Source organism: Rhinolophus sinicus, linkage group LG15 (assembly GCF_036562045.2).
Source record: "Rhinolophus sinicus isolate RSC01 linkage group LG15, ASM3656204v1, whole genome shotgun sequence".
Classification (NCBI taxonomy): domain Eukaryota; kingdom Metazoa; phylum Chordata; class Mammalia; order Chiroptera; family Rhinolophidae; genus Rhinolophus; species Rhinolophus sinicus.
The window spans coordinates 29,066,195-29,278,406 of NC_133764.1; the positions used below are offsets into that span (position 1 = coordinate 29,066,195).

The 212,212-nt window shown below is 39.0% G+C and overlaps 3 protein-coding genes, 1 non-coding gene and 1 pseudogene across 20 annotated transcripts; 2 read left to right on the forward strand and 3 right to left on the reverse strand.

The window, feature by feature from the left end:
- The first annotated feature begins 1,999 nt into the window (after window positions 1-1,999).
- TRNAR-CCG (transfer RNA arginine (anticodon CCG)) lies at window positions 2,000-2,072 on the forward strand. The gene has a single exon. It is a non-coding gene; the product is annotated as a tRNA-Arg (tRNA).
- Window positions 2,073-3,079: 1,007 nt separating this feature from the next.
- Window positions 3,080-19,295, reverse strand: LOC109448074 (uncharacterized; annotated as a pseudogene).
- On the forward strand, window positions 16,454-21,575 carry LG15H17orf58 (linkage group 15 C17orf58 homolog). 2 transcript variants are annotated; one of them, XM_019733033.2, is made up of 4 exons: window positions 16,454-16,579; window positions 18,864-19,343; window positions 19,601-19,792; window positions 20,618-21,575. In XM_019733033.2, the coding sequence occupies exons 2-4, from the start codon at window positions 18,917-18,919 to the stop codon at window positions 20,806-20,808; spliced, it is 810 nt and encodes a 269-aa protein (XP_019588592.2). In that variant the 5' UTR covers window positions 16,454-16,579; window positions 18,864-18,916; the 3' UTR covers window positions 20,809-21,575. The 2 variants fall into 2 exon arrangements, with proteins under 2 accessions (XP_019588592.2, XP_074176006.1); XM_074319905.1 differs by having other exon boundaries at window positions 16,492-16,778.
- A 4,326-nt stretch (window positions 21,576-25,901) lies between these two features.
- BPTF (bromodomain PHD finger transcription factor) lies at window positions 25,902-150,788 on the reverse strand. 16 transcript variants are annotated; one of them, XM_074319894.1, is made up of 32 exons: window positions 149,952-150,787; window positions 122,234-123,056; window positions 110,288-110,511; window positions 104,068-104,271; window positions 103,329-103,517; window positions 94,468-94,653; window positions 89,723-89,910; window positions 88,179-88,534; window positions 87,578-87,709; window positions 78,693-78,822; window positions 78,164-78,302; window positions 74,672-74,848; window positions 71,279-73,586; window positions 66,847-66,971; window positions 66,019-66,147; window positions 64,197-64,347; window positions 63,746-63,869; window positions 61,492-61,738; window positions 60,951-61,112; window positions 60,579-60,730; window positions 59,561-59,669; window positions 54,259-54,473; window positions 50,838-51,063; window positions 49,195-50,111; window positions 47,544-47,626; window positions 47,059-47,284; window positions 41,756-42,063; window positions 38,803-38,976; window positions 37,865-38,057; window positions 36,880-36,964; window positions 32,066-32,252; window positions 25,902-26,826 (listed from the first exon to the last, which is right to left on the reverse strand). In XM_074319894.1, exons 1-32 carry the CDS (start codon window positions 150,556-150,558, stop codon window positions 26,790-26,792), a joined length of 9,513 nt encoding a protein of 3,170 aa, XP_074175995.1. In that variant the 5' UTR covers window positions 150,559-150,787; the 3' UTR covers window positions 25,902-26,789. The 16 variants fall into 16 exon arrangements, with proteins under 16 accessions (XP_074175995.1, XP_074175994.1, XP_019588427.2 ...); XM_074319893.1 differs by having other exon boundaries at window positions 94,468-94,656; XM_019732868.2 differs by having other exon boundaries at window positions 63,827-63,869; window positions 94,468-94,656; window positions 149,952-150,786.
- A 42,258-nt stretch (window positions 150,789-193,046) lies between these two features.
- Window positions 193,047-209,682, reverse strand: NOL11 (nucleolar protein 11). Its single transcript, XM_019733054.2, has 18 exons — window positions 209,414-209,682; window positions 207,892-208,005; window positions 207,714-207,770; window positions 206,509-206,657; window positions 205,425-205,482; window positions 204,969-205,113; window positions 203,019-203,207; window positions 201,599-201,675; window positions 200,329-200,452; window positions 199,741-199,829; window positions 198,949-199,023; window positions 198,494-198,678; window positions 198,231-198,356; window positions 197,852-198,079; window positions 197,308-197,386; window positions 196,676-196,768; window positions 193,557-193,664; window positions 193,047-193,453 (listed from the first exon to the last, which is right to left on the reverse strand). The coding sequence occupies exons 1-18, from the start codon at window positions 209,552-209,554 to the stop codon at window positions 193,337-193,339; spliced, it is 2,154 nt and encodes a 717-aa protein (XP_019588613.2). The 5' UTR covers window positions 209,555-209,682; the 3' UTR covers window positions 193,047-193,336.
- Window positions 209,683-212,212: the final 2,530 nt, after the last annotated feature.

The window sequence follows — 212,212 nt, forward strand, 5'->3', positions numbered from 1 at the left end:
CAGAAATACAGTGTCAAAAGTGAAAGTTGCCTTTGAAATATACAATGTTGCCCTGGGGAACCATACATCCTCCACTCTTCACTACTGTAGTTTGGAGATCTAGGCCTAGGTCAATCAGTACATTCTCTACCCCACCCCCGCCCCTCACACCCACACACAGGGATTGGTTTGGTGATGAAGCCTTAACACAGTGACACTGCAATAAAATGTTTACTGAGGCCTTTAAGAGTGAGATAACCTCTCTCTGGCACAGGACTGTGCTGTGATCCTGTGCTGTGATGATGTGAGACTGAGAATGTAGTTGTTCTGGAGAAGCAAACCCAAATGTGACCAAGTCTGAACTTTCGCTGTTTTTGTTTTTGTTTTAAGGAGGGCTCAGCTCACAGTGGTCCATGCAGGGATCCAGCCCACAACCTCGGTGTTATCAGCACCCGGCTCTAACCAACTAAGCTAACCGGCCACCCCTAAATCTGAATAATCTTAGTTTGTCTCAGTCATTCTTTCAAGTAAAAACTGTGTGCCAGTGAAAAAGTAGCTAGTTTAGCCTGCAACTGAAACACTGCACCAATGTTTCCCTCCAGAGACCACTGTATTTTGGTATGCAGAAATGAGTATGCATATTTCCCATTTGTCACACAAAATATTTAAGCATGTACTCGAGTCAAGACGTAATTCAACTGATGATTCTTATAACATAGTCCAGGACATTCTTACGTGAAGCTGGATCCCCCCCACCCCGCCATCCCCAGTGCAGGAAGGTGAAAATACCACTGTTACCTGTTTGGTGCCACTGCCTAGATTCACTAACGTGTCAGTTTTACGTACCATTGCTTCTGCACCATCAGTGCTAAATGATTCATTAATTATTATTTACTAATAATGTCTCAGTTTTCATGAAAAACATTTCCTGGGTGACTCGATGACTCGTGGCCCACAACTTAACAAAACAGTGACATGACACATAGACACCTAAGATTTAAAAGATACACACCAAAATGTTAATAGTGCTTAACTTTGAATGGTAGAATTGTGGTCAGTTTTCTTCATTTGGTTTACCCATATATTATACAGTTTGAATGAACAGGTATTACGTGTCTAAAAAGAAAGTGAAATTTTTTATTTTTAAAACCCCAAATCAGCATCTTTACATGCAACAAGCATAAAGCTATTATGCATGGAACCAGAAAGTCTCCAAATCTATCCAAGACCAAGCTTTAGGATTTAAAAGAAATATATATATATATATATATATATATATATATATATATATATATATTTTTTTTTTTTTTTTTTTTTTTTTTTTTTTGTATTATATGTAGGAACCTTGTTATATCCGTTTTCCCTTTAATCCGGAGGGAAAGAGGAGATGGGGAGGAAAATAGATGTAGATGAGTGGGGTAAGAAAGGCAGATTTAAAGAAAAGGCTGTTCACCCTGGAATCCCCCAACAGTCCACAGTACATAATAGGCTATGAAATTAATGAACGTGGAATACATGCGGGCAAGAAAGAGAGGGAAGTGGCTGCAAGGGATGGGAAGGTTGGGGGACGGGGTTGCGGGAGGACCTTACGCTCTGCTAGTGGTTCTTAAGGCCAGTAGCGGAAGAAGGTCCGTGGGAGCTTCGTAAAATGCAGACGCCCGGGCTCGCCCAGGTAAAAAGAGATACAACGGGGGGAGTACAGTCATTGGAATTTTGTTTGAAGTTCCCCAGAAACGCCTAATGTGCAACGAGGGCAGAGAGCCTTCCAAGAACCCAGCTGGCAGGCACAACGCCGCCCGCATGAGTCCCGGGAAGGGGGGCAGGAGAGCCACACGCACGCGCGCCGGGGTCGGCCTGCTGTCTGGGTCAAGGGTGTAGGAAGGCGCAGGCGCGCGCTGCCGCCGCTTGGGGGGGTGGCTCCCAAAACACTCGCCGCCCGACGCGAAGCCGCGGAGCGCAAGGGCGGGGCGCGATGATGGCATCGCGTAAGGAGACGGTGCGAGAACCCGGATCCTGTGGTGACCCAGTGGCCTAATGGATAAGGCATCAGCCTCCGGAGCTGGGGATTGTGGGTTCGAGTCCCATCTGGGTCGCACGGAGTTTTGTTTTGGTGGAGAGAGAGACGATGATGGGCAGTGAAACAGTAAAGGTAGATTCTGAAATGTGGTTATTTCACGTCTCCAGCGAGCTCGAGAACCATTGTATTTACAATTAGGAAATGCATCTCCGCGTTTTTAAAAACGCTACAGTTGAAACTTTGCAAGAGAAAGAGCTAAGATCTGACTCCAAAGAGGAGCATTTTTCTTGCTTAACTTTTACTGACTTTCAAAAGAAACAAGCCGACCAGACACATGGCATCACCTCTTTTTCTGTCTTCCGTGTCGTACTGTTTCACCATGGCAGCCACACATGGAAAACTTTCTCCCCATTTTTATCCCAAGGGGTGTGTGAGCAGATCCAACTGTGCTGGCTTCAAACATTTTTTTCCAGTACTAGAGAGAGTTTATAGAAAAGCAACTGTGCTGTTACGACACACAAATATAATAAACATAATTTATGATTTCTGTCCCTAAACTAGTATGAACAACAAATTGTAGTTAGAGAACGTAACGTTTTTGGGTGTGTGGGCGTTTCATTTGCAAATTAGTGTAATAAAGAAATACAATCAGTTTAAGCTTTTCAGACTGCTTCAATCGACTATCTTGAAAAGTTTAAACTCTTGCAAAACTTGTACAAGAAGCATATCATTGAGTTACTTCCTACTCTTTAAAAACTACTAAATACTAAATGCAATGTAGTATCCTGGATTTGAGGCTGAAACAGAAAAAGGACGTTAGTGGAAACGCTAGTGGAATCAGAGTACAGTCTGGAGTTGAGTTACTGGTAATGTACTGATGTTGATTTCTTAGTGGTGACAAATGTCATGGCAATGGAAGATGTTAACATTAAAGGCAACGGGAAGCAGGATACACGGGAGCCCTCTGCTCGATCGATGAAACTTTTTTATGAAGCTGAAATTATTCCAAAATTAAAAATTTATTTTAAAAAAAGAACAACTAAGCAACCAATGGAGAAATTTAACTAATACCTTCACCCCCGCCCCCTTTTTAAGATTAGGAATGGAGTGCTGAAATTTTAAAACCAGACGCATTAACAAATGAAGACCAGGGGTTAATTTCCAGCTCCATTCCTGGTATCTCAGAGTTGGTGGACACATTAGGTCTTTGCATGCAGTAGGTGTTCAAAACATCTGCACTGAATTGTCTCCTGCCTCCTATCGCTAGGCAGCATCTGGAGACAATGGACAGTGACAATGTTTCCCTGGTCCCCAAAGGCACATGATTCTTCAGCGTTCTCTGCCTTAGGATTTCTGACTGGCCTGCCCAGGGCTCCTGCAGGCTCACCTGACTCTCCCAGCCTCATTTCTCTCCTTCCACCTCCTTCTCAGCCCGGCTCTCTCTCTCCTGTAAATGTTTTGTGACTCATTCATCATGGGTCTCATCTGAAGTCAGGGAACATTTACCGAGTGCCGAATGACTACTCCAGATTCAGCTCACTTGGTGCAAATTCCACATTTTCTTTTTCCCTCATCTCCGTCATCTTCCCTTACCTGCGTCAGATGAAGAGTTGTCCCTCCTCCAGTGCTAGCACAGTCCCTCTCTCTGAACCCATCCCCTGTCTCCTCAGGAAACTTGTCTGTCACTTAGTAAACACTCAAACGGTATAGGCCCATTAATTTCCCCTCTTGCTTGTGTTTTTAGCTTCCCTCCTCTACTCGCTCTTTTCTCTGAGCCCGAAAACATTCTACCATTTCTCCATCCCTTAAAAGGTCACCCTTGGTCCTGGGCAGCTCTCTCCTCGCAGCCACACTGCTTCAAGGGCGGTCTCCACGTGTCCACTGTCTCCTTTTCTCACCCTGCCATGCTGTCGTCACTCTCCTGCCGCCCGGCACACTCCTCCTTGACCGTGACCTCTTCATTGGCAAATTTAAGAAACATCTTTCAGTCCTCATCTTGCTTGACCTCGCCCTGAAGTTTGAAACTCTTGACCAGTCTTTCCTGCTTGAAACACTCTTTTCCCAGGCTTCCAGGAAATCTCTCTGTTGTGATTCTCAGAACAACTTCTCAATCTCCTTTGCTAGTTTCCTCTTGTTGCCAACAATGGAAACAAAACCAGCCCAACCTGAGCAAGGCAAATGACGGTTCGTTGGAAAGACCTGGGGGAAAGGAGGTGGAAATATGGGGCAAAGCTGGAGGAACAGGCTTGGGAACCTACAAGAATCAAGGACACACCAATGGTTCCCCCAAAAGCAAGAAGCTAGAAGCACGACTCTCAGATCCAGAAACATCTGGTCAGGATGCCATCACTGCCTCATGTCAGGCAGCTAGAGCTGCAATCAGTGCCTCCGGTACTTTTTCTTCATCCCCAGGCTACTCACTCCAGAATCAAGATTCCAGGGAAAACCTTACAATTGGTCCAGCTTGGGTCATGGATGTTTCTCCTGTTGATTCATGGAGCCATAGAGGAATTAGCCTCCCACCAATTTTTCCCTTAAAAAGAAGAAGAGGCATAAATGCTCACTAGCCATGGAAAACACCAGCACCTTTACTCAGCACAAATTTTATACATTTTACTTTTGGTAATCCATATTAATTGTTCTGTCACCACTGTTGACTTTAGGTGATGCAGACTGGGATTTTTTTTTTCTCATTAAACTTTGTTTTAACGGGTCTCAAAATTCTGTGACAGATTTTTGGTCAAGTTGTTTCCATTGAAAAATACCAATTTTAAAAACTGACAACTTAAAACTGCCACACACAGAAATGGTCCATAAAACATTCTCATTTTCTTCTGAAAGTTTTAGAATACATCATAATCATTAACAAGTCTTTTACTATTAAACTTAAATGGCCAATTGAGACAAACAGTTCTGAGACGGTTCTTCCACCACTAAGACTGGGGTGGCAGGTATCGGGGAGAATATTCATGTAGCCTCCCGAGCTTTCTGGGCAGACTTGGTGACCTTGCCAGCTCCAGCTGCCTTCTTGTCCACTGCTTTCATGACACCCATACCAACTGTCTGTCTCCTGTCACGAACAGCAGAACAGACCAGAGGAGGGTAGTCAGAGAAGCTCTCAACACACAGGGCTTGCCAGGAACCCTATCAACGATGGCAGCATCACCAGATTTCAAGAATTTGGGGCCATCTTCCAGCTTTTTCCCAGAATGACGATCAATCTTCAGCTCAGCAAATTTGCAAGCAATGTGGGCTGTGTGACAATCCAGGCAGGTGCATAGCCAACACTGATGTGGCCTGGATGGTTCAGGGCAATCACCTGAGCTGTGAAGCCAGCTGCTTCCACTGGAGGGTCATTTTTGCTGTCACCAGCCACAATGCCATGACAAACAACTTCAACAGACACATCCTTGACAGTGAAGCCCACATTGTCCCAGGAAGAGCTTCTCACAAAGCTTCATGGTGCATTTCAACAGTTTACGGTTTTACTTCAGTTGTAGTTGCTTCAGTTGCTGCGCTGACTGGAGCCAAGGTGACCAGCATGCGGGTGTGAGAACATCAGTCTCCACTCAGCCCATAGGGACAGGACCAATACCAACAATTTTGTAGACATCCCGGAGGGGCAGGCAAAAGGCTTGTCAGTTGGATGAGTGGGTGGCAGGGTGCAATCCAGAGCTTCAAGCAGCGTGGTTTCCCTGGCATTGCCATCTTTACGGGTGACTTTCCATCCCTTGAACCAAGGCATGTTAGCACTTGGCTGCAGCATGTTGTCACCATTCCCCCAGTAATTGGCACACATGCTACTGTGTCAGGGTTGTAGGCAGTTTTCTTAATGTAGGTGCTACCTTCCTTAACGTTTTCCTCTTCTGGCTGTAAGGCGGCTCACTGGAGCCCATTTTGTTAACACCAATGATTAGTTGTTTCACACCCACTGTGTAAGCCAGAAGGGCATGCGCACGGGGCTGCCCATTGCTGGAGACACCTGCTTCAAATTCACCACCAGCAGCAGCAACAATCAGGACAGCACGGTCAGCCTGAGATGTGCCTGTGATCATGCTTTTAATAAAGTCTCTGTGTCATGGGGCATCCATGACGGTCACATAATACTTGCTGGTCTCGAATTTCCACAGGGAGATATCGATGGTTGTACCACACTCACGTTCAGCTTTCAGTTTATCCAAGACCCAGGCAGACTTGAAGGAGAACTTTTCCCATCTCAATAGCCATCTTCTCAGATTTTTCAATGTTCTTTCGTTCTGTCCACCACATTTGTAGGTCAGATGGCCAGTAGTGGCAGATTTATCCAAATATACACGTCCGATGACAATGATGTTGATGTGAGTCTCTTCCTTTCCCATTTCGGCTTAGATTTAGCAGTGGTTTTTACCTGTGTTCTAACAGCAAGCCTGTTGCAAAAAGAAACCATACCGTGAATTTTTCAGGATTAACAGACTCTTTTACATTTCAGCATATAAAGTGTCTGTACTTGACATTATTAATAAACAAAGGTGTTAAATCTTGGAATAAAATTAACAGCTTTTAAGTAGTGATAGCTGTATCACATTTACTATTTATGGGCTGAAGAAAGATAAAATTACTAATACAGAGGGTGTCAAAAAATGTATATACATTTTAAGAAAGGAAAACTGTATTAAAATAGTAATACTCAATATATTCCAATAACAAAAGATGAATACAAGTCACATTTGACTTCTGCAATGACAAGAGGTGCTCAAAGTGGTTCCCATCAGCATCCAGACACTTCTGATTATGGCGAACTGCTGCTTGAGCAACGTTGACCAAAGTGCCCACTTGTATACATTATTTTGGCACCCCTGGTGTATATTAATAATACATAACATTTTTGAACTCTGGTTTAAAATCAACTTGAAGATTTAAAAATGCTCTCCTATATCAAATCACCACGACAGAAATTTGGAATGGTAGATGGTAGAGGTGAATGTTTCGTCCTGATAGTTTTGCTTCCTTTTGAGCAGGGGTTCTCAACTCTGTCAGCTTTGCCCCTGAGGGGATTTTTGGCCTATCTGAAGACATTTTTTATTGTCACAACTGGGGGAGTGCTCCTGGCATCTAGTGGGTAGAAGCCAGGGATGCTACAGGGCACAAAACAGTCCCCATAACAAAGAACTATCTGGCCCAAAATGTCAACATCACCCACGTGTAGGAATTGCCTTAGATGCTTGACAAACAGGAATGGTATGATTATATTATTGAGGGGGCCTCACAAAAAAACATGTTAGGGTCTCACCAATTGTCCCTGTCCTGTTTTTATCACCTTTGCTTTGTCCCCAAGCAGTCTCAAGGACAAAGTGAGGAGTAGGTCAAAGTGTGCTTGCAAACAGAATTCTGGGAATGCTCAAGGTAAGCTGGCTGTAAAGCTGCACTTAAGGCATGTCTTGCTGAGTTGAGGGCCTGGTTCTGGAACCCTAACATGGCCACGGGAGGCAGGATGGCGTGTGAGGAGACAAACAATGGCAGGACCTCAGTATGTCTGTGGACCCAGTTATTTGGAGAAACCCATTTTCCCCACAGGAAAGATGTATTATACCTATCATCAAAGACAGAATCCTTCATTAATGAAAGAAGATGTCCAAATTCAGACATTTGAAGTTTTTGCATAAGACTCTCCTTTTCCTTTCAGTTGAGCCAGATGAACATCAGGTCTTTACTAGAATCATGATTTATTTTTAATTATAGGCTGTTTACTCTGAGGCTAAAAAAAAAAATCAACATGTAAGAGACACACAGAAAAGTCACATATCATACGTGTGCAGCTCATTTATGTTCACATAACTGAACACACTTGTATAACCAGCACCCAGATGAAGAAACGAGACACTGAACATGGCAGAAGACAGCCCCTACCCCCCGAGCCACCTCCCACCTCTACCTCCTCCCAGGCTGGCCAGTAGCCTTATTTCTAACAGCATTATTTACTTTTGCCTGATTCTGTACTGGATCACTTTAGAATTTCAATTTTTAAGGCTTGAATAAATACAAACATTTATTAGTATTGTATTAGTTCAAATTTTTAAAACTCATTTAAGAATCTCAGCAAATACATCAGAATTAATATTAAAATGCAATCCAATAATACCGACATACAGAAGTATCATACTTTAAAATCTACCAGGTTGCAGTATAAAACTACAGTAAAGTTGTCATTTTTCTCTCCCCCTGTCGGAAATCCCACACAAAAAAATAACACAGGAGGATGAGAAGCAGAACCACAAACAACACCATTAATAAAAGTAGGAGACATCTGAATCCCCTCCCATAAAAGGAGAAAATCTACCTAAAGCAGTGAGGAACCAGGTAGAGGATTAGAAAAGGACGCTCGTGGCCGCATATCTTAGGAAAGGCCAGCAGAGGGCGCTTCTCTAAGGGGAGGGTATCACTCGGAGAGGCAAAATAATAATCCCTTGTTTGCAATGACAAGACTGGGGGGTGTGGACAGTGCCGCCTCCTCACAGGGACAGTCCAGCGTTCTGGGTATGGATGTGTTTTCCTTGCTTGCAGGGCTTCTGCTGGCACCACCACTCCGGGATTTAGACACTGCCAGAATGCACGGGTCCAGGAACCAACGAGAGGATGTAGGAGTGGCCCCTCCCACTCGGACCACTAATAATTCACTGGAAGAACTTTGTGCTTCATTGCCCGTGATCTGTGACTTAGTGGGTCCAGAGGTTCCAGTGCCCAAGGGAGAAATGTTTAAACCAGGAATACCATCATGGTTCCATTCATTGGAAGCTGCGGCCACCCATTGGCCATTCGGATTCCTCATGCTGCTGAATCCATAGACATGGAGAAGGGGGTCACTGTTATGGGCTGTATATTTACGTCACCTCAGAATCTATATGTTGAAGCCCTAAGCCACAATGTTATGGTATTAGTAGTATTAGGAGGCGGGCCGTTGAAAGTAATTAGGGTTCGATGAGGTCATGAAGGTGGAGCCCCCATGATGGGATGAGTGTCCTTGTAAAAGGAGGAGTCCAGAGCCCTTTCCTCTCCCTCTCTCCCTCCCTCTCCCCCATCCACCCACCCCATGTGAGGATACAGCAAGAAGGCAGCCATCTTCAAGCCAGGAAGAGTTCTCACCGGAACTTAACCATACTGGCACCCTGATCTTGGACTCTCGGACTTCCAGCCCCAGAAATAAATGTCTGTTGTTTAAGCCATCTTTGTTACAGAAGCCCCAGCTAAGACTGCATGACTGATGTGGTTACCAAGGGGGAAACTCTTCTGCTACTTAGTGGAGGAAGGAGGCAATGTCTGGAACCCGAAGATTCACTGGGGGCACATTTTAGTGTGCCCTTGTCCCAAAGACCTGGTTAATGGGAAAGTACAGCAATCCAATAAAGACAGGATTATCAAGAATTCAGGTCCTACAGGAATACAGTTTTGGGTCTCCCTACCAGGCGTAGAGACCTGCCCAGTTGCAGGTAAGAGAAATGTGGAATAAGTGATGGAAGAAGGCAGCTATAATAATCAGCTTAGACCTCATGGCCAATTGTTGAGGAGCCTCTAACAGCTATGTTTCATGTTAATTGCTCTTTTCCCTTCTTTTTTTCTTCCTACCTTATATAGATGGCACTGGTAGTACCTACTGGTTTCGGTATCACTTGATTATATCTGTATAATCTTGGGCGAGTTACTTAACTTTTCTGTGCCTCAGTTATTCATCTGTAAAACTGGGATAATAAAAGTATAAGCTCATTTTGATTTAAAGATTTAAATACTTGGAACAGTGCTCAATAGGTGCCAGCTATTATAATCATTATTATTATTGACAATAGATTTTCTTTCTCATTTCATTGTAACCTTAGACAAGGAAGTACCCAAATTGTGAAAGAAAAAGTGTCCCAATTACGCACAAATGTAAAAAAATCATTTATTAAACTACAAGTACATATTTATATTGAATGTTCTAAAATTTGGAATTAGATTTTTTTAAAAACCCTCCAAATTAATTTATTATATATTTTTTACAATAGTAGTTGGCATAATCATAATAGGAAAAAAACCCCAGGTTCAGAGAATGGTAGAAACCCCAAGCTCAGCATAATGATTATCTCTGGGAAGATTAGGAAAATGGTTGAGGGAGGGGCATAAGGGGCCCTCAACTGTGTGTTGTTACCTATTTCTGCAAAACAAATTACCGCAAAATTTAGCAGCTTAAAAGAATCAAGATTTATTACTCACACTTTCTCTGGAGCAGGAATCTGGGAATGGTTTAGCTGGCTGGTTCTGCTCATTGCTCAGGAGCTTTCAGTCAAGCTGTGGGCTGGAGCTGCCGTCTTATCTGAAAGCTCAACTGGGAGAGGATTCCCTTTCAAGCTCACTGGCTGGTTATTGGCAGGCCTCAGTGTCTCAGTGCTAGACATGTCATGAAAATTCAAGAAAAGATCCAACAAGATTTAAAAATTTAGCAAAATAATTCTACACTTCACTTGGAATAAAACACTACACTAGCCAAAACGATTTTTGAAAAGATATAACACCATGATAATTATAGCAATGTTCCACTAGGGGCAGTTAAGCATGGGAAGAAACAGATGAAGTAAGAGAGCAGAGTAGAAAGTCTAGAAATAAACCTATGTTTATTATAAGCTAACATTCTCTATGTTAAAGGGACATCGCAACTTTGGGAAAGGATGGATTTATTTGCCAATTGAGTTAGACAACTTCCTAGTTATTTGAGAAAAAAAATAAAATTAGATTCTTACTTCATACTACATACCAAAATAAATTCCAGATGGAATCATGATTTAACTACAAGCACTAGAAAAATATGGGTTAATACATATATAAACTTGAGTCAGAGGAAGTCTTTCTAAGCATGAAAAAAGACACCAGAGATATTGTTAAACAAGAGATTGATGGATTTTACCAGACAAAATTTAAAAGTTCTATGGTCAAAATTTGGCTGAGAAGTGAATCAAACAACATCCTGGGAGGAAATATTTGCAATATATATAATGGACAAAGGGTTAAAATTCTTAGGCTATAAATATTTCTTAAAGGAAAAATATGAACATCCTAATAAATAGACAAGGAATATGAACAGGAAACAAACAAAAGAATACAAATGGCTAAGAAATCCATGAAAAACTGTACAATCCACTAGCAATCAAAGAAATGTGAATAAACACAAAGAGAAACCTTAAAAAAAACCCACAAAACTTCAGGACAGCAAGGATATCAAATAATGATGATTTGCTATCACAATGTGTAGAAATAGCCATTATTGCATGCCTGCACTGATTACTGATTAGTGTAAACTGATAAAGCATGTCTGGGGGACAACTCAGCAATATGTAGCAAAAACATTGGCATTACCATATCCTTTGACTCAGCAAATTCGATGTCTAGGAATTCAGTCATAAAAAGTGAAAAGATGTTGACATATCATTAAAAATTTAAAAACCATGTCATAAAATATGTATACACCATCATCCCACTTTTATATAAAGAAATTATGTAATGTATATTACATGTATATATATGTGTAGAAAAAAGTCTGGAAACAGATACACGAAAATATTTATAGCAGTTACTTCTAGACAATAAGATTATAGTTGATGTTTTTCTTTTTTCTTATCTGTAATATCTAATAAGTTTGGAATGAATATGTTTTACTTGTATAAATTTAGACTTTTATAAAGAAATGGAAGATGTCACCAAAAAAACCCCAAGAGACTTGACTACATAAACAAGTAACATTTTTTTAATGTAAGATATCAAAAATTAATAGGTCCAGCTCTAGACAACTTCAACATCACAAACCCTCCCTCCCTCTGTATTCTTTCTAGTCACACTACTTACTTCCAAGGATAACAATTATCCTGACTTTTAACTTCACAGATTAGTTCTGGCTATTTATGAACCTTATAGAAATGAAATTATACAATATACAGTCTTTTGTGTTGGACTTCTTTTACTTAATATCATCTTTATATGAATCATTTATATTTTGCTTTTGTAATAGTCGCTCATTTATTTTCATTGCTGTATTAGCAATGAATATGGTTCATGATTTTGCCTCCAGGAGACAATTTGGCAACATCTGGTGACAGTTTAGGTTGTCACAAATGGAGGTGGGGGGTGCTATGGGTATCCAGTGGATAAGGCCAGAGATACTGCTCAACATCCTACAATGCACAACAAAGAATTATCTGCCCCGAATGTCAATGGTGCCGAGGTTGGGAAACCGTGCTCTATAATATTACACTGTGTCACACGATAGCCATTCCTCTGTTGATGGGGACACAGAAAGTTTTACAACGGTAAATATTGAAAATTTGTGAACAAAATGTTCACAAATTATGGCTTGTCTAAATGAGAACATGTTAGGCAGTTATAAGATTTCTCATTTACAAAGAATTTGTAATAATATCATACAGCATTTAATTTACTAAAAGCTGGATACAAAATTGTATACACAAAACATAAAATGGGGAAGCGCTTCTGTCGTGGTGTTATGTGAACAACACAGGATCCAAAACAGTGTAGATACTCTGACAATGCACTTGTATAAAACTACTACCTAAGAGCCTGGAAAAGACAGAGTGGGAATGTTACAGTGATTGTTGCGGGGGGAGGATGGTGAGACAAGGCCTCCATTTTGTAGTTCTTATGTCTATACTTTTCTCATTTTTCAAGTTTTCCATTACAATAATGTAGAGTGATAGGAAAATAAAGAATTGAAATGCAGCTACTCACGACCACTCATGGGCTCACTGTGTCTGTGGGAGAGTCTGTCTGCAGGGCACGGAGGCTCTCCAGCACCTTCTCCCACTGGGGTTCCTTCCCCGCGTGCTGCCATACTTCCCACGCCTGGGTAGTGTCACAGGCCTCTCATATACTCGTGTGTCTGTGCGTGCTGTTGTCTCAAGCCGCAGTGCCTGCCCTCATTGGTCTATCTGGTGAACCCCAGTCATTCTTCAAACCAGACTTTATGTGCCATCTCTAGCAACCTCTACTTGACCTCCATCTCCTGTGGAGATGCTTTCTCTCTAACAGGTACAGCTTTTTCAAATCTTACTTAACACCGTGATTGAATGTATTTCCCTCAGTAGTCTATGAGCCACCTGAGGGGAGGATTTATGTCCTAATATCCCAGGACCTGGCCCAGTGCGTGTGGGAGTAAACTTATAAGGACTGTCTGTGAAAGTCTGAAGAATTTGGGGAGACCTTGGCCCCAATCAAGATGGTCCTGAAACAGAACTAGGATGTGACCCTAATTTACCTAACGGGAACCAAAGCAGTTGTATTGTATTTTTTTGGAAGAATGATGACAACTGGTATTTCTGGCTTCTAAAACAGTACTTGGCCCATAAGATTTTGATACCAACTGGTGAACTGCAAATTCAATTCTGGCTGTAACCACCTGGAGTTAGTGCAGACCCCATTAATTAAAGGACTGGTCCATAACAAGACTGCCCTCATTTCAGACCCACTGGCTGCAAATCTGGGGGGTTCTCACAATCCCCCTCAGGTTTGATAGTTCTCTACAATGACTCACAGAACTCAGGAAAGTGCTATACTTATGATCACAGCTTTATTATAAAGGATACAAATGAGGGCCAGCCAAATGAAAAGACACATAGGGTGAGATGTGGGAGGGCCCAATGTCATACGTCATCCTCTATCGATGGATCAGGGTGCATCACCCTCCTAGCACATCAATGTGTTTACCAACCAGGAAGCACCACTGAGTTTTCACTGGGGTTTCAATAAACCAGTAGGCATGATGGATTACCTCACCAGCCATCCGCAATCCCTGGTCTCTCTCCCCTCCCTGGGAGTTGGGTTGGCTCAAAGTCTTGGCCCTCTAATCCCATGGTTGGTCTTTCTGCTGATTAGCTCCCTGTCCCAAAGCTATCAAAGGGGCTCAAGAGTCACCTCATTAGTATAAACTCAGGTGAGATCCAGGAAGCCCAGGAATAACAAAGACATTTCTATCCCTTGGGAAATCCCAAGAGTTTTAGGAGCTTCATGCCAGGAACCTGGAACAAGTTCTTTATTATACAACACAAAGCCACACAGTAGATGCTCAACAAATATTTGCTGAACAGAAAGATACACTCAAAAATACCAGAAATTGGTAGGAAAGTGGAAGACAGGTAGGCTCTTAGATCCTGCCACCTGACAAGTGTACTCGTATAGACCTGTTGTGGAGACGGGCACATCAGGCTATGAGAAATGATTAAACATTCCAATCACACAATGGACTCCCCGTGCTCTGGTTTATATTACCAAGCACCATGATGATAATTTGGCTTCCCACGTGACTTGTTTAAGAAAGAGAATGCTAGCCAGGCTGACACGAGCATGCACGTCTACCTGAGTTGATTTCTTGTTGTAAATGAGTAAAGTGGCATTCTGACTCACATTGATCAGTCTCTGACCTCTTTGTGCCTTCCACCATTTGTGTGGTTTCTGAACCTGCAAGCCGGATGCTGCTCTGGGCCGAGGCAAGTTCTTCCAGGCTGGTGCCACCCCGGAGCCTGTAGGAGCCCATGGCAACCATCCAGCTGGTTCTCTGCCTCTACATTTCAGGGTATGGGCTTCAGGACAAGGCATTCAACACATCCCTGCAACAGAAGAGTCTTGGGAACACCTCAAATTGGATTTGGGTGACTTGAATATAATCTCAAGGAGGTACGTCTGAGATGTGGTTGTAACTGAGAAAGCTTAAGTCTAATTAATCTTATTCCACTTGACTTAAAGAAAGAGCATGTGAAAGAAGGGGATCTGAGGACATCTATAACCTAAGCTCCCAAAGCATGAATTTCACGGTACTTACCTGGTCCTGGCCAGAGGCTGGAGACTCTGGTGTGCTCAAGCCTTGCAGTGATGGAAGACTTATTTTTTTTTGGAGAAAATAAGAGAATTTGCTTCTCTAAAACCTGAATGAGGAAGATTAGCCCACCTTCAGCTTCAATTCAATCTCGTGCTCAACCTGCAAACTTCTGATTAATTATTAGACCTCTAAATCATCTTTACAATATTATCTCCATTGCATATTAATACAATGACATTCTGATATATACATCTGCTTTTTGTGAGTTTGGTTAACATGAGTCGGCCCCACAAATCTGATCCATTGCCAAAACTGCCTTTCAAGCTGAAGGAAGTTGAGAACCAGACTACAGAACATGAGGACACCCTCCAACATATTGTCAGCCTGTGACTAGACAGCCAACTTTTCTCTAGACAAACATATTTACCTCACTGTCTCCCTCAAACCACAGCACACCTAATTCAGGAAAATTCTACTGTATCCCTGAATGATGTTGTCTTTGGATGCCCTGAATGCTCAGGAGCTCATTGTCACAACCCTTCAAAGGAATCTGCTTTCTTGGAGATCTTGGCTCTTAGAATATTCTTTCTTCAATTGCAATGAAACCTGTCACTTCATAATTTCTACCTACGGGTTCTTTCATAAAATGTAACAAATGTTTTTGGGTGTCTAGGCTGTCTATCCTAAGTTCCTCCAAAAGAACTTGAATGTGATGGAGTTCAGTCCTCTCACCACCCCACTGTTCTCCTTCTAGCTTTCCAGGGTCTTTCTTGAAAATAAGATTCCCCCAGAATCTGGTCAGTCCACTAACTTTATTATTTTTGAGACAGAAGATATTAGTGCAGCAAAAGTTTGTTATTTCTTTTAGCAGCTGCATCTCACTGTTGGCTCAGATGCTTCAGATAAAATGCCTTCATCTCAATGCATTTCCCTTTCCTCTTGGATTTGAAGCTGTTGAAATGGGATACATGTCGGAAAGGCTGTGGGTTTACGATGCTGAGCTTATTTTTCCCTTTGGTGAATGCCATTTCTGTTCAATCTGAGGAAGTGGGTCCTTAGCTCAGGATCAATATATAGAGCCATTTCAAGAATTCAGACCTAAGCAGTGAAAGAGTTTTTCTTTGAAAGAAAAAAAAAATGTTCACCTTTCTAGAGTTCATGAGCCATCACAAAAGAGCTGGGAAGGTGTCTTACTCATCTAGGACCTGGTGGGTAAAAGGCTTGATGAATCTATTTCAATTGAGGGGGTGGGAAGAGGGAAGGAAGGGAGAAGAAAAGCTATTTTGCTGAAGGCTTTTTTTCCTTCGGGTTCTAGAATATAAATATTGTTTATATAGTAAAAGAGTTTAACCAAACCTAGGATGCAGTGACTTGTTTCTCTCAAATCCCTGACACATTCTGGGATGAACTTTCTGTCATCTGAGATCCCCTCCCTTCCACAAACCCAAACTGTCTTAGCACTAATTTGCCTATTTGTTGTAGACTTAATATAGACAAAAATTTCCTATCACGAATTCTCCCCTACCCTGTCCCTCAGCCCCAAACACCCTTATTATCTCCACTTGCCTCTCTACCCTCTCCTCCCCCCAGCCAAGCCCGCAAACCCACAGGCTTGAGAGCTGAGGACTTGAGGTTATCATTGTCCACACACCGCAGGACAGACATTCGCGGGGACAACTTTGGGAGGCCATGCGCTCGTACCCCTTAGGAAGTGGGAGAAACCCCCGCGGCTCCGTGTTGTTCCAATGGTCTGTCCAGTGAGTGATTCCTGTTTCCCCAAAGGCTGCCCCTCATTAGCATGAACGGGGGTGGGGGTGGGGGGAGAGAAAGAGCAAAACGCTCAGGCTCAGTTTTAGAGCCTGGGAACCGTGTCTACAAAAATGACAGCTAGAGCTTTCTGGCTCCTCTGTTTGATCATTGGATCATCTCCCCAAGCCCCAGTGGCGGAGAGAAAAGGTAAGATCGATGAAATGCTGAGCCCTGGGAGAGGGGCTGCGATCCGGCGGGGGTGGGGGGGACCTGGGGAGAGGACCCGAGGAGAAAGGGGTCATAGTTTGTAAGAGGGGAGACCCCGGGTCCGTGTTCGTAGGGAGCAAAATGTGTCCCCAAGATTTTGTGTGTCTTGGCAGCCTTTTCGGAAAGAAGCCAGTTCAGCTACTGAAATGATCTCGAGCGAGCCAGGCAGGCTGGAGAAAACTTTGCATGTTAAGTAGTTGCTCCATCACAGAGCAGTGAAAGTGTCAGAAGGGGTCGCCGCGCGCCTTTCGGGAGCCGCGCGGGCTGGGCTCGCAGGACGCGGCAGTGGCAGGCGCCCGGAGGAGCGCGGGGTCCCCCCTGCGCCCGCGCCCGGGTCAGCCCACCAGGGCTCAGGGTGAAAGGAGCGAAAATCAGACATTTCTCCCTTCTCCCTGTAAAGCCAACGAATGGCCCTGCGACACCTGAGTCGAACACACACACACACACACACACACACACACACACACACACACAGAATTTCATGCATGAAGTGAAGATAAGTTACTGAGGGAATCAAAAAATAAGGGATTTTCTGTGGGGAGGTGTTTTTGTTTTTTTGGTTTGTTGAGGGGAATGTTCTGTTCGATCTCACTATCTCTGGGAAAAATAGCTTCCCCACCTCACAGGGCAATTTACTTTGGGTTATTTTTCCACACGGAAATTGAATGACTTCAGTGGCATTTAACCCAAATATCGGACAATCTTTCCCATGACAACAGATGGTGATATCAATGGGGGAGCAGTTGTGAGGTCAACAGTTGACAGTCAGGAGTTGGCTGTCCACCAGAACTTTATTCAGCTGTGTATGGGACAACATTGACCACTATGAGTTAGATTCAATCTCTTTGCAACAACATGAACTACAACCGGCTATTATTGATAGGTGAAAACTGATTTTAAAGATTGTCAATTTGGAAAGATAAATCACTTTAAGTGAAGCGTTGCAAGAGCTACAAATAGGCTGACCAAGCTCTTCAATGCAAGAGGAGAGAAATGCTGACCACCAGCCATTAAATCAAACAACAGAAAGAAAACTCAAGACGGGTTCTTGTGCCTATTCGGAAGGCACTGGGACCCAGGCAAACGGGGAGCTGATATGGTGTAACTGGGCATGCAAAGTTGCCCAGCTTCCAAGTTGGCTGAAGTGTGCTCACCAACCTGTATGCAGAGCCAGGGAAAATCATGAATAATGTAAAAAAATTGTTTTCATGATATAAACTATTTGGAGTTTTTTTTTCCATCATCAAAGGAGGGGAAAATGTAAGCGACGTGTGTGCTTTTATACTTAACCAGGGGCCTCTAACTCCCAGCCAGGCTTTAAAAATCTTACTTAGCTGTGGTTTACCAGTAAGTGGTGTCCAAGAAGCCAGATAAAAATCCACTCACAAATGCTCGATTCTGCAGACCCAGATGACAGTGTAAACACGGATGGGAAAACCAAATAGTTCTGTTGTCAGGGGCGCTTAAACAATTAGAAGGACCTGTAATATGAGACCTCTCCCCCTGGGGTTTGCTCTGGGTACTTTCTCAACAAATTGTACACAGCAAAAAGGCGGATGTTTATACATATATGTACACATATGTATTAGAGAAAAGGCAAAAGAGTTTGTTATTTAACAAGAGTTGTCAGTTATGTTTAGTCCTAGAACGAATAGGTGGTTGTAACTTTAAAGCTATAGATTTGAAAAGGTTCCTTAAAATGAAATGTTCCCATGTGGTAAGATTTTTCTCAATTGGCCTCATTCTTGGAGGGCAAACCCCTCATCTCTGTCTTCCTTTGGGGCCTAGGAAACGGACCTGAAGCTGAGGCGGCTTCCCTCCCTTGACCCTCCGCCTTCCTCTCCCCCTCCATTCTCTTTTCTCCACTTCCAGGTCTCCTGGCTCCCCCATCTCTCCTCTCGCAGGTGCTTGCTAAGTTTACATCGTCCCCATCTCCTTTCCCTCCCCTGTCTTCTTTCTCCCCATCGGCCTCTCCTCCCCTCCGCAGCTTCAGCTCTGCTCGCCTCCCCTCTTCTCTCCCTACAGCCTCGGCGCCCCACAACAGGAAGCCCGACCCCGGCGGCGGCCAGAGCGCGGAGATGCCAGGGCCCCGGGTGCAGCCGGTCCTCGAGGCCGCTCCCCGAGCCTGGTCGGACCCGCGGCGCCGGAAGCCCCCACCGCCCGCCGAGAACCGGGCCGGCTTCCGGGAGGCCGCGCGCGCGCCCGCCGGCCCGCCGAGCCCGCGCCTCCCGCAGGCTGAGAACCGCGCGTCACCGCACCGCGTGCCTGCGCTGGAGGACACATCGCGGCGCGCGCGCGCCCGGGCCCTGCGCTTCCCAGCCGCGCGGCCGCCTGCGCGCGCCGCCGCCGCACTGGCTCACCCAAACCGGCCGCGCGCCGCCGCGCCGCCACCGCCGCCGCGTCTCAGCCCCCCGCGGAGGGACACAGAGCCCAGCGCCGAGCCCTGCGCGCGCGCCTGCGGGGCGGACCTGGACGAGCGCGAGTCCTACTGCGCGAGCGAATTCGGTGAGCCCCGCCCCGCAGCTCCTCCCGGGCTCGGGCTGCAGCGCCCACCCAGGCCGCCGGGCGAGCCCTTCCGAGCCGAGAGCGCCCGGCTGTGTTCGCGGACACCCTAAGCCAAACTCTAGAGAAACCCACCCACTCGATCCTGCAGGCCCCACACCCGTGTGGACTATGTCGTGATTTGTTAAAAACGCACTGGGGAAAGAAAGAGGAAATGAGCGTTATGCATTTCTCCAAACTCTTTATGTTTTTGAAAGCAGCAGTGAACGGAATCGTGCATGATGTGGACGTGCTCAGCACGGGGATCCAGCTGGTGACTCTGCTGGTGGACCGGGACGGGCTGTACAAGATGAACCGCCTGTACATCACTCCGGACGGCTTTTTCTTCCGAGTCCACATATTAGCCCTAGACTCCTCCAGTTGCAATAAGCCATGTCCAGAATTTAAACCTGGTATTGAAACTGATCTGACCACCTTTCCATATGTACTTTATGTCACCATTTGTAACTTGGGTGCCACAGCTCGGTCTCAATTGGTCACCCCAGTATCTTTTTTTGGGAGAGGGGTATTGGAAAATGAATAGATTTTAGATGACAGATATTTCGGCCACTGTGATTTAAGCTGCATCAGCCCCCCACTCCCGCGCCTCCGGTTAAAGGTGAGAGCAGCACAGACTGGCACAAAGCAGGCACTCAGGAAATACTTGTCGATAAATGGAGTGCATGATGAAACACCGTTGCCAGAAGGGATGCGTAAGGGGTTCTGTTTAAACTGAGTTTATGTCATGGGGGCGGGGAATGTCGGATACCCACTTCCACGTTTCTAGAGATGTGCTCTGGAAACTCCTGCTGATACCTGTGATTAGGACCTCTGTTCTCTAATGTTTACTATTAACAGGCTGATGATGCTTATCTTCTAAAGCAGGGGTGTCCAAACTTTGTTCAACGTTTTTTACCAAGGGCCATATGCGGTAAAATACACAAACAGCCGGGCCACTCACTCGATGTGAAGGACGTATTGCTTCACCTGGTTTATTTAAGTAAACTAAATATATTTTTTTGAATTTGCTGCGGGCCAATTAACAATGGATTGCGGGCCGCAGTTTGGACACCCCTGTTCTAAAGGTTCCCTAGACTGTTTCCACTTGTTTTCTGAGGGATAAATGTCTGAGATTCAAGATAATAGTAAATTCAAGCTCAGGCATTTCTGAAAGCTCTTACATTTTCTTGTTTTGTGGCATTTAAAAGACACTATGAATTTATATTTTGTTTTTTCAGGCAGCAGGTATATTGTGATGGGCCACATCTACCACAAGAGACGGCAGTTCCCTACAGCTCTGCTCCAGGTCCTAAGAGGGCGCCTCCGACCGGGAGATGGGCTGCTCTGGAGCGGCAGCAGCTATGTGAACAGGTTTAACCGAAAAAGGGATGGGCAAGTTCAAGGTGCAGTTCACACCCAATGCATTTGAATTGTACCATCCTGGCATTTCTGGATCATGAGAGACTTGGAATTCAGCAACAAGATGGGAAAGCTCTATCTTCATGTTAACGGCATCTTCTTTTAGAATAGGGCCCAATGCTCATTTAGGAACTAGCTGCATAGTTCCAACTCTAATCTTGAAGTTCTCACTTTATTTGCAAAATGCTTCTTAAATGGTATGCTTCTGAGCTCCGTGACAAAGTTATTCAACTATAGCACCAGTTATGCACACAGCTAACTGACCTGTCCGGTTAACAGATCACTGCTTCATGTGGTTTATTTTTAATTATTTTAATTTAAATACATTCTTCAGTAGAAATAGTTCACAAAAACATTTCCTTGATTTTATATACAACTTTGAATAGTTTATATCACGTATCAAAGCAAATTTTATACCCAAACCATCACATTTAAAATTCTGTACATAACAGTAAGTGCACTAGTCAGACATGTATGAAATGTCATATAGATCAAACACTAGGGTCAGAACCCAAGACAAGTTATAAAGTTTTACACTTCAAGAATACTAAAGGGCTTAATTCAAGCAAAATATTTTTTCAACAAGTGTTTCTGATGTACCAAAATGTAAGATACAGTTTATTTTCATGTCTCCCTGCTCCTGAAAACGTATGTTTTGTGCCGAACTGGCAGTTATCCCAATGCTAAACATATTCTGGGTGTATCTGATGTCATTTTTCTATTAAGACCAAGTATCATGTTTGTGTTTGTAAAGCAGTAAATCTTGCCTTGAAATCAGATCTTGGATGCACCTGGTTTTTTTAGCCTCACTGAGCCCCAAAGGTTTGGGAAAAAGCCTTTCTCAAACTTACTCCAAAAACCCTGGAACCAATATTCAATGACAGCTTGCAAGCATGTGACTTTTAAGCGTTTTCCAGTTGGTTTGAAAAAGGATTAATCACTAGCTGAATTTAATATTGATTTTATACTTGACTCCACAGATATTAACAAATTTTTTCATAAGACCAAGCTGTACAAGTTCATTTGAAACACTGTGAATAGAGACACTGATAATCTATGGTTGAAGATTACGGCCTAAAGATAAAAAAGAACTGCACTGAAGAGAGAAAAACAGCCTATGTGGTCTTAAAGGAGATGCACTCAGGCAAGTGCCTTTAGCCTGTAATGGCACACAGTCTTTAATGGCCATACAGAAGCACTGAATATACCTAAAGGACGCCAGGACAGGACCTAGCAACAGCCTAAGATATAACATCTGATTGTAATGGGAGATACTGTTATCTTATTTGTCCCAAACAGGGGGCCAAGAGGTAAAATAAAAGTTGAGAGGTTCTGACTATTCTGTGGTTAAAGCATTACTGAGGGATTTTTAGAGAATTTTCCAAAAATGAGTCTTGGCCTAAACTTATTAGAATTGCTTCTTGGGAAATCAGCGACATTATTACACAAACTATCAACAGCAGAGGATGCAGCAAGTGAAGAGCTTCTGGGTTAGTTTTTCTTAAGATAAAAATTAACTCAAATGTAAGTAGCACCAGTCACAAAAGTCAAAGCCAAATTTTCAAATGTCACAAGTCTAAGTGGTAACCTTGAATAACATGGAAAATGAAATGGCCAAACGGGTAAATTATTGGTTGGATGGTCAGATGTTTGAGCATGAAGAGTAGAGTTAGAAATAACTCTGGTTTAAAAGGGAGGGGGCAAAATCACTTTCAGAATACATAGCCGGAGGGTTAGGGTTTGATTAGACTGATTTGATAATAACTCAAGTTTCTGAGCTTTGGAAACACAAAGTGCCCAAACTGCGTGATCTGTGTGATGTCTGGCCATATAGTTAATAGGTACACCCCAGCACACACAAGCAGGCCACCTTTTTAGCAAGTTCCTCGTTAAAATGCAGGCCATCCTTTAAGACCAGGTTTGCAATGGAAGTCGATTGAGGCTCAGAGGTAGAGCCGTGGTGGGTGTGGGGCCCTGCACAGGAGGCAATGAGTAACAGGCTGGGAACTCCAGGTTAGCAAAAGAGGTGAAGAATCTGCTTTTCAATATTCAGTCAGTACCTTGGATACCATCTTGAATATTATGGACAAATTTTATTAGCAAATTCATTGTAGTTCCTAATCCTTTTATGCTATTGTACTTCTTAGCACATGGATTTGTTGTGCTCCAAAGTAAGGACTCTGCACACCTAACAGGCCCTCATCAATAAAATATTCAGTTGCCTTTGAGAGGAACTCATTAACATCTCTCCTTCGAATTAACCTGCTAGAATTCGACAACAAAAAAGTACTTGTTTTTCTTTTGGTAGGGAAAGGTCTATAAAACGTACACACTTTTTTTTGGTACTAGCTTGTCACTCTTTTAAAGGTATCATTTGGCACTGTTTATATATTTCTCTTAAAATCATTTTTAAGGTGGCTCAAACACACATATATGCAAACACCTAAAAACTGACCTGACACCTATAATGCACAACCCAACTTCAGGAAAAGGACTTTATCATTTAAAATATGTGGCTTATTTCTTCAGTTGAATTTGGTCCAAGTTGGATGAAGTGGGGTGTTATCTTCTAAGAACTGTCTTTTTTGGTATCTTATTCTAAGTATCTGGAAGTACCGCTGAAGATTTCAAATTATTAAAAATACTTCTCAGCTGGCTCTGTCTCCACCAAGTACTTATAAAAACATCACTTTGCCCATGAGATACCACCATTCTCATTTTAAGGACTAGAAAGCTTAAGACTTACGGGTAATAGCCTCAATTATGAAAAGGGTGAGTGCTGCAATAAGTCTGTAAGTGCAGATTTAAAAGGTCACCAGGCTGGCTCTCGATTATGAGAAACACACAAAGATGCAGGGAGTTTGCCTAACAGAAATCAAGAGGAAAGAACTTTTATTTGCAGATTCTAGGAAGGTAGATGACAAACAACAGCAAATGTCAGTGTCTGTAAATAACACTCCAGGCCATTTCGAGTATCAAAAGGTAATTGTTTTACTTTAGAAAATAGCTCTAAAAATGCAAGTTTTTTTAACCCACTGCAGGATATTAACTGAAATACAAATCCTGCAGAATTTGGATAGGAGAAAAAAAAGCCTTGCCAATATTATGAAAATACTTTTTATGAAATACTGTGTTTCCCTGAAAAGAAGACCTAGCTGGACAATTAGCTCTAATGTGTCCTTTGGAGCAAACATTAATATAAGACCGGGTATTATATTAACATTATTATTATATAAGACCCGGTCTTATTTTACTGTAAGACCTATAGTAAAGGTCTTATACTATAAGTCTTATAGTAAAATAAGACCGGGTCTTATATTAATTTTTGCTTCAAAAGATGCATTAGAGCTGATGGTCCGGCTAGGTCTTATTTTCCGGGAAACGCAGTAGTTTAAGGATTGTTAATTTGGCAGATGAAACACAAGCATTGAAAATACCTTTAGCAAAGGAAATCCAGTAATGCAAATTATTTACAAGCCCAAAGACTGAGTAGAAAAATCCTAACCGTATCACAAATGTGCATTCTACTACTTGGATTATTGAAAGCAAAATAGCTGTAATATGTGTATTTTATTGAATAGCAGAAGCTTGTCAAAGAATATTCATAGAAAAGCAGCTTTGGAAACTCCTTACGTGTTATAAGAATGTATGTTTTTCAAAAATTACTTTTGGAAGACTAAAGCTCCGTAGTTGATAAAACTATAAAATGTCTATGTATTTATATGGTGATAGAAATTGCAAAACTTTATAATATTAAATACACATATGAAATTAACATCTTCCCGGACAGAGGATTACCATAAAATCCTCTTTTTTTGTACAATCTGGCAAGGCCAACAGCTACAGAAAATATATCAACCAACCACTGTTTCATTAGAAACTGCACCAAATCCAATGTCAAAAACATTACTTTATTTTTCTAGGATGAAATGTCCTATTACGTACAAAAAGAATAGCTGTTTAGAATTTGCCACAATCTGTTAAAAACATAGCAATCTATTGCCTACAGGTAGGAAAGTTCTTGCCGCAACAAGTTTTAAATGATTAAGCCCATATATATCTATATCTATATATATATGAATAAATAGTACAGAAATACTGTGATGTGATGAGATGCAGAATTTTATAATTCATTAAAATGTAGCATTCTTGCATCAGCACAGTGCATACAATATGTAACATTTTTCAAAAAGTAAAAGGACAAAATAACCTATATTTGACTACTTCCATGTTAATATTTTAAGCAAAAACGGTTTCCATGTTTTCATATTGAGCAATTAATCTCTTTAGTTTGTAAGCATAGGTTTAAGTGACATTTTTATGTACAAAAATGGGCTTCCTTAGATAAAAACACAGAATAACCTGTACACCTGAGCCTGTAATAAGAAAGAATTGGGAACTGTAGCAATATCTTTCTTTTGAGAAACTATGGTCTGGGAAAGGTTTTGCATAGCAGGGTGATATTAAACAGAAGGAAACTTTTTAAAAACAATAATTAGGTAAATTCTAGAACTTGGCAGGACAAAGCTAATATGAATTAGTGCAAAATCTAGTCAAATTTTTGCAAAGCTGCATAAACCAACCATGGAAGATCTTCTAGAAGCTATTATTACAATGCCGTAATACAAGTGTAAGGTTAGAACACTGAAAGGAAAAACATGCAAAATACACCCTCCTCCGTTGTTTCCATCTTTTTTCCTACTGCTTACACCACTTTTCCTTAGTGGAAAAATACCCAAAACAACACAACCAACAAAAAATACAAAAAAAGATGATGTCATCTAAAAAAAATGCCCTTCATAAAATATAAATAGGTAACTGTTTATTTGCCTGGTAGCATATAATACACAGGTGAAGGCAATGTCTGTTTTGTCACATTACCATTTTTACTAGTACGATCAATTGATGCAACAGAACTAGCACCCCTGAAGATTTTTCTCTGACGTGATGACAATGGGCTGGGCATTGTAAACTGAAGGGCCACTAATATCCTGGACAGATCCAGGTCCCAATAGATTCTTCTGCCTTTTATTTACCTTGCAGCCCTCCCTTTCCCCTTAAAGGCTTACAGATAATCATTAGCGCACATTCAAAGACACCATCTGTGGGAGAAAAATGATCTCCATTTATTTTGTTTCATATACATCCATAGTTGAATTTTAATACAAAAAGAAAAAAATTAGAATCTGACAAATGTTTACAAACAAGATACTTTCAAATAGATTTTACTCATTTTAGCCTGGTGCAGAGTAAATGACAAATTGTACTGTTATATTCAAGGCAAGAGAGTCTGTAGTCCAGGACCACTTAGCCCAACCTTTATGCAAGCTTAATTTTTATCTATCATGAACAATGAACGCATTGTTGATTCCCAGTTGTGTGTGTGTGTGTGTGTGTGTATGTGTGCACATGTGTACATAGCAGCTCCTTTCATAGAAAGAAAAGACATCTAGAGGTCGTCTTGTACTTTTACCTACAGGAATCATGATAAGATACAGAATGGATTACATGTAACCGGGGCTGAGTTTTATAAGAAAAAATAATTAGCTGACAAATGAGGGCAGCAATAAAAAAGCGTCTTTTTTGCAACAATAAATAAATACAGTCAAAAGTTTTCTGTGAGACTCTAAACCAGCTTCTTCACTGAAGAGCAGACGTGGCATTTCCATGGAGTTACACTTGACCCCATATTATCTTTTTTTCTTGCTTCCTTTTTTCTTTTTTTTTCAATAAACAAAGTTTTCCCGCTTCTGCCACAACAATAAAACCATTTGATCTTGACAAGATAATGGTGTCGTTGACTTTGCTTTTCCCTTGTCCGTTGGACAAAATTGGTCAAGAATATAATTGGACTGTTATGACCAATAAAAACGAAGTTTAGGTCAAGTCTTGTCAGGATAACCTGACTAAAAACATCTGGCTCCTTAATTTAAAATAGTTCAGACAACCAGATTCTTGCTGTGTTTTATGTTTAGGTTAACACGCTGAACTTTAAGAAGCTGTAGACTGCAGTTTGTTGTTATGAGACCTACAGAATACAGAAAAAAGGGAACAATTAAGCACCCTTCATTTTCGAAAATATGATGTTCTTTATGTGGATGCCAAGGTCAGTCTGTCTGGGGGAAGCAGCCATGTTCTTTCATTGATCCTTGGTGAGCACATGTATGAGAACCAGAATTTTTTAACCTATAATATTAAAAATCTTCACTGTACACTAAACATGACAGCTAGTTCACTGAAAAGAAGCCAATATTAAAAATATATATGTGTTTAATAAAAATTACATTCTTAGCCAAGGGGACAAATAAAGACATTTACAGAAGCATTACCATTGTGGTAAAAGGGGTGTGTGTGTGTGTTGTGTGTGTGTAAGCGCGCATGCACAAGTGCACGCTTATTTACATTGATTTGAGGACTATGAAGAAAAATGTTAAAAGAAGAGAAATAGCAGTATTAAAGTCACATTTTTCTATTAAAATCCAGAAAGTCTCCTTTCTAGTTTCACAGTTTTATTCACAATTTTCGTTAGTAAACCAAATTACTGTACAGTTACCAGGACTAAGTCGAAGGACTTTCTACGGCAATGGTGTATATACAGAATTTTAGGAGTTTACAATTTTTATATACATTGTTCAACATGGCTGCTAGAATAAATTGTTTATTACTATACATCTTTTTTTAACATTAAAAAATTATATTAACTAATCTGAACTTGGGGGGGCAATTTTGAATTAGGTAATCACATGGTACAATAAAAGAGTGACCCCAACATCCAGTTTTGATTCCAGTTAAAAATTCAGACTAAAGATATCACAATCTGTAAGAAAAGAAAGAACATGGATGGTATAAATGATGAATTATAACAAAGTACAGTAATGAAAATAATTTGCAAATAATGCTGGAGATCATAAATTAAAAATGGAGAAAATATGGCCAAGGAAATACTGGAAATCCATAAATAAATCAAATTTCAATGATGGACTACACGTTTCATTCTGCCTTCAATCTGGAAATCAACAAAAATTCCCTAACACCTCTTCAATTTTATTTATTTAAGTAGAATTGAGCAAACTTCTCAACTGGCACCCATGTTCTGTAATGGGAACTATGTAAACTGGAACATAGGAAAAAGCTGCATGAGATAAGCCGGTGGCGAGCTCTCCAGCGGCCCCTCTGCTGTGCAGACCCAGCATCCAGGCCTCCTCCGCCCCTCCCCCAACTTTGGTTTGCACAGGCCCACAGGAGCTGTCCTCTCCTTGAACAGCAGCTGCCACTTCCACTCAGGGTTCTGCCTGCAAGCTTGGCAGCAGGGCGGGACTCAAATCCCCCAGCTTCCACCTCACAGTTACCAAAGACTAGAGCCTTTCCAATTGAAACAAAAAAAGCAATTAAAAAAATTTAATCGGAGGAATAATTGCAGGAGGTATAAATCAGAAAGCATGGAGAGGCTAGTGAGTTGTGGTCCTCTGTCCTGTCTTAACCTGAGGTCCAGACTCTCTAGGATCAATTACTTTTTGACGTTTCAGTTCTTAGGTAGTTAGCTTTAATGTACTGGTGTTTCTTGTTTTATCAATTTTATAGTTTAAAAATCTGTTATGGCAAAACAGAGCTCATGCAACCAGTTCCCTTCTTGAGTCCAGGTTTTATTTTCCTATAATTTTAAATTAAATCTTTCTATGCTTTGTCTACAGGCTGATTCTATAAGTTGAAAAATCAATGTAGTATTTACATTATTATGACTATGTAAATACTTCTCCCTGTAGCACTCACTCCTTTGCTAAGAGGGCATTCTCAGCATTCCTACACAACCTTTTGTTTTTCATAGTTTCCAATTGCCTTTCATTTTTTTTCCCCTTACAGTCTTAAACAAATTATCTTTTTTCCCCCAGACACCTCCCTCAGAAGAGTGCTCCATTCTCCAATTTGGGCTGCTTGCTGCATAGCATAGGCCTGCCCATGCAAATGTCACCTTGGGCCAGAGTAATTCCCACTGCTGTCCTGAATCTCGTTTCCTGGATCCAAGTTCTTGTTTTCTTGATTTGCTTATTTTGCTAATGTACATCTTAAAATAACTTGCTAAGAAAGGATGCATGGGAAGGAGGCCCTGAGTCCTTACGTGACTAAAAATGTATTTATTCTGCCTCTGTTTGATTGTTTGGCTGGACACAGACTTCTCGGCTGAAAAGTTTTCCTCAAACTTTTGGATTTATTTCTCCATAATCATCTCTACCATTCCATGTTGCTAGAGAAAAGTCTGATATTGTCTAATTCTCACTGGCGGTCTGTTTTATCCTCTTTGGAAGCTCTCAGAAGAGCTTCTTTCATCCTTGGCATCTGAAAATTTTACAGTGATGTATATGAGGGGTGGAGCTGCTTCCATTTGTCCAGCTGGCTTATTATGTTTGTTTGTCAATTGTCCTCATCATCCCACATACCCCTGGCCCCTCTGCCCTGTTTCCCTACGCCACAAAAAAGTAAGCTCCACAAAGAGCAGGAGCTTGATTTTACTCACTGCTATATGCAATATCTGACACACAGCAGGGTCTCCGCCATATGCTGAAGGAATTAATTTGTTTTTCTTGGATTTGAAGTCTTGTGACTCTCATCAGCTCAGGAAATTTTTCTTATATTAGTTTTTTGATAACTTCCTCTCCTCTGTCTTTCTATTCTTTCTGGAATTTCCATTAAGTGAATACTGAGTACTTTAAAACATTTTTTTTCATATTTTTCATCTCTTTGTCTTTCTGTTCCTTACACTGAGAGAGTTCCTTGATTTTAACTTTCACTGCTTGCAATCAGTTTAAATTTTTTCCAATCACTCCTTTTTCTCAGATTGCTCTTTATTCCTAATATCATGTTCACATTTTTTAGATGCAATTATCTTCTAACATTTCTCTCGGCCCGTGATTTAGAGGATTGTTTTGTTTTTTTAAAGTTCTCTATTTTCTCTGGAATCCATTTTTCTGCTCCACGTTGTTGGCTTTTCTTTCACACTGCAGGCTTTCCTTACATATCTGGCTGTCTGTTCACACTTAAGTAAGTTAACAGACTAGATAGGTGCCTGGAGAGCCCTGTGTGTGTGTGTGTGTGTGTGTGTGTGTAAGGCATACTGACTGGCAGGTTTTGCTTTTCATCATGATTTCTCAATCTCAGTACAGATTGACACTTTGGGGCTAGATCATTCTCTGTTGTAGGGGGCTATCCTATGCATAGTAGGAGGTTTAGTAGCATATCTGGTCTCTACCTACTAGATGCCAGTATCACTTCCTAGTTCCAAATGTGACAGAAAAAAAAGTTTCCAGGCATTGCTAAATATCCCTTGGGGGCAGTGCAGGGGGGGGAAAAGTTATCCCTGTTGAGAGCCACAAGTTTAGAATAAGGCAGCTGGGGACCTGGCCCTTCAGAGGTCAGGGGACTTTACTCTGGGTTCAATTTTTTTCTGTCTACTCTAGTTCTCTGCAGACAGTTTATTCCTTTTCTTTAGAGAACCCTGTCCTGTGTTCTTCCAGTTCTTCAGGCTTCCTATACAGGCCTGCACACAGGGGTTTGGGAAGGTGGCCAGCTCATATATACAGCTGGTCCCTAACTTATCATTCAACTTACGATTTTTCAACTTTACGATGGTGTGGAAGTGATATGCATTCAGTAGAAACAGGCTAGGCTAAGCTATGATGTTCAGTAGGTTGGGTGTATTAAATGCATTTTCAACTTAACAATATTTTCAATTTATAACGAATGGGTTTATCGGGACATAACCCCATCAAAAGTTGTGTAGCATCTATATAGATCTTCAGTTAATCCCTCCCTTTTCCTTTTCCTTTTCTCTTGCCTATTTTATTTCCAAATCTCCGTGTTGGAGGCTCTCTGGGGTTCTACTGAACAGGAAGCTGTCACCTCCGCTGAAGAGCCCTCGAGAGGGAGGCTGGGCCGTGGCTCGCCAGGCTTCATTAATCCATCCTCTTCCATCTGCTTACTGTATTCCAGAATTGGTTGAAATCTCATTAGCTAACTTGTACCATATTCTTTTCACTATTCTGAGCTTATCCCTTTATTATTATTTTCCTGATGATTCTAGCATATTGAGTAAGTCCTCTTCCATTTTAAGTTTTACAGCTAATGGGTTAACAGATAGGGGATTATAAAAATGGGAAAATTTTAGAGATTTTGTAAAGTTTTTTTGGTTCTTGGGTCTATAGCCTAACTGCCTCCATACCTGCTTTCCTTCCTTCCTTGCCTCCAGTTTTTGATTCTTTTGCTGAGAAGGTAATTGGATACTTCGGTTGGGCTTGTTCTTAACTCTTAGTTTACGTAAACTGACTCTAAAATGCAGTTCTTGATCTACCTTGCTACAGGAGGAGACAGACAAAACAGCCTATATATTTTCCTCTGAGGAAAATTACTAAGTAGAGCACTGGTTCTTACACTTTGGTATGCAGTTCCTTGGGAGTTCATTAGATAATATAGATGCCCAAGCCCAACCCAGCCAAGATCTACCCAATCTGAATATCTAAGGACATTCAAATTTGTGGGTTGGTGGATGGGGGGTGGTGTATAATGAATCTCAGGGGCTGCGGAGTGGTGGCCACTACCATAGGAATGGAAGACGGGCTTCTGTTGGAAGAAAGTCATGGGCTTGAGAAGGTGGGGGCTGAGGTTCAGAAACAGATGTCACAAAAGTCATAGTATCTGAATAGCACGCCAAGTTATTCAATGCTTTTACGTTACCACAGGTTTCAAAGAAAAGGTCTGTGGGCTTAAAGTCTAGATTTGCCCACAGAAAAAAATATCCAGAAAAATAAAACGATTTAAGATTTCAAAGACATAGCAAATATGAAATAAGGCAAAAATACTTAAATGCCCCCCTTATGGTCCTCCCCTCCCTCTACCCTACAGAACATTTTTATACTTCTGTAAACACAACGAGAGCACGTGATTTTACTTACTACTACCTCTGCATGTGCCCCATGGCATTTAAGGTAGCACCTTGCATTCTGTAAACATTTGATAAATGCTCTTTGAATTTTAAAAAATGCCTTTAATTTTAAGCAAATCATAAAACTCAGCAATTTGTCATTATGAGTCTGTCCTCTTATCCTTGGCAGTATATCATTAGGCTAGTCTTGATTTTTCTTTTTTTTTCTTTCTTTTCTTAGGATTCTTGATTTGAAGCCTCAAATTTACAATAAACTGCATTGGTTGATTCCTCAGAACAGTATAACAAGTTTGAGGAGCTGAATTAATTCAGAACAATGAACACATCTGCTCACCTGCTAGCTTTGAATCCTTTCAATTTCTGTACAAAGAATGATTCAAGAACTTCTGCACACTGGTAAAAAGGGGAGTCACTTGGATTGTAGTAACGACAGTTATCAAAAATTTTGGTCATATCTGCCACAAATTCCGTCAGCTTTTCATAATATCGTCTCTGTATTCTTTCTTCCATGGTGGCAAGGTCTTAAAAATACAAAATGTAAAACATTTTCAAAGCTTTAAGGTTGTTCCAATGTGAATAGTGCCCATAGAGCTGAGTAATAAGAATATACATTTCCTGCCCAAGCGGTCCTAGAACCAAGCTGGCTCACCACTGAAAACTATTTAGCAATTCATGAAGAAAATAGGAGCACTTTTCCAATATTGTGTTTGATTTTGGGGATCTAATGTATGAATCTTGCCTACTGTTAAGATTTTTTTTTTTAACTTTTAGTTAACTACAGAGAATAGCTCTTTATTCAATTGGTTTGAAATAAAGGAAACCACACCAACATGATAATACATATCTAAGTATAATACATTTTCACACGCAAAAAATTAAGCATATTAGATGTACAAAGAAAAGAGGGATATCCAGAATCAAGAACAAAATCTCTGTGGTTTTGTAATACTTGTATCAGACTTTAAAAACATCATTTTGTTTTCTTTATTCATTTTTATTGTTGCCTTATATTAGTGACAAGTGATTCACCACTTACAGTGGTAATGATTAAAGGGTATATTTAAATCAATTTAAGGGGAAAATATTAGCTGATATGAATAAAAATATTAGTATGTAACAGTACAGGTAGTATGCAGAAAAAACAAAAATCAACAGAACAGGTAATATGCAAAAATGACACAGGTAACTGCTTTGGAATATACTGAGCTAAATCCACTTGAAATAACATTAGGTCCTAGGAGAAAGCTGTGTTTGAAGGAAAATGCCACATACAATTTCACATAAAAATTTGGGAAAGTAAAAGGCCAATGATCTCAAATCATTCTAGGATTGATTGATACATAACACAATTCTAAATTAAATCTCAAGGATTATTTTAGAATTTGAGAAAATGATTTTAAAGTTCAGTCAGAAAATAAAAGTTCAAGAATATCTAAGAAACACTTTAAAAATAAAAAGTAATGAGAGAAAAATTAATCTACCAGACATTAAAAAAATATTATAAAGTTGTGATAATGAAAAGTGTGGCATTGTGCAGGATGACACAAACATTAATGGAACCGAATTCAAAATAGGAACAGACCTAGTATTAAGCCTAAGAATTTCATATATGTTGAAGACGTCATTTCAAATAAGCAGAGGAAGGAAGAATGCATTAAAAAATTGGGCTGGGGCAACTGATTACATATCCAAAGAAAAAAATTTAATCTCACATTGTGAGCCAAAATAATTCTAGGTGGATTAAAATATTACAGCAAAAATTAAAACTATTAAAAGTACTAAGAGACATAACACTATGAATGTAATGAATCACTAAATTGTACATGTAAAAAAAGTTAAAATGGCAAATTTTATGTTATATATATTTTAACACAGGCACACTTCTTTGATAGTTTCAGTTTATACGTGTAGAAGAAAAACTGTAAACAAGAACAACTGCAAAAATGCACCTAGCCTGCTTACGTTCCAAGCACGCTTTGGGCACATCTAGTTTATCTGGGTTATAGAGGTTGTACAGGAAACAGTGAACACTTAACACATCACACCAGGATATTATTGTTTCCATACTTCAATTCTGGGTACTTACGCCTGACTAGTTTTAATAAAGTATATGAGTAGTGCTTGGACATTTTATGATTCCAACTTAATTAGGTATCCCTTAAAAGAAAAAAAGTATTAGGAGAACATATAGGTGAGTACTTACAAACTTGGGTAGGGAAAAACATGAAAAGCATGACTCCAAAGGCAGAACTGATAATGATTCATACATGTGAATCCAAAAATGTTAAAAACTATCATATGCCCCCTTCAAAACGCTGCTATAAAACTTTTAAATGTCCTTACTATATAAACAGCCATTAAATAATTAACAATATGAATGTCACAAGAGAATCCACAAACAGGAAATTCACCTAGAAAATATTTAAACAATAAAGTAATCACTAGTTACTAAAATCATGCAAAGCCAAAGAACCTCTTTCTTTGGCCAAATTAGCAGAAATTGAAAATTTTAGTATCAACCTATTAACAATACCTCTAATGCAGAGTATAAGAGTGGCAGTAAATTTTACATTTTACTCTCTACACTTCTTTTTAGCTTTATTAAATTTATTGGGGGGGCATTGGTTAATAAAATTATATAGGCTTCAGGTGTGCAGGGTGTGCAGTTCTACAATACATCATCTGTATATTGTATTGTGTGTCCACCACCCAAAGTCCAATCTCCTTCCTTCACCACATATTTGACCCCCTTTACCCTTTTCTACCTCTGCTCACCTCCCTCTCTACCATTCTTTAACATCTGCATTTGTATACCAGATATATTATTTTGAAATAAATATTTACAATGAAAAAATTTCCCCTCACAAGAGTGATAATATTCAGTGTTTCCAAGTGTGCAGTTTGATAGTTTCAGTTTATATGGGTACAGATACACACTATTAGTGGAAACTGGTTCAATTTGTTGAAGTGCAATTTAAAAATATTTATGAAAAGCTTCAAAAGTACATATACCCTTTAACGCAAACATTCTAATTCTAGGAATTTTTCCTAAGAAAACAAACAAGCATAGGCAGATGCATGATCAAAGATATTCACATAAGTGTTGTTTATATAGTAGCAAAAACTGCACACAACTGAAGAATCCATTAATGGGGGGGTATGATTAAATAAATTACCTAAATTTCATGTAATTAAAAAACAATGTAAGTCTACACCACAGCTGATGTGAGAAAGGTACTGACAAGATTACAAAGTATATTATAAAACACGATAATTCATGTAACCTATTTCTGTTTTATAAAATACTCCAAAAGAAACTACTATTTTCAATTTAGTCTATATCTTTCCAGACATTTTCTATATATTTCCAAAGTTATTTATGTACCCTTAGAAAATATATAATTGTTTACTGCTTAAAACCTAGGTATTATTCTGTAACGTTCATTTTTCTTTCAGTATTATATTTATGGAGATCTAGACTATGTTTATGTACATTCATAAGATGATGTTTATCTGGGTGGTATTAAAAAAAAGAAAGTAAGATAGGAGAACAGCCTAGCTCTTCAAGAAAAGAATTTTGGTTAACTAATTTAAGGTATATTCAATTTACAGAGTATATGAAGCCAGTAAAATCACGTTACTGAAGATTAATGACACAGGAAGATGTGTGCCAGATGGATCATTCTATAGTCTCAATTTAAACACACACACACAAAAACATATCAAAATGTAATGGGATTCAGTGAGGAAAAGATGAAAGGGCATTTTATCTTTTCTTATTTTTTTCTTTATTGCCTAAATTTTCTACAATTAACTTGTGTTATTTTTAGAAGTAGAATGACCTATCTATCTATCCATCCATCCATCCCTCCTCCCCCCTCAGGTACTTTCTCAAAGCAGATTATACAAATCTGAAATAGGATTCAACTTCTATTTTCAACATCTAGAGAACAGAGGTAATGATTGCTTATTTATTTATTTATTTATTTTCTGAAAGATACTTTTAACTAAGCCCTCATTAATTTTTTCTACGTTTTCTTCTCTTTGAAAAGTTGTCATCAAACACAAATCCCTCCTATTAGAAAAATGTTGGGGGCGGCCAGTTGGCTCAGTGGTTAGAGCACAACGCTCATAAAACCAACATCACCAGTTCTATTCCCACATGGGCCAGTGAGCTGCGCCTTCCCCAACTAGACTGAAAACAACAGCTTGACATGGAGCTGATGGGTCCTGGAAAAAAACACTGTTCCCCAGTATTCCCCAATAAAAATTTTAAAAAAATTGCGATATAGTTGACATTTAACATTGTATTAGGTTTAGGCATACAGTATGATTTGATATGTGTATATTCTGCAAAATGATCACCGCAATACATTTAGTTAACACTACCATCACACATAGTTACAATTTTTTTTTCTTGTGGGGAGAACTTTTAAGATCTACTCTCTTAGCAACTTTCAAATATACAATAAAACCCTTTGCATTTATAAAATGCTTAGCTGGCTTTTAGAACACTTCTTTCATCAGCTGCAGCTAATCCTTTGTCAGTTTTGGAAGCTTTTATAACTTTATAAATTTTTTTGCAGATAAACTTTTTAATAGAATCACTGTAGCTTTCCATTTTAATACAATCACTTGTAGCTGTAACTTATTATCCGCCCCCTTCTTTAGCCAGGAAATGAGGCTACATCTTTTGGATCTCTACTCTGGGTCCATCACACTTGCTCTCCTTCAGGAAAAGATAAGGAAGAGTTCACAGGAAAGGACAAGAGGCTCAGACAGACCCCGACCATTCACTGATGTTACTCATTCTGTTATACAGCTGTGTAATTCTCTGCTTATATATCATTTGACTTAGCTGCTCCTCTATTGGTGGCTATTTATTTCACTTCAAGTATTTTTGCAATTATAAACACTGCTGTGATGAACAATGAACTTGTGCCAATGTAAATCCTAGGAAATGACATTGTTAGGTCCAAGGTTATGCACATGTGCGTTGTAAATACATTCTCCTAGTTTATTCTACAAGTTACCATACCAATTTATGCTCCTACCAAATCTGCTTAACATATCCTCATGATATAATTTTATGGATGACTATTATCTGCAGACTCCTGAAAAAACTCCACATTCAACCCAAGTACTTACCCATTGGCTCCTTGATAACACCGTAATAATCTGGTGCATCATTGGGATCCACTGGCTCAAGGAAAGGCCAGGCCATCTTATGGGCCTGCCACAGGGAAAAAAAACAAAGCATCATTACTGTCAGGTGAAAACACCAATTCCATTTAAGTTTCCCATTGGAGCTACTACATCAAACAAACTTTAAACTCCAAAAATCAGTTTTAAACTGGATAGGTAAAATATTTATACTGAGGTGATTTTTGCTCTGGTCCCAAATTATCTCAGATGAGCGCACTATAATAACGGTTCTCAAAGGCTTGTCTGAAGATCGTGGCATGGGGGGAGGGAGGGTGGAGTACTAGCTCCCCCTGATGACCTGCCCATTAAGCCACGTTGGCACTGCAGGCACATCTGTAAAACTGGGGGTGGGATGGGTTCCAAGTGTGGAATGGTTACCACTACTGGCTAACAAGGTGGCAGAGATGTGATGTTAAAGAACACTCAACCACATATTGAGACTACTGATCTCCTTTCAGTGCTTTCAGTTGTGACTAGCACTACAACAGGAGAAAGTGTCAACCTAGCACTCGTATGTCTAGAACACATCTCTAACATTTGCTAATCTCGTACACCATCCCATCCCCTTTAAATTTTTAATAAGAGAGGGAAGGCTTTGGCTCAAAACCTTAGATAAGCATTTGTATCTCAGTAGAACTGAATTAAACTGTTTTTCAATCTGTGGTGTTGCGATCAAGTTTAGGTTAAGAGAAGTGAGTCATTTAAAGTACAAGTGTTAGGTAAACCACAGTGCGGCTAGTGTGTGGATCTGGTGAGCCTCATGACATTGGCATGTGGAGGACTGAAGTCTGCAGAGTACTTCGCTAGACTGGCTGGGAGTCAGTAAATAGCAGGTACTCCAAGATTGGCAAGTTCAGCCCTAGAAGTGTTTCCCAAGTCACACTGGCTGACTTCATCTTCAAACACTACACACAGAGTGGCTTCTCACCTGTAAAGAACGCAGCACCCTCTTCAGACCCTCATAGTCCTTCTCTGTCAGCGGCGTGAGCACTGTCATGGCATCCTCTGTCGACTGGCACTGTGGACAGACATACTCGTCAATGAGCTCTGCCTCACTCTGCAAGATGCCAACGCAGCGCCCATGGTACCAATTTTGACACCGATCACAGCCAATATAGAATCTGCAAGGTCCGAAATGGAAATGTGAGTTCAAAACAGATGGGATCACATTACTTATAACTTATTTTAAAAGTAATAAAACATGCACCTGAAAATATTCTAACCCTGGGATATAAAACATTTAGTATTATAATTGTTTTAATACTTTTAAAGATTGACGTTCCTATGTGTTAATTTAGTATTTCTGATGTTAAGAACAGGCATTAATAGTTTATTAAGAACACTATAATATTAGAGAACCAATACAAAAAAAGTAAAACATTTTAATTGACTTTAAAGCTCAAAACAAAATAAAGCCCAAAATCTTTCAACAAGTACCATATCAAATGGGAAGCTGATATTAACCACCCAACTGGGAGTTCAAAAGCCTATAAGCTAATAACAGTCTCAGAGCTTGTATCCAAATTAGTGTTTTTCTAACCTACAAGAAAGCCATTTCAAACACTGATGAAGTCCAAACAAGTCAGGCTATTTTAATCTCATTAATTTCTATGTTACATGTTGAAGAATCAAGTCTACCATTAAACCATATTTTTTTCCAATGAATCTCAAACATTCACTATGAAGCAACATAAATTTTGAAGGGGAGGTAAAGAGGGAAAAAGAGAAAAAAACTGGAAAGGAATTTGTAATGTAAGTGTATAATATATGCAGAAAAATATCTTGCTTTTTATTTTAAAATAAATAACCAGTCAGAGCAATTTGGCTTCCTAAATTATTAAATATGATGCTCTTATCAGAACTCACTGTGACTCATCATAAGGTGTTCTGCAGATACAGTACAATTCCTCACTGCTGCCCTCTTGTGCCCGTTTACAATCATTACAGATGTACACATCCATTTTCTTAGCCTCCTTTTCTGTGATGCCAACACATTCTCCATGATACCAGTTAGTACAAAGATCACAGCCAATATAGAACCTAAAAGTATTCACAATGAAAATGACAATGTAATTGTCATTTTGAGCTGCATGGTACTTAAATCTGTCTTCCCTGCGCTGATTCACTTTCTTACAGGATAACTTTCTGCAATGAGTCAGCTAGACACCTTGAATCCAACCATCCTAACCCTGGCAAACTACAGCATCTGACACTGTATCAAGTATGGAAACATAAAGTCACTGACATCGATTTCAACAAATACACTGTTTAGTGAAATATGGGTCATTAAAAACATACTGGAATTTGAAAAAAATAAAGAACACACTGATGGTAATGTCTGCTTCTTAATGAATGTGTGTAAAACTGTAACAGGCACAAAAACCAAAGCCAAAGAATCAAAGACTTACATCTGTCAAACCTATGCCACAGAAGCCATTTCAAAATCAGGGCTATTTCTTAGATAGGTTTGAAAATGTATCGCACAATTTAAATTTGAAAACAAAGCAAAGCGCAAACACCAAGTAGAAGTTACACTACAGGGAACATGCAGGTCAGCCAGGTGTAGAAGATAAATGGTCAAAATATGATATGAAGAAGAAAAACTAAGAAAGGTACATGGAATAATTCAGTTTCTGACAAGTTTTCTAAATAAGCCCTGGAATTTAATCTAACTGTAACAGATGATGACATGGGCCAGTTAATATAATGTTACTAAAATGTGTGTGACACTGCAGAGAGTGGTCATGCTAATTAACTGGTAAGGAACGGCTTCAATTCAAAACTATGGTGTGGAGGGCAATGTAAGGGTAGTTATCCAGAACAGTGAGAGGTTCTACAGTAACTGGCTGGGTGGGGCTGTGTGAGTGTGTAACTGGGGGTTAATCAGGTACGGTTAACCCTCAAGGCTTTTGTAATGTGAGATCCCCAGTGACAAAATGAAAAGTATCTCTATGACAAACACCGCTTATCTGAAAGTGTGGGCGGGCACTGTGTAGGATGGCCAGGCCAAAGTCATAGCAAGATTAGTATGAATCACAGGGAACCAGACTGGCTTTGCTGATGCCACTGGTCCTAGCAAGGTGTTTCTTGGTAGATTGACCTAGAGAAACGGAAGTAGTTCTCAATCTTCAAACTAACCTGCTTTATGAATGTTAAGGAATACATGCTGTGTGGTTTATTTTGTTACCACTAACTTTTTTCTTTTGAATATGACTCTTGCATGATTTTCAATGCCAGAGGTGTGGGCCTTCAAGGTATTTTTGTATGTTGCCCTCACCAAATGGTGGGCTGTATGTTCTGTAAGTAAGCTGAGGATCTGAATTTCAAGTTTTAGTCACTCTCACTAGATTCCCAAACCAGCCACGTCTGGTACAAGCAATTATAAAATACTCCTAAATAGCCACTAACTCAAATGAACCTGGTATCCTGAAATGTTAATAATGACAAACTGAAAAACATGAACTATCCACGATGATGAGGCAATCTCAACAGAATGAGTACATGTCCATGTGTGCCTCGTTTTATGCAACGTACACATTTCTGGGATCTGGGCATTTTCAATATGCCAAAGAAGACTGTTAAAGAAATTTCACAAGCAGATCTTTTGTCAGAAAGAAAATCATGGTTCTGTTTTGTTCTAGAAATCATTTAGTTTATTTTGCTTAAAGGGAGGCACACTTGTATTAGACTAAGGGAAAAATCAGTTAATAGGGCTCCACTGTTTACATTATGTGTAATTCCCAATAAAGGAAGACAATGCAAAGTGAAGATGCCTAAACTGATCTGTGTTGAATTCAACACACAGCTAAATCTACCAACAAAAAGTTTTGATCTAGCACATTATAATTTAAATAGCACCATCAAAGCAGCTTCAAGGTTGCAACTTACACATCATTAAAGAGATCACAATTTTATTTTAGAAATTGATTAGGCATCCATTTAAGGTAGACAATAAGCATTACCAATACCAAATGATCATATTTTATAGCACAAATAAACTTTTCAGTACTGTAAAAATATCATGGTTTATTTTGGCTTTACAAAGCTGGCCTACATGTAAATGTTTAAAATGGAAGCTAAATACAGTTGAATGATAATAATGATTTCAAAAAATGAGACTACATTTATAGATTAGTATCTCTAAAATGTTTATATATCACCAAATACAAGTGACAACTGTCAAAAACAGTTTCCAGCTGCCATGTTTATCAAATTTTGGAGTGTCTTACTTGAGGAATGGGTAAAAGGAACACTTTTTGTGCTTTTCTGACTTTTGTCCCCAACAAGAAAATGGGAACTTTGACAAAAAATAATATCGTTACAGTATTCCAATACAAAAACCACAGAATTAAAATTAAACAATAAAAAAACCAAAGCCACGCAAACGCGAAACCTCTTGCACCATTCATACTCAGACAGTCTCTAGAATTTGATGTAATCATAGGGTTGCAAAGATTCCAGAAAGGATGCGCTCAACTCTGGGCAGCAAGAATCATAAACCTCCTTCTCCAGACAGCACGACTGATTGATTTGGAGTTAATCCAGAGAAGAGGAGAAAGCAAAGGAGCAACAGAAAGCTTGTTTTTGACAGAAAAGAATATGATGGACAAACACGAACTATGAACACGTGAGGTAATGTTTTTACTTTCTAGTGTCAAGGTTAAGAATATCAGATGCAACACCACAGATGAAACACTATTACCCTTTCTTTTAACTATTTTACTTTACATTGCTATCAATATACTCATTTTCTTCAAAACTAGAGACTTAACAGCTAAACTTTAAGAAAATAAACTAGAGCTCAAAAGGATCTACTCACTTAGATTCATCGTAAGGCGTTTTACAGATACAGTAAAGCTTTGTGTCCTTCTTAGTTTCCTTTGAGGTAGTAGAAATCATTTTCTTCTTCTTGGACTTGGAGCTTGAGTCTCTTTCCTCTTCTCGCTTCCTCTTCTGGGAAGCCGCAGGCAGCGTGGCCGTGGCCGTGGCCAGAGGGCCTGAGTGCTGTGGGGGAGGCGGAGGTGGAGGCGAAGGCGGGGGGGCCGGAGGCGGGGAAGTGGCAGCTACTGCTGTGGCCTGCACCATTTCTTTTTCTTTCTTAATTTTCAGGTCTCTCTTGAGCTCTTCCTATTGCCAATTAAAGACAATACAAGACTATCATTTGACTTACGTAAATGCACGCTCAGGCCACAGGATGTTACATTACCTCCCTTGTCGAAGTAGCTCCAAAGTTCAGCCTAATGTGAAGGAGTTTTAGCAATTCCAAACAAGAGTAGAGTGTTCCTACTATGCCTTAAACCCAGTTAAAACAATTAGACATAGAAAGTGAAGATTACGTAACAACTAGAAAGCTGCTAGTTATCCTCAAAGGAGATCTGACAGAAAGATGCCCAAGTGTCTAAAAAGAACATCCCTTCCCAGCATGCCCTCATCATGTCCTGGTTATTTTAGTCGTCGCTCAGGGTGTGATTTCAAGTGTCCTCACCCACTGGCTGCTTTCTTCTGGCCACTCCTGTGTCCTTCAAGTGAGAATGAACATGTACTAAACATGATGTTCAAAATATGATCTGATCAGCCCAGAGTAGAATGAGAGCTCTGCCTTGTTTATTATGCTCCCATGGCTAGAATTTAAGACGGCAGGGAGAGCATTTTCTTAACACAGATTTTGTCATAAATTAAAATCCTTACTGCTTTCCATACGAAATACTTTACAGACACACCGCTGCTACCAGTGCTACAACTTATTCTTAGAAAAACCACTATGATTGGCATCCATGAACAAACTTGGTGTAAAGAAACCATAGTTATGACCAAGCTTTTAAACATCACAAAAATTCTAACAAACCTGAATGGTCCTGGATCAATATTTTTTTCCATGTAGTCTAGATAGTCTTGTGAGAAGATAGGCTCTGTGACATTCAACAGACCTTCTCTATTTAAAAAGAAAGTTGGAGGGCGGCTGGATGGCTCAGTTGGTTAGAGCGTAAGCTCTCAACAACAAGGTTGCCGGTTCAATTCCCACATGGGATGGTGGACTGCGCCCCCTGCAACTAAGATTGAAAATGGAGACTGGACTTGGAGCTGAGCTGCACCTTCTACAACTAGATTGAAGGACGATTTAGAGCCAATGGGCCCTGGAGAAACACACTGTTCCCCAATATTCCCCAATAAAAATTTAAAAAAAAAAAAAAAAGTTGGAACTTTTTCCTAGGGAAGAAAGTAAATTTTGAGTTTCATTTGTAATTAATATGGGTTTATAACATAATGAAATAGACCATAGGACAATCAAGATCGTTAAGACAGTGTAGTGGGTACATACTTTGATCTCTCCTTCAAGAACATACCGATGATAGTAAAACATAAAAGGAGAAAACTGAAGACACAGCCATGCTTAAATACAATATTAATGTCTGTATGGAATGGAAACACGAAACTGTGAACAGGGCCGAAGCTGCAGGCCTGCTGGGCTCCAGATCCAGAAGCAGGAAGTGGTAGCCCAACAACAGTAATAGTTTCTGCAGGAAAAAGGGGGACTCAACACGCTTGGTGTTAAGGTAGGAAACAAGACAGCTTCCGTTTGGTGTTAGGGTTGGCTGGGCTACACTGGGCTTCAAGAGAGGAAACAAAACAACACAAAACCACTCCACTAACATACCAAATGAAAACATGTAATGTGAAAAAAAGACTACCAACAAAAGCAATAACCAAATCTGAATTCACTCCATATGAAATCAATTTTATAGAACAATTTGACAAAAATTTTTAAATACGTATGTCTATTAGTATGTATGTTTGAGATATTCAAAGAGCTAAATGAAGGTGTAAGTTCTACTCAAAAATGAGTAAGAAATTATTTTATCAAAGAGACAAGCAGAGGACGATGGAGGAGAGCTGAAAAGATAGAACACAGGACATTTTAAGGGCAGTGAAACTTACTCTGTATGACACTGTAATGACACGATCCTATATTCTCTATGTAACATGGATACATGATATGCATTAGTCAAAGGCATAAAACTACAACACAAAGAGTGAAACTTAACGTGAACTAAGGACTTCACTTAGTAACAATCAATATATTGGCTCCCTAATTGTAGTGTGCCATACTAATGCAAGACGTTAATTAATAGGGGAAACTGGGAGTGGGGGGTAGGATATGAGAACGCTCTATCTTTTGTGCAATTTTTCTGTAGATTTACAACTGCCCTAAAAAATAAAGTCCATTTTAAAAAGACAAGCAGAAACGACAAAGAACAAGTAGATATAAAGGACTGATCACATATGTTGAAAATAAAAAATAAAATCATTATAATTAAAAATTATTTTTAAAATATGCTAGCACATACACATTTGAATGTTGTCCTTCAAAGCAAATTAGCTCAGCAATAAGTTCTACCAGTTAAAATAATGTGGACTATATTCCTAAAGTGTAATTTTCTTCCTCATTAGATAAGTAATGCATTGTCAAAAAGAACACATCACTACAATAGAGTATTTAGAGTAGCAATAACCTTTTAAAAATGGCTGCATAGTGTAATGAATGTAGAAAAATGTTCAGTATATGTTGTCTCCAGTGTGATTCTGTTTTGAATAAAATCTGTTTATGTGAATACCCATATTAAAAATAATATATACAAGATATATTCTAAAATTATTTTTAAATGGTAATCTTTGGGAGAATGGACTTACAGATTATTTTTATTTGTTGGCTAAAAGTAATTGCTTTGGAGGCAATTTATTTATATATAAAGAATATAAACTACAAAATTTCCCCACTTTGTGTAGAATATGGAGTGGGAACAGTAGGTGAAACACTTTAAATGTTAAATAAGCATTTGTTGAGTGAACTGAATGGATACCTCACATTATAAATACTATTTTGCAACCGGTACTTTTCATCAAATATTTATCATGAGAATTTCCTCAACGAATTAAAAACAGAAAAAGCACCAATCCTACACTCACCATTTTGTTAAAATGGCATCCATTGTGTGGACACTCCAAAATGTATTTTATCCAGTGGTTCTCAACTGAGGGTGGTAGTGGTACCTCTAGAGCAGGGGTGTCCAAACTTTTTTCAACGTTTTTTACCAAGGGCCATATGCTGTAAAATACACAAACAGCCGGGCCACTCACTCTAGGAGAAGTACGTATTGCCTCACCTGGTTTATTTAAGCAAACTAAATCTATTTTTGGAATTTGCTGCGGGCCAATTAACAATGGATTGCAGATCGCAGTTGGCCCGCAGGCCGCAGTTTGGACACCCCTGCTCTAGAGAGTATTTGAGAATGTATGTGAAGGGGACAAGGTCATTCTTTTGGTTGTTACAATGAAGAAGATGCTACTAGCCTTTGGAAACCAATTTTAAAGTTGGTAGTTTTGTGCAAAAAAGTAGCCCGTCAAAAGGGCCCAGAGTGTGCCTGATGAGAAACACTGATTACTAATCTCTTCTTTGTGGGCTTTGGGCTGATTCCAGATTGTTGTTATTATTAACATTCACTATGTCCTTCTCATATATCTTAGATGATTCTAGAGGTGAAATTATGCATCAAAGTGTATCTACATTTTACAATCTTCTCATACATATTGATAAACGGTTCTCTAGAAATACATGCTATTTTTTCTAGAAAAAACAGTATTTTCATTTCTTTCATTAGTAGTTAGGTTGAATATCTTTTTGTTTATTAATATTTGACATTTTTAGATTTGAAAACTTTGGTTTTATGTCTTATACAATCTTCTACTAGAGTTTTTTTAAAATTTCAGCTTTTTTGAAGCTGAAATATACCATGTACGTTTATAACTGACAAAAAAGTTGTTAAGATATTTAAAGTGTACATTATAGTGATTTGATTTACATATATATTGTGAAAGTATTCCCCTCACCTAGTCAATTAGTGTTAGTCTTTCTTATTTCTTAAAGAACTCTTTAAATTTTAGGAATATTAATTCTGCCATTAATGTTCTAATTTTTTTCTTGTTGTTTTTCAATGTTGTTTATGGTATTTATTTTCCCTATATAAACTTTTTTCTTTTTGTGCCATCAAATCTCTTTTCCCATGTGGCACTTGGAATTTGTTAGGCTTAGGAGTGATTTTTCCCACTCCAAGATTACAAAATGACAATCGTGTTTTCTTCTGTTATTTTTGTGGTTTCCTTTTTTACATTAAAATTCTAACCTATAAAATGTGTCTTAATTTAAGGTGGAAGGTAGTATATTATACATTCTGTTGCTTCTGTGAATTAGCTCTTCTGTTTATTACACTTTGACAATGGTGATAGTCTTGATATTTATCTAGTGACTAAGTTACTGAATTGGCTCATAAGTTTGAGGAATTTTTCTTTTGGAGTTTTGATGTAATAATCTTATTGTATAGTTAACAATTTCATCTTTTTCTTTCTTTTCTTTGCTTAACACATTAGCTAGAATTTCCAGAGATGCTCAATAATAATGGAGATTTGGGGCATTATCATCTGGTGTCTGACTTTTGTGGGAAGATCTCTAATGTCTTAGAGTTGTGCATAATGTTGATTTTTGGGGCTGATCAATATTTTAATATTTCTCACCTCTTAAAATATACCATGTACTTTTACAGATGCTTTAGGTAGCCCACTTCTCTTTGTAAAAGCTGCTGTATGAATTGATGTTTTCTTTCATTTTTCAATAAATTCCCCAAGTAAGCAGAGGATTGGCAAAGCCTGCCACATCGGTCACAAATCAAGGAAGAAATGTGGTTTTACTTAATGAGCACACTTTATTTTTCATTCTTTCAACATTATTTTGCAGTTTCTCTGTCTACCTTTCTCATGAAACTTGGCTCCTAATAACTTCCGGCAAGACTGTATCAGAGACAAAAAGCGATTCCCAGGAGACTTCTCAAATGTTTAATAGACTAACCTCTTCCAGTGTCAGTCCAGCTTAGATATTACAATATATATTTAGATATAAAATCGCTATCTTGTTTCAAAAGACATGTGTCCCACAGCTTTTTACTCAATGTACAAAAATGTAAATTCTAGAAAACAAGCTGCAATTTTAAGCTCAACCAAAATTTCACAGGGAAAACGAATGAAATGAGATGCTGAATAGTGGGCACAAAAGGAAAGGAAACCCCTTCTCACCTGCACTTCAATTTGTAGGTCCTTGTCCAGGAGTGCTCTCTTTTTCAGGATTTCAGCTTTGAGCTGCTCTTTGTGTTTGAAGAGCAGTGCAGAAAGCTTGGTAGCATTCTGTTTGCTACGTTTCTGTTCCACGCTCTCTTCGCGCTTCCGTTTTTTCGCTGCTTGTTTTTCTTCTTTATCTATCTTATCCAAAATATACTTCATCACCTGGTTACAGACAATCATTCTAGAGAGAAATACACAACCTATGTAATGCTGGGCATTTCATTCTGAAAGGCTTAAGACATGATTTTTTGATGACTGGAAAGCTTCAAAGAGTGATTCCAACCAGCAATGAGAACCCATTAGAGCCAGGAGTTCTCATTTAATGAACTTCAGTTAAGATAAAAAATACAAACTCAGAACCTGTGCCTGTGCACGCTAAAGAGAACAGACCGACACACAGTGAGACCCTGTGTTATTGGGTTATAAGCATTTCTCCCTACCTTTGATTCTCTTCTCTTTCAGCTGGAGTCATGGTCTTTTTCTGTTTTAAATGTTCTATTACAGCATTATGCTTCATCACCACCTTCAGGACAGAACAAAATCCAAAAGTGCGTATTTTATAATGACCACAAGTTGGCATACAGGTAATAGTAGCAATCGGAGCACAAGCATGTGTTTCCCAAAGAAACTAGGAATTTTCTATCACAATACAAATAAAATTAGAGCTACTATATGGTCTAGGTTTACCATGTCCTGGTCACTGTGCTAAGGTAAGCACTTGACATGACCTCATTTATTTCTCAGAACAATACTGAAAGGTAAGAATAATTTTATAAATAAGATACTGAGACACAGTAATATGGCTGCAATTAGAGCCTGCCGCTAGCTATCATTCTCCAAAGGCCACACTATTCACATTATGCTCGCTTCCCAGGCATTAATTTCAGAATTCCCCCACCCCCATCCCACAGATGGGGTGAAGAGATTCGGGTAAAGACAGCTACTGTAACACATAATTCTCAATTTACAGACTATACAGTACTCCAAGCTGGGTCACAATGCATTTGAACATATTATACATGATGTCAATCTTATGAGACTATTACCATAGATCTTTAAAATCCTTTTGTTGTTCGAAAAGTGCTTCTAACAATATTGTATTATAATCAGCAACCTTGCTGAGACTAGATATTAATTATTCCAGCCACTAAAAAGAAATGACAATTATGTGACCCAATAGAGGTGTTAAGTTATTGCTACAACGGCAATCATATTACACTACATAAATTATCAACTCAACATGTTGTACACCTTAAATTTACAGAATGTTATATGTCAAATATAAAGTGCTTCTACATACATGAACTCATTTAATCATTACAATAATCCCGGGAGGCTGGAAAGAGAGGAAGTTTTAGTGAGAATATAGCTCAGAGAAGTCAATTTCATGGACTGTGAATGGGAGACCCAGGAGATGAATGCAGGTCTCATGACATGGGAACACTTGAAATCCACACTCAAACCCCTAACTAGTGCCAAGCGGTACATGCTGTAGATGCAAAGAATGTTTTCCCAGTAACGCTGCAGGTCATCATACACGTGACTTCATTTTAAGTAGAATAATGCTTACTTACCTAAATTACCTTACTTCACTAACATGCTATTGCATGATGCCACTTTTTTACTTCAGCTATGGAATAATGGTATTTAAAAGTTGTTTATAGAGGTGTAGCTAGAAATGCAAATGAGTTTAATCTGTCTATAATTTGCTTAGTCTACATGCAAACTAAGGGACGACATCTGTAAATAACTTCAAACAAATTGCCATGATGCCCGAAGTGGCTTTAGAACTTCATTAAATCTTCTAGCTTTGAATTTATGATACTTAAACTCCTAACTCCATGCTTCCCATCTTAGTTTTCCCACGATACAAGTAGTTTTTCTAATAAGCACTGACTGTTTATAGCCGAAAAAGAGTTCCAAACCACAGTAGTCATTCAGTAGTTTTTGGTCAATCCAGTGCTGCTTCCAAATCGAAACATCAATGACTTTTGTCTCATTTAGGAAACCTAACACAACCAAACACTAAGTCTAACGCACAGCACAATAATTCAAGCTACTGAACATGCTGCTTTTACTTAATAACTTTACCTGTTTCTGAATGATTTCACTTTGGTTAGAAGCTTGGAGGGTGTGTTCCCGCTTAATTTCTATCTGTTGCTGTTTCTTCTTTTGCTGCTGATCCCTGAGTTGCTGAACCCTCTGCAACTGCTCTTGCACACTGGCTGCCTGCACTGTGACCACATTCTGAATCTGGTGAGTCTGCACAGGATTGCTTTGCTGAATTTGAATAGGTAACTGGAGTTTGATTTGCTGGGGCACACCACCTTGCTGAGCCTGTATCTGAGCCACAACCTGCGACTGGATCTGAGAGAGAACCTGGACTTGTTGTTGCAGCTGAGGCACAGCCAGGACTTGGGGCTGTGGCTGCTGTATTTGTAGCTGAGGACGGGATGGGGGTGGAACAGTAACTTGACTTAACGTTTGTCCTGATGAAAGAGTTTGAGGTGAAGACTGTACCTGGGGTTGTGACTGTGGCTGGCCCTGGGAAGGTATCTGAAGAGATGTATGTGGCTGAATTGGAATCGGTTGGGAGGTTGTAGTCTGAACCTGGGCTTGCTGTCCAGGAGACACCTGGGATGGAGTTGATGGACGTATTCGAGTCTGTGGCGGACTCTGGACGCGAGCAGGAGACTGTCCTTGGACATTACTTTGAGGCTGACACTGTGCTGCAACTTGGGGTTTGGATGACTGTGCTTGGGTGGGTTGTGCTTCAGAAGGGACATGGGATGCAACAGTTGTTTGGGGCTGAACTTCAGGCTGAGTCTGAACTTCAGGCTGAGCTGGGGACTGGGGCTGGGTTTGTGGCTGGGGCTGAGCTGAAGGCTGAGCAGTCGGTGGTGGGGCTTCCGGAGGACTCACACTTGAGGACTGAGCTGGTGGCAGGGTTTTGGCTTGTTGCACCTGTGTCGGGGGTGATAATTTACTCTGCCTTTGTTCACTTGTACCTGTGAAAAGGAAAGACCAAATAATCTATTACTCTAGAACATAAGACTGAGGTTAAAGAACAACTTGAAGAGGATTTTCTAAAGGTGAGAATTCTACATTTCAGTATAGAAGACTGATGCCTTGGAAATGCTCCATTTAGATACACGTGGGTTAGGACTCTCTTAAATTGGGGAACCTGAGCTGTTTCAGGGCCACCCTCTGCACACTTTGCTGACTCTCCAGAAAGCTGGCTTCCAAAGCAGGGCGTAGTCTCTGGAAATCAGCCAGGTCTTCTGGTCCAGGCTAAGCAACCCTCATTTTTCTCCTACGGCATGGTGGCAGATTGTGACAGCAGCTTACAGTAGCAGGCTAACAAAATGGTGCTGGACCTGCAGCTCTCACCTGCAGGTTATGAGCTGGATATGTCCACCTACCCTGAGATTAACTCCATGACTCAGTGCCTATAAGGCTTGGCAAGGAGTAAATGTAGGCACAGTTACCATAATACCCACTACTTTTTGCTGGCCCTACCCCCTTCCTATGTTTTTTATGGGGGAATGGAGGTGACAGGGAGTCTGGAAGAATAAGATATCTTGTTCAGATCTTGTGCAGCTGACCAGTCAGCTGTTAGGCTTATTGGCTTGAGGTATATCCTCCCAAAGGTAAGCACTGGTCCTCTCCTCCCCTCTTAGCCCAGCAGCTGTGGTAATAATGTGTGGCGTTTCCGATAAAAGCCCAAGTTCTACCTGCTGCTGTAGTGGAAACGGTGGTGGTGGTGGTGGTGCTGGCCGTTGTGGCTGTTGTTGCCAGTGGGGTAAACAAGAAGCGCTGAACAGTACCATTTGGCATCGCTGCTTGCATCAGCTGCTGTCCTGGACCTGGAAGTATAGTCACCCCTTGAGGTATCAACTGCAACTGTCCTGTAGTTTGACCTTGTCCTTGAATTACTACTGTCAAACCTTGATTGCCACCCTATGGAAAAAACACACAACATGCAAACAGAGATCAAAGCATCTATCTGTAAGAATACCATTTTTATGTTGAAAAGATCCTGCAATGTAATGAAAATATATAACTGAATGTCTATGGAATGGCAGCAGAAGGAATTCAGATAAGCTAAAATATTTACTTAAAAAGACTGATGCCGTTTAGTGGAAAAACCATGAACAATCCAGAGTTCTAATCCAAGCTCTCCACCTGGGGAGCCAGATTTAAATTTCCCAAATTATAAAATACAGTAGTCCCCTCCACCATCCATGGTTTCTCTTTCCTCAGTTTTAGTTATCCATGGCCAACTACAGTATGGAAATATTAAATAGAAAATTCCAGAAATACATGATTCATAATTTTTAAATTGTATGTTGTTCTGAGTAGTGTGATGAAATCTCGAACCTACTGCTTCGAGCCACTCGGGATATGAATATGTCCAGTGTCTCCACACTGTATACACTGCCCGCCCACCAGTCACTTAGTGACCCTGATTATCAGATCAACTGTCATGCAATGGCAGTGCTTGCAGTGTTCAAGTAACCCTGATTTTACTTAATAATGGCCCCAAGCATAAGGGTAGTGATGCTGGCAATTCGAACATGCCAAAGACAGGCCGTAAGGTGCTTCCTTTAAGTGAAAAGGTGTGTATGTATAGGAATAAACATAGTATATCTGGGGTTCGGTACTATCCAGGGTTTTAGGCATCCACTGGGGGTCTTGGGATGTACTCTCCACAGATAGGGGGGAACTACTCTAAGGGCATTGAAGGGAATGACTAACGTCAACACAAAATTCTGATTTTAAATCATCTGATATTTATATTGTTTTGCAATTTTCAAAGCATCTTTATACATACTGCCTCATTTGATTTTCTCACAATGGACTTGTGACCTTGTGGAGTAGGGAGAGAAAATATTACTATAATCTTATTACCAAATAGGAAACTCAAGTTAGAAAGTTCAGTCCCTTGCCCAAAGTTAGAGACCAAGTTAAAGGTGAGATAAAATGAGGAACCCAGGTCTCTTAGTTTGTTTTTCAGCACATACCTAGTTCTGGTGTGTTTGCGTGTGTTGAAGTCAAAGAGCTTAGGCTTTAGACATGGAATACAAATACCAAGTCAGGAGGGTCACCAGAAATTATCAAAATGGGGACCAGGAACTAAAAACTCTGTATGTACTGTCTCTTCTGTCAGGACTTATTAAATCTAGTAACCTTAACTACCAGGAATATGGCAGAGAATTAGAAAGTGAAAGTCAAAACAAAAACAACCCACCCCAAATTCCCAAAAGCGAAAACTTATGCTACAAAGTTCACGTACTAAATCTAAGCAATGTATATTTTACTCATGAGTCCCTTATTTACTCTTGCTTTTCTAAAATTTATTTTTTGTGTGTATACTCAAAAATACATAAAACACCACGTATGGTTTAAAGAATAATTAGAAGGTGAACATGTATAAAACCAGCACTCAGGTCCCCACTGCCAGTGCCTGAGAAGCGTCCATATGACCTGCTCTGATCTTAATTCCCTCCTTTCCCCTAAAGGTAACCACTATTCTCACTGTTATGACAACGCTGCATTTCTTCATAGTGCTACTACTTAGGAACAGCACTTTATCGGCCACAGGCTCACAACTTGAGGAGCACCATCCACGAAGATGATGATGGGAATGGTGTCCCCTCCAGGAGGGGACACGATGCAGTGGCCCTGTGTCCCTACACAATACGGCCGTTTTTGCCTGTTTCTGAATTACACCCATGTAGAATCACGATGTAAGTTTGCTCGTTACTTGCCTCTTTAGCTCAACAATGTAGCTCTGTGTGGCTCTAGTTTGCTCATTTTCACTGCTGTAGGAATATACCACAATTTATTTATCTAATTGATTATAGACATGTGGGTCGTTCCCAGTTTTTGACCCACGAACAATGTGCTGCTATGAAGATTCATTTCCCTGGTGCTCACATGAACAAGAACTTCTCTAGGGAATACACCTGAAGGAGAACCAGAGGAACCACTGGGACAGGGGAAAGCATATTTTCAACTTTCCAAAATGTTTAAACCAGTTGTGCATGAAGAGTTCATTTTGCTCCATATCTTTAAACCCTTGATTTTGTGTGACATTTGGATTTATACTAACCTTTTATGCAAATGGTTTTAATATGCATTTCTTTCACTACTAATAAAGTTCAACAGCTCTTTTTTTGGATTTTTAGACATTTAGATTTCCTCTTTTCTCATCTAGGTTGTTTGCCCTTTTTTCTAATAAACTATTGGATTTTCCCCTTCTGATTTGTAGTAATTCATGTATTCTGGATAATATTCCTTAGTTAATTGTATTTATACCTTCTCTCATTCTTTTCACTGTCTTTTATAATGTAGTTGAATGTACAAAATTTTCCTTCATGGTTAGTGTTTTCTGTGTGTTCATAAAGCCTTTCCTTTCCTACCCTAGGTTATGAGGACTGAGTGAGGTCATGTCCATTTTCATAGTTTCCCATATACTCTCAATTGTCCCAGCACCATTTACTGAAGTCTGTCCTTCTTGAACGATCTACAATACCACCTCTCGCATACAAGTGTCCACATCTGCATGGGTCACTTTCTGCATTTTTTACTGTTCTGTTGGTCTAGCCATCCTTGTGTCTGTATTAACTAATAAAGCAGTATATAGTAAATTTGATATCAGATTATCACATAGGGCAAATCCTCTAGTTTTTCAGACGTGTTATAGCTATTCTTGGTCCTTTGCACTTCCATATCAATTTTAAAAATCAGCTTGTCAAGTTCTACAAAAATATCTCTTAGGATTTTAATGGAAACTGCATTCAATCTATTGATTACTATTAGAAAAATTGATGACAATAATGAGTCTTGCAAGGAAGCAGCTTAATGTACCCAAATTCTATTTTTCCCTAGGAAATTGGCCAACCAATACCTTTTGGTGGTTAAAATGTTACCTTCTCGCTGTTATAGCATGCATGGTCTAAGGGCTCTAGATATTTGAGGTTTAGTATATCCTGCGCCTTTAAGTGTTTTTGTTTAACCCTAGAAAGCCACCATTTCTTAAAATTTAAGTGTATTTTTTTAACTTCTGAAAATAAGTACATGCTTCTAAACTTACAGCAAGATAAATAAATGAGATCACCTCTAAGGTTGAAATGAAGTCTCGGTACTTACGTGGCCCTGTGTTAACTGGGTGAGCTGCGCCATGGTAAGCTTCACCTGTCCTTGCTGGGGACGAGGGGATTGTGAGGCTGACGACTGCAGATTTGCAGTGGATGGTCCTGAAGGTAAGCCTTTCTGCCCAGGGCTTGAAACTGCATTAGGGGCAGAGATGGCAGTGGAAACAGGCTGCCCTCTGATGATCTGAGTCACCACTTGCTGAGGAGTACCTAATGCAGACGGCAAAACATTGCAAATACTTACATGCCCTCGGCAGTATTTTGAGATGAAATATTCATCAACACATCAGATGAATGTATTCTTTTCAATTTTCAAAAAAGACTTATGGGATGCCAACAGCCCAAGGATGCATGCAGACATATACCCACACCTAAAGGACCCACCTCATTGTCAGTGAGCCTGTTTTCAACCAGCTCACTGACAACCATTCTCCAGTTCCTGCTAACTGTAGCAGAGTGAACAATACTCTTCCTAAATGCCTAAAGCAAAATGGACAAGAGGGAAGACAGAAAAAAACGTGTAAAATATGCCACGTATAAGGCTGCCTTTCCTTAGGAATATGCTATTTTTAAAAAATTTAATATAAAATTAATTCATGAATTTTAAAGAAAACATACTGAAACATACACTGGGCTAGTTACATTTATAAATAAACTTTTCTTACAGCTATGTGCCAGACAGCTTGGGAGAACCAAGAGGGGAAGGATCATTATATCCTTAATTTAGGCACACTTTGTCTTACTGAGCTTCAGAGATGTTACGTTGTCTTCAAATTGAAGGCAAGACCCTCCACCAGCAAAAAATTCTGACTTGTTTTATGGTGATACTGGATTTATTGCAGTTGTCTGGAGCCTAACCATCAATATCTCTGAGGTATGCCTGTACTAGGGCAAAATGCTAAAAGAATGCTTCCATAGTTACTGTTCAATAACTATCTAATGAATGCAGTCAACGGGAATGGCTCTACAGTCTTCTAAAAACTACGTTTCTCATTTAACTTGCTGAAATTGGAAGAAAAAACAAGGTGGGATATTTTTCCCTGGTGGAATAGTCTCTAACAGTAATTATTTGGTAGCTAATTTTGCATTTACAAAGTCCTAATTCATTATTAATTAGCAAATAAGATCACATTTTCTAAGTTTTATATTCACTTTTTTCCTTCTGTGAACACATATTTCTGTGTATATTTCTTTTAATGACTGGTGTAAATATTACTGCATATGTATAAAACTGAACCTATTTTGACATTTAGAATACTTTCCTTTTTCTTTGGTTTAAATAATTCCATAAACTCATAGACACAGAAAATAGTTTAGTGGTTACCAGAGGGAAAAGGGGGAGGGGGTGGTAGATGAGGGTAAACGGGATCAAACATATGGTGATGGAAGCAGAACTGACTCTGGGTGGTGAACACACAATGTGACATATAGATGATGTATTATTAGAGAATTGTACACCTGAAACCTATGTAACTTTACTACCTGTTGTCACCCCAATAAACTTAAAAGGAACCCTCCATAGTGAAATCCTTATTTATAAATTTTTATGTGTTTCCAATTATTTCCTTAGAATCCCCAAATTACTGGGTTCACAGTAGGAACACAGTACTAAACGGAATTTTAGAAAGGTTATACCAATCCATACTCCCACCACCACTGAGTGCCCATTTTACTGAACAATGAAACTGTAGGTATTATCACTAAAGTAAAATATTCCAGCAATCGGAAAGATTATGATCACGGGGCCTGAATTTCTTCAATTACTACAGTGTTTACATCTCAAGTCGTTATACTTCATTTGTGAATTCTCTTATATAGTCGCTTCATACAGATTAAAGATTTAAATTATGAAAATGAATTTTTCCTACTTTGATGTTTGCTTTTTAATTTCATTTATTTGTAAACCTATTGAAGTTTTTTTACGTGGATTTTTTTTTTTTTTTGCTTTAATTATTGCTTTTAAAGTTTTCTTGCATGATCTAGTCAGATCTTTCCAAGTATATTCTCAGTCATGGTACATATTAGCAAGTCTATTTCTGCCCCCCCCAACTATAAAATGATTATTCCAGTATCATTTACTGATAACCAGTCCTTCCTTTCTGATTCAAAATGATGCCTTTGTCATACAGCAAATTCTCACATATAATGCTTCCTTAATGGTTTCTATTGGTCTAGTTTCCTTTGCTGTCACACTCCTAACTCTGGAGGCTTAAAATATACTTTCAAAACTGGCTTTGCAAATTTTCTGTCACTACTCTTTCTTCTAAACTTTACTTGGCTATTCTTACCCATTCATTCTTCAAGATGAGTCAAAAACACAGTACAGCACGTGTAGTCAAGTGCTTGGATTTGAGAACTTCTGAACCTTAACAGTATGTTCTCATATTGCAGTTCGAGGAACAATGCATGAAAAGTTACTGTAGTTGATCACCTGGTACTGATATAGTGTCATCATAAACACAGATGGATAAAAGGGCTGGTACCAACTGATTATAGGATGGTCATTCAGATGATCCCCAATAGCACATGTTATTTTTTGATTATCATCAAAATGCAAATTCAAAAATTAAAAAGTTTTGTATATCACGGGAGTCTGTGGATTCCATTTTGGGAAACGCTAAGTTGCTCTGTGCACCCTCAGACAGTGCAAACATCTACCCACCCTCCATCTGTCCGACCACAACTGCTGTGACTCTTCTCATCTTCCTTGGGCCCCATCAGCCCCATTGGCCACCCTGCTTTTCTTTCCACACCAGACACACTTATTTGTGAAGCTACAGATTCACATATGCAAGTGAAACATACAATTGCAGCTACATAAGGCATTAAGGAACACAGGCTCTATACATCTTGCAATTACCACGTTTTTCAGTTTTGTAAGTACATTACAATTTATTGTCTATAATTTTTTTTTCTCCTTTACATTATCTTTCCTTTTAGTTACCTGCATAATTGGCATCTATTTTTAAACAAGAGTAGATATTGAATTTTAACAATTTTCCCTGTAGCATTAACTGAAATAATAAATCATACTTTCTTTTCTGGGATAAATACGACTTAGGCATCAGAAGACTTCCTTTAAAAAGAAAAGGATGCTATATTTCTTCTTAGAATTGTGCTAAATTTGTAAAATGAACAGGAAAAGATTTAATCTTTTCTATCTCTGAAACTTTTTTTATAAGGAATTGTTTCCTAACCATTTTGAAGAATTTTACCCATAAAACCATGAGGTGTGAAATTGTTTTTTGTAGGTAATACTATAGTAACTTTCTAAATTTCTTTCCTTGATATGAGTCATTGAGATTTGAAATTTATAAGCATAGTACATAATTATTCCTCATTATTCAAATAGATTTAGTTCCTGAGTATAAATAGTGAGACTTCTCAAAGTCTTAACTCAAGGATACCTGTACACAATTCTCTTTTTTTGGGGGCGGGGAAGAAGGGGAACAGGACTTTATTGGGGAACAGTGTGTACTTCCAGGACTTTTTTCCAAGTCAAGTTGTTGTCCTTTCAATCTTAGTTGTGGAGGGCGCAGCTCAGCTCCAGGTCCAGTTGCCAATGCTAGTTGCAGGGGGCGCAGCCCACCATCCCTTGTGGGACTCGAGGAAATCGAACTGGCAACCCTGTGGTTGAGAGCCCACGCCCCAACCAACTGAGCCATCCGGGAGGGAGCTCAGCTCAAGGAGCCGTGTTCAATCTTAGTTGCAAGGGGCGCTGCCCACCATCCCTTGTGGGACTCGAGGAGTTGAAACTGGCAACCTTGTGGTTGAGGAGTCCCACTGGCCCATGTGGGAATCGAACCAAGAGCCTTCGGAGTTAAGAGCATGGAGCTCCAACTGCCTGAGCCACCGGGCCGGCCCACACAATTCTCTTTTGATTTAAAAAAGTTCATTCTGTTTTTATAGCACTTTCTCATTCCAAATTCTCTAAACTAGCATTTTGTTCTCTTTTCTCAAGATTAGACTTGCAAAAAAATGGTTTGTTTTAATATTTGCCTTTTCTGTTAATTAGTACTTGTACTTTTATTTTACTTTCTCTCTCCTGTTTTCCTTTAAGACTTGTTTTATATATTTTTCTAACTTCTGATTAAGATTTAAGAATATGGGCGTTTTGTCTGTTTTGTTCACCAATGTAGTTCAACTGCCTAGAATAGGTGCTCAAACATGTGTTAAATGAATGAATTTGCCTCTGAGTTCATCTTTAGCAGCACAGCTCAGTTGCTATTTGATAATCTGTCTGTAATTACCCATTTCATGTTTCTCTAAACTAAAAATCACTTATGAGAACATACATTTTTAAATTTCCAAGCAAGTAAAGGTTATTACTATAATACTTTAATATTAATTTCTATCTTTACTACATAGAATGTGGCCTATACAGATTTTACTTTTTGGAACCCATCGAGGTTTTACCACTGATGCATTATATGACCATTTTTGTACAAATTGTCCACAAATATTTAAAACCAATGTGTATTCCTAAAGGTACAAAAGTTGATACACTGTCTGTTTCTGGTCTACTATGCCTCTGTTAATCCCTCCTTGATTTCAAATAGTTTTTGCTTTCTATACTTCAGTGATATTTAATTCATAAAAATCCAAGACTGGATCTTCATTGCAACCTGTATCTTTAAGCCAATATAATATTACCCTTTTTGTCCTATTTAACATTTTTTTAAAACACTGACTTCTACTCTGTACAAAATTACTAGGATTATCCTTGTCCTCCCCACTGTCCCCTTCTTTCTTTTTTGTCTTTATTTCATGTATCCTTACCCATCTTTTTATTTTTTTTTACCTTTGGGGGTAATTTGATTTTAGGTATGTTTCTCAAAAATGTATAGTTGGATTTTGTTTTCCTATTTAATCTTTATGGTCTTCAACTTTTAATATGGGAGCTTTAACCTATTCACATTAATGAAGGGCTGGCACTGTCCTTGTAATCTTGTTTTATGCTTTCCGTTTAAATGCTTCTTAGCCGTTTCCTTATCTCCGTCTTTTAACACAAAGACTATTTTCTTTGCTCATTCTTATTTCCATGATTTGAATGCATGTATTCCATTTAGTAGAAGTTTAAAAAACATATTAAATAAGCATACTTGGATCTATTTTGCAATGCCAGATATGAAAAAATATCTATGGATGCATCCCACGATGCATTAGAAATTTAGTATGCTTTGAAGTCTTAATTCAAATTGGTATTTTCTAGTATGTAGAGTGACAAATACAGCGTATTACAGATTTCCTGGACTGGCTGTTTAGATGTAAAATGATAACACAGGATGGATGAATACCTGGCTGTACCATCACAGGTGTTCGAATAATTGCCTTTCCTAGGGTTGACTGTTGGAGTGGTGTTCTAATCACCGTCATACCAGGGCGGATCTGAGGCCCTGTGATTACCTATAAATGACATAAAAGACAATGAATTAAAATGTTTTTAAACGACTATGGCATGATGGACTTAGAACACAGATCTTTAAACATTCTATATTGATAAACATATCTACAGAAATGAGAGAGGCTCTTGGAAATTACATTTTAAATTATATTAAGCATCAGGATCCAGATGGAATTTTGAGGGAAGAAAATTTCATTCAAACGAGATCATATGCAATTCTTTGTCACTGATACAAGGAACAGCCTACAGATGGAAGGAACAAGACAGTGAAGCTCTAATCTATAACCACCATAGTTGCTCACAGGAAAACACTGAGTTCTGTTTTCCCTGAGCTCCAATCCGTATCTGTAACCTAGGGAATATAAGAGTTAAGATCAGAAACCAAATGTCCTTTCATAGTTTTAAAGGAGAGACAAAAAACGTGTTATTTTCAGTTTTATAGTTAGGTTCAGAACATTTTCAAGTCTGCAAAACTAAACTTTTTCCATAATACTAGGGCCAAAGAAATGATGTCTCTAACGTGTGCATATCAGCTGATTACAAACTATTGTGCTGTGGATTACATTTTTTGTTTTATTTCTTAGCTGCATAACAAGTTTCCTTGGGTGGTCCAGTGCTGTCCATTATTTTATATAAAGGGATTTCCTTTATATAAAAGCATCAGAAGCAATTATTATGATTCATATACTATACTAACGTGCTATTAACTACATGTTAAAAATGAACAGTTCATGTGTCATTTTTTTACTTAGAAATATAACAGAGTGTGTAAAAAATCAGTACTTTGTCACAGATTAAGTAAAAGGCAAAGGGAAATTAGAAGCTGGATTAATCCTGGAAGAGGCCATTCTAAAAAGCTGACATGGTGAACACTTGAAAACAAAATGAGCCTTACTGTAAAGAATGCTTACTTGTGAAGTGCTTGTGGTTCCTCCAGAGCCTGAGGTATTGGGCCTAATTGTGACTGTTGCTGTCCTGGGCTGGAATGAAGTAAAGGTTTGCTGACTTGTACCTGTACTTGATGGAATGATACCCAGGACTTTCTGCTGTACTTGAACAACGCCTTAAAAAAGAAAGATAAAGAAGTAATTAATGTCTGCCCCATCAATAAAAAGCATCAGGTGTTGTTTGGATTCTGAGGAGAAACTACGTGTGGCAGGGTTTTATAGTGGACTACATAGAATGTGAGATCCGAGGACTGAAATCAGTGAAAAGGAAATGAAAAATAATGGCAACAGTATGATCTGGCAAATGTGAATTAAAACTCTTCACATTTCCCTTACCTCCTTGTGTTGCTGGCACATTTACAGCGACAATCTTGCTGTTTGCAGGAAGTGGCAGTTTGGTAATTACTTTTCCTGCCATAGTGACTGGATTGCCTGTAATTTGGAACGTCTGACCTGTGCTGGCAATGGTTGTAGCAGATGTGGCAGCTGTGCTGGTGGCTAATGGGGTATAAGACATTTAATAAGCTTTAGATTTAAAATAACCAGCAACGTAGTGATTTCTAGGAAGGGCACCAATGCATGAAATGTGGTTCATTTTGTATTAAAAAACAAAAACAAAAACGAAAAAAAAAACATTCCTTTCCACTCAAAATAAGTGAACTATGTAAATGTTGAAAGTGAAATAATGTAAAAGAGGAGTTTTGCTAATGTAATATTATGAATATTATCTGTAACACACCAACTGTTACAGCTTGGTTGCTCAGTCAGCTGCAGAAGAAATATAATTTTCTAAAGAAATGTTTTATTTCAGCAGATAATGTACTGAAATTCTTTTTCTTAAATGAAAACCATCTTTTATTTCCTCACAGCTGTGTACCTGAATTTGCCTGGCCTTGCTTAACCCAGGTAGCAAAGGTCTGATGGAAGTTCTTGTTCTGCTGGAATGTTACTGTAGCTGGAGATCCAACTTTGGTGGTTAGTACCATTTTAGTTCCTGTTGTAACGGAGCCACTTAGGGGGGCCACCATAACTTTCTGTGCTGGAGAGATGGTACTAGTTGTACTGTTTGTTGGGGAAGTAGTGGAAGCTGAAATTACTGTAGGCTTCTGCTGTTCCAATCGTTTCTAGAAAAGTCAGGGAGAGAAAACATGAACGAAAATAGTTCTAAATAAATAATACCATCCTGCAAGAGGTCCAGCTATAATTTCTCCCAATTTAAGAAACAGCGTCATAGTTCAAAAAATATTTTACTTCTAAAAATATGCCCATATAAATTTGCCTTGAATTTAATTTCTTGATGAAAACATGATTATGACTCTAAGTCATAAAATATTTTTATGACTCTAAGTCACACATAGTTTATTAAAAGTAGTTTTTCGTAATAAAAAAAACAAAAAACAATAGAGTTTTTCCAGCCCTTAGAAATATCCACGCTTCAGACTGAAAGTAAGAGACGTGGGGGATCTTAGTGGAAACAGGGATACCTTGCTGCTCAATGGCAGGATGTAGAGCAGATAACAAATGATAAGAACTGTAAAAGGTTTTCAGTTTACCGTAAGGCTAATTATCCAATCATAAAGACCACATCAATATTTAAATATCACTATTCAAGTTGGCAAACCTGCAATCAAGCAAGCTGAAAATTATAAAACAATTTTTCTAAACTTCTTATAAATTTCAGTTTGAACATATTTTACAGAAAAATACGTTAGACTGTTTTATATAGAGTGGTATAATCTCATCTTTCAGACTACCATATTAAAGAAAATTTGTGTATTTTTTATCATGGATTGCTAATATTTCCCGACAGCTTACAGACGTGATGGTGTAAACTTACACATGTAAAAACAGGTGGCATGGATTGCAAAGCTGATGGCAGATGCTTTGCCTTCATTATCTTATTTAATGCTGACACTACACTAACCCAATCAAGTTGCTGGTATTGTAATTTAAAGATGAGGAAACAGGCTCAGAGAGGGTATGTAACTGGCCCAAGGCCACAGAGCTCGCTAGTGGTGGAGCTGAGATATGTACTAAGATCAAATTCCAGTGCTGAACTATCTTCTGCAATTGGAAACTGCTCACCAATGACATCGCACCCAATCTTCTCAGGACTACTGCTATACACATCCTCTGTGCCTGAACGTAATGTGAGGTATTTCACATAATGTCTCATTCCTCAGGAAAAAAGCAGTTTAGTTTTGGATACATAGATAAGCCATGTGACTGAACCAGTAAAAAAAGGATTTAAAAAAACCGAACATGTATTTAGCAGTTATTTCCTAGGGGTGTACCTTCAAAATTAGACATGTTGACTATCTTTGTAAATAAGCATGTTAAAGACATTTTTAAAAGTAAAACATTAGGTCACAGTGTAAAGGTGACTAGAGACCTGCATAAAATGAAAACTAGCCAGTTTTTCTATGTATGAACAGACAGAATCCAAAAGTGCTATATCTCAAACTTTGATGTAAACGAACATACTAACCTATAATAAGCCGATATAAAAGAATTTTAAAAAGTTTCATAAAATGTGAGAGGAAAAAAGTAGTTTGGAATGAACAGTTTGGTTTAAATAATATGCAATTTTTAAAGTTATGTGTAACTTATGCTACTGATATTAAAAATAGACATGTATCTATTTCACCTATATCTTGAACACTTATACATCCAAGTTAGCTAAAAACTGTTATAGCATCTTCTTAACAGAAAAAAGGGGTAATCATCTTTTATGTGGGTTCCTAATATTCAGGTGCATATGGGACATTATTTATAGCTTTATGATTATCAATTACAACACACTCTTACAGAGTTTTAGTACATTTTGCTTTTTCACAGATTTTACGGATTGGAATTTTACAGGAAAAAGTTACCTTTAGAAACTAGCTTCTAAATTATAAACATAAAAAGTAAGTAATCTTATTTTACACGTTCTTCAGATATGTACACTTTCTGTAAAAGTACGGCTTGGTGTATCCACAAGCTACTTTCAAGTAATGAAATTAAGATATACGTGAGATACACTTAAAAATAAGACCACATGAATATATAATTACTGTGCTTTTAGTGTGCATGAAATTGGCTAAAAATGTCAATTCGTTGCCAGGTGGGACTGGTACCAACTCCCCCACCTGCTGGGCAGCCAAGCGCTGCTGTTTGAGGTGAGCCTCCATTTGGGCCTTGAGGTCCTCTGCCTTCTTCTGTTCACTAACCTTAGCCTGTTGCTCAACTGCTTGTGCCTTTTCTTTCTCCACTCTGCAGGAAAACAAAGGAGGAACTTATCAGAAACAAACAATTAGGCATCTGGCATCTAATATTAAGTGAAATCTGGTGGATTCTCCAATCACACAGTGGTATGAAATTATTTTGATTTAAAAAGAAAACATTTAAATTAAGATAATTAGGAATTGACAAATGGATAAAATTAGAAACAGGACTTTAATTAGCGATATATAGCTGGTTCTTGAAATCAATGGTAGAATAAAATTAGGACACATTGAATAAAATATTAAAAGGGTAATTCTTTAGTTCTGAAGTGATAAAACTTTCAAATATCTGATAATGTGTTAACTATTCCCTTACCTCTCAGCAAACGCCCTGATCTCCCATAATTCCAACTCTTCTTCTGCTACCCAGGTTTCGATAATAACAGGGCCAGTTTGCTTGGGCGTTTCTGGTCTCTTTGGCCGCAGTGCGCTTGATCGAAGGCCTTTCCTCTGAGGTGTAGGTGTTTCTATGAAAAAGAAATCAGAATATTTTAAGCAATATAGCTTCTAAAATTACAATACTTCTGGCATCTCCTCTTATATATCATGTAAAACAGGGTTTGGCAAACTTTTTCTTAAAGAGCCATATGGTAAATACCATGGGGGCCAGATGGTCTCTGTTATAACTTCTCAACTCTGCCTTTGTATCATGAAAGGAGCCAAAGACAATACATGAGTAAGTGTGGCTGTGTTCCAATTAAACTTTATTAACAAAAGCAGGTGCATGGGCCACGGTTTGCTGGCCACTAACACAAAAGGCCTATGAACCTTTACATAGACTGTTCCCTCTGCCTGGGACACTAACCCTAGCCTCCCACTCCTCATTTCACTAACACCTATTTATCCTTCAGACCCCCAGTAAAGATGCAGGTTCCTTCAAGAAGCAGAGCTTGTTCTTTCCCCAGCTGGGCTGGCTTTCCTCGCCATGCACGACTCTGGCAATCTGCAGTTCCCCTTCACAGCACTGAGAAGGGGGATTTGTGAGTTACCAACATAACAGAGGGATCTGAAACTAGTAGGAATACATAAAATATCCTAACAATAAAAATTTTAAAAATAAAAAGGAGAGAGAGACAAGCAGTGAACTGCCCCATATGTTCAGGGAACAGGGAAGCAGCAGAAGGAAACTGAAATTGCAGCAGGCCCTGGGTTGTACAGTGATAGAAGCCAAAGAAAATGACTCAAGGAGGTTGCAGTGGTTTGCATGACGGCTGTGGGTCAAGCCTGAAGCCTGGTCAGGAATGCCTTCTTCCATCTGGGTCTCGCTGCCTGTCAGCTGAGCTATCTGATACTGTTCCAGGACAACAACGTCTTAATTATGCTCATATTTCATCATCTACTAGGACAGCCACCCCTCTTATTGCTGTTCTTTTCAAAAAGGCCATTCCCAGTCATTTATTCTCCAGGATGAACTTTCAAGTTAATTCAATCAAGATTCGAAAATTAAATTTATACATTTTTAAATGTAAGGGCAGCGTTTTCCTTTTACACAGTTCTTAGTAGATTTTTTCATAAATATTTTTATTGCGATATAAAATAAAATTATTGATTTTTGTCTGTGTATCTTGAATCTGGACACGTTACTGAACTTTTGCAAATAGGGGCTGGAGCTCACTCTTCTGTGTGTTCAGGCCCAGCGCCTATCGTGTAGGTGCTCTATAAATGTTCCCTGAGTAACTTTTTAGTCTCTTAGAGTATTTCTACCCTGGCACTCAAGTATTTCCCAGTAGCTTTAACCCTTGAGTGACCAGATCTCCACTGACCACCTATGTATCAGCTGCTGCGACAGCCGCCAGGACTACAATACATCAGACAGACTCAGGGGCTGCCCTCTTGGAGCTGATGGAGATGCCAATCACTGCTCCACACCTTAATTTTAAGAGGCATTATTACAGCTCTTTGTACCCTCCCCGTCCTTGGCACACATGCCTATAGGCATCAGTGTATGCCTAGTGGAATCTTGCTATGTTTACTACTTAAAGATCATTTTGAAAATAAAAGTTTATAATAAAAAATATATTTTTTTTTACATTATTGAATAAAGAGTTAAAGAAACAATTACAATAAAACTTCAACTGATAAAAAAAATGTGGCTAACAAGTCAATAATGAAAGAACAGAATTCTTTCTATTCCTTACCTTTTGGTGCCTCTGGAACTCCAATGGGGCAAATGATTTTTCTGATACAATATTCAGATCGAATACCATAAGGACCAACATCTCGTCTCTTAATGATTTCTGTTGTTGTGATTTCAGTTTCAGATGTTTCTATGGGGATTTAATTCACAAAGTATTAATAACCACCTAAAAAATTCAGAGAATAAAAATGTATGATAGTGGCTGGTTAGCTCAGTTGGTTAGAGTGCGGTGCTAATAACACCAAGGCTGCCAGTTCGATCCCCACATGGGCCACTGTGAGCTGAGCCCTCCTTAAAAAAAAAAGGTATGATATCTGCTGCTTTAAAAAGAAGACACACATGGAATAAACTTTTGGAAACATTTGATTAATTAATGACTACAGGATCACTGTTGAAATGCAATAATACTGAGTTTCTTCCTCACTGAAAATTTCTAAACTGAGCAAAATACTGTTTGGGGGCAACTTAGTTCCTGGTGGCAAAACTCAGCCAAAATAATAAAACACTAGGAGGGAAGTAGTAAGCATAGTGTTCCAGATGTCCCAGTTTAAATGATTTGTACTCCACAATAAGAAGTATCTTTTAAAAAGTCAGACTGGTTCCCATATAAATGCCTCACCTTGTGAACCCCTTGTGAATTCACCTTGTGAATCAGAACCCCCGTATCCTGCCCCCAGGATTTTACAGCATGTGCTACCAAACGTTAACATGGCTGTATTTTTAAAACACAAGCACTGTATTTTAATAAATAACAGATATGCTTAAAAGTAAGCAAACTGTCAAGTGATTTTTCTTCTGTAAACTTAAACTAGAAAACAAAACCTCTTACCTGTCCGTGTCGTCCCTCCTCCCGGAGGCGCCTTGGCTGCCATGTCATCCCACCTCAGACTTGCCCACAGTAACCGCAACATAAGGCTCACTCCAGCCAAGGACTTAACAGTCTGAAGTCTATACCTGAAAGAAACACCCAAGAAAAATCCCAGATGTGTACATAATAGACACACACATATACATTCTACTAAACTGACAAATTGTTCCTTGTCCTGATGACGTCAATATTTATAACATGGTTTTGTAAGCACTCTGGCTAGTACATGTTCCTTAATAAAAGAATTATTTGTTCCTAAGCATACCATGTATCTCACAACTTAAAAAGGGGCCGTAGCCACTTCAAGTGCCATATAAATTTGCACAAGAGCAGGTTTCATTGCAAGATAGATATGGCAACAATTTATGAAAAGTTTATAAATTTAGCCTAATTCCAAAATAGTGTCAGAAAAATTATGAGGGAGAGCAAATATAGAGAAATAAATGTGTTACAAATGTGATGAGTTTTGAAGGATTAAAGTTTTAATGGATTTTTAATGAAACAAACTGGAAATGTTTATATTTTCTCAAAAAGCAAAACAAAAAAAGACCTTGCAAATCCAATAAGACCTTTCCAAATGGATAGAAAATTCTGTATCCAAATGGTGGTTCCGCAAAGCATGAGCTCCTGGATGATGACTACTAATACTAATAATACTTTAAAAACATTAGTGTAGTTTGGGAATCCTACAATACAATGAATAATACAATGAATAATAAACAAGGACAATACTGTATTAGTTACTCATCAGGAGAGAAAGGAACCTGTTTTTTTCCAAATATTGTGTGCAAAGAACATTTTAGATATTTTCTTTAAAATAATATTAAAAACACATTTCAAAATGAACTTACAACTGCAATGATTATCATGTTCTAAAATGGAATTAACCATAAAACATTTTAAAGCAGCTCTAGGCTGTAAATTCCCCATTAACGATCTTTGTGCAATTACTTTGTTGACATTTCCACACACTTAAATGACTGCAGTGTAGAGAAAATCTATAAAACTTAAAGAATTTCCTCTTTTAACACAGGTAGAGGGTAAATCTTAGACTAACTTGTATTTCGAAGGCAGTACTTTCTATTCTTAATGTTAAGTTGGAAAAATGAACGATGTGAGAAAGGGAAAGCTCTAGTCAAAAAGTTGCTGCAACTTAACTTCCCATCTCCACCTGTGACACCATTATTTTCTTCGCTGTGCTGCTACCTATCGCCCTGTGAATCCTCTGACATGCACAGAATAATTTTTAAATTAGAGGGCAAAGGTTAACTAGTGCAGGGATGTCCTGGGAAGGGGAAAATGTGTGTCACTTTCAGACCACACCCTATAGAAATACCTAGGGAACTCTGGGCTCATGAGAGAAAACAAATATTTATTGTGAAAGAAATAATTTTCATGGTCTCTCTTCTTCCCCCAATCAGTCTCTTCAAACAACTTTAAAGCATCTCTATTTTACAATGAAAACACCAGATAGGGAACACACTTTGTGTGCTATCAGCCTGTTCATTCATTTACTCATTCAAAAAATACCTGAGCGCCTTCTATGTGTTAGACTCAGTGAAAGAAGTTAGGGACACAGAAATGAATCATAATCTGTTCTTGTGTCCTCAGGAGCTTTAACAGAAGAAAGCAAAAGGGAGGGGCACCTGATGTGGCTTACGGATGGGGATTCTCCAACAACAAGAATGTGGGGGTGGCTGACTGAGGGCAAGGGGCACACGTATGCTTAGGAGGTAAGTGTACAAGAGCACACACTTCTTCCCAGAAACCACACCCAGTGTGCTATGGCTGGAGGGAAGGGGTGCAGAGGTGCAGTAAGAGATGAAGCCGACACGAGAGGAAGGCAGAGCCAGAAAGTGCTGCACCCAATGGAAGGAGTAAAGAGCCTTAAAGACAATCTATATCAAGGACTCTGAAATTTATCCAGCGTTGAACGGGTTATAATGGGAAGTACTTCTCACAGATGTGGTGTAAGGGTAGGTGGCAAACGCCTTCCCCCTCAGCCCTGCAGAAGTTAACATGTCCCCTTTAAATGCTTGCTCAGCTTAGTCAGAATAGTCACAGGATAGATCCAGTAGCACCGTGGAGACAACTACAAGTTCAAAGTGATAATGAAACACGGAATCAGGGCCTGAGGAAAAGGGACTAAGGGAATGGACAGTGTGCAGGGGAAAAGAAGCCCTGTGAGTTGATGAGACAAGTTTCACTTAGTCAATACCGCTCAGACTTAACATTAAATTCATAAAGACTGAACATGCACCTTTGGCAGTCTTAGCTCCTACTCTAAGCATCACACATACTTTATTCAAGTGGGAGTATAAAAATGCATTTCACATTTGTGTGTGTGTTTTTTTTTTTACATGCATGTTTTTATAGCTATACGTATTCCAAAAATTGCATTCTAAAGTCAGGAATAATTTACATATTTACCCATGCCTCCGTTAGACAGAAGGGATTATATTTCTCTCAACTTCAGCAAATTAAGATGCTAGCATATATATGAAGGCAATTATCTGTTTAAAATGTACAGAAAGGTATTTCCTTCCATTAAAAAATGAGAAATTAACTAAACAGATACAAATTGTGCCCACAGTGCATATTAAAACATAACAATACAAGGCTCCTGAAACCCAGCTGTGCGGGTAAGGGCCTTGGCTCAACACCTGTTGGGTAAGAACTGGTTCAGAGGAAATGCTTCCCAGTCGAGCCTACCTTCCATTTCGAAAAAGAAAGGAGCAGAAAGGCCGGCCTTCACAACTGCCCGGTCATTCTAATGAAAGTATTTGTACATAGTAACTTTTCCAGTGGGAAAGAAGTTACCTGCAGGACATTCAAGGATACAGTTTGGGACCGCTCTCAATGAAGAAAGCAGAAAAGAGCAGAGTAATCCTACAAATCCATGAACTGTAATGAAGAGTTCCTTGATTCCCTGCAGGATTCTGCAAATCCTTCATTGCAGGCCCTGCAGAGAAATTGGACTTTTCAGCTGTCTCTATTGAATGTGTAATGGAGTGATGATATTTTAATTCAAATCAAAAGATGAGTTATTAAAAACTTGGTCAAACCAACTATGACTGGTCATTAATTCCTTTATAGAGAATACTCATTTACAATCTTTTTTTTTTTTTGGTCTTTTATAATACTAGCTAATTGTAATAAAAAGGAAACAAAAAAGTATGGTTTTAACTTACAGAAACTGGGACCATATTAAAGACACACAGAAATAAAGCCTAAAGCAAAATGCAGTCTGCTCAGTAACTTGCTGAATTCATCAATTTTAGGATTCTAGCAAAATATGACTAAAACTGAGATCGCTTCTAATTTCTGAGCATGCCCCATAGAATTCTTTGTTTTCAATGTTTATGTTTCATCCTTTCTTTTCAATTGTAAGAGTGAAAAGGTAAAAAAAGACAAGGACATGAAAAAGGACAAAGCAAGGATAAATACGTGAAATGTGATATAGCAGATGAAGTACTCATTGGAATTTAGGAAAACTGGGCACTATTCCTAACTTCGTCCCTCTGTGGCCAGTCTACAAAAGAAAAGAAAAGAAGATCCTTTCCCAATATGACTGCATGATCTTACAACCCCCAACACTACATACTTATGACTCATCCCCAAAGCTTAATGCCCAGGAAATTTTAAATTAAGACTATTTCCGGGTTTTAAAAAAATCCCTAAGGAATCTCAGACACTACCTTTACTCACATAAATAATAGAGGACTCCAAAACCAATGTTTATGATGCAAATGAATTACATTAGGAAGATTTCCACATTATGATGAATCTTATGTGATTTACAGGCAAGTTTCCCATGTCTATGTTTTTATGAATCACCTAATAGAAACAAAATAGATTCTCAATCCATGACCGGGAATCCGTGTATGCAGGGGTGGGTGTGGGTGGGGGGGCGTCTTAAGTTATACACGGATTTTTGACTGCACGGGGGTGGGGTGGGGGGTGCGGGGGGGTGGGGGGGTGTTAGTGCCCCTAACTCCTGCTTTGTTCTAGGGACAATTGTACAAACATTCCAGAAAACTGATGATTATCCGATATTGTGATTGTCTCATGCCCAGATCAAACACATGGCAATAACTTAGTTGGACCACAAAAACTATTTGACATGTTTCTTTTTGTCTTGTGAAAAGTAAAATTGAATTTCATATTAAAGGTTTCCCTTACATTTCAGTCTTCAAACATTTTTCCCTAAGTAAATGAGTATCTATCGGCTGGCTGAGTTCAAAACTCTCTGTATCTTGTTTCCATTATTAACACTGCCCATTAAGTATAAGCTTACTGTCTTCTCTCTCTCTCATTTTAAAAAATGAGATAGGCTTATTAGATAACTCTTTTAAACTTTCTCCTTTCCTTAAATACATTTTAAAGTACATACCTCCACGTGATACCAAAGGTTGGTCTAGGAGAAGGATATGGCCATATATCCAAGGCAGGTTTAGCATTGTAATTAAAATAAGGGACTTCGCGGATTCCTCCTTTTCTGGCCAATTTTTTTAAGTCATCATTAGGCAAAACAAATATGCTCTTCTTGCTGCTTTTGGTGATAAACTTGCGATAAGATGGTAGAGCTGTACCTGAACGGGTCTTCTTGGGTCTTGAAAATTTCATGAGTTTCACTTTGTCTCTTGTGGAATATTCTTTGCTCACGGTCATAGATGTTACCAGAGTGCCCCCTGCAGTGGTTAGTGAGTCTGTCACAGTGGTTGTGACCACGGTTTTACTCTGCTCCTTCACAGAGATGATGTCCACACTACTGCCCGTGGAGGGTGTGGAAAGCTGTGTTACTGTTGTAGTGGTGGTTGTGACAGTGGATTTGGCACAATTCTCTGTGGAGGAGACCATAGTTTGCTTATCGCCTTTTGCTACTTTGATTACAGTTTTTGATTCTGTGGCCACTGTGGATGTGGTGGTGGTGACTTCTGTGATGACTGTTTTTCTTTTCGATTCTCCATTGACATTTTCATCTTTGATGGTGGGCAGACCATTTTCATCAACAAAATCATTACTAAGGTTAGATTCCTCTCCAGAAGTAATAGGTGATGGAGTAACTTTCTTCACTTCTGAGGTTTCAATTTCCATATCTTCTACCTGATTTGTTGAACTGCTTTCTAGACAAGATGGTGGAGATGTGGCAGCTGGTGCACGCTCAGACTCTTTGGCTGATGGCAGGGTCTCTAGCCCATCTTGGTAGTCACCCTCAGCATCTGAAGATCTCAGTAAACATGACTTTGTTTCCAAGTTGTTTTTTTCATTAAAATCTTCCATGATGACATCACCATTCATGAATGGCTTTACAGCAGATTCTTTAACAGTCAAAGACTTAATATCATTTCCAGGAATTATTTTACTGATATTATTAACCTTTGGTTCAACATCACCACTTACTACTTTACTCTCAGAGACTTCTTTTAAGCATTCACCTTTCGAATATACTTTAGGTTTATTATCTTTTCCATTTATTTGAAAGGTACTTGCTTTCTGTCCTTTCTTTTCAGAGTCTCGATTTTCATTATTCTTTTTGTTGCTACTTTTTAGATTTATTTGATCACTACATTTATTAATTGGTCTCTCCTCTAATTTCTGTTCTTGACTTGGTTTTTTACCATTTGCTTCAGTTACCTTACCCTGCAGCCTGTCATCACAGCTTCCAGTGGACTTATCTGAAACAAACTCATGTTTCAATGGTTCCAAGCCTTCGATACCTTGTTCTTGCGTTATGAACTGCTCAGAAATGCTGTCATTGCTATTCTGAACAATCATATCTTCTTCACTGCTGTCTTGAACAGACATAGTATCAGAGCTATTTTCCAAAGTGCTATTATATTCAGAGTCACATCCCAGTTTTCCTTCAAAGTCCACTGCTTTTGACAGAGATGGGATATCTCTATTATCAGTACTTTTAGATACTGATGGAAGTAAAGGGCTCTGGGAAGGAGAAACAATGGTGTCATTATCCTCCTGTATGAGTGGTTTTTCGTTCTTATAGATCAAAGTACCAATTTCATCTGCACTGGCCAGTTTAGAATCATCGATGAGAAAGTCACTTCCTTTTCTTTTACTCTTACTGGGTTCCTGACCTTTACTGTAAGGTTCAGAGAGACTCTCATCTATGTCATTTCCAACAGAATTTTGTTTCTGACAGTTTGTCCCTGGGCTCTGAATGGAGATGTCATCTAACATTTGATCTTTTGGATAAAGTTTACTTGTTGTATGATCAGGATCACTGATTCCCAGAATTGAGGACTCATTTTGTGAACATCCTCGAAGAAAGTCTTCAGATTTATCATTCCTTACATTAGGGCTTTGTTCTTGTCTAAGCAAGTCACTTTGACACCCTTCTTTTGTTTTTGTTATTATTGGTGACTCTGACAGACTTTTCAAAGAGCTTGTAGAGGTCTTTCCTGTACCCTTAATTCCACCCTCCAACTTCATTTTTTCAAGGCGCTGTTTTTCTTCCAATGTAAACTGTTTAATTCTCCTTTCAAGAAGTCCATCTAGTTTGGATGATTTAATTTTCTTTTTGTAACTAGTCCTTAGATGAAAACCCTCACTGACATTGACCACATCTACTTGAGAACTTTCCTGACAATTTATATGTGACTCTGTTTTCACACCATCATCTATTTCCATTGGTTCTTCCTTGAGGGATTTATCATTGTCAGAATCTAGGACTTCTTTTACATCTGTGAAACAAAGACATTCATGTAAGTGAAATTTTTAGTGTGAAGTGTTGAATTCATAATGTTTTTATTTTAAAAACCATGAATTTTCACTCAAAAACTTAAATATAAACATCTAGGTATTTCAAAATTCTTATGATTAAAAATAGGTCAACGAACAAGGCTGAACTTTATAAAAGGTTAAAAGAACCTATGTATTCCCAATATTTAAATATTCTGATTCTTAGTATCTAAAAATGATGGAATGCCTTAGTTTACTAGGCATTACTTAGTATGTGATAGGTATTGTATATGCCAGTACCTTCATGTAAAATTTTGTATGGAGTGTTTTATAGTTATAAAATATCATAAGGCTTATGGCATTATCTAGCTTATCTAGCTTTTAAAAAACAACTTTTCACAAAACACAATGTAAGTTCCTCAAAATGTTGAACGTAGAGCTATCTCATGACCCAGCAATTCCACTCTTAGGTACTTACCCATTTCTTAGGTAAAATACAAGAACTTGTACACAAATGTTCATATTAACATTATTCCTAATAGTCAGAAAGTAAAAAAGACCCAAATGTCCATCAACTGATGAACGGATAAACAATATGTGGCATATATCCATACCATCGAATACTACTCAGCAATTTAGAAAATGAAGGAATATTGATACATGCTACAACATGGATGAACCTTGAAAATGTTATGGTAAATGAAAGAAGCGAGTCACAAAGTGCCACATATTACATGATTCCATTTATATGGAATGTCCAAAATAGGTAAATCCATAGACAGAAAGGAGATTGGTGGGCTGGGGGGACGGGGGATTTAGGGAAGACTTGGGACTGCTAATGGGTATGAGTTTCTTTTTGGGGTGATGTAAATGTTCTAAAATTGACTGTGGTGATGGTTGAACAACTCTGTGAAATACTAAAAGTGACTGACGTGTACACTTTAAATGGGCAAATTACGTGGTGTAAGGATTACATTTCAATAAAGCTATTATCAAATAGACAATGCAGTACCTTTCCTGCTGTGCGAACTAGATCCAGTGCATTCTTATCACTCTCAGGCTGCCCTTCACACTTGACCCTCCTTACCTTGGTCCTTCTCAGTAATCTTTGAAATGTCCATTTCACTTTTGTCTGCTCCTTTTGCAGAATCTGAATCTTTTACCTCGCCTTTCTCAGAATCAGGCTCTGTTTTTATTTTTTTTGGACTTCGTGGACTTCTTCTTCTATCTGACTCATCCATGTTTTCATCCATATTAGTTTTGGCTAAAAAGAACCAAGTATATAGTTAAGTACAGGTGTTCTGAATATTAGCAACTTACTTTCATGTATCTAATTTAGTGGACATTATTAAGTGTTTTCAAGCAATGTATATACTTCATTATTTTTTATTAAAAAAAAAAAAAAGGTTGAAGATCCTATATACTTTCTTATATGCTCGGGTGACCTAAAGCATAAAAGGAAGGACTGCATTTTAGATGTGCTTTAGAAGCTTTCACATTTGAGACTATTTCAACCTGTTCACTGACTTCAGAAAGTCTGCACCTGTGGTTTCTAACATACATTGCACTACAGAACCATATTACAATCAGATAAATGTTAAGATGCCCTATCCGAAAAAAAAGTACATACACAAACTTTTGTTAATCAATTTCACTGGATTCCCAGATAGCCTTGAAGTTTATCCATGGACTCCAGGGGAAGAATACTTAAGTCTGTATCAAAGAATAAAAGACTTAAATAACCGAATGCAGTGTGTGGCCTAGTTTGGATCTGGTTTATTACCAACAGCAAAAAGACATCTCTGAGACAATTGCAGCAATTGGAATATGAATATGATGGTTAATATATTAACTACTGTTAATTTGCTGATTGTGATAATGGCATGATGACTAGGAAAAAATGTTCATCTCAATTAGAGATATATATACCTAACTAGTTTTGGTTAAGGGACATGACTTTGGGGATTTGCTGGAAAAACCCCCAGGAAAAGAAAGTGGGCAGTGACAACTGAAAGAAGAGTGATAGAATTTGATAACTACTGAAGTTGAATGATGGTTACACAGTAGTTCATTATTATAGTCTCTTTTATTTTTGTGTAGTTTCAAATTTTCCATGAAGGGAAGAAAAAAAATAATCAAACCCACAAAACAGACCTATTGTCTGAATGAATATTCTTGGGCCTTGGAGGCATTTTCTACCTTTTATTTTCTTCTTCACTTGAACTCAAATATCTCAAGGCCTTAGCAGGATGTACATATTTTTTATTTAAATAAATGGCTCTTCCCAGAAAGGTTTGGATGAGGGAAAGGAAAAGAATGCAAAAAATGCACCCAGTATCTGTCATGACAGCAGGATACTGGTGAGAGAAGAAAAGCATCATACAGAAGGGTGACAGGATGTGTCTGGATCTTACAGGTAACATAAGGATAAAAAAAACTAAACTGGTGTTTTCTTTCTTCAATGCTTCTTTAATTACTGCAGAACAACTAGATGTATTTTCAATAGTTCCCAGTTGCTCAAAAAGAGCTTTGTATGACACTGGTAGTCCCATCTATAAACTGCAACACTCCTGATATTTAAAATAGACAAGTATAAAATGTTTGGGGCTCCCCCCCCCCATTAAAGGTCTTCTTGACAAAAAGACTATTAATATAGGGCAGCTGGCCCAGGTGGCTGGAGCCCCATGCTCCTAATGCCGAGGTTGCCACTTCGATTCCCACATGGGCCAGTGAGCTGCGCCCTCCACAGCTAGACTGAAACAACTACTTGACTTGGAGCTGATGGGTCCTGGAAAAACACACTTAATATAAATAAAAGTTAAAAAAAAAAAGAAAGATACAGTCAGCAGTCAAACAAGTCGAATACTCTGGTCCCTGGTGTGAAGTCCAGTGTTCCCTGAACTGCATTCCTCTCTGCTTTACAGCACATCTGTGCCTCTACCACATGATCAGATCAGATGAGCCATTATTATAGGGGCCAGAGTTCTGAAATGATACACAGTATAATTTATACTGATTTACATAAACAGTATAAAACTATATTGTTGCCTTCACTGTAATTTCTACTCTGTAGTTAAGCTAAGCTAACAATATGCACTGCTGCTTTTTTTCCCTGCTACCATCTGGGTGGAAAGGCTCAAAAGATGCTAGGAGACCAACCTAGTACCTGACTGTTAAGGCCCAGCATTTGGACAATGGAAAGTCCTATGCTAAGCAAAGTGTATATAAAGTAAATTTGCAAAAGCCTGAATAGTTTTCATATTGATAACCTGTATTTTATTACACAGGTCAGATACAATGAAACAAAAGCTCTCTATAATTCCAAGTGCTACATGGGTAACTGGAGTAACAAAATGGTGATAAAAAATTGTAACGATCTTTTGGAATTTATTATAATGGTCATTTAGTTTGAATATAATAATAGAGTAATAGAATTGAATATCTGGTAAATAGATACATAGTGAGCATCGGCTATGTACAAGACACTTCTAGTCTCTTTACAATAAATTCAAGTGAGCCTTATAAAATACATTTTTTCCTGTTAAAATGTAATTCAATGATAACTTTCCCAAATTAACAGTTCCAAGAATCTACCAGTCCAGACTTCACTAGTATCATTCACAAGGAAGCCAAATCCGGCGGGTAGGAGATGAGGATAAGGGGGATCAAATATATGGTGATGGAAGAACTGACTCTGGGTGGTGAACACACAATAGGATTTATAGATGATGTAATACAGAATTGTACACCTGAAATCTATGTAATTTTACTAACAATTGTCACCCCAATAAATTAAAAAAAAAGGAAGCCAAATCCGTTAGCTAGGTATGTACATAGTACCTATTTGGCACTTACAGCATAGGCTTTATAAGAAAAAAGACATCACACCATATATTAGCAAATTATATTGCACAGTGAACAGAAATGCCTTTGAAAATCACTTAGATAACAAGGGTGAGAATGCATGGCAGAGTACAAAACGGGCGACGGAAGTCAGGAGGGATGAATTCTAGCCATATCACTCTTTATCTGCATGAACTTCAGTAGGTCACTTATCATTTTCATGAAATAATCTGCTCACATAACATGAATTTCAAAATACAAGATCTCTTAAAAGAGCAGTTCACCTCTTGAGTTCTGTGATTCTAAATACGAAAGTCATCAGCGAGAGTGTAAATCAAGTTAATACCTCATTTATGTGATAGTGTCATGGAAGCCTATCACTTCCTTTCTGGTTGTGTCATGTGCTACAATACTGGTTACCAGATATATGGTTTCTCAAGTAGTACCGAAATTGAGATTTCAGAAAAATAATTAGGTGGCTGAGGCCTTCGTTTTCTGTTTTTTTACGTTCTATCCTATCATCTTTCTTTAACTGAAATCCTAGATGTCAAAATCCACTGAGTAAAGGTAATTTTAAAAATTACAGTTTATAATTAATAAATAACATTAGTAATTTTACACATTCTAATGAAAATTTCAGAAAAAGTTCTATCCAAAGTATGGTCAGTATACTATAAATCTGTAAGAGATACAAATCAGAAACAATTATGCAGGAAAAATAACTTCAATTACTTACTTCCTTCTAAAGAGTTTCTGTAATTCACATTAGTATTGCCTGGCAATTTAGGAACAAACCTATAAACATGAGTTTTACTAATCCAGCTCCAACCACCATATCCTGTTACTCTGTATTCCTCTCCTTTTTGTTTCCAAACCTGATGTAAATAAAAACATTCTGGTTAAACAAGAATGAGATTGCTTATAAAGCACATGTGGTTTTGTATATTTTAATCAAATGAAGTCAACAGGCAAGCAAAGTAATTAAATTTACCTATTTTATTTTCACCAGGATCAAAGATTTATGAAAAAACTTATTCCTTTGATATTAAAAGTATAACACAATTTTATAGTTTTATAACAATTTTAACTGGTCTAATAACACACTTATATTCTCCAAAGATAAAACATGCTTATAAAATTGCCAAAAAAATTACTTCACTCCAACTATTAAAAGATTGAGTCAAAAGTAAAATAAATTATTAAGTTGCAGAATAAAAATCTCAGAAATGGCTAACACCATTTTAAAAGATTATAATAAAAATTACCTGATGTTTAACTGGAAATGTATATTTTACCCATGTAGCTTGTTGCATCGTTTCTTCCTCTTCTTGTTTCTTCTCTTTTTTTTTGACTTTCTCTTTTTCTTCTCTTTCAATTGATGTCATCCTGTGTAACCTAAGAATAAAAGGATAGATAGAATTACATTTAACTTTGAAAAATAAACACTGTAAAAATAAAGTACTGAAAATTATGAAGACAAAAGCAAAGAATGTTTAGCTATAATCCCCAACCCAGACAATCCCCTCAGAAAAATAAGCAGATGTACAATTCTATAAGAAAAATCGCACAATACAAGGCAAAGCAAAACATGCTATCCTTCCCACATGCCTCCCCATAAGAAATATATTCACTTACGACTTATGCCTGAAATATTTCATGCATACATCAACACTGTACTTACACAAAAGGGGTTATATTATATTGTTATATTATATCGTATCACAAACACAGCTACCCAGTTTTTAATCAATGAATAATTGCACTAGAAGATCTCGCCATACCAGACGATATATAGAGCTTTTAAAGAATTATATACCACTGAATGGACATACTATATAGTTTATTAAACCAGTTCCCTATTACAGGGAATACTTTATTTCCTTCCCCCAACACATTCAAAAGCTCTCATTTTATTGACCAATATTTCTGATTCTTTCTAAGTAGCATTGGGATTTTAAAGACTTCACAGAATCCACTAACATAGAATTCAGGTTTCCTACATCCACAGAGTAAAGGGCCCACATGTCCCCTGCTTTTGGGTGAGGGGCAGGACTACGAAGCAAGGACCACACTGATTAGGCACCAATTATTAGTCACAGGATGCAGGCCACACTCTTTTTTCAGGCAGGAAACCAGGTATCACTGCACCCAGCAGTAAGGAGAAGGGCAGGCCTATGGTTAGGCTCTACATTAAGGTGTAGATGGATGTGAATGGGACCATTTTCCATAAACAGGGACATTCACCAAAACCTAGAGAGAGAGGAGCTCCTGGTTCTAAGAGCTCTAGAGGTAGGATTGCTTTTTATCACACTCTACCTAGTTGTAGCCAATTTTGCATGCACAGCTATGTGGAAAGAATAGAGACCATTTGTCAACTTGGGGAGAGAGAGTAGGTGCTAGTAAGCTATGGGAGGAGATTTAATTCTTTTTACGTCCATCCTTCCACCAAAACTCCCTATCTATCTATCTATCTATCTATCTCCACTTTCAAGAAAGCTTTGTGTCTCTGGGACTATAGGACCCTAGAATCTAGCTTCCCCCAGGCTGACAGAACTCATGCTTATTAACTACACACAACGAGTATAGCAAACATTCTTCTTTCTCTCACAATTGATGGAAGGAGAGGGAAAGGAAGTGGATTCTCAGTGGAAACTAAGTCACTGATTCAAATACCATTGATTGCCACCACTCTTGGAACCAGGGAGTGGGGCAAGCTCTGCAGGCACAGCATGGTGATCACGTGACAGCCTCAGCCCAGCAGAGTAAGCAAGGATTGAGCCAGCACCCGGTAGCATCTCAGCAGAGTTTTTGTGGGCTCAGCTTTAAACACCTCAGAAAGGTCAGGTCCAGCACAGCAGCTGATTCCCAGGAATGGAGCACTGTGTGGGGAGGACACCAGTGCTGTGACCCTCTGGGAGGGTCCGGATGGGCTGGGCGGGACACTCAGCTTGTGCTACTGGTGTTAACACGGGCAACAGGTCCATTTTCATTACCAAAGACTTCACTTTGATGGGGATACCAGGCCATTGAGGTGATATTAGCTAACTCAGAGTACATTCTATTCTCACTGCCACCAAAACAATCCTTATGGGAAAAGGCAGCAACAGAGGAGCTTTGAGAAAGTTCACGTCCACCTGGCTGGGTGGAAAGCCGGGCCCCTGCTGCCAGCCTGGCGGCCACGACGAGCAAGGCAGCCCCATCAGGCTGGACTGCGCAGCCTCCAGGTGCGGCTCCATACTCGTGGGCGCACTGGGTGGCAGGTGTCCTTCCACATCTGCAGGTTCCACTGTGAGCCGGACTGGCAGTGGATGGAACTTCAGCTCCACTCCTGATCTCCATGTGTGCCCAGGGTTTTGTTGTGTTTGTTTGCTATTACAAACAAAGGTACAATAAGCAATGTTTTCTGTCTTTCTTGGTCAGCTTGGCAGTGTCCTCAGTGCTGGGATGGCTAAGTCCAAAGGTTCTTACACTTTCAATGCTGACAGTGGCAAATTGTATACTTTACACTGCCATCAATTACAAAGCCACCCTGCTTTCTCACACGTTCACTCAAGTTAGTACCAAACTTCTAAATTATTAGCCCAACTGAGAGATAAGACATATTATCCCATTGTTTTGATTTACATTTCTTTAATTATGAGATGTAAACATTTTTTTTAATGTCTACTAGCCTTTTGTATTTATTTTTCTGCAAAATGCCTGTTCAAATCCTTTGTCTTGTCTGTACTGGACTATTAGTCCTTTTCATTTATTAAAGGTCTTTGTCAATTAAGGAAATTTTCCATTTGTGGTGCAAATATTTTTCCTGTTTGTCATCTGTCTTTTGAGTTTGATTATATTATTATTTTTCCACTCAGAATGTTAAACACATATATCCACTTTTTCCTCTCTGGCATCTGGGTTTTACATCTGTTTAAAAAGAAAGTATTACAACAAAAACATAAATTAATCCACGCTTTCTTATTGAAGTTTTCATATTAATTCTTGGTTTAAAAAAACTTAGTAAATAGGAATAGATGAATAGTGTTTTTTTTTGTAATGATGTGTTTCAAATAAAACCATCATGCCTTTTGGTGAACTCTTGAAGCATTCCCACTAACACTTAGGTGATACACAACAAAGATGTCAACTATCACCGCTAATTATTAATGTTTCTTAAAAGTATTAGCCAATTCAATTTGTCAAGAGAAATAAAACATATACTGTATATTGGCAGATATATGCACAGTTATTATGCAGTTATTATACACTTAGAAAACCCCCAAAAATTGAAAAACTATCAGAAACCACACGAAAATTAAATAAGGTGGATGCCATACTGACCAATAGGATTTATGTATACAAACAGTAACCATGAGACAATACAATGGGAGTTCTCAGTTAAAATAACAAATTGAATAAACACATTTAACCTTGCTCCCTGCTGAACTCCACCAAAACTGTGGCAAAAGGAGTTTTTTAAAACATAAACCTGCAGCGACCAGGGGAGCAACAGAGAATTTGGCAGCAGTAAAACTGAAAACGATGCTGCAGGTGGACAGCTGGTAGGTAACCCCGCCACCAGGACGGCCGGTGGGGAGAAATGAGACTTTCCACAGGTTACAACACAGAATCCTCCAAAGGTGCGGAAGCAGGAATTACAGAACAGCCCTCTTCAGGTCTGTCTCTGCAGTGTGCCAGGTTACATACGTCCTGCCCAGTCCCGTTAGTGGTGAGCCCACATCTTCCAGGCCTCGCTCGTGTGACCTCACCCTTCAATTTCACCTGAAGAGGTTCTTGTAAACTTGTAAACTGTGACCCAGAGACACGTTTATTTTTTCCTGGGAACCTTGGTCTTTTGCTCATGCAGTTAGTTTTATTCTTGCTACTGAGTTTTCAAAAGCCACACTTTACACTGTTTGAGGTATATACACATAAAGAAAAGCAAAAGAATTGTAACACAGAAGTCAGGATAATGACTACCTGGGGATGGGACACACTAGCTTCCAATGTATTGGCTATTGATAAAGTTTAATTTCCTAACCTAGTTACATTCTATATATTCTTAAAAATCATAATGATAGAAAAGATTCCCAAAACAACAAAAAAACTTCAAACAACCAGGAATAAGTTTAACAGGAAATAGTCAGAATCATAAAGGAATCATTAAATGTTTACTGAAGATAAAAAAGGATACTTTGAGTAAATGAAAAGATATGGTTAGATATGTATAATCTATTAAAATTAATATTTATTGGCATTATGAATAGGATTTTTCCTCCTTGGTGACAGGGAGGCTTGACAGACATGATACTAATATTTCATTTAGAAAAATTAATGTGCAAGAAAGGGAAGTAGGTATTACAAAAAGGGGAATCAATATTAGAAAACGTTTTAAAGCTACAATAATCAAAATAATTTGTACCGGGGCCGACCCGGTGGCTCAGGTGGTTGGAGCTCCATGCTCCTAACTCCGAAGGCTGCCGGTTCCATTCCACATGGTCCAGTGGGCTCTCAACCACAAGGTTGTTGGTTCAACTCAAGTCCCGCAAGGGATGGTGGGCTCCGCCCCCTGCAACTAAGATTGAACACAGCTCCTTGAGCTGAGCTGCCACTGAGCTCCCAGATGGCTCAGTTGGTTGGAGCATGGGCTCTCAACCACAAGGTTGCTGGTTCGATACCCGCAAGGGATGGTGGGCTGCACCCCCTGCAACTAGCAATGGCAACTGGACCTGGAGCTGAGCTGCACCCTCCACAACTAAGACTGAAAGGACAACACTTGACTTGTAAAAAAGTCCTGGAAGTACATACTGTTCCCCAATAAAGTCCTGTTCCCCTTCCAATAAAAATCTTAAATAAATAAATAAATAAATAAATAAATAGTACAGCAGAAGAAGTAGAGCAGTGAATTCTAACAGATAATCCAGAAATAGACCCAAACATATGTGGGAATGTAGCTATGATAGCATCGCATATCGAAGAACAGGGCATGTCTGGGGAAAATATCACCTAGATCCCTGCCTCAGCAAAAAACATTCAGATTAATGAAGATTAAAAAAAATACTCTTAAAAACAGTAACAAAACTTCAATAAGAAAACATGAATTTATGTTTTTGTTGTAATACTTTCTTTTTAAACAGATATAAAACCCAGATGCCAGAGAGGAAAAAGTAGATCTATGTATTTACAATTCTGAGTGGAAAAATAATTATATAATCAAACTCAAAAGACAGATGACAAACAGGAAAAATATTTGCACCACAAATGGAAAATTTCCTTAATTGACAAAGACCTTTAATAAATGAAAAGGACTAATAGTCCAGTACAGACAAGACAAAGGATTTGAACAGGCATTTTGCAGAAAAATAAATACAAAAGGCCTGTAGACATTTAAAAAAAAAAAGTTTACAATTCTTATAAGAAATGTAAATCAAAACAATGGGATCGTATTTCTTATATGAACTTAATGAACTTATACCATGTTAATAAGTAACTTCTTGGCATCTAATGAGATGGTCCAAGTTTTCTTTCTTTGATGTCTTAAATAGCATAGCATGAATCATCTCCTAATAATGGACACATCTTCACGCCTAGGAGAAGCCCATTTAGCTGTGGTTTATTATTCTTTTCATTTACTCCTGAATATATCTGCTAATGTTTTGCTTAAAATTTCTTGAATGTACATCTATTTGCCATTAATTATTAGTCAGTGGTAAATATTAATGAAAGAGACTGGGTCATAATTTTCTATTTATCTATTTCTACTTATCAAGTTTTATAAGTTTTATACTAACATAAATAATGATACGCAAGATTTCTTTCTTTTTCTGTTTTGTATAAGAGTTCAAATAGAATGATCTGCTTCTTGAAATCTGCAGAACATCCTTATGAAGTCATCTGGTCCTGCCCATCTCCAGTGGTAGCCTTTAAACTGAACTAGAAATCATTTTCCTGCCTGAGAAAACAGTGTGGCCTATGACCTACTCAGTCCAATGACTGAGCTCAGGGGGCTCCTCCTCCCCCAACTCGTCTCCTACCCAAAAGTAGGAGCCCAGTAGGCCCCTTTCCCTGCGGACGTAGGAAGCCTGAATACTGTTATCGGACCCTGTGAAGGTTTAAAATACCTGGCACCAGCGGCAGAGGATCAGAAATATTGGTTGGTATATCCCCTTTCTTATTCTTGCTATTATTTGTGCTTTCTTTTTTTCCCTTCCCTGATAATCACATCAGAGATTTGTAATTTGCAGTTTTTCTTTTCTAATATAAATGCTGAAGGCTACCAATTTCCCCTAGGTACTCTTTATTTGCATCCCCCAAATTTCAGTATAGGTAGTGTTCCCATGAACATTCAATTCAAAATGTTTTCTAGTTTCCATTATTTTTCTTTGACCATTTTTTATTTAGTTAGAAATGTATTCCTTACATTTCAAGCATACAAGCCCTTAGCTCCTGCATTTCTTTAAAGTTTTACCACAAATGTCTATATCCCTAAACAATACTGTAACATGACGTTAGCATACATGCTTGTAAATTTTACATAAATGGAATCATGCATTATGTATTTTCTAGGAAAAGAATTGTTTTTACTCTGTTGTACTTTTATGAGATTCAAAGTCGTTGACACTTGTTGCTCTACTTTGTTTTTCAACTGCTGTACAGTAGTCCATTACAGAACCCCACCACAATGTAAACATGCCTGATTATGGGCATTTAGGGGCCTTTACCAAATTTCACCATTACAAAATATTACAAGGAACAGCTTTCTACGTGTCTTCTCATGTACACATGCAAGGTTTCTCTAAGCTACCTAATTAGCAGAATTGCATTTTCAACTTTGTTTTTACCAAATTGTTATCCAAAATGCATGCAGCAAACCCTTGTACTAGTTGCTCTTTTATCAGCAATGTATCAGAATTCTCTTCCAATTATGTCATAGATTTGCCAATACTCTAATTAAATGTTTTGACAATTGATGGTAATAATAGGTCCTAGTTGTAATGTGCATTTTCCCCACCTTTCCACAAAGGTAAAGCATCTTTTCATGTTTTTTGAGTATTTGTGTCTCCTTTTCTGTGAATTATGTTTGTTATCTTTGGCCTTTTTTTCCTACTAAATTGTTTGATTTTTTTTTCTTACTGAAGTGAAATTCTTGAATACATTGTGGATATTAATGTTTTTTTTTATTACAATAAAACAAAAATATTTTCAACCAGTCTATGACTTAAATCTTTTAGAATGATACATTACTATTATATAAAAGTCAAACAATAGGAAACAATCCACTGTTTACTGATAAAACTATACAGTAAAAGAAAGGGTATAACAAAACACAAACTTAAAAATTATTATTATTTCTCAGGAAAGGCAAGGTAATGTGAATGGAAAGCAGATGCAATAATGATTATGTTCTCGTTTTTAAATTGGTGAATTCACAGGTGTTCATTTTATTACTACTCATTATAGCTTATATATGACATACAACCTCATGTATGTGTCACCATATTAAACATAAAAAAGGAAAGACACTTGTAGTATGTACAGACACAGACACACACATGCCCATCACTTTCATCTGACAGATAACATGCTTATAAATAAAAGAAACAATGGCCGCCTTAGGTACATTTTGGGAGAGCGTGAATGACAGAAGGAAAGAAGACAAGACAAAGAGAAAAGGAGAAAAGGAAGGAAGTATGGAAGGGAGGGACGGAGTAAGAAAAACAAACATGAGTACAAGGAAAGAGAGGCAAGGAATAAAAAGAAAAGAGACAAAGGGGAAGGGAGGAAGAAAGGAGAGAGGGAAGGAGAGAACTTGTCCTTATTCCAGAGTCATAATCTCATTATTTTCTTTTTGAAGTTTTAAAGTCTTGCTTTTCACGTTGAGGATTTACTCTACCTGGAACTGACTGCACTGTATGACATAGAGAACGGAATCCAATTTTCTACCGAATGGATAACTAATTGCCTCATCACCTTCTGTTGAATAGTTCATCCCTTCTAACGCTATTTCTATCATAAATTATATTTCCATACGTGAACTGGTTTCTTTCTGGACTGTTTATTCTATACCACTGGTCTATTTGTTTATCTTTGCATCTCTATGACAGTATAAGTTTTGTTACCTGGTAGGTCAAGTCTTTCCACCTTGTCCTTCAAATTTACCTGTTCTATTATTGCCCCTTTCCATATAAATTTTCTAATCATCTTGCAAATTCTACAGAAAGCCCAACTATAATTATCAATGTTATTGAAATTAATTTCTATAGTAACATGAGGAAAACTGACATTGTCAAGACACCGTATCTTTATATATATGAACATGAGATATATTTCCATTTATTTAGGTATATTTTAAATTTTTTTAAACAAAGACTATAATTTTATCCTAAAAGATCCTAATTTATTATTTTAAAAACATTATGCAACAGTTAGATATTTAGACTTCTCTTAAAACTTTACAGGCTGGCCTGGTGGCTCAGGTGGTTGGAGCTGTGCTCTTAATGCCGAGGTCACCGGTTCGATTCCCACATGGGCAAGTGAGGTGCGCCATCTACAGCTAACATTGTGAACAATAGCTCTCCCTGGAGCTGGGCTGCCATGCGCAGCAGGAGGTTGGCGTGAGCTGCCTCGGCTGCTGAGTGATACCCCGGGCTATGCTGTAAGAAGGCCAGCGACCAGCGTGAGTGGCCAGCTGTGTGCTGCCATGGGTTAAGAGCTGCCGTGAATGACAACTGATTGCCTCAACTGGGGGGGAGCACAAGGCTCATAATACCAGCATGGGCCAGGGGGCTGTGTCCTACACAACTAGACTGAGGAACAATGGCCTGAACCGGAGTGGGGCAGGGAAGAGAGGCGAAAAAAGGGAGGAGGAAAAAATACTAAAAACAAAACAAAAAAACAAACAAAACTATGAGTGCGTTCATTAAAAATGCTTCTTACTTTAGACAATATTTTAAATTTTCATAAACTTGATCTCTTGATTTTCATATAATCCTATATCATAAGTAAGAACTAATGTTCATTCATGTTTCCATCTTACATAGGAGGAAAATGAGGCCAAGAAGTTAAGTCTTTAATATGGCCTTTTAAATACATTTACTTTCATTCTTAACAGAGTAATCTTCCAAAAAGGAATCTAACACACCATTTACAAAGCTCAGAATTCACTTACCTGGTATGTCCTAAAGATTCCCGCCATATTGGTAGCATCACAACTGGTTTAACTGCACACTCCAAAATTGCTAAAGCCAATGCAAATTCTCTGGGTTTGCTACACATCTGAACTGCCTTGATCCAATTTGCCCTATATTTCAGAAGGGAAAAAAAATTATTTCACTTCGTTGACCTTAAATTATAAGCACAAGAGCTGTAATTTATGATGCCTCTATCTTATAGGGCGTATGTTTCTAGGCTAAGCAGGTGTAAATACACCACTACTGGAAGTTTCTCCCTCACAGGATCATAAATTTTGAATACTGGAAGGAATCCCAGAGGTTAATTTGCCCTCCAACTTCTTAAATCTTCTACAGTGTGCTGGAACTTTGTCTGGCCTCCACTTGATTGCAGGGATAAAGACTCTGCTTTCCAGAAATCTCCCAAACGTTAGCATTGCTTCAGTAACTTAGACGTATACTCATATCCCTTATGTCCTCAGTGTTTTGCTGACTTCATTCAATTCATTGGTTAATGACTGTTTAAAGTATGCACCTGCAATAATCATTTTGTGAACATTCAGTATATTCACAGTATAAATGAACCTCAGTTTCCTTTACCTGTGTGAAGCCCAGTTGGGATGAAGAAAGGATGAAGGGATATTGTTTTCCAGTTGGGTGATAGTCAGTCTCAGGGTAGATATTGTGAGAACTTTGGAGCCATGGACAGAACCATTCCATTTGAACTCTCCTGCTGGAGTCAGACAGAACTTATGTGCAAGATGCCTTCTCTTGTCATGGTCTTCTCTGTGCTGGTGCTTATTCAGAGCAAATGAATTGGTGGAGTATTGATTGTGGTAGACACGATACTTCCCTTCTTGACCCAACTTAAAATAATTGTTGATATTTCCTTTCATGACCACTTCCTTTTTGGTGCTCAGCCGTGATATTTCTCCTTGAGAGTTAACTACCAGTACCTGACCAAGAAAATAAAAAGACTCCATTATTCATATCAAACATGCAAATGTGATCGACTGTCTTTACATTCCAAATAAGTTTAGATACATCGTATGACCGAACTTTTGAAGTTTAAAAGCTAAAGCTAATTGATTATAATTAAACAAGCAATATATACCCGCAAAAAGAAAGAAAACTAACTTCTATTAAGTGCCTGTCATATGTCAGACATTATCAAGTACTTTAAGGTATCTCAAATATACACACAAAACTTCTGTGTAAATCATTCACCAATCATTATTTCAGGACTACAATATATAGGTTAGGGAGAAAAAGAGGGCATTATATGTATTATTCCCCAAAAAATATATTCCTAAAAATACCTCTCTTTCTGCTCCTTTTACCAATTTCAGCTTTAGTACAAGAGTCCGTGGCTACTCTAACATAGTGTTTTCAAGGAGCTGATTGCAATCATTTAGTGGACTGTGAAATCAATAATGGGCCTTATTCAGCTCTTTTTAAAAAAAATGAAATATAATACAATAGACCAGCCTAGAAGAGAAAATACCGGAGTGTGTCCCACATAGTAAGGCAAAATACTATTTCAGGAAACTTGTGTGTACTGGGCTGCTATGGAAAATGTCTCACTGAGGGTCAGAGTGAAAAAGAAGCTAGAAAGCCGTTGCTTGAAAACAATTCCTATGATGTTAAGAAAAGGACATCATACGTTCTGGCTCACCTACCCTGCAAATGCCTCTCAGATCTGGGAGACCAAGTTGTGGCCATTATTCCTTCACTATGGCTGGCTGGGGGGCAAAATACTGAGTCCTAGCCTTAGTATTTTTGTTCAGAATCAGAGCTGAGATGCTGTGCTGTTCTATGCATTTCACTGTGCTATCAAGGGCTAAGTCCTATTCTTTAGCTGCAGGTTCACATGACATGATTACAGCTAAATCTGAGCATTAAATCATCTACAGCTTAATAAAGCCTGCGAATAGCAAACTAACCATATAGTCAAAAAGTATACCACCCATTTACGGGATTTCTACGCATGGACTGAAATTTGGTGCACAACTATATTTCTCATAGTATAAAACTAACACTTTAATTCCAGTTAGCCACTACAGTCTTAGAAGTAGAGAACATACAATTCCAAAGTAGATCTACAAATGAAAATTATTTTACATTCCAGAGATTTTTGTTTTTACCTCTTTGCCCTCCTTAAATAATTTGTTTGCTTCATGGGCTGCAGCTGCCACCTGTTGGTTCTTCAACTGACTAAGTTTGCTGTCAGGATTCCGTAACCTGGTGATGATTCGAGTTGAGCCAGAGGTTCCTCTTCCACCTCCAGGAGACTCACTTATGTCCCCATTAGACTTCTCTGATTTGAAATCACCTGTTGTCAAATGAGAAGCCAAATGCAATTTTTAACAGTGAGTAAATTATATATAATAACACCCTATTTATCCAAAACTCATAACCGGTGCATATCTAAGATCCAGAAAGTAAACAGAAAAAAGTCCTTGAAGAGCCAAAGCAAATGCATTAATTTTTACAAGTTTTACTTAAAAAGAAAAGTATGTCAGAATTTTACTGTGAGTCATTTATTATTTTACAGAAAATTCAAACATGGCAGGTTATCTGTTTCAAAGCTCATCTAGAAAACAGGAAGGGGTGCTACAAGTTTACAAGTAACAAACATAATAACTCAAAATGCTGTAACAAAATGTTGCTGTATGTATTAAATATGGATTTCTATACAAAAAGTAAAGGATATAATTAATTTTTAGAAATTAATTGAATTTATTGAAATTGTTTAAATACCTAATAGTTGAAACCTTATAAATATAAATGCCGAGTGAATTTTCTCCTAAAGAATCTGGGTAATTACCTGTATACGCAGATAATCATACATGTGAAAATCAACTAAACCAGTTGTTTCTAATATAATAAAGGCCTCTCACATTTTCATAGTAACTTAATTTTAAAAAGTGACAGATTTAACTGTCAAGGAGCAATTCTACTTTCCCACGAATCCCACTTTCGCTGAAAATTTCTACACATTCTGAAACGACTGCATCACTATCAAATTTCCACTGGCTAGATGGTTGAACAAGACCTCATTTTTCTTTTTTAACTTGAAGCTTTTTAAGGTTAAGACAGTGTGGCACTGGCAAATGAAAAATAAAACAGAAAATTTACATATATTATCTAGATGGCATTTGGGGGTTGGTAAGAGGGTAAGGGGGCGTCAAATATTATGGTGATAGAAGGAGAACTGTCTCTGGGTGGTGAATACAATGCAATATATAGATAATGTATTACAGAAATGCACACTTGAAATTAAATAAAAGAGCAATAATTTTTTTTTAAATATGGCATTTGTAGTAGGGAAAACAATTGGATTGGGAAAACGGGCTATTCATTCCGAAAAATATAAAAGTTAAAACAATTCAGTACACATTTGTTAACTTTGTGTGTTCAACACTCTTCCTTTCATTTGAGGAGATGCTTTCCACCACTTCAGTCATATGATTGTGCCAGGGCTGCAAACAGGTATGTTGCCCTACAGGGTGAGCAATGTCACCCAGCTTAGCCGGACAGCACTTCACTGGCTGGCCACAGTGACTGTCTCAGAACTGCTTATGTGGCCCAAGCCATTCAGCACCCTACTCCAGTTTTAAAAATCTGGAGATGGGGAAAGGGTCTTTTGCTTTTTGTATTAGTGAGCAGAAAGGGTATAAATTAAACATTGGCTACTTTTACCCCACAACATGGAGAAAACTTCCAATAATAAGAGACAATAAGCCTGCCATAGGGAGTGGGGAGTTTGAATAAGACAGGAAGACCAGGGAGAACCTCCTTTGGCTCCCTGGGTCCAATAACGCACCTGACACTATCATCACCACTGGACTTCTCAACTGTACAAGCCAACAAAATTCCCTTTCGGTTTTAAGCCAAGTGTAGTGGATCTGTCACTTATAATCAATAAATTCTGAATAATACAAGAGTATTTTAAGATTCTGATCCCAAAATATGACACTGATTAAATCAAGATGAGGTAGGGATGCTGGGTATCTTGCCATCCCAGGCTGGAAAACTAGTAAATCTACGATGTGTAGGAACAAAGCAGTTGGTTAGACCCTAAGCAATTTTCCCTTGGGTCCCAAGACCATGAGTCTACCCACGCTGGAGTTTTTAACGCCAAGTGCTGTACTATGACGGCTACTTCTTGGGACCATTTATAAAATCCTACAATAAAGACTTTTTAGACATTGTTTGGTCTAGGTAGGCTAGACTTCCTAAAAAGCACAAAGGGAATGGCACAGTGTTTTTAAAAAGAAATCCTTCAACTTAGAGCCCATAACACAACATTGCTGAGAGTCAATCCTTTGCTAAGTTAAGTGCAAATAAGGGAAAGGAAGCAGAACATTCATCCCTAGGGGTAAGACTTGAAAGGGAACTAGGCTGAGAGTGGACGTCCTTATCTAATACCCCTGCCCAAAGGCCTTATTATAAAGGAGTGAAGCACTTCGATGCAGCCTGGATGTAGATTTACCCCAGCTTCTGGAGCTCCTAGACAGACTTTATTCACCTGAGGACTAGGGCTACTGGTCTACTAAGCAGACAAAGTAGGCAAGTAAAGGGGTTTACCTTCAGGAACCCTGAACCAAGTTGCTGGGCATTTGGCACTCGCTGGGTGCCCAGGTAATCTATATGGGAATGCTACTGCTAGAAAAAACTCCAAACCTGCCAAACTAGGAGTTATGATTATTCAAACCTACAGCAATCCCCAGCAATCCATCCCTGACAACTGCCAGCCAGAATTAGGCTACTGAAGCAGAACAGCCTCCAAAAGGGAGATCTTCCCATATGCTTCCCACTTCTCGGCCACAGCCATCCTCCTAGAAAACTAACGGTAGGCAGATTTATCAAAGAATGCTCTCCACAATCAGGGTAACGAGTGTTATACGTAGTAACACTCATAGATTGTGAGATCAAGATAAGCCACATCCAGACTTAATCAAAAATAATACAAAATACACAGAATTCCTAGATACAATTACAATTACTAGATGTACTTTTGGCAAAGAAGTTTTTGAAAATTTCAGTGGTGGGTGAGATCTTTGCACTACATTAGGCAGACGCATTTTTGAATTTGAATATACAAGCTTGTGCTGAGTTACCAAAGGGTGGTTCTTTACTGTTTTTTAATTTTGCAGCATCCCTCTTTCTTTGGAAAACCATTCCTACACACTCCAATCATATCTTTTTGCTGGAGCCATCAATCATAATACCTTGCCTGCCCTGGCCACGGGGGTGTGAACAATATGTCCAAGATTAGCCACTCAAATTCCTTCCTCAAGGGCTTTGGATTTGGAGCAGGAGTAGGGGCTTGGTCTTTGACCTTGGAAAGATATGACTATTAACCGCTGATGCCATCTTCCCTGCCACTTGGAAAAAGCCTGTCTGTATTAGGAGAGAATGAAGTTAACAAACAAACACATGCAGATCCAAAAGGTGAGAGACAAAGAGGAGAAGGCAGAAAGAGTTTGGATATCCGGGGTCCTGTTATGCCTGATGATGGCTTGGACTTCCCAATTACATGAGTAATTAAATTTTCTTTCTACTTAAGCTACTTTAAGCTGGTTCGGTCACTTGCAACTGAAAAAGTCCTAATTAAAACAGATCTCTATCTCATACACAAAATTACACTCCAGAGGGATTAGAAACAAAGCTATAGAAGTATTATGCAAAATTACTGTGAAATACATGTATATAGTCTTGGGATAGGGATGGTCTTCCTTAGTAAGACACAAAATCCAGAGAAACCCTAAAGAAAAAGATTGATAAGTTTAACTACATGAAGTGTAAAAATTTCTGTCCAAGGTAACAGAGTTAAAAACAAGCTATATAAGTACACACACACACACACATATATATATATATATATATACACACATATATACACATAGATATACACATATATATACACATATATATATGTAAAATCAAAGATTAATAGCCATAATACATAAAGCATTCCTAAAACTCATTAAGGAAAAGCATCAAAGCTCAATAGGAAAAAATGAGCAAATGATATGAAGAAGCAACTCACAGAAAGTTGAACAAACATATGAAAAAAAACTCAACCACATTTAGTAAGCAGGAATATACAAATTTTTAAATAAAATACTTTCACCATTGGCAAAAATGTAAGAAATTGATGATGCTGAATTTAGGTGAGAGTATGAAGAAATACATATGTATATAAATTATTGGCATAAATCCCTTTTAACACACAATGAAGCAGTAGCCATCACTATTTTTAAAATGTGCCTATCATTCGACCCCACAATTCTTACTGTTTCTATATTGCTAGAAATACTTGCATAAGTACACAAAAATACATGTTGAGAATGTGAAAAAGCAACACTATTTGTAATAATGAAAAAACTGTTAACAGCCTAAAAGTCCATTCATAAAGAAATAGTAAATGAATTATGGTTCATCCATACTGTGGAATACCATGCAGCAGTTAAGAAGAATGAATTCAATTTATAACATGAAAAGATTCGCTACATATATTACTGAGTGAATAAAAGCAAGATGCAGAACACTACATGCAAAATGATCCTGTTTAAATTAAAAAAACAAAAACAAAACTTTTTGTACACATACATACATTAATGTAACTGCATGGAGAAAGATATAAAATGTTACACACCAAACTGTTGATGGTGGTTACCTTCGGGGAGCGCATGTGAAAAAGATCTATTTTTCCTGTGTGCTTTTGTATTTTTTTGAACAAAAGCAATGTGTTAAAAAAAAAAAAAAAAAAAAAAAAGGAAAAGGAAATCCGAATCTTCCCACCCCCATCAAACTTGAATTTAAAAAATTAAAAATTAAAAAAAGTAAAAAGCTCGTTTTAATGTATGAAGTGTAATCTTACCTATCTCTTCTTGAATAGAGACAGGTGTATGAGACTCTCTTTCTCCATTTTCAGGATCATCAGCTGCCTTAGCAGATTCACTCTGGGAAGAATTTAGTTCACTGCTGCTGTTACTGTTTTCCAGATTAGGCTGCATGGAGGTAGTGGTAGCACTAGTGTTACTGCTGTCACATGTCTTGTTAGGTTCTTCTAGAAAAATAGAATACCTGATTTTTAAATTGGAAATCACATCAAAAATAAATAATTGTCAGAAGAGACATTTTATTGTTTTACAATTGTATTACAAAGCTAGATTTTAAAAAAGAAAAGTTGCTCATGTATGAATAATGCAATGTATGAAAAAAATTGTAATCAACATCCTGTGAGTTATTTTTTAAGTCTCCCTGTCTATTAACTCAAACTCTTATCATCTCAGTCTATAGTAAAAACAGATAATTTTTCGGATACCCCAGAGCTAAAGAATAATAAAATGATGTAACTGTCTCAGAAAACTTACAGTGTACCAGATACTGCAGAAGTAATGTTGAGACAATACCTCAAAATCTGAAATTTATATTCTTACTTTTCTAAAAGTATTCAAGCAGCATTAGAAATAGAATTAAATAGGATTCTTTATCTATAAAGTTTTCTGCCTGAATTCTATGCCTCCAAATTAACTAGAAGGTAATGCCTGATTATTAATTTTAAGGACAATTTAATAGTATCTCTAAGAGTATAGTTCCTAAGAGTATCAAAATGAACACTACCATAAACTGAGAGCCTAGGTCTTCCCATGGTAGTTCAGAAATTGAGAGCCTCCCTCTGTATTTTACTGTCACTAATAAGATACTCTTTAAAAATCAATCACCTAAATTAAGAAGTGGGTGACAGTATATCACAAAGGCTATCTCTAATGTATAATGAGCTCCTAAATTTCTTTTGAGGGAAAAAAACAAACAACCTGATAGAAAAATGGGGAACTATATGAATTGTCACAAAAGAAATGGAAATGGCCTTAAAACATATGGAAATATGCTCACTTAATTCAAACTCAGGGAAACGTGAAGTCAAACTACCATATTTTGCAGTGTATAATGCGTACCCATGATTTTGGCCCAAATTTTCAGGGAAACGGAGTTAGTACTACCCATGTATAATGTACTTCTTATTTTTCCCTCACAAATTTGGGCAAAAAAAGTGTGCAATATACACGGCAAAATACGGTATACAGAGAAACTACTTCCCAGCTATCAGATTGGCAAAAGTTCAAGTCTCACAACACACTCAGGTGAAGAGGCAGCGGGTTAACAGGCACTCCCACACACTGCTGTGGGAATGGAATGCAAAATGGTGCAAAAAGGATAAAAAGGGAACTGACAGTATCCAGAAAAATTACACATGCATTTACTCTTAACCTAGCAATCCATGTCCAGAAACCCATCCCAAATACACTGGCAAAAGTACTAAATTACTCATTTACAGAGCTATTTGTTGTAGCACTATTTATAATGGCAAATGATCAGAAACAAATACAATGTCCATCAATCGGGCACTGGTAGTATAAAGGATGATGCACACAATGAAATATCATGCATCATAATAAGGAAATCACTACGTTCACATATGAAATGATCTCAAGATTAAATGTAAAAAGAAAGGTGCAGAACAGTGCTTACAGTGTGCTAACTTTTGTTTAAGAAGGGGAGAGACATATACATTTATGGATATATTTTGCTTTTATTTACAAAAAACACCCTAACGTTAATAAAAATGACAACCTATCAGGAAAGGGAGGGATCTGGTTACCTAGAAAGGGATGAAAGTAAAAGTTCTCTGCATATATACAGTTACATAGTTTGATCTTGGAATCATGTAAATGTTTTACTTTTTAAAAGAATTAAAATGCAACCCTTAAAAATTGAAAACAAACTGAAACAAATCTAACCATATATCAAGTTGTTGGCATAACCACACAGAGAAAAAAATTATTTCTGGAACACAATATTTCCACTGTACATCCTTACTGGAAATATCGTATAAAGAACCACAAAAAAAATCTTAAATGCCTTTCAGTAGTCTTATTATCAGCAGTAATACTGAAATTACTACAATCTATAAAATCATCTTATTACTATTTTAATGACGTCAGGATATTAATAATAATAATATATTATTATTAATGGACATCTATATCAGTATAAAGCAAAAAAATAATTAAGTTACTGTTGTTAGGAACTAAAGCTTTCAATGTAAGGGAAAAGAGATACAAGTGTTAAAACAAAGAAACTATGCAAACCTCAATCTGAATGTGAAATGTTCACATGAATTGATGGTCTTTTTCTTTTTAAAAGTAAGTATTTCTTAACACTACCCACCCAAAAAGCATGGAGGCAGTGAGAGCCCAAGAGCAGTAAGTACTCCTAGGCGCAGATTATGGCCTCTAAATATCATTCCACACTAAAGAAACCAGGGCTTCTTGGAAGAATGACTGATTCCAGGTCTGGGATAGGAAATGTGTAAGATAAACTTCAGACATCTTATTCTGCCCAAAAGCAAAGAAGCTATAGTAAAAGGACTCAAAAACTAACACGAATGGGCTTCCACTGTAAACATAAGCAAAATGGGTAACTACAACTGACTGAACCAAATTGAACATGAAGACCCCAGAGTTCAAAATGGATACCTAAAATGAGAAAGCCACATCCTTCCCCCCAAAGTCCATATAACTCATGAATCACCACTGAAGGTAACTGGACACCAACTCCTGACTCTGAAAATTAGAATTTAAGAGAAATAATTAAGCATTTATTCTTGCTCTAACTATATTTCAAGGTATTCAAATAGCCTTGGTTAATAAGGGAAAATTCTTTACAGAAGAATTCCAGGTAAAAAAAATATTAAAAAATTACAGAATTAGAAATCACCATCTAACCTCTAAATAGATTACTGATTCTGAAAAGATCATTAATGACTGAAAGGAACTTTACAATGTTACCACCTAAACTCACTGATTAATCTTAGCATTTGTAAAGGTAGAACAGACATCATGAGCCTTTTGATGCGATATATGAAGTATTCAGCACATAATTATGAAGTATTTTTGCCAAAAATACTTGAAAATGAATTTAATCATGCCTTCAGAAACAAATTAAACACCACCAAAAGGAAGGAAACAGATAAATCCTGGATGTGGGACATTCCATAAAAGGACACACTAGGATTCTTCAACAAGTCAACAGCATGGGAAAGAAAAAAGTCGGGGAAAGGGGGAGTGCTTTAGATTAAGAGACTCAGGAGATATAAAAACAAATGTTATGTCATATGAAGACCTCATTCGGAGTTATTTCAGATACAGCAAATGTAAATAACAAAAAAACATTTTTTAGTGAGGAAATTTAAATTGACTGGATATTAAGGAATTGTCAATTTTATTGAGATGATCATGGCAGTGTAATTATGGAAGAAAATGTCCATATTCTTTAGAGATCACTGGATTAGCTAGGGCTGATACAACACGATGTTTGCAATTTGCTTTAAAATACGGCAGTAGGAAAGAACACAAAAACACCTCAACAGAAAAGGGATAAACAAACTGTGATATAGTTACACAGAGGAGTACTATAATGCAGTTAATATGAAAGAACGTCAGCATCATACAACATTAGTAACATAACATAAAGTGAAAAAATTAAGTTCCAAAGTTACACTTAACACAATACACTTAATAAAATATACTTAACACAATACACTTGCTATGAAGTTTAAAATAACAAAAATGGAAATGTACAGTTTTTAGCAAATAATGTAGATGAACTCAATGAAACAAGATTATGTGGGTTACACATCACTTGGCCCTCAGGTATCAACAGTGTTAATTCTACTGGGTTTCCCTTAGAAGAAGGAAAAAAGTTACTGGTGAATAAAGGATCCAGGGTGACAATCACTTCAGGTAGGGGAGAGGTGAACAGGGGATGGGACTGGGAGATGGTTAGATGCAGGTTAGTTTCAAAGCAGGATGTAGCTTTTAGTTTTGGGTGATAGGTTCCTGGGGTTTATTTATTAATGATAAATTTATTTATTTATTTATTTATTTATTTATTTATTTAGGGAGGGTGCAGCTCACAGTGGCTCATGCGGGGATCAACCAGCAACCTTGGTGTTATTAGCCCCATGCTCTAACCAACTGAGCTAACTGGCCACCCTTATTAACGATAATTTTAAACCTGTATGAATAAATTAAGAGGGATTACACAATGACCAATGCAATTAACTAAAGATTATGATTTATCTAATATTGCACCCGTGGGACCAAAGGGGAAACCCCCCCTTCTGCCACCCCTCCCAACTCAGGTTCAAGCCGTTGTTTCTCAGTCTAGCTGTGTTTAAGACACAGCTCCCTGGCCCATGCTGGTATTATGAGCCTTGCACTCCCACCGGCTGAGGCAGTCGGTGGGTGGGTCGCTCACAGCAGCTTGGCAGCTCTCAGCAGTTCTTCGCCACTCCTGGCAGCCCATGGCAGATCACGACAGCCCAGCTTCAGGGAGAGCTGTTGTTCACAATCTTAGCTGTAGAGGGCGCAGCTTACTGGCCCATGTGGGACTCGAACCGATGACCTCAGCGTTAGGAGCAGGGCATTCCAATCACCTGAGCCACAGAGCAGGCCCAGAAAATGTTTTTAATTTGAGCCAAAATAAGAAAACAAAAAAGGAGTTTAATAAAAAAAGCATGGGTGAAGCAAGTATGACTAAATCTTGATAATGTTTTAATCTAAGTGTTAGCTATATGAGGAAGGGATCTATTATACTATTCTCTTAACTTTATGTTTGAAATTTTTCATTAAAAAAATTTGAGAGATAGAAATGGCAAATTTAAAATGTGACAACTACAAAGCTACAAACCAGTACTACAATCAACTAACTCTTATGGGAAAATGCATATAACTGGAAGAAAAGAAGTGGCTCACACAAATAACATCAGATTCCTCACTAATCATTCCTTTTACAGCTATGGATCTAGTTTTGTAGAGTGCAGTATACCTAATTTATAATTGCCTAAAAATCATTTTCTCAAATAATGAAATAGTATGTAAAGATATCCCCTCATTTATGAGCTCAGAGTTCATAATGCGTTTTCTCATAGAAATATAAGAGAAAGTGATTAGGTTCTAGGCCAGCCCACAAAAACTACCCACATAATATATACCCAAGTATGATTTTAATCAAGAAAAATAATTTTGGGATAGGAACTTAAGAGCTTTTGTCTATAAATATATCTCTTAAAACACTTTATAGAAAGTGCTCTCTGCTATCAGGGAGCTAATGGTATTTCATAAAAGAACAGTCAATAAGTCCCCTACCCAGGTATTCAAATCTAAACAAACCATTAATCCACTGAAAGCAAACTGAGTTCAATTCTATCCTTTTAAACTTTTAAGGTGTTAATGAGCTGAGGACTACCAGAAACTCATGATGCATAGCTTTTCTGTTAACTTGTCCCAAGTGGAAAATAGTGTTTTCCTCCAATTTGGCTGAGAACACCGATTCTGGGTTTTTAAAATAATGCTTCTAGAACTCTTCACCTCCTCACTTCATTAGATTATAGGATTAAGAAAATCTCAAGCATTTCCTTCAAAACACCACAAAGGTATCACCTACCAACATGTACATTTTAATCCTCACAGTCGGTAAGTTCTAGTCCTACAGCAAATAGTATAGTTTTGATATTTACAATACTATTTTCATTGGTCATGACACTGTAAATGACTAAAAACAGGGAAATTTTTGTAATTATCCCTCAAACCAAAATTACATATAGATCTTGATCTTCAATGTCTGAACATAAACACCAAAGCCTAAAAAACAAAAACAAAAAACCCCACAAAATTCTAAGCAAAAAACTACTTTAGAGAAAAAAGTAATTTTTCCACCTGACAGTAAAAGGGAAATTTTTAAGAAGGAAAAAAGTGAGGTAAAATAAATAACCTGGAGATGGGCCCCAATAAAAAACAAAAAAAACAGGGGGCCGGCCCGGTGGCTCAGGCGGTTAGAGCTCCGTGCTCCTAACTCCGAAGGCTGCCGGTTCGATCTCCACATTGGCCAGTGGGCTCTCAACCACAAGGCTGCCAGTTCAATTCCTCGATTCCCGCAAGGGATGGTGGGCAGCGCCCCCTGCAACTAAAATTGAACATGGCACCTTGAGCTGAGCTGCCGCTGAGCTCCCGGATGGCTCAGTTGGTTGGAGCGCGTTCTCTCAACCACAAGGTTGCCGGTTCAACTCCCGCAAGGGATGGTGGGCTGTGCCCCCTGCAACTAGCAACGGCAACTGGACCTGGAGCTGAGCTGCACCCTCCACAACTAAGATTGAAAGGACAACAACTTGAGTTGGGGGAAAAAAAAAAAAAAAGGCCTCGAAATACACACTGTTCCCCAATAAAGTCCTGTTCCCCTTCCCCAAATTAAAAAAAAAAAATCTTTAAAAAAAAAAACAACAACAGTGAGTCCATTAAAAAAAAAAAAAGAAACTTTGACCTAATTGTCCTATACTACACCCAATAACTAAAAATAGATATCCTCTTCTAGTGTACATGGGCTATTTATCAACATTAACAATACGTTGGACCATTTAAAAAGCCTAAACAAATCTTAAAGGACATAAATCATGCACCAGAATATACTCTGACTACAGTGGGTTAAACTAGAAATATATAACAAAAAGACAATTGGAAAATCTCCAAATGTTTGAGTATAAAACAATGTACTTCTATATTAAGTGATGGGTTAAAAAAACACACATCATAATGGAAATTAGAAAATATTTAAAACTGAATGATAAAGACAATATAACATATAAAAGTCTGTGAGATGCAACTACAGCAGTACATAGAGGGAAACATACAGCCTTGATAGCAGACATAGAAAAAAGAAAAACTAAAAATCATCAAAGCATCCATCTTAAAAAGCTAGGAGAAAAAATAACAGAGTGTTTAAGACTTTTGGAGGTGACGGATATATTTATGCCATACATTATGGTGTATATTTATGTCCAAAACCATCAAGTTGTATATATTAAATATGTACAGCGTTTTGTATGTCTTATACCTCAACAAACTGATTTTTAAAAATTTGGGGGGGGGGTTGGTGAAATCTACAAAAAATGTAAAGAAAACAGGAAGGAAATAACGAAGATGACAAATACACTAGAAAAAACATACAACAGAGAGAGGATCAACACGAAAGTTACTTTTTAAAAAGTCTGATAAAAATTGCTAACAGTACTGTCAGAAGATTAAGAGAGGACAGATAACCAATTTCTGAGTTGAAAAAAAACAAAACATGACTACAGACCCTATAGACATTACAAACACAGGATGTTATTATGCCAATAAAATTTAAAATTGAAATGAAATGGGTGATTCCTAGAAAAATGCAACGTATTAAAACTGATACAAGAAAACAGAAAATATGAATAGCCCACTACCAAAGAAATGGAATATAATTAATAACTTCTCTACAATGGAAACTCCAGGACCAGATGGCTTCAGCAAACATTTAAGGAATAAATAACACCAAGCCACAGAAACTACTGCAGACAAGAGGAGAAATGAGAACTTGACACAAAGGTCTGACATGGGCATTATCCTAGAAGGAAAACTCTAAGCCAATATCACTCATGGAAGTAGTTGCAAAAATCCTAAACAAAATATTAATAAACTGTATACAACAATATTTAAGAACGAAAATACAAATCATGACCAAGTTGTATTATACTTACTTCAGGATATGAGATTCGGTTAACACTTAAAAAAAACACACGCAGAAACTGCTTCCAGTCAAGATAGAGGGACTGGATTTACCCTCTCCCATGAAACAACCACAAACAAAAAAAGAGACAACTTAATAGAAAATGAACAAAGGAACCCACAGGCACTTCAGAAAAGAAGATATCCACATGACCTATATGCACATATACACATATGCATGCATACATACACACACGAAAAGGTGCTCAACATCCTTAGTCACCAGGGAACTGCAAGCTCAAACCAAAATAAGTTATCCCTACATTCCTACCAGAAGAGCTAAAATAAAGATTGGGTGGGGGGCGGGGGGTGGATTACATGATGTTCTTATAACACATAGAAAAAGTCTTTCATGATTTTCATCCAAGTATTAACCATAATTCTTTACCTTTAATGGAATTACCATTGTTTTTTTTTCTTATTTTGCTCATCTAAATTTTCTAATTTGTTTTTTGAAAAATACATGTAGCTCCTATAATAAAAGTTCTTTTTCATTTTAAAAATGGCACAAAGAAAGGCATAATCATATTATAGGTGTGATATAACTTATTTTGAGCATAATTTTAACTTTTAAAAGCTTAAAATATGCATTACTGATTAACTTACATTTTTATATCAAATATAGCGTACAAAAATGTTCTGTGATGATGGTTCTCTATTATATTACGGTTTGAAATGTTATTTAAAAAACTACATGAGCACATGCAAACATAAAATTAATCTGTTAGCACATACAGAACTGGAATGGTCAAATCATTCAACACTGAGCCATTAGTATGTAAGTACTCAAAACCAAAAACATCTGCCACTATGGTCTGGTGATAAAATATACAATTAAGTCTAATACACAAAAACAGCTAAATGAACTTTCAAAAGCATGATTATGATGAGTTTCAAGCACTAACTGCAAGAACATGTGTCAAACTCCAAATGTTAGGTGACAATTTAGCAATCAGGGATGGCACTTATGTAAGCAAGCAGCATGAATGAACATATACTTTAAGTTTTAGGTGACATTCAGCTTTTACTACAAAAGGGAAGGATTCCCCCCATTACAGAGGCATTGATACACTGCCCTCTGTACCTGGCACGTCCTGGGGGAGCTCAGATGCCACCTTCTTCTCTGCCATGTTGCTGCTATCATGGGTTTCTGAGAGACACCCCACAGGACTCCTCCCTTCAGAGGGACTAGTCTCTTCTGAAGAAGCATTTGTTGTGTTGTCGTCAAGATTTGCTGATACAGAGTTACCTTTATCCCCAACTTCTGTTGGCTCTACAGTAAAATGCACAATAAAACTTTAAAGATATCCTTCAGAATTGCTTTAGGACATATGGCCACATTCAATCAACTACTAAAAATGAAAGATCACCAAAAAAATCCCGCTTTTATTTGATGGCCATCTTGAAGCAATTAGATTCTGAAATATTTCTGCAGTAGGTAACCCAAAGAGTATTTCAGAATATTTAACATATTAAGAATGTTTAAGTAATTAATATAAAATAAACATATTTTATCATATACAAAAGTGGATATTCTGGTATAAAAAGTGTTTTTTTCACCAACAAACCTTACAGGGAAATGGTACCTTATTAGGACGTATAAATAGAGATCTGGGTATAACATTATAGTAAATCCATCAATATATAAAACTCATTACAGTGACTATGTTACAAGGGGAAAAGGCATCTTTATCTCTTTAGAAATGTAAAATTATTTAAGTAGTTGCTTATAATAAAAAAGATTCATTTCCATTTGCAAGTAAAGTTGGAGATTTCATAAATAACACTGATGAAATTTCTTTTTAACCAAGTAATTTTTTTACCCTCAGATTTTCCTTGCTCAGGATCATCGTCTGGTGTTTTATCCTCATTTTCTTTTTCAAGGGACTGGTCTTCAAACTCCTCCCTGCTTTTCTCAGCATCTTTGGAGTTATTCTCAGTCTCACTGTTGTCCTTTTCTATTTCTTCTGGGCTTTTAACAATATCAATCTCTCCCTTTTTGGCTCTTATGGATTCCAAAATTTCTTCTATAATAAAAACAAATAAAAAATTTTGTTTCCATACATACCAAATATAAAAGTACTACAAATGCCACTTTTAAGAGTTTCAATTCAAGTTATTAAAGTTAAATATGTTAAAAGCATTAGAACCATGAAATAAGGATCAAGATTATCAGTATAATTCTGATGTTTAGAGAACTCAACCAATTTGGATATCTTCATTTCTAGAAAATACATGCAAATTATAGGCTCTTTTTTTTTTTAAAGGAAGAAAAACCTAGTCTACTTTATGAAATTGAGACTTGATTATAGATGACTGTCACATGCTCTGCCACATGACAGAGGCCCACCGTGTGGGCAGCATGGTACACTGACCAAAACCCAGAGCCCCACAAACTATGCAGATCAGGTTTGAATTACTTGTGTGACCCTGGGCAAGCTACTTAACCTTCAGTCCACTGTAAAACGAAACAACAGAGGCTCATTTGGAAACATTTTTCTTTGAAGTTCCAGAACTGTTCTGCAAATCACTAAATCTCTAAGGGCTCTAATCCTCTTTCAACATGGGTAGTGATACAATGATAGACCACAAGATTATTCTTTGGGTTATGATCCAATACGACCACTTTTTATTTTGTTGCTCAAATTGTCCAAGCTTTGGCCATTGGGAGATTTTTCAGGTGAGTCCTGTGTCCTTTAAACAGATCTCATCCATTCATTCATTCAGCACTTCCTTACTTTCCAGTACTACAAGGTGCTCCAGGCTCCCCAGACTCCCCTTGTGTTTTCCCTGTCCCAGCCCTAGAATCCACTCTAAGGAGTCTTGGTTCTTTTTTATTGGCGTATGATACTTAGAAGCCATGATCTGGGTGCTAGGTGTACTTGTAACTACTGGGGTATCACTGCTTCTGCATTCTCTCATCCTACAGAGCGAGGAAAGTATGTATGTACACTGACCCACGTGTATAGATACATCTACGTTATTTCTATATCTATGTGTCTGTGGTTCACTACCCTGTTGCTTCTTTGTAACTACTTCTCTGACAAAAGAAACCTGGTTCTCATTATCTACAATATACCTATTTGATCAATATTAGTATACATAGTAGTTTCAAAATTGATAAACTGTATACCCTTCTGTATTTACCAACTAGAGACAATGTTTGTGAACAAGAAACATTTTTAAAACCAGGTACTCATGGTACTTTTTGGATTTTTTAATTTCCTTTGTTTAAGTGTTCTTTAACTTCATTTTCGTCACTATTTCTTAAATTGCAGGTGTCTAGAATGTTTCCCAGGATTAGAAAAACCTTGTAAAGTCATCACTGGAAAATACCTTTCTGGTAAAGTGATTACGTCTGAGCTGACTGGAGTTAATTCCTCACACTCGCTCTCACCTTCTCTACTTATTCCTATAAGAATTTAGAGCCAACGAACATCTAAGACACCTACAGGACAACAATTTCAAGTGGAAGGTAATTCCAACTGGCATATTTTCTGTTCTCATCATCCAAGTCATCCCAGGATCCTTTCTGACATTATTTCCTCACATTCCTGCTTTCAGTTCTGATCTACCCTAGCTGCATTTACTCTTGCTAAGTACACCAGACTTACCAACGGAAGTATCTCAAATCACTCTTTTTAAAAGAACTTTTTATTTAGAAAAAAATTACCTACTTTTCTTAGAGCCAGATGATTTCTCACTTTCAAACATAGCTCCACCCTGATCTTCCACTGCCAGATTTATGACCACAGGTCTCTGATTTTCTAAAAAGGTTGTAATTTCAAATATCCTATTTGTTACTACTCTATCAAGCATACATATATTTATAAGTTTAGATGTGCTTGTTTTAGGTTTAAAAAACTATGGTACCCATAACCATGAGAAAACCAGACCAAAAAGTCAAAAGGAGAGAAAAACATTAAAGGATGAAAGAAAAAATAATCAGTTTAGATTATATCTAATCTATAACATGTATAGTCTATGCACATGTTTGTCTTATGCTTTGCAGGAATATTTCAAAACTAAACTGAAAGAACTAACCTACCAGATTTAAAAAAAAATCTCTACTTAGAAAAAAAAGTTATTCTAAAGATAAACTTCCCTCAAACAAGCAAAATAAAGCATTATTAAACACAATTACCATAAAGGTATATGATAAAACAAATTTAGTAAACCATTTACAGTTACAAATATATGTAAATTGTAGAATCTAAATGATGAGTATATGGGTGTTTACTGTACAATTCTTTTGACCTTTCTGTATATTTGAAAATTTTCATAAAATATTAGGGGGGAAAAATTCATCCACCAAAAATAGAATTAAACTCTTCTAAAGCGGACATGTAGGTATATAAAAACCAGAGGGTTCTAAATTTCAAAGAATTTATGCTGTTTGAGAGGTTAAAAATATCAAGTCATTAAGACAGACTGTGATTCTGAAATTATGACACTGAAACTTATTCTTGGCTATTTCAGAACCCCAGTAATTTCTACTGTTTTCATCTCATAAAATCCCAAGTTAAAGAACACCACTAGATATTATTTTGGGTATTTACCTGGACTGGATGCTCCTAAACTGACTATCATAGCCAAGACTTTGGTTCCCAGAGAGAGCAAATAAAGGTTAACAGTAGCAGCCTAGTGTTTTAATGGGGGAATTCTTCTATATGAACGTCTAATTCATTACCAATACACTCCTTACAAAATTGTTGACAGAATTAAAGGCTTGTAAAACATCTAGGTGAACACCTGGCCCACAGTAGGTACTCAAAAATGTTAGTTTCCCCTTCTGTTTCCCATCAATTTTCAATTCTTGTGAATCCCTCCTCCTCTAGTACCAGGTTGGTTGCACTGAGCAAAAAAAAAAAGAAAAAAAAGGAGGAGGGAGGGGAGGAAGGAAGGAAGGAAGGAAGGAAGGAAGGAAGGAAGGAAGGAAAAAAAGAAAGAAGGAAGAAGGAAGGAAGTTGGTCAGTCACTTTTTGTATAGATCTCACCATTAAATCCAAGGGGCAGTTTACCTTATTTAAATGACCTCCACGCTGTATTAAGAGGGTAACTGCAGGAAACAAGGCGATCTCACAGCACACAAGCTTTGGCCACCTAACTTTCTAAGACTGTATTGTGGCCTAACACTCAAAGCTCTGTCTGCTGTTTTCGATTACTACAAAGGTTTAACTAATATTTAGAAGTACATTACATGCTGAATTACACTGAAATATAACACGCTCACTGTAGGAAATCTGAAAAATATAAAAAGGAAACCAACTATAATCCTACTATGCTAACTGGTTGTTTTCTAAATCTGGTCTATTTATCCAACTGGTTATTAAGAAGAAGAGAATTTACCGTGTTTCCCCGAAAATATGACCTAGCTGGACAATCAGCTCTAATGCGCCTTTTGGAGCAAAAATTAATATAAGACCCAGTATTACATTATATTATATTATACCCGGTCTTATAGTATAGTAAAATAAGACTGGGTCTTACATTAATTTTGTTCCAAAAGATGCATTAGAGCTGATTGTCCAGCTAGGTCTTATTTTCAGGGAAACATGGTAAGTACCTCAATGACCCAGCTACTGTTTTTGCACAGTATCTTATATAATTCTCCAATGTACAGTGTTCTATCACATGATAATCCATAATGGAATTAATGAATTCCTCTTTTTTGGACATTTTTTTCATTTTTTTACATTACCCTAAATCAGACCAGTAAACACTGATTATCCATTCTATTTTGGGTTTGTTCTTTATTAAGATGATACTATGTATACAATTTGGAAACAGACAAAACACTCTAGAAAATATTTCTAATTCAACATACTTGATGAAAATACACTTCACGTTGCTTTGTTTAGGGGACTGGACATAGATCTTTATTATGGTACTAAAAGCTGAGAACGTAAGACAGCAAAAAGGGGTTTGTCAATTTCGACACCATAATTCATGAAAGGAAATTAAGAGGGGAAGTAACCTTTCTGAAATTAATAAAACTCCCTCTCCATAAATATGAATGAATTCAAAAGAATTGGTGCAGTGTGTGAGAATCAGCTTGTATATAGATGAGCTAAATATATTTATTAAATATAAACATTCTACTTTAAGAAAACAGAAAATGGAGACATCTTTCAGTAAAAGGAGAATGGGGAAAATTAAGGCATATCTGCTTAGCAGACAATATATGCAGTAAAAGAGCAGAAACAGGCAGTTAAACTTTCAAAGTCATACCTAATCATTTCATCTAAGTTAAGATTTAAAGGCACTATTAGAAAATGCAGGGACAGCCTGGTGGCTCAGTTTGGAGCGCCTTGCTCCTAACGCCCAGGTCGCTGATTCGATTCCCACATGGGTCAGTGACCTGCGCTCTCTACAGCTAAGATTGTGAACAATGGCTCTCCCTGGAGCTGGGCTGCCGTGAGCAGCCGGAGGTTGGCATGAGCTGCCAGTGGGCTACCATGTGCTGCTGTGGGCTGCTGAGTGCTGCCGTGGGCTGCCATGTGCTGCCAGGAGTGGCTGGTGGCCAGCGTGAGTGGCTGGTGGCCAGCGTGAGCAGCCGTGGGCTGCTGTGTCCTGCCGCGGGCTACCATGTGTGGCCGTGAGTGGCGGGTGGCCATGAGTGGCCGGGAGCCATCATCAGCGGCCAGCAGCCGGCGAGAGCTGCCACGAGCTGCTGTGAGAGGCCCACCAGCGACCGACTGCCTCAGCCGGGGGAGCACAAGGCTCATAATACTAGCGTGGGCCAGGGAGCTGTGTCCTACACAACTAGACTGAGAAACAATGGCTTAAACTGAAGTGGGGGGCGGGAGGCAGAAGAAAGGGGGGTGAAATAAAAGAAGAAAATACAGATGATACTTATTAAACATGCACAGAGCATATCTGGCAGGATTTTTTTAAATGGCAATAATGGTTGTCTCTGGAAAAAAGAAGGTGAAACTGATTATGAAGATCACAGATTTATTTTTCACTGAGTCTATACTAATATAAATAAATGACTGAATAAATAAATGGAGAACTTATTTATTTACCTCCTGTGTAGAAAAATCCCAAATAATTTATGTAGATAACTGTTCCCTCAAGGAGGTGGGCATAACACCCCAACCCCTAAGTGTGGTCTGTGCAGTGACTTTCTTCCCAAAAACAAAGAATGGGTGGGAGGGATAATTTTATAATGGAGAAACCTGACAAACACTACCTCAACCAGAGGAGCCAAGTTAACATGGTCAGTGTAAGTCATGCTCACAGCACACACTCTTGATATGATGATGAGAATGGCACGTCCCCTCTGTGGTCTTCCTCCCCAAACTGCGTAACCCCAGGCTGACTGAGAAGAACCTGAGACAAACCCATATTTAGGGCATTCTACTAAATACCTGACCAGTACTCCTCAAACCTGTCAAGGTCATCCAAAATAAGGAAAGCGTGAGAAACTGTGCCAATCTAGAGGAACCTAAAGAGACATGATGACTACAATGTGATGTCCTGGACGGGGTCACGAGACAGAAAAAGTGCCATTCGATAAAAACTAAGGAAATCTGAATAAAGTATAGACTTAATTTATTACAACATACCAATATTGGTTCATCAGCTATGACAAATGTACTGCAGTAAAGTAAGATGCTAATAACGGGAAACCTGGGGCAGGGTATATGGAACTCTCTGTACTGTCTTAGCAACTTTTCTGTAACTCACACTATTCTAAAAATAAAAGTTTTATTCAAAATAACGAAGCAAAGAGTAAACTTTAAAACAATACCATTTCTCATAATTAAAAACAGGATTCCCAAACAGGCTTAAAAAGATACTTGGATTAAAAACAAACCACTTGGGGACTATTAGTAATGACCAGGCCAAGATCCAATATGCTAAAACGAATAGCATCTCTAATTCGTATTAGGATGAACAGCTTCTCTCAGCAAAACAAAATACAGAGAATTCAAGTAAAATATACACACGTGATCATAATGTTCATATTTTGTAGTGATTTCATACCAAGAGTTTATGTCAAATAGAACAAGAAGTAAAACAAGAACATCCCCTCACCGTTAGCTGCCGCCAGGAAGGACTTGTTACTGCCCCGCGCCTTGTTGGTCAGGTCCTCGGTGATGTCCATGTGCCTGTGGATTTCCTCCCGCATTTCTTCCAGAACTTTGCACAGTTCTGCTTCCCAGTAATCTTTGTCGAGACAGTCAATTAATTCTGCAAGCTGGACCTTTGTGCTGTAGTACCAAATTTTCTTTTCATTTTCATTTTCTGTATCTTCTTCTCTGTTTAAAAAAAGTACAGGAACACTTGCTATGTTAGACACAATGGCAACTTATCTGGCAATTTTACCTGTTCGATGCAAGTTAAAATATGTAACACAAAGTTTGTGCACTAAAGCTCAATGTATTTGCTCAATATATGAGACAAGAGATCCCCTCGAGTCTCATTCAAACGCAACTTACTCTTATTTCATTTGAACAACCTCTAATTATTTTGATTTCCTATCCCACAGCAGCTTGGGATAAAATAATTATGAGTAGTAGTGGGGAAAGAAACTAGTACAGCAGCAAAGGATATCTAAAAACGTAACACAGAAAACAGGACCTCAAGCTTCTGAGCATTAGTACTTGGTGGCAGACAGTCTTGGTTACACTTCAATCAACTTCCAGATCACCACTGGAACAATGTGATGAGCAGAATTTATAACGATTTTTTTTTTTTTTAAAGGAGGGCGTAGCTCACAGTGGCCCATGCGGAGATGAAACGGCAACCTTGGTGTTATTAGCACCACGCTCCCCAACTGAGCTAACTGGCCACCCCTCTGAGCAGAATTTTAACCAGAAATGTTCAACTATATTCAGTACATGGCCCATCCACATTACAATAAAGGTGAGAAACACTTCCATAAAAATGGTATAAAGGCTCTAAGCTCTGGTCCTTGAAGGCGTTATCTCAATGGAGAGAGAATGTCTCATCTTTCGTATTTTCTGATGGACAATCAAAGCTCAGACTGGAGAGAAGCTTCCTTTTCCACTTAAGTCTCTCCAGTGGGTCCCATTCACCCTGGAACAGAGGTACAGACTTCAACAGGGATGGACAGTCACTAACTATTATAAAAAACACAAGACAAATTAATGGCTAGGGCCAGACTTAGAGAAACACATGTGATGGTATTTCTTCTCTCATTCACAAGGAATTCAGGAGTGTGTGTGAGGTACTTGATGAGAGAGTCTAACTTTCCCACCTACTCAAAGGCAAACTCATGGAGTTGAAGGAACTGGACTTCAAGAAAGATGTGGCTTTAAATGGGCTCAGTCACTCATGAGATATTAGAGCATGGACACGCCACAACCTCTCTGAGCCTCTGGGCCACTTTATGTACCTGTCTTCAGGGCAACCAGAACGATGACAGCGATTGTAAGAAGACATCTATCCTAATGCCTGGGCACATCATTGGTGATCAATAAAAATACCCAATTATATTAAGGTAGTAAATAAATAAAAATTTAGCAGAATTCCAGGAATGAGTCCTTAAGCAATCCCGAAGAAAGAAGGGATATATTAAACATGGATAAATAAAACGGTAACAAAATTGTCAAAAATTTTAAAGAAAGGAAGATTAATAAAGGGTTCCTTCATTAGCTTTTCTCTTTCAGATCAGCATCTGCTGGCATACGAGGTTAGGAAATTTCTGTTAAAAGCTTTTTACAATTTCTGAGAATTGTTGTTTAAATCAGCTCTAGATTTCACTCTATAATGGATATTTCTACTGACTTTTCTGAGTGATGACAATAGTCTTATTCCAATTGACAGTGTTAAAGAAGTCAGAGTCTTCTAATCCAAAAATTAATAAAAAGCTTTCAAAAGGCAACACCAAATCAAAAATCTAATTAAGTGACAATATCAAATCAGCAAGTACTTAGTGAGCCCTGACTGAGCTATAAGAGTCATAGCACAGCCTGATTCTTTATGTTCTAAAGAATCAATCTTTAGGATTTCCCCTTTTATAAAGATGTTGAATTCTTTAACTGTTTGCTTTTTCTTCTTTATTCAGAAATATCTACAAATTTCAATGGAACAAGAGAAACATTCTACGTAAAAATGTTTTTTGGGTAGAAAACATAGTTTACAAGCATATGATTATCAACATGAAAATGAGATGCTACGGGAACAAATGTAATTTAATGGACATTTTGTCCCTTTTTTTCCAAACAACTCACAGACTATCGAAAGGGTCCCTAACAGCTGAATGACTTACTCCATGCTGGCATCTGCAGAATTTCCATCTTAACAGAGAATAGTTATTTATTTTTTTTAAGGAGGGCGCAGCTCACAGTGGCCCATGCGGGGATGGGACAGTGATCTTGGTGTTACTGGCACCATGTACTAACCAACTGAGCTAACTGGCCACCCCAAGAACAGTTACTTTTAATTTTAATCTTAATTTACATCTTAACAGAGAACTCACTGCTTCACATGGCAGTCTGCTCTAGACTGGAACTGCTCTTTTGGGAAGTTTTTCTTTTTAATGAGACGGTGCAAACCTAACATACACACCCACTAGTCGTGGTCCGGCTGCTGGAGTTACATGAAATAAACCTAACACCTGCACACACAGTCCTTCCAATCCTTCACAACTTCTGTAATTGTACTGTTTCCTTTGCAGGTCAAAGATGCTCAAATACTTGAATCATTCCTCATGCAACATGTTTTCCAATTCTTCGTTACCCTCATATTCTTCCCCCAAATGTACAGTTTGTCCATGTCCCTCTAAAAATGTGACAAGCAAAAACTATTTTTTATTCTCCTCTTCAAAGGTAATACTTAACACTGACATTTGTTTTTCTTCTTGAAGCTACATGTAAAAGGATGAATTTTTTAAAAGCATAAAGTAGAAAAAAGTGAGCAATAACTGCTAATGCTTTCAAAGAAAAGTTGTCTGAATCCTTATGCACGTGGGCACATTTACAGTTTACTTAATGAAAATTATTTGTTCTAATTGTAAAAGTGATGACAGCAGCTTTCTCATATAAATATACATGGATTTGTACGTATATTTGGTTTTGGGGTTAGAATGTGGTTTCCACAGAAGCTCTGTGCTTACAACGTCCCATGTGCACACCCAAACTGGCATGGCTTCCCTACAGATACTGATCAGCGCAAGGAGCCCATTGGATGGCAGGAAAGGACAGGTTGGCATGAAAACATTTGTCCAAAAATAAACTTTTGAGCAAACATACGTATGTCTACATTTTAAAGTCTGGCTTTTACTTTCACATGATATAAGCAAGAGGTTGATGACTAACAGTAAGTTTTGAGTTTTGTTACTAAACAAACCCACAGAAACTAAGAATGAGGAACACCAGTGTACTGGATTGAACAGTAGGTCCCCCAAAGTCATGTCCACCTGAAACCTTAGCCTGTGACCTTATTTGGAAAGAGGGTCTTTGCAGAGGTAATGAGCTAAGGATCGTGAGATGAAATCATTCTGGATTTAATGTAAGCCGTAAACTCAATGCCTACTGTCCTTACAAGAGAGGACACAGAGAGACACACCGATGTAAAGACGGAGGCAGATTGCAGGGATGCATCTGTGTACGAGCCAAGAAACACCGAGGAGCGCCAGCAACCACCAGAAGCTAGGAGGGAGGAGGCATGGAACGGTCCCCTGAGAGCCTCCCGAAAGAACCAATCCTTTGACCCTGATTTCGGACTTCTGGCTACCAGACTCGTGAGAGAATAAAGTCTTGTTGTTTTAAATGACTCAGTTTATGGTAATTTGTTATGGCCGCCCTAGGAAACTAATACAGATGTTGGTGCCAGGAAATAGAATGTTGTTCTAACAAAACACCTAAAAATGTGGAAGTGGCTTTGGAATTGAGTAATGGGGAAAGGCTGGAAGACTGTAAGGTACTTGATGGAAAAGGATTAGACTGCCTTGGGGAGAGAGAGGTAGGTAGAGGTAGGTAGGGAGGGAGGTAGAGAGGTAGGTAGAGGTTATGCTGCCAACAAGCCGAGGCACACTTGGGGCACCAGAAGCTGGACAATGCAAGAAAGTATTTGTTCCTAGAGCCTCTGGAGGGAGCACAGCCGCGCTGACACCTTGATTTTAGGCTTCTAGCCTCCAGAACTGTGCGAGAATAAATTTCTGCCACCCACTTTGTGGTATTTTGTTGTAGCAGCCACAGGAAACTAACGCAGCTAGGGATTCAGCAAGGAAAGACAACAGCTACTAGGTCAGGCAGCCCAAGGAGGTCAGGAGCACACATTCTGGATCCAGAGTGTCTGGACGGAAGCCGCATTCCATCACTTACTAGTTGTGTGATATGGGATAAATGACTTAACCTCTCCGTGCCACAACTTCTCCATCTGAAAAATGGGTGACAGTGCTTCTATAAAATGCGGTTGGGAAGGGTTGAGTTAAAATATGTAAAGTACTCAGAACACTACCAGCCCCTCGTGGGTGCAATATACAGAATTGCTATTATTTTCCTCATCTTATGAAGTATGTGATCTCTTCCTTAAGACAAATAATTACAAGTAGGACTGGTGTGAAAAAAAAAGTAGAAGTCTTTCAGGGTGCAAGAGGGAGACAGGTTCACAGAAAGAAAGCCCGAGAAAATGGCAATAAATAGGCCAAGACTTGAAGGGTATGTTAAAAAGCCAAAAGGATTTTTTGGTGTTTTAGTTTGCTTTTTATTTTGTTTTTGGGTGGTGGGAAGCAAGATAATTAAACGTACAAAGTCAGGGGCCTGTGAACTATCTGTTAAGAGCAAATGGGAATAATTGAGAAGTTTCTCAACTTGGGGGGAAAGGAGACATGATCAGAACTGCTATTTCAAAAATCTTCCAGCTATGGAACACAAAATAGAATTGGGGAACAGGGAGTTATATACAGATCACTCTGGAGGCCACTAATCTAGTCTAATCGTAATGATGTCAGCTTGTATTATGGCAGGGACAGCGAGAATGGAGAAGAAATGATTCAGTATTTAAGAGGTAATTAAAAGGCATAACAAACAATATAGGACAAAAGACTACTGTCAGATTTCCAGCTTTAGCAGCGGGTAGGATGGTCCCATTTACCACCCGTAAGATGGGAACAGCGGATGAAGGGTAGGAAATGGGGGAAGTGGGGAAGTGGTGAGTCCCAACTTAGGCATGTTGTGTTTGAGCTGCCTGCTGTGTGGACATGTCCAGGAGGCTGCTGGACATACTGAACTGGACATGGGCAGAAGGGTTACGTGTGATGGCAAGTAAGCCAGCAAATAAATAGGCAGCTTCCAGTTAGGATGGGGAGAGGCACGTAGAAAGCTGTGTGGGTTAAAAAGTGTGATTTAGTTCACTTGGAAAATGAAAACAATACAGTTTTAAAATGACGTATCTAAGGTACTTTTCTTCAGAATGGAGAGTGAGAGAAAAAGGTGCTAATCTAATTTGGCAATTCCTATTTTACTAAAAGTCCCAATTTCAGAGCAAAACGTTGACAAGATGAAAGCAATATTTAAGAAAGATTGGCTCTCTTACATATTGGATTAAAATCAATCTCTAAATTGTTTATCCAATATTCTGTTTCCTCAGATGGAGTATAAACTATAAATAACCTTTCTTTTATTATATGTTTCACTAACTTACACAAAAAAACATATTTTTAAGTGAATATTAAACAAAACCAGTAATGGAAAAACTTAATTTCTACAAACTACCAGCAATACAATTAAAAATTGTGCCCTGCCCAAGACTGTTTCAGGCACGTCCCCCAGGAACATAATTCATCCTTTGAAGCTTCTGGGCTTCCAGGAAGAGCCTATACCAAATCTCCACATACCATGAACGGAGCAGTTTACGTGGCTTCCAAACTTTCACCAGAAGTATACGTATAATCTACCACAAGGGGGCACTTAAACTGAAACTGTTCTAATGTAACTTTATAAAGATGTTAACATCTTTCAGATTTACTCAAATTATTGACAAGGAATACTTAATTATCACTAACAAAGATATTTAAAGTTTCACATTTGACGTGACAAAGAAAATAATCAAAATGTCAAAGCATGAAAAAAGATATCCTTATTTGTCTGAAATCTTCATTAAACTTTGTGTACTTTATTATGCATTTAGAAAAGCAATTTGAGGCACTATGATTAAACATTTTAAAGCAAATACATTTAAATAGTTTCACTGCCAAACATATAACTTAAAGAGTTTTACTGTTGAATTTAGAAAAGTAGATTATTTCATTTCATCAATAACGTAGCACAAATCCATCCACAGGTGCTTCAAAGGTAACTTCCTAAGTTCTCTGACTCATGTAATTTCAAAGGTTTGTACTTAACCACATTCAAAAGATCTTTGTCTGAGTGTTGTTTTATATACTGATCCTGACTTATCAGAAAACAAAACTTTTTTGGCACATGACTTATTTTATAGTTTCTAAAAATGCCTTTGTCTCAAAATTTTAAACATCTCAGAAATACCCAGCCCAGATACAGCAAAAACCATTATACTATCTCCCTGCCTCCCCAGTTATAAGCACTGATATTAACAGCTAAAACACTGCAAGTTGTAGACTTCTCAAGATAATGGCTTGGAAACCACTACTGTATAAAATTAGTTATTGAAAATATTTTTATGAACAGGTTCTGAAAAAAAAGTCCAGGTCCCACTTTCTAACAGCCATAGAGTCTTGGGCAAGTCCCAAGACAAGTTATTTAACCTCTGAGCTTTAGTCTCTTCATCTATAAAATGCAGACAAAAATAGTACCTATATTACTGGGTTCTTGTGAGGATTAATGAAAGAACATAAATAAAACAGGTACTAAACTTATGGACCTTGGTCTTATGAATTTGACCTCAAAGGCAAGGGAAGTAAAAGCAAAAATAAATGAATGGGACTATATCAAACTAAAAAGCTTCTGCACAGCAAAAGAAACCATCAACAGGGCAGCCAGTTAGCTCAGTTGGTTAGAGCGTGGTGCTAATAACACCGAGGTTGCCAGTTCGATCCCTACATGGGCCACTGTGAGCTGCGAAAAGGAAGGAAGGAAGGAAGGAAGGAAGGAAGGAAGGAAGGAAGGAAGGAAGGAAGGAAGGAAGGAAGGAGAAACCATCAACAAAACGAACCAACCAAATGGGAGAAGATATTTGCAAACAACACCTCCGATAAGGAGCTAATATCCAAAATATATAAAAAACTCATACAACTCAACAACAAAAAAAATCCAACAACCCAATTAAAAAATAGGCAGAACCTGAACTTACACTTCTCCCAAGAAGATATACAAACGGCCAACAGATATATGAAAAAATGCTCAGCTTCACTAGCTATCAGGGAAATGCAAATGAAAACCAGTGAGATACCACCTCACACCTGTTAGAATGGTTGTTAACAAGACAAGTAGTAACAAGTGTTGGAGAGGTTGTGGGAGAAAGGAACCCTCATACACTGCTGGTGGAAATATAAATTGGTACAGCCACTATGGAAAACAGTATGGATGTTCCTCAAAAAATTAAGAATAGAATTACCATATGACCCAGCAATCCCTCTTCTGGGTATCTACCCAAAAAATCTGAACATATTTTTCCGTAAAGACATATACACCCCTATATTCATTGCAGCTTTATTTATGGTGGCCAAGACATGGAAACAACCCAAGTGTCCTTCAACAGATGATTGGATAAAGAAGATGTGGTATATACACAATAGAATACTATTTTGCCATGAGAAAAGATGAAACAGTGCCACTTGCAACAACACGGATGGACCTTGATATTATCATGCTGAACGAAAGAAGCCAGAGAGAAAAAGTCGAGAACTATATGACTTCACTCACTTGTGGGATATAAAATTGAAAGCAACAAACAAACAAGATAAACGAAAACTCATAAACACAGACAATTTAGTAGTTACCAGAGGAAAAAGGGGGGGAAGGAGGAGGTAGAAAAGGGTAAAGGGAGTCAAATATATGGTGATGGAAGGAGATCTGACTTCAGGTGGTGAGTACACAAAGCAATATACAGATGATGTATTATAGAATTGTACATTTGAAACCTATATAATTTTATTAAGCAATGTCACCCCACTAAATTTAATTTAAAAAATAGTTTTTAACACTTGTGAGGCACATATTAAGTGCCCAATAAATGTTGCTGTTGGCTAGTTATACTAACCCATCACCAACTAGTTCCACCTTGGTCTAAAACTCTAAAACCAAGGCCTTCACCATTGATTATTGTGTAATAAACCTTACAGATGCCAAGGCCTATCTATATGTGCATAAATCACCTTTGGCCTCTGTCCAGCCAGAAAGGGTAGCACAGGAAGTGAGATGCAGCGAGAATGAACATCCAAAGGAAAGGCAGGATAGGGAAGGGAAGCATAGGAATGGGAGAACAACAGCATGGAATAAATTTCATTTACTTCCTAATTTGTTCACAGCAATCCTGATTACTCTGAGCCCATTTGGGAGGGGATTTGAGACTCAGTGAACGTGGTGTGTTAACTGCTGACTATCTATAGCAATTACAAGCAAAAGGTTCCCTGACAGGCAGTGTCAATGACTTTTCACTTAAAACGAAATACAGCATTAAACTTCAAACCAAAATGTGGTTATAGTTACCTCACCATTTGTAATGACTCTGCCAACAAAAGTTTCCATGCTACCACCTCCATAGCAAGATGTCAAAAGGAAAAAAAGAAAAAAGAAAAAAAAACACACAATATGACCAGGTATTTGTGAGGTGAGGGGCAAGGAAAGAAATTAACACAAAAAATTTTTAAATACTCGTAACTGATTCCAACCAACTGTATATAAAACTTTATACGCTGTTTCTCATACCAGTTTCTGGATTTAGGTCATAGACTGAATCCACACATCTAATTCTGCTCCCTCCTGAAACCCTCTTAAAATTGCTAAACAAATATGCGGTGTGATCAAAAAAATACGGTGAATGTTCAAATTTTTAAAAAAATTTATTACAGTAAAAGATGCCTTGCCATGAATCCCCGTCAAAATATTCCCCCTCGCTTCAAACATACTTATCTCATAGTTCTTGCCACTTTCTGAAGCAATTCTGGAAGTCCTCTTTCGTGAATATCTTTAGTTACACTGTCATGGCTGCCTCGATGTCCTGAATCGATTTACCTTTCAGGGTAATTTTGCCTTTGGGGAAGAGCTAGAAGTTGCATGGTGCCAGAAATGGTGAATGAGGTGGATGAGGACACACCGTAATGTTTTTATTTGACAGAAATTGCCCTATACCAGAAGTGATGTGTGATACACTGATTGAGCATTATACTGATTGAGGATGAAACCATTTGCCCATTTCATGTTAACGCATTATTCGTGATCTATGATTTTCAGCACACTTTAAAACACCTTCTCTGAACCGTAGCTCACACCCAACTGCACCAAACAAGTTGAAACTTGTCACACACTGTAACTAAGGTTCAATGTGCCACTTCCCATGTTGAAGATCCCTGCCTTTCCATTGGATAGCACTCAGCAGCAACATTCACTGTAGTTTTTTTATCACACCTCATAATTTTAAAGATATAAACTCACAAAGAGAAAATTGGACAGACAACAAAAAATTTTGGGAAGCAGAAAAGCAGACGGACAAGTGGTAACTAACTGCCTTCGGAGAGCCAAGAAAGCCCAATCCCAAACCAAAAAGGTGAAGCTGAGAACTGACACACTCCTCAAAAAGCACTGAAAATGAGAGCAGCACGTACAGCAGAGAACTGCTTGAAAGCTGTTTAAGGAGCAGATCCCAAGACCACCTATCCTCTTCAAGCCATTAAAGGTTTAGTCTCTAGTGGAGATAAAACTGAGGTTCTCTGGACCAGGGTACACAAGACACAGGTGTGAACAAAGGTACTATTTGTTGGTTTTCTGTAAAAGCAAGGCACTGAGTGGCTATACATACAGTACATGCTGTATGAACGTTAAGTGCAGCCCACTTCCACCATTCAGCCAGCCAGACCCTCATGCTCCAAGTAGGTCACCAGAAAAGACCTCTCTAGGCCTTCTGACCAGCTCAAGAAGGACACCAGGGAGAGTGACACCAGGGATTCCCAACAGATTAGGAAAACCCAACAGTTAAGCTCAAAATTCGTAAGGCCTACCCACTTGCTCAGAGCTTCCAATCTCCTGTATAACCCCACATTAACCAGGAGCAGAAAATTAAGGATTAATGGACATCTGAGGGAGAAAGAGACAGACCAAAACAAACATCAGGGAGAAGCAATTTACAAGAAATAGAGATTATGCACAGATAGAAAAAAACACAAAAAGCCATCAGTAGTGTCCTTAGAAAAAAATTTATATCCAATGAAACAAAAACAAGATTTTATTTTATTATTTTTAAAAAGGAGGAAGATTCTAAGAACAAAAGAGCTCTTAGAAAATTTTTTTAAAAATGATAGCGGAAAAGAAAAACTAAATAGTAAGTCTGGAAGATCAAGATAAGGAAATCTTCTAGAAAAATAGTAACACACACACACACAAAGAGGAAAAATGACACAGAGGAAAACTGGAGAGAAAAGATAAGAAAATCAGAAGACCAAAATAGGAAGTCCAACATTCAATAAAATAATAGCTCAAGATAAATATAACAGGGAAAAGGAGAGGAAGAAGTCCTCAAGAGAAGTTCTCAGAAGCAAAGGACTCAACTACCAGATTGGAAGTGCTTACCAAATATCCAGTGGATTAAAACAGACCCACACACTATCACTCAAAAACAGCAGAACGTCGGGGGCAAAGAGAAGATTCTATAAGCTTCCATATACCGGGGGTGGCAAAAAAAAATGTATACAACTGGACACTTTGGTCGACGTTGCTCAAGCAACAATTCACCATAATCAGAAGTGTCTGGACGCTGATAGTAACCACTTTGAGCACATCTTGTTATTGCAGAAGTCAAACGTGACTTGTATTCATCTTTTGTTATTGGTATATACTGAGTATTACAATTTTAATACTGCTTTCCTTTCTTAAAATGTGTACAAACTTTTTGGCACCCTCTGTATATAAGTCCAAACTAGTCATATACAAAGAATCAATGAATGGATTCAAATTTCTCAATAGCAGCTGCAAGAAGACAACTGCCCAAAATTCTGAAGCTGTCTGCTTACTCTGTACCATCTTTATAAAACCAAGGGTGAGCCTGGCTACCATACCTGGCTTGGCTTGACCACGTACAGATGAAGTTCCTGCTCTCGCTCTCCTCCATGTCCTGCTCTGACATTCCTTTCATCCCACCACAGATTTTCTGATTTGACCTAATTCTGAGCTGGTAGAAGACGACTTGGAAAATATTAGAAGCTAGCTGGAAACACAAAGTAGTCCACTGCCTCTGGTCCAATTTTCACAGGATGTCCAAAACCAAGTCCACACCACAACACTGTCCAACACCCTGACGGAGGTAAACCCTCTACTTTCCCAACCCGCCTCCCAACCCTCCCACTGACCTGCCTGGAAGAGCCTCTTGAAAACTCGCAGGAAAGCAGAAGCCAGACTATGACTATGCATCTGCTGGGCTTATCTTCTCCTGGGAGACTGCAACCAATACTGGGAGAACTGATCTCTCCTTAGACAGCTGGTTTGTTTTTTTTGCTCCATTTTACATACAGATTTAGTAAAACTAAAAAGAGAAGCAAGAAAATCCTAACACCAAAGCGAGGGTGGCGATTACCTCAGGACGGACTGTAGGTTGTATAACCCAGGAAGGACCATGGTGGTATTCTGCCTACTGACGTTCTACTTTCTATTCTAGATACTTAATACAATGCTGTCTGTTTTGCTTTTTTCATACTCTTCTTTCTTTACAATTTTAAAAACTGTTTTAATGTACATATTCCTTCAAGTTAGAAATTATTTAACTCTACAACGCATGAAGTCACGAGGTTTAGCACCCATCAGCAGCGTAACTCTGCTACATCAATCACGAAGCAAACTGGCTTAATTTTAACTACATACAAAAATTAAGACCAGATTTACTTACATTATGAGTCTTCGGTTTAAGAACCAGTATTTCCTCCGACTTCTGTCATATCCAATAGGTTCGTGTCGAATATATGGTTTGTTTTTTTGGATTTCAGCAACACAGTCAGTCACACCAGGCACCTTATGTGCCACACAGACTTCACACTGCCATTCATCCTCTGGCACCTCCTCGAGAGGTGGTTTCACACATTCCAAATGGTACACTGCTGAACATGTCTCACAGCAAAGCAAATCCCCAAGTTTGTGACAAACCCTACAATGGTCATCATACTGGATCACCCCTTCAGACATCAACTCCTCCCGAGCAATATTTGTGGTGAGAAACTGATCGACTAAGAACTGCAGAACTTTGATTTTGTTCTCCACTGGTCCGTAAGGGTAGTCATCTGCTTCTTGGTAAGGAAGAACGTGATGGTACTCCCGGTCACTCTCACAGTACACCCGCAGTACCTCCGGCCACGTCATCCCATCAATGAAGTACAGCGTGGAATTCACGCTGTCTTTCAGGTCAGCAGGTCCAAAGGTAGTATTGGAAGTATCTTCTTCCCGCAACACTGCTTTCAAAAGCACAACGTGCATCTCCGCCATAAGTGTACACTGCTCTTGACTCACCAAGGCTGCACAAAAGTCCTCAAAGCGAAAAGGAGATAACCTTAAAACAGTGCCAAAGTTCCGCAGTACCTCATAAATGGCAATAACATTCATTATATGCTCATTAGGCACCATTAAATCCTCAGAGGACTTGGGAAATTCAAGGGGTGGGATGTCTTTTTCTTCCAATATTGGAGAACGAGGCCGATGAACTCTTGGTTTTCGCCTACCTGTAAATAAAAAAATGGTATAATTACAAATCAATACATTATTTCTACAAGTGAAGGGTTTTCCAGTTTTTCCTATTTGGATACATGCCTCAAAAAATAAAAAAGCATACCTCTATTTTTCTAATAACTGTCAAGTTAAAATAATACCAAGAAGCAATGATTTAGCTTTATCTTTTTAGTCTATAGAAAAATCTAAATTCAAAGTTTTCCCATTACATTCCAAACTAGAAGTAAACAAAAATTTTAATTATAATCAGCTCTCAATTACCTAGAGAGGTTAACTGGCTTACTGGTAACCATGATTTAAAAAAAACAACAAAAAAAAACACATCTGTGAAAGATCTGACAAGAATGTAAATGAGAAAAAACATCTCCATGTAAGATAACAGGCACAGTAGATCTCACACTGTGTCAGAAATGCCTCTCAACAACCCCACAAAAAGCCCTCTGGTGTAGCACCCCTTTTTTTCTGCCAGAAGTGCTTCCTAAGAGCCAAACGGGGAGTTGCACCGTGAAGCAAAAAGTTAGGGGTGAAACAGAATGGAAGAAGTGAGGAGGAGGAAGGAAGAGAGAAATAGAGTTCTAACACTGGGAGAAGAAAGGGGGGTTGGGGGCCTCACCTAGGAAGCAGACAACAGTCTACATTTATTAGCAGTCAGTTAAGCAACTTTGGACACCTGTTCCCCAATTTATGAGACGTGATGCCCAGTAATATATATATGTGTGTGTGTATATATATAGCATTTGAGAGCTTAGTTTATAACAAGCACATTATCTCATTTAATCGTCGGAACAAGTCTATCAGATAGTATAATAAGCCCTACTGTATAAATAAGAAAACTTATTGAAAGAAACAAGTTTCTCCTAATGTTTACAGTATAGGAAATGTGTTTTTAAATATCAGAAATTTTAATGAGATCAACTAACATTAAGTTAATTTTTGTGCATTAAGTTTTATTAACCATGATTTTGAGTCACTGGTACCATCGTAACTGTCTCCTCCCTGTCCCTCACTGCGGTACCTTCTCCCTGCCCTCCAACTCACTCTCCTTACTCTCATGGACAAATTAAAAGGGTACATAGTACCAGGAGAAGAAAGCATGCTAAAGAATATATAAAAGGTCAAGATCTTTTAATTTACACAATGCACCTCAACTACTCGTTCACTGGGAAGTAGATTTCTCAAATAAGCACATACCCATTACTTTTTGTACAAAAAAGTCCAAGGGATCACTCTGCCAGACACTGCTGGTGAGCCTACATAGTGAAAAAGAAGCCTCCTCCATTTCAGTAAACTTCACAAAAGTGACACCATCTACACAGGTGCAGTTTTCACACATTCAATTAAATCACCAAATCACCAAATTACCATACTAGTAAGCCTCATGATGGGTAATCCAGCCCATTTCACTGTTTTCTGGAAATTATGGGATTCTTCTGCATAAGTATAAATGAAGTAAATCAGAAAAGAGGTATAAGAGAAGACTAAACTAAAGGAAAACCCTCAAAGAGAGCAGAAGAAACGTAAGTCAGCCAATGAGACAAAACTGCTTATAGACACAGTCCCCATGTTCCTCTCAGCTGTTTATGCAAAACACTGTCAAAGAGAATCCAAATAAAAGATTACAAAAAGAAAGGCAGGAGAAAAGCAGTTCCAGGATCAGAATGCAGAGGTCCTGGGATAGCCGGTTAGCTCAGTTGGTTAGAGCGTGGTGCTAATAACACCAAGGTTGCCAGTTCGATCACCGCATGGGCCACTGTGAGCTGCGCCCTCCTTAAAAAAAAAGAAGGGGAAAGAGAGAGAGAGAATACAGAGGTCCTCAAATGTTAGGTTTAGGAGTTTGTACAGTACTTTATTCTGGAAGTAATAAGGGTTGGCACAGATTTTCTGAGCAGGGCAGGGACTGAGTAGAATGTTCTAGAATGACTGGGACCAGGGGAACAGATCAGAGGCACAGCATCTTCTACAATTACCCGGAAGATAAGTATCTGGATTCAGAGTATGTCTGTGAGAACAAAAGAGAGAGAGAGAGAGAGAGAGAGAGAGAGAGAGAGAGAGAGAGAGAAAAGTAAACTTATGAAGAAATCAACTGGTATGAAATATACCACAACTACCACCTGGAGATTTAACTATACCTTTTCCTTCAAAAGATTATTATAACCGCGCCCACCTCCCCGACCCCCGCGCCATGATACTTCTGAATTCTTGCAGCCTTCTTTGAAGCATATGTTACCTTATAAGTTATGTTTTCATAGTATCCACCGCATTTCCCCAGCTGAACACCCAACTCTTATGCCAAAGAAAATTTGACATATTTCTCTTATCAAAAGGCTTCGCCCAGTATCATGGCCTTTAGACAATTTCCCTTTCTTCTCACCATGTGAGTATTCCATCTCCTGATCACTTGAGTAGAGGCATGACCCAGGGTGGACAAGCGAGTCTGCCTGGGACTTTCTATTAGGCACTGACCGAGAAGTGCTCTGAAGCACTTTCTTTCCATGAAGGTGGCCAGAAGCTATTGATGACTAACCCACCTTTACCTCTCTCATGAAAAAGGGAATGAGGGTGACAGAAGCAAAAGTGAGAGGTAAGTACTGATAACTCGTGTCCTGGTGGAACCTGTCCTTTGAATTTCCCAGACACATAAACCAAAACCATTTCCCTTTGTCCTTTGAATTTTCCAGTCACATAAACCAAAACCATTTCCCTTTTGCTTAAGTGAACATGTCAGTTTTCTGCTCCTTGCAAATAAGAATACTGATTAAAACAGTATCTGACACTGCACAGAGTAGACTTTTTATAACGAGAAACACAATAAATTACTATTTAAAGACTATCAATGAGAACAGTTAATGTTTAAAAATAGATATCTACAGAGGGTGCCAAAAAAAGTATACATATTTTAAGAAAAGGAAAGGACTGTATTAAAATCACACTGATGGTAACCACTCTGAGCACCTCTTGTAATTGCAGAAGTCAAACGTGACATGTATTCATCTTTTGTTGTCGGTATATGTTATTACAACTTTAATACAGTTTTTTCCTTTCTTAAAATGTGTATACTCTTTTTGGCACCCTCTGTATTTGTAAGGGAGTAGCACGAATATTGTCTAACTTCATTTAATGTTTAATTTTAAACAATCAACTTTCATACATTCTGAAAGATTTGGGGTAACCATTGTAGTCTGACTTTTTAACATTTCATTCAGCTTTATATCTGTTAGTTTTCTGTTGGTTTCAGAGGTAAAAAGAAAAGTAAAAATTCTGTATTTTATATTATCTAGCTGGAAACATTCTATATGATCTAGCTGGAAACCATAAAATAGCTTCTATTCGAACGATTACTATGTACATACTGAACAATGTGAGTACGTTTGAACGATAACAAAAATACTGGTCAGTTCATTCTGAAGCATTACTGGGAGAGTATAAATTGGTTCAGTTTTTTAGAAAGCAACTGGCAAAAATCCATCTGAATATCACTTTGATACAGCAATTCTACCTCCTGAAATTTATCCTACAGATATACACACACATGAATTTAAGTACAAAAATACTTAATGCAACAGTTCATAAAAGCTTTAGTTTTGTGTGTTGTATTTTTCTTTGAACCTAAATATATGTCAATACTTAACAATGGAATCCAATCCAGTAGTTGAAAAAAAACGAAGTAAAATTCATATGTGCTAAATTAAAAATCTTTAAGATACATTATTAAGTGGAGGGAAAAGACAGCTACCGAACAATGACTAGAATACCATTTGAGAAAAATATTAGAAACAAAAGAAAAAGGAGCAATGATAAAGTATGTATGTCTAAAAGGTCATATAAATCTTTTAAAGTGGTTGCTTCTGGGGAGGAGAACTGGGGAACAGGAAAAGAAGACTAATTTCTTAATATCACATGTATATATCTTATGATATTTTAAAATAAAAATATGGGTCAGGTATCTATCAAACATTAAAAGGTTAATATTCAAGTCAATAAAATGATGCTGGTACTAACGGCTACTGATGGTCTTGTATGAATACAAATATAAGATCATTACGCCAAATTCAAAGATTCAAGTGTCTAGAACTGAGCACAGATTATCGTGTAGAGAGAAACCTCAGAATTAAACCACTTAAGCCTCAACTGTCAATCATTAGTGTTTAAGTAAGTAATTTCAACCATTCATGGAAATATATTTAATATGCCATTGACGATTACGCTCATTACCATTTTCAACACTTATCTAATATCTAGCAGATAAATTAATTTTTCTGTATTTAAAAAAAGGATTAACATTAATCTCACCAGTTATCGGGAAAAGGCAAAGTAAAACCACAATGAGATACTGTTGCATACTCATTGATGGACAAAAATTTAAAAGTCCAACAAAACAAAGTTTTGGGAAGAATGGAAAATAACAGATACACCAGTATACCATCAGTGGGACTATGAATTGGTACCACCACTTTGTAGAGCAAGTCAGAGACAGGTTAAGGCTGTATATGGAATCCTGAGACAGTGTGCAAACTTTTTATCCATGACCCAAAGTAAGATATACATTTTACATCTCAATCCAGTACACATACATCCAAAAATAAAGTTCTACAGAAACACTACTTTTACTATGTGCCTTACTATATTAATATCTTATTTATTTTCTATCCTAGTCTAATACCGTCTATTCTCTTTCTGCTTTTAAAACATGCAGCCACCAGCCCGGTGGCTCAGGCAGTTAGAGCTCCATGCTCCTAACGCCGAAGGCTGCCGGTTCGATTCCCACATGGGCCAGTGGGCTCTCAACCACAAGGTTGCCAGTTCAATTCCTTGAGTCCTGCAAGGGATGGTGGGCAGCGCCCCCTGCAACTAGCAACGGCAACTGGACCTGGAGTTGAGCTGTGCCCTCCACAACTAAGACTGAAAGGACAACAACTTGACTTGGAAGTACACACTGTTCCCCCAATAAAGACCTGTTCCCCTTCCCCAATAAAATCTTTTTTAAAAAAACAACAACAAAAAAAACATGCAGCCCACAATTTGAAAAACATTTCTCTAGAGAGGCTTTCCTTATGCATATGCAGACCATTCAATATTGTTCAGAAAAGCAGTCAATCAAGCTGCAAACAACCAAAATGTGCATCAACAAGGGAATGGTTAAATTGTGGAACATTCATTTATTTGATAGAACTCTAAAAAGCAATCCTGAGTAATCCAGGACTAGATATGTCAGTGTGGCTCAATCCTAAAATATAAAAACACCAGGAAATAAACAAAAAAATTGTTACACAAGGATAAACAATTGGAAACCATGCAAGAGAGTTTATTGCTATGGATGTGTGTGTGTATGTGTGTGTGAGAGAGAGAGAGAGAGAGAGAGAGAGAGAGAGAGAGAGAGAACTGGTAGTTAACATCACCACTTAAGGGCAGGGAGTTGTGTCTATGTTGCTTATTGCTGTGAAGAGTGACTGGCATACAGTAAGGTACATTTGTTGAAAGAAATAGTTGTTTTGAAGTGCTAGCCCATGCAATTACACAAGAAAATGATGTCTTTACATTATTTGTAGATGTTACAAATGTGTGGTCCTCAAACTCTGTACATCAGAAGCTGATTCTGATTAAAATTGCTTCCGATTCATTAGGTCTAGGATAGAATCTCAGAATTTGCATTCTAACAAGGTGCTACTAATTGTGCTGGTCTGAAGTCCATGCTTTGAGAACCACTGCCCTAGAAATTAGAAAAGCTACTCCTCTGAAATCTAGATGAGTAAAAATTAATTCACATCAGAAGAAACTCACTAATTTCAGAAGTTACCTTCAAGCCTTACTACTCAAAATGTGATTGGTATTACCTACAATGCTTGAGAGAAATTCAGAATCTCAGGCCTCACCCCAAGCCTACTAAATTAGGATTTGCCGTTCATCAAATTTTTCAGGTGATTCACATACTCATTAAAGTTTGAGAAGCTGCCTTAAAACAGTCCATCCTAAAACTGGAGGTGCAGCAAAATCACTCGGCAAGCTGTTAAGAGTAGTGTCAAAATGCAACCCAAATTTACAAAAACCCATAGTGAAGCTCAGTACTCTGTATTTTTTTTTTTTCTTTCTCTCCAGATAATTCTGATATGCAACCAAGTTTGAAAACTACTGCTTTACAGAAACTGGATATTCCCCCAACCAAGCAGAGACTTTTGTGGAAACTCAAGCAACAAAACTAAGAGGTTGCCTCAGGAGGCGTAATTAGAATAGAACTGATGTGAAAGGAAGCTGAAGCCTAATCAAAGACATTAATAAGCCTACAAAAAAGAAAATGCTAAGGATGGAAATTGGTCTGCCTGAATTCTGGGGGGAAATAAAGAGAACCAAAGAACAAGAATTTGTCAATGAATTTCTAGCATCGTCTAGGTTAAGGGAGAGAATTTCTTGACTGAGTAACAAAGATTCTGATAGGTTATTACCTTAACAGAGAATTATGTTACTATGTCCAGATACTTTATTTAAATGACCTGGCAGTTGTTGAGGCAAAACTTTCCATCTTTTGTATTCCATAATTGAAATGGAAATAAGTCTACTTAATAAGGCCTACAGGGACGCTCTCTGAACTCTTTGGAAGAACTGGTCAACACTCACCAAGTGTTAACCATTGCTTGAGGTCCTTTCCTACATGCCTGAGTTTTTAAAATATGCACTGTGCACATGATCTGTATTTGTTTTAACAACAAAACAAAACTTCTCTACATTTTAAACAGATATTGCCTTAATTTGTTGAAGTCGCAAGAAATCCTAGACCTTTTCCAAGGCCCTGATCAAATGTCACCTCTTCTGTCTCTCCTGCGCCTCCTGGCACTGTGCTTCTCTGACACTTGGTACAGCTCTCCATTAGAGTGTGAGCACATTTATATTACAGGCAATTATTCATGTACCCCCAGCTCATTTGTTAACTTCTTTAGAGCACAGACCACGTGTTAGTTATTATAGTAACTGAAAGGTATTTGTTCAACTGATGACACCCAAAAGCAGAAACTACCTGCAGAGGGTGGAGGTCCAGGGTTGAGTTCATGCCAAGATTAAAACCCAGATGCCACTGTAGATTTTTCATTTTGGCCTTTACATTTTTATTGTATTAATTCCAAAAAGAGTATTTACAGAGTGTTTTCAGACTTTTAAACCCCAGAACTCTACATACAACGTGTGCTTCTAAAGGGGAAAATGTAATATTGCCCACCTATTTGCAAATGGTATATGAGAAAGATACCAGGGCCGGCCCGGTGGCTCAGGCGGTTGGAGCTCCATGCTCCTAACTCCGAAGGCTGCCGGTTCGATTCCCACATGGGCCAGTGGGCTCTCAACAACAAGGTTGCCAGTTCGATTCCTCGACTCCCGCAAGGGATGGTGGGCAGCGCCCCCTAAAACTAACAACGGCAACTGGACCTGGAGCTGAGCTGCGCCCTCCACAACTTTATTGTTCCCCACTAAAGTCCTGTTCCCCTTCCCCAATAAAATATTTAAAAAAACAAAACAAAACAAAAAACATGAGCTTTTTCAGTTGAATGTGTCCCTAAAAATCGCATTTTCTTCTGGGATTTGCTACTCAAAGTGGACATTTAAATGAAATAAGACTTATTTTTGAGAACTGCTACCAAAAAAACAAAAACCATCTCTATTTGCCAGGCAATATGATTTACCTATGTAGAAAATCCCAAGAAATCTACCATAAAATAAATAAATAAATAAATAAATGAAGTTACTAGAACAACGTGAGTTTAGCAAGGCCAAAAAGACCAATACACAAAAATCTACTGTATTTCTATTGTAACAATAAACTTGGAAACTCAAATTTTAAAAAGTACCAATTATAATAGCACCAAAAATCGTGAAATACTTAGGTAACAGTACATGCAGGACCAGTATGCTGAAAACGATAAAACACTGATGAAAGATCAAAGACCTAAATTAATGGAGAGAGAGAATGTACTCATGGATTGGAAGATTCACTATTGTTAAGATGTCAATTTTCCCCAAATTAAATAAGAGATTCAACACAATCCCCATCAAAATCCCAAGAGGATATTTTATACATATTGATAAGCTAATTCAAAAATATAAACAGAAAGACACAGGAACTAGAATAACCAAAATAATTTTGAAAAAAAGAAAGTTGGACAACTAACTCATACTACCTTATTTTAAGAGTTAACTAAAGCTACTGTAAACAAGACAGTAATCAAGTAATCTTGATTACTTGCAGCAAAAGGACAGACACAGAGATCATTGGAACAGAGTCCAAAAATAGACTCACAAATATGGTCAATTGTATTTTTACAAAGATGCGAAGGATAAGCAACGGAGAAAGGATTTTATTTCAACAAATGGTAATGGAACAATTGGACATCCATATGCCAGAAAACAGAAGCTCAACTCCTATTTCACACCTTATACAAAAATTAACTCAAAATGAATTGTACACCTAAATATGAAACCTGTAACATTTCTAGAAGAAATCCAAGAAAATCTTTGTGACCTAGGGTTAGTTTGGCCAGGGATCAGCGAAACTATAACCCACAAGAGATAAATGTTTGGAAAAAATAATCCAAAGAATATTTGGTGATGTGAAAATAAGGTGAAATTCAAATTGCATATCCATCAAGTTTTACTGGAATACAGCCCTTCTCATTCGTTTATATATTGTTTCTGCTGCTTTCTTGCTACAATGGCACAGTTCCAACAGACTGCAACCAAAATGGAAAACTTTTGCTCTTGGAAAGACACTGTTTAGAGCATGAAACACAAACCACAGACACAGAGAAAATATACGCACATCACATAGGCATTACAAAGTACTTACATCCAAAATGTATAAAGAATTCTTACTACTCAATAAGTCAGCAACCCAGTTAAAACATCTTCAACAAAGATTTCATTTATCTTTCCACCAAAGATGCTATATAAATGGGAAATTAAAAGATGCACATGAAAAGATTTTAAGCTCCTTTAGTCATTAGGGATAAGCAAATTAAAACTACAATGATATACCCCTACACACCTATTAGGGTAGCTAAAATGTAATGATAAATAAATAAAGCAACTAACAATATCAAGTGCTAAGGAAGATGTGGAGCAACTGGAAGTCTCATACATTTGCTGGTGAAAATGCAAAATGGTGTAGCTACTTTGGAAAACAGTCTGGCAGGTTCTTATAAACATACAACTCAGAGAAACCCAACTCCTGGTATTTACCTAAAATAAATGAAAACTTGTTCATACAAACACCATTATGCAAACGTTTACGCTAAGGATTAGGCAATATTATGAAATCTAATATAATTCTACTAATTAACATAGGAGAAAAGTTGTATGATCACCTCAAAAGAATCTAGGAATACATCTGATGAAATAAATAGCCACATACGAATAAAAAAAAAAAAAACTATATGTGTGACAACGTGGAGATTCTTACCTGATTTAGTAAAATGCTAGAACACTAGGGGATGGGGGGAAGGAAAATTCAGAAAGAAATCCAGCCGGCCCAGTGGCCCAGGTGGTTGGAGCGCAGTGCTCCTAACGCCCAGGTAGCCAGTTTGATTCCCACATGGGCCAGTGAGCTGCGTCCTCCACAGCTAAGATTGTGAACAACAGCTCTCCCTGGAGCTGGGCTGCCATGAGCAGCCGGAGATTGGCGTGAGCTGCCGGTGGGCTACCGTGTGCCACCATGAGTGGCCGGCAGCCAGCGTGAGCTGCTGTGAGCAGCCAACCGACGACTGGTGACCGACTGCCTCAGCCGGGGGAGTGCAAGGCTCCTAATACCAGCATGGGCCAGGGAGCTGTGTCCTACACAACTAGACTGAGAAACAACGGCTTGAACCAGAGGGTGGGGGGCGGGGGGGGGTGGAAGAAGGGGGGGAGAAAAAGAAAGCAAGCAAACAGATATAGGTGAATATACTCAACACAATTTAAGGTCTAAAACTAAAAGCCAGCCTAAGAATTAACAGTGAAATAGTAACATCAGTTCCATGAAATTGAGAAAGCACACTAATAAGATGCCTATCATTACAACTAATATTTAACACAGTTTTGGGGTGGTAGGCAATGCAATTTGAAAAGAAAAAAAGGAGATATAAAAAAAGGCACGTGCATATGATTCATGTTTGCCAATCATACAATTTTATTCCTAGAAAATCCAACCCAATCAACAAATAAGCTATTAGAAACAATTAGGAAAAATAAGTGGTTAAATCCAAATTAACTTTTAAAATCCATGACGTCTCCACTAGAAGCTCCATGACAGCAGATATTTTTGTAGACAAGTTCTTTAAACATATAGTAAGATTTCATAGTATAAGCGAAAAGATTTACAAAATCAATTATGTATTATCCAATTGTATTAAAAAATGTTTCTACACATGTGAGTACTCACTTATATGCATACACACATATTCACACAAAGATTGTAACCTAAGGAGAGTAACCAAAATATTACTATCTTCTGAGCTTTCTAAATTTTCTGTATTTCTTTCCAGGTTTAAGTGCAAAAAGCAAAAACAAAATTTAAAGTTCTTACTAGATTTTCAGAAGTGTTGTTTTTAAAATTCAAAGCTTTTTTCCTAATTATCCAAATCACAGATGTCAAGAGTGCAAGAGCTAAAAAGGGGAATGGGCAAACTATGGCCCACCACAGCCTGGTTTTGTACATGAAGTTTTATTCATTATTGACTACAGATGCTTTCATGCTACAATGGCAGAGTTGAGTAGTGACCACCAGACCCTCAAAACCTAAACTATTTACTATTTGGCACTTTTAGAGAAAGTTTGCCAATCTCTGGCCCATTAAATCATCTACTCCAGTTTATACTTTACAAATGAGTAAATTGACACCTGTAGAGGAATGACTTCTCTAAGATCAAACTCAAACTAAGGAGCAATGCACAATTCCATTCTCACCTAGCCAGAAAATTCTCAAAACAGACATTGCCGTACCCACTTCCCCCAGTTTGAGAGCTAAACCTCAGATTCTCATATCACAAGTGAATAAGTATGTTTACCAATAAATTGATGAGGAAAAGGACTTTGGGCCTAATCTGTATCCAAGAACACCTGCTAAAGGTCTGAGTAAACCTTGGTAGTCTAGAAAAAGCTAATTTAAAAGCCACATAAGCACAGATTAAGGAAGGTTTAAGAATTAAGTGATGGGTGTATAACCTGCTTCAGCCTAAGACATTTGCCATTCATTTATAATTGCCTATTAAATGTAACCCAACAATCCCACTCCTACAATCTACATTATAGAAAAACCGGTCCAGGTGACCTAAGATATATCTAGCACATTTAGAATAGCACCATTTGTAAAAGCAGAAAGAGACTAAAATTTCAACAGGGCTACTTTTTCAAGGCAAATATTAACAGAAAATGCAGTTATGTATTAATGGGGGGGGGGACCACTTCAGGTCTTTACCTTACATACTTGGACCCTGTTGGCATTTAAGTTTGTGACACCGGCCATAAACATCTCCACTATTAGGTTTCTTCCAAAACACAGGGAAGATTCTTAACTAAGCTATTTAGGTAATAAGGCAATCTTACAAGTTTACAGATGATCAGAAATCTGAGGCATTCACCCAGATAATTCAGACTGAAGAGTTCAAATGTATTTGAAATTACAGTAAAACTGCTTTTTAATTTTTTTCTTATTTGCATTAACACTTTGAACGTAGAGGAAGGCTTGAGGAAAAGAACATAAGGTGGAGAAAAGAGTAACTTACTGAGTTATGCTTCAAGGAGCGGTGAAATAATTTTGATGTCTAGAAGAATGGAGAACTATGCTGATAGGATTAGCAATTTTAAATGTTGGACTATTTCCTGAGACAAGTCTCAATATAGCTATACTAGCATTAGAAGGAAAAGGACAAGAAGAGAAATTCCGCACAGATTAATCTGTGCATTTCTGAAATACTTTTTAAGTTCCATAAATAGAATATACTATAAACAGACAGACCTCAAAGAGGCAATGTTAACACACTGAAATCAAGCAGGAAGCCATGACAGTAAAATACAGAAGAAACTGCACCTACTGAACATGGCCATTCAGTAAGAATCACTTGGCCGTGCAGTCTCCCAAGTGTGTGAATTCTAGAACACATCCATGACTAGAGAGGAGTCTAAACATTAATTTTCTTAGCAGATCTCCAGAGGTTCCAGAGTTGGCATTTAACCTCACTTAAGTAACAAAAGAATTCCGCTCAAAAAAAGCAATGAATTTTCCTTGAAAATTATAAGCTACATTATCTGGCCAGATAATTTATAATAAATTACTTATTTATATTATAATAAATTATAATTATTAAATTATAAATTAAAAATAAATTATCTGCCCTGAAAAGGTTTTAGATAGGAGAACCCAGACACACTGGGACACATCAGTATGTCACAATTCAGCTCACAGACCAACTTTTAAACTTTTACAACATAGGAACTCTCTAAATTATCAAATTAAATTTCTCAACCAAAAGTCTCTGAGTTTTAATCCTTCTTTCCCTTCTGTCCGACATCTGTGATTCCTAGCTTAACTTTATCTGGACTGTGGCAGATTTTCTAAAACCAAGTGTTAACTGCCCACCTCCTCCCCCGACCACAAGAACCATAAATGAGATCAGTCCTCTCGAAGATGATCTCAAGACTTGGTGCAGAAATTCAATGCCATCATATACATAAATGACACTGGGCCAACGACATCTCAACAAAGGAGGACCAGAGCCAAACTGCTGCGGCCACCCAGGCTGTGCAGGATTTGGAGAACATAAAAGGCCTGAGGAAAAGCACTGCGAGGTAAATTCTCCGTCTAGCAGAAGCAGACTGACTACAACAGCACGGTCAGTCCGAGAGACTGTTCTGTGATGATATGAAATGACCCAGGTGTTCTACATCTACGTGGTGCGACACAGGAGCCACTAGCCACACGTGGCTACTGGGCACTTGAAACGTAATTAGTGCCACCGAAGAACTCAAGTTTGCACCTTATTTAAATGTAAGTAGCCACCTGTGGCTAATGGATGCCACACTGGACAGCGCAGAAAAGAATCCAGAGACTTTCTTTGACTAGTACACTCAGTTCAACAATTTCCTGTGCTGCCTACTGCAGACCAGAGACGGAGCCAGGCGCTAAGAAGATGAATGAACCCTCCCTGCCCTAACGTAGGTTCTAGTGAAGGGGACTGCCAGATAACTAACAGTCCATTTCAGTACAACGTCTTAACAAATAAAGGTACAATGACAAAGAGGGCAAATAATCCTTCCTAAGTGTTTAACAGTAACGGAGCCTCAAAACACATGAAGGGTGACAGAACTCCAAAGAGAAATAGGCACATCTGTAACAATACTTGTAGACTTCTTAGTAATCAACAGAACAAGCAGATGGAGAATCAGCACGGATACAGACCTTATCACTGCAAACAACTTGACCTAACTGACACTTATGGAACACTCCACCCGACAGGAGAATACACCTTCTTTCCAAGTACACCTGGAATCTTCACTTACACACACAATATTTTGGGGCACAAAACCAAACTTCAAATTTTTTTTTAATAAAATTAAAGTCATGCAACATAATGAAACAAAATTAGAAATCAGTAACAGAAAGAGACTTAGAAACCCCCCAAATATTTGGAAACTAAACAACATACAAATAAATGCACAGGTCCTGAGGGGGAGGGGAGAAGTAAAGGGACTTAGCACCACCTAGGGAAAGGGAATGGTGACCAAAGCAAGCCGCGGAAAGTGATAAATGGATGACTCGGCGTTAATCATCACAGCAGTAAGTAACTATAAAGTGTGTGAGGGGAACTACAAAGAATTCAGTATTACTTGACCATCAAATTCAAGGTGAAGACAAGTTATGACTAAAAGAAATTTAGAAATTGACTCATCCTTGACCCTTTCCCTCACCCCCTATCTAACCAATCACTAAAATGTGTCACTCTAAGTCCTAAATCATTTTTTGACTTATTCTCTCCATCCCCAGGGATACTAACCTAATAAAAGATGTTACCTGGTCTACTTCAATAGTCTAATTCCCTTCATCAATTCTTATCCCACTCTAATTTGTTCTCTATTCTATAACCAGAGGGACTTTTTAAAAAAACACACAAATCTGATCACATCACTCCTACTTAAAATCCCTCCTAGTTTTCCCTCCAGTCCATTGCACATGGTGATCCTGCGGCCTAGAATCCTCCTTCCCCGCCCTTCAGCTGGCTACTTTAATTTTGAGCTTAATTGTCACCTCTTCAGGGAGTCTTCTCTGACTCCCCCCCTACCACCCGACCAGATCGAATTTACTTGCCCTCTTTCGAAACATTTCTCTCATTGATACCCAGGCCACCTTCCCTGCTACACCAGGGCAGGGGCCATATCTGATTTATTTGTGGCTACATCCCAGAAAGTGCCTGAAACACAGCAGGTGCTCAATAGGTATTTTTTGAATAAATGAACGAATCAATGAAGCAACAAAGGATGAGGCTGAAGGGAATTCAAAGCCAATTCACAGACTATCCACATACACTAAAGCACACAATCATTTTTCCACTGAAGATTTTTAAGAAAGGGCCCAATGTGGTCAAAACCGTCTTAGAGCAGAGCAGTGTGTAGAAGGATGGATGTGAGAGAAATGAATGAACAAAGGGAGGCCAGGCAGGCAGGCTTGTTCCTTCAGGAAGCCAAGTGAGGGATGAAGAGGGCCTGATTTAGGGAGCCATCAGCACAGATGGACACGTGAGCTGAAAAGTACTTAAGAGAGATATAAGGTGTAAACTGAACAGGACCTGGTGACAAGCCTGCACCTGGAGAGTGAGGCATAGGGAGGAGTTTGTTACTTCCCCTCTTCTGACTTGGGGAAGGAAATGGGAGGTTGGGAGTGGTCACTGCAGCATGAGTTCTATTTGCAACATGTTGAATTTGATGTGCCTATAGGACATCTAAGTGGAAGGGTTCAAGAAGTATTCCTCCATTGGTGAGTTAAAACACAGGAAAGAAATCGTAACTACAAACAGAGATTTGGGTATCAGAGGCCATGGAAGTATTAAATTTTATTAGTCAAAGAAATGCAAATTCAAACAGAACTTTTAACCCACTGAATGCAAAGATGGTTTATAAAAAACCAGTGCTGGAGAAACGGGCACTTTCACACACTGCTGGTGGAAGTATATTTATTATATTTGTAATATAATGATATATCATATGTATAAAGTATACATTATTATATATTACATAACACATGTTTTATATAACATTTATATTAATAACATATTAGTAATATGTATTGAAAGCCTTAAAAACAAAATCAGGGATGTGAACCAAGATTTATCTGAAAGGATGGTCACTAAAAGTAATCACAAACAGTATAGCTTAACTATTTGGTAACGCCTTAGGATGGAATCTTATGTAGTATTAAAAGTCATACTATGTCAGCCCCCTCTCATTCCAATAAATTCTATCTGCCAAGGCCAGATAATTGTTCAAGAAGCTCAGATTCATCATGACATATTCCAGTTTAAAAACATTCAATGACTCCCTACTGCCTACAAGTACAAATTCCTCAGGCTGGCATTTATTCAAATTGGACCAAATTATAATCTCCATTTCTCTGGTCTTATCTCCTTATCACTCAAACCACAAGTATGTAGTCCCTAAACATGCATCTTTCTGTCATATGTTACATTTTGCAATCCTTCCCGTTCAACAGTCTCCTAAAGAAATCCTATCCAACCTTCAAAGTGTATCTAAAATTCAACCTTATTCTTGACACCGTTTCTGATCTCCCAATGGAATGTGACCTCTCTCCCTAATTCGGTTTTTCTTATAAAACACTTAATCATTGTCTGCCCTGTGTTATAGTTATTTATGCATTGTGTTATTTATTCCTTCTAAAGAATAAAGGTCCTAAGAGCAGGGACCATTTTATCCATCTCTGCATCTCTCTGAAGCTTTTAACAGTATATTGCACACTTTATAAGTATTAGACAAATTATTTTGTTAATGTTTTAATCACATTATAAAGAAATATTTAAATGAGACTTCTGTTTATATATGACAAATTTGTAACATGAGTTACAAATACTTTTTCCTCTCAACACTTGGTAAATTGACAGCAAAGAAATACAAAAAGTAAAAACATGTTAGAACAAAGAGAAAAGAACCACAACGAGATATCACTTCACACCTGTTAGAATGGCTGTTATCAAAAACACAAGAAATAACAAGTGTTGGTGAGGATGTGGAAAAAAGGGAACCCTTGTGGCCTATAGGTAGAAATGTAAATTGGTGCAGCCACGATGGAAAATAGTATGCAGGTTCCTCAAAAAATTAAAAACAGAACTACCATATGATCCAGCAATTCCACTTCTGGGTATATACCCAAAGGAAAAGAAATCACTATCTCAAATAGATATCTACACCCCCATCTTCATTGCAGCATTATTTACAATAACCAAGACATGGAAACAACCTAAGTGTCCATCAACCCATCAACAGATGAATGGATAAAGAAAATGTGATAGATTCACAAACACACACAAACACATCAATATTATTCAGCCATAAAAAAAGAAGGAAATCCTGCTATTTGTGACAGTAAGACCGACCTTGAAGGCGTTATGCTAAGTGAAATAAGTCAGACAAAGAAAAGACAAATACCGTATGATCTCACTTATATGTGGAATCTAAAACAAAACCAAGTTCACAGCTACAGAGAATAGATTTGCCAGAGGCAGGGGTGCAGGTGGAAGAAATGGGTGAAGGGGGTCAAAAGATACAAAATTCCAGTTATAAAATAAGTAAGTCATGGGGATATAATGTACAGCATGGCAACTACAGTTAATAATGCCATACTGACTATATCTGAAAGTTGCTAAGAAAGTAAATCTTAAAAGTTCTCATCACAAGAAAAGAAGTTCTTGTAACTATGTATGTGACAGATGTTAACCAGACTTATGTATGCATTTATTGAATCATGTTATATATCTGAAACAAATACAATATTACATGTCAATTACATCTCAATTTTTAAAAAATAAATAGAAGGTGGCTCAGGGTTCCTAACAAGACATTTTAGTAAAGTGTGCGTACTGTAAAGTGTGATTCCACACCTTCCCTCATCCAGCTCCCCAGGACATCAGGCATACATTCCCCGTTGCAGACCCCTACTCCCAGCCCCAGATAAGAAATTAAAGAAACCTTCCCTTAAGAAAACAAACAGACTCTTAGGAGAAAAATAAAAGCGTGAAAGAGAAAACAATAAAAAATAAACAGAAACAAAACAAATACTGATATCTGGGGTTCCACCAAAAAAATGTTGGCTCACTGCCAAATTCCTGTGCATGAAACCCACCTGTTGACAAACCACGGCTACCCACCAAGCACTACCCAATGCCTCCCTCCCAAATATGAACAGCTAAGGCTCATCAGGCATTTGAAAAAGGCCTCCAGTAAGAAAGAGAGAAAACAGAAGAATAGAATCTGAGGAAACAAAAGAAACAGAAGCAAACTTAAAAGAGATAAGAGAGGATGCTGCACCCAAGAAGAGGATGCTCTGAAAAAGGAACAAAGAAAAGAGCTTTAGGAAATTGTGTATCGTAAATAATTATTATGTTAGCTGAACTTTCCAAATTCAATAACAAGGAAAGAAAATTCAGTAACAAATAAAAACTGGGCAAAATATTTAAACAGACACTTCACCAAAGATTTGCTTCACAGACAGATCAACAGCACTGCTCACTAGGAAAATGCAATCGCAACCATAATGAAACATACCACCTATCAGGATCACAGGAAGCCTCACCCATTGCTGGTGGGAATGCAAAATGGTAAATCCACCTTGGAAAACAGTTTGGCAGGAGGAGGAGGGAAAAGGGTTGACAAAAGGAGCATAAGGGAAATTTGGGGGAGTGATGAACTGTTCTATATATCATGATGGTAGTGATTACATGACTGTATGTATTTGCCAAAACTTAAGAGTCAAAACTGTACACTAAAAAGGGTGAATTTTATTATATATGTAAGTTGTACTTTAAATAAATTTTAAATTATCATTAATGAGAAATATAAGAAGATATGTATAAATGAACAGGAGCCTATAAAAAAGGAATAGAGACAAGTTTTGTAATTAAATATCTGATAGCTGAAATAAAAACTGATTTAATAGAAGGCTTGGAAGAGAATGAAAAAGAATTCTCCCAGAAAGCAGACCAAAAGGACAGACAAAAAGAATTTAAAAAAAACAAAAAACAAAAAAACTTAGTAAGATTAGTCTAGAAGATCCAACATCTAACTAACTAGGAGTTCAAGAAGAGAACCAAGCAAACCTGGGGGAAAATTAGCAAATAATAGAAGACATTTTCCTAGAACTAAAGCACACGAGTCTCCAGATTCAAAGGGCCCACACCAAGTACCCAGAGCACAATGAATGAAGAAAAGTTACATCAAGGGATTTATCTCTGTAAAACCTCAGCACATTGGAGACAGTGAAACAAGCCTAAAAGCTTTAGAAAGAAAAAAAAACTGACTAGACATAATGGAAATCATCAGAATGACCCTAGACTTCTCAATAGCAACACTAGCTGCGGGAACACAATAAAACGAATCTTTCAAGTACTAATTTTTAAATTTAGGATCCTATACCTAGCCAAACTATCAAGTATTAGGGTTGAAAAGGGCATTCTCATGTAATGAAAAAAAATGGGGGGGGCGGGGAGTATTATTTCTCATGCACCCATTCTTAGGAAGCAAGTAGAAGTTGTACTGAAAAAAGTAAACCAAGAAAGATGCAGGACGCAAAAAACAGAATCAACATGGGAGAGCAACAAAAAGAAGCTCCAGTGTGACGTTCACCAGACCTACAGGGCAACCAGTTCAGGTGAGAGCAGACATGCTGAGGGCTGCAGAAGGGAGAGCAACAAGGAAAAACGAGAATTGCTCCATTTGAGAGTTTGGAAAATAGTAAGGGATATTTCTCAGTAAGTGATAGTGCACTGGGCTAAGTACACAGAAGACTAACAAGCAAGTGAAAAAATAAGGCAATAATTCCAGGGAAATAGTTACAAAAAAAGTAATAACCATAGCACATTATTTGATTCAACCGTGAATAACAGTCATAACAGAGTAACCAATTCCTCATGATTGATCAAAAAACCATGCAGTAACTATAATGAGCAGAGAAAGTCAGGGTAATTATAATAGGGCTGAATTCTTACCTACGACAACAAAGTCAAGAGAGAAATGTTTAAAATTGATAAATCAAATATAAGCACATTATTTTAAAATACTGTGGTAATTATGGGGGGGGGAGCTATAAGAATTGAAAGCACTTGCCTCTGGAGAGGTCTCAGGTGGAAAGAGGTACAGTAGGGAACTGCTTTTGTTCACTACGGGTCTTTAATACTATTTCATTTTATCACTGCTCATGTACTACTTTGATAAAGACCCAATTATATGGGAAAACCTTACTGTATATAGCAAATAAAAAAAATCAGTTTGTTTAATATGATCCTATTATCTTCTGTTAAATATGTAGATAAAAACATGGTATAGAAAATGGTATTTTAAAAATACATAAAAACATTTCCAGTGGTTCTCTTTAGTTGGTAGGATTTTCCATTTCCATCTATGTATTACATGTTATTTTCCCAAAAGAGTAACTCTACACTATTTTTATGATTTTTCATTGCAATTTTTAAAAACAACTTGAGACTAGATATCAGGGAAAGGAGAGAAACAGTAAGAGGGCCATGGCTGGTTTAAAAACCTGGAAAACTGGTGTTTAAAGGAACAGGCAGAGAAAGATGGCATGGTGGAATGACCAAAGAGCTGGAATGACCAAAGAGCTAGAAGTATCAACAGTGCTTTCTCTACTTTAACCATCGTAAATAAGTAAATGTGTTATTTATTCTAGTTGGTGGACTAAAGATGTTAGATAAACGAAATTTTTAAAATGGGTAAGTTAAACATTTAACATATCTTAAATAAAGTTCTGATTTAATGTACATTTTTTCTTAAACGTGGTCCTGGAAATATGTTTATATCTTATGAGTCAGTTGATAGCTTTCGATAGAATAAAATACAACCTCACCACACTGGAAGTAAGATCCCTCCATCTTCAGTTCAGGAACAAATAGCAGCTAATTTTTACTGAATCTTTCCCACGTGCCAGGCACTGTTCTAGGCATTTCATATGTTAACTCACTTAACTCTCACAACACCTTGAATTAAGTATTATGAGATCTCCATTTTACAAATGAGGAAAGTGAGGCACAATGAATTAAGCAAAACTACCCATCATCACAGAGCCCAGATTCAAACCCATGAAGTCTGGTATCAGATTCTTCGTTCTTTAAATCTTTATGCTACTTGTGTTTCCCTGAAAATTAAGACCTAACCGGAAAATAAGCCCTAGCATGATTTTTCAGGATGACATCCCCTGAACATAAGCCCTAATGAGTCTTTTGGAGCAAAACTTAATATAAGACCGGTCTTATTTTCAGGGAAACATGGTACGTGCTATGTTTATCTAGAATCCTCAGATTCTCATACATCATGATAGCCTAAAATGTTGTGGTGGCCTTACATACGCATGCCACTCTCCTCACACTGGCAGTGTGCGGAAATCAATGGTATGACTCCACTTACACTGGTCCTTCCCTGACAGATCCTTGTGGAATTCATTCTCCAAGCCGACCTAAGACAATCCAAAAATCTTAGATATTTCTAACGACTTATAATCCAGCTCTCTTTCATCCTAAGAGAACTTGGTTTTAAAATTATTGTAACAAACAAAATAAGTCTGCTTAAGATGATTCTATTAAAATTGTATTTGTAATGAGCTAGCAATTCCATTCCTTGGCTATATCCAAGAGAAACAAAAACATATTGTACAAAATTCTACACAGGAATGTTCCCAGGAGCATTATTTATAATAGCCAAAAAGTAGATACAATTCCAATGTCCATGAACTCATGAATGGAGAAGCAAAATATGGTCTATCCATATAACAGAGCAGTACATGCTATAACATGCATGGGCCTTGAAAACATTATGTTAAGAAACCACAAATTTTAAATGATTCCATTTATATAAAATGTTCAGAAGAGAGAAATCAACAGACAATGAAAGTAATGGCTGCCAGGTGATGGAAAGGGGGAGGGAGAGAACGGACTAGAGGTTTCTTTTTAGGGTTCGTAAGGCCGATTGGCTCAGTTGGTTAGAGCACGGTGCTCTTAACAACAAGGTTTCCCCGGTCGATTCCCGCATGGGCCACTGTGGGCTGCGCCCTCCACAACTAGATTGAAACAGCTACTTAACTTGGAGTTGATGGGTCCTGGAAACATACACTTAAAATAAATAAAAAGTTTAAAAAAAAAAAAAAAAAAGTAATGTCCTGGAATTAGGTATTGGTGATGGTTGCACAACCCTGCAAATATACTAAAAACCACTGAATTATACACTTTAATTATACACTTTAAAAAGTATGAATTTTATGGTGTGTCTATCATCTCAATAAAGTTGCTATTTTAAAAATGAAATTTTATTAAATATGGATTGAAAATTTTTCAGCAATTTAGAAGTCCAATAAATGGTAACTATTACTGTTACTATTTTTAAAAATCATTCAGCACTCAAAAAATATTTGAGTAATATAACTTAATATCTAACAATATATATAAAATTTGAGGGGGGGGTGGTAGATGAGGGTAAAGGGGATCAAATATATAGTGATGGAAGGAGAACTAACTCTGGGTGATGAACACACAATGGGATTTATAGATGATGTAATACAGAATTGTACATCTGAAATCTATGTAACTTTACTAACAATTGTCATCCCAATAAACTTTAATTAAAAAAAATTGATATAAACCAGTAGACAAAACAATTAAAACATTATAATTATATTCACTTTTATGCATTTAATTCTTTCTGTATGATTTTTCTCTCAATCTCTTAAAGTGTATTTTGCAAGTATAAGTTGCTTTTTTTTTTTTTTAAGAAATATTCTGCCTGTGGAGGCTTACCATTTAAAGAACCGAAAGCATGGGGGGAAAAAATCAGGATAATGAGGGCCAGTGCTAACTTATGAAGCTGAGGCTATCACTGCTATAGCAGACATTCAGAGAAAGGAGAGACCAAGGTGAGCAGCAGTACTCTGGGAAGACTTCTCCGGGAAGTGGGATTGGAGCCTAGCTAAGGAGCAGGGAGGGAACCATCTGTCCAATGCAAAGAGGGCATCTAAGATTTGCTCCTGTCTGTATGGGTCACCCAGATTACTGGTCCTCCACCACTACCATCTACGTCTCGCTCCCTGCATGTCTTCTCCCCACCTCCCAAGGATTTGCAGTTACAGGGAGGATACAGGGTCTAGAGAGGAGTGAGAAAAGGAGACCTAACAAGAGACCAGAGCTCCTGGCTTTAAAATCCCCAAATCCTGCTGCACACACACATTTCAATACATAGCTCCATTTCCAAAGCTACATCAGAAGAGATGAGCGTGAACTGTACACAGGACAGTGCATTACTGCATACCTCAGACACACCTCTTTACTACGCACCCATCATGTTGCCCAACTTTCTAATAACTCTTTGGGCTCTCATTTTCTTTCTTTTAATTCTCACGTTTAACTTCTTTAGGTACTGATATCTGAAATCAGATCTCATTAATTTCCCTTATAATCCTGAATCCCTACTGCTACTGAAAGCACTAACAGTCTTACAGAAGCGTACTTGATGCATTCGTGTGTTTAGACGTTAGATGTTGCCGAGGCCTAGAGAATTCTAAGTTGAATTGATCTTCTATTCGGGGCTACAAAACCCATCCAGGTCCCCACCAGCTATCTTGTCCTCTTCCAATCCATCCTGGAGAACAGAAGCTATGCTAAACTTCCTAATGTCCCACTGAAATCATGTCTCACTTCCAGATTTCCTGACTGATCCCCCAAACCAACAAATGAAATAGATTTGAAATCGACTGGCAGGCAGATTCTCCAAAACCCATCTCCTCCAGTCATTCTCTCAATTTTGGGGGTAAAGAGCTGGCTGCACTGGTGGTTTAACATATCGTGATTTGATTTGGTTTTGTCTCATGCTCTTGCATGGTGCTGATGGGAATCCAACATATTCCTTGGATGTTCCAGGAGTGAAAAATGACTGAGGATCTATCTAGCCCAACCCTTACCCCACCGATGAGGGAAGAAAAGTACAAACGCGACAGGCCTGGTTCTCTAGGTAGTGCCCAACAATGGAGCTTTACAGTTTATTTCCTATTCAAATACTCAGGCTCTTACTAAACCAGATTACTTGCGACTGCCCACACTTTAAAATCTGTGCCTTAGTTCATGCTGCTTCCTCCCCCCACCCGTCCATCCACACTGTCCATATGCCCATCCAGGAAGCATACACTGTCCATACACCCCCACTAACTCCCCCAATAGGGTATGATCTCGCCCTCCTTTAAATCTCCACTGCCCTCTGTACCTCACTTGTAGTAATCAGGATTTACGAATATACTGAAAAGACATTTGGTTCACACAGATGGGAATAAATATTGCCAAACCAGTAACAAATTCTGCTTCAGATAATCTACAGTTCATTCATGGTATCTATACCACGGATCTCCACTGTCACAATCCTTAGAGGACATGTACCACTAACTCTCCCACGGCAACACCAGAGCTTTTGCTTTCCGAAGACATCAGAGGTACAAATGTCAAAATTCCAGCTAAACGTTCTAGGAAGTCCCACACAAGTTAAATGCAAGAACTATTCTATTTCAACTATAATTTACATTTGTTTAATTAACAAATACTTTATTTCAAGGTGCTGTCAGAACTTTACCAAATGCCTCTTCAAAATAGATTTTCTATACAATACTTCTCAAAATATTGGCCAAATACATGTCATGAAACCTATAGGCTGAAATAACTTTAAATTTTAACAATAAAAATTTTAAAAAGCTTTATGCAGCCAAATGCTTAGATTAAGCAAAACTAGATGATTTCAATTTTGTGCTAACAAATTGCCATTCCTACAGTAACATGTCATGTGAGTACCTTATATACTTACTTAAACTTTTCTCCATAAAAGGAAAACATATAATCTCCAGTGAATAAACCTTTTCAAATCTATGATTTTAGAAAATTAAGCTACTAATATCAACCAATGTTTTTGCATCATCAACAGTTATTATTACCTACAAAGTACTCAACAGATGAATGAGTTATTTCTCATACTAATTTGCTAGTACTTAAGCCAGCATTCTAGTCTACAAAAATTAATCTAAATTACCAATAAAGTATACTCCTCTTTTAGCCTTGACAGTACAACAGGATTCAAATCCACCAATCCTACTTCTTTATGCACTCTTGGGATATCTTACACCAGCCCTAGAACGTTTTTTGCTTCCAAAGCATACATACAGATACACATTACTGACAGCCTTCTTCTCAGCCTTTATTGTCTGGAAGTACAGACAAAAATACTAATGAAATTAGTGCTTTGCCAAAACAACTGTTATGCATTGTTACTCACTGTAGGAAAGTGGATACATTCTAAAAGTTTAAAACACAAAATGTATCATCCCTTCTACTGTAATCTTGAGAAATAATGTCTCAAAAAGTAAAACATCCAACAAGTTAACATCATATCCAATAAAGGAAGGAAAATGCCTGGCAAGCGATATGAAATAGCAGCTCAAAACACACTAACTCTGCTACAAAAACATTCACTGTTCAAACTATCAAAATCTAATTGACCAATTTTCAGTTTCCCAAATCCAAAACATTTTGGAGTTATGGTATCCACTGTAGCCTTATCAAAACTTCATCTGTCACAAGTTCTCACCTACTAACAATCATTTATCCAACCAATCTTTGATGAGCATCCGCTACATGCCAAGACACTGAGCCAGGAAATGTAGGGGATGTAAGGTTAATATAAGGATGTATAATCTTTAATTTCATGTAAAGATAGGACAAGTATACACAAGATAAAGTATAAATGTCCTTAAGAAAAAAATGTCATGTAAGTACACAAATATACAAGTATTTTTTTAAAAAGGAAACACAAATTGTAATTTAATTCAGCATATATATAGCTACCAATCCTAAATTTGCTAGGCCTTCAAAGAGAAGTTAATGTTAGCTGAACTGCCCTGCTAAAACACCTTACATCTGTCTAACCTGAAAAAAAACCTGCCTGGGATAATGTAATTCAGTTTCCAGGGGTTTCAATTCTGGGCTCTTGGTAGAGAAGACCACATGTGATTTCTTAAAGTAAAAATTATTACTATAAAAGACATACAAAAATTACGTTGGCAAGAAATGAAAAGTGGCATCGTCCCTGCTACAGACAAGACAAAAAAAGTTGACACTTGATTCATTCCCTTCATTCTCCTGCCAACACCCCCACCCCACAGACAGGCAGATATTCTTACTGTCTGGCAAAAGAAATTACCTTTTTCATTTGCTGTTAAGACAATCTAAATGGAACTACACCTGGCTTAATCATCATACTCTGCCAATAAATATTTAATCATTTATAGAAAATGGAAACATTTAAATTGCCTGCATGAGCAGCTATACTTCTACGTAGTCTCTTTAAAAAAAAACAAATGACACACCTTAAGATCCTATTTCCTCATAAACTTTACTTTGTAAATGCTCTTAAAACTGGGTTCTAATTTAGTTAATCCAGATAAACAAAAATATAAAGGAAAAAAATCTTGTAGGTTATTGCTACAAGTTATGCCTTTTTCACAATTTTGTAAGATTCAACCATGTATTTAACACAAAGCAGCAATCGTGGCTTAAAAAATAAAAACGCATCTCACCACCAGCCTAGAGAAACTTTCTGTGAGAAAACAGGGGAGGAGTCACCATGGGGAAATTCATTACAGATCCAGGGAGGATTTTTATCCTTCAAAAAGGAATGAGAAGAAAAATTCATTTTCTAATAAATCCCCCTACTTCTGCGGTGTGACTTAGAAGTTGGTCCAAAAGTTCATCTTCGGCAATTGTGTCTGCATGATCAACTGTACATCTCCTGCAACAGGTGACTCAAAACTGCATTTCCCAAGCAAAGCAAAGGGATCAAACTTAATTAAGACACATGTTCCGGTGGTTTCTTATTTTTATTTTGGATTTTCGCAAAATGACTTTGAATGGGGTGAATTACCACGTTTGTTTTGGTTTTGTTTGGTTTTCTGCTTTGCTTTTTAATCAGCCATTTACCAGCAACTGTTGCACGAGCCCATTAGCACTCAATAAAAACAAACACACAGGACCAGATAAGGGTCCCCTACTAACCCAAACTGATCCATTTCCTCAACACGATTTTAAAACCACACGGTGTGCTAGGGGTGTGAAGTGAAACAAGTTGTATGTGTGTGTCCGGGTGCCACAACCTGTCTAAATCCTCAATTCCCTTTTAAGGAACAGATATAGAATAAAAATCTAAAAGAAACCACATTAGAAATGCAAAGAGGTTTGCAAAACAAGAGGCTTCTTTCATCCCCCCAAAAAACCAAACCAAAACAAGGGGGAGAAAAATGAATGCAATGGGTATGTGTGCCAAAGTTTCAATCCTGCCCGATGGAGACACTGCACTGGCACAAATTTTGAAGAGGAAAATGAGGGGGTTGGGGGTAGAGAAAGAGAGCAAGCGAGTGTGTGGCCTGCAAACTGCAACAATGCAATCTCCATTTTGAACAATGCGCCTCTATCCTCTGGTAAATCTCGTTTTTTGCCACTGGATGTGCCGTCGCATTTCCCCTCTGCTGGGGGGGAGGTGCGGGTGGGGGAGACCAGAGAGGGAGTGAGTAGAGGGGGAGGGTAGAGGAGGTGGGGAAGGAGTCTGCAGCAACTGGGCTGGGTGGGTACCTGGAGTGCTGCTGTAGGTGCTATGGCTCCTGAAGCTGCTTTCCGTGCAATAACTGGCGTCGTCGTCGTCGTCTTCCATCTCCTCCGGATAATCGGAGTCATCGTCGTCCTCTTCCATCTCATCTTCCTCGTCGTCCTCCGAATCCTGGGTCTCCTCGGCGTCGCCGTCCTCCTCCTCCTCCTCGGAGACCATGTCCTCCTCCTCCTCCTCTTCGCTCTCGTGGTCATCGTACACCACTTTGTTGACGGCCCTCCGGGCCGGGGTGGTCCGGGCCAGGTGGCCGCCCCCGCCCCCCGTCCTGCCGCCCCCGCCTCCTCGCCCCCCCCGGCCCGGGGCGCTGGTGCTGGGGGGGGCCGGCGGCGGCGGCGGCGGCGGCTTCCTCCGGCTACTGCTGCCCCCCCTGGGCGAGCTCAGCCGCGTCTTGGGCGCCACCTCAGCCTGGGCGGCGGCCCACCTGCCCCGACTGCTGCCGCGGTGCCGCGAGCGCAGCCCCCCGATGGGTCCGGACGTGGGCGGCGGCGGAGGCGGCGGCGGCGGGGCCGGGGCGCAGCGCTCCGCAGCGGGAGCCGCGGGCTGCTTGGGCGGCCTGCCCCGCCGGCCCCTCATGTTGGAGCCCAGGCGGGGGGAGAAGGGAAAGCGGAGGGGGAGGGGCGGGCGGAGGGGTGGCGGTGGGGGGCGCCGGGGCCGGGTGGGGAGGCCCGCGGGGCCGGGCGGGAGGGGCCCGGCCGGCGGAAGCGGGTGGAGGGAGAAGGCTCAATCCGAATTGCTGGGGCCCCACTCCGGATCGCCTTCAGCCGCCATCTTGTTTCTTCCCTCTCGCTCGGTGACTGGGGGAACCGACAGCGGCCGCAGGCCCGGAGCGCGGTCACGTGAGCTGCGCCGCCGACGAGCCTGGGACGGAGCGAGGCCGCGCGGCGGCCGCTAGGGGGAGCGCGGGAGCGCCGGATCGGGGGTGGGGAGCCCGGGACGCCTCCGCGCCGTGCGGCTGCACCACAGACGCAGGCGGCACGGACCAGAGGGTCGCTCCCCCGCGCGAAGTGTCCCGCGCCAAAGGCCTCGGTGACGACTGCCTCCACGGAGCCCCGCTGGAGCCTCAATTCAGCAGGGCCTCCTTCCCGCGTCTTCCCCCGTCTCCGACTCGGAGAGGAGGGAAGGGGAACCCCCAAATGTATCCCCCTCCCGCCCCCATGGGGAACTGATGCTGAAAGAGCCAGAGAGGGTATTGCGGGGGGACGGGGGGGCAACTCGAGGGACCGAGGGGGATAGGGCAGCTCCTGCGACGGAGGGAAATTAAGGGGGACGGGGAGACGAGACCCCAGAAACGTGAAACTCCGGAGGCTTGATTCTGGAGTCCTGAAATTGATGCCATTGACAACTGCTTGAGGGCTGTGCCAGGAACCACGCCCTGGGCCGCCAGACCCAGAGGGAGTCCCTCTGAGACGCCTTGGTTTAGAATCCCCGCCCGAAAAGCCTCGGATAAACTCCGGAACGCCAGCTACGTTCCAGTCTCCTCCCACCTTCCCCGGTACCCCAGCTAGAAAGTCGGCCACCTCTGCAACAACTCCCGATTTCTCGTTTGCAGTAGTGGAAAGGGTGACTACTTGCCTAAAACCTACTTCAACATGCATGTTTGTGTTATCAGGAAGTAATTTTTTTTACCTGACAAATCATCAGGTCTCGGCTTAGCCCAGGGGACGGATCAAGACGAGGAAATTTTAGCCATCCCCTCACCGAACCCGGGGGACTCAGCTCGCCATGGTCAAGGATAACTCTAGATATGAAAGGTTTCATAAACAATATTTGTTGATATAGGCGACTACCAAAGTTTCTTTCCTCTCACTAAGTGGCTTATTACAGTCATTAGAAAGAAAGGACTCTGCATGTGTGAAATGAAAATACAGGCATTAATTGCTAAATTAATTTATTCCATATATTTCATCAAAGGTGACAAACATATGCCTTCAGGGACCAGGTAAGTAATGAAATTTCATGAAGTGGGTGAAAACTTTGTCAAATGGAAGTGCCTGTGTTTTGTTTTAAGACGGAAGTTGTGGGAATGTAGGCCTAAAATAGCCAGATTGTCAAATTTTTCAAGAGAAGGTGGAAATGTGCATTGCAAATGAAATCTCACGGTTTTTAAGTGTTGGCCATTAAGTCAATTTTTTATAAACACTACGGATTGATCAAAATAAATGCAGTTCAAATATATGGCCCAGAGTCTACAAGTTTGCAAAACCTGTATCCTACACTATGTAGTGCCGTGTACTATAGGGAAGATACTAGAAAGAAATGGTGACAGCCTTCTGCCTTCACAAACTAATAGTGGAGGAACCTGTTTATCAAAAAAAATTATGATAGATGGCACAATGAAAGGTATATTGGAGTTTCTAATTGCAAGCAACAGAAAGTGACCCTGGCTCATCTAAACAGAAAAGAAACTCATGAGAAGGATACGGACACCTCCAGAATTGCTGATTCCAACAATAAAGGGGATCCAAGCTCTCCAGCTGTTGTCTTCTCCTGGCTCAAGAGCTGTGTATTCCGTGGGCCATTCTCCTTTTCCGTAAAGTGAGCTGCTTCTGGTTATTGGGGTCCACAATGGGGCTAGTGAATCTGCTAGTACAGCCAATTTCTTCTTTCACTAAAGTTAGTCCTGTGGTCCGATGGACTGAATGTTTGTGTCCCTCACCAGATTCCTATGTTGAAACCCTACTCCCCAATGTGGTGGTACTAGGAGGTAGGGCCTTTGGGAAATAATTAGGGTTAGATGAGGTCATGAGGGTGGAGCCCTCATGATGGGATTAATGCCCTTAGAACAGGAGAGAGCTTGCTTGGAGCTTGCCTTCCATCCCTGCTCTCTGCCATATGATTGTACAGTGAGAAGTTGGCCCTTTGCAACACACATGAGGGCTCTCATCAGAACCCGACCATGCTGGCACCCTGATTTCAGACTTCCAGCCTCCAGAACTGTGAGAAAGAAATGTCTGTTTGAAAGATCCAGTCTATGGTAATTTGTTGTAGCAAATACATATCTAATGTTTATAAGCTATCCAGGCTAGGATAATTTGTTATAGCAGCCTGAACTGATTGAGACAGATGCCATGTCTAAAATACCATGATGGCAAACAAGGTATTCAGTAAACTCACATAGGATGGTGGGAAAAGCATGGCTTGTGGGAAAAGCAAAACCTCTTCCCAATGAGGTTGATTCACTGTATCCACCAGGAGAGCGAGGAGCCACTATAATGATGAATTCCAAAATGGGCACTCAGCAGTGGCAATAGCCAGGTCAGCCTTGCCAAGGGAAGCCCGTGATCGTCATCAGTTCACAACCCCAGTAAGCAGGCACTGGCCTGACCAGGGAAGGAGCTGGACCTACTTCCATAGGATGGGCCTTGTCCCCTAACATTAATCTTTAGCAGTGGGAACATTAGGGTAAGTATTCACACAGGACACAGCTGCTCTCACTTTCCAGGTCTGTTCTGAGAGTTTCACCTACATCCCTGCCCAAAACTCCTTTTCACCAAACTAAGTTCCTGACCACCTCGCCCATGAACTGGTCTAGTCTTTCTTGAGGTGAAAAGAACCGTAAGAGAACAACTCGAAGCTCTGCCCACTGGGAAGTTTTTCTTTTCCCACAGCCCTTGCAAGGCCACTTGCAAGTGTAGCTATAACACCTTAGAAGTCCACTCCCAGCTGATACTATCTGTAAACCAAGCTCAAATGTCTTCCTTAGTCACTTGGTCATGGGAGTTTTCCATAACGTGAATTGAGGGAGGGGTGCCAGTAAAATGAGAGTGAACATACTGGGAGTTGCACGCCTGTGCCTTCTCCAGGACCTACTCAGAGCTGCTCTTATATATTCCATGTCTTCTTGGGGAAGGGATTGCTACAGGGCATTTTATGGCTAAGTGGGACAGATACTTAATAAAATAATAAGCCAGTTCATAATAAGCCAACTAAGTTACATGGTCACCTGGTCATCTGTGGTCAGGGCTCCCATCTTTGTCCAGGCCCAGGAGCAATTTCAGAACAGTTTATAACAAGAAGAGTGGTTATTAGCCAAAGAGAGCAAAGCTTTGCTCTGAAACCCTAAGTACAATCATAGTGATGCTCTTTGGGGGGCTTGCCATGGGCTTTGTACTGCATCCCAGCATGTGGCTGCACACCGAGCACTGGATACACTGCATCCTGGGGACCAATCAGCAGAGCACCTTGCACTGCAGCCTGGACCTGCTAAAGAAGCTTCTCCTGCTCTGTACTGTGGCTCAACGTTAGCAAGCTTTCAGGTCACTTGGAAAATGGGTTAAAGCAGCACATACCAATGTGGTATATGTAGTCTTCTAAATCCAAAGAGAGCTGCCAAGTATCCAGCACAGTCACAAACCACCGCACCCCACAGTCCTTGAATTCCTCACATCCAGTATAGTGTTATGGCTTACAGCCACTCACTCTTCTAAAGACTTGCCTTTAATTCCAAATGACACGGGTGTTTCATTGAATTGTTTTGTCACTAGTTGATATAGGGTGTTTAAGTCTCATACCTCAACACTAGATGCATTTTCTCTACCATCACCCTCAAAAGACGAGACAGTCACAGACCACCCCCACCCCATTTCCCTGAGACCTATGGCCTACAACCACTCTGGTTCCAATTTCTGTATCAGTTTGGTTCTTGGTTGCAAGCCACAGAAACCCATGCTGAGTCCTTTAAGCTCACAGGATCTCTGGGAGTGCCCCAAAACCAGGCTCTGAGGCTTGCAACCAGGAAGTGTCCAAAATCAGATTACAGAACTAGCGACGACAGCACACTGTTGCTGCCTGGCACAAGGCCCAGCCTGTCCTGGCAGCATCACCCCCCTGGGTACTGGGCACTGCTCCATAGCACTGCTAGCTTCCAGTTCGAAGGCTGAAGGGGATTGCCTGAGTACAGGGTCGAGCTGCAGGGAAGATCAGGATGGTGAATACCTGGCGTTCAGCTCCCATCACGTGGAGGATTCCTTCAATCTGAGGGGATTAGATCGGATGGGATACAACACACAGAGAGGGAAGTCAACATGAGTCGACTTGGACTTGGCTAACTTGGAGAGTGATAGATCACAGACCTGCAGTTAAGACTCAGATAGTCACCACGAGAGCTGGTTTAGGAAGGAAGTGATTAGCTCTGTGACCTTAGTCAGGTCACCCAACCCTGACTGAGCCCCAGTTTCCTCACGAATAACTTAAGGGAGTTGGGTCAGAGCTGTATTTTCTAACCCTTTCACCTTATAGCACCCAATGAAAACCAGGGAAATAATTAGAGGGGCCTATTACATGTGGTAAAAATAAAATGTTTTCTTTATGGAATGTAACTATCATAAAGGGGTGGCCGGTTAGCTCAGTTGGTTAAAGCGTGGTGCTGGTAGCACCAAGGTTGCCGGTTCCATCCCGTGTGGGTCACTGAGCTGCGCCTCCTAGACAAAAAGAAAAAAAAATTAAAATAAAATATATATAGCATTAGCAAAGATATTAAATAGTGAATTTGTAACACCGAAAAATTCCTTTTTTATTAAATGAGAAACTTAAACTTGAATCCTGGTACCTAACATTATATTCTCAGGTTTGTGTTTCAAATGGCTCATGTAATTCCTGATTGAGACTTCTTTTGATCGAGACTTTTAAACAATGATCTCTTTAAGTGACAAGAAACTCTGCAGCAGTAGGTGATAAAAAAGTTTTCAACCATCTTTCACAACCATTCGAACATTTACAACTGTAGAAATTATACTGAAGTTATATTTAAAGCTCTTCTTTTTCTTTCATTGACAAATGTGCTTATAAATTTCCTTGTGGATTTTAGATCTAATCGAACTTTTTCATAGCTAATATTTCAAAGTAATGATGAACCCCTAATTGATAGAACACACAGGCATTATTAGAACAATCGCCTCCCAGTTTGGACATCATTTGTGGCACAGCTGCTACAAACAGACAAAATTATCCAATATAAAAAGTATGTGTCGAGTTTCCAAGCTGCCTGTACCAGAACCCCCACCACACACACACACTCACACTCACTCACTCACACCTCCCTACCCATTGGATTGTTCCTCATACTCCTTGGGCCCCAGGGACACACACTCGTCCAGCATCTCCACGCATACCGTGGTGTACCCTGCATCTGGCTGGCAACAGTGGCCTCTTGCTCACTATCAGACCCCCTCTCTTAGGGTCATCAGAGGATGAGGCCGTAATGAACAGGTAACTGGTCCAGAGGCCCCAGCCTCTCCGAGGGATATGAACCCACCCACACCATTCACTGTGCACTGGTGGTACCATCACTCCCTCGTTGGGCACGTCTGGATTTGATCATCTCTACAGCTCGTTTCAATGTGAATATCTATGATTATGATCCTGCTATGCTTCATATTTAGACAGGCTGGATTTGGCTTATCGATGGTAGGATGAGATGGAAATGTCCGGGAGACACTTTGAAATATAGACTGAGGCTCTGGAGAGATTGAAACTGGAGTATCATTTGGGAACCAGCCTCACTGAGATGACAATGGTGGCATGTGGATGAATGAAAGTATTATGGAAGAGAATGCAGCGAGAGAAAACACACCTCATGTAGACCTTGGGGAGTCACTTATATTTTGGGAGCTGGGAGAACAGGAAGAGAAGTCTATTCAATGACAGAAAGAATGATCAGTCAGTATCAACCGTAGCTTTGGGGTAAGGCATGGCCAAAGGGAAACCAAGGACTGACTGAGGAAATCGTGCCCCCAAACCTGCAAACCTTGAATCCTAGTTTCCCTCCTATCTTTTTGGCCGTCCCCCTCCCCTCAGTTTCTTTTGTGGACATGTGTCCTTCTACCTGTTGGCTCAAATGTCATTATCCTCAGGCTCTGTCCTACTCACATATCTCCTGGACCCTCTAGCCCACTCCCAGGAATTCAGTGGACACCCAGTGAGCTCATGTTTCCCAAACCAGCATGTCTTGTCCAGACCAGTGCCCTAATCACTTGTTTCTCAAGCAACATTTTGACTCGTTTTCTCACTTCCCTAGTACCAGAGATACAGCTCCCCTGAATTCAAACACAAATATTCTGCTCACCCCGTCCTCAATGCAATCCATCAATCCTTATTTTAGGAGGAACACAGCCTGGCTCCAGATGAGAAAACAAACCCCATTCGGAGACCTAAAATTTTTGCAGTTCTGCAAGTACCCTGCACAGTGAGATAGGGTGACCAATTTACCCAGCTTGCCGAGGACTTTCCAAGTTTTAGCACTAAAAGTTCCACACCCAGAAACCCTCTTAGGTCCAGGCAAACCAGGTCGTTGGTCACCCCTACAAGGAGATGTCCTTTGTGAAGTATTGGCAAGGGCAAAAGCCTGGAAAAAGAATGGCTATGTCTATCAATACAGATACAGATATTTTATGAACGCTGGGGAAGCAAGTGAGTTGTAGATATGCTCTAGCTACGCTCTAGGGCCCCTAGGGCCTTAGCACATGTCTGCAGGAGCAGGTGGGGGCAATGAGATAGAGAAATTTGGGTACAAGATGAATGTGGTCTCACTTAAACCCACAGGCTGAAGAGGCACAGGGACTTTTGCGATGTATTTACATAGCCAAGATGACACCACAGCCAGTTTTGTCTAGTGGTCTTTCGTCTATGACTCTACAACAGATTCTCACAATTTATTGGCTGCATAATATTCCATTAAGAGGATGTTGAGTTTATTTCAAATGTTTTCCTATTATAAATAACACTTCATGAACATCTTTGGGCTAAAAGCTTTTTTCTGTATACAATTTTTTTCCAAGAGTAATTTAAAAGTATCAGTAAGTATATACATTATGAGATGTTATCTCATTTAATCCTCACAGCGCCCCTCTGGAGTGTGTATTATTTGCCGTAGTGGAACCTGGAGCCCAGAGATGATGTCATTTGCCCAAAGTCACATACCTAGTACATGATGGAGCCAGGATTTGAAACAAGCACCACTGCATACATGTTTTTAAATATGTTGATGGTGATTTTTTATTAGTTCAGGTCTGCATTGTCTCTTGCCTGAATTTGCTCAGAGAAGGTGGCATCGTTGGGGGAGAAGGGGAAGACTTGAGCTAGGCCAACAAGCTATTCTGGACAGCAGGAATCGGGGAAGCAAATTTAGGGCGTAGGAATGTCCATAGGATGCCTTTACTTACTCAATAAATATTTATTGAGCACCTACTATATGCTGGTAGTAAATACAGTGCTACTTTGCATAGGGTGGGGAGGGAAGGCTTCTGCGAGGAGATGACATTTGAGCTCAAACCTGACCAATAAAGAAGCCATCTGGGGAAGAACCTTCTGGACAGAGTGGACCTAGAATGTTTGGGAAACAGTAAGACTAACTGTGTTGGGGCGGCTCTGTGATCCTGGGCAGGTTTCTTGACTTCTATTTTGTCATGTAAAATGGGAATGATTATAGTACTCACCTCAGAGGTTTCTTCTTATGAGTATTAAATAAAATAATGCACATAAAGAGCCCAGTATAGTGCCTGAAACTCAGCAAACAGTTAATAAAGGGTAGTGGTAATAATTATTATGATTTTATTATTATTCATTATTTTATTAATAGGGGAACACTGAAAAGTGCATGGAAAGTAACAGGAAATAGTCCAATGTTAATATTCAGGAATCAGGTCTGAATTCCATCCTGGGGCTACCATTTAACAGCATAACTGTGTAATTGTTTACCTCTCTGCCTTTTAGTTTTCTTGGCTGCAAAACAAAAACTGAAATAATGCGTATTGCATAGGATCGTTAAGGATTAAATGAAAAAATACACATAAAGCATGCAACACAAGGCTTGGTAACATGGAAAGTTCTCAAAAATTTTGTCTTTGAATTGTTGTCTTTTAAGTACCATCCCATCATCCTTTCTAGAAAGAATGCTGTCAGTTCACGTCAGCTGGGAGCCCACGTCTGACTTACTCTTTTTCTTTTTTTTAATTGACTTAATCTTTAACTCTGTTAGCTAAGTGAATAATCTTTTTGCAGCAACAAAACCAGAGATGTGTTTTGTTTTCTACATCCAAGTGTGTGTTAGTCATGCAATTCTTTGGTAGAAGTATTATTTTATTAATTATACAAGAAAATAATTAGTATATTCTCCTGACTTAAAAAATTAAAACAGGGATGGCCGGTTAGCTCAGCTGGTTAGAGTGTGGTGCTAATAACACCAAGGTTGCCGGTTCGATCCCCTCATGGGCCACTGTGAGCTGTGCCCTCCATAAAAAAACAAAAACAAAAAAAACCATAACATTTAAATCGAAACCATAGGGGATGCCATTTCATATCCATTAGGATGGCTGTAATAATAATAATAATACAAAAAAGGCGGGAGGATAACAAGTGCTGGTGAGAATGTGGGGACACTTGAACACATATACCCTGTTGGCAAGAATGTAAAACGATACAGCACTGAGGAAAACACTCTGGCAGTTCCTCAAAAGGTTAAACATGAGTTACGATATGACCCAGCAATTCTAAGTGTAGAGCCAAGATAATTGAAAACATATGTCCATGCAAGATGTACACAGATGTTCATAGTAGCATTATTCATGATTGCCAAAAAGTGAAAACAAGCCAATGACCACCAACTGATGAATGAATGGCTCACCAAAATGTGGTCTCTCCATACAATGCAATACTATTCAGTCTTTAAAAGGAAGGAAATGCTGACACACGCTACAATGTGGATGGACCTTGAAGACATTATGCCAAGTGAAAGAAGCCAGACACATAAGGACACATATTGTATGATTCCACTTATGTGAGGTCCCTACAGTAGACAAATTCAGAGATAGAAAGTAGAATTGTGGTTGCCAAGGGAGGGGGATGGGGGCAGAAAAGGCGTAACAGGGAGTTAGTGCTTAATGGATTCAGAGTTTCAGTTTGAGATGATGAAGTTCTAGAGATGGACGGCAGCGATGGTTGCACAACAATGTGAATGCACTTAATGAACCATACATTTTAAAAGGATTAAAATGGCTAAAGGATTTTTATATTATATATATTTTTTTCCCCACAATTAAAAAAATAATGCTTAGTGAAAGAAGCCAGACACAAAAGGCCACATATTGCATGGTATGATTTCATTTATCTGAAATGTTCAGAATAGGCAAATCATAGAGACAGAAAATAGTATAGTGTTTGCCAGGAGATGGAGAGAGGAGTGACTGCTAATGGTTACAAGGCTTCATTTTAGGGTGATGAAAATGTCCTGGAATTATATAGTGGTGATGGTTACACAACCTTGTGAATATACTAAAACCACTAAATTGTACACTTATTTAAAAGGATGAATTTTATGGTATGTGAAATAGATCACTGTAAAAATTAATAAAAAATAAATAAGTGGTACAAGCAATAGGGAAAAATTACAGATATGCCTTAAGTTTTCTTTAATCAGTTCCCCTCACCCTTCAGCAATAAAGTTACTCTCACCCGATACTATTATTAGCAGTTACTGTAGTAACATTTCTAATCCCTTTTCTAATATTTACATATGTGTGTATATATGTATACGCATATACACATCTATTTATATATATGTAAGTCTCCAGAGCAGATATGCAAAGTTATTTGTTTCTCGGTGTAATTTTTTTACTTTGAAAAATTTTTTCTTTTACTGTGTCTATGGTTCTACAACTTCCTTTCTTTTTCTCTGTGGACTTCCTTTCTGCCTCATTTGGACTCTGCTTAAATTGACCTAGTTTTCTCCTTAATCAAATCTCCAGGAACCAATTCATTACTATTGAAAATTATCTAACAAGCTTTATTTTGACCATTAAAAATCCTTTTTTTTTAATTTTTGGATAACACAATCATAAAGTAAAAATGTTATCATTTACTTGACCGGTAAAAGACAACACTTATGAATAAAATTTGAAAAACAGACTTACCTGATGATAAAAATGATTGCAGCTGAAAGCTGTGTCTGCCAGACAATGATTTTAGATTTGCTGTACGCACTGAAAGCTGTGAAAAATGTAGCGCCCAGCATCCTGATAAGGAAATCAATTATCTACATCATTCTGAGTGAAGAGAATTAAAGAATTAAAACTAAATAAATAAAAGAATGACCCAAAAGGTAAGACTAAAACAAACTGGGAAGAGACATTCATTTTAAGTGAGTATTGCATTGCCTGAAAATAAAGTCTTTCTGCCTTCCAAATATTCATGATGATTTTGATTCCTTCATTCCTAAGTCCTGAACGCCCATCGGAGAAGCAGCCAGCAGCCAGCCTTCAGCCACACCCGATGTCAGTTTTCTCAGCTTGTCAGGACAGTTATCCAAACAGAGGGACTTCTGGTTCTCCCCATTCAAGAATCGCAGCCCCTGCTGTCCTGGCAGTAGACAACAAATTTAGTTTCCAGGGGGATGTTACACATCATCTTGTTTTCTGAACTAGGTTTCCATCCTACTTGAGTTACTCCTTTGGCCCTCACGCCTCCCTAAACAACCCTGGCAAGTAGGAAGCTAAGCCAGTACAGGTTATTCAAAGCCCCGTTTAGTCTTCATAACAGGTCATTTTCACTGAGCACTATAAGGACAGAATATTTTTATTTCCAGATCGACTAAAGCTACCCCACGTAATTTCAGCCATTTCATTATCTTCTCACCCTCACAAATGCCGCTTTCTCAGCCAAGAAGCTATAAAGCCAACGTCTTAGGAGATTCGGGATTTTATTAAAAATGTATTTGCTTTACTCAAAAGTGAATGTATGCTAGCTTGATCATAAAGCGAATGACCTTTTTTGGGGGGGGAATGGGAGGTGGTAAATGAAACATAGGACTCATTTGCCAGCTGATGCTGAAGGCATAAAATAAATAAGAGGCTGTGGGGGAAGGGGGAAAAGCTTCCCACATCTTGGCTGGAATAGTGTATCCATGGAGTGAGATGGGAAGGAAAGGAACTGCTTTACCTTGCCCTGGGACAAACACACACACACACACACACACACACACACACACACACACACACACAGTAGATTGCCCTCAAGGGCAGCCATAGCCAGGCTGGACCTAATTTCATAGGCTCTGCCCTCAGCCACGGCTACCGTAGTCTTAAAGAAGTTATTACCCAGGACAGTGCCTTGCTTTGCTGACTTTCAACCTTCTGTCATGTTCAGAAACCTAGACGTGCCTCAGCCTGTTTGCGTAGATAACATCCATTGGCCAGAGCAGTGGCTCAGAAACAAATGAACTGAACCCCCAATCCAGCAAGGGGCTTCAGACTGCCTGCAGCTCTGCCTCCTTCCTGACCCCTCCACTAGGGAACCCTGTGCTCAACGTGACTGAGGAGGGGCCTGGCCAGGCGGCAGGACACAGACACAGGAGGAAAGTATTATCTGCTCCTCAATCTAGTCCTGCTTGCAATCCTTTTCTTAGCAATGTCAGCTGTATCTTTGCCCTAGAAACACTCAAGAGTGCATTTTGATCCGAAGAATTTTTAAGCTGTGTCATGGAAGGATTCGTGGTAAGGCTGGCTTTGAAATGTTTTACGAAGAAATCAGGGTGTAGTATTTAAAACCCAGATCACTCTGGATCTGAGGGGATGGAAGTTAAAAACAGCTTTCAAGGTAAGTCTTGAGCAGTTGGAAAAGATGGTAGCACTGTTGGACTTGGGCAATGGCCCTGCTCACTTCCAGGGGTTGATGGAAGGGTCCCCCCCTAGCTTTCTGGGCATCCTCTTCCGCTGGGTGACATCCTCATCTGTTTGCCAGACCAGCCGGAGCCTGGGTCCAGTGGTTCCAGACCAACTGCAGGGGCGCCACCTCCAGGCCAATCCTGAGAAGTATCCTTTTGTGAGCTGGACAGATATTCCCAGATGCCTTCATTCTGGACAGTGCGTATCCATCCTCGACATGCAGTAGGGCAAAGGGTCTGGGCTCCTGGGCTGGGCTAGGTTGAGGAGCAGATTCTAGAAGCTAGGGTTTGTTGGGGCTCAAGAATCTGAGTGGTCCATCCACTACCTTCCCGCCCTGTTTGCCCCGAGTGATCTCAGAAAAGAGATGGGATTTCCCCCTGTACCTGCAGTTGTTTGGCTGCAGGGATTACTCTTTTTTTTAAGGGGAACAGGACTTTATTGGGGAACAGTGTGTACTTCCAGGACTTTTTTCCAAGTCAAGTTGTTGTTGTTTCAGTCTTAGTTGTGGAGGGCGCAGCTCAGCTCCAGGTCCAGTTGCCGTTGCTGGTTGCAGGGAGCGCAGCCCACCATCCCCTGCGGGAGTCGAACTGGCAACGGATGCGCTCCAACCAAATGAGCCATCCGGGAGCTCAGCAGCAGCTCAGCTCAAGGTGCCATGTTCAATCTTAGTTGCAGAGGGCACTGCCCACCATCCCTTGCGGGACTCGAGGAATTGAACTGGCAACCTTGTGGTTGAGAGCCCACTGGCCCATGTGGGAATCGAACCAGCAGCCTTCGGAGTTAGGAGCATGGAGCTCCAACCGCCTGAGCCACTGGGCCAGCCCTGCAGGGATTACTCTTGATTTGTCCTTGGCCTCCCCCAAATCAGCCTGGCCTTACAACCTCAAAGCCAACTTGTCTAGCCTGTCTCAAGAAGTCCCCGGCCTAAGTGACTTCCTCCTCTACAACACCATGTGGAGAACCCTCTCATGCCTAATGTCCATGTCCTTGTAGGAAAGACAGAATTGCTAGTGAGCTACGTGGCCTTCAAGGAGAGGAGTCCCCATCACCTGACAGCCAGCAGTGCCTGGAGTTCACTAGGCTTAGCTCATGCCTCATCACAGTCTTCAAAGAGTTGGATTCTCACTTTTGCCAGCTGACCAGACCAAACTGTCATAATAGGTGGGGATGGCAGGGAAGCCCCACCTCCAAAGCCCCATTGCCTGAGAACTTTGCAGCCATGCCAGCTTGTGGCTGCTGGTCTGAACAGTTCTTTCACACCACCATCCAACTGGCTGAAATCCAAGTCCACCCCAAAAGCAAGGAATACACAGGACCCTTTTCCACCTGACAGCCATCGGTGCTCTGGCAGCAGGACCATACACAGCATGGCTGGGATCAAACAGGACACTACCATGCAGGCCACTGAGGATCATTCAAAATCCTGAACATAGTCCCAGGGGACTTTTGGTGGCCCTGTGATCTGGAAACTGTCCCTAAAATCCATCAGCTCTGAGAATAGACAGCATTGGTCCTAGGTTAATATACTCTCTCCAAAACCCCTTGATGTCAATGGCCATCACATTGTCAAGGTGGGAAGCAGGTGACCTGACTAAGGTGGCATACTTCACTCTCCAGACTGGACCTTTCCACTGGATTCCTTGTGGAATACAGCAATCAAGCTTTAGAGAACACTCTCTGCTGTTTTCTGCCCACCAGGAAACACAGCTGCACCACCCATCTTAACTCAGCAAAATTTGCATACAGTTCACTATATTCCTATGTCCCAAATTCACTGACACACATCTATCATGGGCATCCATCCCTTCAACCTTCCAAATCACCAACCACCTGACCAGCAAATTGCCAGCGCCTCAAGGGTTGCACTCTAAGAGTACACATCAGAATCACCTGAGGAGCTTTTTTTTTTTTCAATTAAAGTTTATTGGGGTGACAATTGTTAGTAAAGTTACATAGATTTCGGGTGTACAATTCTGTATTACATCATCTATAAATCCCATTGTGTGTTCACCACCCAGAGTCAGTTCTCCTTCCATCACCATATATTTGATCCCCCTTACCCTCATCTCCTACCCCCCACCCCCCCTTACCCTCTGGTAACCACTAAACTATTGTCTGTGTCTATGAGTTTTTGTTTCTCATTTGTTTATCTTGTTCTTTTGTTGTTTTTGGTTTATATACCACATATCAGTGAAATCATATGGTTCTCTGCTTTTTCTTTCTGACTTATTTCACTTAGCATTATAATCTCAAGATCCATCCATGTTGACATAAATGGTCTTATTTCATCTTTTCTTACCGCCGAATAGTATTCCATTGTGATAAGGAGCTTTTCAAAAACAGAGGTCCCACCAGAAGCAGACACTTGTATGGTCACTTGAGTTCCAACAAAGGCATAAAAGCAATCCAGTGGGGAGAGGAAAATGTCTCCAACAAATGTTGCTGGAAAACTGGATATCCACACGAAGGTAAAACAAAAACAACACAAAAAAACCCAACAAATCTCAACTCCTTACTTCATACCACACACAAACATTAATTCAAGATGGATTCTAGACCTAAATACAAAAGCTAAAACTACAAAGCTTTTAGAAAAAAATATAGGAGAATATCTTCATCACTTGGATATAGGCAAAGGTCTCTTAAAACACAGAAAGCAATACACATAAAAGAAAACAAATTAATAAATTAGTTTATCAAAATTTAAAACCTTTGCTCATCAAAAGACACCATTAAGAAAATAGATGAGCCACAGAACAAGTGAGAGTGTTCTCAAAATATATATCTGACAAAGGAGAGGTATCCAAGATATAAAATGAGTTCTTAAAACTCAATAATAGAAACCAATTTTTAAAATAGGCAAAGGATTTGAAGAGACACTTCACAAAGGAAAATATACGAATGGCCAATACGCACATGATAAAAGGGCCCTCCATCACCTAGTCATCAGGACAATGCAAGCTAGAATCCCAATGAGAGACCTCTACACTGCCACTAAAACGGCTAAAATTCAAGAGGGAAAACACCAAATGTAGAAGAGGATGTAGAGTCACCAGGGCCCTCACACATTTTTTTGGTGGGAGTTTAAAATGGCACAACTTAGGGAAAACGTATGACAGTTTCTCATAAAATTAGACATCCACCTTACCTTATGACCCAGCAAATCTATTCCTATGTATTTATCTAAGGAAAATGAAAACATGGGACTACACACACACACACACACACACACACACACACACACAACGTTTATGGAAGTTTTACTTGAAATAGCCCAAAACTGGAAATAGTTCAGGCATCCATCAACAGGAAGATGGCTAAAATTACTCAGTAGTCAAAAGGGACCAGTAACTCATACATGCAACAGCATAAACAAATCCCCAAAACATTATGTCAAAAGTAAAGGAAGCCAGACACAAAAGAATGCATACTATTTGACTCCATTTATGTGAAGTTCGGGAACAGGTCGATCTATGGTAAAAAAAAATAAAAAATAAAATAAAATAAATCAGAATAGACGTTGCCTCTGGGGAGATGAGGAGGGACTGACCGGAAAGAACACTGGGCAGCGTTCCATATCTCCATAGAGGTTTGGGTTATAAGAAGACATGACTTTGTCACACTCATCAAAGGGTATATTTAATATCTGTGCATTTCATTGTATATATGTTTGACCTAAAAATATTGAAAAATCATGAACACATGATATGTATGGTGAAGTATACTGATGTTTGTAACTTACTTTGAAATGAATAAAAAATAAGATGGGTTGATGGATGAACAGACAGGTGGAGAAATGTATAGACCTGTTGACAAAACAAAGAGTAAAACGTAAATTTTAGAATCTCATGGTGGGTATATTGGTAATTACAGCACAATTTTTTTTTTTTCAATTTTGGGGTAGTCATAGGAACACTAAATTGTATTGGCCATTTTTGTTTCTTAAGTGGTAAACATACGTGGATGTTTGTTATACTTTAGTCATATTGTTGGTATTGAAATATTCCATAACAAAGACATTAATTAACAAAGAAATAAATAAAATTACTAGGTGATTCTGATGTCCACTCCTGGTTGAGAACTGTTGGGCTCTGAGAGCTCAGAAATCTCCACGAAGGGCAACACAACACCTATCCTGAGAGAGCAGAGATGAGTTTCCTATGGCTGCTGTAACAAAACACCACAAACTTAACAGCTTAAAATAATGCAAATTTGTTATCATAACAGTTCTGGAGATCAGAAATCGGACATGGGTCTCACTAAGTTAAAATCAAGGTGTCTGAGGGGATGTGTTCCCTCTGGGGGCTCCAGAGAATCTGGTCCCTTGCCTTTTCCAGGCCACCTGCATTCCCAAGCCCATGGCCCCTTCCACCATTGTCAGAGCCAGCAGTATCTTCAAATCTCTCCCTGACTCTGACTTTTTTGACCCTTCTCCCACATTTAAAGGACACTTGTGATTGCATGGAGCCCACCCAGGATAATTTCCTTTGCTTTAAGTTCATCTGATTAGCAACCTTAATTCCCCCTTGCTGTGTAACATAACATATTTACACGATGTGGATATCTTTGGGGAACCATTACTCTGCTTACCACCGGGTCGGCCCACCTGTTTAAGAGACTGCCAGCGTAAGGAGAAATATTGTGATTCCTGACATATGCATGCCACCCTTGATGAAAACGGAAATGCCAGTTCTTGCATCAGGCATGGCATTGCTCTCCACTCATGTGGATCCAATCCATCCTCAACTACCCTCTGTTGCCTCCAGACCACATACCCCCGACATCCTTCCCAGACAAGTCAAGAGGAACAAATGTAGTGGAGGAAATACTGAACCCCATCTGCCTCAGGACTAACTCCAACATTTGGTGCTAATGAAAGGGTGTGAGCTGGCAGACGATTATCGGTCCCATCTTCCCATCCAGAACGCCTCTGAAAAGGTGAAGACATTTCACTGGGTGAGTGAAGGCATGCCCTGCCCAGCGTCAGAAACTTAAAATTCGAGTCTCGTGCTTGCCCAGTTCTGGTCAGCCCTGTCACCCCAAAAAGTCAGCCCCTAAACATCACCTGACAGCCAAAATATTTGGCCCCTAAATAACTAGTAGAGTTGCCATTAGCTGATGTGGGAAAAACTGAGGGAGGAAAAGGTTAGGGAAGAAGACCAGAGTTTAATTTTGGACTTGTTAGGTTTGAGATACCTAGATAAATATTCTGTTTAGTCTTTGTGATGTAATATGAATATATTTGCACAAGTTCTTACACAGCATAACTACTTAACAATCAGTCAAATTTGTTGTAAATTAACTATCTCAATATTTTTCCTTTTATGCTGGTTTTGTTGATTTTTCAGCAGACAAAAAAGACTGAAAACCTTCAGAACACTGGGCTCTGTACCAATGATTTTTCAAAGGGCCTTCATTTCCTCTCTCACTCTGTGTCCTTTTCCTGGCACCCACCAGGAAGATCCTTTATCTGTCCAAACAGGGTAGGTTTGGGGGTAGTTTCATTTCCAAGTACTGTGTGTTAGAAGATGTACCAGAGGATGATGGGAAAGAGCAGATGTTTACAACTGAAAAGAAACCTCTAGAAACTATTGGCTTGACTCTATTACAAAACTGTTAGGGTAAGTAGAATTGATGGCAGATCTGATTTTTACAGCTTAATCTTTTTTTAAAATGTTATCTTCCTCATGTTTGTTAAATAAAACTTTTCTCCATTTTTAGCTCCCCTGCCCCTAGCTTCCCTGCCATCCAGAAGGGTCAGTCCAGGGAGGGGGAGCAGTTTAATTTTTACAGTAGGATGTCAAATGTCAGATAATATTTATCATTGGCTTTTAACCAGTATTTTACAAAGATGTTTGGGGGAGGGGTGCTGAGTCAGAGGCGCAGAGAGGATGGAACTCTGGGGTCACTCTGTGTCCCGGGGCAGCTCACTTTTAGTTATTACATAGACACCTATATATAAAGCTTCTGAAATGGAAGGACTTCATATGAAAAAAGTTGTTGCCACTTTTTAAAAGGTGTGAAAACAATGCAGCTCCATGTTATTTCAAGAATTAGGGTCACAGTCACACACCCTATCTTCCCAACTAGTGTTGGTTTATAATGGCTAAATTACTTCTCCTTTGAGAAATATTCATTTTCTTTGAATGGCTCTCATGTGTCCAAAGGGAAGTTAATTTCCAAACGTTTACTGGTTGATTTGAATTTACTATTGCTTAGAGGACCTGTTCCTCTTCACTGAATTTTCCAGCTATTTTTCAGTATAAATGTGATTGACTCTAATAACTTGACATCTTGCTGAACACGTTGCTGAACTGAAGTACTTTTTAGGTTGATTTTCCAGAATATAAACATCTTGACTGCCAAGAGTGATACATGTACTTCTTTCTTCTCAATTTTATGTATCTTACTTTTCCTTCTTAGAGAATTATGACAAGCATTTTTAATATAGGAAGCACTCAATTAAATTATGTGAATTATGTTAAATTAACTAAACTATACTATGTTAAGGCATCTTGATTTTAGACTTTAAAAAAATCAATGTAGGTAAAGATTTGAAAATTCAAAGATTAAAGATAAAAGTTAAGTGAAAAGTAAAATCTTATAATTGCATATCTGAGAATATGACTGATATATATATATACATACATATATACATATATACATATATATATAGATATATCAATGTTTGTGTATTCCCAAGCTCTTAATTATACATTTTTTAATACTTTTTTTATTATTAGTTTCAGGTGTACAAAAGAAAATAGCGATTAGATATTTACACCCCTCACAAAGTGGTAACCCCACCAAGTCTACCAGCCATCTGACACTGTACATAGTTATTGACTATGGTACACAGTACCATTAACTGTATTCCCTACGCTGTACTTTACATCTTGTACACATACAGAGGGTGCCAACAAAGTGCCCAAAAAATGTATACACATTTTGAGAAAGGAGAAAAAACTATTAAAGTTGTAATACAATGAATGACGCTAGCATACATTTGATTAATGCCATCTTTTCAACGAACGTCATAGTACACATTGCTACCGTAATTCAATTCAACTTCAAAAATACATAGATAACATCTCTTAAAATGTGTACATTTTTAGCACCCCTGTAGACATATATATATTTATAGTATACTTTCATATATGTATATATACTTTTAATTATAGTTGATAGTCAATATTATTTTATGTTAGTTTCAGGTGTACTGCATAGTGGTTAGGCAATTATACAATTTATGAGGTGATCCCCATGATAATTCTAGTACCCATCTGACACTATACATAGTTTTTACAATACTGTGTTTCCCTGAAAATAAGGCCTAGCTGGACCATCAGCTCTAATGTGTCTTTTGGAGCAAAAATTAATATAAGACCCGGTCTGATATTATTTAAGACCCAGTATTATATATTATATATATTATATCCAGTCTTAAATAATACAAGACTGGGCTTATATTAATTTTTGCTCCAAAAGACGCATTAGAGCTGATGGTCCGGCTAAGTCTTATTTTCGGGGAAACACGGTATTATTGACTATATTCCCCATACTGTATTTCATACCCTTGACTATTTTGTAACTACCAATTGGTTCTTCCTAGTTCCTTCACCTTTCTCACCAATCCCTCCAACCCCCTCCCATCTAGTAACCATTAGCTTGTTCTCTGTATCTATGAGTCTATTTGTTTTGTTTGTTCATTAATTCTGTTCTTTAGATTCCACATATAAATGAGAGCATATGGTATTTGTCTTTCTCAGTCTGACTTATTTCACTTAGCATAATACCCTTTAGGACCATCCATGTTGTTGCAAATGGTAAGATTTCACTCTTTTTTATGGCAGAGTAATACTTCATTGTATATATGTACCACAGTTTCTTTATCCAATCGTCAATTGATGGGCATTTTGGTTGTTTTTGTATCTTGGCTATTGTAAACAGCACTGCAGTAAACATAGGGGTGCATATATTTTTTCAAATTAGTGTTTTGAATTTCTTTGGATAAATACCCAAGAGTGGAATTGCTGGGTCATAAGGTAGGTCTATGTTTAATTTTTCGAGGAGCCTCCATATATTTTCCATAGTGGATGCACTAATTTGCAATCCCACCAACAGTGCACGAGGGTCCCCTTTTCTCCACATGCTCACCAACACTTGTTTGTTGTTTATACTTGTTTTTAAGTGCAATGATTTTAATACTTCTTCATTAAGTGAGAATTCCAGGTGTGAGGGGCACTCCTTAAGCCATGAAGCAGACGGGAAAGAATGCATCCACTGCAAAGCAGTGGGGTACATGGCATGAGGGTTGCTCCCAAGACGATCCCTGCTTGAGAGTTGGCTGGGAGGACATTTTAAATAGGTCAACAGCATTCACTCATTTTGCAAGAACTCTGCTCCTCCTTTGCAGCCTGCTATGATGGTTTTAGGTCCTCTTAAGCATTTGTCATTTTGTCACAAAATTCTTCCTGGATTGTTGCATACCTGGTCATCATCATTATTATTTCTTTCCTGATTAAAAATACTCCTTGGTTAATACTTTTTCACAAGCTTCCCCTTTTTTGAGATATTTTCATTTGGAGTTCCGCTTCAGCTTTCCTTCCTCTTTGGGGTGTACTCAGTCCAAGAGGTGCCTGCACACTGAGGTCTGGGAAAGCAGGCACGCCAGAGCAGGCAGGCCTGCCTGGAGTCTAGTCTGTAGGAATTATCTCCTGGGAAAGAATGCATCCTAAGGGAAGACGGCTTCAGGCAGACAAATGTGGCACCAGATAAGCCTCAGATCATATGGAGGTGGTGCTTGTCACTCTTATCTGTCTCGTCCTGACCCAGCCATCTGGAACCCAATGTCCCTCGTCGGAGCTCTCAGTCTCTAGGATATGTCTGGAAGAGCTGTTTCCAGTACAAAGTAGGGAAGACATAGGACCAAAAGCAATGATGTTCTCTTTCGATTTGTCCATTGGACAAAGCATGTTGGTAAAGTAAGGGGAGTGGCCTTGCTCCCCACTTCTACATGGATATAGTACGGAAGACAGCAGGCTTCACTCCGTTGAGTTTGCCAGAGAACGCAATGCAGCTTTGGCCTTCTGATCATCAACAAGGGTAGTACCCAGATGTGATGGTTAGTTCAATATGTCAACTCGACTAAGCTATGGTACCCAGTTATTCAATCAAACACTGATTCAGGTGTCGCTGTGAAGGCATTTTACAGATGTGATTAACATCTACAATCAACTGAGTTTAAGTAAAGGAGATTATCCTTGATAATCTGTGTGAGCCTCATTTGAAATGCCTTGAAGAACAGAACTGAAGTTTCCCTGAGGAAGAAGAAATTTGTGGACTGTGGCATCAGCTTTTGCCCAAGAGTTTCCAGCTTGGCCTGCCCTACAGATTTCAGACTTGCCAGCCCCCACAATCACATTAGCCAATTCCCTGCAACAAATCTCTATCTATCCGTCCGTCCATCCATCCATCCATCCATCCATCCATCCATCCATCCATCCATCCATCCACCCATCCATCTTACTGCTTGTTTCTCTGGTAGAACCCTGACCAACGTACCATGGAAGCAGCCACGCCCAAAGGCAGCAGTGGTGGAACGTTGTCTGTGTGACATTGTCCTGACTGTGGGTATCAGACAGAATGGCAAGACGAGACCCCACACTGTCTTCATGGGCAGTGGGTATTACTGAACGCAGCCAGGGTTGAAGAAACAGCAGATGCCACCAGGAAGAAGTCAGGCCTTGTCGGTGAACATGTGTGCACACCTTCTAGGGTGGCTCAGAAATATCCGGGTAAAACTTTTGAGGTGGTTAAAGGTCTTTCATCAGCAGCAGGTGCAAGTGGAACCCACATAGTACAGTTAATCTTCATGTGACCCCATTTGTAGCTCCAGAATGGCATGGCAGAAAAACAGTGCTTGAGTTCCAGCAGGAAACAGATGGCACGCTCAAATTAGGATCATGCAAGGAGGGTTTGACAGACTATTTACTCAAGGGTGGGCATGGCATAGCGACACAGGAGGTAGCCCATACTCCTGGGACTGGTAACAGTCTGTTACTTCCCCTGGGCTGAAAAGGTAAAAGGAGGGAAAGATCCCCTGAATCTGGAAGCAGGGATGGATACAGAAGGTTGCCTTGTGAGGGCCGTTCAGTAGAAGGACAGCCAGAGCAAGGTGACCTCTTAGGGATGAAGCCGAGAGACTAAATGACCCTGATGTTACTGTTTCTTTCCTTGATCTCTTGTCTGGGAGACAACCAGAAGCCAGGGACATGGGAGCCCTTTTATGTGGTTCTTATAGGTCAGCCTCTAGGCAGAAAGCCAGATAGAGAACAACAGAGTATCACCTAGAAGGACAGAGAAATGCAATCTGGCCCATAAGGGTTACATTGGAATCCTGAACCTAAATAGATCTTTCCTCCCTTTGTAAGGTATTGTTTTTAAGGTTACCTTATATTTGATTTATAGTTTCTTTTTGTTCTGGAGATTTTCAAGCAGGGACAGTAGTGTTCCCCTAGAGGGCAATGAACATGTGTGTGGGCAGTTTCTTTCTTCTTTCGAGGTCTCAATGACTTGGGGGCACGGTTGGCATTTTCTGGGCTGGAGGCCAGGAATGCTAAATGTTTTGCAACATGAAGGAAGAGTTCTCAAGAATGCAAACACTTGTTGAAAGCCCTGGAGGGCAAGCTGGGCTCAATCAGGTGAGGGGAGCAGGGAAGATGTGGCTAGAAATGGGGTATCTGGAAGAAAGCTGGCTATGCCTAAGGGTAAGATCCTCCGGTGGCCTAGAGCTGCCTGGCAGCTGGAAGGGGCCACAATTCAGGGAGGAGCCTGACCAGGAGCCGGTGGAGGCAGCAGGGGGCACTGCTGGCCCTTCTAGAAGTGGGACGTTGGCGAAGTCAAAGGAAAGGGTTGGGTTTATTTATATATATTGAATATAAGACGCCATCGATTGTAAGGCTTATCCCAATCTCAGAGATAATATGTGAAAGAAAACGAATGTCTTAGAATCAATTGAAGACAGTTCTTGGACTGTTATCTCAGTAACTCTAAGAAACATAAGGGATATTATCTCCATTTTCAATGGGAAAATTGTGGCTCAGTGAGAATGGGTAATGCCTCAAATGTAAGGCTTTAGTCCAACAGGACCTGATTTCTCCCAGAGCTTTCCCTGGAGCCAGTGACATTCTGAAATTTCCATTTAGCATGGATTTGAGAGCAATTAGTGGGTTGGAAGAGGCTGGAAGCTTGTTTCTTTTGAAAGCTATCTGGGAAAAATCATATGCTTACTTGGGGTGGCTCTGGGGGGCCTAACAGCGGGGATTCTCACCCCCCCCCCAATCCACTCTCTCAGTGCTGCCACTGCTTGGAGCTGTGAACTGAGCTGCCAAGGCTTGCCTGCCAGACATCACCAATCCTGATGGGCACCCTTGCCTGACCCTCTCATGACACTGACCCACCCTGCCCCCACCATCTCAGATGACCCCAGCTGGTCTGACACCATTGTGCCCCTCAGCTTTCCTGGAACTAAGTCCCAGGTCTCTCAGTGCTGCCTCTGAAATGCCAAGGGTCTGTGGGGACTCCATGTCAGCCACTCGGTCCAGCCAATGCCAGCTCTCTGCCTGGGGCCACTCAGGGATTCCCAGCAGGCCCCACCCCTCCACCGAGCCACTCAGTCTCCTCTGTGACAACCCAGTCTACAGTGTCTAAGTAATGTGGCCAGGACCCTGGGCTCCATCCCACTAGCTCTGCTCTGAAGAAAGATTACAGCGCCAGGCTCTTGTCCGGACACCGTGTGTCACAGAAGCCACTGCCTGGATACAAAGCATATCTGAGAGAATAGGAGGCCTGTGCTTCTGAAAAGGTGAGCTGCAGCATCTTCTCTGCGTACAAAGAAAGTGTGTGTAGACGTCATCGATTTATTTTCAGCTAAGAATCTCATTTCTGAGTCTAATGTATAAAAGAATCCTAGCAAACTAACAAAGTTAGTCCTAGCAAAGTTCTCTCCACACTTTGATATAAAAATAGTAATCACATATCCTGCTTTTCCTAACATTATGTCGTGTTTCCCCTTGTTACCTAGTCTTCTTGCAACATAGCCTTTGCTTATAGAAATGCTCCCAGCCTTACTGGCATGTGCCAGGTTTTCCCTGCAGTGGACTGCCTAAGCATTGCTGACATAATGATTGCCTGAGTTGGGATTTACTCTAAGTGGTTTCTCGTGTCAGGAACTGTGGCTCTGTGTGGCCCCTGCCTATAGGACTCAGTCTGCTCACACATGAGCAAGGCTTCTCCTCCCTGAGCTCCTTTCAGAAAGGGGTGGTAGGGATGAGACAGCTTAGCTTTGCGGCTTCTTCCCTTTACAGCCTTGCTTGCCCTCTCTCCCCATCTCTGGTGCCCACTTCCTTTGGTATCGAAGGCAGACAGTCCTGGGTTCAAAACCACACTAGTCACTCAGCAGACTGACATCAGCGAGTCACCTCCCATCTCTGAACGCCTCCGTTTCCTCAGCTGTGGGATGTAGCACCATCTTCACGGGCCGTTGTCCACACAGGAGATGACACATGTCAAGTGGGGGCCACAGTACTTGCTCACAAACAGCGGTCATTGTGCTGAGCAGTCATTCTGTGCCTGGGGTTTGATCTCCACTCCCGAGGCCCACTGCCTGGACCTGACCTGCAAACTGACCACCCCGTGGGCTAACTGATTGAGTCTGGCTGCCATGAACCAGTTCTTCCAGGCCTGAGATCCACAATCCTGTGCCCAGACCATCTATGCCTTCACTTCTATCTCTTCAAGGCTTGTCCCTTGTTTAAACCTGCTTACTAAACGTGGCACTCCTTTCTCTGACCAGTGGCAATCTCTCTGTGCTGCAAACTTTTATGGCCCCGTCCCCTTTGCTGCCTAGCTCCTTCCCTCTTGCTTTGGGTCGCCTGACACGAGCTCCCATCTGTTACACCAAAGCATTGCCACGAGTTGATGCCTAATCGGTGCCATGCTTCTGATGTACTCTACATATGGCAAAGTGTTTTCTACGCACATGGCTTGCTGTGTGAAGAACGTGATTTTATTAAATGAATTACTAAGCTAAACAAATAAAAATAAAACCTTGCCTGTGTATGGCAATTGCCACTACATACAAAGTACCCGCTGGTCAGTTATCACCTCTGATTTTCACAAGAGTCCCAGCTAAATAAGAACGGTTTCACTGGCCTTATTTTGAAGATGGAAAATGAAGACACAGAGAAGTGACTTGCCCAAGTTTGTTGACTTTGTGGTGGCACTAAAATGAGTATCCAATCTCTTCCAAATTAGTGCTTTTCCCATTCTTATGTCCTGCTTCCAGAAGTGACTGCAGGCCCCTTCTCTCTCCCTGTGGTACAGGCAGTTTAGAAAATAATTACTGGAGCCAGCCCGGTGGCTCAGGCAGTTGGAGCTCCGTGCTCCTAATGCCGAAGGCTGCTGGTTCGATTCCCACATGGGCCAGTGGGCTCTCATCCACAAGGTTGCCGGTTTGACTCCTGCAAGGGATGGTGGGCTGTGCCCCCTGCAACTAGCAATGACAACTGGACCTGGAACTGAGCTGCGCCCTCCACAACTAAGACTGAAAGGACAACAACTTGACTTGGAAAAAAGTCCTGGAAATACACACTGTTCCCCAATAAAGTCCTGTTCCCCTTCCCCAATAAAATCTTTAAAAAAAAAAAAAAAGTTTACTAATGACTCTAAAGGAGTTTCTCTTTTCCAGCTGACCATGAGAAAAAAGAAAGCACTTGAAACAGAATAAAGTCATGTACTATGAAAGAAGCATTCCTAGGACCATGTTGAAACTGCAGAGGCTAGCTGCCTCGACAACTTCAATTTAAAAAGGAGGAGGATTTTCATGATTATTGTATTAGACATCCAGTTCTATGACTTTTGATAACCACATACAGTCATGTAGCAACCACAACAAATTATAGAGTGTTTCCATCACCCGAAAAAGTTCCCTTGTATCACCTTCCCCTCCCCTCAGTCCTTGGCAAACACTGATCTGATTCCTGTCCCCATAAACTTGACTTTCTCAGAAAGTCATGCAAGTGGAATTGCACAGGAGCCTTTTATGTCTGGCTTATTCTACTTAGTATGGTGCTTTTGAGATGCATCTATGTTGTTGCATGTATTAATATTAGTAGTTCATTCCTTTGTACTGGTGAGTAGTATAGTCCTCTGTATATATATATTTGTCCATCTAGTTCTCAGTTGATGGATATTGGGTTACTGCCACGTTTTGGCAATCATAAATAAGAATACTATAAACATTTGTGTACAAAAATGTTTTAAAAAATTAGAAAGGAGCAGGAAATAGAGGGGTATAACTTTGAGGGCGGCAAGGGGAGACATAGGGAAGAAGAGAGAACTTTTGGTCCCAATGCCAAACCCATGGCTTGTTGGGCTCCTTCTAACACTGGTGTCCTTTGGGAGCTGCCGTAGGTTTAGGGAAGTGGAACTGTGTGGCCAGCCCTTCCTCCAGTGCTGGTTAAAGGCTATCTAAACACGTGGAGGCAGGGGCCCCTCAGCAAGCTGTCTTAGGGAGCAGGGGTGACCTTCCCAAGGCCCTGATTCTGTAGGCTCCCTCAGAGACCCCCCTTGTCCCTCTAGAACAGAGTTTATTAAGCCCATCAGCCACCAGGACCCTGGGCCTGGTCTCCCAGCCAGCCTTTGTCAAGACCAGGGGCAAACTCTGTGGCGACTTGTCACATTCTTTTACTAACAGTTTACTCCATTCCTTAGAGTCCCCTTTCACTGGGTGAGCCCCCGGAAGGCAACCAGGCCCAGGGTACCCCTGGAGTTGGGTTACTCTGGACAAGTCACTCAACTCACTCATCCTTCTAGCTTCTTCACAGAGTTTTTAGTGTCCACATTCCTCAAAGAGTTATTGTGAATATGGGGAGGGGGAAGGGGAAGAGATATTAAAGCACTATTTATAGTGAAGTTTTATACATTCATAAAAATGAGATATTCAGGTGTGCCTCAGTCATGAACTTAAAAATACAAAATAGTTCTCAAAACCTGACCTCTAATGAGGATTGGAATAGCCCCAGTCCTCTCTGCTATAGGAAAGGCCAATTGGCCATTTCAACACGTTTTTACAAATAGACTAGAGTGAGCTACAAAAACCCTATATTTAGAACATATTTTGTATTGATTGAATATATATACATATATATGTATATATATGTCTGTATTGTATATACATAAATATTTAATTTCTTCTTTAAATCATTATGGAAAATTAATTTCAAACATACACAAATGTAGAGATTCCATGAACCCATCTGGAGATTAAAAAATCATCAAACTCATGGCCAAGAATGTTTCATCTAAACTCCAACTTTCTCCCGTCCCACATTATTTTGAAGCAAATACTAGAAATCATATAATTTCTTATAAGATAGGGAATTCCTTTTAGAAAACATAAAACATCTAAAACAAAATCAGGAACAATTCCTTTCATCATCAAATATCTAACCAGAAATCAACCTTCTCTGTTTCATACGTGTCATACTTTTTTTTTTTTTTTAGGTTTGTTTAAACTGGAATCCAAATAAGGTTCCCATATTAAAATTGATTAAGGTATTTTAAGTTTCTTTAAATTTATAAGTTACCCTTCTCCCTCTCTATTACACACTTGCAATGTATTTTGTAATAGAAAACTTAAATTATAATTTAAAGACACTAAATTAAAATTATCTTGAGATCATAGGTTGGTCTTAAAGCAAAAGTATTGATTAGGAGAAGGCAATTGTCCATACTTCCCAACCCCTTTTGTAGTCAAACACTGATTCACTTACAAGAGAGTAACCGATAAAAAGATAGCACGACATTGTACTATTAAGGTGCATAGGGTACCTGTTTAAGACAGTATTATAATGTTATAAACCAGTTTTGAAGTGGTCTAGATCATAGAGTTTACTCCTTTCATTGGATTCCAAAATGAAAAATAAAGTCACGGCGACCATTTTATGTGAAAGAGCAGGGTATACAGTGATGGGGGAGCAGCCGGGGCACGTGGCAGGGTTCTCCAAGGCTAAGAGCACGAAAGAGCCTAAAGATGAGCTGCTCTTCATTAAGGCTCAAGGCTTCCAGAAACATGGAAGCTTAGACACCTGGCTGCTGTGACTGCACAAAGTAAAAAACAGAGACAATCCTCATTTATACCTACAGTGCTTGAGGAACTGCTGTAATCTCCACCATTACTTTAATTTTCCATTATCCACTGAGGGGTGGGATGAGCAGAGCTTCTGCCCCCAAACAGCTGTGGCTGAAGCGCTGTGATCTCAAGGGATTCGCCTGCAGGGTGGGAGGGAGAAGGCCGTCTTTCCCTCCTCTCTTTTCTGGGCCCTCTCACTCCTGCTCTTTGAGTCTTGCTGATGTCCACCCTGCCTCAAGACAGGGTGGCTCTGGGACAGCAGCGGAGCAGCTGGGCAGGGCGATCGGTCAGAGGTCTGGACAATACCAGGGACGCCTGGCGCTGGGGCTGGGGCCAGGTTAGATTATTTTTTTGGCAGTCGTGGGCCTCAATATACATTCCTTTCCCCCTGTCCAAGCTGGAAATTCCATTGCACTGAGCATCTGTGTGTGAGCACATGTGTGGTATGAAGAGCACGTAGGGAGAAGAAGCCCATGTCGGCTTTCCTGGCCCTGAGAGCCCAGCCCTCAGCTCCAATGCCTCAAGAAACCTGAATGTAGAGCAAAGAGAAGGAGCCTTCAATCACCTACTGGTCTATCACAGGCCACCTTGGAAGGGCAGTGTCAGCTCGACACGAAATGGAAAATGACAACAATAGCAAACCTTGATTAATGGCTTATGACTAGATCCAGGCACATCCCATGTATTATTTCATTTAATTCTCACTGCAATCCCCCAGGTAGGTGTGACAGGATTGGAGGAAAGCAAAGAAAGGGAGCTCAGTGAGGCCAAGAAACTTGCTCAAAGTTAAGCTGAGTATGATTCTAGGTAAGCGTGATTCCAGGCAAGTCATTTGGCTCAGAGCCTCAGTTTTCTCACCTGCAAAGTGGAAATAATAGGAATATCTATCTGGAGAAGTTAATTCAAAGGAAAGGTAAGCTAATGCATGGGAGATCAAGTGATGAACTAAAGCGCTATCCAAAAATAAGGTAAGAAGGTTAGAAAGCTGCTTGCTCAGCACAGACCCAGATGTTTTCCTAGTAACAAGGCACAATTATGTTGATGAAATTCTTCTAGTCAGTAAAGTTGCTTATCTCATGGTAAGAATATCTCCTCTCTTTTCCTAGGATTCAACAAAGTTAAATAAATGAGGCCTGTAAACATATGTATTTTTCCCAAATTAGCCTTAAAAGGAGGTTGTTTCCTGCGGAAGGGGCTATCTATTCCTGAAGGGCAGGCCAAGTTTACTTTCTGTGTCACCAGCAGCTTTTAGCCAGGTCCCCTGCACAAGTTAGTTTCCTGACAAACACCTGACTGACAAACACACACTTTTCCAATTCCTGCCTGTATTCTTAATATTCAAAGCTTCATTAATTCATTTATTCTACACTCAAAAAAAAATTTGTTTCATTCATTCATTATGTAAATTTCAGAGCTGTCCGTAGCACCAGGTGCTGTCTGGATTCTGGGAATACAGGACAGACTTGGTCCTGCCCTCATAGAGACTGTGTAGTTTAATGGGGCAACAGACAAAAAACTCAAGCAAACCAGTAAACCACGTGTTGGGCCAGCCCGGTGGCTCAGGTGGTTGGAGCGCTGTGCTCCTAATGCTGAGGTCGCTGGTTCGATTCCCTTTTGGGCCAGTGAGCTGAGCCCTCTACAGCTAAGATTGTGAACAACAGCTCTCCCTGGAGCTGAGCTGCCGAGGGCCATCGTGAGCGGCAGGCAGCCATTGTGAGCGGCTGGTAGCCAGTGAGAGCCACTGCGTGGCCGACCGACTGCCTCCGCGGGGGGAGCACAAGGCTCATAATACCAGCCAGGGAGCTGTGTCCTACACAACTAGACTGAGAAACAACGGCTTGAACTGGAGTGAGGGTGAGTGGGTGGGGTGGCGGAAAAGGGGGGGACCCCCCCCAAAAAAAACCACGTGTTGATCAGTGCTAGGAAGGAAGCAAAGGGCTGATGCAGAGATAGAAGGGTCATGAGAGAGACCTTTCCCAGGTGGAAACCAAAAGACTAATCAGGAGCCAACCCCGTGGTGAGCTGGACAGAACACCAGGCAGAGGGTGCAGCTTGAACCAAGGCCTGGGGTGGGCGTGGCAGGGTCGCCTAGAGCAGGCCGGTGGGTGAAGCTCATAGTATAAGGAGAGGTGGCCAGGGGCCAGATCATGCAGCGCTTTGTGGCCTATAGTGAGGAGTTCGAGTCTAGAGACTGCCAGAAGAAGCCACTGAAGCCTTTTTTTAAATTGTGGTAAAATTCACATAACATAAAATTCACCATTGTAATGTATTATTCCTATTCCTTCCTCCACCCACTCCACCTCCAGCCTCTGGCAATCTTTAATTTGCTTTTTGTCTCTATGGATTTGCCTGTTCTAACATTTCATATAAATGAAATCATACACTATATGCCTGGCTTCTTTTGCTTAGCATAATGTTTTCTAGGTTCATCATGTTGTAGCATTTATCAGTACCAGCTTTTTAAAGGGCATGTGTGAACCAATTTGATTTACGTTTTTAGGATCACTTTCAGTTTTAGAGAGAATGGGTAGGAGAGAAGCCCGAGTGTAAATGAGCAGATGAGTTAGGGGTTATTGCAATGGGAAGGGTCAGAATTGGTGGAGAGGTGGAAAGATGGCTGCAGTGGTAACGGAGAGAGGGGGCACGTTTGAATTATTTTACACATAATGTCGACAAGACTTACTGATGGATGGGGGATTAGGGAAGTGTGGTGCTGAGTCCAGAGCAGGGGGGACAGGTGTGGGGTAAAATCCAGAATTCTACTTTGGGTATGCTAAGCTTGAGATAGCTAATTGGAGATGTTAATTAGGCAGTGGAAATTCGAATCTGGAAATTAGTGGGAAAGGCAGAGCTGGAGTTAAAAACTTGAGGGTCATGAGCCAGAAGATTGAGTTCTAAATCCAGGGGAATATGTGTTAAATTATATGCATTACAACACAGTGATTTGCACCCCCAAGGGTGACCAGATGTAAGAGGTCAGTAAATCTTAATACCTCTCAGTTCCTAGCTAAAATGGGAGTATTCTGCATTTGAATGAGTACTCAGCATTTACAAAGACAGAAGCCAGCATCCTCAAGGTCTGTATTCAGAGTCACCAACCCCACTTAACAGACCTTTTTGCATTTGTATTGCCACTCCAGGCAGTCAGCCCCTACAACTGGTAACTCTCGCTGAGGGCGGTAAGTGCATTTCAAAAGTGGATCAGGGTCTTGCCTCCTATTATAAGTGAATGCTCTGTTCATGGAGGTCACTCACATTGAAAAAAAAAAAAGATTTAAAAAAAAGGTAAAAACTTACTTTTTTGAACTTTTGTCTAATCGAAGGGAAACAGTCATAACGTGTCTCTACATTGTTATGCCTTCAAGTGCTTTCACTCTCTCCAGACAATCCATACTCCCATGTGGGTGCTTACCCTCATTGCTCACAAAAAGTCTCTGGGAGGAGTCCTGGGACCAAACCAAACACTTGACCAGTGGGTCCACTTTTGCTCAAACGGCAGTGACTGGGCCCAGTCTCCATCCTAGGTGGGCAGCACTGGGAAGGAAGGGAGGAAAGATAAACAGTTCCAACAATTGTCCTTCCTGTGTTGCCTACACTTGCTTATTTCAATCCCTGTAAAACACGAGTGCAGGAACTCAGGCAAGTAAGACAAGAGAGGCTCAGGAGGAAGGAAATGTACTGGAACCCTCTCATCAACAGGAATCCTGCTCCCTTTGCTGAAAGGATCCCTTAGCCAGCAAGGGACACCCATTGGCAAGGCCGCTCATAGATCAGATCGTTGGCCCTAGAGCTGCCAGCAATTTCAGGGCAGAGGGCTTTGTTTCTTTACCTTGTGGCCCTGGCCAGTCCCCTCATTCATCCAATGAATGCCTTGCCATGTACCAGGCCCTGACCCAGAGCTTGAGTTCAATAGAGAACAAGACAGGAATTCTGCCCCCACGGAGCCTAAATGGACAGACAACACCCAGATTAAATAGTAAAATATAGGGTATATCAGACAGTGAATAGTTTCTGGGGAGAAAGGAATGAGGGAAAGACATTAGGGAATGCCATCCTGGGTGTAGAAAGCATGGTAATTTCCAGTAGGGAACTCAGGGAAGGGCTCACTGAGGTGACATTTGAACACAAACCCCACCAAGTTGCAGGAAGAAGTCACCCAGGAAGAAAGCATACCGTACACAGTTGCAGGAGCAAGACTGAACAGGAGAGCAGGAGATGAGGCCAGGAGGGAGTGGAGTGAGGACACCTGCCTGGAGGCTTGAAAGGGAAGATTGACAAGACTCATCTTATTTTTTTAAACAGGATCACGGGGGGAAGTGAAAAAATTCCCCTTTCCCTTCTCTGGTTCTTTTGGCTGGCCAAAAAAATCAACAGGAGGGAGATTACGAGAAAATCAAATTGAATATCCTTCACACGGGAACTCCACATACATGAGAGAGGTCAGAGCCCCTGCATACAAGAGAGGTTGAGCTAGACAGGGGAGTGAGGTATATAAACTGGGGATGAAGTAAAGTGCCAAGGAGGCTTCAAAAGGTCAGTGCAGGATGGTAAGAGCAGACCTTTAGTAAACAGAAGTTTGCCTTGTGGTATAGCTAGGTCGAAAGAAGCGATCTCTGTTCATCTCTGATGGGCAAGTCCTCTAATTCAAATTCTTCTAGGTAGTTAGGGGGGCAGGATAGAAGTTTCTTTTGAGCCTGAAGCTAAGATTGCCTTTAGCTCAAAGTAATCTGAATACCACTGAGGCACATCTTGGGGTGACTAGTTCTGGACCCCCACAGTTACTCCAGCTGCTATATTGAGGGTAGACTGTGCGGGGAAGGATGGAAGCCAGAAAATGGTTTTTTTTTTCCTTTTTTTTTTCTTTCTTCAGAAAACATTTAAGAGGCATTGGCAGTGACCCAATTGAGAGAGAATTATGGCTTAGGGCAAAAGAGTAGTGGAGGAGATGCCACCAGGAGAGAACTAAAAAAGCAAGGCTTTTCAAATCAAAACCACAAAGAATGCCACCTCACATCTATAAGGATGGCTACTATTTAAAAAAATAAAAAAAGGAAAATAAGTGTTGGTGAGGATGTACAGAGATTGGCACTCTTGTATACTGCTGGTGGGATTGTAAAATGGTGCAGCCACTGTGGAAAACAGTGTGGCAGTTCCTGAAAATATCGAAAATAGAATTACCATAGGATCTAGCAACTCCACTTCAGGGTATATATATCAAAAGAATTGATAGCAGGGTCTCAAAAGAGGTATTTGTATACCCATATTCAGAGTGAAGGGGCTCAGAGTATGCCACCCTGAAACATGCCACTCTGGCGTAAGAATTATTTTGAGCCAAAGACAAAACAAGGAGACACAAGAAACACTCTCTGCTCTCTCCTACTCCACCGACAGGAAGGGCAGGACAATTGTAAATCAGCAGAGACAACTCTAGACTCTTAGCCGCCCAAAGCTACATAACAAGCCTTACTACATAGCTCTTATCGTCCATCAGTTTTCCCCACATATTTACCTCCCCACAGTTTGCCGTCCCTAAGAGCTCACAGTCCTTTGCCTTTGTCTTGTCACTTCTCTACAAATGTATTGTACTATAGTACTTAAGTACTACGTACAGTACTACAATACTATAGTACTTAAGTATAGAACTGGTTTAGAGGCAACACCGAGTAGGGGGCTAAGAATATGCTAGAACTAGAATGCCTGGGTTCAAATCCTGATAATTACTAGCTGTGTGAACTTGGAAGGTTACCTTAATGGTCTATCCCTCAGTTTCCTCAACAGTAAATGCGACTTCCTGGGGCTGTAGGTTAAGAGTACTATCAAATCAATTAATATTTCTATGAGAACAATGGCTGGCACACAGTAAGTACTATATAATCTAGTATGTAGTATGAATACATTACAAGCTTAAATGATAAGTACACAAATGTACATCTGCTGTACTAATTAAAATACAATAAAAAAACAAAATTATTTTATATTCTAAGTCTGAAAATGAGCTCAGAATATCATGGCAACTGGGATCTGAAATGTATTAGGATGTGTTAGGATGTTATGTGACATCAAGTTCTAACCGCCCTTTTGGGTCACTCATCACCGAGTTCTCCTGTGTATATATACTTGTTAATAAACTGTTTTTCTCTTGATAATCTATCTTTTGTCAGTGCAATTTGCAGGGCCTGAGCCAGAGAATCTTGCAGGAAAAATGAAAAAAGTTTCTCCTCCCCCACAACAGCATTATTCACAATAGCCAAAACATGGAAGCGACCCGAGTGTGGTATCAATAGAATGGATACACAAAATGTGGCATATACATACAGAATATTAGTCAGCCTGAAAAAAGAAATTCTAATACACATTACAACACGGATGAACTGTGAGGACATTATGCTAAGTGATATAAGCCAGACACAAAAAGACAAATACTGTATCAGTTCACTGTATCAGAGACGGAAAGTAGAATGTTGGTTGCCAGGGGTTAAGGGAGTGGGAAAAGGGAAGTTGTTGCTTAAAGGGAACAGTTTCAGTTGGCAAGATTGGTGATTGCAAAAATTCTGGAGATTGGTTACACAAGTGAATATACTTAACACTATTGAACTGTCCACTTAAAAATGGTTAAAATGATAAATTTTATGGTAATGTATTTTACCACAATTAAAAAAAAAAAAAGCAATGCTTCTGTCTACAAGAAAAAGTGGTTCAGAAGCCACTGACTTAAAAATTATTTACTTGGCATGGAGGTAGGCAGTAAATAATTTCAAAGATACAAAAACTAAGTAGCCCTCTCGACTCAGGCCTCTTCCCAGAGACAATCACTTTCTAATTTCTTGTGTGTCCACCTAGCAACATTCTAAATGTAAACATATCCTCCTAATATTTATACCAAGTATAGCAAAACCACTGTTTGTACCTTGCTTTCATCTTTGATATTCTGGAGATTGCTATTGATACATACTGAGCTGCTTCTTTTCTTTAAGTGCCACTCTATTAAACCTTGGCATGAACGTACCATATTTATTTAGCCAGTACTCTCTTGGACATTTATTTCCAAATGTTTCCTACTGCAAACAGGGTAGAAGTGAATATTCTGTGGGCACACATGCCAGTATCTGCAGGATATATTCCTAGTAAAAGATGAGCCAAAGGGTAGCTGAATTAAAATTTCAGTAGGTATTGCCAAATTGCCTTCTGACGAGGCCACGCCAATTCATATTTATATCAAAAATGTAATGCATGCCTGATTGCCCACACCTTTGCCACATTAGTTCATAAAAAGCCCAAATCAGCACAGACACTCCGTCGGCAGACTTCATCCAGTCTACTGGCCCTCTTCCCTGCACTCGAACTTGGCTGCTGAGACCTCTTGCTTGAGGCCTGCCGGGCTTACTTCCCTTGTTTTCAGATCCAGAACATAACTTCTGATTTTTATCCTCTAAGCTCATGCCTTATGAGAAGCATTCCACCTTAGGCCGGGAATAACCCTCGCTACCCATCCCTCTTCCTTCCTATGGGGTGGGGGGCATGATCATGGAGGATTCTCTGAGAAAATTCTCCCTTCACCACAGATATTTCTGTTACATGAACTGGATGATCCTTGCTATTTTACAGACTACTCACTGTGTAAATGCTACAGACCCCCTCAATTGGCAGTGAATAAGGCTGCCCGATGCCAGGTGATAATATGGGAAGGGGAAGTGGAGGTGGAGAAACAGGATTGGGAAAATATTGATAAATGTTGAAGCTGGGTGATATATACATGGGATTCATTATACAGTTGAATAATTCATGACACATGAAAAGTACATGAAATTCAAATTTCAGTGTCTGTAACACCATCTGGCGGCTGGTGGGTTGAACATGCACCAAGTTGCAGGGCCAGCTGACCCTTGAACAACCTGGGTTTGAACTGTGTGGATCCACTTACGTAAGGATTTTTTTCAATAAGTACCCGCAGATTTTGATCTGCAGTTGGGGGCCCGCAGACATGGAGGGTTGTATGTATTGATCTGTGCCATTTTATGTAGGGGACTTGAGCATCTGTGGATTATGATATCCGTGGAGGGTCTTGAAACCAATCCTCCAAGGATACCAAGGGACAATTTAAGTTTTGGGGGAGGCAAAAGTTATATGCATGCAGGTTTTTGACTGTGTGTGGGGTCGCTGCCCCTAACCCCTGCATTTTTCAAGGATCAACTGTATTTTTCTGTCTACTTTTGTATGTTTGAAATTGTCCATAATACAAAGAGAAAAAAAAGAGGAAGACCTATAAAATAACAGTTTAAAATATGTAATCAGGTAGAGTCTTTGTGAGCTTAAATTAAAAGTTTTGTTGACTTTGCAGTTACCCTATTTGTATCCATCTTTCCTGGGCCTTATTTTCTATTTCTACTATAATATTTTAGTGTACACTTCTCTTTGTTTGAGAGACAATGTATAAATAAGTTAAAAGCTTTACACCAAAAGTTATAGAAACCTTAAGCTTCCTGATATTCCTAAGAGAATCATGTACCAATCAAACTTGAAAATAGTGCAAATTTCATTTTGTGGTTTATGCTATTGCACATTACACGCTACTGCCCAACTGAGTAACGAAACAGGGATGGTGCATACGGTCTGTGCAAATCCAAGAGACTCTCTTCAAGTATGTACTTGAAGTTCAAGTTAATTTTAAAGTAAAATAAAACATCTATATATAATAACTATACCTGACCTGATGTAGATTTTAAAATACAAGACATTTAACAAAATAATAAAATATCCAAATAAACCAGAAGAATTAGCTGTTGTAAGCCCTGGGATCTGACTATATAACAATATATAACAAATTTAGCAATGGCAATCCAAAGCATATAAATTCATCCAGAAATAAAAAGTAGCCAAGGATAATTAGGTTCACATGAAATTCAATTTTAGACAAGAAATTCAATTTATTAATTTACAAGGATTATAGGCAACGGTAATTGAGACCTCATCACCTCTCACACCACGGTATTTGTGTTTCTGGGAAAGCAAACCAGTGTCAATTGCCTCGTGAGCATGGAATTAAAGAGAGGAAAGATAATTAAAATTTTTCTTTTTGGCAACAATGTGCACCTCTCATAGTCGTGGGGCTGCATTTTTTTGTTTTTTCTCTCAGTAAGTTGTTTATGATCTCTACCTTGCTCTGCATGAACACTACTAAGAGTTTTTTTCCTGATTCAAATCATGTTTTTATCCTTAAACTTAGATCAATTCACTTTGATCTATTCTAGACTTAAACTATCTCAATCTTTTTTTTTTTAAGCTATCTCAATCTTGATTCCATGCCTTGGGCCACCACCCAGGTATTTCACGTTTGATAAGACAATTTGCTAGATCTTAAAGTAATAATGCTTTCTAGGAATCTGTATACTCGTGTAATAGATACTGAGAACCTAAGCGTTATATAGATGGCACCCATTTATTACCGCAAGGTGTCCCTGTAAACTACATTCCAGGGAGGACTAGTGAGAAGCAGGTGTCTTCTTATATACAATTAAACAATAATTAGGAATTATCGTCCTAAAATTGAGCACCAAATTATAGACGTGACTAGCCATGTCGCTTAAGTATAGCACTGGTTAAGAGGCAGCACTGGGTAGGGGGCTAACAGTACTAATGCTAGAACTAGAATGCCTGGGTTCAAATCCTGATAATTACTAGCTATGTGAACTTGGCAGGTTATCTTACTGGTCTATCCCTCAGTTTCCTCAACAGTAAATGCGACTTCCTGGGGCTGTTAAGCAAGGTTAAGAGTATTTCAAGTCAATATTTGTATGAGAACAATGGCTGGCACACAGTAAGTACTATATAATCTAGTATGTAGTATGAATACATTACAAGCTTAAATGATAAGTGCATAAATCAGGGGTGTCCAAACTTTTTTCAACGTTTTTCACCAAGGGCCATATTCGGTAAAATACACAGCCGGGCCACTCACTTGAGGGGAAGTACGTATTGCCTCACCTGGTTTATTTAAGTAAACTAAATATATTTTTGGAATTTGCTGTGGGCCAATAAAAAATGGATTGCGGGCCGCAGTTTGGACACCCCTGACATAAATGTACGTTTTACTAATTAAAACACAATTAAAACAAAATTATTTTATATTCTAAGTCTAAAAATGAGTACAGACTATCATGGCAACTGGGATCTGAAATGTATCAAAACACCTAATCCACAAAGCTCAATACTACCTAGTTATTGGCTGTGTCAATCTAAGCAATAGTCTTAGTATGTGACCTAAACTAATAGGGTAACCTTGACAGAAGGTTAAACTCTTACTATTAATACACCACTTTCTTAGAGATGAAAAGGCTTAGGGGAGATAATTTAAAATGATGCCAGTCTTTTCAAAAAAGTTGTCCAGAATTTTGAATAGTTTTTTTCCCCTCAAGAAATGTCTGTAGCAAACAAACAGAAATATTCCCCATATTCCACTGATCTGGCTATGCTTTCAAAAGTGTCCCAAAATGATAATGGTGATGATTAAAGGAAGTAGAACAGAATCATCTAAAGTCACATTTCAGCTTTGCAGGTACAAAGCTATGGGTACTGGGTAAGACACAACATTTATGAATAAATTATTCTTATACCTTTTCAACTCTCGTTTTAAGTCTGAAACTTTTAAGAATCAAAATATGTGAACTATATAAAAACATGTTTTTATGAAAATATTAAGTGAAAAACGTGGACCACACATTGTACGCTCATTATAACTTCAAATCTGTGAAATAGCTCTATCCACTTACCTGCTTATCCATGTATAGATTAGGAAACAGGCTGAAGAGATGAGAATGGTGGTTATGTGACACAACATTCCATTTTCAAGTGAAATTTATGCCAAAACAATTTTACAATTTGCAACCACAATCACCAAAGTAGTAACTGATTCAGGCGAAAATTACCAATGGATCTAAAACCACTGCTGGGGAATAATGTTTCAGAATAGGATATTTTCACAGTCTCAAAGATGTAAATAAGTTACTTAATGAAGTACAATGGAAAAGTTACCTTTAGACCGAGGTAATCCCTACCTTAACTAAGTGATCCAATTTAACATCAATGATGGGATAACTCACATCAGTGCCTCCTGATGCTGTGCCTTCTCTGTAGTTTTCTTGTCAAAAATGTTTAATTTGAATCTAATCATATGGAAAGGAGACAAATCCAAATTGAGGGACATTCTGCAAAATAACTGGCCTAGAGTCTTCAGAAATGCAATACCTAGGAAACTGTTCTAGACTGAAAGAGATTTAAAACAACACGAAAACTAAATGCAATGCATGATCCTTGAATAAATTTTAGGAGGGTAACAGTCCAGCTATAAAATACATTACTGGAACAATTATGGAAATCTGAGTAAGGACTGTAATCATTCTAAATAGTACCATATTAATTTCTAAAACGTGGTAATTGCACTGTGGTCATATAAAATAAAAACCTTGTTTTAGAGGATTAAACTAAAGTATTTATGGGATTAAACTGAATTATGGGGTTAATCTGGATGTCAGCAAATAAATGATTCTGAAAAAAGGAAAAATAGAGTGGCAAAACAAACATGGCAAAATGTTACCAATAGGTGAGTTTAGGTCAAGGACATACGGGTATTCACTGCTGTTTCTTATAATATTTTTAGGATTAAAAATTTTTAAAGAGAGCTGGGGCAAAAAGTCCACCTTAGTTTTTAAAAGTTTTATACATGGTCCAGAATGGACTCCACTATAGTTACATGACCATGTACTTACAAAGAAGGCTAAGGAAGCAAAAAGCAAACAAATGTCTTATTTTAAGTAGTAATAATAAACTGTTAGTCCACATCTCCCTCAAAAAACATTAAGTTCACAGCAGGAAATCATTTCCTAGATGTAGAACTTGTGTTTAAAGAACAACTCTTTTATTATTATATAGTAGTATATATGTAATCAAAAACAAATCCGAGATGTAATTCGGTGTCCTAAAAAACTATAAGTGTAGAGGCATACACTGCCTATATGTGGTGAATAAAAATATTTACTTTCCAGAAAAAGTAACTACTGCAAACCCTCAGAATTATTACTCTATAGTTGGATAGATCAGATCCATTATATAATAATTTACAATAATTATTGAAACTAATTATGTGTCCGTAGTCCTGTGCTTACTGTGCAAAAAGGGTAATACACCGTCCTTGCCTTGAAGAACTCAGCCTATAAGAATCCCTTGTCGTGGCGGCCGGATGGCTTAGTTGGTTAGAGCGTGAGCTCTGAACAACAGGGTTGCTGGTTCAATTCCTACAGGGGCCAGTGAGTTGCGCCCTCCACTAGATTGAGGACGAGCTTCCACTGAGCTTCAGGAGGGGCGGCCGGATGGCTCAGATGGTTAGAGCGTGAGCTCTCAACAAGGTTGCCGGTTCAATTGCCGCATGGGATGGTGGTCTGTGCCCCCTGCAACTAAAGACTAAAAACGGTGACTGGACTTAGAGCTGAACTGCATTTCCACAGCTGGATCGAAGGACAATGACTAGGAGCTGATGGGCCCTGGAGAAACCCACTGTTCCCCAATTGAAAAAAAAAAAGACTCTTGTCAATATACACATACACAAAAAAATCTCTGTATGTCCTTGTAAAATCCTTATTGAATTTCTGAATTTAGTGACTTAGGCAATGTAGAAACGATTTGCAATTAGTATGTAAGAGTAATTAAAATTTTCTACTTACTTTGAGCATCAGTGATTTGCTTCCATAATATTTACAACCAAAATTATTAAACTTTACAATAAAGACTTTATAGGGACCCTATACAGAAAGGACCCTGTTCAAAACGACAAAAGTTTGAGGGTCCAGGGACTCTCCTTCTGGCCTCTCCCCACTCAAAGGCCTCTTGTTTGACCCCTGACCAGGCAAGTTGTTTCACCTTTGAAGCCATCTTCAAGCGCAATCCAATCAGGAGTCATGAAGAGCAAAATGTCAATGAACTGACTGCCACTGAATTTCAGTTGCTTATCTTGCTTTTGCTGAAACAAAAATTTGTTTTTTGATAAAAGAATTCCACATCAATTCTTGAGATTTGTCTCTTTATGGGTTCTTATAAATAAAACTATAAATAAGTCAGAATCAAAAAGTGTTAAAATCCTGAATAATCTTAACCCCGTTAAAAATGGATCTTAAAATCATAAAGGATCCACAACTCTAAACCCCAAAGTTTTAAGAAAAAGCTTAGGGACTCACAAGTTTGTCTAGCTCTTTGCAAGTAATTCTTAAATGGTTCGGTAAAAAAGATAAAAAGGGAAATACACCATGGAGACCCACATTTTTCACTTCTGCTGAGAAGCACTGTTATTACTTTAAATTTTCTGAGCAAAAGGTCTCATTATATGAAGTGAGCATGGCAGTTAATATATGCTATTTCTTTGGTATTTCTTTTTTTAATCTCAGGATTAAAGAGAGATTAAAAATGACTGAGGAGAACTTGTTTTGTTAACTGCCATTGTAACTAAAGGCTACATAGACTGCCTGATCTAAAATGAAGCCTTTCTCTAATGCAAATTAAGTTAAAAAAACAATCAGGATTCTGTAAATCTGGGCTGTAAAACCACACTTGAACTCATATTTAAACACTACAATTTAGAGGAAATTAAAAAAAAAATATATTGTAACCCTTCAAGTTAAAACAGGTTTTAAAACGATTTACTCAACAGACTTTCATAGCTCAGAAATGTTTCAAGTTACTTTTGGGAAAGTTAATTCATCACCTGAAAGAGTGATTTCACTTTTAACAAAAATAAATCTCTTCTGAAAATAGTTTTAACACGTTGCGTACGGCGGGTTTAAATCCCTCGTAAAGATTCTCGTGATCTGTACGCAACGTGTTAAAACTATTTTCAGAAGAGATTTTTTTTACTATTTAGTAATATGGTTTTATAACCTAAATTATCAACTAATCATAGAAGTTGTCTGAGAGATAATGTACAGAAAGAGGTATTGTTAATCCCTGGGGATGTAAAAAATGGTGAGTGGAAGTAGGTAACGAACAGAAGAAAATGGCAGAAGACAAGCACATGTCTGTACAGGGACCCCTCCCCGCTCTCCTTGTGGAATTGACCTCTGCTGTCACCTGTGAGCTGAGACACTGCTGACTCTGATAAAACTACATTCTTCCTAGAATTATTGTTGTAATGGTGATTTTTTTTTATTAAAAGAAATATTCAAAACACATAGTAAGAAATTAGACTTTTATCAGTATCACAAATAAGTTTACTTAAAATTAGCTCAGTTACATATTTTTAAAAAGTTTCAGAACCTCTCCCCACCAACGTCCATAGAACAGGTTCACACGAAACCTGCAGTCTGACCTAGGAGCATCAGTAAGTGATGGCCCAGGTACTCTGACACATTCCTCTTGTCACTGAGAGATAATCACAAACAAAACACATCTCTTGCCTGGATGAGTAAGAAGAATTCACATAAAAAGAGCTTCATAAAATGTCTACGAAGGAGAATTGGTAATATCAGAAGAGTTCCAGCACTTCAATTGAATACAATTCTCTACTATTCTTTTCTTGATTTAATTTCTGTAGCTCACGAAAACTTACTTCGATCTTGTTGAGCTCCGAACAAATGCATATCTGAAGAAAAAAGTTTCAGAATAACTTTTACTATAACTTCTACTATGAACAAGTCCTCAAATGATTACAAACAGAATGCAGTATGTATCGAATAATCACACACCTGAGATTTCACAAACTTGTAAAGACTTAACAGTAGCCGTTTTGCTTCTGGTATCATTACCACAACAGTGAAATTAGCATCTAGAAGTAGGCATATCCAATCCATAATCTGAACATAAACAGGAAAAGGAAAGTTAATATTTTAAATTTAATTTTAGGTTAATTCATTTTATAAAGTCCATAATGATATAAAACAGTTATAAAAAATGTCAGTCTTCTTTTTTTTTTTAAAGAGATTAAGGAGAAAGTTTATTCAAGAAAGATGCCAGCATAGAAGTTGCCGGGGCAGAAAACTGCCCTGTAAGTCTTCTTTAAAAGTCTGAAAATTTTAGTTCAGAGATGAAGTAATTTCTGCTTTTACACTTGTTACAAGCATAACTGGATCTTTTTCATAGGATTAATCAGTAAAAAGCAAGTCAGAGTGACATTTAATCCAAGGGTAAGTTAGTACTTACTTTTTATTAAAAAAAAATTTTGGGGGCGGATGGATGGCTCAGTTGGTTAGAGCACAAGCTCTAAACAACAGGGTTGATGGTTCGATTCCCACATGAGTCAGTGAGCTGTGCCCTCCACAACTAGACTGAAGACAACAAGCTGCCGCTGAGCCTCCGGAGGGGCGGCTGGATGGCTCAGTTGCTTAGAGCACAAGCTCTCAAACAACAAGGTTGCTGGTTCAATTCCCACATGGGATGGTGGGCTGTGCCCCCTGCACCTAAAGATTGAAAACGGCGACAGGACTTGGAGCTGAGCTGCGCCCTCCACAACTGGATTGAAGGACAACTACTTGGAACTGATTGGCCTGGAGAAACACACTGTTCCCCATTATTCCCCGATTTGGGGGGAAAAAAAGAAAGGAATTAAGAGAATGAAAGTGATTTTTTAAAAAAAAATGTACTTTTGACAATTACTGGCAGTTATAAAATAAGAACTCACTTATCTCCTATTCTGAAATATATACTATGCCCCAAGAATAGGGTGTTGAGTATTATAGATACGCTACCCTCAACTACAATAAAATTATTACTATACATTCATTAAAGTATCCTACATAGTTCTACTTCAAATGGTGTAGTTAATATAAAATATCACTATCATGGGAAAGCATTAAGGAAATCGATTATCTATTTGGGGGGAGAGGGGAAAGCTGATCCCTATAAAACTCCTTACACCAAAATAAACTTCATATGTATCAGAGAATTAAACACAGAATAGGAAACCATGAATATATGAGGCAAAAATAGAGTGGGAAGGGCATTATTTTATTTTAGAGTGGGAAGAGCATTGAGCATGACGCAGCCATAAGGAAAAGATGAATTATTTTGATAGTAAAAAACCAAGAACTTATCTATGGCAAAAATTACACTAAAGAAAGTAAAAAGACAAGTGAGTGATAGGAAAAAGTATTCAAAATGCACTTGATAAAAAAGGTTAATGTCATTACTGTACAAATAATTTTTTTAAGAAAAAGTGTTTTTTGTTGTTGCTGAAACCAGGAATGAACCTGTAATTCTTTATAAGCCAAAATATAAAAAACATGAAATGAAACAGAAAAATTGACAAAGAACCCAATTAGGCGTGAATATAAATAGACAAGAAAAGATGGCCCACCTCTATTGTTATCAAAGAAATGCAAATTAAAATAAAGCACCATTTGTCACCTATCTGAGTGGCACGGAGTAAGGCTTCAGACCTTCGAGGCAGTATAACCTATTGTCACAATATTTTGGAAAAGTAACCTGGCATTTTGAAAACAAAAAATGCATGCACCTTTTATCCAATAATTTCACATTATGAGAATTTACCCAACAAGCGTTCTCTCATAAATATACAAGACCAGCTGGATAAAGATGCTCCCTGAAGGTTTACAATAGCAAAAACTGTAAACAACTTAACTGTCAATATATAGGGGAAAGAATGAGGGAATGAGGCAGATGTATGTATACTGGTTCAGAAAATGTCTAAAAATACAGTGTTGAGTGAAAAAAACAACCTGCAAAATAGCATGCATAGTATGATCTAATGTGTGTTAGAAAGACAAGAGAAAGATAAGCTAGCACATAGAAGGAAAATTTCTAGACATGAAAGAAACTCAGTGCTGGTTATCTGTAAGAGGGACAAATGGGGTGGAGACACAAAGTTTTCTTTTTTTTTCTCTTGGAACTTTCATCTATAGAAACTAGTTAAAACTTTTTAAACTTATTTTTAAAAATGAAAATAGTCAAGTGTTTAAAATACGTAATTAGAATAACACATTCTTAATCCACAGTATCTTTTTTAATGTTTCCACTGTTTCTCAAATAAATGCTGTATTTAAAGAGAGCCAACCCTGAGATACTTTGAGAACATTTTTTTCATTCATCTTCATTCTTTTTTTTTTTTTTTCCCTTTTTCCGCCTCCCTCCACCAAATCTGGTTCAAGCCGTTGTTTCTCAGTCTAGTTGTGTAGGACACAGCTCCCTGGCCCATGCTGGTATTATGAGCTCTGCACTCCCGGGGGCTGAGGCAGTTGGTTGGTGGTCATCAGTCGGCCGCTCACAACAGCTCACGGCAGTTCTCCCTGGCTGCTGGCTGCTCACAGGGGCTGCTGGCCACTCAAGGCAGCACATAGCAGCCCATGCCGACCTCTGGGGGCTCATGGCAACCCAGCTCCAGGGAGAGCTGTTCACAAACCTTGCTGTAGAGGGTGCAGCTCACTGGCCCACGTGGGAATTGAACCGATGACCTCGATGTTAGGAGCATGGCACTCCTGCTCCTGCTCCAATCACCTGAGCCACTGGGCCGGCCCATTCTCTTATTTTTAAGGAATTATTAGGACACTTATCAACCTCTCCCAAAGAGGCTAAGAAAATTCTTAAAAAGGGTCACGATAAAGAATCAGGAATTTAAGACGAATTTAAGTTCTTCAAATATAGAATTATGACTTTAAAAATCTATCTACCAAATTGAGAGATCCACCCCACCTCCCACTCTAGTGGTTTGTGTACAGCATGAAGGAGGAAGTTCATATGGATTAGGAGAAAGGAGAAATCAGTTACTGAAATCAAGATTGACACTATATATAAATTGTTTTTTTACAGATCTTTCCCAGCACCAAATAAAAGTAAAAAAAAATTATCTCACCTGGTTCAGGGTTGGAGGGTATATTCCAGGAAGAGTCATAGTAGCATTTTCGCTACACTTCAAATACAGGAAATACAAATACTGGAGGAACAGCTAGACCAAAAAAAAAGGACAATTTATTACTTTGATAGAAAAATGTTCTCTCTATATAAATCTAACAAAGAGACTGGAAGGAATTTTAAGAGGCTACTGAATATAACTATCTGTGGACACAAAAATGAATAAAATGCAGTCCCTGCCATCGATGAGGAACTGATCTGGTTTGTGAGGGATAAGTGGGGAATTTCTTCTGCTTGTAAACGGTAAGTAGAGTGCTCGCTTCGGCAGCACATACACTAAATAATAAGTAGAGACAAGAGACTTGTACTCCGGGCAATCCTTTTTAGTTTCTACTAATTTATAACTTAGATGGATTAACCTGGCCTTCAGGCTTGGCATCAGAAAAATGCCAAGGTCTACCAACCAGAAATCAGTCTATTTCCTAGGGACAGTTTTTCACCCCAAGGGCTGGAAAATCTCTTATTCACATGGAAAAACTTGATAACCTTTCGAATGCCCTAAAAGCTGGTTAGAGTTCATCAGCGAAATTTAAGCAAGAAATAAAATTCTATAGGATTTATAAAAATACTTACAGTGATATGTTGTGCTGGGATGTCTTTCAAGTGAGGCAGAAGAAATGTTTCACTATATGCTGAACGAAGAATTGCATTTCTACTTAGGAATAAAGGAAAATCTTAATTCAATAAATAAAGACTTTGTTACTGAAATTATGAGTAATTACCTTTCCTAATGATATGTTTTTTAATTTACACAAAAGCTCTGTTTTTCTAGAAGAGTTCTATCACTGAACATTCTCCTAATCACTGGAGATCATTCCAAATACTTCACTATTATAAATAAATAATTGCCCAATAAATTAAAAAATAATAATAATAAATAATTGGTACTTATTCAGAGTTCTAATTTTAGAATTAATAGAGCATCTACCTTAGTATAGTTTCTTACATAAGAAAACAGGTTTAAGTTGCTTAAATATTGAATGTAATCCATTTTCAAGCAGAAACTGGAAAAAAAATACCCAACACCTTAACTTATCTAATGACTGCTTAGTTATTGTTTGGCATTTGACTATATCCCAGAACGAGATAGTACAAGGGAAACTGTTTCAAAGGATACAGTAGAGCTGCTTTTTTTGGTATCACAGGGCACGAAGTGGTCTCTAGTGTGTCCTGAGACTTTTCACTTAACTCTTTATCACAATTATCACAGTTGTCCTCTTCAGGATTGAAGCCATTTTGAAGAATTTCATTTTGCTCTTCCATGTGCTCATCTTGTACAGCATCATTGCAGTCAGAAACTGATTCCATACTGACATCTGCTTTTTGAAGAATGTCATCACCAATGCTATCGAGTAAGTTGAAAGCAAGAAATTCTTATCACTATTTGAACTTACTGGAAAAATTTTCATTTTCTAAGTATTCCACGTTTTAGAAATCGAATATTCTAATAGATAAAAAAGGCAGAGAAGGAAAAGGACCATCAGCTTCTAACTTACCTCAAGAAAATTTTTAAGCAAGCACAGGTGACTGCTTCAGGAATGTCAGGGAACTGCTGCAGACAGAGCTGTAACATCTGTACATCTGTCTTTTCTAAGGCAACCTCCATTAAGCTAGGGCACAAGCTAAGAAAAAAAAAGTATCATTTTTATATATTAAGAAAAACCTCCACTGCAAATAATTTACAAGCTTTTTCAGAGGATGAAAATTAGAACAAGGTCAAAAGAGCTGTGCATGTAAAATTCGATGTGCAAACATTTACCTGTAAGAAAGCACATGTGTTTGGATAAGCTGCATCAGAGAGTTCCGGGGATAAAATGATGGTTCTGTTTTACATCTTCCCAGAAGCCCCATTACTATGTCTCCAATAACAGTATGAAAGTCAGGTGTCCGCTTACTAGCCAAAAATTTACGTAGTTCTACTTCAATGTGTTTTTCTGAATCTTTCTGAAAGGGCAGCAGTAAAGAATTCAATTTGATATATTAATAAATGTTGCTCTGAACTTAAAAGTTCCTAGCTCAGTATTTTCTTATTACTAACAGTATTCATGCATTCTTACAAAACTTGAGTTGACACTACAATTTGCTGCACAAAGACAAACTGCAAAGAAAAACAAAACAATTCAAGGATTTAGAAATCAAAATTTTAAGATGCTAAATTACAAACATATTCAACTTAAAGTTGTTTTTTCTGATTTCTAATATTTTTAAATTTACCTTTATGGTTGATAAAAGTTGTTTGGATGCTGGAACCTCTGGCTGCACACTTGTTTCACTTTTTCTTCTCCTTAACTAGAATTAAGTAAATTGATTACGATCTCAAAACAATAGAAAGTTTCCTCTATACATTTAGAATATGAAATTTCCCAAAGAGACAGGCACACTTATGCTCTAATCCAGGGATGTCCAAACTGCGGCCCGCGGGCCAACTGTGGCTCACAATCCATTGTTAATTGGCCCACAGCAAATTCCAAAAATATATTTAGTTTACTTAAATAAACCAGGTGAGGCAATACGTACTTCACCTCGAGTGAGTGGCCCGCTGTTTGTGTATTTTACCGCATATGGCCCTTGGTGAAAACCGTTGAAAAAAGTTTGGACACCCCTGCTCTAATCAAAGTCTTTTTAACAGTTTAATTTTGTTACAGTGAAAAGTGGGTTTATTTCAACTTTTAAGTTAAATATCTTCAATATTTTTAAGGTTTTTTTATTTTCTTAAACACAGAATAAAATCTTTATACTCAGGAAGGTATTATTACTAATATAATTATGATTGGTCTGTTTTCACACCTGGATATCACACACATACACACCTGTAAGAATTAACTATTAGACTACATGTGTCATTTTTGGATACAGGCTGTTGGGTTACTGAGTTCAAGATTTAAACTGCCCTGTCATTAAGATCAAAGCTATAAAAGTTATACAGATATGAATCATTAGAATAATTTAGCCTTCTTCTGCTTTTTAGCATTTGCACTACTTTCCCATTTCCACTACCAAACTTACAATTCTCTTTGATGCCTCTGAGTTTTGGGATCCAAGTCCATGTCCCTGAGAGGTTTCCCAGTTTACAAAATGAGACACAGAATGAGTGCCTACGAAAACACAAAATACACAATTTCTGTAATTCTTTGACCAAGTGGTATTTACCCAACCAAACAATCAAAGAACAACAAAAAACAACTAGTCATGCACAATTCAAGAGAGCCTTTAAAGTCTGTTTAATTCCACTGGTAACTCAGATCAGTAAGTCATAATATAGTAAAAGGCTATGTCCTCAGCAACATGAAGCCAACAGAGGAGACCACTGGTAAATCAGGGAGGGTAGAGGCATTAATAATGTTGTCTGGGGGACTCCCCCATTGCCCCTGAAGTCAGAACACTGGTTCAAGACACAGTGTAGCTCTTCAGTCTGCAACAATACCTGCAATCTGCACAAGGTAGATACCTGACTCAAGGAAATTTCAATAATCAGTAGCAAATGTCAACATTAAGAACAGGCTCTGTAAATTTGATGGTTGTAGAAATCTACATATCAAACTGGAAGTTACTAAAATGGTTTATATTAATAAAACAAACTGGTAATTTTCCTACCTGGATCTTGACTATGCTTGAGTTTTCCAAGAGCACCTGCTAATGATGATACTTCACACTTGTATGGAATCACAGTTAGAAATTTTCCATGTAGCATAAACAAATTTTCCCCATAATACCAGAGCTACAAAACAAGTTATCAAAAATATAAGCATTTTTATTCTAAGGTCTGATTCAACAAAGCCTTATAACTTATAACAATAAATTATGGTGTAAGCAATCTTAATATAACAACAAAAAAGAACACGACACAGTTAAGCAAATTTTCAGAATAATCTCATATGTACAACTTATTAATTGGGTAGCTTTCCATTGTTCTTATTTTTGCCCACGTATGAATGAAACATAAAGAAAATTCTCAACTCATGAAAATCTGATCAATACATACATTTTAAAATAACTCTTTGAAATTAATATTGTCACTATGACCCGTCTATTAACATGGTAATTAAATTACCAAGGCTATTGTAACATGGACAAACTGTTATGATGTACTAAATAAAAAGGGCAAAATTTAACACTGTTCCTATCTTATGATTTCCAATTATAAAACTGTAAAAATAAAAGTTATATGAACAAAAACTTAAGGGAACATGGAAATTAAAACTAAGTGTTAAAGCAGTGGAATTGTGAGTGATTCATTTTGTTAAATTATTTGTTTAAATATAAATTAGAATTGCAGGCCGAAAAATCAAGTCTCCTTATCCTCTAATTACAATGATCAGAAACTTCCTATTATCTTGATTTACATATTTATATATGAATATTCATTCACTAAACAACCAATACTTATTGAGCAGCTTTGCTAGACACTGAAGATACAATGGAGAACTAAGACAGACCCCTTCTGCCTCAGGAAGTCCACAATCTAGTCTGCTTAAATATGAATTCTTTAAATACGCTCATGTAATTCCATGATGATGCTTAATACATAACCTAAACACTAATTTATTAAGAAAAGTAACAGCCCTGGAGTAGAGTTCAAAATACAAAAGTAAGAAGACCAAACCAAAGAGCAGCTAAAACCGAGCTGTTTAATTAACTAGCTAATGTTCTCCCCTGATCTAAAACTAGCTAGTCTTTTGAAAGTGACAAACATAAGGAAACTATTAAAACAACCACCAAATTAATCTTTCAGGTAAAAAACGTTTCTTAGCTTATTTTAATTAAAAACTGCCAAAATATTTAGATCCAAAGAGGCATCCTCACTTACAGTATATTTATGGCACAATAACTAAATTTGAAACAATCCCCAAGAGTAAAAACTTACTTGACCACTGGTCCCTTGTGGTAATTCTTTTGATATTTGTAGTGTTTGAAATTTTGTGTTCCATATGGAGAGGCATTCTATAAAAGAAGACATGTAAGTTCAGAAAAATCCCAAGTATAAATAAATATATGATGCCCCCTGTGGGGGCATTGCGGAAAGCCACAAACACACAAGTCTTGCTTTATTAAATATAAAAATGAGCAATGACAACTGACTGCCACAGAAATTCAAAGGAATTACATCTTATGACAAGAAGAAATGGACAGTATGGGGGCAGGGCACATGTAGGATATCCGGGTACCTTCTCCTCAATTTTGCTGTGAACCATAAACTGCTCTAAAAAAAGTCTTAATAATAATAATCTGATATGGAAAGATCTCTATCTCAGATAAGGTAAAACTCAAACAGCGGTTATTGTTTTTTTTTTGCTGGATGGAGCAGGAACCAGAAAGAGGAAGGATGGGAGTTGAGAGAGAAGCACAACATGGTAAGGTGGATAAGAGCCAGGACTTAAAGGGAGGTGGGGTACATGGCATAATAGTCAACCTGCTTGGGCTGAAGCCCAGCTCACTACTTAGATACCTATCACCTCAGTTTCTTGATTTGTAAAACAAAGATGATAATAACTATACTTTGTCTCATAGGCTTGTTGGAAAAGTAAATGATATAAATGAGATACTTAAGTAAAATGCCTGGCACATATAGCTATGCTATCACTAGTAGCTCCTATAAGTAAGAGAAACAGAACAAAATATACAGGTAAGGACAGGCATATCAAGTTTGTAGCCAATGGGGGGTGAAGCAGAGGGTTCTTGCTCTGAAGTTGGGAGAAGAGACTGGAAAAGGTGGAGGGGGTCTATAGACTGTGGGGAGACCTGAATACTATACAACAGATTCTGAATTTTATAGTGTAGACTGGGAGACCCCAATCTTGCACTAGCCAGAAACAACTGTGTTGTGTATGTGGAGGGGTGTTTGGGGGTGAGGAGGTGAGGTGATGAGACTCCTGCTCTGAAGTCACAGAGACAAAAAAGCATACCAGTAGTCCCCAAATTTCAAGCTGTCCAAGTCTAGTGGATTTCCATTCTATGGAAATGTCACCAAGCCACGAATTTAATCCTCTAGTGCAAGGCTTACCAATGTATCGAGTGCCTATGGGTTGGCATGGATATCTGCAGTTTTTATTTCTTTAAGACATTAGCATGAACAAGGTAGTGATACAAGGAAATGTTTTAGGACGGACCAATGCAAGATGAAATCAAAGACCTATTTATTAAAAACTAGGCAGCTAAAACATAATTTGCATATCATGATAAAGAGAATGAATTAGGGCGGTAATAAATAAAGCAGAAAAGAGGAGAATGAAAGGTACACTTTGAAAGAAAAATCCAAAGCACTTAATTGATGGGACTTAAGTCACCCTTAGAAGCTGGAAGCGGTGGTCCCAGGACTGCTATGTGATCTTGATCCAGGATGGCAAGCGCAACACCATTTCGAGCATTTCCAGCCACCACAGTCTTGAGCACCAGTGATCTAACTACCTTCTGACTTTTTTCTGGGTCACTCGGATGTATTGGTATCAAGGTTTCATATATACATCCATCAGCGCCTGTTGAAAACAAGTGTTTGTTGTGCATTATTGGATAAAGGACAGTTGTCTGTTATAGTTAAAATACATGCACTAGGTTGTTTATAAGGTTTTACCAATCCAATATAAGATCCAATGAGAAAAATTAACAAATGTAACAATCACATCAATCTACGCTTTCTTTCACTTAAATGATATACTATAAACTTAAAATTGAGGGAATATTATTAATAAAAATCTCAGTAAGAAATGTTGTAATAGCCAAGAAATAAAAACTGTAAATACCTGAAATAAAATATGAGAGGGGACTGTTAGAAATACAGACAATCTAGTCAGTGAAAGGATGTATCTCTCATTAGAAATTAATCAGCACTCTGGTCTATACATTACAGTTTTTGTTACTCCATCACCCTGAAAACCGTATGAAATTGATGGGTTTTTTTGGTAGATCAATTGAATTTTAGCAATTCCATACGGTTCTAGCTATGTTACAGGAAGACTTTGTGACCCTTTGGTTCAGACTCCCTTACTTCAATGTTAAATAAGCAAATATAACTTGCAAACTTCTATTTAATAAATATGTCCTATAGGTTAAACTTTAAGAAAACCAGTCCCTCTTAAGCAAAGGCATTAAGTGGATTCCACTGACCTAGATATGATAAATGATGGGAACATTTTTTTTTATTATTGGGGAAGGGGTACAGGACTTTATTGGGGAATGGTGTGTACTTCCAGGACTTTTTTTTTTTTTCCAAGTCAAGTTGTTGTCCTTTCAATCTTAGTTGTGGAGGGTGCCGTTCAGCTTCAAGTTGTTGTCCTTTTAGTCTTAGTTGTAGAGGGCGCAGCTCACCTCCAGGTCCAGTTGCCGTTGCTAGTTGCAGGGGGCACAGCCCACCATCCCTTGCGGGAGTCAAACCAGCAACCTTGTGGTGGAGAGCCCGTGCTCCAACCAACTGAGCCATCTGGGAGCTCAGCGGCAGCTCAGCTCAAGGTGCCGTGTTCAATCTTAGTTGCAGGGGGCCGAGCCCACCATCCCTTGTGGGACTAAAGGAGTTGAACCGGCAACCTTGTGGTTGAGAGCCCACTGGCCCATTTGGGAATCGAATGGGCAGCCTTCGGAGTTAGGAGCACGGAGCTCCAACTACCTGATCCACTGGGCCAGCCGTGAGTGGGGTTATATTTTAGACCATTACAGAGGTAAACTCCAAGGCATTAAAAAAAATCTGTAAAACTATGGCTGGCATAGGCCAAGAGTGCTTTGTTAGTCTCCTTTTACCCACCTGTCTCAGTCACTGTTCAAAGATGGGCACACTAAATCTTAAGGTTGGAAAAGAGAAATGGAGGGACCATTCAGTACTAACCTTAGATAGTTTATAGTTCATTAATTATTAGGTTGGTGCAAAAGTAATTGTGGGTTTTGCAACTAACCTTTTAAACCGCAATTACTTTTGCACCAACCTAATACGATATGAAAGAACCTGACCTTAACACGTTAAAGACAAAAGGTGATTCTTGCCCTTTTTTATTGGTAGTATATTATTATCTATTGTTTACGATAAATTTTAACACATAAGAGTTACCTGCAGAGAACCACTGACTTAATGCATGATCAGATATGGCAAAGTACGAAAAGCAAAGGCATAAATGCTGGTTAAGGAAGCACGCAAAGGGAACTGCTACAACAGAGAACTGCAAAAACCTCAGACTCTGACTCAAAGGAAAACACTATCCTGTAATATTCCTCTCTTTACAACTGTTGAAAGTTTAAAGTAAAATACTTACTCAATGACATCAAAGATATGAATTTCCGATCGAGGGACGCAGTGAAACTCTGTATAACCGATTTTTCTTCTTGTCCAAGTAACAGTGTGTATTTGCTTAAGATACGTGAGTTAAACATTTGTACATAAGCAAAGTAATTTCCATGCTGCAAAAAAGGGTTATTTTATTTTTAAAATATTCTCATTTCAACCAACTATATTTAAATGTTAAAACCAGTTGTTGCCCCATTCTAATTACTTCAATGGGTACTTAAAAACCTCTTGTCCAATTTAAAATGTTATAAAATATTTAAGTTAGGCATAGAAATATAACTAGTAGGCTTTTTAGTATTTAAAAGATACAAAATAAAAAAATCTTCTGGGAGGAAATACGAAAGTCCAATTTTAGTTTTAAAAACAATATATGTGATTTTAAAATGTCACAGACCATGGGCCAGGAATGAGAAATATCACTTACTTTTTCAGTAATGAAGATTAAAACAGGATGTCTAAATACCATGAAAAACTTTGTCCACCTAAAAAAAAATAAACAACATGCAAAATCACCAACTGAAACATACCATCAGTCTAAATTTAAGAGAATATCTTTTATTAAATATTTTGAGAACCAGAGTCATCAGAGAACACTTAATTCAGTGTTCCAAAATCTCTACCACGCGGAGTAGGCATTCCTCTGTCAAATGTATCTCTGGATTAAATGGAAGCTGCTGAACTCCCCAGATTTAAAGACAGTAATGTGAACTGTAAAGTTTCCAAGGGAGGGTGGGGTGTGACAGTAAGCAGTGTTTCCCAAACTTGTTTGATGACCCCTCCATTTTTTCAGTCAGTTGTAGGACTAGTGTTCCAAGGGAAACATTAGGATCTCAACTGCCTTCAAGTGACAGAGGAACTGAGGCACAGGAGGGTAAAGGTCTTGTAACTAAGGCGGCATATCCAGTTTTGGGCGATATGGCTATTGGAATCCAGATGCTCTGCTGATATAAAGATTTCCTCTAAACACAGTTGCTCACACTTTAGAGGCATTCAACAGGGAAGGCCAAGATGTAACTGGTCATTGTCCACATTGTTCACTTACTAAGTACAAGTCTTTGCTTTGACTTTTAGAACTTTAGTTTGAATCAGGGGAGCCTAGAGAGGCAGCAAGTTAACTGAACAGGAAATGTGATAACATGGGGACTGGAGAGAAGTGAAATCATGAAATTTTCTTGTTGGGTGAGTCATTTTCCCAGTTTTATTACAGGATCTGGCCAGGAAAGCAGAGGGCTCAAAGCACTACTGTCATTTCACTAACAACAAGGGGTACATTTCTTCTGGGAGAAGGGTTTCGACCTTGGCAGTCAGGGCAATATGACAGAAACAAAGATTTTGTTGTTGTGGGATTACCCACTTCATCTTGAAATAATTGACTATCCAGTTGTCTATCACTCATATGGGGGAAGACCAAAATACTTTTTAACAAAGCGAAAAATACTATAAAAAAAAAAAGAGGCAGAGTATATTTTTATTTTGTTAAAAATTCACTTATGAGTATTGGAACTTACTTGATCACTTCTTCATCAGAGATAACAGTTTCAATTTTCTGCTGGGGCTCTGCAAGTAAGGCCTCTAAACCACGAACAGCACCTTTCTTGAATAACACCAAGGGTTCTGTCCCTTGTATTGAATGTATCCTATATACCTCAGCTGACAACTACAAGAACATAACAATATTTTAATTTTTATTCTGAAACAATTGCGACCTAATAGGACATTTATAGAAGGCTTATTTTTAAGGACTGATTTGTTTTCATTTTGATTCAGTTGTTTTATAACTATTTATGGTTCCAAAGTCAAATCTACAACATAAAATACACACAGAAATCTAACTTTTGCTCCTACTGTGTCTACCCTGTCCCCTCCTCTCCCCCTTAAGTGATCATTTTTATTCATTTTTGGTTTATCCTTCCAATGTGAATACTGGAGGTTAGGCTACAACCAACACTGGAGGTGGGGAGACGTACAAATAAAGCCACTAATGCAGGTTTAAGAGATTCTGGTGCTAGATAAAGACTGATGCCATAATTACAACTATAGCCTGCAAGCCCAAGAAAAGAAGTTAACTCCATTATATAAAATTCAGGAACGTGTTACTTCAAAGTACATGAAAAGACTGAAGCCAGAAAACAGCAGTTAAGTTTCAAGGATCCTGACAACTGTCATTATATCTGAATCAGCACTTGTGAGCCACTTCTAAAATGTGCCAATGATATTTAATTGGACATTTAGAACTGGAAGGAACTTTGTAGATCACCCTAGCTTGAGATCCTCATTTTATAAGAAAAAATTAATACTTTTAGGACATTAGTAGAAAGGCATAGTTAAGTCACAGTTCTATTTTAATGTATTATGTGCCACTCTAAAACTTAAAATGCACAAAATTTGCAGGGTCTATTTTACCTATTTTAAGAAAGACACTTGACGTTCTCAGAAACATACCACAAGCATCTAAACTCATAGAAATAACTACAAAGTTATCATTTAGGAATTATTCAAATCCTTAATCTCATTGGATAATGAAGTTTATATTAACATATTAACTCATGAACTGAGACATGTTACCAAGATATACTGTAAGATAATCAGAATGCAAACTAATTATAACTTTTATGCTCACTTTCACAGATGCATTAAGATAAACCTACTATAATACAAATTATTCCATTTCACTAATAAGCTAATAAAGATGCTGGAAAATCCAAAGACTTACTGTAGCTTTAAATACTTTATCCAGGTTTACATCTTCATTATTCCACAATCTCAAAACCTTAAATTAAAACATAAAAGTCAAAAAATTATTCCAATTTTCATTTACATATAATAAACACAGTTAACGAATCAACATTTTATTGTGTTGTATATATTATTATATAAGCTTTAAAACTCACCTTATTATCATGTACAACAATATACTCTCCGGTTTGAAAGTTGCACACAGCTGGACATGTTATAATTTGACCTTGTTTCACTGACCAGCTCCCCAAGGGTTTCTGATCAGAAACCTAATAAAATTAAGATAACATACTGTATTCAAAAAGTTAATTTCTGACATTTAAGCAATTAAATTTACAATCAAAATAAAAGAAAAAAGCATTACTATGATAGCATTCAACAAATTTCCTAAATTAAAAAAATAAGTAGTCACAAAAAGACAAATACTATATGATTTCACTTAAGACAGAGGGTAGAATGGTGGCTGCCAGGGTCTGGGGGAATACGGAATTACTGTTTAACAGGTATAAAGTTTCAGTTTTGCAAGATGAAAAGCGTTCTGGAGATGGATGGTGGTGATGACTACCCAACAACGTGAATGTACTTATTAATAATATCCTGAACTGTGCACTTTAAAAAGATTAAGATAGTAAATTTTGTTATGTGTATTTTACCACAATTAGAAATAAAAAAAACTTTTAACAAGTAGCCAAAATGAAAAATGTAACTAAGTTCCTAATTATTTTTTAAAAAGGTAAATTAACAAAACTTTGCTAAAAACAGGAGTACATTTTAAAAATTGATTACACCGTGCCTTTGAACAGGGGCATGGGAAATTAAGTAGGAATAGCTGGGATCATGCCAATTGCAATCGGATACTGTATTCCTATACAAGAACTGCAAAATTTTAAGTCCATTCCACGGGTAAAAAACCAACTTATCAGAAGAGTCAAAACAAGCAAAGAGTATAGGGAATTGTCTGCAACTTGTTCCCAAGACTTCAAAGTATATAGCTAACTTCTTAAAGACACGGAAAACTGTATTCAGCAGCCCAAAACATAATTTCTACACGACTACTAAAAGCAAAGCTGCTGGAAAGGGGCGTTAGGATGAAAGGGGCGGGGCATTAGGGTGAAAGGGAGCGGGGCGTATAGATTCACCCGGACTCGACTCCCAAGATTTACAGGTGTAGTTAGTAACAAAGAGATTATTCGTAAACAAGATTCCCATGAAGATATCAAGAAAGCAAAAACCAAAACAAAAACCTACATTTTTCCTCGAGGGAAGAAGTATATGGACACAAGGCTAAACCAGTTCCCACTATGTCATCCTCTCCCGCCCAACCAATCTCCGTTTAATCCCTACTGTGGGCAGATGGGGAGACAGACCCCAGGAGGGGATTTTAGCAAGGCCATCTCCAGGAAATTTGAAGCAAAAGCACAGGTTTCCTTTGGGAGTCTAACCCACGTGCACTTAGATGCTCGGCCGCCTGCAACTCGGAAATATGCCTCTCTCTCCAGGAAAACAACCAAGTCAGATTCTAGACTTCATTCAGCATTCCGGAGAGGCCAAGCCAGCTTTCAGCTAAGCCCGCTCGACGATCTTTTTCTGAAGCTGTCAGAAAAACCCAAGGCTCCGGCTCTGAACTCAGCATTGAGCGAGAGGGCAGCGGGGGCGTTCCGGTCCTATCGCCCTCACCTTATAGAGGATGACGGTTCGGCCGCTGTCCGTTACTAAAAACTGGTCTGTTTTGTCGCTCTGCTCCACGCCCAGGAGGCCGTCAGGCCCGGCACCCAAGGGTACCGCAGACAACGTGAATTCCTCCTCCAGGGCTGCCATCTTGGGCAAACCTACCTACGGCCGCGCATCCCTCCCGGCAGGCTTCGCGCCTTCTCTCTCGCGATAACTACCGGTAAGAGTCTAACTGGACGGGAACTTGCCAAAAGAGAAACCTCCACACCCTGCGACTTCTGGCGGCCAGAGCGGGTGCTCGGGACTGCGGACAGGATCGGATGGGGGGGTCGGGGGGGGAGTGGGGGCCTGGAATTTGCGTCTTGACTCCGCCTCCCAGGCCACGCCTCGGCGAGTCCCGGATGTACTCCTCTTAAGGGGTAGGCGTGAGTAGGGGAACGTCTTATTTGCTTGGAAATCTTACCCGCTGTGTCTTATTCAGCTGCAGACTTCAGAAGCTGAAGGATGGGCTTAGCAGATGACCGAATATAAATTAGGGTTTTTTTTTGTTTGTTTTTTTGCTTTAAGCGAACTCTAGGAATTCCTACCACGACCTCATGGAACAATGTGCCAAAGACAAACTATTTCTCCCGATAAATTCTTAATAACGTGCTGTACCTAAATGAAATGCCTAATCCTCCTGCTTCTCACAACCCGCCACAGAGGTCTCGTCTCCGCGGCCTTCCGGGCCTGCCAAGTTATCTCTCTCGCCCCTTCTCTGAGCACCATGGGGAAGTCCCTAGCTTACAGGAAATTCAAATTTCTCTAATGAAGAAGGTTAAATTGAAGGTCCCTGGGACAATTTTTGGCAAGACGTTATTTCTGGGAGAGTTCTAATGAACAGGACTGATTAAATCATGTTTTAAAAAAATCTAAATCAAAAGATGAATTGTGGGGCCAGCCTGGTGGCTCAGGCTGTTGGAGCTCCATGCTCCTAACTCCAAAGGCTGCCGGTTCAATTCCCACATGGGCCAGTGGGCTCTCAACCACAAGGTTGCCAGTTCAATTCCTTGAGTCCTGCAAAGGATGGTGGGCAGCGCCCCCTGCAACTAGCATTGGCAACTGGACCTGGAGCTGAGCTGCGCCCTCCACAACTAAGACTGAAAGGACAACAACTTGACTTGGAAAAAAGTCCTGGAAGTACACACTGTTCCCCAATAAAAGTCCTGTTCTCCTGTTCCCCTTCCCCAATAAAATCTTAAAAAAGAAAAAAAAAGGATAAATTGTGCATGTGCTTAGAAACCATCTAAATAGGCAGTTGCTAAACAAACATGTACCATGTGTTACATCCCAGGCCAAAATGCCTCTACATCAGTTTAGATTAAGGGTCCACAGGGATCACCTTGTGGGTGGAGTTTCCTCATGGCCACAACATCAAAACACTGGAGAAAGAATATTCAGCAATTGTAAAGGAATCAAATACTGTAAATTCTTAATAAGGCTAACAGGCCTTTTATTTTTCAAAGTGACCAAGGAATTTGTATTTGTGGTCCCTTTGTTAGTTGTAAAAGAAATACTGTGAGAGTCTGTCTAAACATCTTGGTCTCTTCCTTCTCCTCCCAACACAGTTAACCACCTTCTCTATAGTACTAAACCTTGTTTGGTGCATATTGCCCATCTTTCGGTTCACAGCCTAGACTTCTCCTCCTCCAGGAAGTCTTCCCTGACTCTCTGAGACTGGATAAATGTCTGATATAGGGCACCAGTGTATTTGTGATATCCAGTACTTGGGGTGGCCTAGTTACTCATATATCTCCCCCATTATGTCTATTTCTTTAAAGGAACTGTGGATTTATCACTGGTATCTGGCATAGTGCCTGTACCATAAAAATCTGGGACTAATAAACAATGAAAGCTTACTCATAACACGTATTGAATTTGTGCTTTCCCTCTTCTTCAACTTGAAGACTTTAAAATAGGGGTTCTCAAACTTTGTGATTTCAAGATTCCTTTACACTCTTAAAATTTTTTAAGGACCACAAAGAGCTTTTGTTTATATGGGTTATAGCTATAGATATTTACTATATTAGAAATTAAAAACCGAGGAATTAAAATGTATTTATTCATTTAAAAATAATAAACTCATTACATGTTAACATAAATAACATTTTTATGAAAGTTAATTTTAAAAATAATTTAGTGAGAAGAGTGGCATTGTCATCGATGTTTGCAAATCTCTTTAATGTTTGGCTTAATAAAAGATAACTGGGTTCTCACCTTTGCTTCCGCATTCAATTCATTGTGTCATCACATGTACTATAGCTTCTGGACATCAACATAATACCTCCAAAAAGGGTATTTTAGTTAAGCTGACCATTGACAGCCTTCATGAGAGGGTGACTTTTAAGTAATGACATGAGGAGGAGAGGGAGCTGATCATATGGTTAGCTAAGACAAGAGCATTCTCAGCAGCAAGTGCAAATGACCTGTGGCACAAGCAGGCAGCTTTATTCAAAGGCTATTGTAGTTACACCAGGTGAGAAATGATGAGGACACCATCATTAGAGAGGACTTCCTGTCAACCTGTCTAAAACAAGTCTTTTCCGTCATTCTCTTAACTCAGCAATTTATTTCCTTTTTATCAGTTTGTAATTATTTTATTTGTTTGCTCACTCACCTAGGCTCCCCCTATAACATAAGCTTCTTGAGGGTGTGTATGTGGGGTCTTGTCTGTCACAGTCACTTATGCACCCCCATTTCCTAGCACTTAGTAGGCACTCGGCAAAAATGTGCTGTTTGATTGAATGAATCAGTTTACATCTTTGT

Excerpts from the sequence above, each read along its gene's own strand:
- LG15H17orf58 (XM_074319905.1), top strand. The coding sequence starts at position 16,703 with ATGACAGCTAGAGCTTTCTGGCTCCTCTGTTTGATCATTGGATCATCT. Across the intron at positions 19,344-19,600 it reads CTACTGCGCGAGCGAATTCG|CAGTGAACGGAATCGTGCAT; the intron begins GTGAGCCCCGCC and ends TTTTGAAAGCAG. Across the intron at positions 19,793-20,617 it reads ATGTCCAGAATTTAAACCTG|GCAGCAGGTATATTGTGATG; the intron begins GTATTGAAACTG and ends TTGTTTTTTCAG.
- BPTF (XM_074319893.1), bottom strand. The coding sequence starts at position 150,558 with ATGAGGGGCCGGCGGGGCAGGCCGCCCAAGCAGCCCGCGGCTCCCGCT. Across the intron at positions 78,303-78,692 it reads CATTTCCAGTTAAACATCAG|GTTTGGAAACAAAAAGGAGA; the intron begins GTAATTTTTATT and ends TATTTACATCAG. Across the intron at positions 26,827-32,065 it reads AAAGGATTCAAAGCTAGCAG|GTCTCATAACAACAAACTGC; the intron begins GTGAGCAGATGT and ends TGTATTCTGTAG.
- NOL11 (XM_019733054.2), bottom strand. The coding sequence starts at position 209,554 with ATGGCAGCCCTGGAGGAGGAATTCACGTTGTCTGCGGTACCCTTGGGT. Across the intron at positions 200,453-201,598 it reads CACAAGGGACCAGTGGTCAA|CTCTGGTATTATGGGGAAAA; the intron begins GTAAGTTTTTAC and ends CTTGTTTTGTAG. Across the intron at positions 198,679-198,948 it reads AACTTTTATCAACCATAAAG|AAAGATTCAGAAAAACACAT; the intron begins GTAAATTTAAAA and ends CTGCCCTTTCAG.